Source organism: Poeciliopsis prolifica, unplaced genomic scaffold, assembly GCF_027474105.1.
Source record: "Poeciliopsis prolifica strain line A6 unplaced genomic scaffold, Auburn_PproV2 SCAFFOLD025, whole genome shotgun sequence".
In the NCBI taxonomy this organism is placed as follows: Eukaryota; Metazoa; Chordata; class Actinopteri; order Cyprinodontiformes; family Poeciliidae; genus Poeciliopsis; species Poeciliopsis prolifica.
This window is the reverse complement of record NW_026562400.1, coordinates 6,563,296-6,851,653: the sequence shown is the minus strand read 5'-3', so window position 1 is coordinate 6,851,653 and position 288,358 is coordinate 6,563,296. Positions and strand designations below refer to the sequence as shown.

General features: G+C 36.6%; 3 protein-coding genes across 5 annotated transcripts in view; 2 read left to right on the top strand and 1 right to left on the bottom strand.

Moving 5' to 3' along the window:
- fam110d (family with sequence similarity 110 member D) overlaps positions 1-20,208 on the bottom strand; it is a 20,694-nt gene extending 486 nt beyond the window's left edge. Inside the window, exons 1-2 of the mRNA XM_055047186.1 lie at positions 20,103-20,208; positions 1-4,630 (exon numbers count right to left, since the gene is read on the bottom strand). The exon at positions 1-4,630 is cut by the window's left edge and continues 486 nt beyond it. Coding sequence (XP_054903161.1) covers positions 2,599-3,927 — 1,329 coding nt within the window. The 5' untranslated portion in view covers positions 3,928-4,630; positions 20,103-20,208 and the 3' untranslated portion in view covers positions 1-2,598. The remainder of the gene's footprint in view (positions 4,631-20,102) is intronic.
- Positions 20,209-48,039: 27,831 nt separating this feature from the next.
- Positions 48,040-79,808, top strand: slc9a1a (solute carrier family 9 member A1a). 3 transcript variants are annotated; one of them, XM_055047181.1, is made up of 14 exons: positions 48,040-48,547; positions 48,832-49,127; positions 60,426-60,904; positions 61,601-61,851; positions 64,042-64,259; positions 64,449-64,642; positions 65,975-66,064; positions 67,427-67,497; positions 68,069-68,245; positions 69,466-69,598; positions 69,849-69,950; positions 70,505-70,583; positions 72,600-72,656; positions 73,785-79,808. In XM_055047181.1, exons 2-14 carry the CDS (start codon positions 48,875-48,877, stop codon positions 74,057-74,059), a joined length of 2,379 nt encoding a protein of 792 aa, XP_054903156.1. In that variant the 5' UTR covers positions 48,040-48,547; positions 48,832-48,874; the 3' UTR covers positions 74,060-79,808. The 3 variants fall into 3 exon arrangements, with proteins under 3 accessions (XP_054903156.1, XP_054903158.1, XP_054903157.1); XM_055047182.1 differs by lacking the exon at positions 48,040-48,547 and adding an exon at positions 48,688-48,733; XM_055047183.1 differs by lacking the exon at positions 72,600-72,656 and having other exon boundaries at positions 48,041-48,547.
- Positions 79,809-90,266: 10,458 nt separating this feature from the next.
- LOC129370909 (mannosyl-oligosaccharide 1,2-alpha-mannosidase IA) lies at positions 90,267-280,496 on the top strand. The gene is made up of 12 exons (XM_055047184.1): positions 90,267-91,057; positions 173,660-173,756; positions 201,280-201,395; positions 220,401-220,481; positions 261,447-261,541; positions 266,313-266,436; positions 267,290-267,383; positions 268,597-268,712; positions 271,275-271,494; positions 276,010-276,182; positions 278,110-278,225; positions 279,074-280,496. Exons 1-12 carry the CDS (start codon positions 90,518-90,520, stop codon positions 279,213-279,215), a joined length of 1,914 nt encoding a protein of 637 aa, XP_054903159.1. The 5' UTR covers positions 90,267-90,517; the 3' UTR covers positions 279,216-280,496.
- Positions 280,497-288,358: the final 7,862 nt, after the last annotated feature.

Here is a 288,358-nt window from a genome sequence, read left to right as displayed (position 1 = left end):
ATCCCTACAACAACTTCTGCCTCTTTTCAGAGTTGTACAAATTAGTTTGTAGGATTCCAGTTCAAAGTCTTTACAGGGTGGAATATTAACCCAGGTTTTCTATGTGTATTATGGTTAATGAATCAGAAACTTACATAATAGTCACTATACTGGTGTGAAATGCATTGATCTCAACTTTAATAATTTTCTTGACCTTTGTAAGCAGTTCAAATAAATGAAGTAAAATAAAATATTAATACGGCCAAACATCGTTTAAAGTTGTTCTGGATGCTGATGTTCTTCTGAAACCAGCTCAGTGTTAAACATCCTGGTGAATTTTACACTCTCTAATTTCCTCGATCTGTCCAGTTCAGTGCAATCATACACCCCACAGGAGCGTCTCACGAGTTTATTCCAACGCCTGCGTTTAAGGACGAAAATTGTAAGAGAAAAAAAATAAAGAAAAAGAAACAAACTCAACTGGGACAGATTCAAATGAGGTACACAGTTCACTTCACTCTCACACAATCACTGTTTACAAAGAAAAATATAGCTTAGTGGTTTTTAAATTACTCAGTATGAGGGAGCATTACTGTCAAGAGTAACAACCTGTAAGCATGTTTCAAACATCTATGTGCCTTTTGATGGGTTACATGGGGAATTCAAGTCTGCTCAGAATCCAGTTCTGCCAAAAACAAAATAAAAAATACTGAAAAGAAGCTTGAAATGTAAAGGATAATGTCCACATCACTCACCCACTGATACTATCAAGCTACACTGGGAGAGTAAGGACAGTTCACACTCATACAAATAGTCGCTAGATTCTATAAATACAACATTTAAATCTGACAAGATGAAACTATCAGCTGTTCTACAGTAGAGGAACTAAAGGTAATTATATGCCATGGAATGCCAGTAATGCTGATTTTAGTTCAAAGGAAATACAAAACAGATACATAAATGCTGTTGTTTTGCATTATGAAGCTCTAGTAACTTCAGTTGAACAGATGAGTTTTTCAAAATCGTCTTAAGAAATATGTAAAAGTTCAACAAATTCCAGACATAAGACCTGTTAACTGCATCACCCTTTGAGCTAATCAACTACGTGCTAAATTTTAAGCTCGCAATAAATATACGAAAGCTATTGTTAGTGTTAATGAGTAAGTTGTGAGGTAAATACTAAAGAACCGACTGATGGTTCTTTAGTATTTACCACACAACTTAAGAAAAAACAAAAAATATACATATACAGTACAAGTAATACAAGAAATACATTAGCATTTGGCAGTGTTGTAGTTTTCTAGACTGGTCTTGGTCTGACTGTGTCCAAAAGTCTGCAAAGTAGTGATGAGACATTCACGAACAATCCGAGTCTTCTGAACTTCTCTTTACTAAAAAGACAGGACCGGAGCCTCACTGACAGTTGTTCTTTGCTCTTGTAATGCTCTGCGTGCGCTGTAGTAGCTATCATTATTTTTATTTAATTATATACATTGATATTTATTTAATTAGCAAATCAATAAAACACAAGAGCAAAAAAGCATACAGAGCATGCACATTGCTCATTGATTGTTTTCGTTCAAAGTGGCAGCTGAAATGACTGCTGCCTTGGACTTCATGGCATTGTGCTGCCTGGCTTCATGCAGTGGGAGAGAGGGTGAGAGCAGTCATGGTGAGCACCTTGTGTTTGGTTATTTATTTCTTGTTGCTCTTTGGTCAGTGATCACAGTTGAGCGTTGTTTACCATCAGGGCATTGTCTCAATTGCGATGTTTCATGGTGCAGTCAGCAGTGACTTCTGGCATGAACGATACGGGCAAATGCCCAGGGCATTATCTTTTTAGATAAGCAGAGCAAAGAATTTGTTCTGCTACTAATAGTTTACATATATTCCAGCTCTGAGTATTTAATATCTAGGTGTTTTTTATGGGAATGTAAATCTTTCAGATCAAATTGTTTAGGAATTTTGATCATATTTCACATTTTATTGTGTCATGTAGCACTGGTCTTAATCCTGACACGGTCTTGGACCCTAATAGTCTTGGTCTTGTCTCGGTCTTTGTACATTCTGTCTTGGTCTCGGGTTAGGTGGTCTTGACTGCAACACCGGCATTTGGTGTTGAAGAAGTCATCTGTCAGCTCAACGTTAATCTAATCCTCTGGTGTATGGATCCTGTATTAATGCCTGAAAACTGTTCAAATTGAAAAGCTATTTGTTCCTTTACCTAGTTTATAGATTATTGAGCAAAACTAATTAGTTTAATTGGTACTTTTAAGAATACACCTAAACTCTGGCTTACAGTTTATATGAAAATAAACTTTTAGCATTCCATGGCACATGCAGTTGAAACCAGATGTTTTGATACAAAAGATATTTATCTTCACTGTTTGACATGGAATCATACTAAACTTTTCCAGTTTTATGTCAATTAGGATTGCTGCAAGCAAGGCAGCCAACAAAAACGATCCACTGACACCAGTTCAGTCAGGAGGAATGGGCCAAACTTCCTGCAAGCTATTGAGAGAATGGCAAAATACAAATCAAATGTTAGGGAAATATAAAGACAGTGCACAGTGTATGTAAACTTCTGGTTCCAACTGCAAATCTTCAATCCTCATACTATACAGTTGACTCTTTGGGTCCTTCCTGAACTGCATTCTTGCACCCATACAGCCACTTAATGACACGGGCATTTCTCTCGATGATGGACACGCCAGTGGGAAGCTGCTCTGCCAGTTCTTCCTGAAACAGTCCATCTCCTGAGTGACGGGAAAACTCACTGGGCTCTGAGCCACCACAGCCGTCCCCTCCTACACTCCGCAGAGCCAAGGAAAGCGTGTCAATTGAGCTGGCATAAGAGAGGAAATTCTCCCGGCCCAGACGCTCTATCATGTCCATGTCCAGTCCACAGAAGTCAAAGAAATGCTCCTGCTCTGATAAAGCTACCGAACAGCGCAAACGCAGGTCTGACTTGGAGCGCTGCAGTTCTCCAAACTGCCTTCTCTGTGGCATTGGGGAGGCACGCTTCCATGGATCACTCTCATCATCATGTCTAATGTTTATTTGTTCAGTGGCGCCATTAATAAAACCATTTTTTGTGTTTTCTAATGTGCAGTTCAAACCCGTACTTTGGATAGACTCTGGGGTGCGTTCTTGGTCCATCTTGCTTGACCTTCGACTCATTGGTCCTGCATCTGTAACATCTTTGTCGTTGGTCCAAGACATTCTAGAGTCCCCATCCCGTGAAGGTGCTTTCTCGTCACCTATCACCATCTTCTGAACTCTTTCTCCTCCGCCACTCTTTTCTCTCATTGAACCCTGGAAGAGGCGACGTACAAAACTATATCCCTTCAACTCTATGTTATTGTTCTCTCCCATTGTGGTCCTGTTGGGGCTTTTGCACTCTTTCTTCTGCCTGTATATTAACAGGGAGTCTGGCCTCAGCATGCGCTTGCCTGTACTCCTTCTGAGAACTGGGGCACTGTGTGGCGCTACCAGGCTGTTAATTCCAGGCGTCCTGGGGCTTGGAAGCATAACTTTGCTCACATTGCTCCTGTTGTGTGTTTTGATGTCAATAGAAGTTCGTCTGTTCTCCTTTCTGGCATCATCATTTTCATTTTCGTCTTTTGAGGTGAAGGAGCCAGAGAGAGTAGAGAAGGGGGTGTTGCATGACCGTCGCGGAGAAGAACGAGGGGTCAAGCTCCCGGGTACAGAGATGGCTCTCCGAGGCTGTGGAGGTGGCGTGGCACAGGGAACAAGCACAGGTTCTTGTTTGGTGTTGATCACCTGCTGACTCTTGACATATTTGGCTTTGTCAGCCTCAAGCCTCTCCACAGCGCTGACCGAACGACCGTGACCCCCACCGTCGATCTGCCTCCGCAGGTAATCAGGACCCTTGTTGAGCAGCCTCAGAGGAGAGGGGGACCCAATTGGAGTGAGGGGTTTCATGTTACTTTACTGAGCAGGGAAAGACATCAAAACTGCAGTTTCTAAACTGGCTCCGAGCTTCCGGTCCCCACAGTGAGCTGTTGTTGGCTTTGGAGAAGTTTCTAAAAGTAAAAAATTGCAGCGACTCTCATTCTTGTTTCTCACAGCTCTCAAAACTTTCTGAAAGGGTTATGAAGAAGTGGTAATTCAAGTGACCGCAAAGTCCAAGTTTGTTGCTGTTTTCTATAGATAGCTCACAGTCTCTTTGTTGGGCGGTGGAAGAACTCAGACTAATTGATATCTCTATCTAGTATTTACCCAGGCATCTGACCAGGCAGGCAATGGAGACATGCTTTTTTTGTCAGCCAGCAGAGCTCCCAAATAAGATGCTCCCTGCCCACAGCGTGGCAGAAATAGGCAGGGGTGCACTTTGAAAGGGTTTCTTCTTCCTCCCCCTCTTTTCGCTTCTCTCGTTTCGTCTCTTAACTGCACCCTTCACTGTTGATCTTCTTGGTGGTGGCTGGCCGGTGAAATGAGATATAATGGCCTCAAATATTTGTTGAGTGCAGATCTTCTCAGGGGCAGCAGGTCAAGACTTATTGTTTGGCACCCGTCCCAGATGAGATGACCTGACGGTGGCCGGCACCAAGGCACTTGGTTCGATGATGGGCAGGTGAAGAAGAAGCAGATCGTGTCCTTGTCCTAACCTCGGCTGTGAAGACCCCTGGGAGAGACGGGGAGAGAGAAAGAGTGGTTTTAGTTTGATATGCTGCTCTCTGGGGCAGGCAGCAGAGACCAGATGGCTGAAAAGACAGCAGTCCCTTTAGCTCTGCTCAGACTGTACCCATTTAAAACCAGAAGGAGTTGCATGACTGCAGCAGGCAGAGATATGAAGCTGACATATTTGAGCCTTTAATTACTATCAGGCGTGTATATAAATAAAATATAAAAAGTCCTTGCACGTCAGCCTCAACATAGGATGAATTGTGACTGAAAATAAACCGAATATGGACTCTGTTGTCCAGAAGGGATGATGGCATGACTGCTTCTATCTTTTCTCTGTTTTTGCACAGGAAGCGAGCCACACCTTTTCTTATTCTGAGGAGTCGTTTGTTTTAGCTATTTTTATCTTTCGGACTGAGACAATCTGTTTTGGCACCAATTCAGCTGCTTGCTACAGTTAATAGACTAAAATAAACTTTACAGGCAGAGATGTTGCCAAACAATATATTACATTTTGAAACAAGCCAGTGTAACTGATGTCTTAAAAATCAGATCAGAAAACTATAGTCAGACTGCTGTAATTTAAAGCCACTAAATATTTCTAAATGAAGCTAGACACCTCCAAAGTACCAACTGTTTCAGCCTCAACGCTCTTCATTTTTGGACACTAAAACAAACAGATTATACTGTTTCCCTAAATGTCACCATATTTTGCACTATTATATTTTACATCAATTTCATGCTGCTTTTGCATTTGAGAGGGTAAAAAGCGGGTTGTACATGCTTATAACAGGCTAGACTCTGCAGAAGGAGTATATTTAGCTAGAAAAAACTCAAGCACGGTTATCATGTGTCTGTGTACATGTTGGTCTGGATGTGTATGCAGCGATGGGTATTTGCATGTCTGCTCTAGTTTTTCACCTGAGTTGTGTGTGTGTCTGCGTGTGTGTGTGTCAGTTCCGGGCAAATAGACAACTTAATAAGTGGTAGTGTCTGGAAACCAGAACCCCAAATTCACAGGTGGTTTGTGGTCCAAATAGGGAGAAAGGTGCTCATTGTCTTCTGCATGACAGAGGGAAAGCCATTATTGTTGGGTTTAATTTTCCTTAAGTCACCTTCAAATGTTATCAGCAGCTATTTCAGTTTTTCCTTCTCAACAAATGAAACAAAAACAGCAAGGAAAATGATTCACATTTCATTGTTATAATAATCTACATGACACATCCGACAGGAAAACGTGGAACTCCCCCATCTCAAAGTCAGAATGTTTTAGGTATCAAGATATGTATCAAACTGAGGAAGCACAGAGCTGCCACTCGAAGAAAAATAAAACCACATCATGGCATAAAGTATTGTACCAACAAAGCTCTGCACATCAGGCCTGTAAAGTGTTTTTCTGCTTTTTAATATGTAATTCAGTATTCAGCGCTCCATCAATACCTTTTGCTTAAAATTTTGATTTAATCCTCCGTCAATATTGACGGAGGATTAAATTTTTGTCTGAAGTGGGATAGTTTCTTCTTACATGTTATTCTTCATTAAGTTGTGCAACAAATTGAGGTAGCAATCATAACCAAATATAAATTCCTAAAAATGCCTAACACAAACTGTGTGTGGGTTGTGTTGTTTGTTCCAATGCCATATTACCAGAAGAAGAAGGAGCAAAGAAACCTTTAATGATCAATGAAACGCCCACCAATCAGATCGCTGTCAGATTTTATTGTTTGATTGCTGCATAGCACTGATTTTAGCTAATTTCTCTTAAAGTTGAACATCACTGGCTTTAAAGAAGTGCAGCCTGTGCTCAATAATGCATGAGTCATGCATCTTATGCATAGCACATTTAAATGAATCAAAGCTGCCTGGAGAAACTGCAGCCTTAATTTATTTATTTATTCCTCAAAATAATTGTGTTGCATCAGCATACTTGTACCTAAGACAGAAAACTATTTCAAACTGTTTTACATTTATGACCAATTGAAAACAAAGGACAGGTAATTGCACAACTACCAGACCTTTCATATCAATGCTGATTTTTTTTTTTTTTTTGTTCATACATAAAAAAAACTAAAAAATGTAAATATAACCAGCCTGCTGAAATAGTCACACTTTCATATGAAAAGCTTTCTATATCTAACTGTTTTATGTATAACTACTCTTCAGCTACCACTAAATAATAAGTGCTGCTGAAACTTTAGAAGAAGAGCTTAAGTTTCACCATAATCTACTTCATTCAGCCTCCACGCCCCTTGCAGAGCTTGTCAAATGGCATGCCACTGTAAATTACCTGAGGAATAGGGGCCCTGGCATGCTGGTTAGCTTTTCCAGATGTTGGAACTCGGGAAAGCCAACCATTGTTTAGGCAGAGTTCCGGGAGAAATTTCTCACGACAGGTGTGGAGGTAAAAAAGGAGACAGGGCTTGGCATGAGGCAAGAAAAATGAGTGGAAAAGGGGGAGGAAGTGGGACTGGGGTTACAGTTCAAGTTTTGGGTGTTGGGGGTATTGATGAACAGACTTTCCTTTGCAGTGCAACAACTGATTTTACTCTGATCGTATCAAAACACAAGACTGAGCAGAGTCTGAAATTATTATTGTAAATGACTAAAAATGTAAACACATACAACTTATTAATACTGAAAGTAGCAAACATAAATCATTCAGTGATCATTTGAAAATAACCTTTTGATAACAGAAAACCTTAATCATCCTGCCATGTCCTGTAGCCAGTGGCAATATGGCTGTATTGCTTCATTCAACTCAATTGGGATCATGTCTGCCACCTAAAATGAAGCAGCTTCAATATTTCTGGTTAGATCAGTGCTTTCACAAATTCCAATGAATGTTGTTGCTGTATTTGTTATGCAAATGACAATCACTGAATCTGACATGAAGAGAATTAAGAGAATCCATCACATTTAGATGTCATCGCTTGTTCAAAGTGCTAACTTTCTAATCACACATTTAAGTCTTACTGAAAACTGTTAATTATTGGACACGTTAACAGACAGATGTTTCCCGAAAATACTGATTAAATGATGCAAGAAAAACACTCAGTACACCCACCCACACACGCACACACAAATGGAGAACAATGGGGCCCCATTAGCTCCATTGACCATAATGAGCCAAATTAGTACCCAGCCCATACTCTTGTGATCTGAAAGCTTGTGAAAAGCGTGAGACTGCTTTTGAATTTCTCTTGTGCTTCATGACCTCCTTTGTCTCCCGCTGTAGGTTGTCATTAACCTCTGAACCCTTTCCCTCTACTCTCATCTCTACAGTGAACACCGCCCCCATCTTTTCCTTCTTAACACCGCCCTAGCTTCTTTTCCCTGCACTCTCCTACCGTCTCTACCCTCTCATTTCCCTCACTTCTTGTAAACACATGCCTGACCTTTCTCTGAATCTGTTTCCCTGTCTGGCTCCTTTTACTGTTTCAGTATCTGAAGTAAATCTTAAAAAGCTTTTGTCCCAAAATGTATTGTGTTAAAAGTGTTTTATGTATCAGGGCTACATCTGTTTAAACTTTGGATGTGTTCACCTTTTTTTAGCAACCGACTTCCTAATGAGTCAGGAGGTCATTAGAGTCATACTGTGATCAACAAAACACAAGTACTCTCTTTTTAAAAAAAATAAATAAAGATCAACAAATATGGAAACAGTTTCCATATGAAGGAGAACTACTACTCTTCAGGGAAGAGAATATTTCAGAAACAGACCTGAACAAGAGCATACTTAAGTCTGTTATCACTTTGAAATTAAGGGCAAGTCTTAATAAAAGTCTTGAATAATTCTTTGTTCCTTAATATATTTGCTTCTAACAACTTGCAAGCCTGCCTTTGATCGATGCTCCTGCAGTGTGACAAACCCACTGATTGTCGATTTAGGACTTTCTGGACCAAAAAGGAGCAACAACAAATATGGAACAGTATCTGATACCAAAATAAAATCCTGCACTGCTGTTGCTACGACCAGTGTCTTTCTTTTCTAGTTTGAAGCGGTTTTTATAAGTCTCCTTGTCCTCTTTTAAGACTTTCTTTCCATTTATGTGATTCTATTGCATTAATAAATTGTACAGTCTGTCACAGGGAACAGATCAGTAGCATCTCTGTTATTATCCTTACCAAAGTTATTATTGTGCACACTCCTATTGTAAGCTTGAAAATCACTTGTAAATTCACTTTCCAGTAGATTTTCCAGCTGCAGGTAAGAAAGATATACTTTCCCAACATGTTAGATAAATGTATGAAAATACAATAAAGTATTTCAGGACAAACAAAGAAATTCCTAAATTGATCAAATTTGGCATACATTGGTCAGCTAAAAGCCAAAAGCATCTCTCAGCAACTTGTTCTGTTCTTTGCTGGAGTTTATTCTAGAACTGGACATAAATTGACAGTCCTGCAATAAAGTATTTGGCGATTTCCACTATACAACATGGTTATTATTTGATAAATAAGGTCTCTGAACCTAAAGTCATCTCCAAACTAACAAACCTCTGAATTTCCAGCAACAATCTGTTAAACTTACAGATTGTTTTCCTTTTTCCGCTAGTTAAACTGCATTGTCCATCTCTGTCTTTCTTTCCTCCCTTTAGGTCCTCTCTGTTTTGGCCAAGTCCTCAAGGAAGGCGTATACCTACCTCCAGCACAGCTTAAGAAAAAACAGATGGTTTTTGTCATCCCACATCAAGGAACCCAGACGGCTCCAACAGAGACGTGTAAAGGGAAGGGAGCGTGGCCTTTCAATTTTATCAGCTGCATTGTTTGTGCCACGTAGATTTGACCCAAGAGGAAGCACATGGGCTGTGTTTAGATTCTGTCGTGAGTTATGCTGCCAGGTATAAGCAGGCAGATAATTTCTCCTGAAAAATTAGACAAACACAGGAAAATTCAGGAAGTGTTTGTTTTACGAGAGGAGAACCTGTAAATAAGCAGACGAGGTATTCCCAGAGTAAAGACATTTGACCTTTGAGGAAAAGGTCGATAAAAGTTCCTCTGCCAGGTCTGTAAATTCATAACTTTCCATCTGAATTGACATAAATTTGGGAGAAAATTTGGGAATACACACACACAGCTTCACAATAGGCTGACAAATGTGAAATGAGAAATTGGCCACCAGAGTGCGAGGTGCAGGAAGTGAACATGGAGGATGTTGCAGAGGCCCAAGATGAGATAGTATTTTGAGTTTCTTGTTGAATTCGACTTTCTTTAGGAGTAGGGAATGGAATCTTTTCATGTGAAATAGTGCATAGGTCTTTTAGTATCAACTAACAAAATTTCTTAATCTGAGTAGATTTTTTCCTCCGCATTCCTGTCTTGTAAAAAACTTGGTAAAGTTCATCTCACAAATAAATCTGTTGAAATCTATTGTTTTATGATGTTTATATGTGTCTTTCTGTGTCTTTTTTTGTGGGAAACCAGAATGTTTGGATATGGTGCAATTCAATTGAATCGTCCTTAATTCTCAAGTAATTCCCTGAAACTTCCTAATAAAAATTCACAATGAAAGTTTCAAACTTTTGAGTTTCAAAATCTTTGCCAACATCCTGATTCCTTTTCACTCTGGCAAATATTCTCCACTGACATAATAGAATGAAGACAGTGAACTTAAGAAAATCTGCAAAGGAGTACGTTGAAGAAAGAAGATGGTGTAATCTTGTGCTCCCCTAACAGAGACATGTCCCCCTTTTTCTGCATTATTAATGACCAAGGACAATGGTCGTCCTCCATGTTCAGAGTTAAGTGATCTGGCTTCTCTGCCTCATTAGTCAGGTAGTGAAAAGGACAACATTGTGACAATTAAAGCTAAAGAGATGGAGCCATAGGGTACATAAGCTACTGTCTCCCCTCAGACACAAAGGCTCCGTAAGCCACTGTGTCTTTGGCTCCACACTCATGTGGAACAGCAGGAGGGCCACCTGGGAGGACTTAACAGACCCCCGATCTGAATAGACCTCCTTCTGAAACCGTAAAATCGACAAGATGGGCTCTTAACTCACTGTGGCTGCTCTTTTGTCATTCAGATCAAATTATCATTGTGACAGCTGAGGTTTCAGTGGACCAAACATTTCTATTCTCACATGCTGACAATTTGAACAGTGAAGCAGTGAACCAATCCATATTTTCAACTTAAAACTGCAGAAATAATAATAATAATAATAATAATGTTTTGGTTTATACAAAATCTATTAGTATGATAAATAAAATAAATACTTTGCATCCTGATCTGCAGCTGCAGACCACTATTGGTGTAATTACACTATTGGTGTAATATCTGCTAAAAATTTGACTGCATACTCCAGAGGTCATCAACCTTAAGCGCTACAGCTAACCTTACTGATTCCATAGCACCACACCACTGCTTGTTCTGATAAGCTTTTTGATAAAGTGTCCATGTTTATTCTTGCTTTTATTGCTAGGTCAAGTTTGTCCTTACTTCAAGGCTTAGGAAGGGTGGTGTTACTGTAGATTACTGAACACTCCTGTGCTGGCGGATAAAGTTTTATTAGTCAGTGTTTGTTTTTTTCCACCGAAAGCTTTTTAAAAGAGAAGTCAGTGTTTACTCTTTGCACGCCAATGTTTCCACATTAACGACCAGCTTAATGCCACTTTTATGTAACGGCATGGCATGAGTTGATACAAAGGAAATTGAAAATGACATAATTGACACATGAGGTTCAGAGGCTTTATAAAGCTGAAACGAGGGACCAATTTATCTCTCCTCGAAGATCTGCATGAAAGCAGTTCTGTCTGCCTCAATGTGCCTCCATATCTTTATGATTCTGTGCTGACCTCACTGAAAATGAGTGAACAACTAAACACTTGGGCAATTCAACAAATTCTAAAAGTAGAATACTTAGTTTTGTACAAAGATTTATACCTGCTAACATGGCTTATCTAATGCAGAAGGACAATTTAGACCTTACAAGTGTCTTTAAAAAAGATGACTGCAAAGCATTCTCTTTTACATAATTAAAGACTGCTGCACAAGCTCAGTGCTTACAGTCAAGCAAAACCTCATCTGAAATGTAAATATTGAACCAGAATAGTTATTTTAAATGCATATAGATAATAAACTGTTAAAAAGAATGTTCCATAATTAAACTTGAGCTTGAGGGAAGCTAATGTAAAACATGTCTGAATTTCAGACTTTTTGACAATGAGGTTTCCAGATTTATGCAAATATTTTTGCTGCACTGCTAAATCTGTGAAGCACACATGTTTATTTTTAAATTCCCATCAGTTTTACAGAGGCTATGTTTTAAATATGGAATCTGTTTTTTTTTTTTTCTCCAATACACATCCAGACCTGGAACCTACCAAGACTCAACACTTTTCAAGACTGAATAAAAATTTCATATAAAATCAAATAGATTAATTCAGAAAATATATCAATCTATTATTAATATGCTATTAATGAAAGACAAATCATAAATTGCTACTTTTAGAGCTTTGCCCACATCTGCCATTGTAAGAAATTTGGTGTTCCTTTTGCATGGAGCTCTCTTCCTCTCTCCACATGAGGTTAACTAAATAATTGAGTGTGTGGCACAGGCAAAACTTAAGTGTGTCACACTCCCAGTCTTTGGATATGGAGAACTATGTTTGTGACATTTGTGTGTGGGAAGAGGCTGTGTAGTAAAAGGGGAACAAAGTGCAGCGAGGTGAAGCTAAGTTTGTACACAGCATATCTAAATCTGACTCACATCAAGCAGGCGCAGCAGCTCTAGACAGCATTGTTTTGGAAATTACGACCACGGCCGCTGCACCCCTTCCCGCTCCCCCAGCATGCAGCCTGGCTTATGTGACCACAGTGATCACAGTGTGTGTCTACGTGTGACCGTGAATTTACTGTCCTGAGGTTGTTTATAGAGAGCAATGGAGAGGCATACATCCAGGCACATCCCTCAATCTGCCAGAGTCTTAAATTATGAAGCTCTGTTCTCACACACATTCATTAGGGTCTGCTGGTGTGAGTCCTTGAGAGAGACGCCGCTGTCTGGCATGCAGCCAGATGTTTTATTTCACACATTCAGGACATTTCTCACACTTTTTCACTTGTGTCAGACTCAACAAGAGTCCTAAAAGATGCTAAAGCAGGACGCCTGCTTGCAGAAAGCAGCAGCAGAATGTAGTCAGTGGTGCTAAAGCACACACCTGTTCCTCTCTATCAGAGCAAGTAAAAGCAGAAAACATCTCATTCACGCAAACGCGCCAAAAGGCACGTTCACTACTTTTGCCGCATTATTCTGAATACGCGTCCGTGTTGCAAGTTGTAAAAAGTTTAGCACTGACTTGTGAATGTTTGTGATAGGGCTTGTTTGGAGAAACTCGGGGGACAAAGCTGCTCCAGTTGTGTCTCCAAACTCTGGATAATCTGTGACTACCCTGCTGAAGCCCGTCCAGCCCCTCCCTCTGTGGAACAACACTCCACCACTTTAAATGTGTCAGCATTGATTCAGCATCCACTCAACAGAGCAGTTCTAAAAGGCTTGACTTCAGAGCTCATAAAATGTTCCACTTATCTTTTTATATGAAAAAGTTTCCTAAATATACTTAATTGGAGAAGCAAAGGGCAGTTAGTCAATCAAGATTTATCAGGGAAAAGCCATGTTTTTTTTTAAAGTGCAGTGGATTTTTGTGTGGCACATTTACATTCTTCTAAGCCTGGCTTTTACATTTTTGATGATTCGCCGAGACATAAAATAATCATAACTAAATAATTATGATGCACCGGTTAAGCTTGGTTATTAATTATTAAAAGCTTAACAGAGAAAAGACTAATGCAGCTCATCTGCTGCATCAGCAGCGAACGGGTACTATTTGAATAAATTCATCGGACACGGCTGAAAGTTTAATTAAACAGAACCATGACTATTCACAGTTTACAGCAAAGTTCTGTCTTCTGAACACTGATGAGGAGTCAGATTAAAAAAAAAAACAACAAATAAATAATCAAACAACAAAATATTCATGTACAGGATGAGATATTTACTGCAGCACATTGAGTTCACTGTAGGACATAAACATCAACTTCCAGCGGCTCTAAAAGATAACTAAAAATGTTAGAAAAGAGTAAACATACTCAAATGAATAAAGCAAATATTTGTGGCTGACACCATGTTTCCCAAATTTAGCTTTATACTTTACAGTTTCAGTTGTTGTGAGTTAGTTCAGACTAGTGGTGTGCAAAGCAGGAGGTCTGATCATGAGATTCAAACTCTCGGTCAATCATTCATTCAGAAGAAACTATTTTAAATAGTCTTAAAATTATTGATACTAGCACTTACATTCCTTACAAATAAATAAATATGTCTATTTGATATTTTCAAATCCTTCCGCTCTCTTTTTCTTCCCACAGAAAGTACTCTTGACCAAATGCCTCTGTATCTTCCCATTCCTGTCTTAGACCTCTACAAGTTTACTGCTCCTGGTTCGGATGGAGTTTTAAAAAAAAAGATGAAAGAAAGGTGTTCTTCTCCACTATTGCCACAGGCTTGCACAGGATGAAGGATTGTTCAAAAGTCACAATGACTATTGTGGATGTTTGAGTCATCAATACACTGTTTTTAATGAGTTTATCAGCAAGGTTGCATAGTTCATCCAAGTTAAGGCTTTATATCTATGCTCAGGTAATTTTGAGGGTCAGAACTTGAGAAATTTGAGAAACATTGGTTTAAATATCAACACCGCATAAAGTCTCAACATTGATCATCATTTTGGTTAAAATCAGCCTTCTTTATGCAGGAAATGATGCATAAATATACGGTAATTGCCTTCTATAAACTTTAGAGTAAGAAGATACAAAATAAGACTCTTCAAATTAAAACCAATCTACACTTGTTTCTTTTTATATTTTAAATGATTTTATCTTCCTAAAACAACCCTAACCACTTCAAAAAATCTTCAACGGCAACAAAATTAAAACATCCAGAAACTCCTTCAGAAAGACCCTAAACCAAGCTCTCCTCCTCCTCCTCCTCACTGCCATTTACGCTTAGCCGTTAGCCTCCACTGAACCAGCCAGCTGTCTTCTCTCATTACCGATCAGCCGACCTGCTTTGCCTCAAACTGCACCCAAGTGCAGCCGAAAGAGAACCCTCCATTCGTCCCATTCTCCTCTCTTTGCTTCTGTCAGAATCCGAAAACACGTGGATAAATCAGTGAAGCCGCATCCACCGGCTCATCCTATGTGGAAAAGGATGTCCAGCTCGGTGCCATCTTCCTCACGGATGAATGGACGCAGCATGCTACGGCTGAGATTGATGTGACGTGGCAGAGCAACAGCGGTGGCCGGTCAGGGTGTGAACAATTACAAAGATGTGAGAGCAGCGGCGAGAAGGGCTTCTCTCAAAGCTGTCAGCCACTCACATGGCGGCTGTCAGGAGATGGAGAACTGTCAGATCATGTTTCATGATTTTCTTGACTACAATGAATTATGGATTGAGTCAGAAGCCCATGAGGGAATGGAACTAATGCAATAATAGCAGCTGGACGTGCATCTAAAATATTTACAAGATAATACAATGAACGAGCCAAGTAACCATGGTCATTTTGGAGGAGCTCCAGAGATCCACAGCTCAAGTTGGCTATTAGTCAGGTACTCAAACAACTCTGTCTGGTTTTGATGAGGAAGAGGGAAGAAAGACAGTTTTTTGCACATCACCTTGAGCGTTCAATCCCCATAATGAAACATGGTGTTGTCAGCACCATACTACTGCCATCAGAAGAGAAAACAAAGTCATTTGAGTTGGAAAAAAGCTGGTTGACCAAAAAAAACATGGGCGGTCAGAGAAGAACCTGTTAAAAACTGCAAACGACTGAATGCTGCAGGATACTGCCTCTCATTGACATACGTTAGAATGGCCTAGTCAAAGTCCCATCCAGTTCAGTATCAGCAAGAATTGAAAATTACTGTTCAAGAGGCTCTCCATCAAACCTGACTGAGTTTGAGCTATTTCACAAAGAATAAAGGAGAAGAGAAGGATTTTGACAAGTAGAGGTCAACATTATATTAAATTGCAACCATTATCATAATGTCACTGTGTGCAATCAATCCCCATTTTGTATCCCAATCAATACAAAATAGACTCATTATTTGACAGGATGCTACATTTCAAGTGCAATGCATGCTTGATAAAATGTATGGCCAACTATATGGAATGTATATTCCCTCAAACCACCAACTGATGTCTAGTTTCAGAAATTGAGATGTTAAAGCTCATGGAGGGTAAAGGAATAATCATACTTTTTCACGTCATCACAGCTATTTTCAGGAATATTATTGAGTCTGCATATTTTCCTGAAATTGTGCAATAAAATCAATCAGATTCCCGAAGTTAGTTTCAAACAACTGAACCAAATTTTAGCTTCTGGAAGCAAACTAGCAAGCAGTAATGGTAAATCTTCCAACAAAGACAAGCCACATGAAAGTTTCTATTCAAAAAGTATTTTAATAACTTTTGAGGGGGGAGAAAAAAAAAATTTGCTCTTCAAATTGTTACTTGAGTGAAGAAGATGCTACACCATGATGTTTACAAAATAGAAGAAATGCCAGCTTATGAAATAGATAGCAGGTCTTACTGGAGTGTGCAAACAGCTGTCCTTTGTAACAGTGGCTATTACTTTAACCTATAGTTTCTGACCAAATGCATCAATGCAGACTGTAACTGTGGCGCTCAAGTTTTAATAATTTCTTGCACTTTTTCCAATAGTCTCCCCTCCTTAAAGTTGTTAGAAAGTTCCCACAAAAACTTTTAGCACAATAGGCGACAAGAAGCTGTAAATTCAAATTATATGACTGGTGGGGTGTTTTTCTGTAAGTGTTTGAAGTTTTACACTGCACTGAATGTCAAGTGTCTCAAACCAGCTGCTCATCTGAAACGCACACACACACACAAACACACTTTGTGTACCCAGAGGGAAGATGATGTCATTAGCAGTGTACATTTTCCCCTTTAATTAGAAACTCGAGCTTCCCACCATAACTTGGAGATCTTTACATGCAGCCACTCGACAACCGAGGGGCTAACAAAGCGAATGTTTAATGTTTCCGCTAAAGAGCAGTGTTCAAATGGTTGTGCTGTTCAGGAAGGCACATACAAAATCCTAATAGCTGCTGTGGTGGAGCTGACTGACATATAACTGATAAAAAGCACATGAGTGACCAACTGTAAACTAAAACCAGACAATGTTCTGTGGTTTCTGCTTGCTCTTTGTAGCAGCCATTGATGTGGTTCAAACAAATCAGATTAAATACTTACTCAAACAACACAAACAACAACAAAAAAAGGTCAAACTGAAGAAAAAGGATTAAAATTATGGCATTACTTTGCAAGCAGTAGATTGTGCAGTCTTTGACAAGTTCATTTATTAGCTTTTTTCCCCCTGATTATTAAGATACAAAAGGCTGGGTAAGCAAAACAAGCAGAAGCATGGTGTAAGGGTCATAAAATCAACATGCTTCTGCAAGTTTTTCTTAGTACTGTCTTGCATCCCAAACATCATCATCAGCGCACCCTCTGGTGCTGTAAACCAAGCAAAAAGGCATAAATAGCACTTTATTTAGCCATGATAATGATGTTAGGACTCCCATCAACGACTCAGATGAAAACTGCAGCGAATGGCTCTCTGCATTTGGCCTTTCCCTCAGGGAGATAGAAGATGTGTTGTTGCTCTGCAGGAATCAGACATATTGCTGCTTTGAAACCAGTAAAATGAAACCAGTAAAATTACAGTCTTTCTCATTTAATTTTTCAGTTCCTTGCATTATTTGTTCAACTTTTTCAAATTCTCAACCTCAAACCTTACTGTCTTTAATTGGTATTTTATTAAATACATTCAAACTAGAGAAAAATTGTAAAATTGGAGAAAAAAAGGGATCATGTTCTGAAACGTGTGGCATCCATTTGTAATCAGCCCCCTGGAATCAGACCAATTAAGAATGCACTCGAACAACCCCAGACAGCTCTTCATCAATATGCTCTAAAACTCTGGATGTTAAGAAGAGAGAACATTTTATCAAAAAATAAAAATAAAAATGGCAAAAAGATGTCCTGTTTGCAGTTTTTAATGAGTCAAGTAGAACAAAGCATGAGTGGCAGCATCATGGTGTGGGGTGCATTTTTTCAGTAAGCTGGTCAGAGTTAATGGGAACATGGATTGAGCTAAACACAGGACAATCCTGTTGAAATTTGCAAAAAATTTGAAACTCTAATCATATAGATAGCCGTAATTATGATTGATAAGTGTAGATCAGGGGTGTGCAACCTGCAGCTCTGGACTCAAAAGTGACTCAATTATTTTGGTCCGAATTGATTAAGAAAGTACTTAAATACAGATATAATATCAAATATAGATTTTAGTAGGCCTGTAATGATTCCTCGGTTGCTTTGAGTACCTTGATTATTAAAATTCCTCAAGAAAAATTTATCTGCCTCGACGCTTCATTGGTTTTATGTTTAAATATGTTTCCCATAGTTGATATTTATCAAAAGCTATAAGCTGTCTTTTTTCACAAAATTGGTGACTCAAGTTTTATTTAGGTGGACTGAGGATAGAAAGGGCTCTTTGGATTGTAAAGGTTGCAAACCCCTGGTTTAAATAAAAGATAATTAATTTGTTAAAATATTCTAGTCAAAGGCAGTAGTTCAAGCTACAAATTCAAGCCACACTTTTTAGATTTTGTCTTGTAAAAAAATGTTTTAAAAATTTATAATTTACGTCCACTTTACGTAAATTAAATTTATGATGGTGTAATTACATAAAATACCCATAAAATACAATGAAGCAGGGCAAAAATGTTATGCATGTTTCTGCAAGGCACTGTAATACCTTTAAATTTATGATTAAATTAAATTTATGATGGACTAATTACATAAAATACCCGTACAATACATTGAAGCTTGTGGTTATAACAAGGCAAAAATGGTATGCATGTTTCTGCAAGGCACTGTAATGTCAATCAAATTTATGGAGTTAAAGTTAAGAGCAAAGACATCAAAATAAATCTGCCTTCAGACAAATCACCCTAACAAGAGCCTAAAAATTGATGAACCTGAAAGAAAATAACACAGAATTTACGTTTAAAACTGTCACTTAAGGCTTTAAAGTTGTCAAAAAAAAGTAGGTTAACTCATCTGCTGAGAAAAATCCCTTGATGTGTTCAAAAGCTCTTGAGCAGCTGCTGTGAGAACCGTGTGGAGAGATTATTGCTGCGTCAAGTCTTTATTTTTTACCACAGAAGTGTCTCTCAGCACAACTAAAAGATCATCTCTCTCTCAAGAAAGTGAGAATAAAGCACTCCCAGCAGATGATCTGCATCAAACAGAATTACATAGACGATCAAAACGACACGTGCTCGCGTATTAAAGTCAGGATAAATCTATTTAGAGGCACGCGTGATTTGTTTAGTCTGGCCTCTAAGTTGTTTGTGCTCCTGATCCCACTCAAACCAACTCTTGACACTCATTCAAAATAAAGTCTGCCTATGACGGGTTGTGGTGGGTCACAGTGGACCCTGAGGCCGCATGGTTCTGTCCTTGGAGGAGAAACTGTTCACTTTGAAGTGTGCTATTGCATAACAATCATACCTATTTTCCTTCTGTCGTTTTAAACTTAAGCTTCTAGTCTTCTGTCTGGGAAATAACATGCATTAATTAGTTATTTATTTGCATGAGCAAAGAACTAAAAAGCAGTGAAGGTACAGACACACACAGTTGAGGCTTGGAAAACAGAGCTTTGGTTACATGCAGATGGATATATTTCAGGTCAATCCTACAAAGCTGTGAACCTACTGCCTCATGTCATCTGTATTTGCCCTAATGAGAGCGCAGGGGTCAGCCAGCTACCCCATTCTCTTCATACCAGCCAGCTAAACTGGGCGTCAAGGTCTGTGGATTGGTTTACACTGCACAAGATATATTGATGCACTTGTCAATTTTTCTGAAAAATCTGTTTGGCTCAAGTTGAAGTCCTGCCCTTGTGTTTATGGACAATATGCACAGCCAATCATAACCATCCTGTCCTCTAGAAATGACTTTACAGGGCAAGTACTGTATGACTTTATGGCTTGTTTCTTGCTTTGCAGGCACAAGCCATAAAGATGTCAGATAAGTCATACAAAGACAAACATTTTTTTTAAAAAAAGGAAAACAAATAAAATAAAAAATATATTACAATTTATTAACACTTAAATTACTTCCAACAGTGAGGTCGCTGTGCCATCAACATATGTACATAGACTTCATCTCATTAATTACATATCTGACGAAAATACAATGTAAAAATCACAAACCAGAACGGCAAAAAGTAAAAAAGAGAAAATGAATCACCCCGATTTACCGATCATGGATCAATTCGTCCCACCATGTGATCGCTGTCCCGAACTTCCCAATCAAAATATCTCCCACATGAGCCCGATTCAAACCGACCCGCGTCAAGTTTAACAAGAACAACCAGCCTGGACTCACCTCATTCACCGGGGTCATCCACTGTGTTTGATTCCCAAATCCAGTAAACGTGTAGAGATCCGTGTGTAACGTCAGATGTTGAGCGAGGCGCTCCGCTCCGCTGCTGCATCTGTAACACACTGAGCACCGGAGAGGGAGTCCCGACTCCGACCTCCCCCCTCTGAGGAGGAGGGAGGGAGGGAGGACGGCCAGGTAGGAGTGAGTCGAGTTCCCGTAAAACAACACCAATGATGAGGTTTAGTTTCTGTCTTTAATTTAACCTGATAAAGACAAAAACTGCGGGTGCTTTCATTTCTCAGAGACATGTTGTCACCATGTTATTCCTACATTTATGAAAGCTCCAAACTGCATGTTTTAATCGTGTAAACGAGTCTTTATAAAACAAACAAACAAACAAACAAAAGAAACAAACAAACAAAAGAAAAAAAACTCTAGCAAGGAGGAAGTCATTGTTGGAAAAAAACAAACAAAATATACATAAGTTAACCTCAAGACATTTATGGGGCACAGCGAACATGTTAGAAAACAAAATTGTACTTTTACGTTTATATATCCATGGAAATTAAATTAAAGCTACATCATTCTGATCACAACATGGCTACTGTGAAACAAGGGGCGGAGTCAGGGGTTGGGCCAGAACAAGCAATTCCCCTCCAAAACAGTTGGTGGCAGCAGAGATGTATGCTTACACAGCATATATAAAAAATATATAATATAGACACAAATTTGTCCTATTCAAGAAAATGTTTTCTGCCTTTAGTGAATTATTTGGAAAATATATCCATCGATCGATCACCCTTGAGTGAGCAATGATCCCAGCTTTATGAAATGTTCCTAACTCCACCACTTGGCGAGCCAGTGCTGGATCCTGATGGCAGTATCATGCAAGGGTGATTTATTATTTTTTTTTTTTATTTTTTATTAGCAACCAGGGAAGCTGTTGAGAATTGATAGGGTGATGGATGGAGCTAAGGAAATCCTGGAAGAGAAGCTTCTGCATGATGTTCACCTCGCTGCAGGACAACAAACAGTCAGAGATGCAATGGAATGGTTTAGATCACATCATGTTGATATTTTCGAATAGTTCAGTCAAACATTTGAAAATTGATGTTCACAGAGCCTTCCAAGGTGACTTAGCTTGAGTCATTTTGCTAATCAGTCAGGATCCCACAGCTGGATCCAGACATTTGAAGCAAATTTTGATTTCTGGGAACAAAACAGTAAGCAGGCATTGTAAATCTTCCAGTAAAGATAAGCCACATAAAAGTGTGAACGAAAAAAACACTTTAAAAGTGAATTTTTTTTTTTTTTGCAAAAATTTCTCTACTCATCAAATTGTTACTTCAGTGAAGAAATCACACCCAAATGTTTCCAAAACTGCAGAAATGTCAGCCTGTGAATAGTTTCTACATCTGCACCACAGAAAGATATTCCAGAGAAAGCTTGCTGCAATTGCAGAGAAAGAAGAACTGAAGGAAAATGCATGCCACAGTTTTCTTATTTTTAATTTGAAGCATGTTAAAACCCACATAGATTTCTTGAGAAACGTCTGTTATGACAGCTATTAATCAACAACAATAAAGCAAAGTTTGCAGCAAGACCAATGCTGAAAACTGGACACTTTTCACTTCTACAATGAATATTTACTAAAAGTATTGCATATGCACAATCAATAAAAGGATTATTATCAGTTTTAAAGCATTTCAAGGGATGTCCTCGGTTGTCAAGTTTGAGGTTTGTTTCATGAACTTGGTTTACAGAGAATAAAGTGATGTTTACTGGAGATATTTGACTAAAGCTCAGATGAAGCAGCATAGTCTACATTTTCCAGGAAATCATCAAAAAAAGAGACACGTCAGAAGGCCTCTGCTTGTACTGAGTTAGCTAAATTAGGGGAAAATATTTTCCTACTTGTATGTGAAATGATAGATGCTATAGGGGGGAACATGAATCAGACTTTGGCTGATTTCAGGGGAAATTGAATGAGTGTTGGGAAGTCAGTTGCAGGATTTTCATGTAGGTAAAACTAGTTCTAGAATTAACATAGTCGGCATAGCTTTTTAAACTGCAACTTCCAGCATAGTGCCTGAACATTCACTATAGTTCTCATTTTGATCAGCTGATGATGCTTTAGAGAAAATCTACCTCCATTCGATATTAAAAGAAACTAAAAAAGAAGTAACATTGTCACCCAAATGTATTGCTTTTAGGCAGCTTTGGAATTCATAGAAAATTGTGCAATAACCAAACCAAATTTCTAAATCTGCAACTATAAATTCAAACATTGCTGACCTTCGGGTGCTGTAAAAATCAGAGGTGCACATTCAAGTTTTTTTAGGTATACTGGACACAGTCCAGGATGTCTGTGGAAGTTTATCATAATCCCATCAAATGGCCAACACAATTACTCCGCTTGAATGAGAATTTTTTTTCTCTTATTTTATAAGGTGCAGTTTAATTAACCAATCTCTGATGAGTTGTGCTAATTGTTGCACTTTAAAAATTGAGTGAAAGACCTTAAACTGGCCACTTCACTCATTCCATTCATTGATTTTTAGCTTTCAAAGCATCACCATCAGCACTTTGCAGGCTTGATTGAGATCCATGATTCAAACAAATAATCAAAGGTCCACAGAGCTTGAAAAAACCTCTTCACACCATCTGTCAGCTTTACTATACATTTATTACGCTGTGGTTTTTGTGGCACTTGACCTTTCACATCTGCTTATGACTGTTTTTGTTGGTTACTGTGAATAAATGTGGGCTTATCTTTTGTTGCTTTTTCACTTTCCTACACTTTTTTCTCTCTGCTCACACTCCCACCTCTACCATCTTTGACATAACAAAACTTTGTGGTTCAGCCAGGCCAGAGAAAAGAGAGGGAGGGTGAGATAAAGGAGCAGGAACACCTGTTTCTCATTCAGTTGCTCATCGCTTCTGACAGCCCAGAGAAACTGGTGAGAAAGCACAGTGCAAGAGAGCCACTGAAAATATGTTACAGAGTTTATAAACTGACTCCAAGTGCTCCGGCCTACATGAGTCGTATTGATCATAAATCAAGCGCAACCTGAACTCTTGCTCCCCATTTTCTACAGTAGAAAGCAGTTGAATGCTTCCAGCACAACTATAAGGTTATATGACTAGATGGGGATGATTTAAAATGTAAATCTTGAAAGTCCAATCTCAACGAAGACTTAAAAGAGTGAATGTTTGAACAAAAGAAATCAAGTTTTCACCTGCAGAAAACTGTTATTTCCCACAATAGACGTCTGCAGCGCGACGTCTGAGCAGGTCGTCACGCTGCATTGAGGGCATTCCCAGACTGGAGCCGTGGTCGTTCTCTGCCGCATCTGCTCTTTATTTATTCACCTCTGCCCTCCCAGGCCTGACACAAGGAAGCCACGTTTCCTGCTGTGAGAAGTGGACCGCAGCTACCAGCTTGTTTGACGCCATCTCTACTCTCTGAGACCCAACCTTCATTCATCCACATTTGGAGCAATGACGTAACAGGTGTCTAATTCCTCACTTGATTCCTGGTGCCAGTCAGCTATTTAAGACCCTGTTAACGCAAGGTGATAAGCTTGCAAAGCCTGTGAAACATCACGTACAAGAAGATGACTGAGATGACAGGGTTATATTCAGTATGGTATGTTGCCTTTTAAATTAAGTGGCATATTGCTGGGCTTAATCCTGGTTTTGGTAGGAATAATTGCTGAAAATAAATGACTTTCTTACCATTGATCTGCAGGGATCTGAGCATCTGAAATCCTGAGATTTTCTGTTTGCATGTATGTATATAACAAAAGTATCATCAGATCGAAACTAGAATATTGCTAAAAATGTTTTCGATATTGATCAAAAATGGTCCAGGAAAAGAGTAATCCTAAACAAGACACATGGTCATGGGTCACAAAGGCTTATTCAAACAAGTTCTGATCCAAAAGGCAAGCTGCTGTTGCTCAAGAAATTAATTTTTGTTCTGATAGAAATATCTCAGAATAAAAAGTGGATCACAGGTTGTTGCATACATTTGATGGAGATAAACATAATCTTTTAAATTTGTAGATCAGTCCAGAAGGGCTGCACAAACAAGTCCAGACCTTAGAGGCCCCATCTAACGATATACTGGATTTAAAGGACCTTCTGCAAACATCTTAATGACATAATATATACTTCTTTTGTCCCAACAGAGACATGTTGCTCAGTGAGTAAACACATTACACAAGCCATTTACATAATCTTGTAAGCAAAAAACACAAAAAAATAATCAAGAAAGATATAAAATCTGCATCAGACACACTTCGCCACAGGCAATATAAAACCAGAATGAACATTTTTGCAGCTCATGTATGGCTTCCCTGCATACAACTTTATTGTGTGCAAAGATATCCAAGATATCTGGGAAACAACAACAATAAATTAATAACAAATTCATCAAGAGCCAGGAAGAGTTCAGGTCTAAACAGATCAGGATTGTTTTAGCAGCAGATCTGAGGATGAAATCTACAATTGGAAAGAATCAAAGAACAAAATCTTGCAACCTATGATAACATCTAATACTTTATATTAATTTGAAATAATAAGTATATTGTACATTTAACAATAACTGGAAAACTAAGTAGAGTGTCTGTTATATTATATAAAACCATTTTGATCAAAGGTTTTATACATAACAAAACTTGTTACCATGAACAGTCATAAAGTTAGTAAATGTAAGGATGTCTGAATGTTTTCCTGCTCACAATACTTTCTCTTCATGATAACTAACGCTCCTTAAGAACACGAATAACCAAATACACTTCAAAAGGACTTAAAGTATAGAACAGATTCAAAAGAATGAGAAATTCATTTAAGTCTTCACAATGAGAGCAGCACAAATGCACACACACACACACACGCATACACACACCTCACACAGACTTTTGGATCACTGGCACTTCAAAGGGAGGAAACCCCTCTCGGGCCAACTTCCTGCCCCATCCCACCTTGGACCATTTGCTGGCATAGCCTCGCCTGATGAGCGGGCTTTGTGAGCCATGTGGTGCCTATTTGGAGGCACATAGGTAATCATCTGAAGTGCCCTCAAAAGTAGGAGAAATTCTGGAGCTGCACTTTGTCTTTGGGTAAGTAAGTTCAATAGTGAGGTCCTCTTGGTTCAAATTTGATAAAGAGGTTGTTCACTTTGCCTGGATTTGATTATGTAAGGAGTCTGTTTTCCTGGGTATGAATCATTTCTTCAACCTTATTCGTGTTTTTGACTTTTCCTAAATATAGGTGTCGCAAACATATTTTGTAATCAGGCAGAGATAAACACATTGCTAACATCTTGCAGTGAGCTTATTGTTTATTTATTTGAACTTTTTTTTCTTCGCAATCGTCTCCAGTTTGTAGAAAATTACTCCCAGCCTCTCCGCTGACAAAGTTTATTATCTTTACAACTTGAAACCTGTTGCATTATGTAACCTTATAATTTACTTTTAAATATATTTTCTAAATGTCTGAGAACTGGGAAATTGTCATTACATAACAGCAATTTTTATGATTGAAGTTTTGAGCTGCTCACCCATCTTTGATGGTTTTTTGGGGTGATTGTGTCCTTGAGGTTTCAAATATAGTTTACTTTTCAAAAATAGATACATCTTCTGTACAATCAACCATGTGCTCTGCATTGTTAAAACTCTGATGTCTTATATCACAGGAGTGACTGATTGTTCTTTTAAAAAATCAAAAGGACATTTATGGTGGCATATCATCAGTCTTGTGGACATGATACATTACTGATAGCCTTTGTCATTTTTGACATATTGAATATCTTATATAATAATCTGCAGAAACATAGACTCATACAACACAAACCATGTTTTATTATCTTCAGCTTATTTCCAGATAACTCAGCAAAATGTCTGTGCAAAGTCTATAGACAATATGACACCATCGATTACTGCTGAACGTCACATTCCTCAAAATAATATCTATCCAAACTCCCTCAATCAGTATTTTTCACCACACATCTGAAAAGATCAAAGTTAATTGAAATTTGCATCCAGTTGTTGTTTATAACCCAAAACTTTGTAGCTGCAAAAACAGAGCAAACAACTGCCCTGCTATTCGCTCTGTGTATCAAATCAATTATGCTTGTGAAGAACTGATAGACACTGTCCAGTTTATCACTCTACATTAAATAAAGCCCATTACCTTTTCTTCTATGGAAAAGCTTCCAATTTTGCCTAAGACAGAGGCCTTATTCTTTTTTTAGAGTTATCTCAACTGCACTAATAAATATTTACTTAAGGTCCTTCGTGATCGTCGTTTCCTGTCATCTTTGGATTTCTTCTCACATTTCATGGCTGAAGGCCGAACTGTTGACCTCAACATCCTCACACTGCTGTGTCCTGGGCTGTTTGTTTTGCCCTTTGTGCTGACCTCCAACCCTCTCCCCACCACTCTCCTGTCAGATACAACAGCCTTTGTTTGGGGTTTACATCTGCTGGAGGAACCCAGCACCGTGGCATTGTTTTTGCTTTAATGGTCACAGGCTTTCTCTGAGATGAAGAAAGAAAAGAAGATGTTCATGAAGTCTTGAGCTGTTGAAATTTCTGACTCTGCCCAGTTGTTTGGGTGAACATGAAGTTTTGTTGTGATTAAGCTTCAACATGCCAATGGTCTGATGGATGAAACCTAAATCCTGGCAGAATGTGAAATCCAGGGACGTAGATCTCAGCCATCTGCTGGTATGTCTCTGCAGGGCATTTTTGCTTGAGAGGACAGCCACAAAGTGTTAGACCTGAGCCGAAGAATTACAATGTGAACAGCATTTCACATTATTAAAGACCAAGATTTGTGTAATAGCAGTGTTACATTCTTAAGGTAGTTATAAGTGGCTTGGAAATTCAAAACCTCTGACAGAACATTTAAAAATTCTCCCTGATGTTAAAAGGTCTCACCAGAGAATAAGCTGGAACTTTGAGGAGAATGCTGTCATGAAAACTGAGAGGTCAGTTCAGCCCAAAGATCTCAACATTAATGAGCCAAAGCAACATTTTGAGGCCTATTATTAAAGGGTTATTTCTTGCATGGGAGTCGTTCAGCTGCTTCATTAGTGAGGGGTGTTGGGACCGTGGCTGCTCAACCCCCTCCACCAAAACTGGTTACAGTACAGTAAAAATTTATTGTTGACACAAAGTTTAATTCTTTATAGATTCTAATCCAGCATTCTTGAGGGAAGTGGCTCTTCATCAGGGCCAGACAAAGTTTGTGCACTGAATTGTAAAAGTTTCATTAATGTTATTGTGGGGTCATTGCTATAATCTATGTTCAGCATTTCCACAATCTTTGAAGCAGTGGCAGATATGTTGGGATGTCTCAGAATTAGGATGTTATTGCCACTAACATTTCCAGCATATTAACTTCAGACCAAAAGATTACGCTATACTATATATAGTATAGCGTATAGTATATAGTATAGTAGCGTATAGTATATAGTATAGTATAGTATTGCATGAATTAGAGGGGGTAATATTTACTCAAATATCTTCACAGAAAACTGAAATTGCAAGATACATAGAGACATGAGTATTAATCAATAAATCTGTCACTTGGCAACCACAGAAAATAAAATCTTATCTTGATCAAAAGAAGGTTTTAAAATTTGAGAATACACACTTAACTAAGTCAAAGAAATCAGATAAAATTAAAAAGTTTCCACCTTTGTCTCCAGGTGATATGCCTCCTGTTCTATCTATGAGCTACATCATATTCATGGGTTACCTTAAAAAGATGGCTTGCAGATGGAATTAAATTCCCTACATAACCTCACGAACCACGACATAGTCTTTTTTAAGGTAAATTACAATCTAACAACAGTTTCTATTGTTATTCAACTGTGTGTGAAGTAAACGAGGATGTTGTTCCTCTCACCACAGTCTGATAGTTCACTAGTTTGCTCAGCAGGAAGACGGAGGTCTCATCATCAGATCCCTTTGTCCCCCCGGGGCAAGTTGTCTGACCTTTCTTTGTGCTCATCCCTCAACAGGAAACACAGGTATTTGAGCATGTGAGGGTTCAGCCTGTGAGGACATGTGGGGCTTCACTCTTACCTTATTCAAACAGTGGCGCTGCTTTTTGAACAGTAAGGTGGTCGGATGTGAGCACCTGCAGCCTGCCAACACCTATCTTGTCTCAAAACAATGAGCTAAGTGGATGCACCTTGTAGGGACATGAACTGTGGTGATGTGGCATGGTTCACTGCTGTCTCGTTTGTTACCGATCAGGCTCGCACACAAAGATGTTTCATGTTCTTGATTTAAACTCAAACTGATAATTCAGAGCAGAGCAATGATTTTTTTTTTTTTTTGGAGTACAAGATAGAAAGTAAGCTTTATGATATAATGTGAAACATGTGGTGCTGTTGAAAGAGGTTTAAACTTTAATGAATAAGATTTTGCAACCGTTTGGATCAGCCATGTGTTTACCACACGTAGCTCCATTTTATGAGCGCTGGAGCACAGGAGTTTGTCCACAGGCCAAACGCTTCACACCCAGTTGCCAAACTGGTCTTTGCCTGTTGGATGATGGTTGTAACAGGGAAACAGCATCTGTCCCAAGTCACTGGTGGTAACACAACTAGACAAAATCACCATGAAACCACAAGTAATAAAAACGTGGATTTGAAAACCTTAAAATCTTGAAATAATTAAATAAATCACAACCAGTTTTTCTCTTGTTACACTTACCTGAAGAAGATATTTCAGTCAAGCTTTCAATACTAATTATTTAGTATCATAAATGGATGAAATGCAAGTGTAACTTTTCTTACCTAGAATACTTTTCTTAATGAAATACATTGGATGGATGTGTGGCTGCTTTTTGTTGACTTAAGAAGGGACTGAGCACTGTTGCCACAAAGCTCAACACTTAAAAAGGTTTCTCTGCTGGGATAATTATGATGATTATTATGAAGGAATAATCAAATTCCTCAATTACAATATTGGATACAAGGTTGTGAGCAATCAACAGCCAAAAAATGAGAAAAGTACGCAGTTTGTCACAGTTGCTACAAGTACCTAGAGCCAAAAATTGACTGTTTGATCTTTTAACTGGTTTTTCATGCGTCCTATTTCAATCCAAAACATTTGCCAATGTACAGGGGTCTCTTCAGAAAATAACTCAATGTCCTCCCTTCAAATGATCCACATGGTTATCAATGAAAATTAGCTGCTGCAGTCAGGGGTTTTTTTTTTAATGTGACTTAACCAACTGCTGCAACCCAAAACTATTTAGCGTTTGCTTGAAATTACTTTTTTCTGAGAATCCTAACTAGTGTCCACATTGACATCAGAATAACCTTTTGGCAGCTGCTTTTCAACAGTGTAGTTAAATATTGACAGAAAGTGAGATTTTCATAATCACTGCTTGGCTTCCTGATAAAATATTTGGCCACATAGTTATTTGGAGAAAGAAGATCACACAAGCATGTCAAGGCAAAACAGAACTGCATCAGAATTGTAGCCTGAATGCAGACAGAATTTTAATTCATACAGCTTTTGTTACTTAAGCTGCTTTTAAATCTTTCTGTGCTGTACTGGTCTATTGGGTCTCTAGGCTCATGTTGTCAAACTTTCTGCTGACTGACTCCTCCCCAGTCAATAGATGAGCATTTAAATCTTCGCTTTCTAAAGTCATTAGCAATCACTTTTTTGCTGTACACTAACGCACAAGTTTGGCCTTCCAAACGTAATTTCACATAATTTCAACATTTTGGTTGCGTTCTCGGCTGCCCATTTTTCACTTTTTTCTTTCATTTGTTATCTTTATTTTTATTAAAAGGGAAAAGCTGTAAATTTGAGGACATGTGCTGTTAAATGTAATACTCCTTTAATTGACAGAGTCTGATTTTAAATGACAACCATTTATCAAACACAAAATCCAAATTTTCAGCTTTATGTGATGTTAATCCCTCTGAGAGAATGTCTGCTGCTAATGAGTTTGTGGCCCCGGGCAAATAAATTTGCACTCTTTTGAAAGACGCTCCCCCACCTTAACAAATGTTTCATGTTAACTTGTTCAATTTAAGCATCTGCGTCTTGCGAGGAGAGGTTTTCATTATGTGCCCCATCTGGGAATTTGGAGATTGTGTGTGTGTGGATTCTCACAGGAGTTCATTCTGCTCACAGATTTCTGATGCTGTTTATTTGGTAAATGTGATCCTGATGCTGGCATTCAGTGAGCCCTTCAATGCTTTGTGGTTGTCAGTTACAAAGGTGGTCCAGACTATTAACTCTGCACGGTTTTGAAGTGAGAGGTTTTTCCCAGTACCACCAACCTTAATCAAAATCACATTCTCTGAAATCTAAATGAAAATTTGGAGAATTACTCTAAATTTTACTTTGATTGGTTTGGCTCCGTTTTCAGCTCTTTGATCTGATGAATTTCTTGCAGGAATCTCCAACAGCCCAAATCAACAGCTTGAGAACCGGCTCAAGCTTCCCTAAGGGTGCAGAGAGAGCGGACTTGCTCACACTGAGAGCAACTAAGGAGTGAGACTATAGAATGGGGTAAACAGGGACTGATGGGCAAATTCCAAGTCTGGCTCCAGACACAGATAACCTCAGGGTACTACCATGCCTAATGTCACACAGCCATTAAATCAGGAAGCCTGCGTTAAACTGGACACAACTGCTTTTGACGCCAGGATCTGACACACTCACACCCTTTATGAGCCCATTAAGAGGACCACTATGCCTGGTGCGCAGTTGTTGACGTATAGAGGAAATTTCAACAATGCTTAGAGGGAATGATGAACCTTAAAAAAAACAAAGTTTAAGTTGTGCAACCTTGCATTTTGTGACAGTCTCCTGCAGAATGGAAATCTTCCCCCAACAGTTACAGCAAAATATAGATATTAAATGGAATTTTAAAGTCGGAAATCATGACTTAATTATCAGAGATCAACATTAAAGTTGTACTGCTGCATATTTCTTCAGCCTTTAAAAACTTGCAGTCATGTGAACACATCCACTCAGTTGTTGAGTTCACATTTTGCATGTGCAGCTCATGTTCTCTGTTTTCCAAGTGGGGAAAAATGTGGGATATGCTCATTTGCAAACATGTGCCAATTATTCATAACCTTCTTCTCTCCTGAGTCTCTGCAATGATTTATCAATGTGGGCTCCTAATGATACACTTCTCAAAACATATGGACAACATGTGTCAGTTTTGAGTGTGAAAACTCCATCTTACTCACAATCTAAACAGGACGAGTCACTTGCGTCACATTTTAGCAATGATTAGTCATTTAATACAACTGGTAAATCTACTTAGTTATGGAATTTGTAACTAGAAAATAGTTGAGGCAGATTTCATGCTATTTCTGAGATCCAACTTCAGATGCAAGTAGCGACTGGCACTTATTATCAGTTCACTTCCTGTGTAGTATTTCCCTGAAGCAAATCCATATTTATATGAATTTTACTGTATTCATAGCGCAAAATTCTGTCAACCGCAGCTGCTGGTATTTTACCATAAATTAGAGACTTGTTTTCATAAGGCATTCCATTCAGAAGGTTGTTTGGGACACTTATACTGTTGAAAGCTCAATAATGTGGAGGGAATCTTCCTTCACTATTCCACCCACTTTGTGCTATATGCAACAGAACCACCGGCAGCAAAAGAGACCTTCACTATGTTGCTTGCAATATTTTTTTTATAAGTTTGAAAGCCTCACTTTGACACCTTCAAGCATTCTTTTTGTCTTTGTGGCACAGAGTCTGATCTTTTTTGATTCTGACCATAAAACTTTTCTCCTCTCAACAATTGGGTTGATCTTGAAGGAGCTTCAGCTTAACAATGGCTCAGTTCATGTTGATATGAAATCACTTCTCTGTGAATGCTGACACTGGTGTTTTGTCATCAGGACTTCTTCTGAACATCCTAAACAACTGTCTTTTTTGGATCTCGACTGTTTAAACTTGAATACTGTTTTGTGAGACTGATTCAACATGGAGGACTAAAGAAAACCACAGAGGCCTGTGGTTAAAATTCACAACTACACAGGCCTTTACAAGGAATCCAGCTGTAAATCCTGCTCATTTATCAAAAAAGCCTCTCATCATGTTGGAAGTTAAGAAGAAGACCCTTGGATGGTGACATGAGACCTTTTTGCCCTCAAAACAATGTGAAATGAAGCTTTACCCTGCTTTCTCCCCATTGGCTCAGACCTCCCACCAACATGTTGTCTTCAAAGGTCACGAGACTGATTGGGTCAATGTTTCTGCCAGTCTCTAATTCTCAAGCTTCAACTTAAATGAACTGCATTGCATTGTGACTCAAACTGACAGCTCTTTTCCATCATTAATCTATTTCTGACAACATCGGCCAAAAACGTCCTGTTACTATTACAAATAAATATGAACCATAACAATATAAAAATCTGCAGGATTTCTAAAGCCTGCAGATTTGGCTCCGTTTTCAGCTCTTTGATCTGATGAATTTCTTGCATCTGACAGTGTATCTGACAACGTCTGTGATGTGTATCCCTCTCATTGGATTGATGATTTGAATGTGTGTGCATGTCTGCATATTTACACCATAGACAGGTATTTGAAGTGACAAATCTTTAAGTCAACATTTTTTACAAGAAAATCCATGGTTTATTTCAGCAGTCCAGTGCCAGACCTCATTCTGTCTGACTCTATGCTACATGGCTTCATGGACGCAGAGTGTGCATGCTTGACTGGGCTGCCTGGAGTCCGGTTCTGTCTCTCATTGAAAATGCATGAAGCATCACAAAGAGTGTGGTCACCACTGCGTACTGTTGCACAGCTGAAATGTGGTATTCAGCAAGAATTAAAAGAGATCTGTTTTTTTGTTGTTGTTGTTTTTAAGTGCTACGGTCCAGTGGCAGACTCCAAGACAATAAAACAATAAAAAAGCCAGGCTTCTAATTTCTGTAATGTAATCTGCTATGTATATCCTTAACTTAAATAATAAATTAAATATCCAAGATTTTTTTTCAAACATCTTTGTATTTCTTCTTCAATTCTCCCAAACAAAAGATTCACTTTGTTGTCCTGTAACTGATTTTCTGTTGCATGTAATCTCATTTATCTCCAACAATGTTTTTGTTGGATATTACATCATATAAAACTGAGCCGCCATAGTGAATAGTTTCCAGAACACAAGTAGCGCCATGCTTACAGATTACATTACAAGATTACTCCTCTGATATCACTAATAAGAGATTAGTTGTGGGAGATCTCCACTCTATTTTCTAATCAGTTTGTCCTATTTGTTATTCTTAACCCTTTAGGTGCTGCTTTTATCAGCTGGCGGTTTGAGTGGCGTCTCCTGAGACAAAGCATTAGCAGCAGCGAGACTATAAACAGGAAGGAGGGACTGTCTCTTCTTTTGTCACATCACTCCAAAATGAGACAGCCTCGTTTTCAGTGACTGAATGACAAAACCCAGAAGGCACCAGAAGTTTCCATTAAGAACCTGTTTTTATTTACCAACTTGACAAGTCAATCCTCCACTTCTTGAGACAGCCAAACCTTCACAGCCAAATTGCTCTGCATTTACAGACCCCTGCTAAATTAAAGTAAAATCCTTAGAAATTAATGTATTTCATTGCAGCTGGTGAATTGAAATCCTAGGAAATCAAACCTTTTATTTTAATCAATTGAAAATGTTAATCAATAGTTGTTACAACATGTAATATAGATACTTAATTTTTAGTCATGGCTTACTAATTGTTTTAACTAGAAATCCATGTGTTTATACTCCATGGAGTATAAACACATTCACACATAAGTATTTTTTTTTCTGCCACTTTCATACACACCATTCAACCCGGTCAAATATTTATTGACTTTATTTTAATAAAATTACTGTGTGCAATTGCTTCTCACCCAAAACTTCAGATGTATAAAATAACTAGAACTCTGACAAACAAGACTGGACATGAACCCAGGCACAATGAGGGGGTTAGTAAGGAAGGTAAAACATCTCTAAAGTCACAGTTTTCTGTGTTTGTGTCGCCAGACCACCATTAATTTGACATATAACATAAGAGAAAATAAAGGTTTGTGTTTTGAATGTTTTTGTCTTGATACTGTTCACTAGACTCTGTTTGAATGAGTATTCTCTGAAAGTGAAGTATTTGCAGGTTGGAAACAAACAGGACAAAAGTGAGTGAGATTGTGGTCACTTCAGTCAATTGTGATTTCATTAGTGATTATTCTCTTGACCACGTGGCTTTATTCTTTTCTTCTTTTATTTAATTTTCCTTTTTTAATCTTCAACTTGACATTCATCCTTTTGCAAAGCTGTTTTAAATCGATTTAGATATCTAAAGTGGTTTTCTGAATTGCTCTGATAAAGTTTTTATCTTATCTTTATTGTGTTAAGCATCACTTGACTCACTGCTTCTATGACCACATTTATCACAATGAGTCAAGCATTTGAGTGGAAAAACATTCCAGGCAAGCAAGCACTCCTTTGGTATAGTTTGTTGCTCATTGTAGTATTTTACATCACTATACACTACCCATACTTTGGATGGGAGTTGCTCAAATTGCAGCACTACATAAAGCAACCAAGTGAGGTTGTTTTATTTATGCTTAAGATTAAGTTGAGTATCATAAATCAGAAGGCATGCACCATAATAATTTGTACATAAATTGAGGTTTTAAATAAACCAAAGTGCAATGCAGTGTTGTTATTATAATGATTTAGCCATAAGTTAGAGCGTGTTAATAAATGACACATTCTGGCGCTCAAATCAACATCACCATCCAAGAAAATCCTACCATATACTGCATGAAACTGTCTCAAAGTGCAGACTCACTGAGTTTTGCTCTACACAAATAAAGGGCCACCAATGTTCTTTGTATTTGTCAAACCCAAAATTAACCCATTAAGTTGCTTTAATGCTTCTTTTTTGATTATAATATGGCCCATATTAAGTGCAAATGCCTTTTCATATATAAAAAAATGTAAGAACAACAAAAATGACTTGTTCTACCCACCAAAGAGCAAACACATGCAGATGTACCACATCACAAGATCCTTGTATTTTCTTCAGAATTAGGGTCTGTGGTTTAATGTCCCCTGATGAGCAGCATGACATGTTTGTGATCACTGACATAGAGCATCACCACAATCTCCTCCAAAAACAGTGCAGTTGTTGTTTTCCTGCCATCCTCCTTTGTTGTTGCTGTTGCTTTGACCAAGAGACAGAAGACAATGGCTCATTGTTTGTGTGCCTCCCCTTGTGTTCAGACACAGATGCTGTGGTCTAGACAAGAGAAGGGTTTCTTTTCTATGTTGCAGCAGCAGACACTCAACACATCTGGATAGACCTGGTTTATTTTTCCAAAGGCAGTAAGTAATACATGAGTGTTTTAGTGACGTCGCCTTACATTGGAGGGTTACACAACTTCACCTTGACTGTGCCTGAGGCATGAAAGGTGTGCGTTCTTGCACAGGATGATTCACTAGGGACCACTCCAATAAAAGAAACTTTTTTTTCCCATCCTTTAGGCAACATTTTCCAACGTTTTCTTCACAATCTTGAGTGTATTACATCTTTGTCTGGAATCCATCAGTGGGTAGGGCTGATTTCTGAGCTCTGTTTGTCTATTGTGCCTGCTCACACGCTTGGCTTTTCAGTTGGCATTGTGACTCAAATGAATATTCAACAAAGTGTTTCCTTTTCCAAATGTTTATCATGTGCGTGTGACTAACCCTGCTCTGGTTAATGTTCAAAGGTGCAGCAGGTTGAGCTTTGGTCGAGTGTTTTGTGTTCATGTGTTAGATGATGATTAGCTGGGAAACTGGATGAGCCTAAGGCCTTGTCTCTTTAACAATTAAAATGTCTTTGACCCTGCTGTCTATTCTTCTCTCCCTTACTATTAAAAAATAGGGTGCTGAAAAAAATAATTGCAACTGTAGGGCTCTTCTGTTTTGCTTTCTTGTCACACTTACATGCTTGAGATCTTCAAACTACTTTCATATTCTGTCAAAAATAACCTGAGTGAATTAAAAAAAAAGGCTGTTTTCAACCAACCTGGCCTTATGTGCATCATCCATAGCCTCTCATAGTGATTAATGGTGGTCCACCTTTGCCTGCTACAGATTTTGATGTCATTCTGGTTTCTTTTGGAACTTCCTGGATGGGCTGTTGATGCTTTCTTGAAGTAATTTTGATAGACTGGTTACTCCTGGGAAGTTTAACTAATATTCCATTTTTAGATTATGAATCTCACTGTCATTGGCCTTTATTTGCTAAAACATTTTGCTAAAACATTTTGCCAAAAAAGCAAAGCAGAGAAAAACAAATACATTTAATCAGTTTGCATCTTGAAAAAAAAAAAATCTTTGTTTACTTTATTATGGTTCCAAATAACACCAATGTATACTTTCGTTCCTCCACAAATTCCTGACACCTCAATGATTTTAATATGCAGATCTGAACACTGCTGTTCAGATCTCTCCTCTTTATTTACTAGGTTTGTGGTTTTGGGCTTGCTTCATAGTGCTGCTCTGTGGTGAGCCACTGCTTACATAGACAAAAAACAGAAGTTCAGTTTATCTCTCCATTCTTCACAGCAACAGCACCTACCAAATATGTCATCGCATTTCCACAGACATACATCACCGGACTGTAGCTGACATCATTCAGCAAGAGGAGCCAGAGATGAGCTGGAGCTCCATGGATCCTTTGGGGGTTTTGCACAAGAAAGCTCTACTTCTCTAATGCAATATTCAAATCCAGCCCTGGTCTGATGGTGCAGTGTGCTCTGCTACTGCAAAGCTGTCTTTTCTCATTATGGTCGGCGCTGAGTCATTCTCTCCACACAGAAGCTGCCTCCACAGCCTTTACAAACTCTTGACATTCTCTGCGCTGCTCGAGGGCAGCGGGGGTGAACGCACACGCATGGGCAAATACTCATGGCCTGCAAGACAAACGCCAAAGTAAGCACTCCCATCTTTTTACAACTACAAGCACATGTAAAAATTCCCATCTTGCTTCACAGACACATTTTTCTCCATTTATGAAAGACAAGGATTTAAAACTAATTATAATTTGTTTTGTACAGGGTCTTTTAAAACTATTTCCATACCTTAAATTTTTTTCCACATTTGTCATGTTGCAACCACAACCTTCAGTGAATTTTATTGGGATGTTATGAGCTAGAGCGATACATGTACATTAAAAGACTCTGCATGGGTTTGAAAGTGCTCTAAAAATGAAAATCTGAAATCTGCGACTGAATACCTGTGCACTTTTACTTGAACCCCTTCAGTTTATACTTTATAAAGTAACTTTTCACAGTAGAACCTAGAAACATGCTTTTTAAAATCTTTCTATACAGTAATCTGAAACATGTGGTATGCATTTGTATTTAGATCCCTTGTTATCTAGTATAAGTTTATTTCAGTATTAATACAGTTGCTCTTTGAAGAATTTATTTTGTGAGATAATCAGCATTTAGATTACAAAGAAAAACAGCAGGCAGGTAAGTAATAAATTTAAAACAGCATGAAACAATAGCTAAAGGTTGTAAACCTGATGACGCACAGGTTGATCCAACATCTGAAAATAAAAAGATAAAAAGAACATGGAACAACTTCAAACTGACCAAGATGAGGCTGCGTAAGCAGCCAGGAAAATAATGGATAAATCTGAAAAACAGGCTGGAAGAACATGATAACTCTAAAGGAGCTAAAGAGATGCACAGTTCAGGTGGGAGACTCTTAGTTACTTCATTGGTGTTTGTAGAAGACTAGCAAAATGCTACGTGGATCCTTTCTTCAGCATGAACAGGCAGACTGAACTGAGTTGATGTGAAGAAGGATAAAGTTAAATACCAGGCAGTCTTGAAAAATATCTGTTAAATAAGAAAGACTTGAGACTGGCGGAGGTTCACCAGCTACCAAAATAAAATCCTGAAAATACACCAAAGTACATTCATAAAAAGGCCTTGCACAAAGTCTGAATGTAAATCTATCTGAGAATATAAAGAAACTGTTAAAAATTGATATCCGCACGTGCCAATACATTTGAAATGCACTGAAGACTGTCTTCCTGAAATGGGAAAAAGGATTCTTAAAAATGTGCTGAAAACAAAGAATGTGAAGACTTTTTCCACATTTAATAATGTTATGTTTATAGAGAGCATGCCTGCTGTGACAAAACTTGGAGGTGATGGTTCAAGGACTAAGAGGCAATCATTCATTTGAAACACACTCTCAATCTCCTGTTATAGCAACATTTGGTTAGTGACTCGATTGCAAGACTTTCAACACAATTTGTTGTTATTGGTATGCATAGATGATAAACACAGCCAGGTTGAGTTTTCAACAAATATTTATTAGCATTCTCCACTGAAGCATTACTAAACTTTGAATTTGATTTAATCTAATCTAATCTAATCTATATTTAAATGCGACTACTTCACCATAAACCTCTAAAACTCAGAAAAATTGTTTGTACAATCAAATGGAGCACTACATTTACTGTGGAACATTTGCACACACCCCTATTATTCCAGTATTCTGTTTCACTGCTCTCTGTCTTTTAAATGCAACAAGTTTGAATGCAGCAGCATACGTGGAAAAGTTGCACAGGAAACATAATTCAGAAGCAGAGTATGCCAGACAGAGATATAGAGAAAGCCAGGAAGGATGTAGCTGGCCCGAGGCTGGACCTGCTCACTCTTCCTGCTTCTGTTTGAACACCATATAAACTCAGAGACAGGGTCACACTATTTCACATTTTCTCCTCATGAAAGAAGTCATATTGTAGAAGTGTGTATATAAACGAGTCTAAGCATGCTCCAGTGGCTCCCACAGTTCCCTTCAGATGAAGAAATAATTCCCTGCATAATTAAGAGGACTTTATATTTTTGTCATCGCTGCTCAAACAGAGAAGTGAAGATGGAGTTGTGGTTCTTACTCTGCAGTTGTTTTCTTCTTTTATTGACTCAACAATCACTGTGTCCATCTCATGTGGTTTCACTCGAAGGCTTAGAAACACAGAACCTCAGAAATGACTCAATATCATGAACAAGGAAATATAACATGCGATATAGGACTAAAGCTTACACCAATACGACTGATTAAAGACTGATCAATGGGGACGTGTTTTACAAAACAGTTTATTTACGAATAACCTTGAAACCATATAGAGTGCAAAAGCCAAGAACACATAATTAAAACATAACCTTTAAGCACATATAAACCCACATTTCTGATGAAGTATTCTAATTTTAAGTATCATCTTTTTATTAGCTGTAAGTACAAAAACAAAAACAACAAAAACATAGTTTCCACTATGTAGACAGAATTGCACAGAGAAATTAGCACCAAGTCAAAATGAGTGGTTACTGGATTTAATAATACATGGAAGTGGAAGGTCTTGCAGTGAATTATGTATAAAACTGTGAGTTACACAGTTTCCATCTTCCGGAACATGCTGAAACAACATCTTTTGATTTGACTACATCCAACAGATTGTGATTTGTGTTTGATTTATGTGCATAGTGTGTGAATGAGTAGAAGATGAGTCAGGAAACTTTTAAAAGCAATGTGCCTGTGAGTGATGTAATGGTCGTGCCTTTTGAGAGTGAAGTTAAGACATGCAAACACTTTGGGAGCAGCTGCTACTGCTCAGTCTTTGCATAGAGATTGAGTGATGCAGTTTTAATCTTTTATTATCTGTGTTTATAATTTTGTTTATAGGCAGATCACAACTGGCCTTAGTCTCTAGGCATTGCTCTTATCTCCTCTTTATATGACTGAATTAAGTCATATATTCATTTAATTTAGCAAACGTATTACAATTACTTGAACTCTTTCCCATATTTTGCCATGAATCAACCACAAGCATAAAATTAAAAAAACTTCCAAACAGATGTAGGTCAATGCCAATCTAACCCATGAATATGTCTTAACACAAGTACTCTATATTGTACCAACTGAGATTCAGTAAAAGTTTGAAAATTGTACACTGTTTTCCTTCCTATTCATCAAAAAATGCTTGATGAACACCCTAGGCACTAACTTCCAAGCATTTCTTAATGTTAGCTTTGAAGTTAACTATTGTGGAGGGTTCCAGATGTGACCCGTGAAGAACAACCGCCGAGCGCACTTTTGATAATGAGGTAAAAGTTATGCTGCACCTTGAAGGCAGGAGGTTTCTCAGGAACACAAAAAGCGACAGCTTTGAAATATTGATCTGGCAGCAAGGAGCAACGTCTGGTCCTGATGGACAAAAAAGCAGTTTTATTAAAACAATGTGCTTCGGAGGAAATCAAAGTGATGTTTCACTATGGGAAAATTACACTGCATACACCCCAAAAGTTGATATACTGATTGGTGCATTTTTGTTCAAAAATATGTAAGCATTTATAATTCACATGGTTGATATTGTTTATTTTTGACTGTCAGTTATAATCAAACTCGTTTTGAAGAGATTTGTACATTGTTTTGCTTTGTTCTTTTATCTAACTGGGCATATTTTCTTGTTGGGTCTTTGTTTTAGGCAAGCAGATTAACGAGTCATAATGATTAAAGTTCATATTTTCTTGGAAGATTTGTAAACAGTTTGATTTGCCGAGTCATTTTCTAAAGCTGTGGCGCCCTCTTCAGGCAGAAGCTTACACTCACAGTCTTTCCTGAGGCAAATCCTGTGGTTGACAATAGGAGGGGCTTCTGACTCATGTAAGAATAACTTTTCTTTGTATTTTATTTTTTCACAATATTTCATGTCAAAACTGCAAATTAAATGGGATTTTAAAATGATGCTAAGAGGGAAAATGAAGCAATAATTATGAATCATAAAGAGCAAATGGGTGTCGACTTTGAGCAAATACAAGCAACTTGCAGAAATCACACTAATTTGCTAGGTTTTGTAACGTCCTTGGTAGTTTACAGTATTTCCTGATTTGTCACAACTTCTTTTCCTAATCCAGATATTTCACAAAATATTTTTTGCAATTGGGTCAAGCAGACTCTTTGCAGAACAGACTTTCATTGAGATAAGACTTTCAATAAATTTCAGTACTGAAAATATTGAATAGTACAACAACTAAATGCCCAAATTTAAGCAGAATTAGTTTTATCACTGTTGTCTGTTTATATCCTCATATGAAACCAAGTGATGACTTGAATTATCATGTGTTTTAAGAATTTTCAAGATGCCTCAGAATAACTTTGTACCTCAAAGTCAATACACATTTAATTGATCGCAAACATAGAATTGTATAAATCTGGTGGTTTTGTGACATATTTTGCATTTATTGTGACATTTACGCCACGCAATTCAAATAAAATATAATAAGATGGATGTATACATGTAGGATACCATTAAACTTTGTTGGAACACTTTCTGATTTAATTTACATTTTTCAAGTTAGAGTTAGAGGAAGTGAACACTTATGCAGCCAGATAATTGTGGCTTTTTCACTTTTCATATTTTCCTCCTGATTTAACTGTGAAATTACTACTTTGTTTTTTTACATCACACGAAAAATAACACTTTTTAAAGCCACTGTATATGACAGAACCCATGTGTGCAGCTTCAAGATGTATTATATTATTGCATTACATGTTAATTAATGTTTATTGAAGAAAATGACTAGTATGAAGGCTCCATGTTAGTTGCTTTTACCTGATGAGATCATTCGACTTACTTAGATTAAGTGGATTCTGTGCAGACAGCAAATTAAATCAGAGACATAAGAGGAAGCACATCACTGTCTGACCCAGAGTGTGTCATGACCAAAAGCATAAGTACAAGGTTTCACCATATGTAAGACGATGAAAATGATACTCCAAGAAAGCCTCTGCCGTGCATGAGCTGTATTAAATGAATTAACTATAATCTGATTTGGCATTAGTGAGATCAGTGGTATGTATAATAACAGAGGGAATAACAACAAATGAGCCCACTGAGAAAAAGCAGGGAAACAGAGGAAGAGATGGATATTATCCAGACGCTGCTGCTCTGTGTCGGAGATGACTGCGAGTCCAGAAAACCCTCAAATGACCACCTGTACCCAGGGAGGGCAATTAACGGCGTCAAAATATTTTGCTTCTGTCCCCACTGACAGACGTGGTGTCAGAGATTGTCATGATTTGCAGAGATTATATCACGTCACTGCTTGTTTTTTCCAAGTCTCATCCAAGATCCCCGCTGGCTCATAATCACAGATCCATGAGGTGACAGCGCTGGGCCTGGAGCAAGCCACTAATGAAAAGCCATTTAGCGGTGAGCCAGGACTCCTTAAGTGATCCAGACAGTTTCTCAGGAAGGAAATGAAGAACACTGCTAACTAATAAACCTTTCTCCAAATGTGGTGTCACACTGATTGACCTTATTTAGCTTTTGGTGGGCACTGACTCAAAATGTGAAGCCGAAAAGCCCAATTTAGCATTAAAATATCCAACTATTGATTGTTTTCTTCTCCAAACAAAATAAGCAAAGCATGTAGTAAAAAAAAAAAAAAAAAAAAAAAAAAAAAACACGCTTTAAAATGCTTTGTACTAAATTCCAGAGGAAATCATAAAACTTGCAGCCAAAATTTCGGATTGTTTCAGTTCACGTCGAGATGTTTACTGGGTAAGAGCAACAGTAATGGAATCCAGAGAAATGCAGAAAACACAAGCTCACAGTAGAAAAACTGGATATTTGGACTTTATAAAACAGAGGCTGTGGTTTCTTTAGCTAAATCAAAATTTAAAAAGGCTCTGACAAACAAATTAAAACAAGTTTTGGAGTCTGAGCATGGTTTAGTAAAATTGCTTTGTTTGATCTGGAATGAATCAAGCGTTCTTTTTTCTTGAGGCTATAGTTTTATTTTTGCAGGCTATAATTTATCTTTGATCAGATCTGAATCAGTGGCCCTTGTGGGCTTGGCAGCATTGCATTCAAAAGTCTTTGAGTTTATGTAGCCTTGAAACTCGCTTTGCATTTGGTATAAGTAGCTTCAGAATAAATTCGATAGTTCACTTTGTCTTTAATTCCACCCTTCTAAGCAATTTGCCTCACATAATCATGCCTCTTTTTATTTGAACCAAGGACCTGCAGCTGTTTTTAGATTTAAGCAGTGGGCCACAACTCAGTTGAAGAGGGTAGATGTGAACTGGGGATTTATGTCCTTCAAGATTTGTTGAAGTAGGACATATGAAGGACACATTGAACAAAACATTTTGTAAAGTCATCCCTGCTCTGGCATGCAGGCTGTTACAAAAGACTGATATCAGTAACTACAAGAGATTAATCAAAGAAGAAATGTGTCTGAAAAAGTTATTTTCTATGTCTCCATTTGAAAACAGAAATATGCAGAAGTAATTTTAATTGCTTTATAGGCAAAACAACCAACCCCACAACAGACAGCTGTAAAATAACATAAAATTGAACCTTTTACTCATAAACAGTGTTAAGGATCGTCAGACACAAATGACTAACAGCTCAGCCACTTTGTCGCCTAAGATTAGGCTCTGGTAAGTGAATGTTACACACCAGCTTTGACTGTACATTATTAACCTTACTCCCTTAATAATTCTGATAGGCTAGACATTGCCTCATTTGTCTTCTGTGTAGGTGTGTCTAAAAAACAAATTACTTGACCAAAACATTTTCTTCCTGGGGGCTAGGAATAAGGTGGATAGCAATTTGGTGTCCAGAAAGAAGCTGTGTTAGCATAAATAACACAGCATTGATGACTTTGGTATGAAGCCCTCATGGCATATATGGTTGTATTTTCTGTGTAAATTATATAGGTGAAATGGCTAAACAAAGATATAATATTTACAAGTACATAATGGTCATACATTCTAGTAGCCATATTTCTTAATCAGTTTGAAGTTGTGGTTTAATATCTGGTACCAATGATTTGCTTCTTGCTCAATTTAAATCTGTTAAATCTGAAAAGTCACCAAAGGAAAAGCAACCCTTGTTCAACAAAAGCCTGCTAGTCCTCATTGTGTTTGCAATTAGGGAAATTACTTGTTGCCAAACCTTTAAAGTTATACTTGGAAATTTACTGCAGTGAGTCATTTTGTTGAGCTTACATTATGTTTCTGAGGCCACTCCCTTAAACACAAAAATCATATGTTTTTCCTCACAATTGTGCGATCTGGACATGACTTGTTTACTGCTCGCAGCTTTAGAAACACATCAAAGTTCACAAAAGACAGTCAAGTCAAAATATAGGTTTTATGAGAATTCCAGGTCACATACAGTGATTGCAACAAGAAACCTGTTTAAATGTCCCCACATTCTCATACATAGAATAAAAGGACAGAAATAATAGAGTAGAAATATTATATTTTATTATGAATTTTCCCTAAGTGGGTAAATTCAGGTGCAACAAAGTGGCAGGTAATCAACGTATATAGATTCACACAAAGATGAAAATATAAAAATTATAAAAACACAATTAAGAATAACACACAGTACAGTAAAGGTTAAATTACAACACAAAATATTTTTCAAAAAACATACTGTGATCCAAAGAAATGTGCAACTGAGTAGGATAATTTAAGAAATGCACAATGTTTACACGTATCTGTCCATTAAAAACCAAAGACTGCTTACAATACGTGACAATAAAAAACTGTGCAAACAGCAGAAATATAAACACCTATTAAATTTGATGGGAACAGTTATCGTTATAGAGTCCATTAACTACTGAGCCGAAGGATCTTCGATAACATGACTTTCTGTGCACTGGAGATGCAGTAAGCTGTAAATGAAGGAGCTCTCCAGTTCTCAAACAACTTCATGAATGGAGTGGGTGTCATTCTTCACCAGTGATGTTATCTTAGCCAGAGGTGTTCTGTCACCACCACCTGCAATGGGTTGAGGTGTCTTCTTAGCAAGGAGCTAGCCTTTGTGATGAGCTTATTTAACCACTTCCTGTCAGCTGTAGATAAGCTGTTGTTCCAACATACCAAAGTAGGTGGCTGATGGCACCATAGGGGCAAAAATGTCTTCAGAAGTGACACCTACTATGGTGAGGCACTGACGTCAATCAACCTGAGTGAAGTGGGCCCCTCATCTTCTTGAAATCAGACAAAATTGATGTCAAACGTTTGTGCTGCGTTCGTGCTGGTTTATGCAGTAAATTTTTTTATTTGTGTGCTATCATTTTAAAGATATAAAGAAATGTTTCTAGAGGTCATCAAAGGTCAACCAGCCCCCCCCCCCACCTTCTTCAAATCAAACAAAATGGGTGTCAATTAAATTGACTCTGTTTGTGCAGCAAAATTTTTTGTTTGTGCTGCTTTGGCTTTGAAAATATTTATAAAATGTTAAAGGTCAAAAGTCAACCAGCCCCCCCGCCCCCCGCCACCACTTTTATGAAATCAAACAAAATTGGTGTCAAACGTTTGTGCTATGTTCCAGCACAAACATAGCAGACTTGATTGACACCTATTGTGTCTGAGTTGAAGAAGGTGGGGGCTGGTTGACCTTCAATGACCTCTAGAAACATTTCTTGATATCTTTAAAATGATAGCAGCACAAACGAAAATTGTTGCTCCACAAACATAACACAAACGTTTGATACCAATTTTGCCCGATTGGAAAAAGACCAATCGGGCACCTGAACCAGACCAAGTTTAATTTGTGGCAGCAACTTGTGTGACTTGAATATGCTCCCAAAACAAAAGTGGTAGTTTTCTTTGCCTACTGACAGATAAGAAACAAAAGAATTTGGCTTAAATTCTAAACTTTTAGCACTTCACAAAAATGCTCAATGTGTGATCATTTCATTGTGAGGATAGAAAAGCCAAGGGAAGAAAAGATGTTAGCGAGTTGCTAACATGTAAACAAATGGTGGTTCCGGTTAGCAGCGGAAGTCACACCCATAAATCACGCAAAGCCTCCTAGGGCGAGGAATAAGGTGGATATTCCTAAAAAGCAGGTTCCTGGGGCTAGGAATAAGGTGGATATTCCTAGCCCCAGGAACCTGCTTTTTAGTTTCTCCAAATTGTCCTAGAGAGTATGGAGCAAGTGAAAAAAAAAAAAAAGATAGAAAAAGGGTCAACTGGACTCACTGGATGGAAACAAATCTCTTGTCTTCTCTGTTTTTATTTCTGCATTTGGCCTCAAGCAACAACTACTAATAATGTGAGCCAGTCATAAAGTGGGACATTATCTCAGCCTGTGGGACAAAGGGCAGGGAAAGAATGCCTTTTAGTTTTAGAAAAGGAGATGTGGTCACCAAGAGCAGAAGTTCCAAACATTTTTAGCTTCTGACATAAAATATCAGAGGAAGAGATCCTAGCCATCAGTTGAGTAAGCAGATAATGTACAGAATAACAACAAAAGCAGAATCATCATCCAAGATTTTGCTGATTTTATGTCTTCTATTATTTAATATGCCACACCACATGCTGTAGTGTGGCATATTGGTGATCAGCCTGAGGCTCTAATGAGGTGTTAGAAAAGCTCTGCTTGCTTTTATATTGGCTTTCAGTTTATCAGCATCGTTTGGTTTTCTGTCTCTCATCTTCTCAACAAAACCTTACAGATTCTCTAACGGTTTTAGGTCAAGCCTGTTTGCTGGCCAATCATGCAAAGTCATTATGATGGTACCAGTAACTACTTTCGATATTGTAGACATGAGAAAAATCAGTATCTCCATATCATGTGTCAAAAGAGAAGTGCTAAAAAAAACTTCCTGTTTGACAGTTGTACTGACTCTGGACTTGCTCTAGCAGATGTAATAATGTCAGTAACCATGAAAACATCGCACTTGTCTTCAAGTAACTTGGATTTTCTGCTGCTCACCCCTCTCTCCACAATTTGAAAACTTGGTTTCAAAATGAAATGCAAAACTTAAATCGCAAAAGAGCCCTTTTCGCCCTCAGCAGCAGATATTGTGTCTGTTTCAGGGATAGTTTAAAACAAGGTATGTAGTAGTTGTGTCTATGTTACTGGAATCTTTGAAGAAGCCAATTTCAAAATAGATATATATTTTTAATTACTATTGTTCCATGGAAAGAGTAGTCATCTTTTAATCCAAAAGTTGAGGGTCTGATTCAGACTTTCTCCTGTCACGTGTCAAGGTACCACTGGGCAAGACACTTAATCCCCAGTGGCCTACCAATTTGCATATTGGTAGATAAGCGTTTGTGAGTAAGATTGGGTGAATGTTGCTGCAAAGCACTTCAAGTTGTCAGTTAGAATAGGAAAGCGGCACATAAATTTAGTCCATTTACGGTTTTAAGAGCTGTTTATGTGGGACTTTGACAGCAGTGACATGCAGTCAAAAGACAGTAAAAAATAGTAAATACATTTTTTTAGCATCAGTGTAATATCAGAATAAATTCTAGAAAACACTGTGATCAAATTGGATGTTCATATTGACCACCCAATCCAGGCCCTGAATTTGGCAGTATGAGGGGTTGTGGAAACACTGACTTCAGCTGCAGTTCACATCTTGTGAATTTCCCCAAATTCAAGTTTTTTTGTTGCACACCTTCTTCTGCCACACTTTTTCAGTTCACTAAAATTTCTGTTGATATATTTGTAAATATCAATATCTGAACAGCAAAATCATTTACCTTTCATTACCTTTTCTCATTGCCCTTTTTGTATAGCGTGTCAGCTGGACAATTTTCAAGTCAGAAATCTTCACCCTGATTATGGAGGTTGTACTGGAATATTTCTATATTGAAATGTTTAATGTTAGTCTTATTTCAAACTGAGAGCAAGGAATTAAGACATACTATTTACTTTTTGAATCGAATTATTAAATAAGCTATCTGTCTGATATTCCAGACTTTGTACATTTTTTTTAAAAACCTGTATTAACTATGAACTTTTTTTAAAATTAGGAAGCTCCTCCCTACCTGTAGGTGTCACTACAGTGGAGCACCCCCTCCTCCCTCCCTTTTATTTCAACCGACTCTCTCCTCCTCCCATCCAGTAAAACCTCCGCGAAAGGGTGTGCGTTTTGAAGGTTGTATGAAGCTATAATATGAAGGGAGACACGACGAGTCACTCTAGAAGATCCTGTAATCGAAGCAGCGTTCACCAAATGTGTTTCCCTCAATTCCCTCTCAGCTCAGCTTCCCCGGTGACAACCAAAGTGTCCTTTCTCGAAAAACAGTGAAGATGCCGCTGAGACGGATATTACCTGAAAGTTTGAATACCTGTGATGCGCAGTAAAAATGCGTTGTGAAAGCTGGGCTGGTTCCCTTCAAGGTCAGAATCTGAGCAACGCCGCCGCCTCACGGACGAACAGCTTCAGGAGACGAAGAGGAAGAACGGGCGCAAAGGAGGAGAAGGGTATGCGGTTGTCTCTTTTGCCTGCATTCAGCATCAGCAGTGACATTTCTTACTAAAGACGCTGATGGACACCAAAAAAGAGAGGGTGAACTTGTAAAACACGTCTGTCCGGAAGTGGTCTGCTACAGCATTGGTTATTGAGGTAAAGAAAAAAAAAAAAACAACTCTTCAGCATCTTGCCGTTTCCTGCTTTCTTCCAAGGGCAGCAGCGTTCGGTGACGGTTTACCTGACCGCTGCTGCACGCGACGACGTTCAGTCACAACTAACTAACGTCAACTGACTACATAAATAGTCAGTTGGTTCGGTTTCAGGTAGCCGACTTGAACGGTTCGTGTTGGAAGGGTTGTTGAACTATTTCAACATAAAAGAGTTGAAGCCAGCTCAACTTCCTTGCTCTTGACGCGGTCTTCTCTTTCCTTTTACAGGGTAGTTTCTTGTTTTTTTTTTCTTTCAACAATATTTTCGAGGATGGCAACGCGAGGTCGCAGTGGCTTCGGTCGGAGTTTACCGGAGCAAGGACTGCTCCTGCTGGCGATACTGGTGCTGCTGGATGGCACCGTGATGACCCTCGAAGCAGAAGTCTCCTCCGAAACCGACACCCATGAAGGGAAGAACAACATAACCAAGAAGTTATTCCCCGTCCTCGGCATCAAGTACGAGGAAGTCAGTATCCCCTTTGAAATTTCACTGTGGGTGCTTCTGGCCTCTTTAATGAAATTAGGTAAGTGTCATTTTATTATGTGGTTACTTGGTTTCAAACCTTAGAATTTAAATCAACATTTTTCAGTTAGTACTAGCCAAAAAGAAGGTTATGAAGTTCCCAATTAAAGGCGTCCTAATCATAAGTATTTGGTGACCCAGTCAGTGTAAAGACACAAAGTTACTAAAAAAACAAACAAAAAAAAAACACATAAAAATTTCAATTTGGATATGTATTGATTTAAAATTCTGTAACTATACCAGATTATAGACTTCTATAATTAAGCAACAGTCATCTCAGCTCCAAGCTTCCAACACAGTCAAGTGATATGTTTTAAAATCAATTATGGCTGCAAGATATTTGGAAAACATACTGCAATAACATAGTAAATATAATGGACATATCTTTTATTGATAGCTCACATTTTTCTCGCTTTAAATATACTTTGACATCATCACAATATTATGTTTATTCTCCTTAAGCTTTAAGATATCGGTCACACATCTAGATCAGATATGGACATAAAGATCAATTAAAGTATTTTCAAGAGGACAAGTATATTTTTGGAAAGTAGAGGTGTTTTGCATAATACTGGGAAATATCTTGCTAAAAATGTTATTCAAGCATTCCTCTGTGATTGCAATATTTCATTCCATATATTGTTGTTAGATTTGATGTCATATTTATACTTTGACAAATGCTCATTTATGCAGCATTCTGTTTGTATTCGTATGAAATTGATGCTTATGTAAATGTATCCTTATTTTTTGATCTGCTCAGTAGCTCTATCACAGTTACATCTTTATAAACTAATTGATCAGCTTGGTTTTACATTAAGTGAAAGAACCCAAATTTAATTGCAGTCAAAGAAAGTTTAAATTGAGATGCTGTTTATTATAATTAGTAGTAATTGGGGTTTATTTTCTAATATTCAGAATGTTAGGAAAGCTGACAAAAGTATTTTTCAAATTAAGAAACTGAGTACCACTTCTTTCCACATTACTGAAGTGTATTTACCATAACCAATTAATGTCAATCAATTAATGTATTTTGTGATTAATTGATTGATAGCAATTAATCGATTCATTGCATGAGGCTTAACCATAGCTCCCTGCCATAAACCAAAGAATAAGACCATTTTCATTCCTCACATCTGTGCAATCAGCTTCTTAGCATGTCGTAACTCTGTTTTAAACTACTCTTTATTTTTTACATCTGCCAACTTTTTTAAAACAATTTTGCAAATGTATCTTGATTGATAGCTCGTTTTAATTTTTGTTAAATTATGGATGCGAGGCAGACAATCAACTTCTAAAAAAACAGGTAAAAATCTGGAAATTGTTTGTTTTTGAGACAGTATTATCAATACAATATACTTACATATTTACTAATCTAATGTCCTAAAAATTCCATCAGCCCTTTAACTGTCAAGTTTATCAACAGTTTGAGGTGCCTACTAAGACTGTGACTTGTAAGCTTACATAACACGTTTGACCGGAATAGCTCCATAGTTTGAGGTTGAACCTTTAAGGCAGGTTGCTCCTTAGATCCGTACGCCTTTCGGACCTCTTAAAGCTGCCTCCTACAGTGATGACTAAGCAGCTTAACCAAAAAGTCTACATGTAGAAAAATAACTTTTATATTTTCGAATTTTTCCAGACATGTCCAGTTCATGATGCTATGTGGTAAGACAGAGTCTCACAGTATTTCTGCAATAATTATTTTGAAAAACAAAAGACTTTCAGGAATTCACTCAGTTTTTGTGAGCAGAGGGGTGCGCACCATAGAATTTCTTCAGTAGCTCTAACCTGTTTCCTTTCTCTTTGAACCCTTTTCTGTCTTCAGATATTATTCCCTCTGATTTTCTCTTCCTTCTTGTGGTGTGCTTCTGTCAGAACACTACATTGTTCTCAGCTTTTCTTGTCTTATTTTTATTTATTTTTTTCTGAGAGCTAGCAGCCTGTCACTTGACTGTTACATCAGGAGCCTGATTGAGCAGCAGCTTGTAGACAAGAAGGATGCTGCCTCAGTGTCTGGGCAAGGAGCCAGTGTCTCAGGGGAGGGGAGACACTGGCCACCTGGCTCCAGTCGATTTCTTGCAGGACACAGCTCAAGGACGTAAAAAGAAAAAATGTCAACATACGGAAAGTAAATGAATTAATCAACAATTGATAAAATAATAAACAACAGACAAACAGAAAGTAAATGGTCTTGAGGCAGGAATTTGGAGGATGTTTGGTGGGTGATTTAATGTTGCTGCTATAAGAGTCACTTTTGGCAGTTTTTCTTGTTTTTGATTATAGACTTTCTGTTTACATTTAGTGAAAAGACCGAAGTATAGTATCATTTTCAGATAATACTTTGAATTGATCAAGGGGGACGATAGTGGCTCGAGTGATTGCACAGATGGTTTTCACCTCGGAAGTGTTTTTTGCACCTCACTATCTGCTGGAGGTGTTGACATGAAATGGGGATGTCATTTCCCACATCTACCACAACCAGAAAAGAAGATGAAACGTGTGTGGCATAGCGATACAGTACAAAACAAATACAGCAGCAGCACAATGAAGCATGATTGTAAGAAGAGCTTCAAGGATTTATCCACCAGCGGCCCACTTTATTTTTGTGATAAAAATGTTATAAGTTGACAGAAAATGTGTAAATATGACTAGGTTATTTTATATTATCGGAAGATGTTATTGATAATACTTACATACCAAAAATAGAGTCTTAAAAAGGCAAACCCCAGAAAATGCTATCAAAATTGTACAAAGTAAAATCAGGTGGGCCACCATGCTTATAATGCAGTGGGGAAAACCCTGAGCCTTCATCCTCATCACAACTTGATGAGGATGAAGTATATCAACTTTGTGTCTAAAAGTTTCTGTAGTGTCTTAAAATCCTTGGGTTTGACCATATCAATTTTTAAGGTCTAGCATTTTTTTTTCCAACTTTAGGCCTTAAAAACACATAAAAATAATTTATATCAATAAATTAAATTATATTTTTATGGACTCTATAATGTTAGAGTGACCGAGTTGTACACCTCCCTTGGTTCTGTGATCCTGGTTGCATGTTCTAAAAGCACCCTGTGACTTCCGCCTGATTGCCTTGTGTCATGTGAATGATGCAAAAATGAGTGTGATTATGTGCTTATTACACAACTATTATCTGAGAAGGCCTTTTGAAGTACATTCTCCATGACTATTTCATTTGCATCCCCCTCCCTCTGATGAGGTTGTTGTAACAGGTTAGCCTGGTCCAGTTGGGTTCGCCCTCCTTGTATGATTCAGAGCGGACCAAATATTCTCAGAAGGACTGTGTTGCTTCCGTGTAAAAAATCAATGAAAGCATACAGTTTCATTCAATAGCTGATACATGAGCTTAGTTTGTGCTGTTGCTGGAGTTTGGCTGCAACCCAAAACTTGTTTTTCTCACGTGGGAGAGAACATCGTAAAGAGCATCAGTTAAAAAAAGTTATACTAGAATATGCTTTTCTTTAGTTTATGGGAGATTAGTGAAATTTTTATATTTTCTTAAAATTATTAAAACCCTTTATTATTGATTAATGTTGTGGTGATATTGTAAAATAGCAAGTGATCTTGCTATTTTAACTGCTGCTGAATACCTAATAATAGAGAGATTAACATGAAGTGTTTTTTTAATGACTCGTAGTACTTATCACATATTTATTATGTTTCAGGGAATTTTTTTTTCATTTGTGTGATGTTTTCTCAAAGACTACAAACTATATCAGACATGGACACAGAGAATGAAAGTTCCCACAAAGAAAATGGTTTGTTGACTTGTCCTTGGCCTTAACAGGAGACTTAGATGGACCACTGATCTATTCATAAATTCTCAGAAGGCATTTGGGGTCAGAGGTTTGAAATTATTATAGCCTGACAGGTTGCACTATGTAGTTGTGCAATGTGAACTGAGAATTTGTTATCCAAGCAGAAGAGAGTTCACATTTATCTTCTATCTGTACCTGCAGCTTGTTTAGCAATTGTTAAAAATCACATTTATTGTATTCAGATGAGTAATCTCACTTTTTGTTTGAGATTTTTTTGATTTTGGTGGCCATTATTTCATATTACTTGATGGGCATTGTGGACAGGGGAGACCTGCAGTACAAGGCCCATGGTCAGGAATAGATAACAGATGAACTGCTTCTAGGACTATATTCACTGTATATAGTGCACAGTCACTACCCTTTCAAATACTGATTTTATCTTTGTCAATACTATGTTAGGAATGTTGATGTTGTTAGAAACATGTTGTTCAGACAAGGTTGCTTCCTAAAAACACATACCTGAAACCTAGAAGACAAAACAAGGAAGTGCTAGACTTCACTTATCACCTTTTTATATGTTGCTGGTCAGTAACCTGAACTTTAAAATTGTCCTCATCTATAATACTTTCATGGAAGAAAAAGTCCTAGTATTGCATTAGAAAGCACAGTTTGATAAGTTCAAGGCAATATCACAAAGTATGCTTTGCTTATCTTTACTATGTTATTTAGGTTAAGACTTGGACAGGAAGACTTCCAGGTTATTGACAAAGAAGGTTATTGACTTTCCCCTATTCTTAAGTACCACTGTACTTGTGCAACATTTCTGGGGTAAAAGATTTAAGTCAATCATGAAACTGGCTATTATTATGTTTTTTCAGCCACATAGTGACATTTTACGACACAGTCAAGTAACTGTTACATTCAGTTGTTATAAAAATGTTTTATACATTAAAAATAACTCAGAATAAATTTGACTTTGCATTATAGGATTTTCTGATACTTTGAAATTGGCCTCTAGTTCTTTAAGAAGGTAATTCCCTTTCCGTCATTCCCTCTTTAGCACGACAGTGCTTCTCCATGATGTTGCTTACAACCATTTTTTGTTTCCCTTTCTGTACTGGGTGCTTCTTATCTCTTCCTTTTTGTACCTCTCAGAATCCTAATGTAGCTTGTATTTAACCTAGCAATCAACACTTGCCCTAACATGTTGCAACATGTCCTCTGTTGGTAAAGTCTTGGTGAAACATTTTTTTCTAGCGAGCTCTAAAGCAGTAGCATTACTTTGTAGTGAAGAGTGTTAAGATCTGCTGTCACAATATGTGGAACAAAAGGGGGAACTTCAGCTAGCTATTGTGCTTCAATGATTTGAGCTTGGTTTCACAAGAACTGCATGCCCGTTGTTTTCTGAAGAATGTCTCTTACGAGAAGAAATGCAAGAGGCGTCACAAAAACATTCTCTTCAAGGATCCTGTTGCGCTTTCACACTTTCTGATACCTGTCAATAGTCCATACATTAGTGTCTGAAGCTTGATCTACAGTTTTGTCTTTTGTTTAAAAGATCACACTCATAGATTGAAAATGAATACTTTATATTCATTAGTTATAAAACTAATATATTGTCCTCTTTTAACTTTTCTGAAAAACGTAACATAATAAAGGACCATAAGTAAATTGTAAGATGAATCATCCATAGTTGTTGAGATGGCAGTGTTGCTACCGTTATCACATAACAGAAGCGATCTTGTGAGAAATCATCAGTAGAAGATGGCACTGCTATGTTCATATATCTCACCAGGAGTTTTGTCGAGCTATTCCTGCACCAGGCCTTAATAAATAATTCAAACCAATACCAGTCCTGCATAACTGGTTGTGCACAATAGTCCACATTAAACAATGAAATGATGACTCACAGCTGCTTATCTGTACCACACCACTGTGGTCACGAACAAGACCTCCATCACGCCGAAGTAAACTTGTTTCATGACCTTTATGCGAAATCCAGTCTGTTACACAGAGGTGTTTGAGAGCTGGTCAGCTAATTAAATGTCACTGTTTTTATAACCGTAATTAAATAAATGTCCCATCAGTCACACTCTTCGACAAAAAGTGTTTTTAAATGTGACTTTTTTTTTTTGCTCTCTCTTTTGTGCTTGCTCATTGAAGCTAATTCAGTCGCCAACAGTGCCCAGCTAGTCACCTGGCAACAGGACAATGTTCCTGGCTTTGGAAATAATGATGTGTTGCAAGTACCAGGCTATGTTGACACTCTGTACACTTACAGAAATGAAAGAACTGCCACCTTTAGCTGGTTTTATATTATCTTGTTCCATAAAGACCCTCATGAGGGAATAAAGCACAGGACACAGACGGCACTGTTGTTGTTAAGCAGCCATAACAAATGACCTGAAGTTGGTATTTGTCAGTACAAAACAAAAATAATTAATTTTACATTTTTTCAAGAACATTCAGGGCTTTTATAAAATGACTGGAACTTTTTCGTCATTCAGTCATGGACTACAAACTTCATGTTCTTTTGTTTTATGTGACATTCCAACACAAATTACTGCATAATTGTTTTCCGAAAATATCTGAAAAATATATTGACCATTTGTATGTGTTATTATTTTAAACCCTACTATTTCAGCTCTGGCTGTATGTGTTTTACTTGAAGGTGAACCTTTGACCAAAGCTCAAGCTTTAATTCAGCTTCATCCATCCCATCAACTTTGACCAGGTTCCCAGTCTCCCTCACAGCTGATCACAGTAGAGCAGATGTGAAGGGAGATGTACATTATGTACCGCCAGAGAGTTTTATTTTGGACTTATTTGACAAGACCATTATCATCTGCATGTGGGCTGTGTCTGCTACATGGTTTGCAGACAACTATAAATTGGCCTTCCGATAACATTGTTTCAACAGTTGATTTTTTTCTGCCACTTTTCCATTAACTTGTGGGGTTCACAACTGTAAGTTTGCCTGTGGACAGATGTTTCCTCCTGAGTTTGGATTTTTTTCTACCACTTCATTACCATACGATTGACCTCTGCTTTGATTAATATACAGAATAGCTGTATTTGTCCTGAGATTAAATTACAATTACTCTCTTTGGTATTTTGGTTACTTTTGAAAACAGCTATTTGCAGTGGGCAGTTTTCCAAGTGAGGTATCAGAGGGAAGGGTGCTTAATAAAATAGTGCACTACACTTTTTAGATTTATACTTGTCACACATTTTAAAACCTGTTTGTCTCTTTCATTTTAGTTTAGTATTATGCAATATTTTATGTTGGTTTGTCACATACCCAAAAACCAATTTAAGGCTTGGGGTTGTACCTTGTGAAAAGTTTAGGGGATGAAAAAACGTTTACAAGGAATTGCACATACCTCTTAACCACATTGACATAACTACTATTACTATTATTCCTGCCTGTTCACTATATAATCTTCTCTAAAATGAAAGAAGCATGAGAGTCATAAATTAAGTGCTTCCGGGAGGAATTTTTAAAACTGTGAAATGTCATACATTGCCCAGGGTTGGATGTTTTCACATACTCAACAAGCCTTACAGAATGCCTTGAGAGTCGTTAGATGTAGAAGGCTCAGTAATCATGCTGAAATGTCTTTTTTGACTCTTCCTGATTGAACTGTATGCAAAGCCTTGTCAGTTTTAGACACTCTTGAAATATGTTTAATTTAGAGTTTTCCTCTTTGATCCGGTATTGAATGCGACTCCTTGAGGCATGAGCAGCAATACATTATACCAGCTAGCCGTGACTATTGCTTTCCTCAAGGACTGTGTACTTTAGTATTTTAGGGTGCTTTTTCTCTAGCAGAACTCAATGGGATATTTTAGAAATATGATTCTGATATTTTCTTTCAACAGGAGTCAAGATAATATTCCTGTGCATTTGTGACCTCTATTTCTGCCTCTGCATAGTTACTGATGTTCACAGGTCGGGCTTATCAGTCACAATGTACCTCTTGTTTTATTGTCATATTCCATACCAGTCCATTGTGGGCTATTTATGGATTAGGGTTCAGAGACACTCACTGGCTTTACACAAGGGGTCATAGGACTGTGTCTACTTTAATAATACCACTGTGTTGTTTCCTAGGTCACCGTCTAGATTCTGATGTCTCTTTGTCAACTAACAAAGAGACACATATCTCTTTGAGCTTGACTCCATTGAAATGCATATTCTTGACTTTGAATCTGTGATTTCATTGACTTTCTTGTCCAGGTTTATATGTCACTGTGATATGCTAAGTCAGGTCAGAGTGTTTTGAATTTGTGAAACTGAGGGCCTGAATTGTTCCCTCGGGGCACTATTTAAAATGTGTGTACAGTTGTGTATTTAAAAGAGAGTCTTAGTAACTTTCCATACAGATCATACTGGCTGCAAGTTATTGAGAAATTAAGGTAATTGCTTAATAAGTATTAAAAAGTTCTGGTTCTCTTAGAATTAAAGTGGAACCTAACAATTTAACATATTTGCTCTCTTTTTTATTTAGGCCTTTTAAGTCTTGCTGCCAGGAAGCTGCAATTTTATATTTTGTAGATTTGTTCTAAAGAAGTTTCCTCTGTATCTGCTTGGAAAGAGCACTGAAAAACGTCTCCTTGAGATCTCACTTTCAGATGTTAAGCTTTTTTTCCCTAGCAAGCTGTTTTCATTTTGGTTCTAGCATGTCTTATTGCTGTTTTGGCTTAAAGGGTTAACATACATACCTTTAAATGTACTTAGAAATTGGGAACAAATTGAAATTGTCAGTTGCTTGCATAAAGCAATACACTTACATTCACAAGATTTCTGAGGCATGATTGTCGTCATTGTTTCTGTTTGAGAACTAATTAGAACTTTCTGGGCTTTTTACTGTGTGATCCATGTCCCCAAACTGAACTGATATACATCTCTCACACCGCTGCCTCTGTCACAGATGGGCATGACTTACTAATTACATAAACTCAATAGTTTGACTATGAAGGTGCTAATTTGTCTTTTAGTCCTCAGTGATCAGTTTAATGCTTCTCTCTACATAGAAGCATTCAACTGCTTCTATGTTTAATGCATCAGAATAAAAAAATACAGAACTTAAATCTAACTCACTGAGCATATTTTAAAGACTGAAAGATACTCCAGGATAGCAATGTCACCCATCCTGTTTATAGACTTTCTATAGTTTCTTGAGTTGTATTTTTTAAAACTAAGATTTAAGATTAAGAAAACTGCTTTGCTGTAGACATCTTTAGAGAAATGTATGCTCATTAGACCATCAAATATAATGCCTACTTCTCCAGCAGTGCTGTCATCAAACTGTCCAAGCAGTTAATACTTCCACAGATGTCTTGTATATCTGAGGAATTTCTGTTGGAGATTTCTGACATCCTGTCAAGACACATCCAACCACCTATCCATCCATTCATTTTCTCCACCCACTTAATCCTGTTTAGGTTCACAGGAGTCAGGGACTGTCTGTAGGCTATCTGAAGCAGTTTGAAGGTCTGAGTTCTGCATGTGCAGGTGCACTGCAGAGGTACACAAGAAAAAGAATCATTGACGCACACAGTCATATTATAGCAATCTAACAAAATTGTAGTTGTCGTTTCAGTACTGCTCGGGCGCAATATTGCAACTGATTTTTTTTGTTAACAGGCCTTTACAGAGCTCAGGGAAATCAGCTATTTAATTCCCTGTTTTGGAGCAGCAATGCATCTAAAAGTTTCAGGACCGTAGATGTTGAGAACTAGACTTGGACATCCTGTCCTATAGTAGTAAACTGAATAAGCTGCCTGTTGTTTTGTATTGATTTAATTTCATTTTAAGAGCAGTAATGGAGAAAATGTAATGGGGTTGAATTTTTAAACCATGCACCTTCCCTAAGAAGTTCTATGTAGGCCTATATATCTAATGGCTTTGGCATTATTTATTACAAGGTAGGTACTTTTTATGTCAAAATAATAATTAATAATTTTACATGTGCAAAATTATTTGATCAGATTGAAATGTATTTGGGTCAAATAATCCAAATATATTTTTCAAATGAGCACCCAATATTAATTCATCCGATCATGACGGGCATTTATATAAACTAGAACTGATTGAGAATGGAAGCATTCACATGTGCAGAGTTGTAAAAAATTCCCTTAAACAACACAGAAGTATTTTTTAAAGTATTTTTTAAGGGTCTTTATGTTCAGAGCTGAACATAAAGACAAATGCAGTAGTGTCTTTGTTCTGTGTATTCTGAGTCGCCAGAATGGATGCATCCTAGGTTCTAATAACAGTTGAGATCGAACTCCACTGCCTAATTAAACTGCACACTAAGCAGCTGTTGGGCTTCCTGCTTCATAGGTTGAGAGGGTGGGAAGAAATAAACAAAGTTCTGTGCTGCCTCCAACCCACATGTTTGCCTTTCCCTTCTCAAACATGTTCACTCAGGTCAGTTTGCCACAATCAGAATAACACAAACTGGAAAAGGGTTAGCATGCATGCCATTGGGATTATTATTTTTGGTTATTGGATAATGTAAACTAATGTTTTTGCTATAAACAATATAAGAAACTATAGTGTGAGTTTTGAGCAGACATACCTTGTGAAGATGAGATTCATCAAATCCTATTTTTCATAACTTTTTAATTCCTGATTGTAATTCAGGTTCTATGTTTTTTTTTTTCTAAATGTTAGATACATGTGGTATTTTGTTATATAATCAGTTGAAAGTGTTGTCACTTGGGAGCTTATTCTAATGTCTTGCTTTGCACATACTTTTGTTTCTATTTTGTCTCATTGTCATCTTTCCGTGGAGAAATTTGTTACAGTGACATTTGTTATGTGTCAACCATTCGGCTTGACACATACCTGTGTGGCAGCAGTGTACAGTAAATATAGCCGGCCGACTTCACTTATCACCTTTTTATATGTTGCTGGTCAGGCAGACTAACAGACATTTTTGATGTGTTGGGCTTTATCTGAAACCAACTCTGCCTGCATCACCATTGTTTAAATGTAAAGGATAAACTTTCAATGGGAAAAACGTTTTCTCACTTATTAAATCAGACTTTCTGCTTGTGGTGGCTTGAACTGCCTGGAGACTTCAAACATGCTTGTGCTGTGAAGCAAGCACTCTCTGCTTGAGGCAAAAAAAGAGATTTTAATTAGCAGAACTTGCAGAGGTGTGTTATGTCGTAATTCAAAAAGGCAAAAATATTTTAGGATTTTTAAAAATTATTTCTCTGATTTTTTTCTAATGAGTGCTGCTTAAAGTAACATAAATAAATGAAAGCCTTCAAGGTCATTTTGAAAAGAAAAAAAAAGGGTTTTTGTCAACTATTAATAGACGCTAATTAAGGTTATGTGAAATGGCCAGTTCCTATCCTGGTCTTTGCAAGCATTTTGAATTTTTATTTCAATGTTTATTTGCTGTGGCCTTTATAGCTTTCCTATTTTCTCCTGACTCCACAAATATGTCAGGAATGACCACAAACAGATTTTAAATAATTATTTACTCTTTTCTTTTCTATGTTAGGTTTCCATCTGATTCCTCGTCTATCAAATGTCGTGCCAGAGAGCTGCCTGCTAATAACTGTTGGCCTGCTAGTCGGAGGAATCCTCAAGCTAACTCGAGATGAGGTCCCACCAGTCCTAAGCGACCAAATTTTTTTCCTCTGCCTCCTGCCCCCCATCATCCTGGATGCTGGGTACTTCTTGCCTATCCGACCATTTGTGGAAAACATTGGCACAATCCTGATGTTTGCTGTTGTGGGAACTTTATGGAACGCCTTTTTTGTCGGAGGTCTGATCTATGCTGTTTGTCAGCTCGCACAAGACAATTACAGCAAAATCAATCTCAGCGACATTGGGATTCTGCCTTGTCTGCTGTTTGGCTCCATCATCTCTGCTGTGGATCCTGTTGCTGTGCTCGCTGTCTTTGAAGAGATTCACATAAACGAGCTGTTGCACATCTTGGTGTTTGGCGAATCACTGCTGAACGATGCTGTAACAGTGGTAAGTGGTCATAGTGAGAATAAAGAGATTGCTTAGGTACACGTAACCAGATGAACATACACAACAGAAACATTTTCAGTTAAGGGTGAAAGCAGAAAACCCTGCACAATTAATCTTGACAATGGGGATAATAGTTTATTCACTAACAATGGTTTGGCTAACTTTTGACAACTGAAAACACTGTGGAGCAAAATCAATTCATATCATCAATAACATTATATACTTGAATAATAGCTAATACATTGACTGACTTGTATTCAATGCCATCCAGTTTTATCCCTTCTGGTCATTACGTTTATTCCATCAGCACTATTGTCTCCAGGTAACAAATTTATCTCCATGATTTGGCAGCATAGTCTTGTGTAGAGAAAGACTAGAATATCCTGTCTGTTATAGGATACATTGAAGCTTTTATGAGCTCAATACAAACTATGACAACATGAGACTTATAATGTGGCTGATGTTGCAATATGTTGTAATACACTTTTTGTGAATGTTTGAGTACATATATGCAATTTTTTGTACAATTTTATGCACTACGACAATACAACTAATATAATTTGTTGTTTTATGTGTGTTTGTTGTGGTTTTTCATGCCTTTTCTTTGGATCATTTTTTTCATATTTTTTTTTCTCACCTGTTTTTTTATACTTTTACTCAATTCACTCCCAACACCGTTGTCATTTGCCCTTCTAGGTACTCTACCATCTATTTGAGGAGTTTATGGACTCTGGTTCAATGTCGGCAGTGGACGCTATGCTGGGACTCATCTCATTCCTCATTGTTGCATTGGGTGGCGTCCTGGTTGGAGCCTTCTATGGGATCCTGGCTGCCTTCACGTCTCGTTTCACCTCCCGCACGCGGGTCATCGAGCCTCTTTTTGTGTTCCTCTACAGCTACATGGCCTACCTGTCGGCAGAGGTGTTCCACCTTTCGGGCATTATGTCGTAAGTTGTAGATGAGGGACATGATATAAAGTACGATCTTTTCCTCTGTTTTTTAACCCTCCCGTGTGGTTAGTGCAACTTCGTAACACGCACCTACATTAGTACTGCTTTGAACCTCTCCCATGTTTCCTGTGTATGTGTGCATGTCAGAAAAGTTTTTTTTAAATTCAAATGTAAATTTCTGTATGCCTTTACTTGAACCTTATGCTACCTGCAATAATCTTGTTAATCTTAGTTTTTAGTATTTCAACCTGATCTTTATACATTTCTCTTAAGAGAGTTTTAAAGAAAAACTACTACTTGATCTCTTCAATGAAGAGAGTTTACCCATATATCTTAAATTTAATTTCTATTACTTATTTTTTATGCGTAACTTGTTGAGCTACCTGCAAGCAGAAATCTATATTGTTAGGTTCAAAAGAAATTAAATGGAAATAAGATTTGTGGTGACATTATCAAGGTTTCCCCAGAAAACTAGCAAAGCTGGTTGATCAGGGCACTGAGGTGGTCCACCGGGGTTTTGAATTAAAAGATATTAAGTTTACAGGAAATGGAAAATATTACTGGGTAATTATGTTACTGGAAATCATTGCTTACTTAAACCTACAACTATAGAATTTTAAAAACAACAAATCCCAACAATACAGTTAAAATAAATATTAATTATTTACACTTTTGTTAAATCCAAATTAAGTCATCAGTTAATGGATCTAAAAACAATGTAATGCTGCTCACATTTAGAACCCACCCAAGAAATAAATGTACTAAAAGAATATCATTGCAGTTACATTTGATTTAATGGTTTCAGCATAGATAAATTAAAAGTTTTAAAATTGTTTAACATTTAAATTTAAGATCAAAAGGAGCTGTCAAGTTTACTTTGTAAAAGTTCAATTAACAACCTTCATAGTTAAATTGTTTTGTTACCATACCTACAATCTGATGCTCTCAGTTTAATCTTTGAGTTTTAGCTTTGTTTGTTTACAAATACATCTTAGTATACTTCAATTATCATTGACTGTTTGGCCAATTACACTAGGCCCCCTATCACCTCCCAGATTTCACTAAATATATGGTGAAATGCTATTAAAGGTGTTAATGTTCTTAGCAGCAAGAGGGGCCCTTAAATTGAATATTGCTCCAGGCCTCATTTTACATTGGACAGGCATTGCGTAATGAGCTAGACCTGCTGCACTGCACATCTCTGCTGCTGGATGTAGAGGGATAAATGAGAGATTTGATTTTTTGCTTAACGTAAAGCCCGCCAGGCTTATAATACACTAGGAGAACCTTTGCACTATAGTGCACCACTAATTTGAAAATAGCAAGCCAACAAGACACAAAGATGCACTGTAAAGGGTCTCAGGTTCCAAAGAATAGTATGGCGTTATATTTCAAGGTTTTCTTATTCTTAGCACAGTTGATCTATGGGCAGCCTCTCAACTGCAGTAGTATTTCAGTCATACTTTTCCTTCTTATAAGGCTATTTATTTTACCCATTATTTAAATAGTTTTTTCTGTTTATCTACTTCTGCATAGATCATGAACACCTCCATATTTTCCGAGGTGGCAATTCATCACCTCCTGCGGTACGCAGTGATTTGTTACCTGTTTTAAGATGGTGACAGAAGTTGTTGAGATACTATGTTTCCCTCTTACTCAAAAAGAATAATACATTTCTAGCTTCAAAGACAAGAGTTTCTTTTTGTAATTTTTTTCTGTTCGGAGCAGTCTTATGCTACCTGCAATAATACTGTTTTTCTAGGACGGTTTTAAAAAGAGAAATAGATCTACTTCCTTTTTTCATTTCTCCAAAACTTTGAAAGTCAAACCGATATTCCCAGTAGGAAGGAATGAAAGTAAATCTTGAATAGCTGCAGCAGCTTGTGGCATATTTATGCTGCTGTTGCTTTTGACCTTCAGATTTTGATGTTCAGTCATTGCGTGAATGTGGGCAGAAGCTGAAGTGGTTACCAAATGAGGATGAGTACATCTATTTCAAAGTAATCTGTCTTATGAAATTCAAGCTTTTTAATTGCAGCACTGTCTCGTCTTTTAAAGACAGCAGCCTCCTCTATTAAAGAAAACGTTTGAATGCCTGAGTGAAAAAACATTCAGCAATATATATATGCATCCAGCCATTTTTTTTACTTTTGTTGACACAAGATTTCACTTTTTTTCTTTCTCCAGCTTAATAGCATGTGGAGCAGTGATGCGACCCTATGTAGAAGCTAATATATCCCACAAGTCCCACACCACTATTAAGTACTTCCTCAAAATGTGGAGCAGTGTCAGTGAGACATTGATCTTCATCTTTCTGGGTGTGGCCACAGTGGAAGGAGAACACCAATGGGACTGGATCTTCATCACAGCGACTCTCATCTTGTGTCTGGTTGCACGAGTCATAGGTCAGCTCCAAATCTCTCTTTTTTTGTTGTTGTTGTTGTTTTTTTCTTGAAAAGAAACTTCAACAGTGAGATTTTCCTTACAGATTTTTCCAACAGGAAAGGAGGCTTTTGATGTGCATTGGGTGTATAAAGTTGGGGAAAATGATGATAAATTATTTTAATGCCTCTTCTTTTTCATCTTTTTTTCAGGCGTGGTTGGTCTTACGTTTATAATTAACCATTTCCGGATCGTCAAGCTGACCACCAAAGATCAGTTCATTATAGCCTATGGTGGACTGCGAGGTGCCATTGCTTTTTCCCTGGGCTTCATTCTGCACTCGGATCACAAGAAGATCTTCCTGACTGCCATCATCACTGTTATTTTCTTCACTGTCTTTGTTCAGGTGAATATACTGAAGCGATTTAGTGATCAGAAAATATTTTGATTTGCAAAAGAACTTTTGGCAGAGCGCATTTGCATTTATTCATCTACTTTGAATTTTCCCCCTTCAGCAGTGGCCTCATGTCCTCACTACCTGGAGCTTATAGCTAAATGTATTTACTGACATTTTATACTGTGGCATTTACAAACAAGGATGTGAAAGTTTGAGACGTTATTTGAATTAGCTGAAATGTTTTTTTAATTTAGTTTATTTTTTGGGTTCACCCATTTTATTTTTTCCCCCAGATTAAAACCAGTAACATTTTAAATCTTTGCCCATGCTGATCAGCTTATCTATTAATTGTTTTTTTAATAAACCATTTTGCTTGCTCATAGAGTCCAAATTACTTTTCTGTCTTACTAGTCATTCCTCTGATTTTTGTAATCTTTATAAAATGAGAAAAATGCAAGTTACTTTATATACAAGTTTTGATGTAGACTGTCATTATGAAAAAGTTGCAATGGCCTGTCATCCACTTCATGCCACTGGAGTAAGGCAGACATCTGGCTTAATCTCTTTAAGTAAGAGAAGCAAACAGTCAATCCTATAGTTGCAGACAGGAACAAAGATACACAAACAGACACATCTTTTCCTCTATATTAATAAGAAATAGAATTGGCATGGCTTCTGTTTGTGGTCTGGAAGTCACCCAATATCAGGATACTTCTTATGTGCTCTTCTTACTTATGAATAGTGACTGTTTCTATTAGAACCAGAGATGATGTTATGCTGTTTGTGAGTGAGAAAAGTAAGTCAGTGTTGAACAACTCTTAAGGTATTATTTAACTACAACTGACAGATTTACCTGTCAATAACACTCTTTTAATTGTTAGAAGAAGCAGCATCATATAATGTGGTTGGTTTCACCTCACCTGAGTTGTTTACGTTCTGAGAGTTCTCAGAGTTTCCAGTCTTCCACATCATAGCATGTCTTTTTTCTTTTTTTGCTTTTAAGTAAAAGCTGCTTACTGATTGGAAAAAGATCCATTTTTTATTTTACAACCCAAGTAAAATCAATAGATTATATTCATCATCCAATTTCTCTGTGCATTTCTACTTTATTTATCTGCACCCTGATCAACAAATTGGAAGACATCAAAGTGGCATTAACTGCATTAAAGTAATGTGTTATATATTACATTACTTTAATGCAAAAACAGATAATAAAAATACTGGAAAGATAAAGTTACCACAATTCAAAAGCACTTTATGATAACAGTCTATTTCCATCTTTGCAAAAGATTAGGAAGGATTTCACGTGAATAATGCTTTGTTCTTCTCACCCCCTTTAAGGGTATGACCATTAAACCCCTGGTGGAGCTGTTGGCAGTGAAGAAGAAACAGGAGACAAAGCGCTCTATTAATGAGGAGATCCATACCCGGGTAAGGCCTATGAAGACCCAGTTCTTCTCAGTTGTCTTTTTTTTATTTATTTGAATGTCTAGCATGTTCCGTTTCCACTTTCAAGTACACATTCAGATGCATCCATATATGAAACAAACCGACACTTTCATCAGCTCTTTCTGGAAGCTTGATGTAATTTACTCAATCAAATGTTGAGCCTTGCCTCCACCCACTGGCTGTGTAGCGGTACTCCATGTCTGTTCATTCAAAACCATTTCAGAAATTTTCAACAGTTACTGATTTTCTTGCCTCATTCTGTTCCATTAGTGTCTCTGTGCTTGGCGCTTTGCTTAAGCATTTTGTTTAAGTCTTCAGTACTGAATGTTTTCGAGGTTGCAACATAACTACACAGGTCTGGACACCCACAGCACACACACGCACACACTCTCTAGGGGCTCAGTGATGAGTCACTGCTGCTCGAGGCAAGAGGAACAGACGGTTCTAATGCCTCCTTCAATGTAAAACAGCAGAGATTAGAGGGAAGCAAGAGTTGCACAATGCACAGTGTGGAAAATTATCTAAACAGACTGCCATCGAGACCTCTAACTAGTCTTTATTTATTCTTATTTTTACAGTAAATGATGTGAGCTACTAGTGCATGTGTTCTCGAGCATGATGCATATTTTTCAAACATGCATGTTTATTATGGAAGTATGATGTATTTTGTAGTGGTACGTTGAACATAATATCCAGTCTGATTCTTTAATCGCACTTTGGAGGAAATGCTCAGAAAGTAGAGTAATTGTTCTAAACAAGGCCAGTTTATAAAAGTGCATTGATCTCTTGGTTGTGGAGTGGCAACACTTTTACAGATGATTCTTCATCCCCACAGCATGGACCAATGTGTATATTTATCATTTTCCTCAGCCAAAGCACAAGTGTATACTTAATGACTTGTTACTATAGCAACACCAGCTGTCAAACTGTCATCTTCAGGCTTAGTCAGAGCACAGGGCCAATCTATGGATCGGCTGCAATCTAAACAACAAATCAGTTCTTACATTTCTCTGGTTGTGTAAGCAGGAATTCCACTCCTGTTAATAAAGCTGCTCCAATCAATCACATGGCAGCGGCCGCTGCTGTTCACTTCCTCTCCTAGATTTTATTTTAAACCCCGCTTAGTTAAGGCAACGGTGCTAATCCAAGAACTACAAGAAGCAGCTGAATAAAATGTGAATGGTTACTTACAACACATTCTCTCAAAGAAATGGCAAAAGACAAATGTTTTCACATTATACTTTGACTTTGCTTAGAATCATTTGCAGCACACACAAATCATCCCTATTAAAGATGGGGAGGTAGCCTGATCCGTTTTCTTTCTTTTTTCACATCTGCTTTCAGTTCCTTGACCACCTGCTGACTGGGATTGAGGATGTCTGTGGACACTATGGACATCACCACTGGAAAAACAAGTATGTATTTTAACTTGAGCAAAGACTGGACCTAAATTTTTTATTACTATTTTAGTTACTAGGTAGTTTTAAAAACCTGAGAGTGATGTGACCCTTTTTGCTTTCCACTGACTGCTCCTATTGTCAGGATTTGTATAGATGAGTTATTAGGGCCAACAAGGTGGCCTCTGCTTTGGTTTGTTGCGATGAAGAAAGCGCTGTAAAGAAAAAAGTTCTCTGTTTACTGGTCTGTTTACATTCTAATCCTCCCCTATTGTGATGAGATACAGATCATGACTGGAAAAACATGATCTTGCTAAAATTTATGCTTGACACTGAAAGTAAACCTTTTCCATTGGATTTTAGAAATGACCCAAAAAGTGATACAGAATGTGGAAATGTACAATTTGGAAAAGTTTGTGCAGATACGTCACTAAAGGGGAATGTGAGGTAACATAAGAAACCATGGATCTAAAAGTTTGATAGGATTTTAGTATTTTCATCGTAGAGAAGGATAACTCTTTCACAAGAGTGACCTCAATGTTTTTTTTTCCTTTTTGTTGTTTATTTGTCACTGCCATTCTCCTCTCAGGCTGAACCGCTTTAACAAGAGATATGTGAAGAAGATGCTGATCGCAGGCGATCGCTACAGAGAACCACAGCTAATTGCCTTCTACCACAAACTGGAGATGAAGCAAGCTATTCAGATGGTGGAGAGCGGAGGGGGATCTAAGCTCAACTCTTCCTTCCCTTCCACTGTTTCCATGCAGTGAGTACTGCACACTGTATTTCCTTAAATTAGCACTGAAATATATGATAAATTCTTCAGCAAAGGTTTTAGGGCTGCAACTCACGATTATTTTTTAAATCAGTTATTCTATCGATTATTCTAATCAGGAATGGATTAATCAGATAAAGAAATTGCCACATTCTGCAGATTTTGTATTTTATTTTTTAAGCTTTTTATATTAGACATAAGGAAACAAACATTTTATTGCCTAAAATGCAATAACATAGCATTCCTTCCTTTCATGTACTTTTGATCATTTGAAGCAAATAATGTATCTTCAGCTAAAAACAAATACTTTAAATAATGTGAAATGCTCAGCTTATTCGTCTTGACTTAACCTCAGTACAGTGTAGGCCTAAACTGATGATTAATTTTGGGATAAACTGATTAATAATTGGATAGTAATAAGAGTTTTTTTTTTCTACAAAATTTTGAAGTGATTGGAAATAAAACTGCCACTTGAGGAGTTGTGAATAGAACATATTGACAGACATTATTTATTTATTTATTTTTTATACACAAAATGTATATTTATATTTCTTTACAGTTTTGGCTTAACTACTGCTCTGACGACATAGTATTTTCAGCAAATAGCATTTCTGTGTCTCCATACTGCGTTTAACAATTAATAGATCACTAAATTAGATTACCATTTTTTCAGTAATCACGATAAATCTCATTAATTCCTTCACCCTTACATAAGTTACAAATGTAAACTGTTGAGGTAAGATTTGACCTTTGCTAATAAAAGCATTTTCCTGTCTATGTTGACCAATTTTAAATATGAAAGAAATGCTTTTGTGTTTCAACATTTCTAAAAATTATTTTGTTTGAAACAATTTTAGCTTGTGTGGTTGTACCTTGTTTTGGAGGTAAAAAGATAATGAAGAGGGATTACTTCTGCTGCTCAGATTTATCCCCATTTAAGCACAATTTTTAACTAAAGTCCAACTACATATAGAAAGGATGACTGGGTAAAAACCTATTCTGGGTAATAGAATTGCTTTAAAGGTGTTCTTTCATTAGTAATTCTGCATATTTGTTTTTGCACCCTTAATGTGAGTGAAAATGAGGAAGATTTCTTCTAGTTCTGCATTGATCATCTCTGCTCAGTTAGTTACAAACATGATGAACAAACACAAACATGATGACCAGCTATTTTTGCACCAGACAAGAAAACAATTGTTTTTTCCCGTTAGGAACCTTCAGCCCAAGGTCCAGTCTCCTACTTCTGCTCAGCCTGCAGAAAGAGCACTTCCACAGCTGACCAAAGGTCGAGAGGAAGAGATCAGACAAATCCTCAGGACCAACCTTCAGAAGACACGACAGAGGGTGACTGTCATGATTACTCGTTTACAGAAAAATACGACTATATAACTACTTTCAAATGTACCGTTCACTTGACTTAACCTCAGTACAGTGTAGGCCTAATCTGATGATTAATTTTGGGATAAACTGATTAATAATTGGATAGTAATAAGAGTTTTTTTTTCTACAAAATTTTGAAGTGATTGGAAATTAAACGATATGAGCAGTGTGCCTGTGTTAGTCATGCAGAACTTTTTATGCTTTTATTTCTCAGTTGCAATCCTACAACAGGCATACTCTGGTGGTTGATCCTGATGAGGAGGGATTTGATAACTTAATCTTAAAAAAGAGGAGGATGATGGAAATGGACTATAAGGTATGTAAAACTTGATCTCAAAAATTATCTAATGCTATCTGTCAATGAGCTTAAAGAAAATTAAGCATTACTGAAAATATACAGAGTCAATCTGAGAGCAGCCATGAAGAGTTAAACTAATGCAGCCAAAAGCATGATTTATGATTTAATTAGAATCAATTCTGAGTTTACCAAATTGATTTTTTTCTGACTCAAAGAGGCATTAATTTATTCTCTCAGATGAGCAGTCATACATTTTCTCCCGTTTCATCAGCTTGTAATTGCAAAAGGAAATTGACTCCTTCTTAGGATAAATTAAATGTGCTAGACGTCACTGAGGACTGTCTGCAGGCTCCCATAAAGCAAACATCAAATTCAATTCTATTCAATGAAGATACTGATTGACTCAATGGTGAGGCAGTGAACACTGTGAGCTGGGATTCATTTCAATAAAAACTGATTGAGCCAGAATGTTATTTTCTCATTGCTGTTCAATGTAAGCTTTGTGCAATACTAATGCAGCTGTTTATGACTTAAATATTCTTGCAAAATGGAGTCATTTTCTGTCTTTCCAGTTAAAAAAGATGACCAACTACCTGTCTGTCCCTCGTCCTCAAGGCTCCCCAACTATGAGCAGAGCCAGAATGGCTTCAGGTAAATATATGCATCAACTAAACATATAACTGTAATGGATTTAACCTCTTACTGCCTGATTTTACTTAAAACCCTAGACAAACTTTTCCCCTGTAATAGAAGCCAGACAGATCAGATATATTTTATGTATGTATTTTTCAGTAATTGAAAATAAATGCAAATGCATCTCAATAAATTTAAATATCAGAAGAGTAAATTATTTCAGCAAGTGAAAATAACATAAAGTTTAAGGTCACTGTTAAAGGCTTGCTGATCTGAATGCTGTATCAAAACAATAGAATGGACATAGTGGAGGGAAAAAGTGCAGTACAAATTCATTCATGAGCAAGAATAATAAGACACCCTTCCATTGTATTTTCTGAAGCCAATGACACCATCTACCTGAAAATTTTAGAGCATTTTCTGCTTCCCCCTAGGTAGACAGGCTTGATGAAGAATCTGATTTCATGTCCTAGCAGGACATAGCACCTTCCCACACTAGTACAATAGAAGAATGGAAACAAATGTTCACAAAGTTAAAAATATAATGCAAAGAAATATGGATAAGAGACTATGCAATCAGGACAGACTCACTAATCACTGGCAAGTTACCATCCATGAATGGCCAGCAAAATGGCCTGTCCTACACCTCGTAGAGAATCTATAGAGTGTTTACAAGAGGAAGATAAGAAATGGCAGAACGAACAACATAGATGACCTGAAGGACACTATAAATGTAAAATAGGCTACATTAGCACCTTAGCAGGACCACCACCATGCCACGCTGTATTAATAAAATTAGTCAGGCAAAATAAGTCCTCAACTAAATGTTGAGTCTACAAACTGTTGAAAATTTTAGATAACAATATAACAAACTGTTATATTGTTGTTTAACTTTTAATTTTCTCCAAACCAAAATCATCAAAATTAACTAAAAATAACACTGAAAATAATACACTCTGCATATAAAATACACACTACAAAACAGGGATGCCTAACCCCACTCCTTGAGAGACAGGGTACTCCAACTTTTAGATGTATCCCTGCTGATGTCGCTCTTCAGCATTGCATCAAGTTCTGCAGAGGACTGGTAATGAGCTAATTATGTGATTTGGGTTTGTAGAAACGGGAATGTGTCTGAAAGTTGCAGGACAGTAGTTCTGAATGACTGGTGGGGAGACTCCTGCAATATAGTTGTTGAACTGAAGTACTAACAAAATACATTTAGATGATATTCTGATTCATTGAGATGCATATCAAAACAGTGGTGTGGAATTGTTTCCCTTCCTTTCTTATTTGCTTTTTCCAGTTTTCGAATGCTTTTCATACTTTAGTGTTTCAGATCATCAAACTAATTAGAATATTAGTCAGGGACAACACAGCTAAAACATAAAATGCTGTTTTTTAATGGAGGTGTTGATTATTAAGGAAGGGAAAATCCATACCTACTTTATTGCCTTCTTCCCCTTCCCTTGTTAAAGTATAACTTGCCTATGGGCTGTCACACCTTATTTCACTCTGTCTAGCCACATTCAGGCCTGATAACTGTCCCACCCCTGTTCTTAATCAAAACATCATTTAAATAGGACCTTTCTGACAAAACGATCCTCAAAAATTTGACATCACTGCAAGATACAAAGAAATACATGAAATAAAGTTGAAAGAGTTCACAAAAGACCCCACATCAACATTCAAAGAATCAGGTCACACTTGCCGCAGTGCCAGACCATGTAATGATGCATTCATTCTGTGCAAAAATGTATCTTAAAAGGTCTTAAATTTGAGTTGGTAAAACCTGCAGAAACTCTGAAAACTGTATTTTATGTTTACTTGTGTTCTGGCTAATATTTAAATGCTCTCAAACACAGAAGTGTGACAAACTTAAAAAAGGAAAACCAGGAAGTGGCCTAATATTTTATCACACCACTTTATGTGCTATAAACTGTGGTAATGTCCCTCCTCTCCCCTAAGTCCCCTAATGGAAACATGTTTGCATTTGCGAGCCGGCATTTAAACCAGAGTTTGGTTTCATTTTAGGCAGAAATACTGATTTCATACCTCCTCAGCAGCAAAAAGGAAACAAACAGTCATCAGGTATGTAGAGTAAAGCATACAAACTACAGAGGACAGCAACTCTAATCTGCATGTTTTTATTTCTTCATTATTAATTGAGATATGCAGGTCGGTTCTAGTTAGCAGCATGTTGTGTATAAGGAGCTTCAGCAACATCTCTAGAAGCTTAATCATAGTAGAATAAGACCAGCATGTGTTTATTTCTCATCAAAAACTGCTGTGTGAAGTTGCTGAACTGCAAAAGTGTCTAATTAGATGAGTGACATTATGACCACAACATGTAGTTCATTTTTTTCTCCCTTTCCACATTACCGCTAAAACCAGATGTTAACGTTACATTGTATAAAGACACCCAGGCTTTTCTGTTCTAATGTCACATAACCTGTTTTAGTTAAGCACAGGTTACCAACAATATTTTTATTTGATAAATACCTTAATATTGAGAGAGATTTTGTGTTTTTTATTATTATTTTAATAGCATTCTTCAAATTGAAAGAATACCTTTCTTAGGCATTTAGTAGAAATGCCTTTGAAACTGTAGCTATATTACTTGGATCAGAATTTTGGCCCATATTTCTTGTCAGAAGTGATGTAGACTGCCTAACTTGCACATCTTTTCAGCTCCTGCAATTGGTATTTGTAGCTAAGATCAGGGCTTTTTTTGTGGGTTACTACAGAATATTGCCTCAGTTGCTTCAATATTTCCACATAACGCTCTTTCCTTGTGATGACATTGTTTTGTGAAGTGCACTAGTTCTTCCCCCAGTTTTCTGCTTCCTATTCTTACATTTGAAAGTTACATAATTTATCCAACTGTGGTCATTAGGCAAAATCCTCTTGTGGACTGACTGATTTTTCTTTTGATATATTGCTGATGTGCCTTACTATGTATTCACAGGTGTAAAAAAATATCTGGCATTTATCAAATTTAAATAATTTGGTAATTATAACAGCTCTAAAGTCGGAAAAGTTTAGCCTGATTTAATGTTGGAGTGAGAATAACATTTATACACTGTATGTAAACATCTGGTCTCAACTGTCTAGGTTCATGCATGCTGATTGAATAAAAAATAAAAAAAAACTAGATGTAATCCATTTCAAAACCCTAATATTGCTGATAGCCTAGTAATGTTATTGTTTTGCCTGCAGATTCACAGGCTTATGTAAAGCCAGGTGCAAAAGGCGTGCCCACCATCCAGATTGACCTGGCATCTCCACAGTCTCCAGAGTCTGTCAGGCTGTTGAATGAGGTCAGACAGGACCAAGGCCTGACGATGAGCCTTCCTTCAAGTTCAAGCAGAGCTTACAAAACTGGTGGGAAAGATGACAGCAGAGATCAGAAACTGTTAAGGTGCCTGAGCGACCCAGGGCCCAGTGCGGATGAGGACGAGGATGACGATGAGGATGAGCCCATCCCAACTTAAGATCTTCTCGTAGAGAAGAGCTGCTGCTCTGGTTGGAATTTTCTCAAAATGACAACAAAAAACAGAAATGCATATGCTGGAAGAACTAGTGATGAATAACAAGAGAACAAGCCCGAGGGGAAAAAGAGCCATTACCTTATTATTGTCATTGCTCTTTATTTTGTTGACAGTTGTATAAATTTACTGCTGCAACTAAAATCTGGGAGAAGTCGGATTCCATGACTGACGATCTGAGACGTTCAGGAAAGAACTATGCATTACCAAAGCTTTGGACTGTTTTAGTGTCAGACAATGTTATTTTTATCTTATGGCATTAATGTTAAGTCCTTGAGACATTCAGGGCCTCTTGTCCTGAACATAATCAGTAAAAATAAATGTAAATTTTTCACTTTCCTTGTCAAGCTTTGCACTTTAGATTTTAGTTTACACTATCAGTCTGTCTGCTGGATTCAAACACATAGATGTAGCTGTTTGAGACGTTTGGCCTTTTATCACAGAAACTTATTTTCTTTGCCTTATTTAAAATGACATATCTTTTTTTTATTTTAATTTCACCATTAACTGTTTGAAATCATATTGCAGTGTGGATTCGAAGCAGGGTGTATGTTTACTCTGCAGTACACTGAGTTAAAGAACGATACATCTAACGACTGCAGCCTTTTTCTACAACTACGCCGTTAATTATATGAAACTATCTCTATCGCAGGAGGTTTGTGAGTTTTGATCCTTAGGAACTGAGTTTGTCTGGAAGTTGGAGAATATTTTGAGCTAACACATCATACTTAAAATAATTTTTATCTACAAATATTTACCTCAGTTGTAAGAACCTCTTTCAGGTCTGGATAAAAGTTGTTAAAGCAATTTTTCCCCTCATACTTTAATAGCCAAGTGCCCAGTAGCAACCATTTTCTAATGTCACATATTTCAAACTGTTTTTTTTTGTTTTTTTTTTTAAGTGTGTACAGCCGCCTATTCATGTCTTATAACCTTCTGAATCACTGACTGTCTGCATGCCATTGGAAAAAATGTAAATCTATGCAGAATAGATGTTTAAAATACAGTGATTAATGATAATATCCTCTTTCTATACCTGTTAAAAGTGGTTTAGCTTCTCTATTCATGCAAAAATATTGCTAAAAAATTAAACTTGGGCATTATAGAAAACAGTGAATGATAAAATAAATTCACCTGAACTTTTGTACAGCCTAGCTACTAACTTGTTTATCAGCTATTCCTGTTCGATAAAACTCAAATCGTGTTAACCTAACTACATCATCGTTGTTTACCTGTACAGAAACAGAAATGTCACATTTCCACATAATTTTACAATATTTAATGAGGTTTTCCAACTGTTAGTTTACATTTTTATATAACATCAGTTTGTTGGAGCACATAATTGTGCTCTGTAAACTTAACAAAACCTAAATATCAAACAACTGAATTAATTTTGTTTTTATAGTCCTTCTTCTAATTATAAAACTTATTTGCTGGTTTATGCTGTATTACTAGGATAAAGATGGAAAGAAATAAAAATTATTGATAAAATATTTATATTTTTTGTCAAGTAAACTTGACAAATATATTAAAATCTTATTAATTGTGGTATCCTCACAATGTTTTCACTTCCCGGTTTTTTATAGTTTATGCAGGATATATAATATAGCACTAAAGCTAAAACTAAATTCATTTAAAAATAAATTAAAAAAATATATATATATTTTGTCCTACTTCATGAGACATCAACTGGTCTCATGTAATAGGACTTAGAAAGATTTGATGTTACTGTCCCCACAAGTTTCACCCAATATAAGAGAAGAACTTTACATTATTGACCAAAGTTTGCATTTAAATTAGAGAAAGATTTCCAGTGATCGTTGTGTGGGACTATAATTTACCTGTTTGCTCTTTTTTCTGCTTGAAATAATACATTTGATGTCACCCTGAACGCTTGTCATCGAGTTCAGTGGATGAAGGGTGCTTGGTATTTTGACTTTAACAATGATTTTGAGTCACAGATTTCTGCTTTCAGTCATCTGTGTAGAAATGCCAGAGTAATATGTTTTGTTTTAATGTCCTACAGCATTAGTGTTCTGATTCTTATGTCAAAACAACCACAACCTCCTAGAAATGTGGATCATTAACAGACTTTAAATGTAAAAGAGGAAAATGGCATTGCTCTGTCCTGCATGTTTACAATGCCCCTTCAAAAAAGATGGTGTCAGATTAATTAATCTGACCCAATGTTTTTGTCAGATTAATGAATCTGACAACATGTAGTAGCTGATAGGGATTTTTTTTTCTCCAAGTTTTGTTTCAGATTTGTTTCCTCATAAAACTTTGAGAAAAGTTTTGTGAGGAATGAAGCAGCCATTTTTTGTTCTTCTGACTCAAATACACCTAAGGTTGAAGTCTGTCTTTTAATCTGACCTACACATGGATGTCTGTTGAGAGTTTTAGCGGACCCTAGAGGAGAGTAAAATTTGCTTCACACAGGCTTCGTAAATCAGACAGTTTGTTTTTTGAGGTGTTTGTGATAACCTAATCTTTACTGGTTTGTAAACCAGAAACCTCCTTTTGGTAAGAGAAAATTCGAAGACTCTTGTTTGCTTAATTAACGTGCCCCTCAGCTTTACTTCAGCTTGCTGTGGATACTATAGCACTATAAATTGGTGGGAATTCTGTATGTTGTTGCACTGAGCAAATTTGCAATGATGCTGCACTATAATCTTGATATATTTTGTTATGACATTATCCCTGTGCAGACTTAACAAATTCAGGTAGTTGCAATAAAAATGTGAGGGTGAAAATTATCGGAAAATATATGGAAACAATTGCAACGAACCCTGTATGGCTCAAAACAAATTAACATGCTTTTCTCTTGTTCCTTAGAGGGCTTTTCAGGCAGAACTGAATTTATTGCTGTTTTTAAATGTTACAGCCTCTCAAAATCAGTTTATTCATCATTGAACCTTTCTGATGAGTTTCTTTTTGTTCATGTTTACAGACTTTAATTTACGGCAAGACATATTACACAACCATATACAGAATATATTCCATAAAATCATATTATGATTTTAAGTATATTCAGCTGTTTGAATTAAAGCTGATAATCTATGAATGTGGTTATATTGTTATATGGAAGGGAACTAAGACTTGTATGTTAAGATTCCATTTATAGAACGAAATGTTCATGATTAATTTAAATGATTCCAAAGACTTTTGTTTTAAACAAAAAAGAAAGGTACACTATTTTCATACTTTTGTGTTTCATACCAAATACATATTTTAGGCAAACATTCTCAAATATTTTACAGAGTAATGTTTGGTGCAAAAATCCTTTATTCTGAAGCCATAAAGTCTGTGTTAGAGTATATTTGACTGTGTTCATAAGCAGTATCACTTCTTGCTTTGGTTAAGCTAAATGTAAACCAAATATGTCTGCTTATCTATGATATGATCTCTTCCTGTTGCTGATGTAAACACTGGATGTTCTACTGTGGCGAATTGTTTCAACTTGTTGCATTCGTCATCTCTGCCTGAATGGCAAAGCAACACCAGCATTCACCTGAGCTTCTCTGTTCTTGCTTATGCGTCTGCCTTCACGCTCTTCATGTTTTACATGTTCAAGTGCTTCATTAGGAAACGTTTGTTTTTCACCATATGATGTCAACGTTTTCTGCTTTTATAAATATGTGTGCAATGCATTGATTTCATGTACAAGAAGCTTCACCTTTACTGTGACTTTGTCATTCTATGTTTACTTGAATGGTGAACTTTAGCCTTTGTTTTAAAAAGAGAGTGCTGAAAAAAAAAGATTAACTCAGCTCACTGTTAGAGTTTTTTGCTGAATCACAATTTTCCTGAAGATAAACTGCTTTCTTGGGTAAAGTGAGTACAATCAGACCCACAGTCTAAGCAATAACTGTCTTTAAGGCAAGGTCACTTTCTGCATGTGACCTTTTGTGGAGATTTGTTCACTCATTATTATACTTTTTTATATTCCATGCTGTGGAAAACAAATTTGTTCAGGCTTTTTTGTCAGAAAAGTATTTAAGGTCATCAAGCAAATTCTCTATCACTCAAAGCTGACTTGTTACAAAATTCAGGTTCAATCTGGAGAGACTCAGACGCAGAAAGAAAGCGATTAGAAAAGTTTATTGACATGCATGAATTAAGTCTTTGGTGCGTGGGCCCCAGCTAAGGACATTGAGCTGTGATTGCGATAAGCTCAGATGAGCATTCCTCATGCTGATAGGAATGTCATCCCCCGGGACCCGATACTGATGGTGGAGGTCGGTAAATGAAGTATGCCTGGAGAGCCAGGACAGAAGGGGTGGAGGTGGGTTGAGCGCAGCAGCAAAGTGGAAGACGCCTTGGATGGACGTCCTTATCAACTGGGGCATGGTCGGTGATTGGCTGTGACATGGCTTGGTCCAGCGATGATAGGTCGTTGTTTAGTGGGATGCGCCGATTAGATGATGCAGGTGGGGCTAAAGAGTCTTCCAGTTTGAATTTATGCCTAGGCTTCATTTTTGAAATAGTAGTTAAACAATCTAAACCAACTTAGGAGAAAAAAAACTGGCAATTTTTTGCATCACTGTGTAGGAATTTTAGCCCAATCCATTGCCTCCACATTGAAAAGTTTTCAACCAGGAAGCTTTCAACTGTTTAAGATCATGTCACAACATCTCAATCAGATTTAAGTCTGGACATGGACTAAACCACTTCCAGAAAAAAAAAGAAGAAAAATTGAGCAATTATTAAGCAGACATCTTAGTTTGCTTTGGATCATTGTTCCACCAGCCCTTCAGCTAAAAGTCTGAAGTTCATGGCCAGACAACCAGCAAAGCAGGTTTTTATCACCACCATGTTTGACGATGTTCTTGTGAAATTCTGTTAATTTAATGCCAGATATAGAGTAATGTAACCTGCAGTAACACCATTTTCAAAGAGTAAACTTGGTATTGAAAACCTTTTTCAGTTTTTTTGCTTGAAAGCATTTCATCACCACGAGCCAAATGCATTCAATCAACAACTTTTTGATTCACATTACAGATTATTACTGCAGATATAACAGAGATAATTCACTGTGTAATCCACTCTTGTATGTCATCATCATAACAATTTTTGTATTGTTATTACTTTACCATCCAGGGATTATATTTCTTCCATGTTTACTTGGACTTTCGACATTTTTACAGATCTGATTCCGCACTATTTAACACTATCCAGAGCACTTTACTATCCCTTGATTCAGAAACACTGCTGTTGGGGACAGCAATAACAGACTTTAGTTTACGGTAAATATTGTGCATCAAGCGACACATTAGTGGGAAAGGAATGTACTTTATGATGGGCCTTATTACAGGATGTGATAACTTTAAAGAAGCTGGGATGTAAAATCTTAACAATTATGTTATAACTTGATGTCAGCCTGGGTGAGATTTACATTTTAGTCACATTTTCTTTCTCTTCATGCCTTACATTTTTATTAGCTGCTGTTTAATTGAAATATTGTATTGAATAGATATTTTTTATGGCAAATCTACATGAATAGAAATATGTTGTACATAAAGAAACAATATTATTGGAAATTCAATATTTGATGTGTAAATCAGAGTCCGACTATTTAATGTGTGCACTTTCTTGTGAGCATTTCTCATCTATTCATTCTAATGACCACTAAATCTAACAACGGTCATGTAAAGTATGTCATATATTATACATTAAAGTTTAACTTTATAACAAACCTGTGTCTCTTGATGGAATATTTATGACGACTCAAATGTGTCATGTATTTTATTTATAAAGCAGCAGCTTTCAAAGTATGTAACATTACAGAGAATAATAATTTACTGTCCTTAAATTGATAACTTCAGGTTTTTGTTAAGTGGGGTTATGTGGATTAATTATGCATATTCTGAAATGCTGTGAAACCCTAACTTGAAAATTACAGCCATCTTCAAAAAACTGAGAGCTCTCAAAATGGTTTGACCTGCATCCTTATCTGATTTATGTTAAATCAAGTGTAATTTGTCAAAAGTGGGATTTATGTGGGGTTAACTATTTTTTATTCTTTCACATCATTATTTGGATGTCTTAATTGCATTTTTTTAAATAACAAAGCACTCATAATTACCCCTAAATATAGAAAGAGTTTATTGGTGAATCCACATTTTCAAGGTATCCAAATATCAACCAATCTGCTTAATAATCTTGAAGTTTAAAAAAAAAAAAAATTTATTCACATGGTAACACAAAGTACTTACGCAAACACATTTAAAACTAATTACATCAAAGTAATAAAATTGTAAGAAAAACTTAAAATTGCAAATATAAATCTAAGACATGCTAGACGAGCTGATAACGTATTTTTTGACTTGAATTGCTTGTGAAGAGTAAATCCCAATAATGCAATCCACGTCGGTGTTTGAAATACATTAAAATGCCAGAAGATGGCACTATGCAACCATAAAAACCACCTTCAGCTGCACTGCACAGACTTTTCGCCTTTAATCTCACAGAGGGAATGTTATATATGTGGAACATGTTGTGGCAGGTTGAACTAGTGAGCTGGGAAGGAGATCCAGCCTTTCTTTGGCCTCATTCCATCAGTTTAATGGCGTGTTTGCTATTGCCTACCCTCTCATTCCATGGCTAATATACCTCATATTGTACTGTACAGCTAATTTTGTTGTGTTCTGGCTTTAAAAACCTCCAGCACTTTGGCTGATGTACCTTGCAAGCGGATGTCCTATTGTTCGGCTTCAGAAGATGGGTTTTGAAAATATTTGATTGCACAATAAGGATGGTTTTGATTATGAATGTGGTCTAAAGAAAAGTTACAGCAGGACTGAGAGTAAACAGCAGTTTGGAGTTAGATTTCTATAAAAATAAAAAATAATAATAATAAAAAAAGGAACAAATAAGTGAAACTTGAGGAAGGTGTCAAAGGTGAGCTCACTGTTCAGGTCACGTATAAGGTGATAGATAGCCTCTCCCTCAGCTTAAAAGAGTAATGTGCATAAAAGAACATTATTGGAAAGTCTACAGAAAATCTCATAAATCTGGCTGCGCTTTCATCTAAATTTATTAATTTAATCAAACTCAGACAATTCTATTCAAAGAAAACTTTAAAGCACCAGCATCTAACCGTTCCTTAAAACTCTCATTTTTTTAAACTGCAGAATATTTACTTATATCAGTTGCTTGTCTACCATAACACAGATGAACTGGATATTTATTTGATTCCAAAATTTACAAGAGTAAAATAATTTCTTACAATTTGAAATGATTAGTAGAGAATATGATGTATACGTGCCTAGTATTCTCTACAAAGGTGCGCAGAAGCTTGAAGTCACCCCAGTTTTCTTAACAATTTGTTTCCAAGGTGCTGGAATTTTTCATTTAAAAATTATTTTAATCAATATTTGACCTTTTTTTTAAGAGAAGTTGTAGGGTCTCAGATATCTTAAAGTTTAGTTTGCACTTTAGCTTATGTGTATTTCTCATCAAATCAAATGACATCTAAATTAGCCCCTGGTTTGTTTTGTGTGTCTTTATGCTTTGGTAGAAAACTGACTAAAGCGTTTGGTTTAGAGGTATTTGTATGGAACATTGAAACATTTATATTGTGTTAAGCTTCTCAGCTGTATCAACCAGCCCTAACCTTTGCACATTTCTGCATATTTTTTTATGATCCTGCACCAGGTTTTGCGTTACAGTCCATAATCAATCTCTTCATCCTCTTGCTTTACTTCCGACATCCTACAAGACTACACCTTTAAGTGTCAGGAAACATTTTGCAACAGTCCTTCAAGAAACAACTCGTAGGCATTGTGACACTATTGATCTGGACACACAGGAACAGGCCGATGCATCTCAGCCTGTTGTTTGATGTATTACAATGAGCAGAACACAGAGATGGACTTTTCCATAGGCTTCTTGGCTGTTGAATAAAACATCAGGGTGAGTTGGAAAAAGGATTGAATGTTTGAAGACAAGAGTAGAACAACAGAGGCTTACAGGACACCGTAAAGTTTGAAGGAAACGTTTTAGATAGTCAGCTGTTTCAGGGATAAAGGACCAACTGAGAGGCATTAATGATAACTTTACATGTTCTGACTGTCAGTGACTGTAAATGCAAAAACACACTCAGTAGAGAAGGTGCACAGTGACAGCCCCTGGCTCCCTGATGCATTATGTCTGTGTGAATAACTCTGAACTGATAAACCATGAGTTGCTCTGATAACAATGCACAGTTGAGGGATGCATCCTTATTAACTGCTTGAAAACATTATCACATTGCAGCGCCAGATTTTGCTCACTGTGCTTTCTGCCAAAATGATTTTTGTACATGAACAATCAGGGCGCCGGCATGTTGAGCAATGAGCTGACAAAGATGCGTTCTGAACGAGTGTGTGTGTGTGAGTGCAGTCCGCCATCACAGTAAATGACATTTTAGCAGCAGAAGCAAAAAAATGCCATCAGAGTAAATGTGAGGTGGATGAGAAAGGGGCTTTGTGAGGGACATTTATGTGTGCAAGCCATTTATTTTTTGGTGAGAAAGCGTCCATGCTTTGGTCTCACCCTGGTCTGTTGGTAGCAGTGACACTGAATTCCCTGCCTCATCCATCCTAGTGATAAACTAGGCTGTCACTGGCCAGCGGAGCTCCATGCAAGAGCAATGAGTGGACTCATGTATAACCTGGCATTTTGAGAAACCCCAATTTGATGTGTCTATTAAGCAAAGGCGGAACACAGAAAATTGCATTTATCTGTGTTTCACTGATTAATATCTTTGTGGTCTCTATTTTTTGATATCTGTGCATTTTCTGAGGATACTCCGGCCTTCGCCTGAAACGTAAGAGCACACAAATAGCACCTACCTTAGGAATAACCAAAGTGTAGTTAGCCAAGGGCAATTTGTGGCCCTTGGACTGATTGTTGTTGTCCCTGACTGCAATTCAAGAAAAACACAAATTTAGCTCCTACAACTTATCTTAAGGCTTTCTTAAGTGTAGCAATACCTGAATCCTGCAGTTCATGAGTAGCAATCAGTGTCTGAGCTGGAATATTGCCGACAATGTTTTCCTGTCAGTTCTGCCTATTTCTATTTGTGACAGCCTCAGTGATACGTCCACAGAAATGCCATGAGGTACTCTCTCTAAAGGCAGAGAGGTTCAAGGTTCACAAAATTCACATCATGTGAACTCAGTTTGATTGAAACACAAACAGCCATGCATCTACAAAGCCAGTCAGAATTGAGGAAATCCTCTGAGCTGTGGGAATGCTGTGCAATCCCAGTCACACAACCTGGTCCTTCTGATGTCAGCAGCAAACACAATGAACCTACTGAACACAGGACACCAACACACTGACACCACCTGCAATTTTTCTTCACTTGTGCTCATCTGGACTCTTACAATAAAAACCTGGGCAATTGTCCACATTACCCATGTTAACTGGACATGGCATGTCACTGCTGTGACATAACATACCTCAACAACAACATAAAAGAATAATCACACATAATTTGTGGTTTAACGAGAGAGGCAATGATGATTTGACTTTGACTTTATTGAACTTAGTGAAATAAAAGAATAAACAGCATTATATACAAAGAAAGTAAATTTAAAACAAAAGCAAACAAAAGAGCAGTAATAAAATATATCTACATGTTTAAAGAAGCAGGTAGAAATATGAAACTTGTTTTTGCACCCACCTGTCTTACATCTATAGCCTCATCTAATAAATTAGTATTCATGTATAAACCTAGGCTGAGGCTGGTTGGAATGTAATATATAGAATTATAAATTAGAAGTTGGATTTTATATTTTCTCAAATTATGTCCGTCAGATGTTAAAGATTAATTTTATACACAAAAATAGGATAAATCCTCACTTCACCGTTTACTACAGGTATAAGATCAAGATGTCAATTTTAAAAGATTCATATTGTCAAAAAACAGTTCTTAAATAAAATTTGGAATGAAAACACCACACTACTTGCACCTTTTGTTCAGGTTTTTTTTTTAAATCCCGAATGCCAATATGATTTCCTTGTAAACTGCAGAATGCCTCTTTCTGGAGAAATTATGAACATTTGAAATGAATTCAGGGCCAGTTCTTCTCAGAGTCTGAGCCAGCACAAAGTGCCTTTCTCTGAATACAAACTGTCCTTTTCTCACTGATGAAGCTTGCTAAATGCTTCGTAGATGTGTCTCCTCTCAGGGGAAACTGTCAGATCCGAAACTAAAAAGACTAATTCAACAATTCTGTCTTCTTTATCCTCTTCTGTTCTCTAAATTACAGACACCCAGCAGACTGACTCACTGATGGGCTGCACTGAACAATGGCTCAACAGTGAAAACACGGAGTCAAATGGAATACCAATTGCCTTAAAGTTAGCTCAGACTGAGATATGTACCTTGCTGTGACAAAAAGGGAGAAAGAAAATGCCAGGGGAGTTTTTTGCCTCGTTAAATGTTAGTCAGAGCATTTCACGTGAGCTTTTTTTTTATTTATTTATTTTTTTTATGGAATATGCTAAGATCTCTTATATTAGATTTTAACCAGAAATGGAGAACAAGGTATTGTTTTAAATTAATCAAGCGCAAATCTGTTTGTTTGGATCACATAAAGTTCCTCATGCATCTCAGACAATCCCATAGCCATCAGTGACACTCACAGTGTACATTACATACTGTAATTATTAAGCCTTTGGGTAGTTTCCAGGGGTTAGATGAAAGATCTGAACTTCATTTTCAGTTCAAGAAAAAAAAAAAAAAAGCCTTGATGTGCCCGAAAGCTTGCTGCTTTTAGAGGCATTACAGCAATACTGCTGTGCAGGCTGTTTGCTAATGGACAATTTATCTGCCCATCTATCTTATTTATTAGTGAGAAAACACTATGTTTACAGTCCACTCTCTGTCCTCCCAACACAAATATAATTTAAACACACACAGATTTCTATTTCTGCTGTACTCTTCGGCATGAACATTGTGGGCTACTCAAACCATTCAATATCATGATTCATAGTGCTCAGTCTGAGGTTTTCTAAATTTGAATTTAAACAATAAAACTGGACAGGAGCCCTAACACAAACTACATGGTCTTTTAAACGCACTACGTACGCCTCAGCAGCAGATGCTGGTTTATTGATGGAGATGTTGGTATGCAAACTGCAGAGATAAAATTTAAACTCAGTCGTTGCTTAGTCATACTGATTATTTTAGGTTCTCACTCATGCCTGAACTATTTCAATCTGCAAATAAAGGCAATGTAGCGAGACTTACAGCTACAGAAACAGCAGATGAAATTATTTTATTGTGTACTGAGAAGTTGGAAATCAGTACAATTATTTCAGCTCCACATCTATGAGCTCATATAATTTGTATTTTATTAGAATGCATCATCTGAATGTTAAATTTAATTAAATGCAATTAATGTACACAACGTGAAAAAAGCAGTGAGGCACACCTGTTTAAAATTTATCTGTTTAAACATTCATACATAAGTTAAATAGCATGGGCAGAACAAAACCTGTGTCCTGTCCAGGAAGGATTATGGTTCTCTGACAAATAAGCTGTACAAAATGTGTGCATCATCTCCTAAAAAATCCAAAAACAACTAACGAGAGCCTTGCTATCTACAAACGACAAATAAATCCTCTCTTGCTCATTCTGTTTTACAAAATATCTCAAGCTCAGTTAGACGGGATGGAAAGCATCTTTAGACATGGCAATAATTCTGATGTTTGAAACAACTATTCTTACAAGGGATAATGCTTGATCAAAGGCAGTCCATCACAGTCCTGGCTGTTTGTGTAAAGTTATCGTCCTGTTGGAAGATGAACATCTGCCTTGGTCTAAGTCATTTTTTTCAGGATTCCATCCAGGTTTATCCTGAACTTTCATCATCTCCTCTGCCCTGATTCTTGTCTGAATTTTGGCCTCATCTGGTTAGAACACCTCCGTCAGCATGTTTGTTTAAAACACTATTTAAAACTGCTTTCTTTTTTCACCAAAGGTTTAACAAATAATCGGCCTAATATCTTCCTTTATGTTTATGATGCTATTTGGTTTCTAATGTTCTCTAACAAGCCACTGCAGACTTCATCATGTTTTTATACTTTATTGAAATTACACAAAGGTAGGTTGTCTTTACCAACTAGGTTGGCTTTCTGTAGCCATTTGTTTAGTTTTTTTGCAATTAATGTTTATTTTTGATTGTAAAAATAAATACAAAAAGTATGAAGGACGCTGAATGCAAATGGATGCCACACTTTTCAGATTCTTATTTGTAGAAAAGGGGGCAGGAGTACTAAATGGTGTGCTATTTTAGAAGTGTGGTCTATCGCAGAATCTAATTAAAACACAATGAAAGTTTGTAACAGCAGTGGAATGTAAAAAAGTGTAGCGGTACGTTTTTCTGTTAAAATGTGGACAATATAAAGCTAAAAAAAAAACCCCACAAGAATTAGAATTGGTTTATGAAGCAAACATATTCAACCAATATCAACAAATATAAAAAATAATAGCTATGATTGGGAATCTGATGGAATCTGAAAGATTGAACTGTAAATTTCTCTCAGGAGAACAGGTGCAGCAAATTAGGTGATGTCACATCCGGTCCAGCTGGCTGCAACGTTACAGTTGCTTTTCGCCTTCTTCGTGTTCTAACATTGTTTTTGTTGAGACAGGGGCTTTTAATTATTTGGAAAACGTTTCGATATTCCAGGTAAGTGTTTCATCACATGACCGGGATGTTGTTTTTGTCGCTGCTCAAACTGACGCGCTGATATTAGATTCTAATCAAGAGCCGAAACAGCTGCGCAGAGTTTGAATTTTTCAAAATAAAAGTAACAATGAGCTTAAAAAAATAAAAATAATGGTCTTTAGCTGTCTAACTTATCTAGTGTTGATCGATATTGTGTGACTTGTCATACCAAGTGTGCATCTTTCTTTTCTTCTTTTCTATTTTGGCAACTTTAAGCTGCATACCGCTTCCTACTGTACATACTTGTGTAGCAACATTACGTTACATCAATTAAATTGTATTTTTAAAATGTTGTATATTTTCCTTAATCAGTAAATATCCACTATGTTTTCCAAACACGTGTCAAGTTCTCCTTCTTTTGTATATTATTGGCCAATGGCAAACAAACTTAAGATGCATTTACGCCACCTACCGGCATGGAAGGTGGACATTTTCTTTAAAGTGTCTTGCGTTCCCTTGACGTGACATCGGCTCCTCCCCCATGTGGAAGTTGAGCAAACATAATGTAAATAGTGTTATATTGGCCGGGATAGTGGAACTCATTACCCAACATCTTTTGAGTCATTTGAGGAACATTGAAGAAAAGATGACATGCAAGAAAATTCTCAGTCCTCAACGGCTCTGAGAGGTTATTTGCGGCAAACAACGTTAAAACCCAAGTCTTTAGCATTGGCAGAGAGAATGAGGGGCACAAAGTCTCATCGGATGTGAGTGTGAAATCCGTGTCGGGGCACATTTTGCATGTATGAAACAGGTGAGTAATGACTTACAGAATTGTGAAAATCTACCTTCAAGAAAATGCTTAAAAATAAACAGTATCAAAAAGGTGCTTAAATGTAAGTACCACAGTTACTGCAGTAGGTGTTTCCATGGTGCCATAGAACAACCATGTAATTTACACACATTACATCAAGCATAATTACCTTCACTTATTAAATTGTTTTTTAATTTATCCTTATGACAAAAGAAAAAAAATGTGATGTTTACTACCAGTTACCTTTGTGCAGACAAACATGGGGTAATTGCTGCCAATCATAGTTTTATTCAACTGGACATGAGGTCGGCTGCAGGCCTTGATCCTTTGCACATTTAAATTTTTTTGAAAATGTAATAAATTGTATTTTGCCCTCGACATGCTCTGGGAAATGACTGTTGGGATTGCATGTTTCCTACTGAAAACGTAGGACTTTCATTTCCTACTATTTTTCTTGGAATCTCTAAGAGTGTTAGTTTCCTATATTCTACCTGTAATATTCTGCAAGAAAATATGGTTATGCAAATATCTACCAGCAGAACGTCACTCAGTCATTTTGGGTCTGTTAGGGACTCTGTTCAGATGGCTCAAGAAGCAAAAGATTACACTCGAGTAAGAATTCTATAATGTAAACTGTATGTTCCAATTTTCTTGCACAGCATATATGTGCACAGTTCTTGGTTTTGGTTCCTTTTGCATTAATTGCTGCAACAATGCAGAGGCATGGAGATAATGATCCTGCAATAGTGCTGAGGTATTAGGGAGGCCCTGATCACCTCAATAGTGCCTTTAGCTTCTCTATTTTGTTCACTCAACAATACTTAGCTTACAAATCAGGCAGCATGATACCATGATCATTAAACCAGGTCAGGGTACTTCCAGAAACTTGGGTTCTATCACTTCAGTACTTTGAGACCTTGATTTCTAGATGAAATGAAGAAAAATTATCTGAGAAAAATTGGGCTGCAGTGTCTTATGTAGAATCAGAATGGATAGTGTTTGAATGTTATACCTTACATCCGGGTGGTCCTCAGGCTTTCAGAAACAACTCCGAGTAGTAAAGTGTTGACAGTGACTCTGAAAGAAGGGATTCAGCTCATAACCAGTGGGTTGTCAGTTGAAACCTACTCTGTCTCAGGGGAAGACATTTCACCTGAGACAGAGAAGGTTTAATGGGTTTTACAGCTTTCTGGACTGAACAATTTTTCCCGTTGCTTTATTTGTGAGCAGCAAATTGTTGGGTTTTTGTTAGCTGAAGCCACATTTCTTAAAATGTACATAACAAACAGAACTATCTGCTGAATCTGAATTAATTGGACTTTTGAAATTACCATTAGGTACTGCTATATTTTTGGGAAGATTTTCTGTATGCATTTTAAATTATAGCCATATATGTTTGACCATCTCCATAATTTGAAAATGTTTAAACAGTTGTAAAATACGGTTAGAAGCACAGTAGGCAAGTTACACGGGCATGAAATGGTTTGTGTATGCTGAGAAATGTAAGAATCGAAATGGCAACGCGTGGGTACGAAATGAGGCTATGATTTACCAAAGGGGCGAATTGACCCGGAGATAATTAAAACATCATCGGTTGTTTATTTGTTTTCATCATGCTGCCTTGCTGATGAGGCCGACATCTGCAGCAGATGCAGACATCTCCTCTTCAGATTTTCCAGGATTAATCAGGCTTGTTTTTTTCCTCAGTAGTGTAGATGTCACCCCAGCACGCAGAGCCATTCAGACCTCTCTCATTTTCATCAAACGGATTAACCGTGTTGTGATAAGCCGCTGTGAATTTCCATCAAGAAATCAGACCAGCCCACTGGATTGTCGCGCAGCGGACCATTTCAGCTCCCCCCTCCTCCTTATCTTTCCTCTTCTTCACCCTGCCCGCACTATATGTTACATTTCCAGCCCTCTCCTCTCAAATTTCGACGCAAGCGGACGTCCGCGGCACAGCGACGGTGCGCAGCAAAGAGAGCGGAGCGAAGCACGGCAGGCGGCGGGCACCGCGAAGCGACGACGCGGCAGCAGCGGCGGTGGCAGCTCTCTCTCTCTCTCTCTCTCCCTCTCTGCCGTTTGTTGGAAACTGGCACACTGGATGGTGGATTTGTTTCTCATAGGGATTTGGATCGAGACTCGGGATAACTTCACATGGGACAAAACCCGCCTTCTTTCACGCCTGCCAGCGATTTGTTTCGCCCGGCGTGTTGACGACGGCAGCGGAGCAGAGCGGAGAAACCGGAGGCTGCCGGGCGAGCGCAATTGACAGATACGGAGACATGCTTATACACGCGTTTCCGTCCACCACCTGATTGGGGATAGAGGCGAACAAAGCGGCGTGTAATCTATTTGAAACAACGTGATATCGTGAGCTGGCAGTGCAGAAGCGTGGGTCTGCTTGAAACGGAGATCGGGGAAAGATGCTGTGATGTTCGCCTTGCACCGCAGGGCGATGCGTTGTAACGATCTGAACGGCGTGGAATAACGCACCGAGCCACAACTTTGTTCAAAGGCCTAACAGTCGTTGAATTATCTCATTTAATAGTGGATTTATTTCTGAAGCCGGTTTCTTGAGTTTATAAAGCTTGTAGTGTTTATAAACACAGCCAACCATAGTGCTTTTTATTTATTTATTTATTTTAAATATGACTTGCAGTAGGCTATAAACCCACATTCTGCTCTCTCTTGTCACTAATACAATGCAGAGTTGCTAATTAATATATGTAAAAACTAACTGTAGGTGGAGTCGGGTCTAACATTCGCTTATGCAAATCCAGTCGATAGTAAGATAAAACCACTGGGGGTGTGTTTGGAGTCCAGCATTTAGTCTTTACACCAGCTTGAAGGCGGCAGAGGCGCTGCTACCAAAGCACCGTGTGGTCTACTGTAAACCCAGCGTAAGCCCAAAGCAAACTTTCAATGGTTTTTCGAAAGTTGCCCGGTGTTTCTGCATCGGGCATGGGCCTGCGCCTGTCCCAGAAGTTCGTCTTTTTACTCTTCCTCTCGGGTTTGGTAACACTGTGCTTCGGAGCCCTGTTCTTTTTGCCGGACTCCGTCCGACTAAAACGCATCTTTCTCTCCAAGACAGAAGTTCAGCCGGTCACGGTCGGCTCCGGGTCAGAGAACGATGTCAGGGAGCACCTCAAAAGACCCAAAGAGCCGGAGCATACAAGGGGCATGACCCCGGGCAAAGGAGAGACGAAGAGCCGTAAACCCCCTGTCTCCAACGAAGCCACTGAGGAACGGCTGGCAGGGGGCAAAGCTCAGGAGGACCTGACCCTGTCCATGTCCAAAGCGGATGCCTTGACGGAGAGAGTCTTCGACGCTGACCAGGAAGCCAACTCGGATACTTTTAATTTCAAGAAGTTCCAAGGATGCCTGCTCAAACCTGCGCTGGGTCGAGACAGCGGGAGTACAGCAGACCCCAAGACCAACGACCGCCGGGAGAAAGTTAAAGAGGTGAGGAGGGGTGGATCTAAAAGTTAAATATAGTCCTCATGTATTGTTCTGCCAAGATCTGATGGTAGTTATGGTTTAATGTAAACAGGAAATTAAGTTGTATTTTGTATTGATCAAATTATCTGATACAGGTCTGCCAAAATAGCCTGAAGGGAGTTTTTCTTGTGGTGATGTTGTTTGTTCTGTATTTTAAGCTGGCGTTATACACGCTTTCAAAATATACTAAATTCTCAGTGCATGCACCAGACATATAGCGGTGGTACCGCTGTCTGCCTTCTCCTAATGCATGAAAACACAAACGGAGGAAAATACATTTCCAGGGCAGAATATGATTTATCTGACAGTCTCATTATAGAAACTATGGGACAGTTCTCAGCTGAGCTGCTGTCAAACAGACTAAATAATTCCCTCCGTCATATCACTGTCCTGAAATTACCCAGAGCTGATTTTTCTTGGTTTCAGATACATTTCTGTCAAATTGCTCCCGATGAAGACGGAGAATGGTTAAATATTTTAGTGACTAAAATTTCTCAAATTTAATTGGATTAGGAATTCTGCAAGAGGAGTATAATTCATCTTTTAATTTCATCTCTGATCAGAGCTGTATGGTGGTTGTTGCAGTTTTCAGTGAAATGATGCTCCATAACGTCAGTCCTGCACTGTGCTTTAACACCTCTATGTCCCTCATGCATTTGCTTCGAAATGATGTGACTGTTTGCAGTGACACTCTGGCTTCGAGCTCTTTTAAGTCGGCCTTTGTTGAGCCCTGTGGCACCAATAAGGGCTCTGGAGTGGGAGCGTCTGTAGATCGCACATCTGTACCCACTCAAGGCAACTCATGGCAGTGAGAAGAGGTGGAGGGAGTGGGAGGCATGGATGGGGAGGAGTGCGATGGAGGCTAGTGGCTGGCGAACACTCACAGATGGGTTTCAGCTTTGGCATGTGACACGGATAAGTCCTGTTGTCACTCTCTTTTTCAGCTTGGTGTCACCCTCTCACGCTGCTCACATTCTCTCGTGCCTAGAGGTGATGTGCTACATAGCGATGGAGGCGTCAGAGGACAAAGGGTTATTGGCCCTGGTGCCCTGAGCTTCACTGACTCATAACTTCTCTCGCTGATGCTCTTTCAAGTAGATATCAGATTGGCTGATCTGTGCGGCTAAGTGCTGCACAAGGGAGTAGTTAGAGCCCACCATCCTGTCATCTAAATACTGATGCACAATGTTAGCTGTTTTCAAAACTAGAGCAGGCACACAGAAACCATATGTGGGTTTTTTTGTCTCTCCACCCTCTCCAGTTTGTTGAGTGTGCTGCAGCCAGCTTCTGTTTTCCTGGAGGCTTACATTCATGCTGCCAGCACTTGCTGACACATTGTAAACTTTAACTTTGTCCAGGTCTGCAGTTGTAGTAAAAAAAAAAATGTAACCAGTACAAACAACCTTTTTTTGTTCCTTTTTCTGCAATTCCAAACTTTTACTTTGTCAAAGTTTTGAGCAATGCTCTTAATTTTGTGTATTTTGTTGCAATGTGGAAGGCTTTATTTTTTAAAATCATTTTAAAAAGTGGTTTATAGCAGTATTTCTTCAGACTCTCTAGAGATCTTTTAACGTTTTCATTTGGACTTTTGCTTCCCTTCCAGTCTTCAGCCTTCCCGTTTCCAAGATAATGTTTTTTTTTTTATCTGCCAATAAAGAGACTTCAAAGGTCACAGGATGAACCGGTGTTGGTACACAGGGACAACTGAGCATTGAAAAAAATGCTTAGTTCTTTCACAAGCATTTCGTCACAATGACAGTTAATTTCCAATTACTGACATAGCTTCAAAATTTCTTTATGAACAGTGTGGTATGGAAATGCATTAAGTCTAATTATGACCAGAATTGCCAGAGTTTTAGCTTAATCAGCCCTGACTGATGGTTGTTTGGAAACTGGGTGAATAAATGTGACCTGCATAAGAACTACAAAGCTGCTGGAAAAACGCTCTTCACTGTGTGCTGCTGTTGAATGAACAGCCAAAGCTGGTCATTTTCAACATCAGTGAGTTGAAAAACAAACATATAAGGTTCTGTTCTCAAAAGAAAACTGTTTTGTATGAAAGATAAATGCATTCCTGTGGAGAGAGGACAACAGAAAGGCCAATAGAGTACAGCAAAGCTACAGTTTTATCATTTTGATCATTTAAACTCTGTCTGCCAAGAAAGATATTGTATTTGATAATGTTGAGGACATTTTGATATAAAGTTAATGCAAGCTTCTATATTATGTAAGAAATGCTCACAAAGACTGTTTTTGAAATCCCAACTGCGCTACCTACAACTATAACAATCTCAAGCCTCTTTGAAATGCCTGCATATATATTTTTTTAGTTTCTAAAGAGAGGTTGGCAGGTCAAATCCTTTCCAAAACCAAAGATTGGACATTGGCAACAACAATTCTGACTGGTTCATCTCTAGTCTTATTTTCCAAGACAATGATTGATACCATACATTTGGCTGACACTTACATAGATGATCAATTAAAGGTTGATATATCCCTTGGATTCTGGATTAGATCTTTATGGCAATTTTAAAGATCAGTCTCTTATAGACATCATTTTTAAATACTGTATATGACCTGTATAATTCTCTTTCCACATTATGCTCTCTAGGTCAGATAAAAAGGACTGTGCAGAAAATTAGTTAAAACTGCCAAAACTCAAAGAAAAATGCTGAAAGACCCTCATTATTAGGAGAATTGTTGATTAAAATTACATTAGGAAATCACAAAATGTTTTGACTCCTTGGAAGCAGACTTTCAAAAAGAGAGAGCCATTGGTGCACAGTGGCGAACACTCTGTGAACCCTAAGCTATCATACAGAAGTTATAAACATTTCATTGTTGTACCAGTTTATATTGTCTTCATCTAACCCATCACTGCAAATGCATTTTTTCCTCACTTTAATAGAATGTTAGAGAGAATGTTACCCCCCATTGCAAGCCAACAGAGGAGCTGCTCCGGCCCACTGAAGGCTTCAATTCCAAAACTGTGAATGGGCATCGTTTCTCCGAACTGCCAACAACAAGAAAGCAGACTCCCCACATTCTCCCTTGTATGTACATCCACTGCCAAGATGGGGTGAAATGAGGGACAATGACCGCATGATCACACATCACTAATGTTAAAAGGCAGCCCTCAGGACACCAGCCAATACTCCCAATGTTGCCAAGGCGCTGTGTACCTATTCCAACAACTGCCTGCGAAAGTAATTCTCATCCAAAAGTCCCCAGCAGGATAAAGATGGGAGTCTTTTTCATACAAACCCCTTTTTTGTAATTCTGTGATGATTTTTTTTTCTTTTCAGTTTCTCACTGTGTTGCCTGCACTGCTGCCTGAGTGGCTGTGGTATAAGAAGCTGGGCAGCAGGAATCTCACCACAAACATGCACGCCGAGAGCAACAGGAGGGTGGCATGCATATTTTGTTTCGGGTGTCCTTTAAGCTAAAACTTTGAGTGCTGAAGAAAATGCAAAATGCAGAGGTGAAGGAGTGGAAAAAACTGAAGTAAAGGGGCTGTCTGAGACTATTGAGAGTTCAGTGGCTTGGAGGGCTGGAGCAGATTCAGAGTGAATCCTCCCTATCTCTCCTCTGCTGGTCTTCACAACATTGCATACATCAAAAGGGTAATGTGCATCTAAAAGCCGTATCTGTAAAGCCGGCGATTCACTCCTCTCTTCGTCCACTGACTGCTTGACAGAGATATGCCGACGCAGTCGAATGAGTCCTTTGCTTGAAGAAATTGGAATGTACTCTATACCATGGCTTCAAACAGGCGATGCATATGAAAGGAGAGAAGGTAACACAGAGGAGGAGATGAAGCTGACAGCTGAGATCTGCAGCGAGAGGACAGACCCTCTGCAGTTTCTCCTGGCACAGCCTCCTACAGTGAAGCAATAAGTCTTCAGGGCTCCTTTGTCCTGTTTTTGTGCTCACACTTGCTTAGTCGGTCAAGAGCTTGGGGATAAATGTGGAGTTGTAGGTCTACAGATAGAACGGTTTGCTGCAGCTGCATTTTTGTATACTCTAAAAACAGTAGTCACCTGATGCATATTTGTGTGGGTGTATGTACATAAAACAAAATAAGGAGCTGTATATCAGTTTTTAGTTTTTGTTTTTTTAGAACTGATCCTGTTCCCACTTTTCTTTTTATAGAGAGACAACTTCCAAGTGTATGTGTATTCCAAACGTTTGTGATGATTTGAAGTGATCAAAAATATTTCCTGTGAAATCTTAATTGGGGACATTAAGAGGCTGGAGCTGTACAGCTCCTTGACACAACCACACACAAATTGGAAAGTACTCCCCAGAAATCGGTGATGCTGTCGCTGGACTTTAAATCTACTTATAGAAGTAATGACAACAGAGAGGGGTGACTGACTGACTGACTGAATAAAATGCTCATGTCAAGCCGGTCCCTCCCAGCTGGCTTGGAGTGACATGAAATCCATCCTTCCTTCATTTCCCTGCTGCCTCCTCTCCTTCCCGTCAGGTGTGCCGAACAACTGTCTGTCTGAGCTAGAGAGATGGCTTCCTACTGTGCGAGAAGAAAGAGACGGAAGATGAACAAAGTCTTAAGAAAAGGCTCACACTCTCCTACTTTTGTCCCGCAGAGCTGGAGCGTTTGTGCTTTTGCTCTCCTCTGTGGATGCTGTGTAAATGTCAGCTGCTGGGGTTTGGAATGTAAGTCCATCGTCATCTTTGGTTTGTTTATGCAGGATAGTGAACCGCCTGGACCGCTGGATATTGATATATTGTGCAAGTCAATGATGGCAGCGGTGGGTCTCATCTATTGCTCAGTGCTGCTTGACTTGGCTGCAGACCTTGTCTGTCCAGCAAAATAGAATTGATGACTTGTGTTTGTGCAGCATTCACAGGAATGTTGTAGGTGTTCTGCCTTATGTTCTTCCTCTTTCTTCTCTAAAACAATGTTATCATTTTCCAGGTTAATCTTTTTTTTATTGGAGCTTGTGTTATTGTCTGGGTCTTGTTCAATGCTAGGTTTTTATTTGATCAATTCACCAGCACGTTGTGAGGTGCTTCGAGATCAGGAATATTGTTTTAAGCCTAACCCAGTTTTGAACCTCTCTGCAACTCTACCCCTGATCAGTCTGGTCTGTTTTTCACATTTATGATGCTTTAAAGGGAGTTGACAGCAAATGTATGTAACACTTTTTGAATTTTATTTGTAAACGTTGAAAATAATCTTTTTCTTTCCTACCACTTAGTAACCATACTCTACTTTGTGTTCTTTTTATCACAAAAAATCCCAATAAACATATGTTAAATTTATTGGGTTTGAAAACAGTCGCAAGGCAAGGTCCTCCCATATTGCAATTCTTCTCATAGTCTTGTGCTAAAACACTGACTGTTCTGATTCACTTAGAAAAAGGTTTGAGCAGAGAGATGTCAAGTTCTAAACAGTTGACCCTAAAGGTTAAAACATCTACATCCAGGAAACGTGTGTTCTGCAGAATAGAAGTAAAGGGAAGTCGGAGAAAAAAAGCTTTCAAGGAAAGCAGAGGGGACTATTTTTCCGGGATGATGAACGCTGCTTAAACTATAGAATAACAACCCACTCCCAAAGCAGGAAGAGGGTGATCAGGTGAAATAAAGACTGACATGCTTTTGCAGTCAGGATAGTTTTTTGTACTTTTATTTTTCTTGCTGAACTCTCTTCAGGGAAAGCAGTTGTTGATGCCTCAACAACAACAAGGCCATCCTAGTTTAAGCAATTATACATCAGTGTCCATATACAGCCTTTTAAAAATACTTTGAGAATACTTATTGGCTGCTTTTTTTTTTACAGTTGTTTTTATTGTCTTAGATGATTTATTAGGACAAACCAGATGTTTTTGCTATAAAACCAACAATAGAGCAATGAGTTCCCTCTGGGGTCCTGTGTTGGATTGAACTGTTTTGACTGAAAGTGAAACTTAATTTTGAAATAGCTCTGCTTTGAAGATGACAGTGAAATGTTGCATTGCAGTTTTAAAGCAACACAGAGAAATGCATATTTTATTTGTCACAATTATGACCGAGGTTGAAGTCTGCAGATGTTTTTCCTGAACCTCTCTGCACTTCTGCGTTTACACAGCCCGGTCCTTAAATCAAGCTTTCATAGGCTATTTGTTTACTTTCCAGGCCCTCTGTGCCAGTGTTTACTGTAGCCTTCAGGTGTTGCATCAGTTGCCTGTAAAAGTAAAGGGTAAAGTCCCAAGTTATATTCTATCACATTTTGATCCTGTGCTTAAAGTGAAAAGCGGGGTTCAGGCTTCAGTCTTGGCTCTGTGTTGTTTTTAGAAGATTTTATCACCTTACTCTACCTTTTTTTTACACAATCAACTCTTTTATTGTTACAATGTTGCAATAAGTTCCACAGTAACCCATTTATCTAGAGTTCCTAGCAATGCTGACATAATGGGGACATCATGTGTGGGTACATCTTAATCCTGTCTTTGATGTCCTGTGATAAATGGGAGAAAAGCTCTACTTTAGAGTATCTTTTCCAGGTTCTTTCCTCCCCTTTGGTCGTTGTATTCATATATTACGATTGTAAACTTAAAAGCTAAGAGATCCAACTATTCATGGACTATAAATGCATCAATCAGCAAGATGTTCTTTGATGCACTTTTTTAAGGTTACAAGCTTTGATCTTGTAATTTCTTCATTCTCTATTGGAATCAAAACTACTACATCATTCAAAAAACCTGCAGCCCATTTGCAGCACATATCAGCTGTAAATAATTTCATCTGAAGCAGACGGAGATGTGGTTTCTTGTATTTTGGTATGAATATTTAATGAAAAAAAACAACAATTTATTAAAGAGGACAAATTACATCTCATTCTAGTCCATTTCTGATGGTTCCTAATGGATTAAGAGAGAAGAAATACAGGCCTAATTAAGTAGTAAGCAAACACTAAATAAGATAAGCTACAAATTGTAAAGTCCACACAACTTGTTGAGTTAGAATGGAATCTATTTCTACGAATTATTGCTGATTAAAACCTAAAACTGATCCGGTGTGTGTGTAATTCGTTCATGTCATAAAGAAGAATATTTTGATGGACTAACTCTAAATCTAACGTACAAATGTAATTAAGGAAAAGAATTTCAGAGAAAAAAGCGACAAACTGAAAGCATTGGAAACCACCAGGACAACCAATTAAGAAATCTGGAAGTAGCATCGAAAACAAAAACGTTAGGAAAAATTTTTCTTCAAGATTTTATTCCATGACCTACTGATCATGACCTACTGATCATTTCAAATTGAGAAAAGTATAAATTGTTGTCTGGAAAGGTAAAGAAATGTTACTTTGAATACTAGTAGCCATATTGTCCATACTAAAAATTACAACTACTTCTGCACCATTTAATGATGAGGATAAGAAAACAGGATGCTTGATCTTTATGATCCTTGATGCCTGGTTTGGCTTTATGCGAGACTGTCCAATGTAACAAACACATGTTCTGTTTTGAGAAGTGGCTTGCTATTTGCTATGCAAGTGGGTGCAAAGGGAGCGGGCTGGAGAGCAAGCAGACTTTGAAAACACAGGATCAAAATCCAAAGGTTCCCTTTTCATTGTTTGTTAAAGAAAATTGTTTTTCTAACTGAATTGGCAGGTTAGACCTTAAAAGAAAAAGTGAATCTGTATTAGCAATGAAATACCTGTTTGGTGCATTTCTGTCCAAAACAAAAAAATAAAAAGAAGATTGAATCTTTATAATTGTCCTCAATCTTTCATGTGGGCTTCTATTACATGTCTTGTGTATACTGGATTTAGTGAGTGTATGTTGGCTTGTTATGCGTCTGTGCTTGTTACTGATGTAGAAAACTGAGGGGATAAAGGGTCTAGACATGGCCTTGTTTACTGTAAGCTCTGCTTGACATCTTTTGCTTGGTGCTGAATGAAATACCCAACACCCCCTTTACCAACCTGCCACCGACATCCACCCACCCTTTCACTTCACTCTGGCTTTGCAGCACAGCAAACAGGCGAGAGGAGAAAAGGGAGAGTGGCCTAGATGTAACCAACAGACAAACAGAGCCGCTGGCTGAGTCCCGGCCCCTGGCCTTTATGCCTGTCTAATTGGTCAGAAACAGCACAGCCTGGCTGTGTTCAGAGTAATGCAGAGACATCAGATTTGGTCCGACGTACCTTTCATGTCCCCATCTGAGTACCTCTTATTTTTCGTTTAGTCCTACTGGTAATGTTTTGTGCATAGAAAGCACCGTCTTTGACTGCGTTACTCATTGTTTTCTGTTTTGTCATCCTCCCTGTTTTGTTGGTATTGTGTGGCCGCAGGCATATTTACTACCAACCATCCCTTCCTCTGGATCTCCAAACAGCCAGCGTGAGCTTCCTGGCTGCTGTCGTCGCAGATTGCCCCGTCTGCATTGTTGTTATTGTTTGGTGACATGGTCTTGGCCTACTTTCAAGAGCTAAACAATGCTGTCAAATCTTTTACCTGCAGTTTAGGTAGATACCTGGAAGATGACTAAAATATTTCGGCTCACATTTACTCACATCAGGTTTTAGCTTCACTCTGAGCCATAACTTTGAATGGAACTCTTATCAGATCTTTTTCATGGCCAGTATTGTGCCGGTTTGGAGAAAATGCATCTCCCTAGTGATTTTTCTCCTTCATCAGCATCAATGGGCAAATTGCCATTAATTAGCTGAATGCTTACAAGAACATTTTAGCCCGAGCTGGGTGTATTTGTTCATTATTATCGCAATTAGGTTCCTAATCAAATGGCAGCAATGGTGCTCAGTGCTCATTAGGGAGCCATATAGATTTCTTGGGTTTCCACCGAGGTTGTGTGATGGGCTCACCAGATAATTGCAATTTTCAACCACGGGTTGGCGGCGAGATGGTGGAATAAAAAGGAAGTGATTCCATGGTCAACTAATGAGTGAAAACGAGGACTTTGGTGATCATTAATCAAAGGGAAAGCAAACTAGACAGGTTGTTTGTCATATTTGTTGGAGACCAGTGTGAAATCTGACACACTGCTGAATGTGGATGACACGGGCAATAACTTCTACTCAATAAACACGCATAAGTATTTGGATACTTTAGTTGACCAGAAAAAAGTTAAGCATTTTAAAACTAAATGATTGTCCTCTGAAAACATTGAATGTAATCTTGTTTACATCCTTTTCCTGACCAAGTCATTGCGGAGAAAAGGTTTTCCAGCAAAACAAAAATCTAAAAACTATCAGGGTACCTTTATGTTGACAGCCTACAGTTTTATTTTCACATTCAGTGAAGCACGCAATGATCTTCATTAACAGGAAATGGGTGTAGCTAGTTTCTGAAGTATCTTGTAACGGGTTTTTGGAGAACCCCAGATGTGTGGTTTCAGTTAAACAGAAGTGACAGTTTGTTGGTCTCGACCAACAAGCCTAAATACTGCTGACGTTGAGTTGTACTCTGGCTTTATATAAACAGTTTCCAAACAAAACAACCTGGTTTTTAGATCTATTTACTTTCATTTTTAACTCTTCCAAAGCTGCAGGTAGATTAGAAGTCTTGTTAGCTGAAAATTATGGGTTACATGAAAAAAAATAAAAAAAATAAAATGATGTCAGCACAGCAACTGGTGTTGACCCAGAGTAGGGAAGTTGCCGTTTCCGCCTGTACTTTCATGTTTGCTGTGGAAACAAATATAGAAATTACATTGCATTTCTTTATGTGAAAACGGATATTGACCTCAAAGAAATTCTTAGAAAATATGTTTAGCTTTCACCAATCATAGGTGTTCAACTCTGCATTTACATTAAATGTCTCTCCGGTGTTTTTCAACACACCTATGCACTGCCAAAGAAGTCAATCTGGGACTTACAGACTGTGATTCACATCACCTACTCAGGCCCTTCTCTCTCAACTCGTAGCAAAATAGTGCACAAAATTATGATTTGGCAGATTTTAGCGACTGTTGCTGTAAGAAAAATTTTATATTTTAACTAAAGCCTAAATACAGCATGGAAATAATACACCCACTAAATAAATGTGCATCATATTTTAAATCCCAGTCAATATGCCTTTACATTACAGTCCTAAAGGACTCCCTGGACGCAATATTTGGCACTATGCTGAATGTTATGCACTCCTGCTCTGTATAGAGTAATAAATATAGCCTGCTGAATGGACAATAACTTCTGTTTTATTTTAGTAGTAGTGAAGTCTAATGTTAAAAAAAGAAATGTACAAATATGGTAAAATTAGAATGAATAATTCAATGGCAATTTACAGCAATATTGTGGCAAATCAAAATTTCCTGATATCATACAGCTCCCTTTCAAAATTAAACCATCTCAAATTAAATACTGTCTAAAAATATTTGAGATTTAAAATAAAGATGACAAAAATCTACTAGGTGCACATTTAATTTCTTTTTTACAAACTTCTGAAGAGCTATTTTAACTGCAAAATTGGCCAAAACAATTAAATCAGAATTAAAAATTAAAAAGGAAGCTGTAGCATGCAAAAATGGTTTAAAAAAAAGAAGAAAAAAAAGAAGAAACCAACCAAAAATCATTTCATTCCCACATTTGCAACTTTTGGTTTCAGTTTCATCAGGTCAAGTCATGTTCGTTTGTATTGCACAAGGCAAAGTGCTTTGCATCATAAAAACATCATTCAGTGAAAAGCTGGTAGAAGCTTTCCCCAAAATGTTTGCAGCTCTAATGATGGCAGACAATTCTTCCACAGAGCATTGACTCTGGAGAACTGAACACAAATGTAGATTTTCACATAAGACAAAAAAAGTAATACATATTGTGTCCTTAACTCCACTTCACAATAATGACTTTCTTTGTGTTGTTTTGTGTGGCTGTAAGGTTTCTACTCTAGCTCCTGTTTGTTATACATCTTTGAATCGGTTTCAACATGTCGTCTATGAAGCATTTAGTTCAGGTGTCACTGAGTGAGGGACGGTAAACCTTAAATGTTACCTTTAACAGATTTGTCCACTAAAGTAGCGGGAATGTGGCTTCTACCTGCAAATGAAGGAACTAAAAAGAAAGTCGACACAGTACATTAAAATTTACTCCAGAGTTGTATGCAAATTTACAATGGCAGCTTGCACTATAATGATAAAGGGTTTTCTAATTCCATTTGACAAATGAACCATTATTCTGACACTATATCATTTGTCTAGGCTGTAATATTTTAATGAAACTACTTCTTTTAGCTCCACTGAATATTATGAGAAGAGGATAGTTGCACAGCTCAACCTTTTAAGATGGATTTTTGCCAAAACCTCATCTAAGTACTGGCTTGTAACTTGGCAACGACTCCACTGCGATATCATTTTGCATACTAATTTGACTGCAATTGTTAACAAATAGGTTGAAATGAGAACAAAAATATAAGAACTGACAGACATGGTGCTGCTTTCTTTTGGATGTCTTGATAACACAACTGCAGCAAGAAGACAGGTTGAAGTTCGAAGCTCTAAGCTGTGGAGGATGTTGACAGTTTGGCTGTAATTATGTTGTAAACCCTTCTTTTATCAATGCGCTACTTCCACTGAAACATAAACTCCCAACCAGCGAGACCACAGCTGTCTTATTTCAAACAAATTTTCTTTCTTTCTCAGAAGAATTTTGTGGGTGTTGTGATAGTTTGCCAATAGTTGTCTGTAACTAAATCTGTAGTTTTCCTTTAAGCAACCACAGATGTTACAAGCCGTTCTCTTAGATCTGGAAGTTATTGTAACAGTTGTCAGTGCTCTGCTTTTAGTCTGCACATAAAATGTAAAGCATGTTTGGTTGCCCTCCACTGGAAAAGTCGAGCAGAGTTGCTTTCAAAAGGGAGCGCAGAGGTTATGGAAAAAGTTAAGCTAAGGTAAATGAAAAACAGATCTATCTCTGGGGGGATAGAGCACAAAGCATGCATGTGTGGGTGGAAGGCTGACGACGCTGTTGCCTTTCTATTTTCCAAGTAAAATGAGATGGATGCCTGCAATTAATTCTGCTGTGACCATTAGCTGGAGAGCCGAACCCAGCAGAATCAGCAGTGGGAGGCTGGAGCAGAGTTTTGCAGTGTCTGTCTCTGCATGTGACTTTCAGACTGTTTGGCTGTGATACTTGAAACACAGAACGCTCAGGGACTTTTGAGGCCCAGAAAGACTTTACAAAAGGTGATCATGTAGCCACTTGCTTTAACTGGTTCTGCCGTAATCCATCTCTAGATAGATTTAGCATCTGTCCCGAAGTGAGTTTTTCAAACTCAATTTTTAACCTTTTGACAGAAATTAAATGTAAGTATGTCCAAAATAACTCTTCGAATTACATTTTGCAAAAAGTTTTAAAGCCAGATTTTCCTTATTTATAGTTTTCAAACTTTAAAAATATAAATACAAATTAGTTTAATCAGTTTATTGCAGCTTATTTATCCATAGGTGTAGATATTAACCTTTTCACATAATGATACAATTATAACCAAACAAATGCCTTGGGATTCCCCAGAGTGAGCGGATGCATCCCACTGTCATTTCCTTTTGGATTTGTAACCTCCACATCCTAATTTTGCATAAGACGATGGATGGATGAATGGTCCGTTTTTGTTTCCACCTGCATTTTTTTTTTTTTTATTTTACTGTAAACTAAAACAAACCTGATTCATGGATACAAAAAAGGTTCAGATATATATATAAAAAAAAAATAAAAAATCCAAGGAGCTTGCATTATTTCATTTCTATCATTCCTGTTATACAGAATCTTCAAAAAATAGAAAAAAAAATCCTTTTTAAAGTAAATTTGTACTTGCTGAACACATTATATTTTTCATGACTTGATCTGATCAAATCATCAAATCCTAGGACAAGTATTTGTCCTATTATGTGCCTGAACCTGTACCTGACAGTACTGCTTTCATGCCTGTGCAGGGCAATCAAGATGCATCCTAAGACTGCAAACATAACAATGCTGACTTGGCAGAAAAACTCTAGCTGTAAGACAACAAACTCAAAAGAAAAGGGGGAAAAAAAACAATGTTGGAGACAAACTGCATCAAGCAAACACAGTGAATTAGGCTGTAGGGTTGAAATTGTTTCACTGTTGTATCTCATAAACACCTCTTAAATAATGGGTGTTGGCTGACTCTAATTACCATTTAGTAAAAACCCAAACTAAATAACTGCTGTGATGTAGTGCTTAGCTGACAATAGGATGCCTTTTTACGTTTTCCATTAGGCATCAGGTGTAAAATTATAGAAAACTGTGAAAAATTACAGAAATAACAGATCATAAAACCATTATTTATCCCCTCCTAAATTAGTCATATGTTTTTATGGTGCTTGCTGTGTTGGATTTTCAGAGGAGTGTTTTTTTTTCTTCTTTTCTGCACACTAAAAGCATAAACCTTCCTCAGACTTTTGAAGGGTCTGAGTCCTTGATCTTTTGCATTCTCAGGGCAAGCACTGAAGAAATTAATAACATCACATTTGGCGTTGGATTAAGAAACAAATGTGAAAAATGTTTCATTTAATAAATCCTTTCTTTTGATAAACCTTGACTCCCAACTCAACATTCTTTTCATGCCATTTTTGATAATTTTGATGTTATTTGGAGCTTTATAAACTAACAGGGAGACGACTAGGATTCCTTCCTTGTCACTTCTTGGAAAGTGTGAGTTTTTAGGGGTTGTCTTGGGGGATGTATGCTGAGCGATTCATCTACCCCTCCCTGTGTCCTAAGCTCATTTGTTCAGTGCTTGAATTAATAATTTATGGTAAGTGTGAACTATGGAGTGTCTCTGCTTTCTGGTTGTAGGCCCACCCTCTTCAGTTTCCTCCTCCAGCCTTTTTAATTTTATTGCAATTCTTCTTGTGCTCCATTTCAGATGAATCTCACAATGTCCTCTCTTCGTCTTTGTCACTTCTGTTCATATTCACATGCTTTTTTTTCTTCTGTCATCTGTGCGGGACTTGTTCAGACTGGCCTACTGTATAGGAAATACTGTGCTGTTGTGCTTCTGTTGTCTGCCTGCTAATACACGGCTGCTTCATGTCTGCCTGACTGTAAGCATCGTGCCCAGTGAAACAGATGGACCAGCTGGCAAACACCGCTCCTGTTGGTATATTCTGTTAACATTACTGGTTAGAGGCCATGCTGATTACGTTCCCGCTATGTCATTGATGTAAACTGTGATTATACAGTCTCTGTCAAAAACGCTTAATGTAACAGAATGTTTAAATTATGGCATGGATCAGCATATCTCCTTGATGGCAGAGACCAGCTCCTGAGCCGTTTGATGCTGAAAGCTCAAAAACAGCATGACTAATTACACTAACCTTTTAATTTGTTTGGTTTCAGTGAATTTGTCTCTCGCTTAAGGTGTATGATGCTGCCAAGTCTGAAGTTTGGTATCCTGCCAGCTTGAAGAGGGAGTTCAGTTGTTCAGGCTCCCTGCACATTGAAAAGTCTAGGATTTTATTACTTGAAATGCGGTCTCGTAAAATGCCAAGCCATTCACTAAAGTTGTTTTGCGTGGAGTTTCCATGTTCTCCCTGTCATGTGTAGCCTGTGCTCTCTCCAATTATTCCAGATTCCTCACAATCCAAAAACATGACTGTCAGGTTATTTAGTCTCTCTAAATTGAGTGTGTGCATGCCTTGTTATTGGTCCTGTGTGTAAAGATGTGTGTATCTATATTGACCCGTCTTGGTCTCACCAAATGACTGCTAGATACAGGCACCAGACCCTCTGAGGCTATTCAAGCATAAATGGTTATAATGGATGGATTAATATTTTAAGTAACATAATCTCACATTCAAATAATAATAAAAAAAGTTTTAAACTAAATATTTGTTCTTTTGAAGGAAAACAGCAATGTAACAGCAATACATTAATGTATGCAATATAACCTTCCTTCCAAAACAATAATTTAGCATTGAAATGTTTTCCCCCCTTGGATAAATTCTCAAACTGAAGGCTGAATTTTTCTTAAGGTTTTTTTTTGTGTGTGTGTGAGATTATGTTATTGCGGTAAAAGAAGATTTTATTTTTCTTTTTATTTGTAGCAGCTCATCCCCAGAGGTGAAAATGCTTGTGGCGGGTGCTGTATCTGTGAACGGTACTCCAAACTCGAATAAACAAGGAGGATTTCTGGTGCCGGATAAGAAACCAACATATTCAAGATGATTTTTTAAAATCAAAATCAAGTCATGCATGTCATTGAATTTTAAACAAGGTTTTGTTGATTTTTACAGCTTATTTCAATTGAATCTGTGAAGAATATTGGTGTTGCAACAAAATGTGCAGACCGTTGAAACATGTTTCATCTGCAACCTTGCAAAACTCTTACAGTTGAAGTATGTGCAAATATCTGATGCAAAATAAATGTGGTATACATGTAGAAAAATATTAAGCAATAAAGTGACTGTTATTCCACACAGTTTTACGAGGCTAATTGACAGTGCTAAGACTTACTGCTGGCTCTGATTGGTTGTTTCTGACTGAGCTATATATTTCTACATAACAGTAGAACCACAGGAAGAAGGCAGAGGAACTTTTTTTTTTACAGATTAACTATCTTATCATATCAAACAAATATGTAAAAAAACATATTAGTTTTTTTTTCTTTTTTATATAAAAGTTACAAACTGCAGCTTTTAAAGTAAAATAGACATTTGTTGATGAAACTGCACATATTCAGTGAACAAGATAGTGGAGTAGTTTTTATTTGTAGCAGCTGCTTCTGGCAGCATTTTTTTTCTGTTTATTTATACGCCCCAAACATGAGAGAGGTTGTCAGGCGTTAGCATTCCCAGCTGTAGGTTCATAAATGTAACCTCCAGCTCTCATCCTGTTCCAGCATGTGGGATGCTGCAGCATGTGGAACTGGCTGCTGATTAATAAGCACTTTGACTCCCACACTGTGAAATAGAGACTAAACGTCACTAGATAAAAACCAATGCAAGCTAAAGCCTACACTTAGGATTTGTTGCTAGGCACGTTGCAGACAGTCCGTATTTTCTTAATCAATGTGGGCTTACACCTAACATTATATCCTATTCACTTGAGGCCAGAGTGTAATATTAGCCAGCCTTTATGACCCGGCTTGAGTAGTTGCACTCTTAATTCAACGTGACATGCGGTCCAAGCAATTTCTGGGAATAGGAAAAGGTCAAGTGTTTATGTGGTATTTCCGCATCCTTGAGGTATCGCACACAAATTCAGACATATTCCCAAAGAGCGCCTTAATGCATCAAAACAGATTATCTGTCAGGGTCAGGACTCTGCTGGAAGTCAAACAGCATTGATTTTCTATCTTTTTATTTGTTTTTATTAGCTTTCTTAACTTTAATTATAAACAGTGAACTCTGGGGAAATAATTTTGCAAAACTTAAGAATCCTAAATAATAATTTTTGGAATTACAGCAGGCAGAACAAGTGAAAATTGGAAAATAATTAGTTTGTTGTTTGTATGCTGATATTTTTCTCCAAGCAAACCTTGGCCAAGTGACCATGGTCCTCTGCCCCGTACTTTTATGTAACACCATAAAAATCAAAGGGAAGACAAAGGTGATTAACCAATGGAGTATAAAAACAACTGCATATTTTTGTGGTTATTTTTTTGACTATTAGTCCAATACACATAAGATCCATTTGGTCTCATGCAAAGCAAATAAACTCGCATACCAAATGCACAACAAATATTCACAACCAAACCAACAGAAAACTATTTGCATAATCAAATTACTCTTTATCTAATGAGCGGAGATCATGAAAACACATTGATCTTAAATATATGTTCTTAAGATATGTTAACAAGACTCCTCTTTCTTTAGGATCTCAGTCCAGTGGTTTAACAGATCCTTTTACACTGGCTGCTTTCTTGATGGCTCCCCGCTGCCATTTAGATCAGTGGCAAAAATGTGAACAAATCTGCTGATATATCTATGTTGCCCCAGTAGGTTGCAAAAACATTCATCAAAAGGCACAACTCACTACAAAGAACACACATTTGTTAAAAATTTGTTTTTGTATTTAGCAATTTATCTTAAACAATTGTCTTTTCAGTCTAAAATCAAAAGATGGATTTGTCACAATATGTGCAAAAACTATTAAAATCATCCTTACTTTAATGTTTTGTCATGTGGGTTTCTTGTCCATAAAACAATTGTTAGCTGCTATATCATCATTTCCAAACAAATCTTTGAAGTTAGCTTAATTTTTTAGCAAAGGGTTTTTAAAACATCACAAGTTTAGAAATCATCTTTTAAAATTCAACTTGTTTACTAGAAATACAATTTATTTGTAGCTTGGAAGCATTGCTGCTGCAAATGATAATTGCTAGAATCTTGAAAGAGTCAGGTGTGAAGAGTTTCTGCTCCAACATGTGAACACAAGCTTTTTTAGTTTTCTCAGGACTGGCAAATTCTCATCATTATAATATTTGGTACTCTTATTGCTCAACATTTACCTCCTTTCATAAATTTCACATTGCTCACCCTGCCCAGAAGGGTTATTACAGTGCTGAGTCTGCTGACATTTCATCAAGTCAAGGTTTGAACATGGATGTTAATGGACTAGCGATTACAGGACTCCCTGCAGTCTTTTAACGTGTACCTTCTAAATACCTTTAATGTCTGCACCAGCATGCCTTTTATTGCCCTTTTAAAATATAATTTTTCACATGCCTTGGTGTATCTTTCTGGTATGCAAACTGCAAAACCCAGGCACTCTGGATGAACTCTTCCTTTTTACAGTTGTGCCCATGAGGTCAATTCAGTTTATTATGACCCTTCCTTTCACAGGAAAGAGGCAGGTGTTATTTTTGGTTTTGACATCTTGTTTCTCACTAAATTTCACTTCTTTTTTTTCTCTGCTTTAAAATTGATACTCATAGTTTTATCCTTGTTCATCCCTAGTTGAAAACAGTATTTTGATTTTTGTAAGAGAGTTTATAAAATATTTGGACCCCTCTTTGTCCAATTTTAGAGCTAATTTAAGTGATTTTCAATAGCAACTTGTTCTTAATGGCAGTGAGATTTTATTGTATCAAATCAGATAAATGCTAGAGTGGATCAGCTGGAGGAGTGCCGTTAATAGCTTGTTCACTTAATTAGCTCTGGTCACATGTGAATAGCGATTTGCAGACGCAGGCAATCTTCATAACAAACCTTAAAACATTTGAAGAGCTGCAAGTAAAGGTTTGTGTTGTTTCGTAAATTAAGTTGTGCAATTACAACGTTCAACAGTACACAATCTCATAATTATGTATTTGTGTTAAAAATATTAAGACATTTATTTTACAAACTGAAGTTATTGTGCAAAAAGCACAGCCAGGACTATTAGACAAATGGGATATTGGCATCATTATAATAAAAGTGCTAGAGGCCAAAATAAATAGAAACAATTGGATATCTTTTAGGTTTGTAAAATGTATTAAATAAAACATGTTTAAAATAGTAATGATTTGAGTGAGAAACATTTTACAGCAGAAAACTTTGTATAACTTGAACAAGGAATCCAACAACTTTGATATAGAAATGACCAAATATTTATCTGCCTAATTACTGTGTGCAATGCATAAGTTATGCACCAAGCACACCGTTTATAGTGTTTGCACACACACTCATTAACACATTTTTACAACTGCTGTTTATTAAATGCACAAATTTGTCAAGAGATGATTACAGGCTGCATCATGGGCACACAGTGTAATCAACATTAAGTTTGTTTTTATCGCAGAAGATAATTTTGTGAGCTATTTTTCATTTGATCTGAAATATGTTATTTTAGGTCCTACCTTGAACTTTGGAATTGAGATTTAACTGTCTGCTTTATTGATGCTGCTGCCGAAATAAAAGTTTGTTGAACTGCTTTAGAGATAAGGTGTCAGAAATATTTTGGCCTGTTCTAAGTGTACACTGAACCTTGGTTTGCAAATTTGCAAGCTTTTAGCAAGTTAAACAAACAGAACTGCACACAACTAAATGTTAATTTCTTGTTTACTGCATGGTTTGCACACAGACAAAACATGTTAAAACTTTCCATGTGAAAATAAAACAAAAAACTTAAATACTGTCACACCGTTAGTGTTTGTGAAAGCTGACAATTAAATGAGCTTGGGCTTCCATATGCTGGAGTCTGGGACACTGATTTTTTGAACAATTAAATCCTCCCAGGAGTTTTTAATGGCAGTGGTCTTAAAAGTCACAATAGGGTTTAAATTTATTAATCATAATTTTAGTGTTCAAAAAGTCTTAATATACATTTATTTATGTATAAAACTTGCATGCATGTTCATCATTTTTTTTCTCCAGTCATTCCCTAAAAAAAAGACCTGACAGCATTCATTTGTTTAATCATCTGAAGTTTGCATTGACAAATTTGGCAGTTATTGCACTTTGTCAAAATTACAAAACCAGAGTGCTTTCACACACGCAAACACACGCACAGGTGTTTGAACAGATGTGGATTCAGATGTTTACAGAGACATTATCTTTGGCTGCAATTGCTACTTAATACATTTTGCATGAATTAGTTCCAGTGATTTATCAGTTTTCTTTTTTCTCTCTGTCTACAGGTGTAGAATCTGATTGTTTTTTTCCTCCATCGTTCCTCTCCCATTTTATCTCTTTCTCTCCCTTTTAACTTTTTTCATTTAATCTTTTTTCCTTTTCTGTCTGTGTTCATTGCATTTGAATGAAACCTAAAGCAATTTCTAAGTAAATCTGATGGAGAGAAATAATTGGCCATTTTGAGAGGAAATTACTTCAAGACATTCAACCCTCCTTCCAAACCTGGGGAAGAATTTTGCTGATGAAAGCAGCTTATTGTATGTTTAGGCAATTAAGCCTTTCTTGAGACATATCCACTACCAGCTCCCTTATTCCTGGTAGTGGAATAAAGAAGAAAGTTTTTTATTTGCAGACTGTAAGCTTGTTGTAAAAAGCTGTTGAGTCACAGTCTAGAGCCACAAACATTGATTTTAATGACATTGTATGCACATTTTGAATACTTGTTGGATGCTCTGCCATGTAACACTCCCTCCAATGGTGATAAGATCACCATTCTTTACATGTCAGTTCATTAACAGTTGAATAATTTCTATAATCTTCGCTTGTCTGAATGTGCACCAAATTACATTTAGATTGTACAATTCCTTTTGGATGTTTACTTTAAAGCCTAACTTTTTTATTTTTATTGAGAAGTTCAGAACTAAAACTTAGAGGAAAAGTTGGAATTCTGCAACACTATGCGCTTATTCAGAGTGTAGAGAATAATTTGCTGCCTGAAAGAAAAATTATCGGTCTAGGCTGTTTATTGCAACTATCAATCACTGCAATGTGAAGTCTTCTGCAGACCGATCTATTCTAGCTGCTGGGCTAAAACTTGTGCAGGAGAGGGGCATAAAGCCTGCCAGTAAAACATGCTGAACAGCTGGAAACAATGCTGGAGGTAGTTTCCTGAGGTCTGCTGACAGGAAACAGGAAACAGACTTAGCAGAGATCAACATGATCAGTGTTAGCCTGCCGCCTTTCTGCCATCTAGCTGTCCTGATCTGCACATTCAGCTGCATCAAGGTCATAGGTCACTTCACACTCCCCCACTTAAAACAGAAACATTGCGGGAATCTGGGATGGGAATTTCCTGCAGCTCACTTTTGACACTTAAAAGCTTCATGAGTGCAGCTATGAAAGTGCCGTCTCAGCACTTCATTGTCACCTTACTCTTCTGATCTGCTGGAAGAACTGATTCACTTTAGAAAATAACGTGGAAAAAACAGTTGAGCGTTATAATTGATGTGGATAGATAGGTTCACCAACATGCTGTTTGACCCCCTATTTGACCTCCTTGTGCCTTATCCTCTCTCTGTAAAGTGTTTGAATCTTGTTGGGGGTATTATGAGTCCCTGGGGTCATTTGTGGGCTAATAAAGTCGAGGCACATCTGGCTTTATGTTGGTCCTCATCTCTCACTGAACATGTGAATGAAAACATCAAGTTTTAGATCCATCTATCAAATGTTGAAATGTCGGAAACAACTCAACTCAAAACTCAAAATGGTCAATGAAAAATATCACTGATAAGTAAACCTAAACATAAAAAAATTGCAACACAAGTTTTAGGGAAAAACTTGATTGCGTGTAATTTCAGTTAATAGAAAAACAGCTCTTTTTGCTGACTTCATAAAAATTTGATAAACATTTGACATGCAACAATACATTGTGTAAAATATGAAAAATGCTTCTAAAACAGGTCAGTCAAGGCCACTTCTGCAACGTTTGCATCAAACTTGTTTTTGTGATGCTTTAATACTGAATTTGAAGGAAACGGTGACATGAAAGCATAAAAATGTTTATTTAGACGTTCGACTGGAGGCAGAACTCCTTGTTGGACAACACAATTCACCTGCCGTACCTGCTGGTGGTCAGACGGACTGATGGTGCTGGTGTATGCCAGCCTCAGCTCTGTCAGACTACCCCCGGGCAGCTGTGATAACTCGCTACCATCAGTTCGTTTGTGTGTTTCTTCTCTTTCATCGTCAGCTGATCTGTAGATCAGTTTCTCCATGAAAAAACAGACGGATGGAGGAAGTTCATCAATTGTCACTCATCCGTATCTTTGTCTGTTATCAATCTGTCAATTTGTTTCATCATTTGATTCATTCGTCAACGGATACTTTCCATGTGAAAGTATCCGTATTTTTCTCCAACACGGCTGTTGATTCATCTGTTTGTTCACTATCAGTCCAATATAACTTTTCAGTATGTGATACTAATTTTGAAGTCCTGTAGAATGACTTGTTTGTGTAACATGGAAATGCAATATTCTTTCTGTATTTTTATTTGAATGGAAAGTGAGTTGGCATCCAATCTCACAATTCCCCAAAAATCTTATATGTTTAAGATAAACATACATATTCAGAAGTATTATTCCTGGCTTGTTTTCCCCTGCAGTACTTTTAACAAAAACGCTAGTCGGGTTCCTGTGCAGAAAAGTCCAAGCTGAAAAAATAACGCTGTGGGGATCAATAAGGCAATTTTCTGTCAGGTCAGCTGCTGACACGTGGGTTATTTACTCTGACGATGTTGTGGGATAGTGGTGGGAGGGGATAGGTTGTGGCAATAAGTTGGTAGACATATTGCCTTGCTTGCTTAATCTTCCTCTGAGCTCTTTGATCAAATTAAACCACATCTGGAGAGATTTCAGATGACAGGTTTAAAAATGAAGAATGACTGCCATCAGTTTTGTATGTTTATTGAGAAAAGACTACAGATTTTATGGAGGCCATATGTGTGTTTATTAAATTTGGCTGGATTCTTAACAAAAAGGCATTCTGCTCATAAAGAGGGACAAGCAGATGGCCTGTTCAATTGTGATTATCCAGATTCAGAGCAGCTTCACTGTAAAATGTCTAAAATCAGCATGGGCAGTTGTGCTACAGAAGTGATTTTATGTTGTTAGTTTTTCACTTTTTGTAGTTATGAAGTATCCTCCAATAGACTTTAGTACTGAACCGACTCTGCTTCATAAAAACCTGGGTTCTGTCACAGTAAACAGAGGCATGATCCCGACCAAAATATGTTTTTATCTCAGTTTAGAGAACACTTGAAGCATATTGGTTAAAAACCTGACTGCGGTAAAAGTTTATTCATCATTCTTGCCCAAAAAAAATAATCTAATTTGTTTATAAAGACCGATGTATGCCGTCTTCTACTCTTCATAAAAATTATTTACTTTGGATATTCAATATATATTTTAAACTGTCATTGACAAAACATTTCTGCTGTCCAGGGAATATTAGTAAGTGTAACTAAAATGCAAATAACAGCACTTTGCCTGTTGGAGTCTTTATTTAACCAATGGACAGATGCATCTTGAGTTTGTTTTTAAGCGCATTGCTTAAAAATGGGCTTAAAAACCCTCACCTTTTTTTGTCTGCATTGGTCAATAACTATCAAGTAATGACCAATGAGGATCCAGTAACAGGTGCATGGGCAATCAAGGCAACAGTCGATCCAACAGACATGCTACTAACACACCACTGAATAAATTTCTTACTTTGACAAAAAAAAAAAATAAAATGTAGTAAATCGCATTTTCTTGTATATGGAAGAGATGGACTTAATCAGCTTGTTTTTTTTTCTTCTGTTTTTTAAAGTATAACTGGGTGCCTGCAGCTTTTTAGTGACATCTGTTCCCTATCATAAGAAGACAAGCTGGCGGAGGCAGTGTGATGCTTCGGGCAATATTTTTCTGAGACGCGTTGGGTCCTGCCATCCACATGAATCTTGTTTGACAGATACCAATGTCCTTAGCATTGTTGTTGACCATCCTTCCTTTCTTTGAAATATTGTTTCTTGATGGCTTTGGGCTCTTTCATGGGGATAATGTGCTCTGCCAGGATCCAAAAATGGTTCAAGCATGCTGAGGAGCACAAAACAGAGTCGAGATACTGATTTGGCCTGACTTCCCCCTCATCTCACATCCCTCCTCTCTCATCCAGTCTAGCAAACAAATACTGTTCCCACTTTGCAAATCACATGACTTTAAGTTCTGCTGCTAAAATCTTGGCAGCAGATCCCACGGCACCCCTTCAGTCGATGCTTTAATGGGTTGTTGCTGTATTGGCAGAAAAAGTGGGACCAACACACTGTATGGTAAATGATTAGAATGTTATGTCCAAATGGTGTATATAAATTCAACAATTAACATCTTGGGCCCTCTTTTAGGAAGTTTAGTTGACCGTGACAACAAATTATACTGATGTAGAATAAATTACCATCACTGTCAGCCTTTCTTAAAATCTTTGTCATAAAAAAAGCTAACTTCCTCATCCAAAAATTTTATTTTATCTTGGCTGGTGTGTGTACGGCTGAAAAATAAGCACACTTTGTAAAATATGTTTGCATGATCATTGTGATGACGTTGGTTTTAAATTTAGGATCTGATAGAACTTAAAAAATCTTAATATTTATAAAAAAAATATTACAGAGTTGATTTTGTCAATAATTATCTGTGATACCAGTTTGACATTTAAGAACATTATATAGACTCTAGTTCATAGCTTCAAGATTCAATGTGGCAGTGCTTCAGGCTAATTGCCTCTATGTCATGCTGTATTTAGATTAGAGCATCATTTATTTGTAAGTTTTCTGGTGATTTTGTTCAGTAGTTGATCTTCAGGCCAAGTTTATGATTGTATATTTTATAGAAAGTTCATAAGTCTTTTTAAAGGATTTAATAAATTTGCTTTTATATTATTTCACCTCATGTGAATTTTCATATTCTTAATAAATTTGTGAGAGGCTACTGCAAAGATTGTCCTTAAGGGTGATCCTGTGATAGCAAAACATACTTTGACTGAAACAAAACACTCCTTGCTGAATTGTATTTTCCCCCAAGGATTAGTGGAATAATTAAGCAAATTGGATGGTCTGACTATCTGAGGTTGCAAATCTGCTATTACTCTCTAAGAAGGAAAACATCATAGATTTATCTGATACTATCATTACGGATTATGCAATTTAGTGCAAATGATTAACATGGGAATATGTAAATATTTGACTTTTTTCACAAAACAATACTGGGTCAATTACAGGAGTCTTATCACTTCTGGAAGATTAGAGGTTTATTTCTATCTGAAAAGAAGTCTGGCAAAACTAGAAGATCTGACTTAGCATTAAAAGGTTTGACTTGCAAATTTGACAAATCTGTCTGTTATGTTTCCAGCAGATGATTTGTGCACTATGAAAATGAATTTAAGTTGAGGTGCAAATGAAGAGAATCAATCAGGCTAATGAATGCTATCATTCCTTTTCTTGGCGTCTGTGGACATTTAGTCAATATTAGAAAACAGAAAATGAAAGACCACGCACATCCACAGCAGGAAATGTCGTCAGTACATTACTAAATGATTTACGTAGTCCATTTAAATGAATATTACGTTCAACATGACCTACACATTTGTTTGTGTTGTTTTTCTCCCATCTCATCTAAAAGTGAAATGCAGTTTGACTCTGCTTTTTATAATATGGACAGCTTTAATTTATGTTTTAAAGTTACATAATGCAACACTAATCAAGTTAATTGTTTACCTTCTCCAGTTCTGAGGGTTTGGGTATGTCACTACAGTGACTGAAGAAGGACAGATGGTGTCAAATGACAGGCTTTACTTTGACCCTCTGCCGCATATACATCAGCCATATCACTGAACCATCCAGTTTGACTGCCATGCCCAGGAGAAATGTTCTCAGAGTAGTGGCCCGTCTACTTTCCATCAGGCATGCAGGTGAAGTGGCCTATTTGCTGCTTGAGCCGCACAGACTTACCGGGATGACTTTCAGCGTGAATGAGGATGAGAAAGGAGGGTATGGAGTTTACCAGATGCATGTCTTCTAAGTTATCTCAATTTTCCGTATTTTATTCTTTATGAACTGCCCATTCTTTTAACTACTTGCAGACATTAAATCTTATGTTTATTATTTACAAAGAGATAATTCTGCAATGTGCATTTTCTTATGTTCACAAATAGTTAAACTTGCAGCAGCTAAGTTTTAACTGGTGATTTCTGGTATTCAGTTTTCTTAATTTCTATCCATCACTCCAGTTTAATTTCTGCTACACATAGTAGCAAATCTTGCCATAGTAGCAAGATTTGCTACTATGGTGGTCAACTACTGCAAATTTGCCGCAAACAGCAAATCACGCTGCAAAATGTTGCAAATGCATGGTAAGCTGCAAAATATGTTGCAAACGTGATACAAATGCCAAAACAGACAAACACAAAGCAAATGCAACAGAAAAACACTCCAAACGTAGGATGCTGAAACCCCAGGGAATAGAAACACCACTTTAATACAGCATCTTGCATACAGGAACCACTGTCCATCAGAATTTTGCTGAACAGCCTCCAAAAATAAATTCACAAATTCACCCTTGTTCTGTAGATAGTCGATGTTTTCTGTCATTCTGTTTAATTCATGCTGAAATTTCAAAAATTTTATCATTAATGCAATCACATTGTGACATTTCTGATTGAGAGAAAATTTTTACATGAGCTTAAAAGTGAACTTTTTGCTTTTTCTTTTCTTTATTTTTTATTTTTTTAGAAGGTACTGGTTGTATATTATATTTTAGTTTCTAAATTCCAAAAAGTTTGTAACAATCTTTAACACTGCGTTTGCTTGTAAGTAAATTAAAACAAACCATATTTGTGGTTTGTGTGGATTGCTACAAAGACAGCAATCAGTACCATTTATTTTTTTTCGCAATTTATTTTTAGTGATTGTTGGAATCAGCTTCTGCATATTTTTTATTTTTATTTTTTTACATTGGGCTTTCACTGATCTCTAATGTTGTCAACTATCCTGGTAAAAGTGGCAGAGAAAATCTTTAAGCCTCTAAAAAGCAGAAGTAATCTGTCTTTGAATGATGGATAAATGTTTGGGTTGTTTGACGAGAGATGTAGTAGCAGATTTGAGCAGATGAAGCAACACTTGAGTCAACAGCAGACTCCAGGAGTCAGAGAGGAGGAAAACCAGCCTGTCTCAGCCTTTCACAAAAGGCAGCATTGCTTTCTTTGTGCCACTCCACAGATATCTCTAGCTGGCATGCACATGAATGAGTAAAGGCCGCTGTTGTTTTTGTCCGACACCAAATCCTCTCCTCCTCCTGCCAACGCCCCTGCATCCAACCTCCAGTTGATGAAAAGTGTAGAGACACACAAAGGCGGCCATTGTTTTACTGCCCGCGTCAGTGGGGGGCCAACATGACATGTACCTCAAAAACAAAAGTTGGATAGAGGCCTCTGCTGAGGCTTGACACGTTACTGGGAAAGTGGCAACCCGTTTATGATAGCAAAGGATTCTGGGAAGCTTTGTCAGAAGAAAAGACTATTCAATCACAGCCTTGACCAGTGAACCTGCTTAGAGGAGGAACTGTGGTTCTAATTGCCATAGCTGAAGTCATAGACATATTCAGCACTTTGGTTGCTATTGATATTGTGTTAGGCGAGTACTTGCTGGCGATGAATGGATGCAGGAGGGCTGTGAGGGCCCGAGGCAGATTTCCTCCTATAGAGACCCCATGAGACCCCACAGTGATGTCAGAGATGTTTTTGTTTCTCCTGGTGAGCGCCAGTTAGCCCATCGCTGTTTGCTGCTAGAGAAAGGCTTTTTGTTCTCTGCTACAGAGCATCAGCTGGGCTTTCCTTACTGACGTCTGGCTCGCTACGAATGCCAGCTAGTCAGGAAACAAGATCCTGCAGCAGTAAAGTGATTACACATATCACATGCTGCAGACTGAACAGCATGGTTGGTGTTGAAGCGGACAACATCTCATTCATTAAGCTGCAAAAATGCATAGTCATTGACATTTTCCACTTGTCTTCAGTGTGTTACACAAATGCACAATTTATTATGGGTAGCTATAGCTGTGGTCTTGAGATTATTTGTCATATGCAGAAAATATCAGTCTTGTCAGTAAAATGAAGTTCTTATATTGTTACCTTACACCTAGAATACATGATAAACATACACAACCAGAACATAGACAGAAAGTCTAAAATTATTTCAAATTGCAGTGTGTTTTGTCTAAAAGCAGTTAGCAATTGTCAGGTGGTGTGGAGATTGGTGTTTTTTTTATTTACTCTTCTACAATTGAATTTACACTTCTGCAGTTTCCACTCATTGCAGGTGTGTGAAGGGGCTGTTCTGTCTCTTATAACATGATGTTCCCTTCTAATGACCCTGGTGTGATAAATATTGCGTAGTAGTCCAAACGTTGTTTCATATATGTAGCATGCAACCTTTATCACCTCCTGCATCTTGCTGTTCAAAGGTATTGGTCAGAAGAGCTATATAGAAATGTCTTTAGTTTATTTACAGTGGCGACAGCGTTAGGAGTTCACCCTGCAATCAATGGATTGTAGGTTGTTTTTCTGGAGTCCTGGTTTGCCCCCACTCATCATTTATGTCCTTGGGCATGACACTTTACCCACCTTGCCTGCTGATGTTAGTTAGAAGGGTCGGCTTTGCTTCTGTCAGCCTGCCCCAGGGCAGCTGTCGCTACGATGTAGTAGCTTGCTGTCATCAATGTGTGAATTTGCCTTTTGAGATTACAATTGGAGATATAAGGGGCTTTATAAATGTAATGGATTATTATTATCTCTAACCATAATGTTTATTTGTGGCCTCAAAGTGATCATAGAATGCTTCATCTGATATGTTGTTTAGGTTCGTTTGACATCATCAGAATGGAAATTCATCAGTTTGATAACCCTGCTTTAGACCATGTATGAGCTTCTGTTCAGTTTCTTGGAAGCTTAATCTTCTAACCTGTAACATGTGTGGGCTTGAGATTTTCCGGCTTTTAAAAAGTGAGGGAGGAAAAAAGGGTGCGGACAAATATTCGGCTACAAGTCAGGGCATTTGTAACAAGTTCACAAAGTGTTAAAAGATCTAACTGAGTACTCATGTAAAGCTCTGCAAACTGCAATTATAGCAAAACATTGGCTTTTAAAACTCAGTCTTTAGGCTTTACAACACAAAAAATGAACCCTGTAGGCATCAACAAAAAGGGAAAAGATTAACTTTGCAATGTTTACAGGTACAAACTAAAACCCAGAGTGTATAGCCAAGGTAAGCTGAAATTATATTATTCAGATGCAAGGTTACTGTTTTTCACTTTTTAAGACAGGTTTTTATGATTTAGTTATGTGTTTTGAGCTGCTGGAAGAATAATTTAAACATTCTTTTCACATTTGACTTTGGGCAATCTGAGGATTGACGAGAATTCATTCAAAGGACACTCATAATGTCAGATCTTTTAGGATTATTAAAGATGTGAGCGCAGACGATTGAATGGGATCTGCTGGAGATGTTTGTGCTGCTTGTGCCTCACATGGGGGCGTGTGTCAGCCAGACAAAACATTTTTTAAAACAACACAATCGTATATTGCTCCTTTTTTCTTCTTTTATTCAACGTCTATCACTGTTTATTTAGTGTCCTTCTGTGGACAATCTGAAGGCCATTATCTGAGTGACTCTTCCATTCCCCACCGTTATAATTGGCTCTCTTGTCCCTCAGCTGCTTTGGTGCTTCACTGAAATTGAGGGCCAGTATGGCGCTTCCATCCTGGGGGAAAAAAGTGAATCATCGATGGCCTTTACAACTAACCTCTTCACGTCAGGTCCATCCAGTAACATGAAATAAAGGTCAAACTAAACCTGCTATTTAAGTTTTCCATTAACTATTCTTGGCAGTCGATTTTCTTTTTATTACAAACTAAAATCTGACGCAGTAACTGGACGGGCACAAGCAGATCACATGATGGTTTATCAGTTCTTCCTGGCCTGTTGTGATGGGTTTGAGCTTCTTGCTAATGCTCTTCTCAGATAAGTTTTTTTAAACAAGAGGAAATGTCCAATAAGAACCAAAGTGGCGATATCAGACTTAGCAATAAGTACTCTGACCAAAAGATCTTGATGGTGATTTTTGATGGGTTTTGTTGTAAAAAGACAATTCTCTCTTCAAATTAGGTTGACATTTTGATCAAATGATGCAGTGTGTTTGCCTGGCATAATTTAAAATCTCTTAATTCACGGAAGAAAGCTTAGAAGATTGCTGCAGTTTTTGAAACAATGTGACTGGTGTTTGTTGCTTTATGAAAACTCTGGGTCTCTTTCCTAATAATCCAACTGCTTTGCTCTCACCTCAGTTGACATTTTCATGATTGAAAATGTCTCCTGTTATTTATTGTCTACAAGTCATTAAATTAAAGGTCAAATAATTCCTTAAAAAATAAATAAATAAAAAAAGGCTTATGTTAAAGAACTGTGGTCAGTCATAAATTTTCACTAAGCGTTCTTTGGCATTTATGTGGAAAATAATACTTCTGAACTTTTATAAAATGCTAAGTAAGTTCATAAAATTGTTTCAATTTCATCTTGTAGTAATATTAAAGTGTCAATTAAGGTGGGCATGGTTGCTTTTGAGAACTTATCTTTGGGCAAATGCTTTTGATGAAGTATGGGGTTTTGAAGATCCAGGTTCATGTTCTCACCTAAAATCAGCTCGACTGATGCAGTTACATTATACTTGCAAATCACAGTACTTTGATTTGTTATGCTCCATCACCCACATGCTCACTCTTCCAGTTGTCATCCTGCTTCAGAAGCCAAGAACTTTACTCTTCATTCCCCTTTCTCAGGTTCTGTTCTAACGTTTGTGTCATGCACTGATGCTCTTTTGTCCTGCGGACTGATACCCTGCAGGATTTTGTCGGAAATCTCAGGCAGATGTTATTTCCTTCCTTCAATGAAGCTCTGCTGATAGATGTCTTATTATTATAACTTGCTTCCTTTTGACAGATTTATTGAAAGGGTGATTTTGTGGTGTTGTTCCCTCTACTGTCACTGGATTGCTTTTTTTTATGTATGAAGTAATGACACTACCTGACATATTTTGTCAAAACGTAAGAAAAACTGTTTTAAACGGGCAATAGATTTTGAGATTTGTTGAAGCTGATGGATGATACCTTTCAGGATTAGGCACCTGAGTGTGATACGTCAGCATGCAATTGTATTCCAACTCATAATGCACTGTGGGAGAAAATAATCTATAGTAAAGTTAAAAATAGGTATTTAATTTCTGCAGGATGTTTTTCTAGAGTTCACTAATATGCTGAGGCTCATGCTTTTATTTTGAAATTTTTATTTTTGCCTGTTTTGTGGCACAGAAACTCAAAGGTCAATGTTAGAATTGAACTTGAAACTAAGAGTAGCATACAGGCATGATCTGGCTGCTGTTAGATGTTCTGTGCTCTTTTGTGGTCAAACAGCTAATTTGGCAGGATGTGATAACAGTTGTTTACACGTTTAACTGTCGTCCCCAGATTCTTGTTTAACAGCTGTGTAAGTCAGCTTCCTTTCATGTTCCCAGCACATCTAATGTAACCCAGCACTAGACCTCTAATTAAGAAGTAGATGTTTCCCTGGGTGTATGTGTACGTTGTTCTCGCAAAAGTGAGTTTGTAACGCTGAGAATGTACCTGAATTTATTGGTGCTTTTTGGTGTCAGTGCACACGTTTCCTGGTGGTTGCTTGATATGAAGCGTCTTATTAAAACTGCTAATATGGTTGGAAGAATGAGCAAGGGTCAACAACAGTGGAATTTAAAACTGGTTTGGAGTTTTAAATGTGCAATAGTCCTGTCTATATCATGCAGGCTCTGATGACATGCTGTTAATGTTCTGCTTTTTATATAATAAATACAGTTTGCCATCTATAGTTCTAAAACTGCAATACTTGCGTTTTTGTGAAATGAAATATATTCCATATAGCTGATGTTGTCTATTTTGCAAGAGATTTAAGACATTTCATAGCCAGTACTAACAGGTGAGGTTATGGGTATTTCTGCATTGAATTCTAATTTTTTGGCTTTTTTTCTGTCACCTCATTTAATTCACAGGAAGAGTATATTGAAAATGTTTGCATTTTTTTATGTATACCTGTTATGTATATTACATACTTAATAGTTTCCATAATCAGTTTATGGCAACTAGTAATAAAATTATATCTTTGAATTTGGTCTTTGCTAACACAAATCTGCAAATCTGGTATCTACTATCACACATGTGTTTGTCATGATTTTTTCCTTTTCCCACTCCAATTAGCTGTTGCCTGCAGCTTAGGTGGTGGTGTGTACATGACAGAGCTCTGTCAGCCTTTCATGGCCACATTTCTGCACTGAAAGCAAGACAAACAAGGAACATCCCCTCTCAGTGCCTGGACTGTAATCACTGTGTCACCCGATAAGATTATTGTCACCCTGCCTGTTCAGGTATTGACAAACTTAGTGGTTCAGATTAGCTATCTGTGCCATCTGTATACGTGTGGTTAACTGGAACAAATATGAAAAACTATGGATTTCTGTGCTTTCTATTACTTTTCCTGGGACCAGACTGTATAAAACAGACATTAGCAGGGATGTAGTTGAATACCCTTAAGTATAGTCAAACTGCTTATGTAATTATGTTTACGGTGCTCATCCATCAGCCAGTAGCAATACTGGTGAAAGTGACTTCATCTGTTATGTTGCAAAATCATTGTGAGGGGTCTGTTTTTTTTTTTTTTTCTTCTTCCAGCCTGGATCCCCAGGAGGAGCCTGAGGCGAGAGAGAGATAAGAGCACCACTGCGGAAACAGTTTTGGGCTTGGCTACTTCTGTTGTTGACTTGTCCTCTGTTCACCCTCTGCATTTCTGTTTGAGCAGATTCAGCTGGTTGAACAAAGCTCAACATGATAAGGCAGAAAAAGAACTCTGCCGAGGAAGAGCAGCCATGTTTTGAGGCGTTTGTTTGGGATTCTTTTTTTTTTTTTTTTGGTGAATCCGTGTAAACTGTTTGTAAATATCATTCAAAGGGGCCCTGGTGAAGTTGTAGTGATTTACTGCTTGAGTCGTTTTTAGTGGAAATGCGCTTGACTTTAAATCTCACCTCTCACCTGGCAGCCTTTTGTAATACCTACGGATTTACATGCTTTTTAGAATAGGTGAGGAGTTGTGAGCTGGAGGCCCACTCTGTCACTGTGATTAGTTGTATAGTAGTTGGCGGCAACATTGCATAATCTGGCTGAGATGTATGTGGAAACTTTGCAGACAAATCCTGAACAAGGAGGTTTTTCTCCCACAAATATTTTTTCTTTCCCATTAAAAAAAAATAATAAAATTGTGAGTTGTTTGGGTGGTTTTTACAGCGCCTGTCTGAAGATTGGAGTTTTATCTTTAGAGGGGTGCAAAGCATGGGGTGCGTTCTGTTTTGGCAGTTTCATTTCCTTTGGGTCATACCCTGTACTCTGTGTTGGAAAACCCTGTCTAAGCTTGCTTTGTTATTTCCCAACACTGCTCAGTTCTGTTCTCTCTGGTGATGATGCATGGTGCTTGTCAAAAATTGAGCAATACAGCGTTGGAGACATTGTAAGAAAGAAACAGCCAGAAAGATAGCTGAATGTTCAAGCCCAGGTTGTGTGAATGTTTTTTTATCCCTTCACTCAGGAAGAGAAGTCAAACACTGACATTTTAGTTATCTAAACTCTTTTTTCCCCAGCCACTGTTTTAAAGGATACCGTTTTTTTCTTCATACCACATTAAATGTGCGTGACAGAAGCCAAAGGAAAGGGCATGTGGAAGCTAACAACAGATTTAAGAAAACTTGGAGGCCACTGAGCTATTCAATTCATTTCTGCTTCTAATTAAAATAAAGCATATTGATTTGTTATTGTGGTGCAAACATTTCATACTCAGTGTACTACTGTCCACAATCGTTGCACATGGAGGAACAAAGCGTGCATGCATTTCTTACTAATATTTAATAATATAATATTTTTTTTATTTCCAGTAATAGAAATAGAAATTGCTGCTCATAAAGCAAAATTAACAGACCTGTGAATAGTGTAAACTTTTGGGGGTTTGTCAACGTTGTTGGACATAATTTCTTGATCTAGAAAATTTAATTTCTATAAGAATTTTGCCATATCCAGCCACAGTGCAGCAACATTTGAAAGGCAATGGAGATCCTTGAGACTTTATGGCAGCCATAATCCAATGTAAAAGGGTTATATACATAACATAACTCGTATACATTCTTAAGTACCATGCTGAGGCTGGAAGTAGATGCTTGCAATAAAAAACATGGATAGAAACTTTTGCCTTTTAACTTTTTTTTTTATAAAGTTTTTACAGTGAACTGATTTATATGTTCACGGCTTCCGGAAGTGACCCGCGCCTTTTTAATTGATCATAGTAGAAAGAATGCTGTGAAAATTAGTCATCTAAGGTCTATCAGCAGAGCATAGAAATATGAAGTTGTCCCAAAAAGATGGATGCAACAAATGTTAGTTAAAATGGACAGAGACAAACAGGGTAATTTTACAGAGCAGAGCAACAACAAAGGAGCAATAAAGTCCAGTCCAGAAGATGAAGCACCCACCAAGCGCTCTGTAAACAAACTTAAACTGGAGATTCACCCGAGTGAGCACAGCACCTTTGTTTTAATAATCACTTTATAACAGCCTTATGTCTGCGATAACACAGATGAGTTGGCCATCAATTAATGGCAGCTGCGGGTGACTCATATTACCCATTTGCTAACTTTACCCTGCACCTCAAAGACACAAACCAGAATAGATTGAATAATAACACATGGGTCATTTGGCTTATGTGGGAGGTGGCAAAGGGAGGTGGCAAAGCCTACTATTTGCTTCAGTGGCACTTTAGTGAAGAGCTTGGTGGTTGAAAGATAAACAATTGCTAACTCTTATTTGCAGGTTTCTCACAGGAATAAATGGGCTGTGTCCTCCAGCGAGGTTCAAATTACTGCTATGTAGCTGCAAATTTGTTTCCTTTGGGGAAATCTGAGACCACACAGAGCATCCTCTCCTGAGGTAATCATTATCATTTCTGTCATTGCTTCAGCAATTCATGTGTCCTTGGGGTATCCACTGAGCTGCCAGTCTCCTCTTCCTGACTGATTATTTAGCAGAAAAGCCAGTTTGAGTCAACAAGCCTACTGTGCAGAGGTCATTGAAAGGAGCTGTGTTTTCAATGCAACCAAACATTGTAAGCCACAAATTAATTTACCACAAGTGTTGCTCCAAACTAATTTCCTCTGAGCTGCACGCCAAAATCTTGTTTTGACTGGGATTTTGTCTGGATCAGATACTTGAGGGGAGATAAGGTCAACAGAGAAACCTTCAAAGCTCCGGCATTATTGCAAGTCCTTAATGAATAACCTCCGCTATAATATGTAGTCAGTTGATTGTCTAGCTTTGTGAAAAGCTAACAACAATCTGTTGGAAGAACACTGGAATATCAAACATTCAAATCTAACATTCCCAGCAGGGGAACTGCATGAGACTCAGGAGACCAGTAAATCAAGGGATTGGTAATCTTTTCCTTAAGGCTTACCTCTTGTTCCACACTCATAAATTTCTGGGGGAATACAGATAAAAGATTTTAGTTCATGACATGTGATGAGAAGAGATGTATTATTCGCTCAAAAAAGCTGCATGTGTTTTGGAAAAGTCTAGATTTTGGTATTTTTGAAGAAGGGGGCAATCATTTTATCTCCATATTAATTTTTTTCCAGCTCTTTTTTTTGTGCCAACTTTTTATTTCTCTCCTCTGAGACTGAAGGTGAGGGTTTGTTTGTTTGTTTTCTTTATCTTTAACAAGGAGAAAACAGTCTGTTTTTCTGGAGTCTACCAAAGCATACCTTACAGAGGAATTCAAGGCTGGTAGTAATCTTCAAAGAATAGTTCAACATTTGGAAAGATGCAATGCTTCTCTTTAATGAGTTGGATGGGAAGATCAATACTTTTGTGTTCTGTTAGTTGAATATGAACAATAAGAGGCTCTGCCTGGTTTTGTCTAATTGTTACAGAATGTGCCAGCATATTGTAAGACCACTGATTAACAGTGTTAGGTGCTGTAATCACTCAAACAGGCACCATGCAACTTGGCGAAGAGCAAAAATTCCTGTCATTCAATTTCAAAATTTTTGACATCTAAGCAAACTGCTTGTTTAGACAAAACTGACTGTCTTTTATCTATGTTTCATATGTAGAACAGTGATTCTCAACCTATGGCTTTTAGTTCCGCTTTCATTAATTTCAGGTTCAATTATTTATTATTAATCTGGTCTGTAACCCTGACTTGTGTAATGAGATTGTCCATCATGCAATATCAGCACATGCCAATGTTTCAGGACTATAGTGCTATTTTGCAAATGTGATACAATGTTGCTGTGAGCCAGTTGTAATTCTAGTTAAGACTTTCCTGCTGAAGGTATAAATAATTTTTACATTTTGGTAAAGTGAAATGCATAGTAAAGGAAATTATATAGAGCATGAGATGAGAAATTAACAATTCCAAAGATTGTTTGCCCTCATACTGTTCCATTATTTATCATTTTTCTGTGTGTTTTTACCTCTTAATGGCTAAATATTTCAAAAACAGGATATATCACACCAAAATACCTCCGTTGTGACAATCAACTGTTGCAGATTGGCAATCAGAATCCGCCAATTTCTATTAGACTTTATTTTATAGACACATGAAATAATCTGATTTTTATTTCCTTCCTACCATTCCTGCCATCTTTCGCATGCACATACATCGACCACCAGGTCCTGAAACTTTTTTTTTTTTAGCCTGTTTTACATAACATTGGACAGATCTTTGTCTTGTTGTAGTTGGTAGTGAAAAAAAAAAGAGTCAAAATTTGAACTGGCTTGGCAGAGCTCAAAAAAACCCAGATATCTTCTTTAAAATTTGCCTATGAACACTAAAATATGTTGCTGTGTAGCAGTCCGATTAGAAAGTTATTGTGGATTTGTCATGTTTTTTTTTTTTTGTTCTGCTCTATAGAAACACTGTTTTGAGATATTTGATTTTAAACCAGATTCCAGGTGCTGTTGAAGCACAGCAGGTAGACAACATGTCAAGCATGCTGAGGATTGGTTTGGATGCCAAGCACTAAGTTGCAATATATTTTCCTTCATTACTCACTGATACGTGTTTTGGGTTTTTACTCAAATGCGAATGTCTGAGATTAGATTCATTGCGAAACTGAGCTATGTGAATGAAATTGAATAGACCTGAAATGATACAGATGAATCATAATGTGTTCCCGGACTTGGTCCCGTTACTTGCTGTAAATGTTGGTAATTTTAGGAACCCATTGAAGTGTGAAAATAGACAGACTCTGCCAAAGCCTAATCTCCTGTTATCATAACCTCCAGTGGCCACCAGCGAGCTTGAATTGCAGAAAAATGTCAGGGAGAAGATGATTCCTGATTCCACAAATGAAAGCAAAACGAAATGCATCATAATATCATCTTACCCTTCTGGCTAGAATACAATGAGACATCCAGTCATTTGTGTGTGTTTGTGTCTCTGTGTAGCAGGACAGCTACTCATTTGTTCTCTGTGGTATGGGAGACTGGCACGCTGCGGCTGGTTATGACTTCTCGAGTTGAGTCAGAAATGACGATGTCCTGATGCCGCTCTGACCAACCTCAGTAGGACTCCCGGGCAGAGCTCCATCCGACTGTGTCAGATCTCTGCTGCCCATCAGTGGTGCTCATTCTCAGCCGCATTCTTTAGAAGCATTTTGGAGGTCATGGATGGACTAAAAGCAGTGGAGGTTGGCAAATTGTGTATGGTGGACACATAAACTGTATGTTGAAGATTTACATTCTTTGGCTGTTTTTGCCTTTCTTTCAGAATTATGCACAATGAACTATATTCATAGAGGCTCTGAATTGGGGCTAAAATGATTAATCAGATTAATCGTAATGAATCAGTTATTGAAATCAACTAATTTAGGAATCAATTAATTAACAAGCTCAAATTAGGCTATTGGTTGAAACAATAACATATTCAGAGTAGTAATTAAGTCAAAACTGTACAACATTCTTCATGTAAGTTAAAATAATTCTACCCTGAACATAAAAAATATTGAATTGCTTCAGAACTAGACATTTCACTTTGGATTTTTCCCTGTTTGAAGAGAATTGAGAAGCTGGAATGAATTCAAATTTGTTTCCCTGTAACTAACAATAGCCAGCATGCTAAGCGTCACAGTTGTTTTTTGGTTATTTTTACTGTAGCACAAGGCACAGCTTTGGGTTTTTCCAGAACTTGAAGCTGATTAGCTTTGTAAAACACGTTACATGGTTACATTTTAAAGGCATTTTTTCCCCCTTCTAGAAGTATTTCAGTCACAACAACCATTACAATTTCAGCATTTTAATTACTAGTCTTCCTTTATAAAAACAAGCCCTGTTTGCAGAAAGTAAGTATATTGATGCTCTAGCAACATATTTCATCAGTTTGAATGAAAGCAATCCCCAAGATTTGATAAATCAGCTTCTTACAGCTGCACAGTAGATCAAAAATCAACTAATATTAGTTTTGTCATACTCGAGAGACCTATAGAATTAGTTATACATTTTTTTATGACCAATTATTTCATGACAGTATTTTAATGTTTTTTTTTTTTATTTCATGTTTTCCTTATTTTGTGCAGCCCCACTTTGACTTAATAATACTTGTAATTTTCAATTAAGGTCTAAAGTGCCTCTTGAAATTTAGATGCTGAAGCAATATTACCAAATGTCAGCTTTGCTCTGAAACAACAAAGGAAAAATCTTGCAAATTTCTCTTTAAAAGGTCTTAGTTTATGAACACATGGTGTGCATGTTGATTTGTTGCTATACAGAGCTGCTTTAGCTTTTTTGTCACAATTAAATGTTAAAATTTAATAACCAAATATATGCTGCTGAAGCATAATTGGTAGTTTTCAAATGATGATTTAACTTGAGGAGAAAAAAGTTCTTCAAACCAGCCTGTTCCATGTGAAAATATAATTTCACCCATTTCAAAATAAGAAGTTTGATTAACCACATTTTATGTTAAGTTTCACTGTGGAACCTGTAATAAAATAAATACGGCTGAAAAGATCAGAAATGGCATATATGGTGATTCCAACAACAGTTAAAGCTACTGCCCATGAACAGAGTTTGGTCTATACACAGTCATTTGAAGAGCATAACAATGTCTACAACAGAAAGGGAATCTAAGATCTAAACTGCATGTTGAATATATTAAAGTTGTCTTTCTCTACTTATCACTTGTTTGATCCAAATGGTTTAATTTTGACACAGAAACGTGAACAAGTACTTCTCTATGAATTTCTACTGTTTTCCATGTATTGTGGGTTTAATCTTTTCTTTGGATACCTTGTGGGTTCCAAACCATTATGCAATCACTGAAAAACATGTACAAAGGGAAGGATTTTCATAACGTATCTTACTTTCTCTGTGCCTGACTTGGAAATGCCATTGCTTAAATCTTTCAGCTGTGGGAAGTGTTGCCGCTTTGAAATCGCCCTTCTGGCAGAGTATGAGTTTACTGTAGCTTTTCCACTCTGCCACTCACTCTGTCACATGGCTGCCACTTCCTCCTCAGGGTCTCTTCTCCTGAGAGCTGGCCTGTCAGCCGAGACAATGTGGGTTAAAGGTGTGAGATGTAGCTGGGATATGGAGGAAGGAGAGAAGGCTAAAATTGAGCTCTGCTAAAATGAGAAACACACAAAGAGTTTTCTATTTCTCTCCACAGTGCTCTCCGAGGAGCCATTATCTTTGGGCACATTTAAATGAGCTGTTTTTGTAAATTGAAATATGTTGGTCTTTATTATCACCTGAGCATACCACGGATGTCTTTAACCTTTGGCATCTCTGAGACGCAAGTGATGAACCATGAGACATTACTGCTCAGAAGCGTTATCATTATGGTCCTTCCACCTTGTATTGACTTTCTCTCAGACGAGGAAAGAGCTCTTGTACATAGAATCGTCTTCAGCTGAACCATGTTGACCAAACACACACACTTTCATACAGTTATCCACCCTCTGCTATAAACAATAGTGACTCTGGCAGCCTATTTTGCTGATTGATATGGCTTTGACTTTATGGGCTCCTTCTCCATCTGCAAGGAGCTGACATGGTTGGTTTCCTACATTTGCAGAGAGTTAGCTGAAGTGAATAAATTGACTGGTGTATCGATAACTCTCTTGTTGTCTAATGATGAATTTTTTTTATGGCCACCGGGGGATAGACTGCTGAGGTTTGGGATTAGAGTGTATGCCTTTGGAAAATCTGTCTTGAGATTTTATCTGTGCAGGATGATAACCAGTCCTCCATGTTTTAGACTTGGGGAAATAAACTGGATACATATCATTTAGGTATGGGCTTATTACTGGTATCAAGGTTAGGGCTATGTCGGGATGTTGTTGGAATACAAAGCATTCCATCGTGTTGAGGTGCAGTTCAATCCAGTATTTCATTTATAAAAGAGTTCACAGCAAATGTTCATTCAAGACGGCTTACAGCATAGGTTCAGTTCATACATACGTCCAGATCCAGACAGACAGAATGGTAAGGGCGAACCAATCAGACATTGTTGTAGTGGTTAAACAACAGAGGAAAGCCGTTGTGGTAGATGTAGCAATACCAAGTGATTGCAACATCAGGAAAAAGGAGCACGAGAAACTGGAGAAATACCAGGACCTAAGGGAGGAACTGCATCCTGTGGTCATCGGGGCCCTCGGGGCAGTAACCCCCAAACTGGATCAATGGCTACAACAGATCCCAGAAACAACATCAGACATCTCAGTCCAGAAATGTGCAGTCCTTGGCACAGCCAAGATACTGCGCAGGACCCTCAAGCTCCCAGGCCTCTGGTAGAGGACCCGAGCTCAGAGGATAAGAACCACCCGCGGTGGGTGAGAAGGGAATTTTTTAAAATATATTTATACTTACACATTGTAAGTAAAAGCTGACCCTTCATTTGTTGCTGTTTGGTGAAAAAAGGGTAATACACTTTTCTCTCACTTAAAAATATTTCACGACTACCACATATTTTGTGGTTTGGAAATGTTTTCAGTGGTGAGAAACACAAGTATCTGAAACCTTGTGCAGCCATGACTATTCCAGCTAAAACTACTGTAGGCTAACTACCAAATCATGTAGCCTGACTAATTAGCCAGCTAATACCAGCTTGTTATTGTTTCATTTTCCAAAAATGAACCGAAGCACAAAATATACTATATTCTACACAATAAGCAATTAGATTCCAACAAAAGCTTAAAAAAATGTCTGCAAGCAGTGTGATGGCTCCCATTCAGCAGATTTGCTTCACATAGATGTTATTTTCACAGAAGTGAATTAACTTACCAGAAGTTAATGTGTGAAGGTCTGGGAACAGCTCCTCATAGCCCACAGATGTTAGACTATATTCAGCCTAATTCCATGTATTAATATAAAAGAAACAGTACAATTTTAGATAACATTATCAAAACTGAAATAATAATATTATGCTATTTTTAGTCAAGGTTATCATACCTGGAAATCTCAAAGGTATGAGATTAAAACCCTTCTTATCTCCACAAATGATTACTTGTATAGAAATTAAAACAGATATAAAACAATTCTGCCAGTTCTTTTGCGTTGTTTCAGTAATACTAACTTGTTAAGAGAAATCATCATATTTTGAGGCATCATTTCATGTGCATCATTTAAAAACATAAATGATGCCTTTATGTTTTTAATGTAAAACTGGGGGTATTGCGGAGATCAGCATGTAAACACCAGCTAACTTCTGTACACTGGGATTTATAAATTTATGACCGACAAAAAGAAAATGAAAAAGTGATACAATGATGACAACTTGTTTGGTTGTGTGTTTTGAATGCTCCATTTAAAAATTGTCCCAGTTGTGTACTTCTACACTGCATCTTCAACTTATCTTTGCTTCAGTTGTTGTTTTCCAGCTTTGTTAAAACACCAATGTGCTGGCTAATGATGGATACTGCCAATGCATTTGTCTGACTCCTACTGTGTATTCCTTATAAAGACTATTGATAGAAGCTCGGTAAGAAACTGAGGTCTGGAAAGGAAATGGCCCCAACTTTTAGATTAACCTTTTAACAGCATGATTGGATTAATTACAGCACGCTTTATAAATGAATGCACTTGCTCATGATTTAGCCAGCTTTCATTAGCTTATTGGGAGTGTAAATAGGTTTAAGCTGAAGGTGTCCTTTGCTTGGATTAAATGGATCCCTCTTTTTTAAATCTTTCCTGCAACCTTTCCTTTTTTAAAGTACTTATCTACTTATGATAGAAATCATTAGTCATGATTTCTATCATAAGCTTAACCTTAAGTCTTTTAACACTTCAGAAATTCAAAAAGATTACCTACAACAGTGTCCAGTAACCTCACAATTATTGCTTAAACAGTTTTGTGGAGGCAAATGCAGCTTGCCTCCTGGGAGAGACCACCTCCTAAGAGGAGAAAACATCATGCTGCTCATGACAGCCCAGATGTGCTATGAACTCATCTAATCAAAGACAAACAGGAAAGAAGATGAGACACACATGTCTCACAGACATAAGAAGTGGGGGCTTGGGTTTCTGTGGCTGGTTTTCTTTTCTTTCTTTTCTGTGGCTGGTTTTCTTTTCTTTTTTTCTTTCATAAAATATATTGCATTATAGTTCCAGTTCCATAAATTTGTTGTTTAAGTGTGTCATTAGCTTGTTTATTTTGGCCTCTTTCTAAAACTAAAATATTAACATTCTTTCATGCAAAAGAGCCACAAAGTAATCAAGAATATTCACTGACTTTTAGAGGTGGGTAAAACGTTAAGTTTGAACCACTTCATTACCCCCATAAAAAAAAAAAAATTCTCATTTTGCAGGACCATCAGACTGTCTGAGGGGAAGTGAATATGGCTACTAAATATATAGACCTATTGGTATGTGGTCTGTGCACCTCATATGATTGACTGACTTAAAAAAAAGATCTTGAAAAAGCACAATATGTGCAACCAGCTGACTCAGGTCCTTTTGGCATACCTCATGGTCACATTCAGTCACTAAAATGAGACCAACCAGCAGATGTTGAGTCCTGAATCATCATGCAGTGGAAGTATGCTTTTTATGTGCAAACGCCAATACAGAATGAAAAATATTTTATAAAATGATGTGTAACACTTTCTGCATCCAGGGACAAAGTTCCTTGACATGCAGATGAATTTCTAAGGGGAAGTGAGTCTCATCTCTGTGATGCAGTAATATTTAAGTGTGGATCAGTTTGACTTGACACATTATTTAATTTTCTGTAAAGTCTGGAAAACATTTCATGTGACAATTAATTCCAGGAGTGCACATGAAAAAGTTTTGAATTGGTTCTGTGACTTAAAAGTCATTATTTTACAGTTTAAATAGCAGGGCTTCCAGAGTGGAAGATGTTTTTTTTTTTTAATAGTTTATTCAACCAAAAGGAAAACTGAACAACATAAAGGTGAGAATGAATAAATTGAACCTACTAGGTTTATTTACAATAGAAGAAACAACTATTATAATAGTTGTTTCTCTCCATAATTTTGCTATTCATTGTTACAGGTATAATGTTGACCACCTGTTTCATTATCAGACAGTTCAAAAAGAGTTGAAAGAATCTGAGCTTAAATGATCAAATATTATTCTAGAAACTGATAGAAACGGTATGCTGTTTTAAAAGATAACATTTGTGTTACTTTTCAACAGATGCAGTAAAGACTCAGGAGATCATAAAGAAAGAAAAGGACAGGTTATTGTACAAATAAGATTTATATCATAGGACTACTTTTGCTAAACAGAAAATTAAATGATCTTGATATTCAATAAACTGTGTGGGACCTCCCCAAAAATAAGTGCTGAGGAAAACTTTGTCTGGAAGAAATGCTTTATGATTTACTGGGACTTTTCTTGTCATATATATCCTATATATAACAGCCTTTGTTGTTTTATCGCTTGTGAGTACTGGATATCATGATAAATGTTTTAAAAGCTGAAAACATGTTGAGACTTTTGCTCATACTTCAGTTATAGTGATTTATTTTGTTGTCCTTCCCATATTTTTAATATTTATTGATTTTTATCTATACAACACTTTGTATAGTTGCAGTTTTAGAAATGAAATAGTATTAAATGAAATAGTATTAAAAAGAGAATGAAGAGATAAAGAAACAATATTTTGTGTTTAAGAATAAGAATCATCCGGGGTGTCAGTCTAAGGGAGGGATGTTGAACTCCAGTCCTTAAAGGCCAAGTCCTCCAAATTTTAAATGTGTCCTTTGTCCAACACACCTGGAACAAATAACAGAATGATCTCAGGATGCATTCAACTTCTACGGAGTTATGCTAATAACCCAGTTGTTTTATTCAGATGTCTCGAAGCAGATATTCTAAGGGGAGTTTCAAACTCCAGAGAAAAAATAGAAGATGTGTGTTTGCATACAGAACCAGCAATTAGGTTTTCCTTCTTTCATTTGTGAATCATTTTCTTTAACGACATTTCTGAATATCAATATTGTGGGAAAAATATGAAATGCTCAACAAGCTTTGACATCTTGATAAGTTTTCCCCGACATCACTATAATACGAGGTAGCAGTAGCTGTCATGTCCCAGAGCTATGTTTATGACTTGTCATTTTTCTATGCTGACTAATTTTCCACATCTTATCAGCTTCACTTCTTTTTGTTTTCGCAGAGAAAGGAAAAAATATCTTGATATTGTCACAGTCATAGTTTGGAACTCGGTGTGTATTTCATGCATCGGTGAGAAACCACACTAGCTTTCTGGCCTCTTGTGTCAATCACATCTGCTTGAGCTGGCTGGCTCTCATCTGAATCTTTTATGGCGCATCCAAACATGAAAGATTTACAAAAATGATAAGTGCTGCTGTGGTCACTGCAGTGCATGAGATGGTAAAACACTTCTGACAGGCAAGAAGTATTAAATACAGGACACTTTACCAAACACTAGGTCTCTGCCAGGGAAATTAACTTGTTTATGTCCGTGCATCTACTGATGAGACGAGGTAAGCGGGGAATGATGTGATTCATATGGGGGTGATGCTTTTTTGTTGAATCTGAGAAATAATCCTTAGTTTTCTATAATGTTGAGGCTAAGCTTCTTACTCCTTTGAGTTGGTTTTAAAGGCTGGTGTGTTGGCGGACAAGCTGCGAATTAGTAGGTTAAATGAGATTACTCCAATTCAGAAAGAGCTTGTTTATTGTGTGTAAACTCCTATCCTCCTCCCACACTTGCCACAGGAAGTGAGGCTCAGTTTCATATACATTATAAGGATGAAAAACGGAAAATTAGTTACAGAGAAAATTATTCTGTTACAAGGAATAAAATGTAGGAAATCAAAAAGCTTTTCAGTCATTCCTCCATTTGATGTCCTATTTTAAAATCATTATCAACCTTTGAAGTACCTTCTGATCTTTAGGTCAAAAATATTAAATAAGATCATTTTTGTGCTACCTCCGATAGCATTGCACACTGCAGATGATTGAATTGCATGAAAGCATGTGAGCAGGATTAATCACTGTACACTGATATCACAGTATTTGATACTTTCTTGTTCCTATTTTGTCCCATTGAACCATGTTTATTCACCTTTTGTCTTTTACACTCTCTACCCTCAAAATCTTGCCTGTTTGTTTGTCCATGTTTGCTCCAAAGACTCAGAAAACATTCATCCCACGTTCCCTACAAGGAAAGAAAGTTGCAGATCAACCAGAGCAAAATTAAGTGGAATGGACCTCACTGGCATGAAGTAGGCATTTGAAACATGAAAACTCCATTCAGTGCAAATGCTTCAGCCCCCTGGTTTACTTGTGCACTGATAAAAAATAGCAAAGTTGAATGAACATGTGCACTCATGCATGCTCATCTCTGATCCCTGGAATCCAGCACAAACAAACATCTGGCATGGGTGAGAAAAGGCCAGAGAGATGGCATGACTGAATATGTATACATAGGTTTGGTCTGCTTCTACTGGGCATCATTTCAATTTTTAAAATAAGGTTCAGACACCAGTTATAGTTTCTGAAGCTTTTGTACAAATCTGAAAAGATCATTTTCGCCTTGCACTTTTTAGTGTCTTAGAAATCATATGATTCATTTAGTATATTAAAAAAATTAAAACAAAAAAAACCCAAAACATCAAGTCCGACAACCTAACATTTCCTATTTTAGTTCAGTTAGGATGGAAAAAATTGTTTCTGGCTGCTAAATATTTGCTTCATGTAAATTCAGACATTTGCAAAGTTTCCATTAATATTTGATAGTGACATTCCAACTCTTTGATTATCCATCCTCAAATTTTTCTCAATAATTTAGAGGTCAGGCTGCATTCCTCCAGAAAACTTTGGGTGTTGAACATGCTGGCTACAGGTTTTCTTTGTGGATAAGGTCTTTGTCTAAGGAAGCATTTACTTCCTTAGACATTTTTAATACTATTTTTCATCTAAAAAATAAACTTGTTAGAATTAAAGTCATTAATTTTATTATATATAATAAAAGTATATATAATAAAGTTACTGTATATATATATATATATATATTTTTTTTTGCCCAGATTAGCTGAAAAGTCTAATTATTGTTTACAATAGTGGTTCTGAAAGATTTTCTGGGCCCCCCTATGGATTACAATAAAAATGAATAACAATCTGCAAATTCATGTCGAAATTTCAATAGTAACTGTAAAAGTAGTAAATATACTTCAGAAAGAATGCTTGAGTTGTGCTGTGGGATTGTTTATACCATTGTGGTTACATTGCAGTTTTGTGCAAAAAAAATGACAATAAAGAATACAAATGTCTTAACTGGTGGGGAAACCAGTTAAGACATTTGCCAGTTGTTTTGAGCTGAAGAGCATTGGATTCAGTCGCCTGTATCAGGCTCCCTGAGATTGTCCCTTTAATCCCTCTGAGGCCCATCTGGTATGCGTTTGTGTATGCAAGTGTGCAGGGATGCCACACTGCCCTCATTCACAACTCTTCATATTTAATATCCTTTTGCTACTCCTACTGCAGTATTTTCTTCTTCAATATGCTGTAATCCACATTTTTATTGTCTTAAGTAAAAACACTGTCTTTCTCTTTGGTCTTTGTTTATTTTCACTTTTTGTGTCTTCACATTATGCTCTCATTGCTCCATCTTTCCTTCTAACACTACTTTGACTTCATACATTATGGCAGTGTGATTATTAATTATTTGGAAGTTTTTTTTTAACTTTTGTGTATTGTTCATTAGTGAAGCATTGTTTAGCAGTGTGATGTTTTTGTCCATGGAACATTAAGATTTCTGTTTCTGTTTGCAGGTCTGTTTGTGGCCATTACATAAAGCATGCCTCCAAGGTTAATATTAATGCTTGTCTAAACAAACAGACATCATCCAGTCCCAAGGTCTTGTTGTTGAACCAAAAGAAAGACTGAAAGCTCTGTCTCAATCAAGTGTTTAGGTTTGTAGGCGGAGATCGTGAACTGATGAAATTACAAGGGGAGGTGGTGCAGGATGTGAGGTTGAGGGGGGAGGGCAGACAAGAGGTGAAAGCAATAAGCTAAGCATCAGGGGATAATCCAGACTTAATGGAAGGAATAAAACAGCCTATGGATGGCAATCCGCTTTCCTTCTGCACAGATTTTCTTCACACTGACGTAAGATGCTGCTCTACAGGGATACCGCCATAAAAAAGATGTTTTTCATTCGGTAACTAAACAACTGAGAGTCGAAGTTCTGCTCTAGTTGCTCGGTTTTAACAATGTGTGGATGATATAACTTGTGCATACATTAGATATATAAAGATCATATTGATAATGGTCAATATGATCTTTGCAAAACTCTTATTTCTTTGGCTTTTTTATAAAGTCCCCAACATTTTCTGTGATCTTTAGAATCTCAACCACAAAAAATACACACAACATGCATCTATTACAATCAGTGACCACCTGACTGGAAAGGATGTATATCTGTTAAGCAGATTGTGAATGCACGGCACTTGAAATACAATATTCAGCCAAATATTGCATCCCACCAACTATTTGTAATTTTATTCTGTGAACATTGACACTGCAATGATTTGAATCAATATATTGTGCTGCTCTGTTGTGTTTGTTGCCATTGACTATGTTTTGCTTGTATGTTTGCTTAACCTCAATCACTGTGGAAAAATTTCCCCTGAAGTGACACCACCCCGGTTTTCTAGAATCGGTGCCTGTGAACAAATTTCTATAATCAATGGAGGGAGACGACGGGCTGTCCTGTGTGTTTTCTTGACTTTTTGCTGCAGCCTGTCGAGATTGTTTATCCAACCGGAGGGCTCCTTGATGAATGAACTCCAGATTGATGCATGTTAATAAGCAAAAGCAGGTGGCTGGTATCATCCTCTGCAGTTGAAACACTGACATGCATTCAAACTAAATGGATGTGTGAAGTCGTAGATGGTGTCCTTCCAGCTCTGCCTGATGCGCTGTGTCTGAGTGTGCACATGCTCTGTGTGTGTTTCTTGAGGGCAGAAAACATGAACAACATTTGGGCTTTCCCTTTAAGATGCCAGCATATTTCTCAGATGGCTGTAGGTGGTGTGTTTTGTCTCTTGCTTTTTCTGCAACATTGCACATACAGAAAAAGGAAAACATTGAATGAATATAAAAAAAATACAAGAGCCTTTACATGCACAGCTCTTTGCAGGTGGTCTACACATGCACAGCCCAGGGCCAAATTATTCAGAGCTGCAGTGAGGAAAATCTGAAATCCAGACCTGTAGGTGCACTATTTGTTAAGGTATGATTTCATTGTATTCTCTTCATCCTCCATCCATCCTTTTTCTCTAGACTCTTATCCCTAGGGGTGGGGTGCTGCCCGGTACCTAACTCCAGTGAACATTTTGGGCAATAGGCGGAGTACGTCCTGGTCGCCAGTCTGTCGCAGATTCTCTTCATCTTAAATATTGTAATGTGGTTTCACTTTTGTGCTAAATGAAGCAAAATATTTTTCTTTTGTGAGCTTGCTTGTCTTAGTGGAGGAAAGCTTTGGCTGTAAAACCTAATTAAAGGCTCTCTCAAAAACCTTACCGGCTCCTCTGCAGTGGTGTCTCAATGCATCATATGGATCATGTGGAAGCATATCGACAGAAGAGCTGAAATGGCATGCAATCATGGAGTTCAGCATCTTTTTTCTCCCCAAGAAGCTGCAGACACCTAACAGCTGGTCAGAGAGGAAGGCGCAGAGTAAATTTCCCAGGTGTCTCTCTGTTATCGGAGCGACCTGTTCTGTCAGCAAAGAGGCATGCTGCCTTCCTCCTTTACTGCCAGCATGCAATTGTTACAGTCTGGAATTGTCATCGTTGACAGATTTTAGCTTGCGTTTGAAATTCTGCACCCCATTCAGAATTGCTTGAAATAACTAAATATTAATGTAAATTCTTTTTAAGTTCATCACTGCACATGTGAAAATAGAGAAGAGACACTTGTGACTCCTTAAGCAGCTGTTAAGAAGAAACTCTTCATGTGAATCAGATTTCTGCTAAACCTTTTAAGTGGTCTTCCTTTTATAATTGCTCTTAATAACTTTCCTGTGATGTTTGAGCTGTGAGAGAAGTTCTCCTTCATAATGATTCTCAAGATTTTTCCTAGTAATCATGGGGCAATAACAGTAATTAAATTCCCTTTGCAGTCTTCACCTGAATTTTTAAACATTTATGAAAGAACCTGGCTTAATTTTAGACCCTAAAATTGCACAAATTAGAATGCCATTGAAGAATGATTTTGATTATTTCGACAATAAGAGAAAGTTCATTTTACATGTTTATTTCTGTACATTTAAATAGTTATGGCTGACAGCTAACAAAATCTTTAAAGGCTATGTACCAGATACGGGCAGAAAAAAAGTACTTTAGATTCAGAAATTATTTTCTGCTAAAACGCATGTCCTGAATATATACTCCTTTTACACGAATTACTGCAATAAGACAAGACTAACTCAAATTCTTGTGAGTTAGTCTTGTCTTATTTCAAGTGTACTGGGATATTTCCAGTAGAAACTGGACCATAAATACTGGGTAGTGTTTGTTGTTTTGGCAGTGAATAATCAGTGAACTCCTTCAGCATCTGTGCAATAATACATTGCATAGAGAGGATCAACTTGAGTAACAGCATTCTGAGTTTTCACTATAAGCCAAAACCATCAAGAATTTCAGAAAAAAAACACTTCTGTAATGAATCTATGAGTTTCAAGTTTTAAATTTAAATATTAAAATATTTGATATTTTTCGATACTGAGATGCACCTGTAGATAGAACTACATCAGCAGGGGATGATGTATTATTGTATGCAGCTGTTTCCAACCGTAGTTAATCAGTAGGATCATTATTTTAGCAATATTCATTAGGTCCTATTTGCAATGTTTTGGTCTTAGGTGGGAATGTGTTGAATTTCCTATAAATCAATCCCTTGTTCTCACTGCAGAGATGAAACATAACAAGTCACAGAGGCTGTTTAACTGTGATTGAGCAAAATTCAGATCACGTCATCCCCCTTGACCCACACACCCCCTCTGCTGTGCATTTTTACTATCCTAATTTATAGTAAAGTTTATTGCAGAGGTTCTGCTTTTATTGTATTATACCAAGCCTGGGTATCTGTTTGCAGAGGCTTTTGTGTGATATAACTCGGTGAACATTTGCACATATAACCAGAAGTGTTGATTGGATACGAGGAGGATATTATGGTGTGGTGATGCATTTCTTTTACATGCTGATACAAGGATGATGGCAGGGACATTCATGCTCTGGTTGACTGTAGAGGAATGAATGCAGGGATTGAAGTACTGCTGTCATTTCTTGCTGCATAGTAATGGCACCTCCTGAGGTGTCATTACTGAAACTTGGTTTCTTTAGGGCATTAATCCCAGGCTCACTGATCAGTGAAACCAGTCTGACTTGTCTAAACCTGCAGTTCAGACCAAATTTATCATATTTATATTGAACTCTGCTGTTTTCAGGTTCATTTTGACTCATATTTGGAAAATGATGGTTGGTAATTGCTGTGTTGTAGCTAGGTATTATTGATAAAAAGAGCTCCGTAGAAAACATGTATGTTTTTAATTGGTATGCCTTACCCATGAGATGAAGTTCGACAGCTTTGGTGTTTTTCACACACAGGCAGCCCCTGCACCACATCATCCAGCACATTTAGGAGATCCCAACGAGTCACTAATTAAAGAGTTGGCTGAAGGTTGCACACTGACACTCTCAGTCAAATTGATGAATTAGGGAACAGCAAAAACTACAGACATTTACTTCAGATGAAACAAAGTTGGACCAAAACCAGTCATCTTCAGCAGCCTTTGGCAATATGGACACATCATGGCTCCCTCCGATGATCTGCTGCCATCCTTAGCTTAAGATTCTTCCACAATTTTTTTCCTCTTCTCAAAATCTGAGTGTTAATTATTTTTACCTTTTACATGTTACATTTTATGTTTTTATCAATTGGACTTGTTTGTCCTGCACCTGCAGATAGTTTTGTTGTGAATTAAAGCCCAGTAAATATTTTGAATTGACACCAAGATGAATTGTGGTTTGATGAAGCTCTGGTACTGGAGATCCAATTTAAACTCAAACAAGATTTTTAATTTGCCTTAGCTTTCTTGTGCCTAAGATTGTTATACAAGTTGGACTGCTTTTATTTTTTTTCTGCAAATGCTGTATTACTGATTTGAGCTACACAAAAATATTTCAAAATTACAGTGCTATAAAAGGGTAATGGATAATATAAATAAATTGTTTTAATTAATTATGTAAACACATCCCATTCATGCTCTATATGCCAGTATCTGTTATGATTTTGGCTTAAATAAGCAGCATAAATTATCTTTTGACAGGAGGATTGGCATGAAACTAAGTTGTTTCATTGCATTCTCAGCAGTTATAATCTGAGGCAAGTGAAAAATGCTTTTGGGATGAAAATAATGTTTTACTTTTTAATGAGTATTAAGATGGATTTACTCACTGCCTACATCAGCGAGGCTGAAAATCAATCCTCAAGGACCGTATTCTGCATGTTTTGGGCCTTTCACTGGTCCAACACACCTGAGTCAGTCGATAGTTCATTAGCAGAACCTCTGCAAAACTTTGGCAAGCTGAAGAGGTAGTTGGACCATTTCAGTCATTTCTGTTGGAGCAGAGGCAAACATCCAAAGATGGCAGGACAAAGACCCTTGAGTATTGGAGCTGGACACACAGGATCTGTGTTTTGCAAATATGCACTGCAGACTGAAGTCTTTTTATTTATTAGATTTATTTATTATGTCAACATTGAAATATTAACCAACATTAATTATTGCATGTTGGTTAATATTGATGACGAACATGCAATTGGTTAAAATATGTGAACATTATTTTTACTTGAAGATTTGGTTATGAACAAAGAAATGTCCCTCTTGTTATTACCAAAGATGTTTGTTCACTTCTAGATTTAATGTGATGGGCTTTGGTTCTCAGAATATTCAAAATGTTAGCAGGAAATATTTAAGGATAAATATTGGTTTTTATTAATTATGTATGCCCTAACTAAAAATTCCCAAAGCACACATCCAACTATACTCGATATTTGAAGGGTTATGATGGTGGTTCATTCCTTTCTCCAGTAGGAAATGGGCATCAGTCTGTGAACACTTAAAACAGATCCCTGACACAACATTACTTAATATGACATTGGGCCTTTTCTCATTGTATTATGTCTGGGACATGAATTACTTTTGATTTAGAAAGTGGACATTTGTTTTTTCTTAAAACTTGATCCTGTATTACTTCCGCAGGATTTTCCATCTCTCAGTCCTGTAGTGGTGTAATTATCTCTTCACCTGAAGGGGAATTGGTTTCTCCTTTTGAGCTCCTTAAAGATGCACAAAATAGTCGAGCGCAGGATACCTTCCTCAAGGGCCGGTATCCTGCGACTTGTTCATGTGTTCCTTGTGTAGCACACTTGAATCAAATGGCTGATTTGCCTCCTCAACATATAGTGAAGTTCTGATAATGACCTAATTATTTGACTTAGATATGCTGAAGAAGAAACGCATCTGAAACATGCAGCACATCGGTCATGGAGGTCAGTGGACCTCTGGTGTAGCATCATAAACCACTGAACTGCTCATTTTATATTCTACTGACAAGTTTTCCCGATGTGGTTTAATCTCTTTGGAAGGTGATTTTTATTTTATTTTACATACTGTAAATGACTCATCCCTCTTGGGCACTCTTCCAGCATCATTAAAAAACTGTTGTTTAAGCTCTTATTAAAGTTAGGAAGTTTGTGCTGAAATATATTCTTTCTCCAGGCAGTTTTCTAACACTTCGGGTAAAAACAGTTGCCAGTCAGTTCGTCACTCATGTCAGAATTACTGCTGCTCTTAGTTTCTGTTCAATATTTTCAGGTCAAGTTTGCATTTACATTTATTCTATAGACTAATCACAATATTTCTCTCAAATTCCAAAAATATTATTCTTTCAAGCATTCATTTGCAGAAAATAGTAATTGAAGTTGGATTAAAAGCCAATTTAATTAAAAGTCTTTATGCACAAAGACCACAAATCTTTGCATTATTTGTGGTCTATTTTCTGGCCACGAATAATGCAAAGAAAAGTTGATCTAAAATAGTATTACAAAAATTTATTTATTTATTTTTAGCTGGGGAATCAATATCGGTTGGACTGACTTTACCTTTCAGTCACTGCTACTTATTAAATGGAATTGTCTCAATGTTTTGCAGAACTAATTTGAATATTATTCTAAATAATATGTAATATTAATTTATTTCTGATATGTCCTCAACTGTTTATCTCATTTATCCTATAACATAGCTGTCTGAAAGTATTTTATTGCACTCATGAAAAATGTGTTACTACAGAATCTACATGTTCCCTTGTCTTTTAGACTAATAATAAACTTTTATTTGTTTAGAATGCACACATTTGATCTAAATAAATACTCGTCTTTGAGTTAGCTGAATAATAGACACAATTTGACTTTTAAGTTTGTAATCCCAAAATGTGTTTAACAGATTAGCATCTGTGATCGCATATAATCCTTGCTGTATGAGAGTCACAGTGTGAATAAATCCAAATGAAGTAAAAAAAAAAAAAGGCAGCAGATTCATCTTATTGCTAATATGCAGTACTAGCTGTGTTTTCTATGTTGTCTATATTTTCATTTAACTGTATTCCACCAGGGATCTGTAGTATCACATAAAACATCTGCTGCTGGCCATTCAGCATTTCTTAATGCTCCACAAGGCAGCTGAGAACAGAGAGGTCAACACATCGCTGTCGCTGGAACATTTATTCAAGTGGGTGAACCAGTGACCAGTTTTTTCTGTATTTTATCTAAAGTTTTTTTCTTTCTGCGGTTTGTAAGGTTGTAAAAGTGTTAGGAGCTGTTAACATCAAGCTAAACCTCTGAAAAGTTGTTTATTTGCGTCTAGCATTGGCAGAGAGGAAGCTACAGTCGAGCTGCGTCAGCAGTGAAGTCGTCAGAAAAGAAAAAAGAGAAACTATTTTATCTGTGCTCTCATACATAAAGCATGACAGTGGAATTCAGACAAGCATGAAGCAGCTGCACAGTGGTGCATGGCACAGTCACAGTCTGGACTTACAGCAGAATATTTATGTTTATATCCCTTTGATTCACATATATGTAACTCCACTACATCAAGTGATCTTTACTGCCCAGGTATGGAAGTTCACATATTTGAATCAGGGTGAGTCTGTGCTTACTTTTAGAAGCATTTTCCTACCTGCAGTGCGTCCTTCATCATTTTGATTTCTTCCTTTTTTCCTGAGTACAGCTTATGCTGCTCCCTGTCTCCCTTCTGGATGTGATCAGTATTCAGCAGTTAGAGGAAGAAGTGTCACAGGTTTCCTCAAAGCCCAGCAGGTGAAGAGGCTGACATGAGTGCTACGTTTCCACTGAACTAATATGTGTGGACATTTTGACCATGTCGCACCTTCCCTGCTTATAATTTACATTTAAGTTCATTTATGAGGGCCCAGTTACATTCATGTGTCATTTATGTGTGCGTATTTGACCTTTAGGACATTTATTGTGCATTGCTTCTAGTTACTGATGCCTCTGGAGTGCAAAATGAGACAGTGGGGCATGTCAATGTCTTTCCTCAGCAGCTGCAGAGATATACTGTTGGGATGGTTTGTATTGGTTTTTAAAATATTTTTTTGTAGTTACCCTTCAACAAAGTCGAGTATCCATCCTGGCAGAATGAAGATGCAATACTTAAATGAATAAACAATCAGAATGGCTTTATTCTCCACACCTGCTCAGTCAAAATTAAATCCACTCTCCACTAGGAGGAATCTGTCGAGACATTCCATAAGGTTAAGTCAGGACTGCCTGTGTTTTTGTTTTGTGCATTTTTAACCCCTTTTTTTCTTATTTGACCACGCAAGACATTCCTTGAATAACACAAAACCCTGACAGCTCACCTTTGCATTTTTCAATTTGATGAATCTCAAAATTGGATTACATCCCATAATCAAGTCATGTGATTAAATAAAAAAAAAAAAATGATTACAGTATATTCCAATTTATTGCATACTAAAAATGAATCAAAAATTCAAAGTACACCGGACAAATCTTAAATAAAATGTGTTTTTTATTATTAATTTAAAAGTAACAGCTTAAGCATTCAAAATGTTAAATATGAGACTGAAATAAAAGGAAATAAAATGCTGTTATTAAAGTGAGGAGACCAACTTCAGAAGGAAAAGGGAAATGTTTTTTATTGTATTTACATATAACGCAAAAATTTAGACATATTTACACGCCATGTATATGTATTACTAATGAGTTTGTCTGACTTAAATTGATTCCTTCAGACATGATCATTATTCACATAATTAAATTTTATTAAAACAAACACAACTGAAATTGACACAAATGTTATGAAAAGTCTGTTGAAGAGATTAGCTCGCTGATGGGGATATTTCCAATAAAAATATTGCACATGAAACTAGTTAGGTAATATCTGAACTTTTTTTTGTCATTTTTTATTTATTTAAGCGTATACTTTCCTACAGTTGTGGGTCAATTACAGGTATTAACATATATAAAAGTCTTAAAGACATGGTTTGACAACTGAAGATTTGGGTCATACTGTTCCTAAGATTTACAGTTCCCCGTTCTGTTGCTGCATGCAGATGGTCAGGTGGCTTAAGGAAAGCTAATATGTTATTCTCTAACTTGCAGAAAAGTGTAACAACTGCTTGAAAATATTCCAGGACGTACAAAACAAAATGGTTGCGTTGCAGACACTAAAAGATGATCACCCATCTTTATTGTTACAGTAATTGTGCTCCAACATTTTGCTTACTGAGATGAGCTAACTGGTAAATTCAATTAGATCTTATTAAACATTTATGCTTTAAATTTTTCTGTAAACTAAATTGCTGCAATTATATCCAGTTTGGTATCACTTACACTTTTATTGTATTGTGACACATTTCTTTGAAAACTGATCTTCAAATCCAAATATAACTCTTAAATTAAAAGCTCTTCATGTTCTAGATTATCACAGAAGAAACAGTTTAGCCTCTCACTTTGTACTCTCTTGGTGATGAGTCCACAGATTTTTCCCTGGAGTGGTTTGCTAAAGAAGGGCAGCTCTCCTCAGAAGAAAAAAGCCCTCTTGTCCTTCTTGACTGGGAATTAAGCTCAAGTCACTATGATAATCAGAGGACAAAACCATTCTATTTTTTTATTGGCTGATACTAAACCTATAGCCATCACATTTACATTTACATTACATTACTGCATATTTATTCATGGCTTACTGTCAGAGTGCGGCCTGAGGGGAATGACAAATGAAGCTAATGCATTTTGCCAAGAGTTGGATGCACGAGAAGGATCAATAAGATCTTCAGCTGGATGGAAAATGTTACCACATGGACCAAAGTCAAGTAGCAGTTTAGAGGGCTAACGGAGTTTTGTTTGTCTTTTGCAGAGTCGCATTCACCCTGCTTTTCTACAAAAGACATAAAAGCAGAATGCGTGCTTTTCTGTCTTTAATTGAACCAAAAGGATCCATGTCAGTGTCATGCTAGATGTTCAAAGGGCAGCATCATGCATGAATGGTTTTATTGCTCAGGCAAGCATGTAGCTCCTTTCCCATCTCAAAGAGTATTTAGGGTTTATCTAGACCAGAAGTCAGCAACCTTCACAACTACTAGAATAATTATGAATGGCCATGACAAAACCTGGAACAAGTCTCCTGAGGTTGAGGGGATGCTGTGTTTTGGAGTATTTACAGATACAGTATTACAGATACAGATACTGAAAATCTAGATTCTGAGCTTTCTAATGATGTCAAACACAGAAGGAAAAAAAATGAAGAATATGACTATCATTTGAATGTTGGCACCCTGGAAACCTGATCAGGGAGAAATCTCTGTCAGATCACCTGTTCAGTGTGATTGACTGTTAACCAGTATGATTGAGAAGGTGTGCAGAAAAAAGTGTTAGTTAAAAATGCATATTTTTAAATGTTTTCATTGTATGTTCCGTTTCTCAGCTTCTGTTTTATTGTTGCTTTGTTTATTATGATCTCCATCAGTCATTGTCGTGACAATAGCTACTCTTCATGGGGTAAATACATTTACTATAAAAGCAGGTGCACACACTTAATAAAACATTAGTTACATATTTAATTCATAAATGTTTAGTTGTAACATGTTATATGGTGAAACGATAAAACAAGGCTTGTTTAAAAGCTCTGGCATGTTTTACATTTAGAAAAGATGAAGGAATGGAGTTCCATTTACTCATTCTTCTGAAAATATCCATCTTCTGAGATTTTGTCATGAAGTATTTAGTGGACCCTTTACTTTAGAAGAATTAAACCATGCCTAAATAAATGCTGGAGGGACTGTGTTTCTCCAGAGCTACAGATTGTTGACACACGACTTAGACTGAGAGTTTTTTTTTGTTTTGTTTTTGGCAAATAAAAAAAAAAAAAAAAAAAAAATTCCCTTCTCACCCACCGCGGGTGGTTCTTATCCTCTGAGCTCGGGTCCTCTACCAGAGGCCTGGGAGCTTGAGGGTTCTGCGCAGTATCTTGGCTGTGCCAAGGACTGCACATTTCTGGACTGAGATGTCTGATGTTGTTCCTGGGATCTGTTGTAGCCACTGCTCCAGTTTGGGGGTTACTGCCCCGAGGGCCCCGATGACCACAGGCACCACTGTGGTCTTCACCTTCCAGGCCCTCTCCAGTTCTTCCCTGAGGCCCTGGTATTTCTCTAGTTTCTCGTGCTCCTTTTTCCTGATGTTGCAATCACTTGGTATTGCTACATCTACCACAACGGCTTTCTCTGATGTTTATCCACTACGACAATGTCTGGTTGGTTCGCCATTACCATTTTGTCTGTCTGGATCTGGAAGTCCCACAGGATCTTAGCTCTGGCGTTCTCCACCACCTTTGGGGGTTTTCCCACTTTGATCTTGGGGTTTCCAGTCCATATTCTGCACAGATGTTTCTGTACACTATGCCTGCCACTTGATTATGTCGCTCCATGTACGCTTTCCCTGCCAGTATCTTGCACCCTGCTGTGATGTGCTGGACTGTCTCAGGGGCCTCCTTGCACAACCTACACCTTGGGTCTTGTCTGGTATGGTAGATCTGGGCCTCTATTGCTCTGGTGTTTAGGGCCTGTTCCTGGGCTGCCAGGATGAGGGCCTCTGTGCTGTCCTTGAGTCCAGCTTTTTCCAGCCATTGGTAGGATTTGCTGATATCAGCCACTTGGGTTATTTGCTGGTGGTACATCCCATGTAGGGGTTTGTCCTCCCATGATGGTATCTCTGGCACCTCAACCTCCGTTCCCTGTTGTCTGAGACATTCACTGAGCACATTGTCTGTTGAGGCTTTGTCCCTGATGTATTTATGGATCTTAGTTGTTTCGTCCTGGACAGTGGTTCTCACACTCACTAGTCCTCTGCCTCCGTCCTTGCGGCTCGTGTACAGTCTCAGGGTGCTGGATTTGGGATGGAACCCTCCATGCATTGTTAGTAGCTTTCTGGTCTTAATATCTGTGGCTTTTATCTCCTCCTTTGGCCAGCTAATTATTCCAGCAGGGTATCTGATTACTGGCAAGGCATAGCTGTTTATCGCACGGATTTGTTCTTGCCATTGAGCTGGCTTCTCAGGACTTGCCTTATTCGTTGGAGGTATTTAGCTGTGGCTCCTTTCCTTGTGACCTCATCGAGGTTGCCATTTGCTTGTGGTATACCTAGGTAGTTGTAACTGTCCTCTATGTCTGCTATTGTTCCTTCTGGGAGTGAGACCCCTTCTGTGTGGATGACCTTCCCCCTCTTTGTGACCAGCCGACCACACTTCTCTAGTCCGAATGACATCCCAATGTCAGTGCTGTAGATCCTGGTGGTGTGGATCAGTGAGTCGATGTCTCGCTCACTCTTGGCATACAGCTTGATGTCATCCATGTAGAGTAGGTGACTGATATTGGCCCCATTTTTGAGTCTGTATCCGTAGCCAGTCTTGTTGATAACTTGGCTGAGGGGGTTCAGGCCTATGCAGAACAGTAGCGGGACAGAGCATCTCCTTGGTATATGCCACATTTGATGGACACTTGTGCAAGTGGTTTGCAGTTGGCTTCAAGGGTGGTTTTCCACAGCCTCATCGAGTTTGCAATGAAGGCTCTCAGAGTCCTGTTGATGTTATACATCTCTAAGCATTCAATGATCCAAGTATGCGGCATTGAGTCATAGGCTTTCTTGTAATCAATCCAAGCCATGCACAGGTTGGTGTGTCGGGTTTTGCAGTCTCGGGCAACTGTGCGGTCTACGAGGAGTTGGTGTTTGGCTCCTCTGCTATTTACACCGATACCCTTCTGTGCCGTGCTCATGTGTTTATCCATGTGTTTGCTTATCTTGGCCGCTATGATGCCTGACATGAGCTTCCAGGTTGTGGAGAGGCAGGTTATTGGTCGGTAGTTGGGTGGGACTGGACCCTTTGATGGATCCTTCTGGATTAGGATTGTCCGCCCTTCAGTTAACCATTCAGGTGAGTCCCACTTTGTAGCAGCTGGTTCATTTGGGCTGCCATTCGCTCATGGAGAGCAGTGAGTTTCTTTAGCCAGTAGGCATGGATCATGTCAGGCCCTGGTGCTGTCCAGTTTTCCAGTATTGTTCCGTCTCCAGCCTTGGTGGGTCTGCTCTGTTGTTATTGTTACCCTGCCATTGAGAGTACACCTTAGCTGGTTGAGTGGAGAAGAGGCGGTTAATCCTTCTGGATTCATTCTCCCTTGTGTATCTCTTTAGGCGGCTGGACAAGGCTTGGAGCCTCTGTTTGGCAGTCTCGAGTGCTTCAGGTATGGGCATCTGCCTGTACTTTCTGGGTACTGGTCTTTTCATTGCACCCTTGTGGAGCTCTGACAGTTGGCTCACTTCCCTCCTTGTTACCTTGATTTTAGCCTCTAACCGTCTTTTCCATGGTGGGTATTGGGTCTCATGGTTGCTCTTATAGCCAAGTATCTCAAGGATCACTGATGCTGAGTTGTAGATCAGCTCATTGGTTTCTGTTATGGTGTTGGTAGGGATCGTTCTCAATGCTGCATTCACATTCTCAATGAGACTTTCAGATGGTACTTCACTCAGCCGTTGTAATTGGCGCCGGGGAGGCCTGGTTGTCATTCGGGTCATGATTCTCTCTCTCAGGTCAGCAGCTGTCTCGTTCAGCTCTGTTTCGCTCATTGGGGCCGTGTATCCCCTCACTGGGTGGGGACTTGTAGTTAAGTCCCCACAGTCCTGACATCCGGGTTCCTCCCTTTTGCCGTAGCATTTGTGTTGTATCTCGTCAATCTCAAGTTGTGATAGCAGTTGCCGTTTGCGGATGTTGGAACACTGAGCTACTAGTTGTTTAGCGCTTAGTGTTGACTGGGGATGTCGAAGTAACCATTCCTTCCCCAGTCTTTGCATGTAACCTCTCTCACTAGGGTTACTTGAGTAGTAGCATTCCAACAGATCCACATTTTCATCTCTCGCCCATTTTCGTCTTGTTCCAGTAGCCCATTTGTCATCAAGGTGCTCTGGTTCCCCAACACCTGACGCAGACCTTGTTTGGCCGGGCGACGTCTGAGCCGGCATGTTATGCAACTTAGTATCTCTCATGGTATGAGGTAGGCAGTAGCTTGAAGGGTCTTGCCTAAGGACCCAGACTGGATTCGAACCCTGCCCTCTCGGGTGATATACTGATGCCTTATGTATTGAGCTATCCAGTCATATATATATATATATATATATATATATATATATATATATAATAATATATATATATATATATATCTTTATTTTATCCTTATTCTTCATCCTTGTTTTTATTTAATTTAATTTATTTAATAAGTTACTAAATAAAAATAAATCAATGGGATCAGCCCTTGAAGAGTAGAGTCTATTCAGTCTACTAAGGTAAATATTTAAAATGTTGTGTGACTTCATTTCTTATAACTGCATCACAGCAAGTGGCTAGTCCAATCCGGTTTTGCCCTTTTTGTAAAATTCTTGGTTTGCCTTTGCTGTGCTTCTCTCTGTGCTTTGTGTTTATCTACAGTGACAAACACAAATATACCTTGTCCAGTGAGATCAAGTAGGATGTCCTTGTAATGTTTGTTTTACAGGAATGGTACATCTTGTTGCACATAAAATTTAACAATTACATTTTGTCTGGTGTTTCCTTACAGAGTAAAATGTGCAAACTCAAACTAAAAATTGAGTTTAATGCACTTACATAAATGATTTGTTAGCAAATAGATGGAATAATTTAGTAGAAGCAGAATCATACTCATGTTCACACAAATAAAAAGAATAGATTAAATTGTCCTGCCTGTATTTTTTTATTGACAGTACGCATAATGTCTGACAAGCTTTTATTTAGATAAAAAAATCTAACAATTTGACTCCTTCGCTGAGATGAGAAACCAAATTGTTGTCGCAAAATCCTTGAAGAAGACTTTGTTTTTTATTTAGAACGGGCTTATCTTGTTTTAAACTCTGTTAGGGACATTTAAAGAAAGAATTCTGAAGAAAGAAGGTAAACAAATGTGTAAAGATGTTATGTAATATAAACAAATTTTATGTAATATATTAAATTTCACCTTACAAAGCCTTCTTTGTAAGATAGCACATGTATTATGTCTATCTTATAAAGATAGACATAAGGTATGTCTGCAGGTACCCTCATAATTTAGCTTGTTACTAATGTTTTGGTCGGTACTTGGTGCTGATTTTATTTGGATTTAATTTAAATAGTTTTTTTAATCTAAATCATAGTTTTGGACTATTTTTATGGTTGCTTCGTCTTTTTATAACTGAGACTTTGTATTGTCTTATAGCTAAAGCATCATCAGAGACAAATAATACAGTTATGTGTATTATTCTCTGTTACTTTGATTTTGAACAGTTTTTTTTATATTGAGATATTTGACAAGAAGTTTATAAACCTCTATTTATCTTCTGGAAGACTTCCTGTCTAGATTTTTGGATTTCCCAAGGAATTTGTAAGGCCATTTATACTTTTTGGTTTATTGCCAATTGGTGATTTATTTCCCCCTCCACTCCTCCCCCTGGTAAACTAAAATAGCCAACCCGTCTGTGATATAATTTCATTTTTATGTCTTGAGCTGTCCTCAGTCTTTAGTCATCTTCTGGCCTTTAAAGTCTGCAAATAAACCCAAAAGTGCAGATGCTAGCACATATTCTTACCTCACTTTCTGGGCCAAAAGTTCATGCTAGAGCTATGGTTTTGCATTTTTTTAACAAAATGCATAAAACCAGGTATTTATTTAGTGTTTTTAATAACTCGGTCAGAGACTACATATCTTCTTCTGGGGTGTTTGCCAACAACTCTTAAGGTGAATTTTGGCAAAATATCCTAGCATTTGATTTTGTATTTTGTTTTGCAGTTGTGACAAGTAATTTAAAAAATAAATCTATTTAAGTATTTTTGTTCCCAGTGATTACTTTTAGAAAGCATACTTGTTTGGAAAGCGCTGTTCTGGCTTCTTACATAAACATTTTCTTGCAGTGGCAGCACTTTGTCTACACACCGCTGCCCATTAAATATGTCTTTAGGCTATTAAAGATACCTTTCACTGACTTTTCCCACTTTACAACAAAATAAGGTCTCAAAGGCACAATTTAATTTTGCCTCCTCCACAGATTTTGTTTCCCCAAATTACATCAAGTGTCCATAAATTAGATGGGTAAGATATCACCCAGGTTGTTTGAAAGTGTGCTGTTCGACCATGCAATTCTGTCTAAATTGGTCATTATAAGTGGTTCTTAAATCAGATACTGTTTTATGAATGTTTATCTGTATTATCCATGTTTGTGTAAACTGCTCAATATCTAATCCTGCATATTAGCTGGGCAAATAAAACTGTGTTTGACAGTAGTGTGTAATTTTTTTCTTTGTATTTTTATATTTGTGATATCAGTTTCCATACAGACTATTGTCTTCTTTTTCTTAGTGATTTCCTTTTTCATTATAGTGCTTGGTTTTCAGTTGTCTATTTACTGAAATTGGAAGATGTCTGGGACCAGAGTCGCCTCCTAGTGGCAGGGTGAAGTTGAAGTAGTAATGTTCCACCAGCAGCAATGAAGAGAGCTTTGGACAGTTTTCACTAACAAAAAGGCTTACACTCAGCAACACTGTTATAGAGAATGATGAAATAAATCAATTATTGATACCTGCTGATATGAAGCGCTTATCTTGCTGATTTTTCAGCTATAGTTTTTCAGCTATATTGCTCAGTCCTGTCAATATAAACCACACCACACAAAGCTTTATTCTAACAGATTTTTACAGTGTTTGGCATGAGAAAATCTTTATCATCGCTAAAAAATGTAAGACAAAGCTCCCACATCTGAAACCAGATGTCCACAGTGGAAATCCTGGAAATGGAAATATAGCTATGACATTGATACAAAATATTTACAAACCATTCTGATTGTTGACTTGGACCTAGGATTTTTTCCTGTTGCCATTTGTTTCTATGTTTCAAGCTACAGTTATAAATGGTACATATGAGTTTGTGAGAACTCAAATGTACCATTTTTGAGAAATATATAGAGTTGCAAACTCCATCTAACTTCAGCAAATGCTTTCTTCACCCTCATTTTCATCCCAGAAGATATCTGTAAAAAAGACAGTTTGTATTTAAAACGTATTCACACTTAAAGTAACGAGAACCCCAGAAAGCTTCACTCTTTTTCTGTTGCTTCTGCTTCTCCTATTTCTTCCTTTGTCCCGTTTCTATTATTCTCTATTCTCTGAGCTCTCCTCTAGTTTCCCTTGATATTCATGCCGTCTTTTTAGCTCATTCCCAGGACTACCTCTTCCCATCTGTCTATTTTTTCTCTCCCTTTGTGTCGAAGCAGAGATGATCCATTTGCTTTGAAAAAAAAAAAGCATTTCTAAGATTTTAAGTCACTTGAACATTTTGCTGCTCACTTTTCCTACTTTTGGACACTTCAGTGAAGTAGAAATGGCTTTCTGCCAAGACAAGTCATCCTGGTTGGGCTTTTCCAAGGCCATTCCCTGTATGTATTTTGCAGAGTGATGATCAATGCTAACTCTGTCTGACCTCTCTGCCAACTGTGAGCCTAAGTGATCTCACTTAAGAGAGGGGAAGGAAGGACAGGTAGCTGTAGCCCGAGAATATGAAATAATCTTCAGACTTGAACATTGCAAATGCTACTAGTAGACTAAAGGCCTTTTGGAAATAAAATAGTTGCACCACTGCTTTTTTTTCTGTTATCTATATTGATGATTACCCAAAATGTTACTCAGATGTCCATCCAGAGTGATGGATAACAGTCTAAAACAAGTGGAGTCCAAACTGTTTAGCTTCTGAAGCATCATTTTGGATTCATTTATTTCACTAGAAATTTACAGAGAAGTGAAAGCCAATTAAACAAGAGGATGGCTTCACAGACAGCATCAACCATTACAGTTTTTGATGGCTTCCGGTTTTTTTATATTTTGCTACAGTTCTGTTAGAGATACTATAATTAATTGGTTAAGTTTTTTAGAAAGAGCTCAATATTCCGTACTTGCTGTATTTGCAATAGGGTCCTGAACTCATCTTTGAAAACCTCTAAACTGTGTCTAGTCCTTAAGTCTGTGATGCAGTCAAATCTCTCTACTGCTTTTTTAAAAGAAACAAAACAAAACAAAAATCAACAAAGAACTACTTGCAGATTATTGAGCAGGCATTAGAGGCAGGTGTGACACTTTTCAGATATAATGGTCGAGGAAACACCGGAGACAAATATTAACATTGTTAAACTCTCAGATGTGTGCTACCCTTCACGAAATCTCAGAACATAACAAAGGGGGGATCAAACATTTAATGGGATGAAATATTTACAATGATACATTGAAGGGGCTCAGATTTGGCTCTCAGGTTTCCCTGGACTAGTAAATAACTTCATGGTTGGGTTAAATGCTTGAATTGCTCCAGTTTTATTTTCATTCAACAAGCAGGTATTTTTAACAAATATTTCACAGCATGTGGAGTGTAAAAGGGAACTGGTGTGAGAGCTGCACATTAAAAGGCTGCATCTGCAAAACAGGAGATCAAGGTTTAGTAGTTTTCAGCCATACTAAACATATTACCACTGCGTCCTTCAGGCTAAAACCACATATTGATCTTGTCTGGATCAAGCCTGAATTTCCACCTCTGATCAATGTCCAGTCAGTGAACACCATCCATTTCCAGCAGTGTGTTTGGTGGGTTTGGACTCTGCCCCGATGGCCTGACATGGATAATGAATGCGGCAGGACTTTAATCACGTAACAGTGACATCAGCAAATTCAGTAGAGAAATGACAGTGTTAGTGCATTTGCATATTTTTAAACCCACTTAACTACTAAACCTATTTAACTACTCACGTCTGCCAGTTTTTCATATCTTTGCTGTTGCTGCTCAACTGCAACGGCTTAATGCAGATCACCGTAGGGTTTTGCTGTCTCACACATTCCCAGCGTCACACATGCAACATGACAGAGTGCATATTTATCAGGCTCTTATTTACTGCTTCTGATAAACAGTGCCGCAGTTTACTGTCAGCTACCTGCAGATTTCACCACCTCATACAGCCTCTAGAGTAAATAATGCGAGTGGAGATGCAAACACCTGCATCGAACCACTGCCGTGCAGATTAATAACACCCTCTTCATGTCTCACACATTTTTTCCCCTCCCAATTTCAAATACTGCAAACCTCCAGTCTTTCCTTCTGCTTATTCTGTTTTCTTTCTGTGTCTCGTTCTTGTCTTCAAACAAACACACACAAACACATGCAGACATGTACAATAGAATTATCTGGAAGCTCCAGGGTATGATCGCAAAGAGGGTGGAAAGAAAGAGGGGTGTAATGTAAGCCTTTCCCTGGACTTATCAGCATTTTGCAGACAAACACAGTAGTATAAAATAGTATCTGGATCCCTGCACTTGCCAGGTATCTGAATCAATTGTATCTATTGTCTAAAGAAGCCAATTGGAGCTGAAATCTGTCAATGAGGCTCCTAACTTAACTAATGATTTAAATCCGTGTTCAGCTTTTGTTCTCGTTAATTGGAATAGCGATTACATTTGAGGTACATCCTCAATCCTTGAATGTAAAAGAAAAAAAAAACGCATGCCAAGTGAAACGTCTTGACTTGCATGTTTATAAAGACGTATTTAGCCCAAAATAAAACAAATTTTGCATTCTCTCTTTACTGAGTGACCTCCCTGGGGTTGTGTTTCATATAAACAGAAATGGAAAAGAGTGCAGATTAAAACGGATAGAACTGCTATAGGGATTGCATGGAAACACACTGAGAAAAACAGGAGGAGGGAAAATTGACAAATAAGAACAGATAAGCCCAAGCAAGGTAAGGGAAAACAAGCAGAAGAACTGAAAGCAATAAAAATAGAAAGGATCAAGAGGTGAAACAATAATCTTGCAGAAAACGTCCAGAAAGACCTTTTGGTTTGGTTGATTTGCTCGCTCTTTCTCTGTGGAGTTTTGTAATGGCCATTCCAAGAACAACATGGCACGATACAGACTATAACACATTTTCTTCTACTCCCAAGACGTATCTTAGAGGGTAAAATGGATTGAAACCCGGACAAACAGAGAACTGGCCGGAAAGCACATTATTTCTGGTTCACTGCAGTTCAGAAACTCTCAGATCTGACAGCATTTAAACCTTTGCACAAGCTTAGGATGAGAAGTATTATGTACCAGATCCAGAAAAAGAGCAAGGGGATGACGATGAGATGATAGAAATAGGCTTGTCACTGTTTTCAGACTGATCAGTTTTTTTTTCTTTTTTTCTTTTTGGGATTGAAACCTGATGCTCTCAATCTTGAGATCTTTCAGCCCACTTCATGCTGCAAGTTATTTTTTGATTCTACAGGTCCGGCAGTATTCATCCCTGGCTGAATACTGCTTCTTTGAAACGAAACTCAGCTTTCCGACAAATGTGGCTAATCACATTTATTTAAAATGTAAGACATTTGAAACTTTTATGTGTGACAAAAAAGGCAAACAAGATAAAAGTAATATTCTTGTAACCACATCTATTTTGGATTGCTAAGTTTTAAAATGAAAGGTTACAGTTATTGTGGGTGGATATGATGAGAATGTCATTTATAAATGTTCTTGAGGTCATAATCGTTCTTGTCTTCAAACAAGATTGCACATTAAGGCCTGTAAGTTTTTTTTTTTTTTTCTTCCAGATACTTTAATTTGCAGTGCTTATTTTGTCATGACTTTTTGCCTGTTTGATTTGAAGAGCCTGCTGAAATGAATTTAAAATGCATCTTTACGTGATTTACGTGCGTTGGGCTCAGACATTCAACGAAATGCTCCAGTGCTTGTCTTGCAGTTCAGAGCTGCAAGACAAGCCTCACAGAAAGAAATTCCACATCTTTACCACCGTGGGACACTCTCAGAAACACTGCAGGGGGTTTTGAGCTCATTAATAAACCCAATTTTGTTAGCTTCATGTTCTTTAAATGGGTGAATTTTAAGGCTTAAAAGGATTCTTGTCTTCCACATTAAACATAATTAATTTATAACATTTTGTAAGTAAAAAATCTGAGTGCTAAGATAGTGAAAGCACTGACAAAGTTGCTTTTCATAGGATATTAATTAATTTGAGTAAAAACTGCTGAAAGTTGAGAATAAATTTTCATCACTCTTGGCAAAATATGACGACTTGTTCTAGTTCCTTTCAAGATTTGCTTTCTCTTTGAATCTTAAAACCTTTGATAAGGAAGAAAGTTATTGCAGATGATTGCAAAGAAGTTTCAGACAATCCAAACAGCCAGAAGAAAAGAAAAGTCTTGGTGACAACAATGTTGTAACGATGTCAAAGTTCTTTTGTATTATTTTTAATTGTCTCTGGTTAACTCGAGGGAATGCTTTTCTGTTGACCTTTTTCTCTTCAGTTATATTTCAAATATATTACTGAGCTCTTCAATGTTTTTCCCCCCCATTTTTTCATATTTAAAATAGTTTTTTGAGTGTATGAAGCAGGTATTTGGTGTCCATCTTTGATGTTTTTGTTCTGCTTTACTGCATGTAATTTGGGATACCCTAATGCTTCCTAATTGGTTTTACCTCACTGTTTTTACTGGAAAAAGTGAACTGAGAGGAAGACAAATAAACACTCAAAACAGATTTTCGGAATGTTACAGAATCAACACATCACTTTTTATGTAATATTTTAATTAGGAATCTGACGACTATCATATTGACTTCAATGCTTTGAGAAGAGGTGCAGCTGGCAGCGTATTTTCCAGCTGAAAACAGATCTAAACATGTGGATAATGTCAAAGCAAAGCAGCATGTTGATGAACCACTTTCTCTATCCTGTCAGGTTTGTTGGTTCTTCCATAGTGAAATCCACAGACATCTTTTTTGTAAATCTTACTTTGTAAGTCTTAAAGAGCTACTTCTCTCTTCTTTTTGGTCTCTGCCTGGTGTATTTGTTGCTAAATATTATCTTGAAAGGTTTGTAGTCAAGAAAATGCTTAATATTTTACCTACTTTACCTTGCATATTGTATTTTCATTTCCTGTCAAGGTAATAAGAGTTTAGTTGTGGTTTGCAGAGCAGCACAATATTTGGAGAAATACATAATTGCAAAATTATTTTTAAATAGTATCATTGCAATGTTGATTGAAATTAGCTCACTATTTCTTTCCCATCATCACAGAGTGGCTTCATAAGCCTTAGGGTCTTAATGAAAGAGATTTATATATTGGCATAAAGCAGCATGAAAGGTCAGATGTGGCCAAAAAATCTAATTTGTATGTTCTGTAGCACCTAAGATATACTTAGAAGCCACATCTAAGGGGTCTCTTTATTGATATGGAACACATTTATATTGTGGTGATAGGTGCAATACATTGTGCATATTTCTTGCATTGCTATCTTCAGTATGAAGGTGTGGCTTGGCATTATGAACTTTTAAATCTAATTTTCAATCCATGCAGTAACTCTCCTTAGAAGTGGGTGTCACTGTTGAGAAAATATGCTTACACAGCAGAAAAGGGACTGAAGGTGCTGACATGAAGCACATTGTTGGTACCTAAACAATGAAGTCTTCAATTAATATATATCTAAAATAGAGATTTGCCCATTATTCCCAACTTAATGCTAACAAAAAAACTTAACACCCACTTAAACTATTAAATCATTTTTGTATTTTTTGGACTACTTATTTTAATAAATTAATATAAACAGTAACAATTGTTTAGTTTTAGAAAACTTTGTTCTAAACCCTCTTTTTTATTTTGTGTGCAATCCCCATTTGAGGTCATTGACTAATTAGATATGACCCCAGAAAATAACTTGACCTAATACTGGTAGATATTAAGAGAAGAATATAAAAATTAGAATTATTAATAGGTTGTTAAAGCAGGTAAAAATATGCCCCAGACGGTCATGAATTACTGCTCGGTTGCTACAAACCTTCCTGTGAAACATCAGACTTTTTACTTGTATAAAACAATCAAGATCACAAAAGGAAATAGGAATGTAATAAAAAATATGTAATGCTTTTTTTTTTTTTTTTTCATAAATACCCCAATAGATCTAAATGCCATACTGCCTTTGGTGTGCAACCTTACATTATATGTTTGTGTGTATTTTGACACTGCAGTCTTGTCTTGGGTGTAGTTGTTTCATTATAAAGACAAAATAAAAAGTGACATTGCATCTTCCTACCTTGTAAGTTTCCTTATTGTCAGAAAATCCTTTAAAACCGCCACATGTCTTCTTTCATTTGTCATTTCCACCTGCTCCTCCTTTGTGTCCATTTTGAGCTGTGGGCTTTTGTTTTTAATGACTCTGAAATAAAGCCACGTTCACCAGTCATCACAGTAGGTTGTCTACTTTCCATTTCCAAACAGAAAAACATTAGGAAACCATCTCACCACCTCCCCACTCAGAAATCTCCCCACTCAGAAATCTGGAAGCACTTAAAAAAAACCTGCACTTCTTCGAACCTTCAGCTCATCTTAAGATTAGATCTAGAAATCTTCCGTGGCTGTGTAATGGCTGTTATCTGAGGGGCCAGGAGGTGACAAAAGTGTGTTTCCAAGAGTCCGACTTCACTTGAAGGAAGAAACGAGGCTAATCCCAGAGTTTCAATAATGTGCTTGGAGCATACTGTTACTACAAGGTCACCCTAGGTAATATTTAAGACCAACATCAAAGCAGGAATGTGGTGTGTGAATTTCCTATTTTTTAGTGTAACTTCAAGGTCGCCAGCTTCTGTGTGTGTATCTCCTGCTACTTTTCACGGTTACTGTTTATAAATGGTGAACAAACCTTTTTATTTACATGAATACACAGTGATTTTGAATGTTATCACATTGATCTCACATTTGTTCACATTTTTCTGGAGTTTAGGTAGCTGACATGTAACACTTGTTTTAAAAATCAGAGCAATGCTGCGTTAGAAGCCTGAATGGGCACACGGTGCTCTGGAGTCACATAGAAGCAAGAGATTGGTGTTTCAATACAGGCAGGTGGGATTCAGCAGTTCAGAAAATGCACAAACAGCACACTGGTGTGACATTATTGTACAAGTTGTTCCCCTACTCCTAAAATACTATGTGCATCTCTACTGTGAAACTGTAATCTTACTTATTTTTTAGTATAGTGTACATTTCATTCTTTGAACATTTATACTTCTTCAACCCTTTTCTCCAACTTTCACACATTTAATGATGTGCTATCCGTTAACTTACCAGATGCCACTGTGCTGCTAAAAAAAATCAAAAGGATCATGATCTGCTCAAAGGCTTAAGCTTCCATCGTTTTTAATTTAGAATGATATTTTGGGGATTTATTAGAGGTGGTGGCAGTCAATGGTATGTTGTGTGCGAATGTGGCTGGAAAAGAGAAGAATTTGAAGAACAGGGTTTATTTTCTGAAACACTTTCTTTTCTGAACTGAGATTTAATTAAAATGAGAGAATATGTCAGTCAAACATTCTGGCAGACTGACGGATCTCTCCATTCCTCAATGGCAAATACACTGAAAATACGGCTTTTTAAAAATGAGTCTTAAAGAAAGCAAACACATCGTTTCAAAATTTTGGTTCATCAATTGAATAAATCAGAAAATTTTAGGTTAGGAGACAGCATAAACTTATTTTATTTCACTCTCACAAGGAATGCACTTTTTCTATTATTCCCTATGTAAATGTTATTTTTAACTGGAAGGCATCCAAACTAATCCATCACTAACAACATTTTAAACTCGTGCTATTTTTTTGCTCTTCTGAAGTCATAAATTTAAATGAAAGCAGTGCTGAGGCTGATATACTCATGACACCTTCGAGTTCAAAGGCTCGCCTCTCTGTTTGAAGAATCATTTCAGACAGGAAGGTGTTTCAAAGCTTCCAGCTCAGTCGGGGATAAGAATTTTAAACCTGTTTTGAGGCTTTGCAAATATCATAAGTTTATAATGATTTGTAAATTTTTCTTGAGTTTATTTGTGGTGTTCAAAGTTTTCACACTTGCTAAACATTATTAATTCTCTACTCTGAGACTAAATGTGTTGCATTCTTGTCAGGCATTGCTAAATTATTGTCTGACAGTAAAATATTTTACAGTGAACAAGAGTCTTGGTCTTCGCAGTAAGGGCAGAGATATTTAAAAGCTGAACATGAACACATGACAGTTTTTCTGTGTTCTACAGCAAATTGATGTGATAAATAATTAAATGAACACAAATAAAAACACAAAAATGCATGGAAAATACACTAACACCACTTGATCAAATAATTTTAAAACTCCTAGAAGCTTGGAGTTTATTTTAATATGATGATTAGATTTAAATATGACATAAAAGCTGTACTTAGTAAAAACAGAATATTCATAGCTTCCCCAGATTTATCAGAAGTTAAAAAAAAATGAAGGCAAACAATAAAAATCTGATGATTACCAAGCAACTAAAGTTATACAGTCATAGAGAAAAAAAATTGTGAGTGAAAAGAATAAATGTACAACTTTTATAGCCTCAGGTTAGAAAAAAGTTCTTAACTCTTGCGGTGTGCAGCAGAAAGTATTTCTGTGTAACTTGCTTGACAGCAGCAGGCTGAACGAACAGGCTGTGGTAACTGGATATTCTTTTAGTGTTCCTACTGCTCTGCAGAGATGTTGTTCCTCATGCTTCACTCATTCTGTCCCAGTTTGAATTGCTTTGGCCTCTTTTGTCTTCATTTTACAAGTTTTAAATAGTGGTTTGATGCTTTTTTTAGTCTTCCGAAGAAAAGTCATCAATCTTAACACTTGGGAAACTTTGCCCATCCACAATGCAAGACCCTGATGTAAATTATTTTAAAGCGTATTGAGAGAAAAAGCAGTAGGAGTAATTAATCTAATTTTATACCCAGGGACATTCTTAGTGAAGTTTTCAATTTGTTTATATTAATTTTATATGAATATCTTAATAGTTTATTGCTTAAAACAAGCCTAACCACCTGAGGATCACCATACAGGCCAACTGACCCAAACCTACACATATACTTTTTCACCAGTTATTACCTGTATAGATGTAGAAAAGAAGACTGGAAGAGCATTAGAATGGGGAATGAAAAGGGGTTTAGTGTTTTTGACAGATGGTCTGGACTGAGTTCATAAACTTCTGATCTACTGGGATGTTCACGCAAACATATTTCTCTGATTTACAGAGAACAGTCCTGAAAGAAGAACAATATTCATGAGCCACATTTGTGTTGATGAAATTCTCTGGTTAATGTTAGAGGCCAGCAAATTAAAAGGAAAGACTGCTTTAAGCTAAGCTAAGAGAAGAAACAGTGGCTCAAATAAGTTACGACCAGCAAGGTGTGCAAAATACCATCTACAAAACCGTAACACAGATGGACGAGCAGCAGTAGGGTCAGAGTTTGTTGTAAACAGGACAGATCCACCCTGCTTTTAATCAGCAGGTCAGCATGGTGAGATAATGAAGAAGTAAACATTTTCTTGCCATTTTCTTGAGGTTTTTAGTAAAAATTAAAAGAATTTAAACAGTACAGCCTGAGTATTGACCCTGTAGGTCTGCTGAAATCCTTTGGCATGTAGTGGAATGAGAGATTTACTTCATAATGTGAAGCCAATAAAGCTGCTGCAACTACGTGATGCTGTCATGTTAGTCTGAACAAAACTCTTTCAGGAAAGTTTCCGTCACCTTCTTGGATGTATGATATGAAGATTCAAGGCAGTACTGATGGCAAAACAGACACTACCAAGGAGTAACCAATAAAGATGATACATTGGTGTTTAAATGGCTTTTGGTGTCTGATAATGAGAGGTAGAGGTCTGATCTTAAATATCCAGAGGACAATAGGGGGATATAATTTTCTTTAGCCCCCTGTTATTTCTTTAGCTTGTAAATTGAAATAATTGTAGAAAGAAATACATGTTTAGTGCCACAATATAAAAAGTAGACTTACTTTCTCACTTAAGAAATGAACTCTTATCCTCAGTTAATTTGTCCTTGTCTTGAATTGCCCCATAAATCTGTGAATGGTGCTTCATTTTTCTCTCCCTTGTGTATTTAAGCAGAACCTGATCCAAATGAGTGTTTTCCTTTGAAAATACTGTGCTAAAATCACCAGTGTGAAGCTCTCTTGGCGTAAATGCATCCTCCTGCAGCCCACTCAAATTGGCAATGTCTTCGAGACAAATTACTTCCTTTTTCTATGCATGTCCTTCCTTCATGACTTTTTCTCTCAACTTCTCTTCTCTGTTATCCTCTACCTTATTCTCTCTAATAACACTGTAAAAGCTCTGCAAGAGTTTGTGTTTACTGTCTATAACGTCCCATTTTCTGCACCATCCTTGCAATTTTATTACCAGGTTGTTTGTGCAGAAAGAGCTGCTGTCAGCAACAAGGGTGGGAGCTGGTGATAGTCAGACAGTGTGAGGAAAATTTTAGGGATGCTATATTTCTTGTGCAAGTTCCTGTTACTCCAGTAAGTTCAGAAAACGCTCTGCTCTCCTTCAATTTCCATCACCTTTCCTGGCGAGGTTTATTGATTGGTCCAGCTTACTGATCCACAGAAACTGGGAGAGGAAAGAAAACTGTTTGACCTGGGCCTCCAGAGCCACAGTGCTGGCAAACATTACTTCTATCAAACACTTTTCTCCAGAACTAAAGTAAAACATTGAATGTTTGAGGAAAGAAAAGCTCTGGTAAATCAGTCCACTGTTTTAGCAGCGGCATTTAGCTGAAGCTCCCAATGGTTTTCAAAATAATGAAGTAAATGTTAACAGATTTGTGAATTTTTGCATTAGAATTCATTTCACTTACATTTTCAGGCTGTATCTGGGTGAATGAATTATATCTTTTTGCCAGTTCTATTTCCAGTGTTTGTTTTAACAAATACAAATATACAGTGTTCTCTCACATTTTGTTTTTCATTTGATGCCCAGCTAATTGTATTTCTGATGGTTATTTAAACTCTTTAAGCTGCAAACGTCTGTACTCGTGATGAAAACGTTTTGATTTTGATCAAACATAGCCACCCTAATAAGTCTCTTCTGACCTCCCTTCTATCCTACCAAGATTTCTAGTGAATGCAAAGCTGTGAAAAGCTGAAGCAGTTGTGTTTTGTTTGAGATGTCTGGATGAAAATATGTGTCGTGTAGGGATTTGTTGGACTGAAGAAGTTCCAAATTTGGCTTTCCTCTCTTGTTCCAGACAACTGTGGTTTTAGGAGAATTACATTCTTAAAATGTTTCCATTTTTTGTGCTTTGATGTGTTGCTGGCATTAATTATATTGACACCTACTGGCTCAGCATTGTGTATTTCTTCACTTCAGACATGTCTGCGGCATCAGCTTGACTGTGGTGTTTAAAAAATGAATAATAAAAACCATCAATAACATTGCGTGTGGTTCTGAGAGGGTGTGTGTTTTATTTAAAGTAGAACATTTACATTTCAGATTTGGGATTCAAAAGCTGCCACTCCACCCCAGGATAAGTTAAGATTTTTGCTTTAACTGACATACTTTTGTTCTTTGGTTAGACTGTATTTTTCCTGGGACTTTTACAATTATTATCCAATGTTTGGAGGTGGTCAGGGGAGTTGTTGTTGTTTTTTTTTTTTCTCATTTGTTTGTGATACTAATTCCAAGATGTTAATTAATTCCAGACATTATCGACCTATTCAGACTCTGACCCTGGGTTTTTTGTTTTGTTTCAGTTTGTTTGTAGTTTCCCAGAGTGTTGTGCTGACTCAGGATGGTCTCACTGGCTACTACAGACGTGAAGGAATCTGTCAACATTCATAATTAACATATTTTTAGTAAGCTGGAGATGAGTGTGCAAATATAATTATGGGATGTGAAAGGTGTGTAAAACAGACAAGATGTTGAAAATGAGGAGGAAACGATGCAACAAAAACAGCTGATTTTACATTTTTGATGCCAAAGGCCCTGGTGATTGCAGGTGATTATGCAGCAGCTTGGGCCCTGCAGTGATTTATTATCTGATAACTACAATCTTTATATTCAGAAAAGGTCTTGAATAAAAACAAACTTGGTTGTTTTTAATATTGACTTATGAAGATATTAAAAGTGGCATTACAGGGGCTGGAAGAAGATCTTTATCGGCTATGGAAATGTTTACATGCAGGTATTTGTAACTAACGGTTATAAAACTATCTGTTGGGTACACAATGTTATTTTTTTTATTAAAAACAACTGTAAAGTACAGCATGTCTACTTTAGAGCTACATAAAATACATTTCAATTTACCTGAACTCCCTTCCTTATTTTGTGAGTTTTCCACTTCACTTTAAAGAAAAGACACTTTTATATAAGATAATTCTCAATATCACATCAAGTGATTAATTTAAGCTACTTAGTATTGTCTGTTTTTGCTTGAGTGATCGTATTGAGAAATAGCATCTCTTTTTAAGATGCCATTAACACCATCTAAATAAAGCTTTGAGGAAATAAAAATGAAAAAGGGTAGAAAATGCAAACACTTCCTAAAATAGCATAGCTTGTAAAACTATGGGAACTAAAATCCAACCGTTTATTTCCAGAAAAAGGCTAAATAAAGCAAACGTGATTTATTAAGATGGTTATATAAAGAAACATGATGAGACGGTTACTAAAGACAGACCAAAATAATAATACACACATAAAAACTAACACTTTCCAGCAGTGGTTCTAACATCAAGTCATTGTTCTTGTTACAAATTACGCCATTCAACATAATCCAGCTCCCATGCAGAAAGTTTGATGGTTTCTGGTAAACATTTTTCTCCTGAACTATCCTGGCATTAGGTATTCCTTCTTCTGATAATGCATAAGTCTAGTGGCTCGTTATGGACATCTGATAAATATATCCAAATATTGCCAGTGGTGGGTGCAAAAGTCCATCCCTGAATACCTAATGTCCATCTAAAATTAACGCCATCTTTCAACTCGAATTACATTCTTGAAATTATTTCTTGTTATATCAAGGAACAATGGAACTTTTGCAATTGTACTGTAGTTGTATCATTATGAGTCCTGTTTCACCTTCTTCCTTTGTAAGGATGAAATTATTTTATAATCAGGCATTGTTGTTGGAATATTTGTTTTTTTATCGCAGCCATAAAGCAGTTTAACATATGAGAATGTTTCCTTCCACTCTTTGCGCCATGTTCCTTTACTTAAAATGCTCCCAAAGAGAACTGCAAGGGATTATAGTGGATTTCCCCAATAACATACACATACAGACACGCGCACGCATGCAGACAGTTGAGCAAACCTCCTGAGAGACTCCAAGTTGGTTTCTCACTTGGTTTTTGCTCCATTTATTTCAAACTCACATTCTGCTGCTAAAGTGTGACTCCCAGAGGCTTTCCACGTTTAGATATTGGACCTTTAAGAAATTTTAAATATTGCATGCACCAGTGGGTGGATGGATGCACCAGACTCTTTCGAGTAGCCAAACATTCTGAAGCTTTTCAAATTTTTTTTTTATCCATTGACTATTCTAGTGGGAATCTTACTAGAAATGTGCAGTGCATGTGCTGCACTGGGTTTAATAGAGGGGCTTCTTTTTAAAAAATAGGTATGTCGTGTTGTCAGCTTCATTGCAGTAAGGTTTTTATTTCCCCAACCTGAAACTATACAATTTAAAAATAAAACTAAATGTAATAATAAAATTCCATTCATATGGTTTCCCAGTCTTACTCTCTCTGCTGTACAAAGTATTGCCTCCAGAAAAAGTGAGATTTAAAAGGTGTTTTAATTAGCAATTTATAAATAAAAAAACTGCAAGCTGTAATGTTTCTCTTGGGGCATCCCCACTTGGCTATTTCACTTTGAGCTGTTACACATTGTGTTCTGTTTTTAATTATTTTATGTCTTTAGAAGCATTGTGCTGTTTTCTATAATCCACTTTTGTAGTTGAGGACAAAATGATTAGTCCCCCATAAAAACTGTTTTAATAGAATTTTCCACTTGCTTTCAACATAAACATGCTATGTTAACTTGGCACGTTTGCATAAATTTAACATAAGAGCAGAAATTCATTGATTGTTCAAAACCCTCAAAATTATTATCCCCTTAAGAGCTAAAATTTAAGCAGGAGCTAACAGGACTGTCTTAAACTGTCTTGAACAAGTCCATCCTTGTTTTAGGTATCTGATTTCTTGCATCCAGTTATGTTTGCTGATCCTTTTTGTATAAACTTGTACTGGAAAAATCAGTGATTGGTAAGAATTTGGGTTTTAAATTCACAGTTTGGTATATTTTGATACAGCTCCCATGCAATAAATCAATATATATATATTTTTTTTTATAAAAAATTTTTTTCTTGGATGGCAGTAAATATTTTACAATTTCTGAAATTGGTTTTTATCATGTTCTAAAACATAAAGCAGTAACTATAGGACTACCTTGAGAATTGGTTGGATTCATTTTGAGAAATAATATAAGCAGGCATAACCAGTGCCTGAATAAATCCACTGTGCACAATATGACCTCATAAAAACAGTCAGTTTGATTTGTTAAAAGTTGTTAAAATAAAGCTTCTGCTCATATTTGAGAATGAAACATGCAGTTGACACAGGAATACACACATGCACATTCAGCATGTTTTCAAGTATAAACAAGGCTATATTCATTTGGCACACATGCGTACTAAATGAGAGGGCTGCACATTTTTGGCATAACTGCAGTTTATGTTAACTGCATTTTGGTATCATGTCTATTCCTGCTTTGTTTCCATTTGGATGGAAATGCTTGTGCTCGTCTCTTTCGGACAGCCAGTTATTGATCGGCGCTGCCTCTGTTGTGATGTTGTGTTGCTACGCCAACGATTCTACAGGTGCGTGATCTCTGTCCTCCCACACCTTTGACCCACTGCAGTGCACAGCAGCAGTAGTAAGCTATATGGATCAAATATCAGTTTCTTTGATGGAATGAAGAATTTTCAGTGTTTCCCAGCAGGAAGCCGTCTCATCTCTGCATGGAGTCTGAGTTTCATTGTTGTGACTTTTTAGTCTAAAAGAGAAGCTGTAGAGGCAGTAGGATGGTGGAAATTATTTCAGAAACATTAAGAAATTCCCTCAATAATTATGCAGAACTCTAAACATGTTACTGAGATTGTTGCACAAAAATATAAAGTAACAAAATGCTAGATTTGAAGGCATAAAAGCTGAAACTATCTTGCATTTCTCCTGTAAATTCCTGGTAACATTTTTTTGTTGTTGTTAATAATAGCAGATTTCTGTATCATTTGTCTGCCACTGTGAAACTGATTTCAGGTTGCTGGAACATCCTGTGAGCCTTCAGCGATAACAATAGGAAAAATACTTTCTTTCTTTTCTTCTTTTCATTGTGTCACTTTTTAGTAGGGATATTTATGAGGCAACAAGTAAACAATATGTCTTCAAAGATAATATGAGATTGGAGAAGTATGTCATTTATCATTATCTCACAGATATAAAGTTGTTATCCTTGTTATATCCAGTCACTGCTTTTGTGGTAATATGTCCTCTAAACAAGCAGTCAGTTTCTGTGGAAAAAAAATCAACAATGTTTTCAACATAAAGCAGAATCCAGCTCCTGGGGCTTGAGATGACAGAAAGGAGTCAAACTCTGTTAAACTCAGAAGCACTGAGCCAGGAGTTTGCTCTGTGTCAAAGAACACCAGAATATGCTGTAGCAACAGCTATAATAGTGGATATGAGAAACAAACAAGAAAGAGAAGCAGCTTAAAGAAGTTTAGAAACCAGTGCCCTTATTAGGATGAAAAGCAGAGAAAACTCGGGTAATATCAGTAATTTGTCCTTCACCGTCTTCTTTTAGGAGTGAGATACATCTAAACACACAGTCGCTTTGTCAGATCTAATCCATATGTAAAGAAAAAAATGTTGAGATAACATGAAGGATGATAATTATCTGCATAGATATGCAACACAAGTCTGCCAAAAACATTAACTGAAACATGGAGTCCACATTTTACTAACAAATCATTTCTGCTTTTGTCATAATTCTTGATCTTTGCCTTTTTAAAGTTGCCAAAGGAGTCACTGGCAGCATAACAGACTGTCAGTTTCAGATAAAACAAGAGGAATTTCCTGGGAGGTTTTGTTCTGTGAGACAAAGCGTGCTCTGGCTTCACTTAGAGGTGGATTGGCAATTTTTTATTTTTTTTTGTCATTGCTGTGACAAGATAAAGATCACTTTCAATATTTTTTCTTAAGACTCATGACTGCCTTCTCCCTTTTTGTATTTGTATAATTTATTTCATCTGGTTTTACTTTCCCAGCCAAGCGCATTCACAAAACAAAACAATGTTGAAAATATTATTGTAACCAGCCTGTCTTCTGATTTGTGAATAGATTGCAGGATCTGGTACGTAGCCTGAGTAATATGTTATGTATCCCCCAATCGCCAGATAACAAATTAAATTGGCGCTGTAAGACAAAAATGAATGCATTGTTTGTGATTAATTTGTGATGAAATATCTCCTCCCTGACCAGTTGTTGCCTTTTTGTTGTTACTCTGGGAAATTGCTGGAGTTCTGCTTGCTTTGAAAGGATTTCCTGCTGGAGGGAATCTGATTCATGTTGTCTGTTTTCCACTGTCTTATTTGAGCCCACCTCCAGAGAGCAAGCAGAGTCATGTTGTATTGATAAGAGATGACATTGTGCTGTGGGGGGAAAAAAAACAACTCCAGCTTACGACATTCAGTCTCTCCAACTGATAGCATGTTGTACAAAGATTCCCTGCTTTATTTACATGTGTTGCAGTGCTCTGAGCAATTTCATTTGATTTCTCTGTCATTGTGGTACGTTTTGGAAACAAATGTGCTTTGAAGCAAAACAATTTTTTCAGTTTAGATATAAGCAGTTTAGATGATTCAGTGGTTCGTGCATTTTTGCCACTCATTGATATGAAGGAAGCATAATTTTTTATCCGATTGTTCCCTTTATTGCAGAGACGCTTGTGCCCTTTTGTTAGAAATGAGAAATGTCAGACGAGATAAACAAATAAGCAGAGCAAGGCCCACCTTTTATAGCCTTTTTAAATTTGCTTTAGGATGGTGGAAGGTTGAGTCTTCAAACAGATTTATGTTCAGTAAAACGATGAGAAATCATTTTATAGTCTTGTTTTACTTCACTGTGGCCATTGTTTAAGGACATCCTGTTTTTGACCTTGCTGACACCCCTATGTAGTTTCTTCTGTTTTCTGAAACAATCCAGATCACAAACAATTTATAAGAATCTGTATTTATTGTTTCATATTTGAGACTAGTTTTGACAAATCCATGTATTGCATATATAGCAGTTTGTCGAATCTAATGCATGAGTGATTTCTTTTATAGAAATGGAATAAAGCTTTCATAAACTACATTTAAAAAAATCTCAGCTCATTACAGGGTTATCCTGTTTCAGTTTGATCAGTCTAATGGTGCTATCAGACTGAAAAAAGCACCTGCTGTGCTGCACTCAGAAGACCATTCATTTGTATTGCCTGCTCTGTGCACCAACAGTTTGCCCTCAACCAAATGAAGCCTGTGGCATGGTCAGAGTTGAAATTTGTTGAACTTGGACCGCTGTGCACTTTGACGCTTACTCACAGCCAGTAGACACAGAATATCTATCAAACTGCTCCCCACCGAGTAGAAAGTAGCCAGTCAACATGGAAACTGATCTTTTTCACAAGCCAAACTCTGCCCTCTGAATCATTCATCATCTTTTTTTTTCTTTTGTTCTATCTTTCCCCATCTGTCTCACATGTAGGGTTGTTCTGCTGTTGGCTTTATTTGTAGAAAACAAATGCATAATCATAGCTACAAGCAATTCAGTTTTGTCAATAAACCCAGACACAGGTTTACCCATTAACTCCTGCAGAGAGCTCAATGCGTGTTTGTAAGCTGCAGAAGTATTTTGGAATTCCAACTAGAGGTAATCAAATGTTGTGCATACTGATTAAAAAGTTTACTGAGGGTTATTTTGCTTGGGTCAGGGACAATTCTGTTTGTTCAAATGGAAATCAGAGCAATTTATGCAGTTTACATTAAATGGTAGTATTTCTATGAAAAATGGAAATACTATAGATTGATATGGAAACAAGTGAAACATTAGCAACACATTCAAGTGAAATAGATTTAAAATAATAAAGGTTAAATCTGTATAGAAGAAGGATTTATGTGATCCATTGTCTATCCATTGTATCACCATCCTCCTATGTGTCCAAGTTTAAACTTGTCCTTGTTGTTTTGTGCTTGTTTCTTTGAGTATATTATTTTGATCTGTCTCATGTAACAACACTGTAAAGATTATTTTACAGATTTTTGGGACTTTCACACAAGAGTTAATGTCCATTCTTTAAGTAGATTTAGTACATTGATTCCCTCCCTCAAAGCTTGGATAATAATGATTGTTTTAAAACTAAATAAAAAATTGTTGGAGAGTAGTTCATTGGCAAATCTGTGGAATTACACTCCATTTATTCAGTTTGCTCATAGAAATTAGATAAACTGTGTGAACTTGCTAGAAAAGAAGAAAAAACATCAAAGGAGCTAAAGAAAATATGTAAATGTATTTTACAGAGATTGATCAGGTGATTGATCTACTACTAGACTGTGTTTGGCTCCCAACACATTATTCAGAAAGTTTATAAGTAAGAAAATGTATTTATCAGCTTCAAGACATCTTCAGGGGTTTTTTGCCAATAAAAAATGACTTTTTACTTTCCGTCAGTTGAGAAAGTTTTGGTGCACTGCAAAACAAATCCACATAACGGTTTCCATTTTCAATGATTTTCATCTTGAGAAAAATGTTTTCTTTTCCGTCCAATGGCACCAGTCAATCTTTAATTTAGAGCAGCTGCTGCAGGGAAAATGTCAGTCGCATTGTTTAGCACTGTGGTATATGTGTTGTAATTGTGTGTTTGTTCTTTATCCACTTCTGATCAATACCCATCATTTTCTTTGCCTTGAGCGATCCCAATTTAATTACCACTGTAGTTTCAAGGAGTGATGCTCTGCCTGTGTTTTGTCCACTGACCAATGTGTCCTCACTCTTGTTTCGCAGATGATGAAGTTTGCCTGGGACAACTACAAGCGATATGCCTGGGGCAAAAATGAGCTGCGACCTCTGACGAAAAACGGCCACCTTGGCAACATGTTTGGTGAGTTTCTACAACTCAGTTGGTGGTGCAAAATCCAATAATGGTCATTCTGTGTGTTTTGTACAACCGTTTACTCCTTGGTAAGTTTTGTTCACAAATTAGAACAAAGCCCTGAACCAAAAAGAGAGACAGTGTATTTGCATATATCTTCATGCAAATACACTATATAGCTTATCATTGTTTTTTATCTGCTGCTACATCACTTGATTGAACAGCAAAAATCATAGTTTGGCTCAGTATATTTCGTAAAAAATATTTTTAAAAATGTTGATGAAACATAATTTTTTATATTGGTATAATAATTCAATTGGATCAAATCGTAACGCCGCTCTTCTATAATAGACTCCCATCATCTCTGTGTACAGCAGACGGTATGTTCTGAAGGATATATCTATGATTTATAAAATTGGACTCTTGATATTAAATGTAACAGGTTTCAGATGTTTGCTTCGAATTGTGCTCTTGGCACCATGTCGTTCTCAGCTTTCACCCACCATGGAAAGTTTCACACAATGCCAGGGGAATGAGGCACCAGCCTCTAATTGGACCAAGATCCAGAGGGATCCTCAGGTCCTCTTCAGCAGAGCATATCAGGCTCTTCTCACTGCTGCGCTTGAGGGAAATCCCATGATGTGGGCCTTAATAAAAGGCGGATCAGTTCTTAATAAGACTGGATCCACGGTGTCTTCCATACCTGAGGTCCCACTCCCTCTTATCTGTAGGGATTCAACATTATTGAAGATGATGATGACACAAGCCTTTTTCTTTCTTTTTTTTTCGCAAAAAAGGTGTTTCCTTTGGTGCTGCAGCTCCTGTGAGACTGTGAATCAGAAGTCTGTTTAAAGCAAAGCTTATGAGGCATTACATTTCAAAGCAACATATCCAGAATTACTTTCTGATGTAAAATAACAGAAATTATTTCACTACCAAGTTAGGCAGACATTTTGAAGCACCTGTTTGAAGTAAATTATTTCTGAAACTACCTGGGGTATAATGTACTGAGGGGTCTTGTAAATTTAGTTTTGAACTTTTAATTGTAGTTATGTAGAGCATTTCCAGTTTTACTTTAATTTTATTATTGCAGAGAAATATGTACTTTTTTAAGATGGAAGGGAATAATTATTGCAACAGCCTTGCTCTCTTCCTCCCAAAGCTGTATCACAGAAAAACCAGGGATGGTGCTAAAACCAGTTCTAGCACATTCCTATGCTTTGATCTAAACCACTGGTGTCAAACTCCAGTCCGCAAAGGCTGATGTGCTGCAACCTTTAGATGTGTCTCTGCTGCTGCTGCTCGGCGAATCAAATAATTAGGTCATTAGCAGGACTCTGCAAAACTTCCCTGCATGGCGGGAAGGTCAGGCAATCATTTCATTCAGGCCTGCTGGACCATGGAAATATGTACAAGTTGCAGCATGACAGCTCTCATGGGCTGAGTTTTGACACACTGGAGTTATAACATCAGTCAAACAGAATGGAGAGCATCTGTGAACAGCAGTTTCAATTTTATAACAGATTCTCAAATACATTTAACTTGGTCTTGGACTGGGCCATTCTGACACATGAATATACAGATGAGTTTACACACCACAACCCTGGCAGATACAAGTTTAATATTTTAACTGTATAAACATATTTTATTGTGTTTAATTCTAATGTTTTGGAGTGATGCAGAGATCTGACTTGGGTCTGTGAAATTAGAAAGTTTCCCTTTTCCCTGTTGAAGCAAAGCCTCCTCACAGCATAAGGCTGCCACCACCAAGTTTTTACAGAACAGAGTATGTGTTCAGGGTCATTTTAGGTGTTAGTTTTCTTTCACATCAGCAGTTTTGCATCAATGCAATGTTTAGAGCTAGTCTAATCTGAGTACAGCAACTTGATCCCCATGTTTGTCGTCATCCCTAAATAATTTGTGCCAAACTGGAATTGAGACTCACTTTAGTTTTTTTTTCCATCAATGCTATTCTTGCAACTCCTCCCTAAGGCCAGATTGCAACAGTGCAGTGATTTTATTCTGTGGAACAGAATAACTTATAACACTATGTGGAATTAATCTTCATAATATTTCTGAAGTGGGTGACAAAAAGCATTAAACTTTTGCACCATATTCAAATCCTCTGAGATATGCTGTATTTGAAGAACTTATGTGTTTAGCCCAAACCTTTCTTTCTGGGAAGTCTTCTCTCTTGCACAGACAAAAAAAAAAAAAAAAAAAAAAAAAAACGGAGAACTTAACTGTTTTAGTTTTTTTTTTTTTTTTTTGGACATTGCATCTTTCTTTGTATTCTTGTAGGAAAGAGCCTACAAGAATTTTTTTTTTTTTGTGGTATTTATTAGCTGTTTTACAATAATACACTTTCAAAATGGTCCCTAGTGTTGGATTTATCTGTCCAACACTAGTGGTTGATGCAATTATAATTTAATCCAGATGTCTAATAAGCTTTTAGTTTTATTTTATTTTATTTTTTTCTTGCACATTCAGAATATTTTACAGACTTTTTGCCGATAAAACTTTCAGGGTGAAAGAAGCTGTTGGTTTTCAAAGACTCTTAGGTTTGAATCAGTCTCAGTATGAGACATCAAGGCTTCATCTAATTACCCAGCATGTGATGTAATGCATCATTAGGAAAGAATAACAGCCAAGGACACTGAAGGCTAATAGGCTGTGCTGTTGTCGATACTTAAATTTGAAGGGTGATGGAAATGATGATGGATTCAGTTACACTGATTTGTTTGCATTAAAGCTGCATTGAGACATGGCGAACTCCTGGGTTTCTAAAAGAAGACTGAAGCATGCTCTGAGGAGCTTTTTATAAATATTTCTGAGGACAAAGCACTGGGAACATTCACAGTTTAGCTGGTCCTTAAAGATTATTCACAAACAACTTGCGATTTTTTCCAGATTGATCTTTTAAGGTTGCTTTATTTTAAAGCTCTATGCCAGATTTTAAGTGCTGATAATCATAACTACAACACTACATGGAGGTATTGTGCAGCACAGAGCTATAATGCGCTTTCGATGTAATTGTGTTTACGTGCTTTAATTTACTTTGGGGTGTAAAGTTCTCACCTTTTGAGCAGAACTTCTAATAGAGTGTGAGTTCCTGTAACAGTTCAAGTTAGATAACAAGCGCTTTAAGAGATAAAGGGTAAATGCCATTCAGTCTTTCAGGCCAGTGGATGTTGCCAAGGAGGAGCATACTTGTAAGATGCAGCAAGATGCAGTAAGAAAATTAACTTTTTTGTCTTGTTTTTGATGAGAATCTTAAATTATGATCTGAATTACTGAGATTTTCAACAACTTTTTACATCTCAATACTTCCTTTAACTTCATTGTAAACCTCAGACAGATACTCAAAAAGCTAATTTAAGTTTTCCTTCAAAAGTTACAACTTCCATCCTCACAGGCTTTGTTTACAGCTGGGTCACGTTGCTGCCAGGAGATCAGAGATCAGAAAAAAATTGCCTGTATTGATCAGGATAGATTAGGCTAAGAAGGTCTGCAGCTCTAATTTTTTAATGTCACGACATTGATACTAGATGAAGAAAATGAGTGTCACTGTTAAAATGGATGGTAACCTTGGCATTACTGAGGTATTAATTTATCCACAGGAAAAATTTTCATCAGAATTAATATGAGTAGGGATAACCTGTCTCAGCCATCTTTTTTGTACTGCAAAGATTAGAAAGAAATATTGAGACAGCTTCTCTTTAATTATAGTCTTCTTGTTTTTATATATATTTATTCTATTACTATTTGATGCATGCTTTGAAATTAAGGTTTTAAGAGATAATTGTTACTTTTTCGATTATTTTCTAACTTTCCAGTTTATAGTCCAGAGTTCTAAAGAAATTTCTGCTGTTAGGGTAAAAGGTTTCTCATAATTAACAAAAAAATAAAAATAAAATTAAATTAAAATAAAATCTTTAGCTTCAAGCGGCTAATTGCCATTTTATCAGTGCAGCTCTGCTAAGCAGTTATATAGCACACTTCAGTTCTGATCCTATTGATATGCAAAAAAAGAAATGTTAAAAAACATGGCTTAAAATGGACTCTCCATCATTGGAAGAATGAAATGTCTCATTCTCAATCGACTCCAAATATGCAGGGAGGAAAACAACTACTTTCATCTGAATTTGGTTAATCCCACAAAAGTATATATCTTCCTGGCGTGTTAGCAGCTGGCATCATTTACCCTTCCCTTGCTTTGTTGCAGTGTATTATCTGAGGACCTAGGGGAACAGTGAAAGGGCATCTGTCTAGTGAGTAAATGTCACATTGGGAAAGGCGGTGCAGGAACCCAGGTATGAAATTGAAAGCTGTGTTCTTTAATTTAATCCCGAGAGCAGACATAGATGCAGTGAGATTGAATCTAATCTACAGACAGTATAATCGTCAGAAGCTTGTCATTGTGCTGGAAGTCACCAGAACATTCCTGCAGCATGACACTCATAAAAAGCACAACTGCCCGACCACAGAGACATTTTGCTCCTTAATACCCGCCTGTCACAGTTTCTCCTGCTATAATCTGTCTTTCAGTCTGTCTTCCTCTTTGTCCTGCATTCCTTTCTATTTTTAACATAATCTCTCCCTTCTTGTCTTTGTCACGACTCTCATGGCTGAAAGCAACTTTCTCTTAATTCTTCTTCCTTAAACCTTTTTAACTTGTGCAGTTTTTTTGTTTGTTATTTTGCTTATTAAAAATAGTTCTTAATAAGTCATAAGGTGATTATTAAGTAGCTTGTAAGACTTTTGTAATTATGACTTGCAGAGAGATTGTGTGGGAGTAAAAGATTCATTAGGTTAAGAAAATGCACTCTTCAGTTAGTATGAGTGACTTTTTTATTTCTAATCATAATAATGTTATGGTTTATGGTTAAAAATGTGTAGATCTTATATATAAAGAGACCTTAAATAAAAGGAGTGGTTTTGGTGGTTATTAGTCTTAACATTTACTGTTGAAACAGGATATTTACCAAAACTGTACAAAAATAAACTTTTACTGTCTCATAATGAATCAGACTGTTTTCATCTATTTTATGTTTGTTAGAATTACAAAAATAAATTTGAAAGTGAAGAAAATTTTTTTCCTTGACTTTTGTGAAAGTTTACCAAATTGATCACTAATCAATTTGCTAAATTCAAGATGTCTTTGAAGGCTTCTGATAGAATATGAAATGAAGACACACCTGTGACACACTCATTGTGTGGTGCTATGGGAAAATGAAGAATTCAGCCCAGATGTCAGGAAGAGAATCACAAACCTGCACTTGTCATGTTCATTTGTTCAGCCATCATGCCATTACAGATTACAAATGAATGCATCTCGGTGCAAAAATAAGGTAGTTATTAACAGAAGGAAAGCAAAGGATCTTGTTCTGATGCTCATCGAAACTGGTAAATGTGTCATTATGCAGTTACATGGATCTTGTACTGACAGGAACTGAAAAGCCACTCTCAGAGGAAGATGTGAAAAAACAACGTTGACAGCCTGACAATAATTTGCAAACATAAAAACCTTCATTTTAGACAAAGGTTGATTGACCTGATGAAACTAAGTGTAATGGTTTAGCTATTTTTGACATCATATTTGTAGCAATAAGGGGATCATTTCAAATTATAAAATAATATTCCAACTGTGAAACATGGGAGAGACACTATCATGCTGTGGGACTGCTACGAAACTTGTGAATTTAAAAAAAATAATAAAAAAAACCTCTCCTTACTTTTTAATTTATCTGATTGAAATTTATCATACTGACCTAAAAATGGAAACATTCTGATTTATTGTTGGCTAATGATTTTAAAAAAGTTGTCTTTTAATACAGTGCATCTAAATATGTGCTTTAAACTGTAGGTCTGCAGTGTCTGCTGCTCCCTTTTTATCCCATTAGATTAGTTTAGATTATTATGTCAGTTTAATATCATATCTCCTGGAGTGTTATGACAGAACAGGGATCAGGGTCTCGGTTAGTCTGACTCGTGACGTTTGCTTTGTTTCCCGCTTCAGAAATAATTTGGGTCAAATATAGCAGTCCCTCAGTATCACCAAGGAACTGCTGCAAACAGGGAATAGAAACATGAACATTTTTATATTATTTGGCAGAATAAAAGGGTTTGAAGCTTAGTTTAATTTATTAAGGACTTGCTTCAATTCAAATCGCTGAACTGTTCTCTGTGTATATATATGTGCAGGGCTTTGTTTACCTCTTATTAATTCTGCATAATAATTTATAAATAAGGGTTCAAACAGCTTTGGCCTTGAATGAGTTTGTCATTTTGTGATTTACTTGTGCTAATATGTTTGAACGATCCGCCTTCAGTTTTGGCTCAGTTTCTTCACTGTGACCGATGGACATCATTGATTAAGGTCAGAAGGATGACATATAGGCTTCTGTTGACATTAAGTCTTTCACTGAATGCAAAAATTATATCATCATTCTGTTGCCTCTCTAGAAATCTGAATATAATTTTATTTTTGGCCCCTTTTTCATTGAAAACTGAATTCAGTTTTATGTTTTAGTTTAAAATGGGAACTTTGTAGATTGAATTCACACAGAATGATTTTGAGCATTTTTTTAAGATCGCATATAACACTATCAGAAAGCCTGGTGTTAAAGAAGCTGACTACTCTTAATTTTTTGTATAATCAGATAAAAGGAAAGTTGAGTGCAAGAAAAAATATGAGAAAAATGTGCACTTTCAACAGTAATAACCACAAACCTGTAAACATTGAGACATAAAGCCTGTTGAAATGTTTTGGGGACCTTTCAAAGGTGAGGACTGGAGCTAGCGCTAACCTTTGCAACTAGGGAATGGGCTACAATTCCCTAGTTCTCATTGTTGAACCAGAAACATCAGATGCAATTTACCTGAACCAACACAAAAAATAAATCAAGTACTAAAACTCTGAAGAAAGGATGAGAGAGACACAGTTCACATTTCTTGAGGCCCAAGAGGAAGTTTTTATAATCTGTTCAGCCATTTTTGTGCTGGTGGTATTAACTCTTTGTTTATTATCAAGTCCAAATTAGACACAATGTTAGACTTGTGAATTTTAGAGGCCTTCATGTTTTCCTCTGTTGACAAGTTTATAAGTAAAGCAGTTTTCAGTAAAGCAGGTCTTTACTGAAAGCATCACAGCGTTTAGTTGATCTATAGACCAATGGGAGCCTCTGGAGTCGTGAGGAAGATGTGAGGGCAGGTCCAACAATGCAGACAAAATTGATCAATCTGAAGTCATCCTGGGTTTTCTCATGAACTCAGCAGTACCACCGACTGTTCGCCTGCATGTCATAACACAGTGATGTGATGAAGGAACTCAGACCCAGTATTACTATTGAGTACCTTTCATAATCCTTTTTTACAACTCCTTTAATGGATATGTTAATACTCCAGGTTTGTGAGGTTTTTATTCATGGTAAGCCATAATCTTCTGAAATAATAATAAAAAAAAACGAGGAACTCTACTTCACCTCTTGTTGAATGGAGTTTTACTTTCTGAATTAATTAACTTTTTAATAATATTCCAATGAACTTAGAAATCACTTGACAATAGAACTGACAGCTGTTCTGTGGGATTTTAAAAAGTAAATGTCTCCATATTTTCAATTAGTTTTAATGAAGTTACATCTTAAATTTGTACAGTCTTTAATTGCTGCTTTTATTCAATTTCCTTTTTTATCATTTTTACTTAATGTGAAATCCCTTATTTATTCCTCTCATGTGTTGTAGCTCCAGCTGAGGAATTCAAATAATATATTATGACAATGTAAATCATTCAAATTGTCCTGTTGCTGAAAAGATGCTGTGCTAAAGAAATTGCCTTGCTTTGTGACGAAACAAGATTCATGTGAACCTGGAAAAAAACAACAACAAAAAAGTTCTACTTCTAAATCTTTTTTTTTTTTCTTTCAGGAAATAGAATAAAATGATTATTTGGTGCAGTCTGTTATGATTTTTCTTTAAAATGCCTTTCATTTTTAGAACAGACAGACGTTAGGGTTCTGCTTTCCAACATCAATCTTAATATAAAGCTCTTATATACAGTTATAAACAGAAAACCTTTGCAATCAAAGAAATATAACTGTCATATGAACTACTTTTGTTTCCCACATGTTTTCGAAAATGATTTTCCAAGCTGCAAATTTAATGACAGCAACTTTGAGTTTTAAATTATGGCATTTATAGGAGATTAGGACTGAAATGTTTAAGCTTATCATTACTATTTTCAGTTTCGACTTATACTTTACACTATTTTAGCATAAATTCCTCCTGTACATATTGGTTTCGTAGATGTTATGTCTTTTCAATTGATTTTAATAAACTTTCTTCTTGCTGAGTTTTTGTAATGTTTGAAAAAAAAAGTATATGTAATTTTATGCTTTACAAAACCAGATTTTCTATATAATTTTACGGTTTTTGTATGCTGACATACTAAATATGAAATCAGATGTCATGATTAGTTCTTTAGTACTTCAATAATCTTTTTCACAAACATTACTCTTGAGTAAAGTAACTAATAGTTGTCTCAGATGACAACTATTAGTAACAATATGATGAAGCAGTGCTACATGTACTTGAGTACAATTTTTGGGTACTCAACCTCCATCTGATCGGGATCAAAACTCAGCCTGGAGCATCAGCCATAATGCCGTATTTTCTTTACTCTGCAGGCTATTGAGCAGATTTAAATCTCATGAGTTCACAGGACTGTATTAAAAAAGTGTCTGAAAGTAATGCAGAGTCATTTTGGGACATCTGTCCACAGCGTGAAATCCAAAGCCCTGAGAGGAAGGAAATTTAAATATTTGGCCCCCAGAGATTTTCTGACCCACTTTTGCTGAAGAGGACATCCACTCCAGCGCCAATGACTCTATATATTTTCCACTTATCTTAAAGCCTGGCATCACAGAACCGTTAGCAGTGAATTAAATTAGGATGTTAAACAGGGAAAGGGGCTTCATCTTGAAGAGCTAATGCATAGTAAGAGAAAAGACGACGCTGATTTTGACCCTTAGACATCAATCCATGCACACTAATGGAGACATGCAAAGTAGAGAAAAAAAGCATCATTTGGTGTTCGCCTTTTTGGTCTGAATCCTTGATTTACTCATTCCAGTTTTTCTAAATTTAAGGACTTAAATAAATAAGAACTAAAGGTTGTAGTTTTGTAGTTTTGGAGTTGTAGTTTTGAATCCAACTGAGAATGAAGAAATGACTCCCTGTTATGTTTAAAATCATGTTCTCAACCCTTCCCCAGATATTTTTTTTATGAAATAGGAAAAAAGTGCATTCATATACATGCTACATACTAAAATTATATTTTAGTATTTGACATGAAAACCTCTCATCAGCGGTGACTAGAGAAAATGATCCAATCCTAATCTCTGTCTGATTGATCAATGCCATGTGGCTCACTGGTAGAGCAGAAGCACAATGTACAGAAGGTGTAGTCTTCAACTCATTTGTTTCCTCTTCAGTACCCAGTCCCAGGTCATTTTCTGCATTTCTTCTCCTTCTTTTGCTGCCCTTGTTCCTGTCAAGCTTCTATTCAATAAAAACTACTAGTGCCTTGAAAAACATTTTAAAAATCACAAAGTAGTTGTCCAAACCTTAAATGCATGTGTTCATGTCTGAAATTGTCAGTTTCCGCATGTCGGTAGTAAAAATGCACTCCGATAATTTTTAAACCAAAACTGTGCCAGTCATGTAGTAGTTAAGATGCAGGGTCATGCATTTTTAAAATGAAAAGTATTAATGTCGGTTTAGCCCGAGAGTCTTAAGATTTTTTTTTCCAGACAACTGGGAACAAATTAACCCAGACTGCTTATTTCTGTTATTAATCTTTTATGACTATGTGTCTGATAAACACAGCTGTCTTCTCTGATCTGGAAACAAAGCTGATGGTGAAGAGACGACTCTTGGACAGCCTCCAGAAGATTTTTTTTCTTTCTCCTCTGCCTTTTGTTACCAGCCTGGGAATTGGCTCGAGAACAATCCCTCAAGTAAACATACATTGTCAGTCTGATGTCCTTGAAACCTTAGAGATGTTTTACATTTTACTTTGGTTTCAGTAAAGAGATGGGACAGACATAACTGAGCTCGTCTGCTAACCTCCTTTGAGATTTAGGCTTATGGTCACAGAAGTGCTCTGACCTCCTCACACATTTCACAAGTTTAGTTTGTAAGCCCATGTAGGGTAAAAGACGTTTAAAGGTTTTGAGATATTTTTAAGGTGTTGGTTGAGAAGATGAATAGTTATTACATTGCGCAATATGTTTATCTAATTCCATCAGGAAGATTAGTGATCAGGTGGTGTTGGCTCTAAAGATATAGCAGATTTATTTCAGTTATACAAAATGAAAGTTGCTGAATGTGTCAGAAGTTTTATCTGCTGTCAATCTGTCCAATACATTTTTTGATTGTAATAGCTTCATACTATGCCAAAACAGCACTCGCCACAATTAAACTATAATCTCACCCTAAAAATGTAGAAAACATTTAAGTTTGTTTTATTAAAACAAAGGTGTTTTTCTACACAAAATCAGTTTCTCAATTATTGCTATGCCTTTTGTCAATGCTTATTACCAATATTCTTTTGCCTATCAGATGCCATCCACTCTTGTGTTATTTCAAGAGAAGCAAACAGACAAATGGATGTTTGATCATTCGCTCTTGGACAATTTCTCTCAATCATTCAGAGGCCTTGCTACTCTCTTATGCTCTCTTTTGTTCAGCTCACCTCACAGGTTTTCTGAGAAATTGTCACAAGAAAAGGTTGAGATTTTGTGTGATGATCCATTTCTGTACTGCCACAGGTTGAGGATCATTATCCTGGTCAAACTCCCAGCGATGATACAGTTCATTGTTTTTAAGCAGGGGATAAAATGTACTCGTCTAAGTATCTAAGATACTTTGATGCTTTCCGCACAATTAATCTTTGTTTCACGCACAGCCCAGCTTGGGGTTTTGTTCCTGAAAAGTTTTATTATGTTCCCATCTGACTATAGCGCACATTTTTTTTTTCTTCTATTATTTGTGGAATGACTCCTAAATAATCAGTTTGTTCTTGAACCTGAGATGGCAAAGTTCTCTGACACTGAACATTAAAGATTTACTTGGGTTTGCATAGTTTTTTTTTTTTTGCAGATATATTAGTATAAATTAACTTTCCAGATTTCAGAGATAAAGGAACAAAGCACTCATCTAAGATGTCTAAATAGTTAGACAATAACTCCTTTTATTTGTTTTCGATAGCATTCTTATTAGAGTTTTTATATAATACTGACACTGTCTACTTTTGCTCTGGAGTAAGAAGCCAACCAATCACACAGACTAAGTGGAGGATTAGAGAGATGTCCTCCTCACCCCCTATGAAGAGCGTCATTACTCCTGCGGCTGCTTATGTGGGTCACTAACTGAAGAGCTCACCACGTTAAATGCGGGTCCAACAGCTGCTTGGGACACTACTTGTGATTGTTCTGAAAAAAAGAGGGAACATCACATTACGTGTAACAGCCGCCCCTCCCTCCCCCGGGAGATTTTTCATCAACAATAGACGTCCCATGGCTGTTAAGGGGATTGGCCACATGCTGTTATGCACAATTGCTACACAGCTTTTTTGTCCCTCTGCTACAAATGGCACAGTGAAGACCTTTTTCATGCATGGAGAAATGGTTTTCTATTATGGTAGCTGGGCGTTATAATTCTTTAATCTTTCTTTTTTAAACTTTGTTCCATCATCCTGCTTCACCTCCTATTTTTGACCTCCTGCACCTTCCCATGAGGTCCAATTAAAGAGCATAAGGTCATTGAGTTTGGTTGAGAGTAGTTCTGGATTGCAGATTGAGTCATTTCCACTGACACGGGCTGAACCCTTCACCTTTTCTTTCATGGCATGGCCAGGGACCATTTAAAACCAGTACCGTTTATTATGAAATCCCAAAAGCTCTTTAAATGATGTAAAGAGCTGCCATGGTAGAGAACAGAGGGGCTGGAAAGAGGTGGTTTGAAAACTCGATTTAGCTTGAATCGATGGCCCAAATGATGAAGCTGTACCTATTTATTATTCAGTCTTCTCTGGCTGCAGGTGCTGCAAAAGGTTATATAAATATTTTATAGAGCAGCTGGAGATCTTCTGGGTCTATGGAACCCCTCAGAAAAAAAGGATTTTCACAAATTTCCAATGTCTTACATCATCACTAATCAACAGAATGAGATACAATGAGAGAGTAAGGACGTCTAAGGTGGCATAGTCTCAGAACACAGCATTGCATAAGAAGGTCGAGCAACTCAGACATGCGTATATTTGCAGCACATATATATATAAAAACTGCTTTAATGGTTGTGTGAGTCTTAACCTTTTGGCCCCCTTCATATGCAAACTCCTCCCGTTTTTGTTATCAAAGGAACACTTTGATGAAAAGCACTCAGCTGGCCACTGCTACCATGGACGATTACCTACTTTCCCCCACCCACACATTAGGCGAAGCAGACAGGTTTTCCCTCCCTTGCAATTACCTCCCACTGAGTCTCCTGCCCGGTCATGAAGGGGGCATTGTGAAGGTGAGCTGGTTTGGGGGAAGGGGAGGTTCATTAGTGTTCTTTCAAATGTCTTCTCAAATGGTGCCTGTCACCACCTGTCACATTACATTCACTTGCTGTGAAGATTGTTAAAATTCACCCACTTTCCTTTTCTACCCCAACCAGTGGCCTCCATCAAGATGCAATTATATGTCTTTAAAACAACTAGCATCAAATGCATACCAAGAAGTGTGACACTTCCCCCAGTTCATCACAGAAATCCTTTGTTCTGATTTTTTTCTTTAGTTTTATTTTTTATACCAAAACTGTGTCAGTCTATTCTCATATTCAGTCTAAGGTTGTGACGCAGGTTAATTCTTATAATATTCATTATTTTGTCAACAGAACACATTTTATTATTTTTGCTGTGTCCAGTCTACAAATATTGTTTGTTGATTAACCCCTCATTCTATTGGTGCTAAATAAAATACAGTCACTGTTTGTGAGACATTTATTGCGCAACCAGAGGTACTTATGATAATATACAGTATGTAACGTTTCAGGCTCTAAGCGTGTCAATAATTTCTGTTTTGGATTATAACAGTGTAGAACAATCACACCTGCCATGCTATAAAATGTAAGAGCTGTATAAAATGCTTTAAGTCTCAATTCACTGCAGTGTACATTCTATAATAATACTCCCAATATAGTTTTATTAACCTGTAAAGAAGTGTATTATTGATTCTTAAACATTTCACAGAGATTCTTGGTAAATAACATTTTTTCTTTTGACATGGGGAAGGCTGTAGATTTGACAAGTGTCAATAATAGTAACAGAATCCAACAGCGGCACCTCAATTTTTCCCACATAAAGCATTCTTTTATTGCGTTTTGCCTTTGCTATTATTGTTTTTGAGGTTTAAGTTCAGCATTGGTCTCCATTCTAGCAGGAATCCTTTATGACATTTTCAAACCCCCAAAGTCAGACAATGACATTTAAAAATAAGCTTTGGAGGCAGTGGTTTTTACTTGGAGAAATTCCAGTTTCTCACAAAGGGGAGAGTAATAATACTTGACACACAGGAGCAATCATACATTTTTAAAACTGGAATAAGGTGTGGATTTAGTCCCTGTATTTTACTTTTAATGGAACTGTAGACTGAATAACTAGATATTTAATTTTTCACCATATATTTGTTGTTTTTTTTTTTTGACAGATGGCTGTTGTTGTATTTTTCCTGAGAAAATAAGTTTCAAATGTGGCTAATTTTCTTTCTTTCTCTGAATTACCTTTGACAGAGTCTGGAATTGCGTTTTTTTTTTCTTTGTGAAAAATTAATTAATTAATAAAAAAAAAGAGTTTGACATATAGAGTCAAAGAAACAGTTTTTCCCGTTGAGCAACAGCACTTTTTTGCTTGTTCTGCTTAATACTTATCGGACACATTAGGTTGTAATGAAATGTTTGTCACAAGAACACTTTATTCCCCAGCTGACTCAAACTCCTCTTCTTTTTTAGAGAAGTGACATACAATTACTCCTCTAATTGAAGAACAATGGAAAGCATGATTTCTAAATATTTTATATTTTATAAGTTTATATTTAAAGGTTTCATTTAAATGTGATGATACAGGTACTCCTGTAAATAATTTGAAAACAAAGCTTTTACAGTAAACATCATTGGAAGAGAAATGTCCATGAGCTCAATTAAACGATAGATATAATGGTAACTATAGTCTGAACCATTTGTATGAATCTAAAATTTTTACAGTATGCACTCTGTACTGTGGGAAATAACCTTCTGAGATGGTTAATTGTTCTGCATATAAAATGTTTTGGCTATGTTTGCCTCAGTGTCTGTGCTAATTCATGAATTAACAGTTAAATATCACAGGACACCAAGAATGGAATCAGCACTTCCACCCAACAGCTTGTTGCAATGTCATAAATTTATGACAATAGAAATATCATAAAGGGTTAAGCCTAGGTTAACTCCTTTGCTGAAGAATGAAAAGCTAGAAGATCTAGGAAAAGAAGAAAAGCAGCTTAGATACCAAACAAAAGAATAAAGAATGACCTCAAACTCAATTTTTCTTTTTTTTCCCCATTTATTCATTGCTTACTATGCCATTCATTGGTGTGGTTTGCTCTGCTGACCTGTTAAAGCAAGTTACAAAAATAGTACTTATTATTATTACCGTTTATTTCAGTTCTTCTGTTTTTGGACATAAAAAAATAACTGACCATAAATCAAGCTTTTTTTGCACAGATTATAGTAAAGATGATGAAAACATGTATGACGAAGCAAGAGGATTATCAGAGATTGTCCTCTATGCAACTGTAAGAATCTGCTCACAAACTGATGAATTCAAGGATGAGGCCAAATTTTCAGCATCATGACGATGCTTCCAAACTATAATGATTATTTATTCTTAATGTTTGCTTATTTTTACAGTTTGTTTATATCATCACTGATGACGTAAATCAAGAGTCTCTCATGGAGGCGACTACAAATTCAGACATGCTGTTTGGCTTGAAGTAATCAGGTTTTGACTATTTTAATCACAATCCCTCTCTGCCAAGCCTTTAAGCTTATGTCGGCATTAGCTTTTTTTCTTCATTCACTTATTTTGGATGCTAAAAATACACCTTGCTTTTAATAACTTTGGCTCATCGCATCATGTCTCGACCTAAATTTTTCATAAAGTCACAGAATAAATCCTCTCAGTGTACCTGCTCACCAGTGCACTTTGTTTCCATTTATCATTGTGGATTGTCGGTCATGAATCCTGAGAGATGATTGTGTTTATGTCTATGCTTGCAGTAACTTATGCGATAATCCTGTTTGTGTTATATAAATGCAGGACTGCTTATATTTACTGACATTTGACTTACGGTTTCCTCTCAGCACTGTTGTTATCTCAGTCCCTCACAAAAGCAGAGTGGGGCTACTATTCCCAACTATTCGTTGACAGCCCTAGAGAAATCAGGACATTTCAACCTCTGCAGTCCATATTGTTGAAGATAACAAAAACCTAGTTTTACTCCCTATTTTTTTTACCTTTGTAGGCCTGTACTTTTTTTAAACATCAGCAATATAACGGCATGTAGTGGCAGCTATTTAAATAATAATGGTACATTGTAAGTTTACGGTTTTGTGCCCTAGTGCACAAAAATATTCCAATAAATATTACTGTAGAGATTTTCTTAAATAAAAACACACTCTTTACCTTCAGCTTTACCATTCATAGAAAATGTTCATCCATTGTCCAAAATACGTATCTTTGTGCAGATGTGGGGGTGCAGGTGCTTTTATCCAGTGGTCGCTGGGCAAGAGGCAGATTATGGCTTGGACAGATTGACAGTTTATTGTAGAGCAATGCAGGGATGCACAGGGCAAACCACTCACATTTTATGTCAATTGAGAGACCAATTAACCTAACAGTCATATTTTTGTACTGTTAGAGGAATATAGAGCACCCAGATAAAAAACACACATGAACAAGGACTACATGAAAACTCCACACAGAATGACACCAGGCTGAAATTCAAAGCTAGGACCTTCTTGCTGCAATGCAACAGTGGTATCAACAACCAAGCAAATAACTCATTTTGTAACGAGTCAAATATTTTTTTGTTTTGAATTTACCTTTTAAAGACTAAATGTATTTGTTAAGAAGATTATTCAGATGTTGAAAAATGTTCAAAGAGTAAATAATTTTTCATCTTATATGCGCAAAACATTAACACCTGGGAATGTAATAACACCTGGCTGTAATATTGCCTGGGTGTTATTTTTCTTTTTCTGAGTTGTCAGATTTTAATCTGAAACATAGAACTAGTCCTACTTCCCCATACATTTCCCATTTAAGGACTTTTAAAACACATGCAGACAATTGTTTTAACCCAACATAATATTAATTAATATATTAATATTAATTAAGATAAATTTACAATTAATTATGTTTATGAATTGTAGCAGTGAATTGGGCCTTTATTAATCTTGAGTTATACAAAGCCAGGAGAAACACAAGACATTATGTTTGAGTAAAAGTCCTGAAAATATCAGGCAGACAGTCAAATTAGAACCTAAATATCAAATGGTGAAAGTCTAATTTATAGTCAAAATCATTCCCAAAAACACATTAACCATCAAGGAATGCACTATATAAAGGTTAAAATTAAAATCTGCAAGTCAATGAAGTAGTACAATTTCCAGCATGACTCAAAAGAGATAATGGTGAATACACTATTCACTAGTGTATTCACTAGTGTATTCAGTAAAATACACTAGTGAATACATGTCAAAGCTTTACAAAACCAGAGATATGAAATACACCACAAATCTGTGATCAATTCATCTCAAAGTCCTGTGAAAACTTTTCTTTTGTTAAAGACACCAGAAAACCCAGAGTTCCTGAAAGGTCCTCCAAAGCTTTTGTCAGACTTCACAATTTCTGAGTAGCATTGCACTGGTGGTGTTGGAGCTTATATGTAGTTGAAAGATTCCAACAGCCTGTGGCAAAGTGGAAACAGCAGCAGATAGAAAGGGTTAGAAGATAACCTTATTACAGTTCAGCTGGTTAAGAATTTCAAGATGTATCTGTGAAAATTTGTTAGGATGCTTTGTAATTTAACTTTAAAAAATACTGATCTTTCCACCTCAACTAAAATCTTTTTCTATGTTATTATTAATTCTCCATGCCAATGCGTTTTGCTTTGATGCTCAAAGCATACCAATGCGTTTGAGCATCCACTATGGATGCACTCTGCGAACTCACATGTCAATGTTGTTCCAGGTTCTTGCTCTGCCTTTAAATGGCTGCAGCACTGCACAAATGAAGTGCAGCCTCTACTCTTTTACGATGGCTGATTTAATTTCTCCATCTGACAGGTGCTCTTTGTCAACAAGTTATTTCACCTCTGCTAAATCAGTTGGGCTGCATCTATTTCCGTTTGAAGCTACTTAGCTGGAAAGATGCATTCAGATCAACTAGAGTATACTGTTCTAGATGGGAAGTATTTGCATGTTGTGAAAGTGCAAAAAAATCAAATTACTAGAAGAGAGTTTTTATATTTTATATCTTTTTGAATAATCACAAGGCCTTAGATCTCAATTTAATTACATATATTTTTTTATTTCCTCCCTGTGTATACTTTTAGTCGGGTTGACATTGAAGCTAGCTGAATGTGATGTGTTCAGCATCTTTATCAGCTGCCTAATCTGAGTCTCTAGATGTCATCTGTAATCAGGTTTTGTAGGTTGACAGAGCATCAGATGTATGATTCCTCCTCTCTCACTGTGCTGCTGTGTATGTTGATCAGTCCAAGACAGGCTTTTTTTTTCTGGAAAAGTCGGAGGAGAGGGGTTTGATACTGCACTGAATGCAATATGTAATCTCATCTGAGCGGCTGTCATATCAGACAGGGCTGTTGCGCTGACACGCCACGCTCTCCCAGAGTTGCAAATTAAATCGCTGCAATTAGATTGACGTGTGAGCACGTGCGTGTGTGTGCATGAGCATGCAGTTTGAAGTCTAGAGCCTCGCTAATCATGTCTGGACAGTGAGCATTTTGTGTTTGTTTGTGATTTGATTAATCCATGTGAGAATGTGCTGATTGGCTACTTAGAATTTAACACCTTCAGAGTTTTGAAATAATCCTTCTGAAAGCCATTTGTACCAGATTTTAGCCCAATTCCAAACACTAAAATCAACATTAAGCATGTGTGCTATTCTGCTTAATGTTCAAAAGGAAGGCAAGATTTGGGGAAACTGCAGATTTACATAAACTGCAAACATAGTAGCCAATTAAACTGTGTTGTTACTCTCCGTTGTAGTGCTATATATCCCTCAGAAATAAAAATAAACAAAATAACTTCTACCTAAAAATAATGTGACTGTCTAATGGTCCAATGTTGTCAATTGTCCTTATTAAGCTCCAATGTTTTGCTCCAAGATATAAATCCTACTTTTTTAAAAAGGTTTTTAACCTTAGCCCAAAGCTTTTCTGATCTGAAACTCCTCAATGGCTAAAATAGATGTTTTCACCATGTCAGGGATGATTTCTAACTATCTTTGGGGAAAATTTATAACCTCTTTAAATGTAAGGATTTACATAATTTCCATGTATCTACTTGTAGTCTGCATAGGTGCCTATTCAATGACTCCAACAAATAACAATTACTACCAGGAAGTTGTTGCAATATTCAAGTTTCCTTGGAGGGTCATAATCTATCATATTTCACAAGAGTCTACTTACAAAAGAATGAATCACAAACAAGGAGGAATAGGGTTTAATCCATAAAAAGATGTATTGCAGTTTTCTGGCTGATCACTGATCCTTAACAATCCTTACTTGCCGATTTTGATTTTGGCCAATACCAATGTTTTTTGGTTGAAAAGTTGATACATATAGCAGCAAAGTTGCTGGATTGGCAAATGTGGGGTGACTGTTGTTGACTACACACGTGCAGATTTTACCTGGTGTGTTAGTCAGCCGTTTTTTTAATAACAAAGCAAAATGAGATGATGGCTGAATTTCATGCTTTTGTGGAGGTAGCTAAAAACAGTGGATAAGATTGGTTTCACATATAAGTTTAAGTTGATCACTAATTTCCCTAAATTAAGAAAAATTTTCAATGCACCCTTAATATAAAACCATTTGAAAACAGGACTTGTGCTAGATTCAGCATTTTTATGTTTTATTTGTTTAAAAATTAAGTTCTTATTGCTAAATTCAATCTGAGAAATATTGCTCTGTTGTCTCTTGCTCGGCATGCCTCATAATTGATCAACTTTACTTTGGCTCTGGCTCTAATCTCCCTTTATGTATCAATTTTTTTGTCCTTTCCACTGTCTTGCCAAGAAACTGCTCTGGCAGGGACAGAGCGCCAGCTGATACATGTTCCTCTGCAGGGCACTTTGATGGGGTGATTATCATAATGGTGAAAATGGAGACACGTTGAAGGGACGTTAGGAAGCCTGTGTACCCTGAAAGGGAGTGAGATTGTGAATGTCTGCCTGAAATTTTGTCCATGAGGTTCCTTCCTGGTAATAATTCATGCAGAGAGTCTTAACAGCGTTTGTAGTTGCTGTAATATACTAAACAGATGCTAAGAAGATTATTTGTATGCAGGTTTCTTGTAACCATGGTAGCATAGCCCTTATAAATGTATTACCAGAATATGGAAGCACTCTGCCTCTGAATACTCTGCACTGATTATGCTGCTCATCACTGAAGGTGATGTTTGTTCAATGATTAGGGCATCACTCAGTATTTTTACTGGCAAAGGCATCAAGAAAAAAATATGAAAGGTGATAAAATATAAATATTTAATGATTTACAGCATAGCTGTAACTCTTCCAGCAGATAAAATCTTATATAGTCAAAAGTATCAGAAATTGAAACTGGAGTACTAATAAGATTCTGGGTTTCTGAGTTCACAGCATGTTACATGTCAGCAGTCATGCAGCTTGTCTGCTGTGTTTTTACCATTTCAGTGAGAGCTGTTAGTTTTTAAACCGCCTACATATCTTCATCTTCTGCTGCACCCTCATGGACAGTGGTGCTACATCAGTGTCTCAAACAATACACACAGCTCCTCATATGGCTTGAAGCAATAACATTGCTTTAGAAATTAAACAATGTTATTCAGTAAACAGAGCTCTTCAAACAGCTGTCTCAGTGGTTATCACTGACTCTTTGAGGCACCTTTTAAATATGCATCTGTTGTCTGAATAAAGAAAAATCAACACAAGACCCAAAAACTGTGTTTGCTTTAATTCAGAGCTTTTCAGATTTAATGCACTCCAGAAGTGCACACTTTAATTCCTTTTGAGGATAAAATTTGTTGAGAAAAGGGAGAATAAAGTGTGATTTATGGGTCATTTGTCCAGTCTGAAGAGATCAAATAGTATGGTGTACCGAAGGCATCAAATTGTATATTTATGGAGAAGATTTTGTTGCAAAAAGTGTGCGTGGCGTATAAAGCACTGTTCCAGCAAGTAACTAAAATTCTTTAGAGTGTTAATCAGTTTCATTTCTTTATTAGATTCAAGTGTATGCTCAATTTGCCGTGTTTCCAATAGTGTCATTACTCAGCGAGAGTTGTGTTGTAAGTTAAATAATGAATTTCACATTTCCATATGTTTTAGTTACTTTTGCAGTGGTTCCTGCTTAATTTTAGTGAACTGTTGTTTTTAGAACATTTGAGTTTTTCAAAATTGTTGGCAGCAAATTGCTGCAGTTTGTGAAGTGGAACATTTTAAAGTGATATAACAAGTTTGATGTTCATCTGTTACATATTATGTGTAATAGGGATCTTGATTCAGCCAGAACTGTGATGATGGGTGATGTTTTTACTTTAAAACTGTTGGCAAGCAATTGTGACTATTTTCTTTGAATAGATTTTTTTATTTTCTTTAGCTCCAGAAACATTCTTACGTGTCTCTCTGGAGGTGGGAATGTGTATTTTGATGTTTAACTTGATATTGTTTAACTGGGAAGTTATTGCTTGGATCAGGCAATGATATCACGCCTAAGTTGACCACCTTTTAATTGCAAGGCATACAATCTGTGGAATTGCTAATTTTAATGGTTTTAACTATTATTACAGATAGATTCAAATAACCACAAATTTCCCCCTATTTAATGCATTTAAATAATTAGATTCCAATCTTTAATCAAAATCTAAATCATTATTATAGAAACATCACTATTGAAGATGTTACTATAAATCAACTTTCATGAAAAACAATATCATCCTTCATCATCCCAGGTATAGCAAGTGCCTGAAAACAAAGAATATCTGTGTACTGTGGATAAAAAAAGAGCGCTATATATCTAGAAAACTAGTCTAATGACATAGTACAAATAGGAATAGATGGAATGACAAAATGTGGAAATGAACTCCGAGAGAATGATCTCACTGTGAAATTGACCTGAACTCTGGGGAAATGTCCAAGATAGGTGGTAATATTTTTGCTAAAGAGAGACTGAGAGGAAAATTTCTGCAAAACCAACATAGAGACCACATATCCTTTCTCTCAGTCACATTTTACAAAGCTCTGTAAATTTTAATAGTTCTTTTCAAATAACACCTGGCCAAGTTTAATAGCCGGTGGCAAAACAGAAACTCACTGCATAAAATTCAGAGAATGTGTAGATCTGGGTCTATTTGTAGTTGGACATAGTGGCTGGGGGGAGGGAAGTGGAGGTATCTTTCTTTAGGCTGCTGCCTCCACAACCCGATTCCAGATTAAGCAAAAGATGATGGATGGGATGAGATGATTAACCATATCCCTCTGGTGCGTTAGCAGATTTATTCTTACTCTAAAAACACTTTGTTTGACTCTGCGGTTGGATAAAAAATAAGCTAAAAGACAAGGTCCTTTTTGTAAAAATGTCCACCTGAATTTCTGCTTCCTCCTTCATTTTTTATATATCGTATTCCTCCCAAGGAGGCTGAAAGACAGCTTTGGTATTCCAGTCTCCTGTGAAAGCTTGAGTTGACTGATGGTCGTGGCATTTCTCAATCACTGTTTCTCATGGCTCTGTTCTGTACAGTAACCCAACTTAATCCTTCTCCCTCAAAATCCACTTTCTTCTCACCCACAGTTGCTCTGTTTTTGCTCTCCATCAAAGGTCCGCTAAGCTACAGTCTCCTCCTCTGTGCACCTTTTGAGCTTTTGCTTCTAATAGCAAACAACTAGATTTTATTAACATCACACAGACGTGAGTGCCTGCTAACCCTCTGTAGTGCCAGGTAGTGCTAACAAGCCACTGATTGGCCTTTTGATTAATAATAGGATGCTGCCAAACTCTGATAACAGGACAACATAATTAGGTGACTCCCTACATCTGTACCAATTAGATTCACTTTTATGATGTTTGTGGCGTGCCTTTCATATTGATCCCGTCTTTAAAGTTTAAGTATCAATTAATGTTATGAGTTGGCTGCTAAAATGCAAAACTATAGCCCTGACTTTTCTGTTTTCCCCTGGGTGAATTTAAACAATCCATCTTTGAAATCTGAATCCTCTTATCTGCTTAGTGCTTTGCACTTTTAATTCCAGTTCCAGATGAATTTTAAATAGGCACAGGATTTCCTTTTAAGAATATTGCCACATATTTTGTATGCATTATCATACTGAATGTGCCAGCTAAATTAAATTACAGGGTAATGTTGCCTCTGAATCAAACCTCTAAGGGATTAAATACCATACTATGTATTCACTCAATAAGAAAAGCCAGTAAGACCATGAAACAAAGTCTAGCTTTAGAGTTTATCATGTGGGCCTGACCTGTCTATTATAACTTCACTGACTCCACTGATTATCATAATTAATAAACATCGAATAACCCATGACTTTCTAATGGCTTTTTATTTTATGTTTAACACATAAAGTCTGGGAACTATGGCCCCATTAACTATTCAGTTATTTTCTTATTTTCTTCACATTTCAGTGTCTCGTTTATGCCTGATTTTACATAATCCACAAAATATTTTTGCTGTAGAAAAAGTTACCTTTTCAGGTAGAGGGTTACCTAATATCCCATTCTGTTTCAATGATTTCCATGAAATGCTTTTTTTTTTAAATCCATCTACCAGAAACTGCCAGGATAAATATATATATATATATATATATATATATATATATATTATATATATATATATATATATATATATATATATATATATATATATATATATGTTTCTGGTTGACATCAGTCTGAGGAAAGTTTTCCAGATCAGATGTCAAATGTTTGAGGCTTCTTACATTGAGAGCCTTTTCTGAGTCACCCGACTGCATCTCAGAGGTACAAATATTTGTACTTTTACTCTGTACGGACTTTCCTTTTTTTGTACTAAAATGCTGTACAATGAGATGTTGGATCATTTTAAACATTTTAAGTTAGAATAAGCATATTTATTACACCTCACAGAAAATATTAAGTAAAACCTTATTTGTTTAGGACCTTTCCAGACGTATATCACAAAGTACCGAACCCACACACGCACACAAAAATAGTAGACATCAAACATCCAAATAGTTCAACACAAGACATTTTATGAAGATTAGTGTTTAGTTGATATTTAGAAATAATTTGACCAAGTTGTGAGGCTACTGTTGACAAGGTTCTTTCACCGTTTCTTTTTAATCTGCAATACATATTTTGAAATATTTTATTTTCTTGTACTCCAGCAAATAGGAGAAATGTAAAGTTTGCTATGTGTAAATTGATATGCCCAGGGATTCACATTGTGGCTATTTATTTATTTATTTATTTATTTTAAGCAAACCAACTGAAAAATATATTGTAGATAAAAATGACTCAAAAACCCACCTTGGCTAAATAATGTCAACTTTTTATAGAATTGCTTTGTGATGCCTCTACAAAAATTGACCTGCATTCTGCTAATGACTTAAAAAATCTAAAGGAGTTGGGACAATGATATTATAATTTAACTTTTTTGTTGATTTAGCTTCAGAAGGCTGTACTAAGGAGAGTTCATGGTTTTATGGCTGCAGCATTTAAATTCTGCTGTGTGTCTGTGTTTTGGTCTGACTTAATAAATACATAGTAAGGCACTTCAATTGCTTATGTCTTCACAAGGATCTGTGACTGTGCTTCCATTTTTAGCTCAGGCCCACAGAAAGAAATAAAGTCTAAGAACAAGGAAACTGACGGAGTCCACGATGATGGATTGATCTGCTCCCCGTATCCTTGGAGTCAATCAATCTTCTAAGCTCTGTTGCTGTTTTCAAAAGGAATTTTCCACACTCCTCTAGTTTGCCTCAAGCTACGGAGCTGTACTCCTGGGTTAGGATAACCAGAGGTCTTTAGATATCTGATCGCACCTCATTCTTCAGCTTTTACTTTTCAGCTGCCTCTGTTTTTAGAAGTCATAAGACCGTTTGATAAGTAAAGTCAAGTCAGATGCATCTGAAAATGTTTTTTTTATTCATTTTTCTGCAAAAGTAGTGCAGGCAGAATAGCATTACTCATACATGATGCTAACATCCAGCTCACTATGCCAAGCTATGCTCAGTAACCTCAACAGATGGTCTTCTGTCAACTAGCGCTGCTCTCTTATGAGATGCTCTTTCATCAGGGAAACATGGATGCTCAGAAAGTGGAAGGTTTTGTGATTGCAGTCGGCTGAAACTTTGTGAGGATAGCATAGTTTGTTTTAGTTTCGGACTGTAATTATGTTACAACATTATGCCTGTGAAACCCAAACCAGTGCACCATCCATGTACCATGACATTCTCTTATTTTAGTGACTTGTGATAGAAGAAAAGTTTATCACAGCATATTGTGGGTTCATGTGATACTGTAAAGCTGAGCCCTTCCCATAACTATGGCAGCGTTATGGCTACAAATGAGCTGTGCAGTCATAAAAATGACTATGGTACAATAAATTGAAGTAGTGATATTGATTAAGATCTCTGGAGGTCTGATTGTTATACCTGTTTTCCCTTTAGTTTTGTTCTTGAAGTGCTATTTTTAGTAGTTATACCCTTCACAAAACTAAAGTAAGAGCTATGGTGGATTTTGACATTGCTTTCTCAAGATTTGTAGGTTTTTTGGCTGCAATATCAGATATCTGGTCTTTACAAATGAGAAATACTAGTCTGAATTATCAACTAGTCATTATGTTGGCCTCCTTCTATTATATCTTTTAGTTATGCTTGTTTGAAGACTAGATGTACATCAGGTCCTGATGTACATTAGGTTCTGCAACTAACACTGTTCCTAAATTTACAAATAATACTGATGAACAATCAATTTGAATTGTTTCTTGCTACATAAACTGTGGATGTAAAGTGTTATAGAAGAAAATACACAAAAAATACTACAACAATTTTTAGCATTTGAGCAAAAATATATTTTTTGTTTGATAAAATCTTATTCCACACTTGTACTCATTGTAAATCCAGCTTCAGCAATCAATCCAGAATGAGTAGTGAGATTTGTGTGATTTATTTTTTTTTTTTTCCAGATTTGGGTTCTGAGGCCCAAAGGTATGGTTACCGGTTGCATATTTGGTGAGCTTCCTGATAAGAACCACAGTCTTTGATGTCCCAGGTTGCAGAATGGTTGCATCAGTTCAATCCAGTCATCTTAAGTTGGCTTGCCTGTTCTCAGGGATGAGCATATTTTTTTTTCCATCACCTCACTCAGTTAACCAGGGCAATTTCCATTCTTTTGTGTTTGGAAATGTATACAGTTTGAGGCTCCAAGTGTATCAATTTGTTTCACCAATTCTTTATTATTAAAACTACAATGTTTATTATTTGTTCATCAACCCTTGCACAGTTATTCAGTAAGGGCAGTGAGTAACTGTACCAGACAATTTTTGTGAACTTAAGCTGCATTTGTATAACATTTTGTCTTATCAGAAGAAAATTGGTGCAAGCATGGGAACAGGATTAGATTAACTCCTTCTTGTGTTTTTCATTTAGATTCTAAAAAGAAATAACCAGTGAGATTCATAAAAATAAGTGCACATACATGGTGGCACATAGAGATAGAAAAGGAAATTCTTCAGCTCATTCTAATCCAGATCCAGTCCATCACTTCTTTCTCCTGCTCTGCTGGTTGATTCCTAAATAACTTGACTTTCATGTGACTGTGAGTGATGTGTTGCTATGAATGCTTAATAATCTTCGAGAGAGGATGATTCTCATCTGGGCTTCTCCAAGCAATTTTCTTATCTTTTAGCATCACTGCTGTAATTAGAGAACTCAACACTTCAGGGACTTTTCCGTTTTTCAGCTTTCCTTAAAAGTTTTGCTGATAGTCAAAATATTAACAGTTAAGAGTTGAGCTTCAGTATTTGTTCACCTTAATTTAATGTTTCCCTCTTATCAGTAAAAACAAACGTCATTCCGTGTTGTAAAAACTATACATTCTTCAAAATTTACTGAAAAATTAGTTTGAGGGAATTTCTTAGAAGCCTCAGAGATTATTCCAGTTCAAGACCTTGCTATATATAAAAATATAAAAATAAATAAATAAAATACAATACAGTATTCACAATAAAAACACAAGTTTCAAATTAAACTTTCAACTTAGTTTATTTACATAGTGCCAATTCACTACATGTCATCTCAAGTCACTTTACAAAAAATTGTCTTTTCAATCCAATTGATCCTACTTATGCAGTTAAGTTTATTTTATTATTCAATGTGGTTTAAAAAGTTTCTATTTAAGGAAATAAATTCTTGCATTAAGTCAAGTCATGGACTTGCTACATTTACTCTTCCTGGCTAAGCATGTTGCAACAGTCGATAATCGCTTGCTTGCATTGGACTGTTACAGTTGCTTTTGATTGACTAATATGTTTGATAAATATTCTTGATGATTTTGATGATCATTTAACTAACTGTGTAAATTACTTATCAAATAGTTTGTTACTGTATCATGTTAGCAAAAGAAAAACAAAACAAAAATAAACAAGAAAAACAACAACAAATATATAAGGAATGAGCCAGAACCAAAAACTCATAAGGTGTCAAAGGCCAGAGAGAGCAGATCAGTTTTCAGAGAGGATTTGCAAAAAGATAGAGAAGCTGGGTGTCTAATTTTCAAGGACAGATGGTCAGTTTCACAATACACAATGAAATAAATGTCCATAAATGTGATCTCTTCCAAAATGAACATAACATGCAATGCAATATGAGAAACAGATTACTTCAGTTTTTCTTTTAATCTGTGGTAGGTAGTTGTCACTTTGCTAGTGACAACTGTTGTGAGCAAAGAAAAAAAATATAGAATACTAATTATTTTGATGGTTTTGTAGAACATCTAGAAAATGTGTGATAAATTGGCATATGATTTTAAAGATCATTACTATTAGGCACAATTTATGTGAAAAAACAATTCAATTGCAAACCTTTGTACTGGTTTATACATTACGGTTTATGCTTTTAGTGTGTGATTTTCTTCTATTTTAATTTTCTGTCTAAAATCGTTGTTGTGTTTTACAGGTGGGCTCAGAGGAGCTTCTATTGTGGACTCGCTGGACACGTTGTATATTATGGGACTGATGGACGAATACAATGATGCCAAGGAGTGGGTGCAGACTAGTTTGGATCTAAACTCGGTGAGTCATTTTGCTTTCTGTTCAAAAGTGTATTTTCTTAGTTCGTTGTAATTCTATTAAAGTCTATAAACACATTTCTGTGTGACTGTAAATAATGGGATTGCTTTATTAAAAGTGTAGAATAAAGTGTTCAATGCTCTGAGTACTTTATTAAAAGTATTAAATAAAGTGCTTTTTGTGGATCCCTTGAAATGTGCAGCATTTATTAACATTTCTGAGAGAAGAACAATGCTTATTTTTCCCAGTCTTACAAAATGTAGTTTGTTCCTCATCTATTTCAGATTGTTTGGCTTTTGGAGAACATGGTAACTTTTTTCTTTCCTGCAATATTTATCATTACAAAAAAAACCCTCAAAAAACACAAACTTGCCCTTAGGGATTACATTTATGATTTATTGAGGGAGCATGAAATACATAATTTCTAAGATTAACAGAATTTATAAAAATCAGGGTGCAAGTCTATGTTATTTTAACTGAGAAATTTTTCCTGAACTTTTTTGTTTTCTTTTAAGACATGGAATGTTAAACACAATTTAAAGTTGAAAAAAGGGAGGGTTGTGGCTCTTCATCCATATGCAGGGCAGTAACATATCAACAAGGTAATGATGATTAGAGTCTCATTAATTTATTTTCTAATAGGGGCAGCTTGTCTGTGCCGTTCATTAATGTTTCTGAAGAGACAGGAGCAGAAAATGCAAAAAAAAAAAAAGAATCATCTGTTGACACATTTAGTCAACCTTTAAATTTCCAATATGAGATTTTGGGCTTTTTTAGTTTTGTATAACTGACATGTCTACAGAAATCTGTCAGCACTCTTTTATGGTTTACCCACCTGGAAAAAAACCCCAAGAACTATAAAAAAAAATAAAAATAAATAAAAGCCACACAGTTGGACAAAAAGCTGTGGCTTTTGCTCTTATTGTCCATGTTGTTCCCAGTGTGTTTGAATGGACTGTCCACCAGAAATACAAAGCACCACAAAAATATATTTCCAGTCCTTCTATTGTGTGTCATCGCTTTCCTACAAATAGATGCATTTTAAAATGTTAAAGTACTGATTTTTCATTGGGAGGAAATGGTCAATAATCTGTTAAACTATATTACTCTTAAAATTATTCAATGGCAATAATTTTCTGCAGCCAAAAAAACAAACAAACAAAAAAACACTTTTAATCAGAAGCATCCAGATTTTGTAGGCAAAACAATATTGCAAACTTATCTTTGGCCATCCAGAAAAATATTGTAGCACCTATTTAGTTTTGTGAGGAATTTGATGAGATCTAGACATAATTAAACATCACCTGTTTCACTGTATGGATTAAAGTGTCCAAGTGGAAAAGTGTTCAAGTGGAGGACATACAACCATCACCAGGCACAGATCCAGGGTGACAAGCACCTAAGTCACCCTGGAAACAGGCCTCAAGATGCTAAAAGAAGTCTCCAAAAACCCAATGGAATTTTATACTCGAGCAAAAGTTGTGCAAGAAGGAACGCTTAGCTACTTAAGAAAAACACGAAGACTAGAATGAGTTCTTTTTTAGATAATGCATTAAAAATACTTCTGTTTATCAGAAACTGCTCCTGGAAAATATGAGATGCTCTGCAAAATAAAATAAAGCTGAAGCAGACCTGGACTGTGCAACATGACAGTGACTCAGAACATGCCAGTATATTTAAAAGAATGACTGAGAATGAAGAAAGTCTGAATTGAGTCAAAGCCCAGATCTTGACACATTTTCTTCCACTCTGTATGCTTAACACTTTTTGCTAACATTTATCATTTTATTTTTAAAGTTTAACAATGAATTACTCTTCATTGTTGGCAATGAAGAGTAGTTCCTTCTTTTTTCAATGTGTGACAGACTTGCTGCCCCTTACTACATAAACTTAATGAACTTTTTATGGGTGGGCCTGATAGTGGCTCTATTGAGTTTTTATTGAGTTGTGTTTCTGTTCTCTAACTGCATTTGACAGTTTTCCAAAGTTCAGGACATTTCTGCAGGGATCGGAGACAGCGTCCTGTGTGGCCACAGGCCACGCCGTGTTATCGACTGATAGGATTCTGAGATTCACTGAAAGGCCTTTACGAGGCAGAAAATGTAATAAATACCACAAAGACTGTGGAAGAGGGGTTTAAAGGACACCATAGATAGAAAAACTGTGGGAGAGACAACGATAGAAGAGGCCATGACACTTTCATTGAGAGAGTTTCTGGAGACCGAGTCAGGAGCAGCCAAGGGTTGCCAGTACAGATATTATGTTGGCTTGAGTGGAGGCCAGAGAAAGTGCCAGCAAGGCTGGTTTTTGAGTGATTCTCCACAGCCAGTCAAGTGCATCGGGTCATTTGTATGTTTATTTTTAAGTTTGGTAGATCAGAGAGGTCATTTCTGGGCTGTGGTTAAAGAACGCAATAAAACATGGCAGTAAAATGTGATTATGACAAACATGGAGACACAAGTATTGCTGAGTGCAGTATTCTAAATGTAGGCCAATTACTCAATCTATTCACAGCATCTTACAACAATACACTCCAAACTTTATGCTGTGCTGGCTGAGAACATATTCCTTACGTTTAGCTTTCATTTTTATCTTGATGTGTTTTCTATTGGCTTGAGAGCGTAAACATTATCAAAGTGTATTAAGGTTTTAAATGTGGTTTCACATACACCATTTCAACAGTTGATAGAGAAACTACAGTTATTTGAGGCACAGTGTCGTTCATCATCCCGCTCCCCACTTGTTACTGTCCACTGTTGCTCAGTCGGCTAAAACAGGGACAATACAGGTTTCCTTGACTTTAACTTCAGTTGAGCAATTTAGTATATTTATAAAGCACCAGTTCACAATAAATGTCAACTCAAACTACTTTGCAAGGTAAACAGTTCCAAATTATATGTATAAATATACAATCATTATAATACATACATTTTAATTAATCTCTGGTTATGTTAAAATCTGTAAAATTAAATTCAACATGCTTATGGGAAGACTTTTCTAAAAAAAATAAAATAAAAGGCAATTTTTTTCTTGTAGTTGTGAAGCACTTAATTTTTGAAAACTCGTGTCACTCCTACGAATTGGAAGCAACATGTCTCTTCAGCAACTGACTGCAGGCTGAGTGCCGGATTAATTAACTTCTGCTGACTGAAATCAGCTCATCTGGCTAAGAGCTAATTTCTAGAAATCAAAATGGCAAAAATGCACAATTCAAAATAAGCACTTGACTAAATTGAAACAAAACGTAGTGGGCTTGCATTCTATATTTGTACTTAAGTCTAAGTAAAAAGTAAATATTTCTCCTCTTGCTTCTCTCTTTACAAGAGTAAGAATGTTTGTTGCTTTTGTGCTTTTTCAAAAGAGTCAATAGAACATTTAATTATCCCAAATTGGTGTTTACCATGAGAAAGTGAAACTCATAATTTATTCAGTCAAGTTAATAAGATGTCCTGATAGCAGTCAACATACTGACCCTTTTACAGAATTTTTCGGGAGAATTTAATGTAAATGTAAGAGTTGAGTGTCCAAATCTTTATTCCAATAATGGGAACTTCTAATTTATGATCTAAGTTAAACCATTCTGACAGTATGTTGTTTGTGTGTTATTCTTGAGAGCTCTGCAGTCTTGATTACTGCCAGTTTTTGGGTCATGAAAAGGATAGGTTTTACACCAGAACGTTTATTTTTTTATTTTTCTTCTAGTGAAGAACACAGAAAGGCAGTTATGGTTTATGATTCGTCTTTGAGTAAACTTATGATTGTTTAGTGGTGGCTAGAAGTTAGTGAGTGGGATCTGCAACACTTGCAGCCCGTGCTGAAGCAGCCACTTACAGCCGCAGTGTCACCAATCATAAAGACAGAGAGACAGATTTACAGTTCACAGTGAACTATGGCGCGAGTGTCATCTGCCATCCATCAGATTCACCCCCTCATTCCTTCACCACTAAAAGAACGACTTCCACTTTCTCTGCTCTGGGGAAGTTGGATACAACTCACCGATGACAGTATGAATTAAGTCTCCAAATATGTATGTACTCTAAGGCACACTACTATAAATGATCCGGGTTAAGGGCTGCTCAGGGCCCTGAAAGATGTGATTGCATGTCGGATTATTTTAAAATCCTATGACGGCATCTTTAAACAGTGGATAAATATGAGCTGCTGCTGTTTTTTCTCTCAGTGGATGAGACAGTTTTACTATGTCTCCCACAAAACCCTCAGCAAACCTGTCACGCATGGCTGCCTTTGTCCAAAGATTTTCTGGATCTTTGATTAGCTGTCACAACATGCTGTTTTATTATACAAATGGTAAAGTGCTACTGGCTCAATAAGTTTTCCAAGACCACTCAAAATGACTGTGATATAATCAGTTTGTCTAAACATAGCTAAAGACAATTCAGAAAAAATAGTGTTTTAGAAACAGAATTGTCATGCTGTTTGTGTTCTTATTTATTTACTTATTTTTTAATGAGGCACTACTGATGTGTTTTTGTTGCTTACTTAGTTTACTTGGGTGTTAAAAATATGAAGTGTTTTAATCTCATATTTCTATGGGAAGTTTCTTTTCCCACATTTCTTATACTTGGGGGATAATAAATTTTTCCAGCAATCGTGAAATGTGTTTATATGGTTATTTTACCAATTAACTTCTGTTTTATTACTGAAACTATTTCAGGAATTAGAAATAAAAGTATTAATGCTCAGAGTACTTAAGTCTATAGCATTGCAGGCATACGCAGTAGCATAGTAGCATAATGAGGGATGAAGTGGCAGAGCAACATTCATATGGAGGGATTTTTGTGTAGACTTTTCTTCGTAATTACATTACAATGTCACAGGATGCAGTGAGCCAGACTGTAGAGCTTGATTCATCTGTTCAAGCTTGTCTGTCATCCAGAGCTCAACACAAACTGACAGTCGGTCTATAACTTGTTAGCGGTAAAACAAGGACATAACAGACAAGGACAGTGTTACAGTAGTAAAGAAATACGAGTATTTGGAGCAGGTTTCAGTCTGTCTTTTGCCTTCTACTGGGATTTAGACATCAGCCTCTGCTCATTATCTCACTTAATCCAAGTGTTAAATATAAAAAAACTGATAATCTCCCACTTGTGAAACAGTGTTTAGCAAGACAAAACAACAGATTTTAAATTATTTGCATAATGAATAAAAGGAAATTCATCTGGAAGAATTCTGACCGTAGGATTGTCAGCTTGATCCTGTTGCTGAATTTGAAGGAGCAGCTGTGTTTCCAAACCAGATCGTTCTGGTGGCTGACCCTATTATCAGAACAAAAGAAGCTACTGCATGTTTCTGCCACATTTTATAACAAGTTGTTTTTGCAGAAGTACTCCATGATTGTGTGGGAACATCATTACAGAGCAAACTTTTATTTGATTAATGGTAAGTGCTTTAAGAGCAATTTTTCATCTTAGTTTGAAAGTTTTAATCTGGGTCAGGAGCTGCTCTCTCGAACCTTGTTGGACTTGATCTTATAAAAAAAAAAAAAAACTTAACGAAGACTCTAAAACTGTACTTTACATCTCCATTCAGATTTTATTGCTTGTTTGCATTAAAACTCAGCTCTTCTAATCTCATTGTGAACTTTATTTGATCAGGATCTCACTTGAGTAGAGTCAAATTATTGCACCCGAACCTTTGTAGGGTTCCATCTATCACTTACTAAAGACATTTTGCTACTTGTTTATAAATTTTTTTTACCGAATGAACTAGTTATCAAAGAAAATAATTGACTCAAACTTGCAGAAATTGGAGGAAATCACACATTTAGTGAGTTGTTTGAGGTCATGAATGTTTGAGAAGTTCACAGAGGTCTTAATCCAATGGAAAGCAACATGTAAGCGGATCAGAGGAGGAAATTGTAAAAAGCAAGACAAGGGTGGAAATATTTTTAGCCAGAACATTTTTTTTTTATCCCCACTTCATATTAAAAACTGTATTCATTCATTGTCTGAGTGTAATAATTGTCTAATGCTATGACATTTTAATAAATTTGGGTTAGTGGACTATTAAAAACAAATGTCTGTAGTGTATTGAGACCATATTCATATTTTTGTAATGATTTAACATTTTCTTCTAACATTCATTGGTAGTTATTTAAACTTCTTCATATTAAAATTGTTGAATATATTTAGAGCCTCTCATGATCTTGGGTATTTTATTATGTTTTGGATTTTTGTCAAGTTTGCTCTATTTTGCCAATTAAGGAAGATAAGGAGATGTGTTCAGTGACCCTTTGTTTTTAGTTTTCTTTTGATAATCTATTCAAGTCATTTTTTTAATTACAGTTCCCCTTCTGACTCTTGCTTTTTTTAAATCATTCAGTTTTACTTTGTTTTTCCTGATTTATTACCTCCGTACTGTTGGATTGTAGTGTTCCCTACAGTTATTCTTCCCATCTGTTCAGATCTTAATGCTTCAATTTCATCAGCTTTGGATTTGGCTTAGTGTTGGAAATACTTTAGGAGTGATTATGGTTTTCTTTCTTTGCATTTTTTGTTGTTGAACATGTAATTTTAGTAACTCTTGCTTTAAATCCGCTTGTCTCCTGTCTGCTCCCTTCATCTGGAACCTCCCTTTACCACAACCACATAACAAAGGCTGTCATTTACAGGAAGCGGCTGAATGCTGGGACAATATTGTAGTAGCCAGAATATTTTTAAATCATCTTAACCTTTCATAACGAAGTCTGCAAAAAAAGCCACCATTTTAACAGGCTCATGAGCATCAGGGCACTTGTGTCCAAGCTTTGCAGCTTAAAGCGACAGGGCATTTGTGGGATCTTATTTTCTTTTTGTCAGTAAATATATTCAATAAATAAATTTTAGCTAGAAAAGTGACTTTTTTGTCTAATTTTTATTCCTAAATCTTAGTGGTATAATGGGAACTCAGGAGATTTTTGCCGGATTGAAATTCAGTTTTTGATATCTGTCTTTTTTCCAATACACTAGTCAGATGCATGTAAATGACTTAATTTGGCTTAATGAGCATTGAAGAAACCTTCAAATAATTTATACACTCTTGTTAGAAAATTAAATTGTGATAAGGAGACAGATGACGTAAAGTTTTGTAAGCTATTTAGCTTCTGTCGCTAAATAGCAGTGCTAAAGTTTGCGTCCTAATGGTCTTTTCATTCAGTTTATAAAATCTATTCGTTAGGGCTCCATAATATGTTGAAAGTGCATTTTGTGCACATTGTTATAAGTGCACAAAATGCCTGAGACTCTAAAAGTACGAAAAACAATGGAAGAATCATAAGAAAAAGATGAGACAGAAAGGAGTGAGGAAAATTGCTGGACTTATCAGAAGAATTATTGTTATTCTTATATTCAACAACAGTTTTGGAATAACTGAATTTACTAATATGCAGCCCTGCTATTACACTTTTTTCTTTCTAAGGTAATGGTTGAACTTTTCTTTCTTTTTGCTAGTGAAAACTAAAAGTATAAATTTCAGAGTTTAATTTTGAAGTTTGTAGAGGTGATGCTGAATTTAGAATTTGATTTACATTATAATTACAAAAACAAAGAAGAGGGTTGTCACTGATCCTTTTGTTATAAAAATCACATTAAACTGAGTCCTGCAGAAGAACTGCAGTAATTAGACTGAAATTATTATATGAATATGATTTATTCAAAAAACATAGAATGGAAAAGAAACAAAAATATTTTGTTACTCACCTATTTTTTTCTCATTTCCTTTTTTATTTGTGATTTCTGTTCATAAATAAAAAGCACTTCAGCTGATCCGAATTGATAATTGCTATGCTTTACATGTTATTCACAGTGATTGAATATTGTCTGAATTCATTCAGGCTTTTATTTCCAAATGTAAGATCAGCTAGCATGAAATCTCATGGGTGTTTTTGAGTATTCTTGAGGATGGATGGAGATCTACTGTTTGTTTTTTTCTGGTGAAATGTGTTAATCCTAAAACAAAACATTTATATTTATTATCAAGAAAGTCTAAAGAGGAACTCTAATCTTAAAAAATGACAGAATTGAATCTAAATAGAAAAAAACCTTTTTTTCCCCTCTTTGGGATTTAGTGATGAATAGTATAACGTATAATAATGTTATCAACAATGAATGTACCTAATAACACTTAAAACTTGCATACAAATTAACCCCGGTATGAAAATGGTTTCCTTTCTTGGAGGGAAATGTTGAGATATCCTTGGTGAAAAGGTTGCAGTGAGACCTGCAGCATAACATATGGTTAGTTCAGCCTGAAATATCTCATTAGTTTACTCTCATATGATGGTAATTTCAACTGCACCAAACTGGTAAGTTTTATGGTTTTCAGTGATAAAGCAAAAGATGTTATTTTCTATATATATGCATACAAAATATGTTATTGCCAGAGAAATCTGCTAAAGTTTGATAGTGAAAGCAATAACAAGAGTTGAGTCTATTTCGACAAATTGTGGTGGTGTTTGTATATTAACAGAAGTGAAGAACTTTGCTTGAGGCATCTGCTTTAATGTAAAACTGTTTTATTACATTCAGATAAAGGGCAGCAGCAAAAACACCAAAGAAAAGCCAAGGTTTGTTTCTAACAGTATTCATAGACTCTAGTTATCTTTGATCTTTTTGGAAGAATGATCCCAGTAGGGTTTTGTGTTGTTGCTGTCTTGTTTTAAAAATGGAATGCTGTATTTTTATTTATCCATAAAAAAAAAGCTAAATGAGCAGTTATTCTGTAAATGCGCTTCCACATAAGGATGTGATTTAGTGCCGTAAGAAATGGTAGCAATGAGACCTGTAGCCAGGTAGTTGTTTACCTCCACGGATCTGTTTTTTTGACCCCTCCTGACCTCTTGTCTGCTTTAAACGAGACTGCACTTGCTCCGAGTCATGAAGGTGTCTGAAGAAAAACTGTGTCATTTGCAGCGTCAAGTGATTGTTTCTGCAAAGACGCCGTATCCCTGAGCTAAGGTCGAGCTGAGCTGACATTCTGTCTCGGAATGTGGCGGCAGAGGACATTTTGCATGATGCATTGTTGTGGATGCTCACAGCATGTTTATAATTCATGCACTCCTCTGCAAGCTTATATACCAAATGTTTATCCTTTATTCTCACTTGTACACATAATTTCAAAACTACAAATATCTTCAAATATTAAAAAAATTGTGTTTGGCATATCACAGTTTTTAAATGTGAACATTGCTGCATAAGTAATGGATTGAAGGTGACATCAAAACAGCAGCAAGTTACACATGTAAAGATGGTGAAAAATAAAAAAACTGGAGCTGGAGCTGTTTGCATGTACACTCAGCTGCTGATGCAACTCTGATGATATAAACTAAAATGGCTCCTGCGGAATAATAATTTTGCTTATTCATGGAAAGAAACTGGAATTTTCAAAGAATATGCTGCATCAACTTCAATAAACCTCATAAAAATAAATGTTTTTATTTTGATAAAGGGATGGATTAGCACATATAAATAGCTCTCTTTGTTAGATAAGAGTTACTAAAAGATTAAACATTAGAAAGAAGATTGTTTGTTTTTACTGTGTGTAAATATATTTGGTTATCCGTGGCCATGTGTTTTATATAATCAGTATAATTCCAGAAAGTCAGAAGGCAGTTTTTGTCCTCCTCTCATCTTTGTAGTTTGGAACCCAGCAGAACTCCAGCATCCTTCACTTTTGCGGAAAAGTGAAGGATGCTGCTCAGTCAGCAAGGCCGGATACAATGGGAGGTGTGTACAATATGTGATGAGAGATGGAAGCAGGGAGTCGCAGACAGAGTCATGAAGAAGGACGGACTGCAGCAGGGTGAATAATAACTCCGGAGTGAGAGTGTAGCAAAGTCCCATGAGGTGTGCGCATTATCATAGATGATGTGGTGGGGAGGCTGCTGGATTCCCCAGGAGGAAGCAGAAACATGTACACACTGAGCTGCTTGCTGTGATTCCGCGTTTGTGTCTGTTTGCGTCTGCAAATGTATAAAAAGAGAACATCGACTGAAAGAGAAGGATATGGAGTCCTGGGCTGGGTCGTATATCAGCTATAATTTATCACCCTGGTGGTTTTTGATTAATTATTCATCATGCTGTTACTACACAAAGTAAAGCATTTAGTGGAGGTTTATGGTGTAGAGTTTTCTCTCCATGCGCTTAGTTGATAATGTTTAGGGAGATCCTATATGCTTGTTAATTACTGGGCTCTTAAGGATAAAAGCCTTCAAAGAAAAATAAACTGAATCATACATTTGAATATTTTCACCATAAGCTAGTGGACCAAAATAGTGTCTCTATGCTCAGACCATTAAACCACACTATTGATTTGAGACAAAATTAGGCTTTCACTGTGGCTAGGCAGAGTTTTTAAAAATGCATCATGAGAATTTAACTGGACTGCAGCACATAAATTGATGTATTTCAGCTGATACCCATTACTGTCCACCTGTCAATTAAAATGTTCTGTGTAAAATGTTGAAAGTAGCTTGCTTTAATTTCAATTCCCACTAAAAAGCACTTTAGAAAAGATTCTCATCTCACTGATGTGGTACTTGTTGATAAAAAAAGAAAATAATTTCCACAAAAGCTCTGGCTTTCTAGAGAGAAAAAAAACATTCCATGTCTTTTCTGCAAAGTTTGGTCTAAATTGTCATGGTTTTCAAAAGTATTCACTCTCAAATAATGCAGATTAATCACATGCAGGAGAACTATGGCTGTCTTAAGCCTATCAAGTAAAAATAGTATTTCTAATTTGAAGTTCTCCAAAAGGTTAACTAGTTAACACTCATGTCCCTTTCATGGGTTGAATTTAGCTCTGGGAAATGGTCGCAACAGACTTTAAATAAGAACACTCTATCCAAAGTTGTACAAGTATTACATACCAAAGATGCTGATTAATTTCCACTTAATTATTAATTTCCTCTCTAGAAAAAAAAAATGTGTCCATTTGGTAGGTGGCCTCCCCAAACAAACTATTCTTATTGTTTTTGTTACTTTTTAAAGTTTGCATTCTTCTCCTATTCAGGTTCTCTTCCCATGACCACAGCATTTTTGTGACGGGTTGAAATGACATTGTTACCTTTGAGTTCTGTAATTTACATTTGTTTATTATAGATACTGTTTCGTTATTTCATCAGGCTATGAACTGAACAGTTTAACGACGTAATACTCATAAATCGTTTGTGGTGTGAAAGCTAGGTTTCTCTGCTTGGTCAAATTAATTTTGAGATCATTTCTATGTTGCATGACTTTGTGTTTTTGTGTTTATGATGTAAAGTACTTTGAAATGCCTTGCTGCTGAAATGTGCTATACAAATAAAATTTGATTTGATTTGATTTGATAAGTTACACTCAGTTCATCTATCCTCTATAGTAGCAAACATAATGTCTGAGATGGCTACCATTTTTATAGCAGGATTTGCAGCAGATAAAGAGCTGCACATAAAGTACAAATGAAATTATACATTTCAACTTTTCAACAAATGATCAGTGCTAGAATTTGAAGCAGAACTTTAATGATGATCTTCAGCGTTGCACTTTTAGGATATCAACATATAGAATGTTAATATTTTTAGACAACCCAAGTGATTTTGTGAGAGAGATTAAAAAAGAACATTTTCCTGTTTTTGTTCCATCATTTCAATTTCCACATCATTCTTTGTGAGCTTTTGCATAAAATGCATTTAATGTTGGCATTGTGGACAATTAAGGTTTCTTCAATGATTCTACTGAGTTTGTGCTTAAATTATATCACCTAATCCAAAATTTGAAGAATTTATATTGCAAGGGTGATTGCAATTTTATGTACTGAGAATGGGGACTCCTGTCCCCAAATGATTTACTCACATTTTAGACATGACTGCTTTACTCTTTCATTTTACAAAGTTTTCTTCTTCACAATATTCTATAAACAAGAGATTTTTAGTAATGGTTCTCTCACTAACAAATTTAATTCTCCACTATTACCAAGATTCTCATGGCTGCTTCCGTGATTAGGTTTCAGCTTGTTTCTTTTGTATCTTGATGGTAGGAGGGGACTTTTTTCACCAACCTTTACCCTATTTATTATCCAATAAGAGAAAAACATAGGCTGGACAGAGGAAAGTCAGACTTGGGATACTCAGTTAGTATAGGCAGCAGTGTGCAGTCGGCTTTGTTGCATGGGCAGAGATTAGAGTAACGGGATCAGATTGGTTCTTTTCATGATTTCTGTATGTTAATTAGCAGTGTTAAGTTAAATCACAGCAACTAAGTATGAATCAGCAGCTCTGGTTGGAGAGGCAATCATCCGCTTAATTTTCAGCCTTGGCTCATTGGGTCATTCTTTCTGTCACATTGGTCTAATTGGGATTTGAACTGTGGGAGCTTGTGGAAACCTGGATGCCGGCAACGCTGAGAGTCATCTGCCCAGTGACAACTATGCCTCTTTATTAGCAGTAAATCATTGCATTAACGTCTGAGCAGGAAACCCCACCAGGCTCAGAGTCTAGTCAGCTCCTTGGCACACAGCAGCGCAGCAGCCAGCCATGCCATCAGGCTCGCAGGCAGATCTGAGCTGAGCAACAGCAGATATCTTTGCCACAACTGTGGAATGCTCATCAGCTCAGAGCCGAGCGGCAAAGACTGTCCGCTTCATTGTGGGGTCCAAGTGAAGCAGAACACCAACAAGCTTCGACAGCAGTGTACCCAATGAGTCATTACCCTCATTAATCAATTTTCTTTTCTGCTGTGGCTCCTCCTGCACAGCAATTACATTATGTTGAGCCATTAAAATGCAAATTTGTCTTTCATTAGTTGGATCATTTAAATACTTGAAGCATTGTTAAAAGTAGTATCCAGTTGCTTTTGTTCTATATTTCTAAGAGAGGAGATGAGGGACACAAAGTAAACAGTTAAATCCCAGACTATCATTCACTGTAGTAACAGGGGAGGCTTTGTTTATTGTTTTTATTTTAGCTTGACTAAATAAGTGGTTATACTGTTCAGTATGTGATTTTCACAGTTGGATAATAATTCATAAATGTTTTAAAGTTTTTCCAACATATTTTTATTATCATGATGCATATTTAGGCAAAAAAAAAAAAAAAAACAATCAAACTTATTTGTAGTTTGATGCCCTTATTTGTAGATTATGTGGAATTTGTTTTTTCCTATTCTGTTCCTGTTTTGAGTAACACTTGGAGTTTAACAAGCTGGTAGTAGCTAGCTACTCTGAAGTCAATTGCTTTATTTTAGCAGTAATTATTTATTCCATTTGCTTATTCACCATGAGTGGGACTAAACAAAAAAGGTATTTTTCTTCACTTCATCAAATTTCATAGTTTTACTCTCAGGAGAACTGCAGTGCTTCTTTTATGTCCTAATAAAGTAGAGCGAGAATTTATTTTATTGTTGCAGTTCTATTCAGAAGTTGGTATTTGTTACTACACAGATGCACTACACTGAGAGAAATATATTTCAAACTTTGCTTTCTGCAAATGGAAAATAAAACAAAATAACATTTTAAGAAAAGTATAACACAAGATGAATAAAACAGAAGAACTGGCAAGAATTTCCATGTATTATACAACTTTTGCACTCATTGATTGGCTCTGTCTCCTTTTCCACGAATTACTGAGTTTATGTAGTAAGAAATGGAGAGGTTCAACCTGTGGTGCTGCTGAGATGTTTCAGTTGTTGTTTGCTCCAGATATGTCTCATCTCCATCAGTATGGCAACAATCTATACATGTTTCATGGAGTTTAGGTCAGGCAAGGTCACTAGCCAATCTAGCAGATTGATACCATTGTTATTTGTTATTTGCCCCATTCCTGTTAGAAAATAAAATCAGTATCTCCACAACGTTTTTCAGCAGAGAAAAGTATGAAATTCTACAGTTTGTCATAGATGTGCTTACTTTGGCTTGACACTTGGACTAACACCAACAGATGACATTCGTCTGCAAAACAAGTTATGGAAACCTCACAATGGGTCTCAAGCAACTTGGATTCTGCACCTTTCAATTCTTCAATGCATTCACATTTTCTATTTCTTTAGCAGCGGGAAAACAGGTCTGACTTTGCCTTCTGTTTTAGTCAATCAATAATTAAAAATGTTGACAGTACATTTTTCACTGCCACATCTGGATGTCACTGGACTGTTCAGGAAAGTAGCTTAGGCTTCAATTTCTTGTACATATATTGGATTTTATTTTCTACACAGCAGATACAAATATAGCTTTCCATTTAATCATACATAAAACATCCTTTCAGAGGATTTCAACATTGTTTTCAATCCTCTCTCTGGGTAGCTTGGCTCATGACATGACAAGAATCGATTTATTTCAGCACAGATTTTATTGTTTATTGTGTTGTCAGAGCTTTGAGGTTTTTAATCTCAACAGTTACCCACTTGCAGTAAAATATTTTTTTCTGACTGTTCCTGGAAAAACATATTAGAGTCGAATGAAAGCACAAATGGCAGCTATCATGCCTGCTCTTTACCTTTAAATGTACACAAGATAAATCCTTGCATGAATGGAAGCCTTTCACAATGCCTTCTAGGTGATATATTGAGGTTGCTCTGGGAAGTGAAAGCCTGACTGACAAAACCTTTGTCAGCTCACTCATTTCCTTTCACTGTACGTTCTGCATATCTTGCTGAGAGCCACAATCACTGATGATAAATAGACACTCTATCCCTAATCACTGCCATTGGGCCGCCGTTACAGTATCGGCCACTCATTTTTGGGTTGGCAAGACAGCTCAGCAGCCCTGCCAGAGGCGGCAGTGCTTTGTCGGAGAAAGTGTCACCAGCCTGTGGACTTTATAGCTCCTTACTTTTACAAAAGCCCTGCTGCTTTACCTGAATAACAGAGGTGCATAAAACATGGCAAGGGTAGGAAAGAAATATAGGTTAAAACCTTATTATTAACCATCATAATTCAAAATGTAAAAAGTGATTCTGAGGTTTAAAATATTTTAATACTGGCATGTAATTAAGGTGCTTAATTACTAAAGGTTTTGAAAGGCATTTTTACAATGAACTAATGCATAAAAACGTGTTTATTTACATATTTTCACACTTGTAGAAACAAATCCATTGAGTTTGGAGATTTTGTTGCAGTTGCTTGATACAGTATATCCATAATAACACAGAAACATGCTACACTTCTTACTAATAAAGTTCGAGTATTAGAAGGTTTATAAATATAAACACAAGCAACTGTAAACTTAATACAATTAATGGAGATTTTATTTGAGCCCAAAATGTTGCTGAATAAACATTACATGTCTAATGGTGCACAGGAGTTTCATCTGCCAGGTAATAACCCAGATTTTTCCACACCTTTTTAAATGATAGTTTTGCAACAATTTTGTAGTTTTTTTTAAGGTTTTCTAAAAAAAAATTGTTTGACTTTATCAATGCGCAGAGACAGACTCTGTGAGTCTGTTTGTGAGACGGCAATAACATACATTGACATTTAAAAGATACCATATAAAAGAGTTGTATTATGTGCTTAAGCATGTTATTTTAAGTGAAAATGTATATAGAGACTATTAAGAGAAGATGAACAGAAATGAGTGAATTCCCATCTTGATCATATGTTTCGAACTGAAGCAAATTGCCCTTTTGGCACCCAATTACAGTTTCCTTCTCATCCACTCTTGAAATGGCAATTTCCTTTTCAATGGGTCTCCAAGTCATTAAGTGCCATTCTGCTTCATCCTCTCAGCGATCAAAAGAGATGGTGATTATTGAGACATTCAGAGACACATGCAGTGTTACCTGTTATTTCATATTTAGCTTAGAACAAGAAATCTGCCATACGGATGTCATTTTAAAGTAGCAAGGCAGTGCGCGTCATAGATTTCAGAATACATGTGGTTACTGGAAGTTGTAGAAAGGTTTTGAATAAGTGAAGTTGTCTAGAGATTTGCACTGATCTTAAAAAGAGTTCCTAATTGTAGAAAGTAGAAAATAACAGGATTAGTTATTGACGCAATAATTGTTTACTTTACTACAGCCAGAACACTTTGTATAATCTGTGACATTCAGTTTAACAGTGATTCTTGAGAAGTTGGAGAAAATGGGTTGAAATTTCCCCCCCCCAAAGGGTGAAAATTAATCCTCAAGCTTATGTATACAAATATGACAAATAATGTTTTGGAAATGTAAATAAGCTAAGGTGCAGGCTCCCAGTTGCAACATTTTCTTTTTAAATTAAATTTGTAATGGATCTGACCCAGAACTTTGTCATCACCATCTGACAAAAATAAATTTGAAAAAAATTGTTAATGACCTTATGAGTGATCTTTTTACTCAGTTTTACAGACAAAGCCTTCTCAAGAAACAAAAGAAATATTATTTTAAACAAAAAACAACATAAAGTCCTTCTGATGGAGTTGATGCAGCACTGAAGGAGGTAACAAACTAGTGAGTAAAAAGAAATACTTGATAAATGTGAAGTAATACTTGATAAATGTGAAGTAATGTATTTATGTAAAATACATTAAAATTAATTAACTGCACACTTAAGTGATATTTGTCAACACTATCACTGAAAGAGTCACTCTGTCAGTTAAAAACTCTGACAAGAGTTGACAAAATGCCAAACTACCTCAATTTATATGATGTTATTCTGAAGGATTTTGTAGCTCATCAGGCTCATAAAATCTTTACAGTACACAAAAATTAAGCATTAATTTCACAAAATTTTATCAAAGTTTTGTCAACTGTAAGTTGCTCATCATGGTTGTGATCAGCAACATAATTGAAGGAATAAGAAACTATAACATATACTAACCAGAGCTGCTTAGCCCTCTTAGCAAAGGAAGAGAAAGGAAGAGGTCATGGGGTCCTCAGAAGTTCTGATGCCCCCCAATAATGCCTGATTTCTTTTGCATTATTTTTATGTCTGACAGTGTTGAAACACTGTTAAAACATTTTTGAAGCAATTTTATGTAGTACAACAGAGGGAAAAAAATTAATCTGTTTTAACTAGTGATCTTGCTCTTCTTTAATCAATACCACCCTGCAGCTGCAGGAGACTCAGACAAAAGAGGAGACAAAACACTGGGGAACATAATTACATGGATTCGCCTCTCTAGGCTGACTTTTTAAAGTTGGCTTGCCTCTAGATGTCTTTGGAGAGCGAGATCTCTTTATAACAAGCACACAAAGAGAAAGCGAGGGCATGAGAGCCTGGTGGTTTGAGAGACTTTCTCACAAGCACAGGTTCACCTCGCTGGTCTTATCCCCACAGTGACTAATGATTAAGGATTGGGTCGAATTGTGTGCTTGTAGGAATACAGCAGAATTTCCTAATTAACATTTGCTGTCATGGGGTTTCTTCAGGAACTATCCTTTTGTATGTAATACCAACATATTGAACATTGTATTCCTTTAGGCGTTTCTGTCCAGAAAAAAATTAAAGTGTAAATACTGCAACCCAGGTGTTCTCTAAAATCAGTGCTAATCAGAGCCAGATTTGACAAATAACCAATTCTGTTGTTCTGACAATCGAAAGCAAATTGAACAGAAATGAACTTGATTCAAGGCTCTTGGGTTATTTCTGACCAGTTGCATTGTTTTAAAAAAAGAAAAAAAAAAAAAGCAAAAACCTTTTCCCAAGCTTGTGAAGTATGAACATATGTTTCTCATCATCTCCAGACAAAAGTAGATACTGTGACCCACCAGTTGGGGACTAGTGGGTCACATTTTATTGTTATTGCAGCTGAACAATAAAATGTGACCCACCATACTGACAACTGAAACTTTTACTAAAGTTATTTCTTGTCTTACAAGAAACAACTTTGACTTTCATTGCTAAATTTTATGTCCATGATTAAAACTGCATCACATATCAATCTATTAGTTTATATAATGAGCTGTTATTTCTTGTGGTAACTCATATCTCTCTGTTTACTGATGCAGACCCTCTTTGCTGTAGGATTCTAGGTTCTTAGAGTAGCTGATACCAGGAAATTTAAATTGTCTCCTTTGATATGAAAGCACTGTTTACGTCCAAAATAAAAGTGGCATATTTAGATTTTTGTACAGTCAAAATTCTGTACATGACTATGGTATCGTAGTCTGAGTACAGACACCGAGTTGGCAATAGTCTAAAAACCTGGATGAATGATTCTCTTAATGAAAGTGTGAGAATCTCAAGAGAGGGTAATTTCATATCATCAACAATGTTTAACAACTCTGTTAAATTTTCCTACAAGCTGACTTCGAAGAAGTTTTTGTAGTTTTAATGCATGACCCAATGTAGATGGGTCATGCATTAAATGGATAATAAAACCAGGCACAGTGCTGCAATTTTGTTTTATTCAAGTATTTTATGCCCAAATGTTGCACCAGTTATGCAGTCTTTCCTCCTTTTGGCATATCCACCTGATGTTTTTGTGTTTCACATTTTTAAAATTTGACATTACATTACAATGTTATACCCATCATGTTGAAAACTTACTGAATTAACAAAATAGTAATTTACAGATTTATTTTCCTGACAAAAAATATTAGTAAGAAGGTTTGTTTAAAAAAAACACATACATATATAAATATATTTTGAAACACTATTGATACTTGGTTTCTTTCTTTAGATTTCTGAAACATGTTTTTTGATTGCAAACGGTCTTGAAGGTAGCTGGTTCTGTCCATGAGACTTTTTTTTAATCATCAAATTTAAACTATAAAAGAGAATTGTGAAATTTGTCCTCAGTGTCAGACTTCTTTTATAAGCATTTTAGCTGCCAAATGCATCTTTGAAATGAAGTGAAATGCAAATCAGAACAACTGGAAAAGAGAAAACTTCCACACATCATCAAACATTTCAGAGACTTCACTGACTGAAATATTTAGCTTCATATCTGGACTGATGTCCACCAGAAAAGTTCCCAAACCAGCAACAGCTTGAGTTTAGATGGGAAGACTAAGTAATGTGTTCATTTTTCCTTTCATTCCACAACTTTATTCCTGATTTTAGGTTATACTGTGATTTTTGATCATTTGTTCTCCCTCTCTCTCGGTTCAACAGAATGGCGAGGCATCACTCTTTGAGGTGAACATTCGTTACGTCGGTGGGTTGCTCTCGGCATACTACCTGACAGGAGAGGAGGTAAGATTAATAGATGTCTGTTGTCCTTTTTTTCTGCTGCTTCTTTTATCTCTAACTAGACCTGGAGTTTGAATGATGAACATCCTGTGTGAATGCAACAGTAGAGTGTGTTTGTGAGAAGTAATGTCCCCTCCAAACTACCATCAAGAAATTTCTCATGAAGTTTCTTTTTGGTAAGTTTTGTCCAATTAGACAAAAAAAAATCAAAGATTTTATCATAATCTAAGATTATGTTTAAATTATAAATTACTTTTCCTTATATTAATTAAATTTTATTTTGTGCGCTTGGCTGAACCATCCATATTTTTATTAGCTTGCCAAGGTTGGGTTGTGTGGTTATAAAAAAGAAAATTTAGAACTATCTTTAATTAGATGATGCTCTTAATCATTCATTTAAATGCTCAAGTTATAAACTATCAACCTGTTTAAAGTGAATTAAATAAACAAAGATACTTTTATTTGTGATTAACTGTTTAAATCTTTATTTGCAGAGATTTGCTCATCATTTAATTGCTTGTAAATTTTCAAATGACTGAGTCTGTGATTAATGTTCAAGCTGGTGTCATTGTGCTTCCAGTGATTTAAATAATGTTTCTTTAATTTGGCCTAAATGTTCAGTTTTGATTAGCTACTCGGTAACATATTGATTGTAAAACTCAAAAAGACCTGATGCAACATTATACATTCAAAAATAAATATTCCAGAGCCTTGAAGAGATAAAATAGTTATAATTGTCAATTGAGGCAACTTAAAAAATAATTGATTTTGTCTTTGCTCCATTCACTCTGGGTGAAGATGTTATTTCTACACTGATAAAATAACTTATGGAAAATTTGGAGAATCTTTGACAGTGTGAATCCCACCTTGCTATTGCTGCCACCAGATTTTTCAGTTTTTTTCTTTATTGACTTTAGGTCTTTCCATCAACGTACTTCTGCACTTCTCCTGCATACACTGTATGTCATTTGCACCTTGTTACAAAAATCTCTCTGTATACATCTACAGTCACACCTTTCCTTATCCTCCATCCCAGCAAGACACCTCAGGCTTTATCATAGTGAAGCAAGAATCTGTAGGATCACACTAATCAGTTCAGTATAGTCAGTTTTCTCATAAAATTTGCAACCTCTAAGTAACAGCATGTCAGGCATAGACTACCATCACTGCCACCACAACTTCAACTCATAACAGCTTTATACTGACTTTACAACGTTACTGTGGAAGTTGCAATGACTCTTGGGGTCCAAGAGGCCACCTATGGCTTGGCCAGTTCCTTTTTGACATGAGACCGTCTTATGATGTGAATTTAGACAAAGGCATTTATTAGGAATAATCCACACCCACAGCTCAGTTTATTAGGGGCGTCTTGTAAGTACTTTTCCTACAGAACTGTCTTAATTCAGCAAGTTGTCTCAAACAGATTTTTCTTCATGTTGACAGCAGTGTCAGGCAATTTCTGCAGATTTCCTGGCTACACATCCATTATGTAAAACATCCAATTCACCACATCCTAAAGGTGATCTACTGGATTGAGATTTGATGATGATTTAATATAATTTAAGTGTTGTCACATGATGCGTTACCCCACTGGAGAGATAAATTAGTGTATGGTACACTGTGGTTATGAAAGACTGGCCATGGTGTGCAACAATAGTCAGGGAGGCTATGGCAGTTAAACAATGCTTATTAATACAAAAGCCCAACGTTTGCTTCTAACCTGTGTGAATTGAACACAGTTATTTGACTTGAATAGGGTCTATTGTGGTCTTCTACTAATGCAGCACATCTGTTTCCATGTTTAACCTGGTGCATATTCTAAAATATTCTTATCAACTTAACACTATTTTCGCTAAACCTGTTTTGTGGGGAAACCCCACTAGATAAGTGATCGCTTATCTGGACTGGGTCATCTTGTCCACGTCTATATGCCTAAATGCATTTGGCTGCTTCCATGTGATTGGACGGTTTGCTACATGTGTAAATACACAGTAATTAAAAAAAATAAGATGTTTTATCTTCCAAGCAATACCAAAATCATCTTTCTAAATGTATTCTGAAAAAAATACAAAATTTGTCTTTTTAAATGTAATCTGAAAAATGGAAATTACTTTAAAAAAAACTAGAAATAACCTAACATCTTTGTAATTGTGAGTAATAAAATTAGACATCTGTAAAGCTGGATTTGTACATTTAAGCTATATTTGATAAAAAGAAAATACACCAGTATTAACTCTTATGATAGTTTAACACCACTGAACTTTTCTATTTACATTCTGCATTGTATAAAGTGGTATTGAAGTAAATATCTTTTTTGTAAGACCATTATTAACTCCTTTTTACAAAAATATTGTGTCAAATCAACACTGAAGTTTCAAAAAAATGTATCTTTCTAGAAACTTTGGAGTAGTTTAAGGTTTTGGTAAAAACTTTGTACATTGATTTTAAGAGATGTCCTTGAGTCTGCCACATTCATTTGAGAGAAGCTGATGGAAGCAGCAACCTGTTGTTCTGAATCCGACAAACATTGCGTGTGCTAAAGCTGGCTCTGTTTGAGAAGAAGCGTGATGACTCTGTAAGCTTTGCTTAGATAAATAATTGTTTAAAATTGCCCAGGATGACTACACAGCATGAATGGCCGAGTTTATTATCAGAGTATTGTGGAGTCACCGGAGGTCAACATGTCGCCATGAGTATCTGCAGCCTTTTGGAGCGTGCACATTTTATCCTCTGCAGCTGTACTTTTTGAACACTGCAGTCAGAGGAAAGAGGCTGAGATATGTGCCAAAGCAACATTAGTGGAATGAAGATGCAGTGACATATGAACATTCGGTCGCTTTAATGGACATTGATTTGCAGGCCAGCTGAGTTGAGGAGAGAGTGGGGTAAAATTGTTCACTGTTGCTGAATGAGTGAAATCTGAATACATTACCAGAGCAGAATATATTGTCGGATCCATTATTTCACATTTGCCTGCCTTCAAAGTCATGCAGAATATATTCCTCTGTTTTATTCACAGCTCCGTGGAAATTTCTCTAAATGGAGTCATTGATGGCAATTTCACCTTGAATAAAAACCTACTTGTAGCCTTCATTTTTTTGCCTTCTTTGCTTGCCTTCATGTTTGTTCACTAACGAGTACTTTTTTCTTCTATTTTACATCCTTTATTTGCACAATGCCATCCTTTCCAGTCTTAATTTACTAACAAATATGTCAATACTCTTTGTCCTGTATAGATATCAATCACATTTTTATGTCCTTACTGCAAGTCAGATTTATACCAGATCGCCCACCCTCCACTTGATTTTCCCCCATTAGAAACTTCCCCCTGCAGTCTGGTGTTCAATTTCGATGATAAAACCAACAGATTGAAGGTATGTTGCTGCTGTTGAGACTTAAATCTGCTGAGACATCATACAGGAGACTATTATGAGATTGTGGATCACGTTTGACCAGAGGATATTGGGCAGCTGGTGCTGCTGTAAATGATTGCTGGGGAGAGGAAGATGATTATGATTCCTTGTGGGACACAGTTTGCTGAAGAAGTGCTTCAAGCAGAACGGCAAAAACACCTGACCATTAATAACTTTCTGTTATTTTGACCATGTGGGATGTACTTTTAATGTGTGTGTTTTCTTGGAGCCCCACAGGGCATTAATAGTCGGTCTTATGGAAACGGTCCTTACACCATCTTGTTTAAGGGGGTCCAGCTGCTGCTGCCACTTTGTCATCTGTCATCACAACTGCCTGCTTAGGTCCAAAAATTTGCACAAAACAGACAATTATTGTAGGTGGTACAGTGTTTTGTTTTTAATTGTCCATAATATACACATGTGGTGCAAAGTCTCAACCAAGTATGAGTAATTGGCCAATCAAGACAATAAGGCTTCTTCAAATTGTATTTTTCAAAGTACTTTATGCTGCATCTTAAAAAAATAATGCATAAGTGCTGTTCTGAAGACCAATGTGCTGCTCCTCACTCATTTCCTAATAGTTCATAATGTTTTTGATATTTATTTCTTTGACTACGACGATGCAGACAAACATCAGAATTGTTGTTGTACCTCATTATGATAATTTCAGAATAGACATTAGCTAATACAGAGTTACAGTATGACATTCCAGAATTGGCTTTAAGTAAAATAATGAAATAAAAAAATAATGAGAGAGTCACAACTTACTTGCCTATGACATGCATATTGTGTGGCCTTTCCAGTTCATCTTATTATTACTTTTCTTTGTCAGGAAGATATATTTTGTTCTAACCAGCTTCTACTGGGCGGATTTATTCTTGCAACACACAACCCGAGTCTTGTATAGCCTTATTATTGATTTATAATCTTATATTTGACTTGGTATACACAACTACAGTCTTCATCAACTCATTTTTTGCACCTGCTGTTTTTCTGCTGTGCAAAAGGATAAGCATGTTTACCTTGAAAATAACATATCCACAGCATTCACTGTAAGATAGAAACACTTCTCAAGAAGTTTTATTATGTTCAAAGTGAATATGTATTTTATATAGTGAATGTTATTTGTGGATATCTGAGCAAAGTAACCAGAAAATATGATATATACATTGACAGGAAGCAGCAGCACACTATCACCTTGGAATTTAAACCCAGATTCAATAAGCAAGATAATGTGCTCAAATTAAGTTACTGATTTGTAATCTGTGCACTTAAAAATATACTGTTATTGTTCAAACTTGGCTGCAAACCGTGCTTGGGGCCCCAGCCAACTAAATCCCAGACAGTAGATCTGTAACAGTTGTCAGGATCTTTGTCAGGAACTCCCTTTACTGATAATTTAAAAATCCAGTTGATGTGTGCCAAAAATTAAGGGGAACAACTGACAGTGCCTGAGTGGTTTATTTCTATTGGCTTATGCAGAGCCAAAACCGATCACAGTTTAAGCGTTTTAGAGCAGAAACTTTAATTAATGGCAGATAAATTCAGAGGTAGTCATTTGATCATTTTATCATCTTCGATAAATTATTCTGATCTATATTGGAAGCAAAAAAATATATATATAAAAAAATCAATGTTGCATTTAATTTAAGGGATTTTGGATTTCTGTTCATTTGTAATACGGCATGTATTTCTCAGTTGAGCTTTTTTCTTCCCCAATAACTCACAAACTAATGCTTAAAGACATATTTTTTTGTCATTTTCATAACTGCTGTTTAGATCAGTTGTGAACATATGCACATAATTAAATTAAATGTCATCAGTTTTCTTGGAAATAGCTCAAGGTTCATTGATGTACTGCTTCATCTGTGATAAGCTTTACTTAGGAAGGACAGGTCATTTGAAATTCTAAAATTATTACATTTGCAAATGGTTGGGTATTGTACAATATTGCTCTTTTGTTCACATTTACTTTCATTCAAACTGTACTTAGTCTCCCATACTAAAAGCATTTTCTAGAATATTTCAAAGGCCAGCCTCTGCCCTCAGGTTTTATTGAAAATGTATTCTGTTTGCTATTCGTACATGTTCTCAGTCAAAGCAGGTGAATCACTTAAAGTGCTTTATCCAATGAACTGTTGGATGTTAACTAACATTTTTAATTTAAAAGTACAAAAAACCCAAATAGATGTAACACTTGCATAATATTGCTGCAATTAACTGATATTTGTAAGATATCACAGGATAAAAACTTGTTAAAGGGTTGTTAATTTTGGATCAACCCTTTGGTTTGAACAACTAAATACAGTTTTAGCTTGAAAAGGTACAGATTTTTTTCCTCTACAACACTCTTTTGTTCTGTACACAGAATCTACTTAGGTTTCTGTGGCTTTGCATTCATCTACATACATTCTACCTGTTAAGATTCTAGTCTTGAGGCTTTTGTTATCTGGATCTGTAAAATTAAACTCAATTTCTCCACAAATCTGTGTGATTTCTGCAGTCTTATTAGCAGCTGTTCATGCCTCACGTGTTTCATTTGTCATTGTCCGTTTTTATGCATGTATAAGCGTGGCGATGAGAACTTGTTGCCTCATTTTTTTTTAGCAAGAACAGTGAACAGTGAGACTTGCAGAAGGAAAAAGAATAAATTCAATCAGCCTTGTGTGAAAATTGCCTGTGGGCTGAGCTGAGGCAGCAGGGAGAGAGGCAGGTAGCAGCCGGGCTGAGAGCTCAAATGATCATCAGCAAGCAAAAGAGGAAACGAAGAAAGCAAGCAAGGGTGATTACTGAAGGTGAGAAAGATGGGAAGGCTGTGTGTTCATCCGCTGCTCAGCAAGTGCAAGAGTGTCTCAGAACGTGAAACATGGAGGCAGAGTGAGGAAAAAGTTAGAAAGTCTAAAAGTTTGAACAGGCTGGGAGATTGCATGGGTAGAATTCACAAGCGGAGCAAGAAGTGAAATTCTCTGCTCCAGATCAATAATGAGATACAGTAAATAGAACATGTAGTGAAAGATTGCACAAGTTGGGAGTTTGTTTTATGCTTAAACACTATTGTCTATTGTTTTTGTCTAAGGAGTAATTATCATAGTGACAGCCATTATTCCATTATTCTTTGTTTATAAGATGACATAAAACCCGTTCATGGACTTGAGCATGTTTCTTTTTTTTCACAGATTGTTGTGTTACATAGATAGATGATAAGTAAAATTTATATTTCACTGTAAATTTTCACTGCAATCAGAAAAACACCGGTTATGAAAAAAAATATGATTATTAAAAAAGCCTCCGCTTCCAAATTAAGACATTATTTAATTTGTAGATACATAAATAGTTTGTTTAAACTTCATTCATTTTATGTCAATAAGGATATTACAGGCAGCTGTCACTGTCTTTTCAGTATCATTTTGTTTAATTCAAGAGGTCTTCATTCTGTGCCGCTGATCTTTTTGTTAAAATTCGACATGACTATATTCCTTTCATTTTTTTGATAGGCAGAAGGGGTTGGTCCATCAGTTTTTGGATGCTTTTGTTCACATGTAGGCAGAGATTCCAGCTGTTGTCTCACTTTACAGAGATGTAAATAGCACCAGAGGGGTGACAGACAGCTACCAGTTCTCATATGCATGATGGCCATATTTTTACATGTATATAAAGTTGAATTGCATGCTATAAATTTTTATAGAAAAGCAAGTGGACGTGGCTTTGTTGCTTTGAAGTATTGTGTGCGTAAACACCAATCTGAACATGAAGCATAATTTCTGGCATATAAAACTGACGTGGATTTTCTTTTTTTTTTATTCTAAAGTTTGAATAATTCCATGAATTGAAATTAGAAAGATTTGGAGGAATGTGGTTTTAGAAAACTATTCTCAATCCAGACATAATTGGTGGTTTGCCATATGGACCTTTTCAGTCCATGTGGAATAGACAGAAGAATAAGAAACAGATGGGAATAAAAGTCAGAGAGCAATTGAGGAAGAGAAAAGATGAGAGAATAGTGTTATTCTGTGTTTGGGTTTTGGGAAGGTAAATGATAAAGAACCAGACAATAAATTGTAGCAGCCACATAATGAATTTGCTCTTTATAATCCTGTCTAAACAACAAATAAAAAGGTCGAAACTGTCACTCTAAAAATAAATACCTCCTGATATAAAGTCGGGTGTTTTCTTAAAGTGAAATATTTGTTGTTTTCCCCTTGTGTTAGCTGCCTATAGTTATTCTGGGACAAACAGATCGACTTGTCAAAGACTTTCACCTATGGCTTCTGAAATGTGAGAAGCAAAATCTTATTCCTACTCACTGCAACTCTTTTAAAAGATGTCTTTATTTAACCTGCAGTGTTTTCCACAGCAACACCTTAAAAATACTATAATCTTAGGTGCTTTTTTTAGTTTCTGAAGGAAGCAGTTTGCATGAGTACATGTTGTTTTCCCCTTTTGTCTCTAAAGTTCATCTTCTTTTGGGTCATAACACAACACAGCACTCGCACACACTCAGAATATCCAAATATCATGCTGAGAAAAAGACAATGAGTTTTGGATCCATGTCAGATGTGAAGTTTGACAGTTTTGCATCATAAAGCTCCATCATTAAGTGTCAGGAGGAACTCTTCTGTCATGTTCACCTGCATTGTGTCTGCTGCCTGCATTAACAAGGAAACAAAGCTGTCTCTAAGACTGAATGATGTGACCTTCGCACACCATGCAGAGGATCACGCTGGCTAAACATATTCATAGCAAACCCGACATCAACCCTTATGCCTTAAAGCTCAATAAAAAACTTTGTCGACTGAAAGAATATGATAATGATCCCAGTATGACTGCTCATTTTTTCTCTCCTTGCATATCATTCCAAGAATGCCTGCAAGAAATTTTTACCTCTCTTTATACTTCCTGCACTAACGTATCTGAATTGGAATTTCTTAAAGTTAGATAGATTCAAAACTTATTACAAATATAATATAGAGATATTTTTACAGTGACGAAATGCAAATATTTCTTTTGTTTGCTTTGTTGTAACACTTAAATGTTTCAAATCAAACAATTGTTTTATATCAGGGTGACTAATATGAAGTAGAGGTATTAGTTGAAGTTCTGTTGACTAATATCCCTTGAATAAATAAAATCTCCTATGTATATATATATATTTTACTACAGGTTACAGTTCTGTTGTATTTTACACATTTTCATTTTTCAGTTGCTTGTTGGTGAAATTGACAGGAGTTGCATTTTTCCCAGAGTCCAACATTTTTTGTTCCATATCAGAACATATAGAAAGTTATAGCAGTCTACCCAAGATTTGCAAAATGAAAGTCAGAAGAAATGTTTTCTAATACTGTGTGAAACAGAATTAAAGTCTTGAAGACAATGTGTTTAAGATTTCCAGACCACTCACTCTGCAGATTGGGCCAACAAATTAATCCTCACTCTGTATTTCCAGTCTGTATTAGATACCACAATACTTGTAGAATACCAGAGACTTTCTAGAACCACCATTTAAATGTGTTGGTTCAACTTCTTTGAAATTGGATGGAGTCCAAAGGGAGACCCATACCAAATATTATAACAATATAGAAAGCTATTCCTGCTAAAGGAAAGAAGTTACATTTTGAGAGGGCATTCATGCACCACATGCCATCCTGCAATCAAGGAGTATGTCACAAGGTGACCAATTGCACATGACCACCTGGCATCCTACAAAACCCGCAGTGCATCCTCTATGTCTAGCCACCTTCTGCTTTGGCATTAGGATCATTTGCCTGATGACACTAATACTACATGCATGATGCCATCACTTACACACATTCAGTAGCTGTTTTAGATGTGCCAGCTGCTCATAAATAGGACCATTTTCATCCCTGTTCTGCAGGTGTACTAAATTATGTGAAAATTAGAGCATTACATCAGGGTACCTAACTATAAGCTCAACAATTTTTTTTTTTTTTTTTTTGAAGTATGAGTGTGTGGAACTGATTTTGTACACAAAAACTGAGCTAAATACTCACATTTTTAAGTCTAAAATATATATTAGTCTCTCTTAAAAAACAACAACAACAAAAAAAAAACAAGACAACATGCCTTAGCATAAATGTTTTTTAGATTTACTGACACCTTTCCAAATGTGCAGAATGGGCACATCTGGAAATATTTATTGCTGGCACCTGCAGGATCACAATAGTAAATAACATTGTTTAGTGGGAGGAGTGGTCCTTTGAAAAGTGATGCTGGATATAATGTAACCTTTCAGTAAAAAATGCAGCAGTTTACAACATTTACGTTGCTTGACAAGCATTCTCATTGCACCTTACCAAAAGTAATTATAAAACAATGTTTTTTCTGAGAATGATGGGTGTCCATAGTTCCCATATGGCTGCCTGTTTCAAATTTGACTTATAAGCTAGGCAGAAGTTAAGCTGCCTTTTTTCAGCCAGCTGACCAGCAATGCACAGCACTAGGTGGAGAACCAGCAGAGCTATAGTTCAGTTCAATCTATATATAATTCATACGATGTTGTCTCAACTTTAGAAAAAAAGTTGATTCAATCTGATCATGACAGATTCCAAATTAAGTACAGATCTACATTACTTTATGACTTCTTGTCTTGTCATGTTATGGAGACATAAGCACTTTTTTTCTGCATGTACCGTAATGAAAATGGACTTATATTCTAGAGATGTTATGAAAGAATTTCAGCTGCTATAAAACAGTCTCTTTTTAAAACCTTGGTTTATTCATTACCAGTAGCTGACCTACTCCTCTTCAGTTCATGTATTCCTGAAAAAACACCTTTGTCAGATACATATAGTTGGATGCAGTCATTAAAACATTTACTTCAAAGTAATTTGATAATTGATATCCAGTGTTAGCTGTGCCCTCTTAGAAACATCTATGGTACTGTGTGAAAGGCGCTCTACTTCTAAAAGAAATGAAAACAGGCATGCTCAGACATCACTGACGCCTGACCACACAGGTCCTCCAGGTAATGTTTCATCCTCATTTGACCTCCTTTCTAAATGAGCTGTCGTTGCATAATATTACCTGAAAGTCAGCTCAACTCAGTAGTGACCGTGTGCACTGAACTCTGTGCCTCTGATTCAACATATTGTGATATGATTTTCTTGCTGACGTATGTTGGCATTTTTCTATTCTTGGATTAGGGAAGTATCTTTTCCCCAAATGTTTTCTGTGGATTTGCAGCTCTGCCGAGTATGAAACAAAAGCTGGGTATCTAGTTTACTTTCTGCCACTCTGTGGAATGTCTTGGCCTTCTCTTTGAGCACAATGGTCAAAATCACCGAAGCATACATTTTTCTCCGTTGGTCTGAAATCAAGTTCAGCAATCATGCTGCTTTAGCCCGATTGTGGAAAACAAGTCCTGTGTTTGAGCTTTGGCAGTCAATCTGGAGTCCTTTGTCTCTGTCACATACTTTCATTTCTCTCACATCACCTATGGCAGCAACCACCAACATCTCATCCTCCCTGCCATGACTGTGCATCACTGGGCAAACTGTTTGGTTGTTGTAGAAACACTTTTTTTTTCTCCACAATACATCTACAGTATGCACGGACTAGGTTAAATAAATCTGAGTCTCAGTGGTCCAGGAAGCACTTGTATTTACCAGAATATGCATTTAGAAGATCACTTTTCAGCTGTCCTTTGGGGAGAGACATGGATATACTCTAAACATTTGAAGGGGAGAGTGCCTTTACTCACACTGCATCCGCCAACACACTCTGTCTTTCTCTTACATAAGCTGAGCCGAGAGGGATAGAAAAATATAAAAATGAATTGTGGCTGAAACGTGGAATAAACAATTAGCCTTTGCAGGTGGGGGAGACTCTGGGCTGAAATATTGCAGAGGTGATGCTGAGTGTGCCTACATAATGATTATACAATGGTGTTTCTTGTGATTTATGAGCAGGTATAACGTTAGAATTTATCTGTAGCAGTTTGTGGAATCATCTGATGAATAATGTAAAAAAAGCACATGAAACTTGGTATAAAATTTGGTCATTTTCACACTTTGTCTTTACGTAACTTACTGAAAACGATTTGAAAGACCCCATACGTCACAGGCATTGATGCAAACAAGACGTGTGAAGGTCTTCTGTGGTATATGAAAACAAGCCAGCAGATTCAGTGATTTGTGATGTGGGTCATTCATAGCTTTAACACTCCAGCACAGATTCCCAGAAAATGATATGTGGAGGAATTTATTGTTCTGTTCATCATATTTTTCTTTAGTCATTTTGGAGTGTGACAGGAATAGTTGGAGCCTGCAGAAGAGATAATAGCTTTAATGGAATAAGTAGAATAAGAGATTATTGGGTATTGTAGTTTCTTGCCTGTCTTCTTAACATGGCTGTTTGCATGGGCGATCCAAGCAAAGTGACATGCGCAGAAAGAAAACGTTAAAGTCAGAGGTGTTACATTTAATAGAAATACTTTCACAATTATCTGAATAAGTACAAAAACATGCCTTGATCTAAATTATCAACGATTTGAAATAGATGAGAAGAAAGCTATTTATTGTCAAATACGCGACTCCTCCACAACATCAACTTTTATAGGTGGTGAAAGGTAAAAACCTTTTACTAAGCAAAACATGAAGGTAAATTGTTTATATGTAAGAGCTTTTAATAACCACCGTCTCAGCACATAACTTTGTTTAGACCTCTTGTTTCTCTAAATACATTTGAAATATTATCACACAGAAAAAACATTCACATATTGTGAAGTATTTACCTCCAATGCATTTTTTTTTATGTTCTCAAATCAGCTGCTGTTTGGAAGCTGATTTGATAAACTTGTGAAGCTCATTGAAGGAAAAGTGTCTTGTTCAGAATACATATTTAGCAAAAATACACAGATTGGTTTTAGAAATTGTCCTAGACTTGTCAGGCAAATATGCTTAAGTAAATGTTTGACATTTAAAGTATGTGTATTTTTCTGCCTGTGTTACTTCTGCATTTTATCTGTTTGTCTCCTTTTTTCGTGAGAGCTGAAAAGTGGTCTTGGAAGAAATTTCATTTCCTCAGATCAAAGTGGATCATCATAATCGCAGAGTAACCTGCTTCGCTCTGTAGCCTCTGCCGCAGGCTTAGCAGTGAAAGGAAAGCTCCCGTTCCCAAACCCCCCATTCTGCTCTGTGTACAAACACCTAATCCCATTTGTGTGGAGTTAAAATAACTGTACTCAGCTACACTCTGCTCCCTGCTTTCAGTTTTACCGTGGAATTAAGAGGCATCAGGTAAAACTACATCACAAAACCAGCAACTCACCCATTGTGCATTATAGCTCATTGGAACGTTTACATGCGCAGCTTATTTAGCATTTGTTTGTGTATTGCTAATAATAACTTACTGAGTGAAGACAGCTTGAGTTTTTAGGCCTGAAGCCAAGCCGATCTTATAAGGGTTCATTTCACTGGCTGCTTGAATTATTACATGATCAAGAAAACAATTGCCGTTTTCTACTGCAGGAAAAATTCATGCCCTTTTTCTCTTTCTCCATTGTCGACCTTGATGTGCTTCCACTTTTTCTCTGTGTAAATGTGAGTTTTCTTCCCATATAAAAGCCGTTAAATTAGTGTTTGTAGCTATACATAGCATTCTTACTGCAGTAATTAGACTTACCCTGGAAAAGCTTTGGGACAGATCCAAATGAGCACATACCTAAATAGCACTCCTATTGAAAGAGTGATAAAATGTCTGTTTTGCTTTGGTGAGTTATTTATTTATTTATTTTTAAGTCAGGCTGAGAGGATGTAACACAGGTCAAACAAGTCAAACCCACGCAGTCTGCCAGGTTGCTTTTAGTTATGTCAGCTTTGTGGCATCATGGCCTTTTCATTGAGACTTTTCATTGCTCTTAGCCTTAGGGTCTCATTTTCTAAGCTTCAGTGCACATTTCGGTTCAAAAACAGCCCATTTGTCTGGTAAAGAGCTAAAAATGCAAGTAGTCTTATACTTTTGATTTGAAAACTAATTTTAAAGCTGAGATTGTTGTCTTGCCCTAGGCATGCTTTCTTTGTGGCCGTTTTTCTTTCCTGTTGGAAAATAATTTGATTCATTTAAAGAATGTACTACTATTTCCCGATCATATTATTTAGGATTGTTTAAGAAGTTAATGAGCCAACTTTAACCATAAAATATTGATCCTTATAGCTTTGGATGCAATCAGTGCCTTTCAGGAAATGAAGATTGTATGTGTGATGGGAATAGGGGCTGGTTTGTTGCTGCATTTGGTACTGCATACAAATCACAGTGTCAAACTTTTGACAACATATAATATTTCAATGTCAGTCAAACAACTTCACAAGAAATATGAAGATTGAAGCATGTGATTTCACGGAAACCCCATACTTCTAGCTTATTCAGGTTTTTATAAAATCTTTTTCATGAGTTTTCTTGATGCACAGAAGTTAGTAGAAAATATGGCTGAAGTTTGTGTATCATGAACTCACAGTCAAAATTAATTTGAGATGTCTTCCTTATCGCTTTCCTGCGAGTTAAACTGAAAATATACATGTTTGAGTTAAAGGGATTATTTTTTCAAACCCTACAGCTCCTGGTATGGATTCTGCTGCCAAGGAGACATTTTGGATTCTGTCCGTGTTGGCCATAAATGCTTTTTATTCAGAACAAGACCCTGTGGAATTGGTTTGGGTGGCAGCCTTCTCTGAACATGAGCTAGAGAGATAAACATGCTCTCCTATGTGTGTGTGCCGATTGTCTGTATACAAAACACTAGCTCTTCAACAAATAAGCACATTGAATATGACTTCCCACATTTCAGACAGACATTGTGGGTTGTTCAGTTTCAGAAAACGGAAAAAAAAAAAAAAAAGAATCCAGAGTAGAGCAGCAGATTGTTGACAGCTAAGTTGATTCAAAGTGGATTTTAGGTCAAGAAGAGAAGTTGAACTGCAATACTGTCACAGAAGGAGAATGACAACAGCATAAAAAAATAATCTAATTCGGTCCTGAGCACTAAGTCTGTCTCGCTGAATTCCATTTGGCTGATTAATATCTCCTCGGCATTCCCAGTGGTGTAGCATAGCGGAAGAGCTGCTGTGGCTTTTTCAATTCCACATGTAATTGAGTGGTTTTATGAAGTTGCATCGGTCATTAATTAAGCACATAAAAAGCAGCACATTATTAGGGGAGACAGGTTAGAAAGTCTACATGCAGCAGTCAATTAGATGATAACGAATGAATAAAATTCCCCCATTTGTGTCCTGGGGAAATTCAATTATTTTTCACCCTCACTGCTTCATCAGCAGAGCTGCTGTGTGTGTCTAACAGCTCAGGTGGATCAGAGGATTAGTGTCGTTCACCACAGATGACTGAAGGTTCCTGTGTGTAGTAGCAGACCTGCCAAACATGTTGACACATCAGCACGACACAAGAAGAACCCAGCTGTCGATTAGTTTCTTGGTATTTTTTGTAACACAGTTGGGCTACCACATGAACAGAAGTTTGGCGCAAACTATTAGGGAGGATGAATGAGCTTCAGGGTCAGGTCTGCTGAGCAGCGTTCTTCTTCGCCAAGAAAGCCTCAGTCTGACTGAAATGTGCCATTATGGCCAAAGAGCCTGTCCTTTTGCTCAGTTTGTGGTTAATGGGGCCCAGGCCTGCAGCTGTCCAGGCATCCTTCAGCAGTCGATAGAAGAGAAGAATCAAGACACCACTTATTGAGAGCTGCGAACATTATAACATTGTAAAAATGAAACAATGTAATATATGTTAAAATTGAAATCCTAAATACAATCACCAAAGACTGCTGGGGTACAGTCAATACCATATGTTTGACTTTTACAAAAAAAAAAAAAAAACTGCTTCCATCTCATTTTCTGGGCTTTTATATTTAGTCACAATATGTAATTTTGATGACGTCCATGAACCTTCAACTGAATGTGAACTCATGCGAGACACTTTATGTACAATAATAGATTATAGACATTTTTTGGTCTCTCATCACTGAATGTGGTAGAAAAATATAAAAACAGATGAATCCTGGTATTCTTACAAAGAAGACAGAAAAAGAGGATTCAAAAAACATTTTGCCCACTTGAGCCAAAACCAGCAGTGATCACCAATTTTGTGTGAATTTCCTGCCATGTTTGTCTTATTTTTCTTCTACACTTGCAACATGCCCAGTATTCATGAGTAGCTTTCTTTAAGAGCATCACATAGTTCTAAAATGAGTATTCTTAAGCATTCAAAAAACTAGGAGAGAAAGCTAACACTTGCCTCTTTCAGAGTGAGCATCTGATAGACAGAATTGCTTTGTTATATTTGTTTTAGCTCTTTTGTGTTTCACTTAAATTATTTGTAAGTAAAATTACAACATTTATTATACAGTGTCCCTACAACTTCACAAAGATTAGATGATGCGGATAGTGGGTGAATGGATATATGAAGTGTAATGCTAAGTCTCAGGGAGCTCTATGAGGACAGTGTGATGATTTAAGAAGAGTGGCAAAAATGTGGGTTGATCACAGTAAGTTTTACCCAGGTTTTGGCCATGACTAAGTTTTTCAACTCCTCATTGTTTCGCAAATTTCACAGCTGTCCTCTGCTCTTGCCTCATCTTTATTTCTTTCATGTTGTTTGTCCTGTAACTTCATGTCCTTGCCATCTGAATACATGGCTTCTCTCTTATCCATCCCTATTTTTCCTCCTGGAGAGATGCATACAAAAGGGAGATTGCCCTAGGAAACAGGAGTCGACGCACAAACTCCACCCGAGGTAGTAACGCTTCGTTGTCTGTGTGAGGAAAGAACACAAACCCCAAATGGCCTGTAGGCTTGAGGAGAAGCCTTTGTTCACCGCACACCTTTGGCAAAAAATCCCCCACAAATCGCAGGGTTTGTGCATCTCTTTTCTTCAGCATGTTCACATTCTTTTCTAAATTCAGAGGAAAACAAACCAAGGATGACTAACTCAGAGCTGCTATCAGATTTTGACTTTTCTTAAGGGACTCTTCCACCCATTCTCCACTAATGTGGAGCTCATGATTTTTATTTATTTATTTTTTAAATCAGTTATGTGTTAAAGCGGTGCAGTCCATTGGGATGAAGACACAAGATTAAAGAAACAACTGATTGATTGCTCTCAGGCTGTTCACAGTATGAATTGTGATTCCTACTGGGAATTTATCCACTTGATTTGATTCTCTGCACAAAATGCTTTTAGCATTCAAAATCTCGTGGCATAGTTTGTGTTTCGGAGAGACAGGGATGCAGAATATGCCCGAGCTGACTGACGGCTCACCACAGCTGCTGACATGTAGCATGTCTCATGCGGCTCATGATCAGTCCGTGTTACTGTATGCTGCTGTATCATCTCTCTCGGAGGTCTGTTTGAAGTCAGAAAACTCAGTTAGCCAATGTAACGTCAAATCACACTTTAAAGGTAGGTGGAGAAAAAGGGATCACCAAGGAAAACCATCCAACCAAAAAGAAGAAAAATCAACCTTTTTCTAAGGCTCTGCTTTGCAATATTCAGGGTGAAGGTTTTTTTTTTAATCCTCATATCAGTCACATTTAAACCTTGAACTAGTCTTCCTGCCCAGTCATGCAGGAAATACAATATCTGTGGTCTCTGTAGTGTATGGTTCCAAGGAAGGCGTAAAATGTTGAGTACGAATGTTTCTTTAAACCTTTTTTTTTTCCTTAGGAACATATATTGCACAATCTGCAGGTTACTGTGTTCCACATGCTGCACAGGCACATCTAAAAATAACTAAACAAAAACATGTTCCAATACACATATGAAGCTGCAATGCCAGAGATGTTAAAATTTAAAACCCTGATTTGTGCAGCAGGTCTCTTATCTGGTGTAGCTACAACAGAAAGTAGCTACACCAATAAGCAAGGATTTTTTAATCATCCTACCATAGTTGAACATTGGACTGGAAAATGTGTTTCAAAGTTCCTGTGAACTTCATTCACTCTGTCAAGTGCTTTTTTTCTGACTAAAGGAAAGTAGAGTAATTGAGGACAAATTGGAATTGTCTGCAGAATGTATAAGGATTGAATGAACGCTGTCTAAAATGCATTTGTGACACATTATAATAAGTCAGCTAAAAACAATACAACCCCTTCTACCTTCTTGTAATGATCTACTTATGCCAAATCACCCTGTGGTGCTAAAATCCTATTTTTGACAGTCGTGCCAAGTTTGTTATTTTTGGAAGAGTCAAATAATCAATAAATAATCCAAGGGGTTAGATAAACATGACATTACATACATAAACATGACATTATAATATTATTTGTTTAATGGCAACATAATATGTCTGGATACAGACCTGTAGTACTCAGGTTAGTGCAACTCCATTTTAAGGCTATTGAGGCCGCAGAGTGTGCAGTTTCTTCAAGAGATGATACTATAATGAGGTTCACATTATGTTCAAGGGCAGACATCAAAAAGCAAGTGTTATTGTCAATATTCACTGACCATTCTAGCAGAGTCTTACTATCACTAGAATTTATAAATTATACTTACAACAAAGGAACAGGTGCTATTGCTACATGCTGTTCACTACTTCTCCATTCCCTGGATTTGTTTATGCTCTCCCACATCAAAAGAACAGGTGTTATTAATTCATAAAATCGCACTTCTCCTAAGATCATGTTGAGCCAACTTTTGATCAAGACCTCTAAAAAGAAGTAAAAGTAATCAGGGAGTTGAGTATAAAAATCATAATTGACATTTCTAAAAATTTCAGAACAAAACAGCAACTTGGTGACCTTTACAAACTCAAAAGCATGTTGTCTCTCTCTCTGTTTAATACAGCTCACCAGTATGTACAGTATTTAGATAAATGCTGAGTTAACAAAAAATATGCTGTATTAGCCATCTCTAGTGGCCTGCTCCTGCTGAACAGATTCTCCTTGTAGGTTAGAAACAGGATTACAGTCCTGTGTGACAGGTGAGGGTGAAAAGCAGTTATATACATTTGTTAATATGCATATCGGTTTATAACTGCACTTCTGGGCCTGTTCCCATGGGGGAGAAGAGTGCAGATCTGGTATTAAGTGTGCAGAAGAGTCAGAAGTAGTGTGCTCTCAAAAAGTAGGACAAGTGCTATCTTCACAGAAGGGTATTTTATCATCGGGTGACAGTAGACAGGTGGTGGTTGTAACACCTACAGGATACAACTGAATTAAAGCTCTGGGAATAAGAGGCTCAGATTAAGGGAAATGCATGTGAATACTGACATATCTACTCACACAGACAATCCTTGGCGTCATTTCGTAAAAGTCAGTGTGGACACAAAGCTACTCTTCCTGTTTTTGTGCTTTTGAAGTTTCTCTATGAAAGCCCACATGGTCTCTGATTCTTCTTGTTTTTCTTAATCTTTGCTAAATTTAGGCTGAATCAAGTGGGAAGTAGCGTTAAACTTTATTTATCTTTTAATACAGACCTGTTTTCAGCTAAAAAGGTTTGCATTTGCTTCACAAGTGACTTGTGATGTTTCAGCTTAAAGCCAAAGCCACTTAAATTAAGGTTTATACAGACAAAGCGTGATCTTTAACATGATCATTGAAACCATGATGCAACATGCATCAATCATTACTCCCACGAAGTAAACAAAAGACTAAAGATTTTTATTGTAATACAAAGTAAAAAGTATTGAAGAGTTTAAAGATATTTTGAAAATATGTTTGCATTACTAAAACATATTTATTAATACAGTTTATTTGTTAATTCTCAACTCTTAGAGAATTTCTCTGGCATTCAGTTTGGTCTGATGAAGACAACCATCTGCTGAGATCTTCATGACTCTGCCTGTCTGTCTCAGCTTGTTAGACTGCAGAATCTCTTTGGACCAAGAATGGAGTTGCAGAACCTAAAGAGCTGCAGACAGATTGTTAAAACATAAAAGGAAATCTCTTGTGTGTCTCTTGTAAATGCTGTTCTTGCGATTTAATAATGACTAATCATGGTTTTTACAATGGATGTATTTTGATAGGAAAAAGGGAAGAGACATGCAATAAATGGCCCAGGCAAGGAATCAGTCCAGTCACAGCTGTGTTACCTCTGAATACTGTGGACCTGCTCTACCACTAAGCCATGTGGCACCCCAAACATGGCTTACTATTAAACTAGGTTATGTACTGACAATTTAACCAATAAAAAACTTTGCTCAATCTGGAAGATTTCTATTGTCCAACTGTATTTCACTATAAAAGCAGTGATTTCTGTATTTCGTCTGCTCTGAAGCCATAATTAGATATCTTTGAGCAGCTGTAGCCTTTGTGACAGTTGATTTTTGTATAGTTACTGCAGGAAAAAAGGAACTTTGCCACCAATTATCATAACTGATAATTATGGCAGTTCTTTTGACTCCCAGAACTGGGCCAAGAACTGTACATTTCCACACAATAATATTGAAGTGGAACGACGCTCACCAGCAATCCTTTTTCCCTCTCACTACTGTCAGCAAATGGTACATTTGTATCCATTGCAACCCCAATGGCAGCATAAAATATGAATAAATCTAAAAATTGAGAGAAGCGGTATATTTGTCCTGATATCTTTACAATACATAAACAAATGTGGCAGACATTATGAGAGTGTATTTCGCCAACGGACTGATAATGTAAGATCTGATGACAGATGATTTCTAATGACTTTCCAGGTTTGAGTCAATACAGGTGTTGGAATCAGGAGATTAGTCTGGACTCAGCAAATCATGTAGTAGATAAGGAGAGTATTCATATCAGATGCTGCAGTTAAGGAGTTTTCGCTCCCAGAATGGATTTCTTTCAGCTATTCTGCTGCCGTCAGGTTTAAGTGTTGTTGGATGACAGATAGTTCTTAATGGTTAGAGATGCAACTATATATATTACTCAATATAGTTCCTCATGAAAAGTATTTACACCTCTTAAACTTTTTTCACATTGTGACACTTTGAGACCTCACATTTGAGGATCTTTTATTGCGACATGTCGAGCTCTAAAAGTTGCCACATCTACCACATCAATTTAAAGAAAATGAAAGCATGTCAGTTTTATGTGGATGTGCTCTACTTATTCAAACTTTGTGATTGATACTTTGCAGAACCACCTTTCACTGCATTTATAGATTTGTGTCCTGCTAGCTTAGCACATCTAGAGACATTTGTTCATTCTTCCTCCAAACTATAGTGGAAGCTCTGTCAGATTAGATGAACAGCATCTTTGAACATCAGTTTTTAATTGATTTAGGTCTGGACTTTGGGCCATTCTGAAACATAAAATTGCTTTAATCTTACCATTCTGTTTTAGCTCAGTTTGGATCTTCAGGATATTTGTCACAAGTTCTTTGCAGCCTGTGACAGGTTTTCTTCCAGCAATAGCTCTGAGTTAAACTCTGAAAGGCATCGCCATAGCAGGATCCTGATGGCGTAGCGATCATCCTAGGAACAGATTCTCCCAGTTGTGCTATGCTATTTACATTTTTGGATGATTTTGCATTTAACTGTGCTCTGTGGGATGCTCAAAGTTGCTTTGAGCTTCGCAACTTTATTGCTGATGTGTTTGGTTTGTTCTTTGGTTTTGATGATGCTGTTTGTTCTCCAACAAGTCTCAGAGGCCTACATGGTACAGCTGTATTTACAGTGAGAATAAATTATGCAAATATGTAGGTGACTTCTTAAGGAAACAGGTTGCACTTGACATAATTCAGTCACATTTATTTATCCTCAAATTGGTACTAAATGCTGAGAAAAAAAAGTCTTTCAAACAAAAATAAATCCTTGTGTTCCCTGCTATGATGTATGCACGTGTTGATGCTTGAGTCTTATGATAAATGCATTGGTATTTCAATAGATGAAAAACAAAAATATTAAACATATTATTAAAATTAGGGCTATGTTATGGACATTCATTTATGTAAATAATTCAAATAAAGGTGAAATAGCAAAAAAATTACTGGATTGTATAAATGTAAAAATAACAATTTCCAAATTGAAATGTATGTTTCTTCAGTGATGCTTTGCTATTGTGTTATCACATTAAAAAATGAAAGCATTTGATATACATACATTATGGTTGTTTTAATGTGTTAATTTGTCTACTATCCATTAAAATAAAATGTGCAAACTCAATACATCTAACTTCTGTTGCACAACTCTGTTGATCATTTTGAATTTGTTGCAGAAACTAGTGGTTCTCAATATTGTCATCGCTGGGTGGGAGGAAAAAAAACTACTGATTTTCAATTGCTTTTCAGTCAAGCTCAAAGTATAGCTGCTCTAGACAGTTTTGCTGACAAGACAGAGCTTCTTAACTTTGTCTCCAATATTAACACCGTTCTTAATTTCACAGGCTCAGGCAGGTTCTAATACCCCGTCCTGAAAAAGATAATCAGGCTTTTTATAAGCTAACTGCAGAAGCAGCAGAGTGTGGAAGACATGTCATGCTCCTTCAGCCTTGATCACAGGTATATTAACCGGAGCCACTTTCTGAAGATGTTCCGATTGTTATTGTTAAAGGGTCAGCCTGGTGTCAATGGCAGTCCGGAGGCACTTACAGTTACTGACCCTCTTCACAGCTTCTCTCTTTTTGGCCACATGTAAAACAAGGTCTCTATAGATTTCTTTGTGATCCATAGAGAAGCCTTTGAGTGGATGGAGGTCACACCAGTTGTCAAAATTATGCTCTTGGGGTATTATTTACAACCATAAATCATATCATCCAAATCCTAAAAAATTTTGATTGATTGGAATAAGACTGGGGAAAAAAGTGTTCCACATGGGTCACCAGTAGATGAAAACATGATGGTGTGTAGTAGAAAGCTGGAACTCTTAGTTTGGATCAGAACAGAGTTAAAGGGAGAAGAGAAATTCAATGTGATTAAAAAAAAAAAAGCTTACTAAAGTTGTCATGAAACATACAACATGCTGACAAAATGTGACAAGTCTAAAATGTAATTTTATTAAAGAAGATGCAAAATAAAGTTTAGGAGGAAAAGAAGTGTTGCAGATTTGTAATTAATAGCTTGAAAGTAAAATCCTCTTGGCTAATTTGCATTTGGAAGTAGTTGAGTTCTTGCCCTGTAAGATGTAGTCTTTTTGCAACATTTAAATTCATGCAAACAGTAAAGAGGATTACAAAAAAACACAGATTTTGAAGAACTAATGAGCTGTTAATAGTTCATGTCACATTTTAAAATCAAATGTTTAAAGACAGGCTAATCTAAGGTTTAGTTTTATTTCAATTTAGATTTACTAGATCAAAGCAATAAAATAGATATGTGCAATCTCTGTACACATTTTTTAGTGAAAAAATAGTAACTTTGCTATGTAAAATATAATCTAGCATGCTATTTCTCTTGTTCAATTAATTAGTTTTTGGAAGAAATTACAATACAATTTTTATGTATGCTTTTTGCTCTGCATAAATCACAAATGTCTGTCCTGTTCTTCAGATCTAAGCTAATGCCAATGTGTGTAACACTAAGCTGAGGTGGAATTAAATCGGTTCTTCTCAGCTTCGAGTAACTTTGTCAGATGAGCAGATGCATACAGAGTGGATCGTCCTAAGTCGTATTAAGGAGAAAATGCGTGGGCACCCTTTTGGACCTCATGATTTCATCAACCTCTAATTGCATCCCAGGAGACAATGGGACACGTCCGTACTGTTCCGTTTGACTTCACCTGCTCATCCACATAGCCGCCTCAAAGTGATTCCACTACATGTCAATTCTTCATGGCCAATTCCTGCACTGTTTTTGCTTCCCCTGAGCTCATTTGCCTCAAATTCCTCTTCCTTCATCCAAACAATTTTTTGCAAGCTGAGACTGGTCCAATTCAGACCAGCATGACATTTCATTACAGCCAAAAAATGAACACATGGTAACCTCAGCAGAGTTCCCTGTCCCCACATAAAGCCATGACTTCTTTTCCCTCTTTGAGATTAGGTCTTTTATTTATTTATTTTTTGCAGCCAGCTGTCTTAAGAGCTGTGGCTTCACAATCAACATTTCCATAATGATATCAATCAGAGCCAATCACAGTGCTCCCCTTTGAAGTTGCATACTAATTTAGGTCTTAATGAACCTCCTCTTTGTGTGATTTCGTTGCCAGCTCCATGATTGCATTGATCGACTTAACACGCTTTGTAACTCAGTGGGAGATGTTTCTTGATTAGCCTGTCAGACATTCATGGGGAGAGAATGTCCTTCTCTCCTAAGTTGAGACACTGGCTCAAACTGGCAGAGGCGAGCAGTGACTAGGCATAAGGCCAGCGTAGTGAGGTTGGGAAGGGCTTTCTTTTTGTGCCAAACTGTGTTTTGGCACCATGCAAATCGCTCAGAGAGAATGGACATGCAGTCTGGCAGTTGCTAAAGGTTTTCACTGAGTGAAGGTTCTCTCTCATGTTTCTCCAGATTTCAAACTTTTGATCCCATCCATCACTCATTTTGTAGCTTTCTCTGAAAATTGGAAGTTCCACATAAATACATAGCGCTTTTGCAGAATTATCACTTCAGTTGTGTGAGAACGATGTTTTATATTTATAAAATTCATATTGCAACCATAAGGTCTACAACACACAAGATGTATTAGGCTGTAATGTTAAGTGACAGTGTCAAAGTTTGGTCATTATTTTTGATTGAATGCTGTTAGAAACTGCTAATTCACTTAAATGTATTCCAGTGGTGTGATTTTTTTTTTTCTTTTGTGTTTTGCTAAAATAATTCCATCAGTCTTTGCTCCCATTCTTCTGTCCTGTTATGTCAGGACAATTTCTTTAGTGTGAGGAAAGTCTTTAGAAGAGTTAACCCTCCCTAGTGCGATGCTCAAGAGGAGCACGGAAATTGTCATGGTCATACAGCAAGGAAGTAGAGGGGATTTTCCTGTCAGACAGTCAGATTCTGAAACCACACACAAAAAACTTTCTAAAAGCGAAAACAGGCTCTCTCTCTTAACCATCCACAGAGTGAAAATCCTGTTGGATAAAATTGATGATCAACAAGCTAAGAAGCAGAAATATTATTTTAACTAGTGAAAATATGATAAGCAAAATATGCAATGTATAATCTTTATATTTTGAAATAAAACGTTTTAGCAAAAAATAAAGCTTTTTTTTTCTTATTTTTATTTTATTGAGAAAAACAGTTTTTAGAGTTTGAAGACAAAGGAACAACAAAATTAAACTTGACCAAAAATTTTTCCCTTGACCACTAATTGTATGGGTGAAGATTTCTAAAAATATATATTTATTTCCATTAGTAAATGCACCATGGATTTATATTTCAGTTGAGCTGATAACAGGCTTTTAACTTTAGTTATTTCTGAGTGAAGAAGGAGTCTTCCATGTTAGTATTTTGTCAATATAAAAGCTAAGTAAAAGTAAATTAATTGGAAATTCAGACAGGAAAAGGGTGAAAGAGAATAAAACCTTTACAAGATTACAGGAAGGCTGAACCGAGTTCTTCAAGTGGCTTTTGATCTCTAGGAGTAAATGTAAAAATGTAGCATCAGGGTTTACATTCTTGAATATATTTTCTTGCAGACCACTTGTTTTTATGCTAGACAAAAAGCACTAGTATAACATACTTAAAAAATCTCAATTCTGAGATTATTTCATCTTTGCTTTAGGTTGAATGTTTGACAGAACACAGTTTTCATACATCATAATATCAGTATGATGTCATCTCTCCTTAGAATATCAATAATTAATGTCTGGAAGGCTACAATAAACATTTTAAATTATGTTAATGTATATTATTAAAGTTAAAGAGAATTCAAAATTACTTAAAATCTGTGTTTGAAAGGAACAATCTTACAAACCTGGAGACAGTACATTGGTTGTGAATGGCACATCTCTAACTAGATTGCTATTTATTTTCTTCTCCTGAAATTTTATTCTGTAAATGCACATTTTAAACAGTGTTGTAAAAAAAACTGTGCATAATGTGGCTGTTTTTCTTAGTTATAAAATGTTGTTCTTGAAACCAAGGACTATTTAAAAATATTCAAGACCTCTCATGAAATACGTTAAAATACAGCAATAAAAAACCCCAACAATCTACTGAAATAATCTGAAGTGTGTAAATGAAGATAAAAGGCCTTTCCCTTACATAATTTATATATGAAGGAAAAAAAATTAAGTTTGTTCAGTGTCCATTTTCAATTAAAATCAAACCTGAATGTAAACATTTAACAGTTTGGTTGCAGAAACTATTCCTGCTAATTGGGTTATTTTAGGTGACTTAACCAATTGTTGCTGGTCTGAGAATTTGCTCTGTGAGGCATAAACAGACGATGGAGAGAGATGTGACAAACAAAGCCAAAACATGATGGTTTGCAGCTGCCAAGCAGGTAGCTGCCCTCATAATGTGACACATCTGGCACCTGAAAGAGGGTCCTGCTGGTTTTCTCTCACACGTACCACCACAGTGACAGCCGTACTTGTGTCACATGCCGCTGCTTTTTGAAATGAACTGGAGCTCAGCCAATGCCTGATGTAAAGGAATGAAAAATGTTAGGATTCTTGTGTGGACATTATTGTGGCAGCAGCGGCTGCGTGACTCCCTGTGAGACACCTTGGCTTTGCTTCTGTCACCACTACGGACACAGCATGCCTCTGAAATTAACACAAGCTGACTGGTGGTCTGCTCTCCAACGCTGAACAGGGACACTGTGGCTTACTCAAGATGGCAGGAAGCGTGACTCGCCCCTGATTCCTCACCGAGCTGGAGTAGTACGAAATTCCTCTCCTGCACGAAGCTCTGAGCTGACTTTGGATCGGGAAGAGTTCACATCCACGTCAGGGTGACTTTCACAGAAAAGCTCATCAGAGTGGGTTGTATTTTGACCTGCTGCACACATCATCAGTCCTCTGGTCAGGATTTTTTCTGTTGTTACAGAGAAACAAACAATTCCCAACGTTAAGCTGATTGTTTTGCATGCACCAGTAGCTTGCGCTTAAATGTTTGAGCCTCATCCCACAGCCAAATCACTGATTCATACAGGCGCTCAGATGTGGCAAATCCAGCCGGAGCACACAGTCGAACACCCTGAAGAAGAATCTTTTTGCAGCTCGGGGTTGCTGGCTCATCATCTGAAGACCTCCTGATGTGATCAGCAGCTGTATCTTAGATGAGTGGCGAGCTGATAGCCGCTGGGCGGTGCCCTTCCTCAACACTGTCCATCAAGGTTAGCCGCCCCATCATGATTTGTCTTTGTGTCCACAAAAATGCATTCACTGAGCTGTAGTCACTGTGATGGTTCTCGCACGCGGTGGGCGGTGTGCAAATAGCAGCATGTGTGTGAGAGGTGTTGCTGTCAGAAACCTCACATTTTTCATGTCACAATATCTTTGACTTCTAGATTTGAATTTTTTTAGACAGCAACACTGCAGATTATTTTTCTCTTCCTCAGTTATTTTGTTGTTTTTTTCTGAAATACAACATGAAGTCCTCGATTTATCAAAAGTAAATACAAAATATTAAAAGTTTATAGAAATTAACTAATAAATCAATTAGGTATTAAAATCAAATGGTTTTACTTTTGATTCCCAGGTTGAATTGATAGGAAAACTTTGTAGTGTAGAAATTGGAGACTAAATTATTATAGCTTTAATGTCACAAGAGGCAGTTGTACATTGTTAAATATTAGAACTCTGAACATGTTAATTGCTCTGTTTTTGAAGAGTCTAGTTTTATTTGTCATGGAATATGACAGATGAGAAAATAATTGAAAATGCAAATATACAGGTACCTCTATTTTAGATACCAGGAAGATCTTTCTCTATTTTTAGGTTTTAATAAATGTAGAAAGAAACCAGTTTTTTTTCTGAATTGCATTGAAAGGAGTCATACATTTTGTAGTCATCAGTATCTGAAGTTAAAATGTGGTTATCTCTAAACTCTTATATATGAACAAAGATCAATATTTGACATTTATAGAGACAAGCAACAAATGAATTATACCAGGCAGTTTTCTCCCCTTTTATTGCTGTTGCTCTTTATCTTGGCTGTTACTGAATAGTAACATTTAATTAGCATCAAAAGACCAACAGCCCATGCAATATCTAGGAGCTGTGGAATTTATGACAAGACTGAAATCCCTGAGATGACCCCAGGTGCCCTTCATGTGGAGGAAGGGGTGGTTGTTCTTCGAAATATCATACACCATTAGTCACCATCTTGTAGGAATATTCAACTCAGTGTCGCCAGCCCAAAGATATTCCAGTTGCTTTGATAGGTCACAACTCTGAGCACTCGTCTTGTGATGAAGTGTCAGCAGGATTCATTGTTGTTTATGTTGTCGCTCTTGCCTGTAGCTGGATTTCACCAACTGCTGTGGCTCTTATTCTGTCCAGTGTTTTTGAGTTTGTGTGATTCTGTAGAAATGAATCCTGTCTAGATGAGCTGGATCTGTGCAGGAAAAATGTTTTGGAAGGGGAGTTGCAATCAGCTCAATCTCACGATGGAAAATCCGAAAATCAGGATGCCCTCAAGCGAGCCTGTCCTGTGGTGTTATTTCTGTTAGCGCACACGTCACTTCAGTGTCTTTGTTTTTAGGACTGCTTGTCACTTTGGCTTTTCTGCTGCAGTCAGTGTGAATTATTCAGGCAGTGCAAGATATCAGAGTTTTGCAAACTGAAGTGTATAATATTCAGCAGCTTTGCCTTCCATTTTATCATGAATTAACATTTTTCCTGATACATGACCTTCATTTCAACTCAGAAAACAGCCCGACTGTATTTATCTGTTTTTCTCACTCGTTGCCTGAATCCCCCACCTGGGTCTTTAAACTGAAGCCGTTAGCGTTTCAGTTTAAACGGGAAAACATTGTTTCCCCTTTAAATTGATGAAGTGTGTCCAACCCAAAGTAGCAGTCTCTCTTTTCCGATGAGCTCTGTCTTTAAACTCAAGTCAGGAGTTGGGTCGATGTGCGGCTGCCAGCACACAGACAGAAGACTGACAAACAGGATGGATGCTGCCCCCCCCCCCCCCCCCCCCCACAGAGAGAAAATGAGTGGAATCACAGCGCTTTCCACCCAGATGAAACCAAAGACAGATGGAGCTACTGAACAGTGCAGCACAGCCCCTGCCAAAACCATGGCAACAGTGAGGCTACAGGAAGCCTGCCAGGCCAATTGCAGTGAGGAACGCAGCGCTATCTAAGTAGGTCCCCGAGGCAGACTCTTTAAGGATGGTGGCCTAATGGAGAGAGGTTGGTGCCTGAAGAATCTGCAGATCCATCACAACAATAGTGAAACACCGAGAGCAATTCACCACCATGTTTTTAATCCCAAACAATGCATCTATGTATCTATATATTTTTATCTGTATGTTGAATCTCAGGCAAAAATGGCACCGCATCATCAAAGCCTGTTAAACAAGAAGAAACCAAAACCTGAAGGCAGATAAAGAGATGATACTTTTACAGAATACATGCTGTTTAGAAGGACTGCATTTAAGATGCACAGATTATTACACTCTGGTCCCGATCTTAAGCTCCGACCTTATAATTCCTAATTTAGCCAATAAGAAGTTGCTGATAGTATGCAAAATGCATTTGTTAAAATTTTTGAAGCAATTGAAAAATATTATTTAAAGCATTCTAAGTGATATTGCACAATTTCTTGAAAACAAAATTAGGTTTTATAGATTTATTTTTTTACTTTAGTTATATCCTGAATGCAGTGTGCTAACCACAAATCCAAAACTGTATGTGACCTCATGAACCTGAAATTATTATTCCTCTGATTTTTATTTTATTTATTTGTTTATTTTTTAACCAGAGGACAATTATTTATTTGAGGCATTCATGGATCAATTCTGAAGTTGTCGTGCAATCTGACAACACTATGACTAACTTCAGGGAGTCCATTTTCTATTGAAAAAATGTCTTTTGAAGGGATCGACTGCAGTAATAGAAGGTAGCTTTTCAATACAATTTGCTTGTAATTATTATTTTTTTTTTTTTAATGAAGTGTGAATAAGAGATGCTGCTGAAATTTGCTGTTCCAAAAATTGGTGTGAGTGTACAGAAAATGGAGCAACAGTCACATCTGCCATGTATTTTGTCTTTCATTTCATATATCGACTTAATGTTTCTGCCGTCTGTCACATTGTGAATCTGTCACATGCAGTGCCAAGTGCAAGATGACTGTCCAGGTGGGGTCACTTTGAAAAAATACATGTTGGAGCATATTTATACTTTGTAGATGTGACATTAGTTGATATTAGATACTCAAATGCATTTTACTTTTCTTTGTACAAGTTGCAACATCTTATATGTGAAAGATCATCAGTGTGGTAAAATTACAATGCTTAACAGGACAAGTTTTCCCTGTTAGAAACTTTACTTTCGACCGTATCTTCCTCGGGTGAAGAGGTATGTGATTTACTGTGTAAGGCCAAGCACAATGTCATTATGCTATCCAAAGAAGAATGAGAACAATCTATCTTTTTAAATTAAATGTGTGCAGCCGAAAAACCATCTGTCGTTCTATTAAATTCAAGGTCCACTTGAATTTAATAGAACCTCCTCAGGGTTTACTGTGTAGCTCAAAACAACCCCTGTGCGAACCTGTTCTTTCAAGCTGGGTGCTTTGTATTCTGACCCGTCTCCTCTGGTGACAGTGGAAAAAGCACATCTGAACAAGGTTTCTGATTGTTGCTATAAGTGAAATTTTAAAGACATTTATGATTTAAATGCAAGGCTTACTCTCATACATTTAAATTACTGAATCGTTAAAATTTTACTTGATGAAAACCTAATGTTTTCGACTGAAGTGAAGTGTGTTTTTGAATGTGGCATGTGGAGTCAGTGCTCCTGTCTTTCTTTTAGATCACTGTGACTAGTGTCTGGATTTAATTCAGTCACACATAATGTTTTAGGAATTAACTGTTTAAGATCCAGCCATGTCATCTGAATTACATTTCATTTAATAATTACTCATTAATTTGTCTTATTTAAAGCCAGATTATTTTATGTTTTTGACATTATTACACTTTGAAGGATTGATTACTCCAATCCTTCAATTTTTTAATTGTTGTTTTACATAATAAGAAGCACTTGTTATGTTGTGAACCGTTTACCTTTTACATATTCCAAGTGTGATCGACCTTATTGTCACAAACAGATACATCCTCCCCTTACAATTTTCTGCTGGAAAGCAGAATTTATGGTTTCATCAACTACTGCAAATTGTACAGATCCTGAAGCAGCGGTCTACCACTACCCTGTATGACCGTTAGTATAATGTTCTTTCTGATGTGTTTTAAGTCAGATGGAAAAGGATGCACAACATTTGAACTACAAATACCAAATAATTTCACTTTTGTCTTACCAGTCTGAATGAGTTTTGTTTCCAACAGGTCCAATCTTGAATCAAGAAGTTTTCTGGCAAATGTTACACAGACCTTTGTGTTTTCTTTGGTCAGCAGTGGTTTTGAACTATTGAAGCTGAGGCAACTAAGATCTGCTGTGCTTTAGATGTTGATATTGGTTTCTTTGTGACTCTCTGAATTAACCATCATTGCCCTGTTGGTGGTGATTCTGGTAAGCCCACCACTCTGAGGAAGGCTCACCTCTCTTACACTTGTAGGTAATGGCTGTCACGATAGTTACCTTAACACACAAAGCCTTGAAAATGCTGATTTGTAACTCATTCCAGACTTCTAAATGTCAGTAAGTTTGTTTTGAGATCTGTTACTCTATAATATGTTGACAGGTTCTGTTTTTAATGTGTGTGATTCTCAAGGTCATGCAGTAATCAAACCTCAGTGTGGTGATTCAAATTGCTCTAAAATATTGTGATTACTATTTTCTATGTTTTATGGAGGCCAGTACAATTTTCGGATTGGACCATGTTGGTTTGGATTGTTTTTTTTTTGTTTTTTTTAACCTTAAATCTCTGAAATGAAAAGCTGTTTTTTTTTATTTATTTACGTCAGTTATTTTTCCTTTACATTAAAATGTGCTGGTTGCTCTGAGACATGTATAAGAAACAGTCCCCCCATGAAAATCTGTAAGTAAGCGAGTACATATTTCTTTCTATTGGCTTTCAAACTTGCAAATAGTTTAATGTTCAAATGAGCTATCAATTTCACTTTCTTCTTTTTTGGATCTCGAAAAGCTGAGTTTCATAAGTGTCTTATTCAGTTTTATTGGAGGATGAATTATATTTGAGTTGAGTTGAATTGAATTGAAAACATGTACTGTTCACAGCTTGCATATTATGTGAAGCTGAATTGCCTTTTCCTTTGAACTCTGTGGTGCCTATGTTGATAATTTAAGCTTTTATTCTTTCACTGTAAGGAGTTTTGCTTCCACAAAGCTTTTGTCATTAGAGTTAAATTTTCCCTTGAGTGAGGCGTGAAGTTATATCCAGCATCTGTATGACTGTCCCTGCCTTCTTATTTGTGGTCTGCTGTGACAAGATAATAACTTTCTGCTGTCTCCAATGAAAGATTCATGCCACAAACATTAACCTTGGGATGCGTGTTACGTAGCATCTTAATTTACAGCACACCCTCTGGCATATATCCATCTCTCTCAGTCCTCAGCATGCATACTCGCAATGGCTCCCCCCATCCATACCATCACAGTGTCCATATTCTTCACATCGCAGAGGCTTTGATGCTTTGAAGCCTGGTTCTGCTGTCAGGAGCTCCTCTCCTCCCCTTCCTCTCTCGCTCGACAGACAACAAGCTGATATCACCAACTGAAGCGGAGATCTACGCCAGGCCACACAGATAACCCAAATCTAATCTTTCTCATCTTGCCTCGCCTCGTTTCATCCTCGGGATTCAGACGCAAACCTCGCCCGCTCTCCTTCCTCCTCCTTCATCTCTCCCACTGAGACTGAATTTTATCCCTCACACTTTATCCTCACCCTCTCTTTGCACTTCGTTCCTCCAATCTCATTACAACTCTTGTCTGCTGGGGCTTTTCTCACTGATTAACTCCATCTCTTTTCATAATAAGCAACAGTTATTTTCAAGATGTTTGTGGTCCTTCATTAGAAACTGTCCTGGAGGGAATAATTTCAAAGAAAAGGCAGGATTTTTTTTTTTTTTTTTTATGATTATATTACTCAATATTTTTTACTGATTCCAATTAAATAAATTTGTAGTACCTTAACCAGTGTGATGATTGAACTAGCAGGCCCATCCATCCACAGGTAGCATCAAGAGATGCGCTGCTAGCTGGGAAGCAGGTCTTTGGTTCTTGAATTATCTGGAAGGCCAATGTAGTTCAACAAAAAGTTACTTTCCTCTTAAACTTTGTTTGCAGCTTTCACACCATTAACAGATTTGAGTTATCCCACTTATGCCTGTACATTTGTAATTGCAAACATTTATTTTCTTCTTACAGATTCTCTACTGACATTTTCATTAAAATATGGACAAGGTGTTGATTTGTTTGTGACATTTTGGAAATGTCACAAACAATAATGATACTATAAATATAGTAGTAGGTTGTGTATTATCTGAGGTGAGACAACCCTAGCTTGAACCCACCTCTAGGTTTTTTGGAAACAATCACCCTTTATATTACCATATTTCATATTTCAATTAGCTTTCCTCTGGTACTATTTATACCGAGTTTCTCTTTTAAATTGCATTTGTTTGTCTGGGGCTGAATCATTTCCCAATGGTGGTTTTTGCAATGATATGCCTCCAGTATCTTTAGGCACAGGGATACTGGAAATACTAATTGATACCTCAGATTTCTAGCAGTTACTCTGGGTGTGTTGTCATTTAATGCCTACAGACAAAGGCAGCTGTTTGCTCCTGTGAGCGTCTGAGTGGGGCAGTAGGTGCCTGTTGTCCTCCTACACCAGGCCTGGGAGACTTTGTCAGGGCCCTAATGAGAAGTGGATGTGACATGCTCTCCGAGCAGCGCTCCTCTCTGCTTCCCCTCAGCACCCACCTATTCCTTCTGATTTCCGCAGTAATGACAGCAGAAAGGTTGTGGCACTGGGAAAATTGTAGGTTGTATTATTGATGGGCCACAGAGTACGTCTGGTCAGTTGCTACACGGAGGACTGATCATGTATGACATCCTTAGACACGTAAACAGAGTGTTGCTATGAGACTGGGAAATCTAATTTATTTGATGTGACACAGCAGCAGCAGCTGATCAGGTCCAGTGTGTCATTCTTATAATCATCTCTGTGAGTGTAAAGACAGAGACTCTGTGATTCTTTTCAGAGACAGGTCGTTCAATGATTTAACTTGTTCAATTTCCTTTTTTTTTTGACAAATACAAAGAAAAATGCCATCCCACTGAGTTGTCTATTCACTCATGCAGATGTGCTATTGCACGCAGCAGTCAGAGGCACACAAACAGAGACATACAGTGCCACTCGGTGGCTGCCATGTGGCGAATAAAGATTGTATTGTAGCTAGAACAATCCTATAGTGGCTGTACTAATATTCCCTAAACGTTTTTTATGTTTTTTCATGTAACAACTAGAGTTGCATAATTTTAGGAAAACCTGTAAATTTAACACTATTCCTCAAAAGTGTGACACCATTATGATTAACCCATAATTTTCAAGATTCTTTGTGTGTCATCATTCTAACACATTCTTTGTGTGTCAGATTTTTTGTCGCTTCTTGGGTAGAAAAAACATAATTTTGTTGCAGGCTTTAGCAGTATTTGGTACCAGAAACTGTCCAAATACAATATCAATATTCTGAGTTTAATTATAAGGTTCTGAAAATTTAACATCCCATCAACGATTGGATCTAAGCAACCTTTTTGCGATCGGTGTTATGCAAACCTTGATATTTCAGAAGTGATTATGAGTCACTATTTTGTGCAGCTCTAGTTACAAACTTCAAGTATTTTATTTTGATTTTTTTAGTTATAGACCCACACAAAGTAGAGCATAACAGTCGAGGGGGAAGCAAACTGCATATTTTTCACATTTTTACAAAGGAAATAAAAGTGAAATGTGGCCAGTTCTAGACTTATTAATTTATTTACAGAGCACAGTATAGGCGGAGGTGAAAGGCTGTGACAGTGTATGCAAAACAAAAATAACAGCAGCTGCTGTAATGCAGAGACGGAGCAGTTGGAATGCTGAAAACATTTGCGTGAGCCCAGTTTAGTGGGTCACAAGGAGGGGTAGGCAGTACGTGGGTGGCTCGTGTTTGAACGAAGAGCATTTAAGCTGATGTACATTACTTAACAATATAGCTATAATGTGAACTAATTTAGAGCTGCTCCCTTTCAGCAGGAGCTTAATTGAGCAGCCGCCACTTGTTTGTTTGCCAATTTGGGCTTTGGTGGGCTCTTCGGTTTTACAGCTGGGTTTGCTTCCTGAGAAGCTCTAATGTCTAATTTATTGGATCTGTTTTAGCATCACTTTCAGGCAATGCTATGCTGCATAATTTATGCAAGGAACTTTTCTTTTCTGGCATCAGGGATGAACAGCAGATTCAAAACTGCGTGTTGCAAGTTAGCAGAAAGCATCTAGCATCTATTTGTTTAGATACAGAAACTTAAAGTGAGATGTTAAATTAAGCGACCTCATTTTCTTAAATAATTACAAGCTTTTTTATTAATACTATATGTATCACAAGCATTCATAAGGAAAATAATACTTTTATTGTATAGATTTTCAGAGTTTAGTGGAGTGATGGTGCTGTGACCTGTGGAAGCCTTCAACTTCTCAGTCAGCTCAAACCAGCAGCTTGTGAAATGAAGAAAGAAATCAATGTGCAAGAAAGGGTCTCCACCTGCCAGACTTGTCAGATCCTGCTGAAAGGGGAGATATATTGGACAAGTCAACTGAAGCGGAGACGTGTAATATTCCTTTCAATCAGCGACATCCGCAGCGTGTGTCTGAGACACCTGTAAAGTATTTGTTTCATTTTCAGTGTTCCTGTGTCTGCCCATGAGGCTCATGAAGAGTCAGGAAAACACCCAAGTAATGATTGGGTGAGAAGAGAGAAACCAAACAAACCTACTTGCATACAATCAACTTTTTGATTCAGTCACCTTGTAAATTACTGTCTCATTATTACCTCAGCATAACTTAAATATCCCTTTGCTTCTGGGAGTTCTTTATTCAAGTTTTAGCATGTTTTTGTGTGTGAACACAAACTTAATCTAAAATAAAACGCATCATACATGCAGATTGCGTCTTCTGTTACAACTTGTTGTACATGAGTATTTAGTCTTAAACACCCTTCTGGAAGTGAATTATAAGCATTTTCCAACCATGTCATAATCAAAGTCACTTAAAACATCTCTCCTCCCTATTCTGACGATTAATTTTAATTTAAGGAAGCTATCTTCAAGCCTAGACACCAAAATGCATAGAGCTGCTGAAAAGAAGCTAAGTAATTCACTAACTTAAATTAGTTGTTGTTTGCAGACCTCTGGAACCTTATATGACCTCAGAGCACTTTGGCACAGGAGGCACTGTTAGCTTTAAAACACCTGCTTTTATTAAGATATTATGCATGATCTCTGCATGAGTTTTGCTGTCAGAACTAAAGGACAGAATCAAGGAGACCTCATGCAGTCCTCTGAAACTGTGATGAAATATGTCTTTAAACTGTAGGCAGGATTTCCATTGTTGCTTACCAGCCATTTTTTTCATCTTTAACAGATCAGGTTTTCAGTTAGATTCATCTGTTGCAGCTTTAATGTGGGTAAAGTTGAGGTGATGCCAGCTATTAAAGAGATAAAGCTTTGTTCTCTCATTAAAAGCTCCCATTTTTTAGAAAGAAACTGTATTACTGTGAATAACAGAACCAAGTTGCCTAAATAGCTCTTCTACATTTTCCAAAACCCATCAGCGGCCAATCACGCAGTTTTTCAATTTTATTGCCACATTTCAGTTTCTTTGTGCTTGTCACTTTTCTACTAAGACTTGAAAATGTGTCCTAAATATAAAATAGAGGAAAAATAGCTGAATTGGCTTGCTGGTATAAGATAACCATCAGGCTAAAAAAGTGGAATCAGTAGTTTTATGACTAAGATGCTGACTCTGGATAATAAATGGTTGCATAGTTTTTCATTTTATATCAGAAATTGTATATTTCTAACAGCTATTAAAAGATTCACTCGATTGCTTTAAAATTTTCATAAACACCCGCATGTGTGAAGAGATGTAATTATTTTTCCTAAATAGAAAATATTTCTAGTTTAATATAGTGATATATTTGTTCCCAGCAACATTTGCCCTAACAAATCAAGCAGTTCTATAATCTTTTTATTCAATATATAGTTTTTTAAAAGTTAGTTTTGGCTGCACTTTTCTTTCAAAAATAGATTTTTATTTGTGACTCCCAGCTGAGTTTTCAAGAGTTTAGCATACCCAGAATATTATTATTTTCCATTTCTGTTCATCGTAGAGCAGTTTTATTATCAATGGTTTGAGTCACTTGACAATAACACTTTTTTTCCTATGGTAAATGATATGCTGGTTGGCATTTTTTAACTGTTCCTATACTGATATTGTTTTGCTGGAGGAGCCATTGCATTATTCAGTTGCGTCTGGATTACATCAAAAACTGGTAATAAATCTCATCTCACTTTAAGAAATATTCAATTCTGTGACAAATAATGTATCTTTTGTCTTTTGGTGTTAAAGTAGAAAATTTCTCCTTAATGTTAAAACTCTATTTTACAATAAAGAAATGGACTTTTATAAGACAAACTGACAATTATCCTAACATTGACAACAATTGTACTGTAATGACGACTGGTCAAATCCAATTATTGTCAGTGTGTTTTCAACAAAAAGCCATGCTTTCACTTAATTTGAACTTTTAATGCCAATTAGGTATTTATTTATGTAACTGGGACACGATTAGAAACATCTGGCTATTTTTACGTACTACTGAGACCAATAGTGAATAAGAAATTGATGTTCTAGTTTGTGATATAATCAAATCTATAAGTGTATTGCAAATATTGGATAACAGAGCCAGCTTTCTAGAACAAAACATTTTTGGTCCATTTAATATAAATGTAGATTTTCAGTAAAAGCAGGTTTTATCTGAGGCTTTTCCATTCACATTTGACACCTCGAAGCTTTTATATTTAAGGTAGTCTAAGGACTTCTATCTCCATCAAATCAAACAATCCTGTGTTTTATCTGTGTAAAATACAAACAGGTTGGGGTTTATAAGATGGCCCAGGCCCATTTTCTGAAGCCTGAAGAGGTTTTACTGGTGAATAGAAGTGTCAGAAAAAGTAAAGCTTCACTTCTGTGGACTCTGATGATGTTTGTTGTGGGAGAGATGACATGCATACCCGATGAGTGCTTTTGGCAGTTAGGATCTGATAGAAGAGCCATTTGTGTCGAGCCCCCATCCACAAACCTACTGTGAATTTAAACTAAAAGAAAAGAAAGCGACCCATCGGCTGTCTGATTCGATCAATGTTGCTCTTTAGAGAGGTTCTCCATTCTTCCATCAGACAGGGGGAGAATGCTAAAAATAAAAATATCCATCCCAGGAATGTATAAATAGTTTAGCTTTCCTGAATGGACAAGTAGGAGGTGCAAACATATAAAATGCATTTGGAGTGCTATCTCAATAATGAAGCCCATGCGTTGTAGGAGGATCACTGTGACTAAGGAGGCCACCAGCTTGTCTGAGAGACTGATTTATGGACACAGCGTTTCATTTAGCATGTGTGCTGCATACAGTAAATCACAGAACAGATAGCAGCTGAAGAGGCTTTGTTGTAATCTATCAACTAATTTACAAACCAGCTAACAAGAATAAATGAGTGTAAGGTAATTGGCAGCCTTTCCTTTATGCCTGTCTGTTACTTAATGTAGCAGAGGCAGTTTATTTAAATATAAATGATTGCCAGAACAAAACTACATTACAGCAATGAAGTTTATGATAAACATACAACCTACTAATCTGTGTGCTGGTGAAGCAGCATCCGCAGGCGGCGGTGGTGAAAAGGACAAATAAAGAGGAATGAGGCTGGGCGGTGGGTCATTAATGTTCACTTTGATAGAACAGAGGACCAGCAAACAAAACCTGAGTTGTACATATCAAGACAGTAAATGCTCTCTGCTTCTCTGTATAGGCTGTAGAGGGGCATCGAAGTAAATCAAGGCTCAAACTTTTAAACCTATTTTTTGAAAAGTGGTCACAAGTAAGAATTATTTGTGACCAAATAATTACATCAAGAAATGCAAACATTTTTGGTGTTTGGCTCAAAATAATTTCTCTGTAATATTATTTTTTATTTTTTTTTGCTTGATAGGATTTTTCTGTTTGGCAAAAACTAAAGCACATTTTTAGGAGTGCCAAAGTTTTATAATATTATGTTTGAGCTCTATGAAATATTTGAGTCTACTGAAAGAGCTTGTTTAACATGGTCCCCTGTGTTTAGAGCTGTATAAACACCTGTGACACAGTCTGCATGACTATTATTTGAAGCATTTTATGAAAAGTAAAAAAAATAAAAAATACCCCATGCAGCTTGAAAAAACAAGTCTGCTCATTACTTTCCATGCATGAATCGGAATACATTTATTCTAATGTTATTCAAGAGTGTTTATTTATGTGTCTGAAAGCAGCAGTATATGATTATCTGAGTTTCAAAATCCTAAGGAAAGGTTTTAAAGAACACAGTAAATTGAAAGCCTTATGTTTGCTACAAGATAGAAAAAAACAAATCTGTATAAGTGCTCCCTAAGTGTTTTTGCCCACCATTTCCATTCATGTTAAACTGGTGCTAGGGTGTGTTAAGTTGCAGTTTTTTGTTTTTTTTAAACACCCTTAAATACAGATTCTGGCAACACAAACCGGTCTCTATTTTAAATGTTTTTATGAATCTTTATGATGTTTATCAGCCTGTTGCCTTAATCCATTTTCATGGTGGGGAAATTAGGCACAAACTGAAGCAGAGAGGATCCTGTATTACCATCTTGCTCCTGTCCCAGTAGTAAAAGATGAGAATTTTAGGATCAGAACTTTGACCCACGATTATGAGATGTCTCGATCTTATTGAAAATTAAAGCAAAATTTTAAGGAATTTTTCAGAGGCAGACTTTGTATCTTCTGATTCTTAAAGTGAGAAGAACAATAAACGTTTCTTCATTTAAACATATCATTTTTAGCAGAGTGTGTTTCTGTGATGCACATATCTTTGGTATAAACCCTCAACATGGCTGTGATGTTCCACTCTCAGTCACCCTACATAATGAAATCAATGTACTTTAAAAATGTTTCATATAATTCAAAAAATATTTTCACTAAGATTAGCCTTGTGTTTTGATATAAGCACCAAGAACTAAAGCAGTAATCAATTATTGACTGGGTGTTAAAGCTGCTTGCAAAACAAAAAATATCTATTACTTCTAACGTTATTTAAATTTAAGGGAAAATATCGACTAATGTACCACAGTTAAATCTCGGAGTTGAGCATGTTTTACAGATATGCAAGAGCTGCACCTCTGAGTATTTTGATATATATATATATATATATATATATATATATATATATATATATTTTTTTTTTTTTTTTTTTTTTTTAATTGTGGCAGAATTACTTTTATTTGTTGTATCTGGCTTTAACCAGAACCTCCTTTGAATACTCTGAAGAGCCACTTCTCACCGCTGCAATCCATTAGGAGACAGCTGCAGATCCATGATTACAAAGTGTATCACCGTAATTTGATTGGCTGATTGTATTTATTTTGAAAAACTAAATAGGGCTTAAATTGTGGCACACAGAATCAATTGCTAACTCTAATGTAGCATTATGTGCTCTCCTCACAACCCTGAACACTTCTGATACAAAGAATAATATTACAGCGGAATCCATTAGCTCCTATAGTGTCGCAGTATTAGATAGTCACTCAAGCTAACAGAGAACCTATCAAAATCACTGCAGAATACAAACTGCACACAGCAAAGACTGCTTGTACCATAATAACGATCCTTATACTGAAGGTCAGTGGTTTCCTGCCATCTGGCTACAATTTATTTTTTCAATTTTCTCCTCCTCTTCTTCAGTTTTTCTGCTGAGTCACAGCTTGACATTTTTGTTACATTCTTCATGTCTTCACCTTGTTTTCCCCTCTCACACAGCGTGCATTGCTCTCCTCACTCACTTCCTTTTTGGGTTTTTTTTTCTTCTGTTTCTCACATGAATTTTTCTCTTTTCACCTCAGCTGTCTTTGAAACTCTTCAGACGTCTCATTCTTTGTCAGGATTTCAATGTATTGCTCTTCTTATTCGTCATTCCCACTAGCAAAATGAGATTTGGTAACTGACAACCCAGTGTATAAATGATCTCTCAAACATTGCTTCAACCTTAGTCTTAGTATCAGTAGAGATTTGCAAGACAACTACAGATGACGTTCATTCTGTTACTCCTCACTGTATTCTGTTGCATCAGGCTTGAAATAATTAGCTTTATAGGTAAAACTAGAGGGAGATCTTCTCAAAGCTTTGGATTCTCACTCTGTCATCATGAGTCTTCATTCTTTGAGAACCATATTGATACTTTTTTTTATGAGAACATAAAACATATGCATCTTGAAAATGTACAGGTCAGCTCACCAAGATGCTTTTCTTTGTGTTTTCTTTTTAGCTTTTCAGAAATAAAGCACTGGAGCTGGGAGAAAAGCTGCTACCTGCCTTTAATACGCCAACAGGGATCCCCAGAGGAGTCATCAACCTGGGAAGGTGAGTCTCGGTATTCGTCTTCACCTCCTACTGTCCTTCATCTTCTACAAGCTACCAAGAAAACTAGCATCAGTTCAGGCCTGAGTCTATTTATATAAAATGTAGTTAATAGATGAAGACAATTTTCGATACAAGTGCAAAACCACATTTTAAGTTTGACAGGTGCATCTCTACCGAGACTATTACTGAACCTGGAGAACCACACGTTAAAGTTTTTATTTCTGGTTATTTTGATGATCGTGTCTTTTAGCTCGATGAGGGTAGAAAAGCCAAAAATTGTACTCAAGTGTAGAACTACTTCAACAATTGCATACATAAATAAATTAAGAAAAAAGTCATCCTAAAAATCTTGATTAAAAAGGTAACTGGTAAAAATGTTCCCTAAGTACCAAGTACTACTGAATTAATAAGATAATGTGTTGCAACCATACAGACAAAATAATAAATCATGTCATGTGCATATTCTGATACTTGAAGCAATAGAATAAAAATATAGTAAAAATAAATCACATCATTCCAAAGTAATAAAAAAGTATAGCAGCTGATGTGTATATTAGAACAGAGAAAATAACTTGTAGTGACAATGCCTAATGTTTAATGTGTATTCACCAAACCTCTGGATGGCAGAACATTTCCAACAGATAGAAGATTACGTTGGAAAATGTTGTTTGTGTATAAAACCAGATGTCCCACCAAAGACAGATTTGTGATTGACTAGCTAGAATTGTACTCAAGCAAGAATATGGTTACTTGATAATATCTTTCATGGAGACAAAAAACATTGTGTCGTAAAACTTCACCTGGAAGTATTTTTTTTCTCAAGTTAATGCTAATAAGTAAATGCAATTTGTTAATACACAGCTTCACTTACAGTTAATGATTAACTAAAATTCAGCTTCCCAGAAAATGTTTATTTTACATAGGACCAGTAAATTACGTTCACTCACTTTATATAAAGTGAGTGTATGAATCACTGCATCAATGTGGCATGGCATGGCGATAATCCCCCACTGGTTCCAGTAAGGTAAAGGTTTTAATAGGGGGCTTTATCTCGTCTACATTATTGAGTCTGGTGTCTCTTGACAATACTTAATAGATTCTTTATGGGCACTAAGACACCAGCACATGACTGGTTTATTCAAATTATCACCAACTGTAGAAGCTTCACATTTGCCCTCAAGTAACTTTGGTTCTGTTTCTCTCTCACCAGATTCTGGGATCTTAATTTCTAAATTAAAAGTAAAATTAACTGTTGGCCTTTAAACCACTAAGCAAAATTATTATCTCCTTAGCCCAAAATGGATGTTTTTGACATTGTCTCTGGTTTAGGAGTAGCTTAACACATGGAGTACAACAACCACTGACCAGATTCTGAAAATGTCTGAGTGCAATAGCTCTGGAAAGCACAGACTTCTTTTGCAGTCCAAGCCTCAGGAAAATTTATAAAACTCTTGATTGTACAATTTTGTCTTCTAGACTTTTTTTCTTCCACATTACTTTCCCTTATAATGCTTTTATTCCTCACTATGAACAGACAGATTCTCTAGGAAGTAATTTATTGAATTTGTGGCAGTCATGCAATAAAAGTAACTTGTTTTGATCTTGTGTAATATTTTTTACTTTCTAAGAATATTCATTTTAATTTCATTATATGGTACCATTGTCATCAGGATTAATGGAAGTAAACATTTTTTATGTATCAATGTGTGTAATAAGTTTTTATTACACTTTATTATTTATTCATTGAGAGGCACTTGAAGATGGTTTGCTTCATTAAGTGTCAGAAAGGCCAAAAAGAAAAAAACATATCAATTCTAATCTGCATAATGGTGACAGTATTTCATATTCACATCAATCTTTAAAAAAAAGCACAAAGTCTTCACTGCAGACTGAGTTTAATAACAGATGACAGCTGGTTGACAAAAATTATGTTTATAAATTCTTGGGTTGATTCTTTGAATTATATTAGCATGTTTTTAGGGCTGCTGTTGATTTTCAATCGGTTCCATGTCATTGCTTTTCTAATCCCAACCTTTATTAACACAGTGTTATTAATGCCATGGTCACGCAGCACAACTTCAAGTTGTTTACTTTGCATCTTTTGCTGTCTGAGTTTAGGATCTTTTGTACCACAGTGAAGATGCTGCTATTTTCACAGTGAAACTGAAATCAGATAAAGAAGAAACCTATAAGAAAAATGATAAAGCAGTAAGGGCTGATACTAACACTTCTTTGCTATGAAATCAAATTGAGTTTTTTTTTTAGCTTGTTCTCTTGCAGTGTGATTATTCAGCTGTAATTTTACCATGCATGAGCGTAAGGCAAAATTTGTAACAATGTTTCCTCTGAGATTTCAACTAAAATATTCCAAAATGGTTGTTTGAATGCTCTCTTTTTGACTCCTTTGTAAATCCCACAGTTGTTAGTCGTTCTCCTCTCATCTCCTAATCTTATCTTCTTATAAGACATTTTCTGGCACCTCTGTCATCCACCTGCTACCAATTACACGAACAGCCAAACTGGGCAGCTGCTGGCAGATTTAATTACCTTATTCTCCAGTTAATTTCAGAGACATCACCAACATGTGCTGATGGCACAGATGGACAGGAAGAGCCATGCTGGTTATTCACACAAAAATAAACCAAAGCACATGCATATAAGTTTCTAAAGATGCATCCACATTGTTTTGTAGAACCGTATACAAAGAAACCTGTTTTATTCCTCAGCTAAGGGATTCACTTTGTTGCGGCAGCAAAGAGACAAGACCCAACAAGAATAAAAAAAATTCAGAGGGAAGAATACGGGCACACAGCAAAAAGGAGCTTTGGAACAAATATAAAAATAGGATTTATGAATTCAAACATAGGACCAGCTCCTGCTGTGTGGCCTGTTGTTTCAGATCATTATTACTTTTTTCTATTTTACATGTCGAGGTAAAATAAAAATGTTTCATACCAGTACAAGCCAAATTTATGTATGTGGAATTGAAACTAAGCCATGAGAAAAGTTAATAATGCTGGATTTATGTTGGTAATCAGAACCAAGATATTAGAATGCTGTGACATCAGACTGCATGTGGTAAACTAGAGGCATTGACAAACTGCTGGTTAGTAACCAGACTATCCATTATTATTAATATGAGCAGAGGTGACACCTTTCTCTCCATGTCATGCCTTCAGAAATTAAAATGAAACATGTTCAAAAACAGACAAATTGTACTGTGTGCCAGACCATCAGAAATAAAAAGAAGAGTTTACGCCTGCAATTGTTTTATGTGCAATAATTTTGGACATTGAGCGCAAGTTGGAAACTAGTTCCCCACCCTCTAAAAAATAAAAAAAAGGCCTGTTTTGATCCATAAGAGGGATCGATCATGTTGTCTTTTGCATACAAAACAATTGTTTCTATCACAACAACATACTTTTTTCTCTTTCTTGCTATAGTGTTAAGAAAAAAAATGTTATTTTTTTAAATCACAATGGGCAGATCAAATCCCTGAGAAAACTGAAAATCCGTTTCAGCCAGGAATGCTTTATTGGTGCACCTAGATTTACTTTTGATTTAGACTTGCTAAATCCAAATTGGTTAATATTTTATTTATATTATTAGCCTTCGTCATTCATTAAAAATGTCTCAGAAAATGTTTTAGTTGGTTACTTAAAATGAATGAGTTGTTTTCTCAGCTCGTTCTACATAACGTTACATGGATCTTCTCCACAATATACTACAATTTTATTCTGAATAGCCATTAAAAATGACTCCCACTCCTTAGAGAGTGTAAAAAGATCGATGTATTTGTGCCTGTGATGCTCGTTGTTCTCCAAACACAACACCTGCTGTTCTGCACCTCTGTGTAGATTCTCTGATTGATTCTTCATAAACAAGGAATCACAGATGACTTGAGCCAGCTCGACTAATGATACAGCATACAAAGCTTTAATGGGTGCATTCATCAAAGCACAGAGTCACACGACTGCCTTCGCCCTGGTTTTTTCTTCCATATATCCTTGCTCCCCCCAACAATCCAGCTCATTTCATTACATGTTATCTGATATTCTTAACAAGATGTTCCTGTGGTCCACTCTGTCTTCGCTATTCATTTCTGGCTGAATTATTTACATAAATTCAGATTTCCAAAGTGATGCTACAGATAACACTTTTCACTTACTGCATTTCTTTTCATCATTTATAGGTTATTTTTTAAAGCTTTTAAATCAGTCATGAGTTTCAAATTCACTTTACGAAACTTTAAATTAATCACTACCAGCATATGTTAAGTTTCAGGGATTTAAAATTAGTTTATTTTTAGGCAATAGTAATTCAGAATGTTTTGCATGTCTAAAAAATAAATCAGGTGTAAAACTGGTTTTAACCATCAGATACTAGAACAAATTCACTGCACTGTGTTCTGCTTCCAACCTGCAGTTCATCATAATATAAAACCAGGTGTTTGGCCTTCATAATAATTAGTTCCTGGTACTGAATGGGGCATCACTAATCATCCACTGAATAAAGCACTATTTTTTTTCATTATTTATTTTAAAATGATAATTTTATGTAGCCCCAGTTTACAACAAACATGAAGTGAATGCATTTTACAAGACAAATACATCCAATAAATATACAGAGATGTAATTACATTAATTCAGTGCAATCCTATACATTTAGAGGATGTTGATCTTGATGTTGTACTTGAGTCTGTATGGAGCCTTAGTATTCAGAAGTCTCGATACTTTAGAATCAACTTGTCTGAATCTTTTCTCTGTTGCAGTGGCACGAGTTGGAGCTGGGGCTGGGCTTCGGCTGGCAGCAGCATCTTGGCCGAGTTTGGGACCCTTCACCTTGAATTTGTGCATCTGACAGAGCTGTCAAACAACCCAGTCTTCAAAGAGAAGGTATGCATGACTCAATAGAACAAACATTTTATTATGTTTCAAGTTATTTCCTTAACTATGAGCTGATACAGTATTACAATCTTTATAAACTCCATTTGGTGTTTTTCATTTACAAGTACATTTTTGTAAATTAGAATAAAATCAAAAGGTGAATTTATTTCAGTACAATTTAAAAGGTGCTAGCCTGGCAAAGACCAGTTCATTGTCCTACACTTTGCTTCATAAGGAGGTGGCTATGGAGATTTAATCGCTTGATAAAAGAATGGACTTTGTCGAAGTTTTAAACAATTGAATTTGCACCAAAGAGAGATGTACATACAAAATTACTTATTAGAAGTTGTCAGTTTCCTCCAGACTCTTGGGCCATGAAAACTATGTGAATTAAAAATTAAAAATAAAAAAATTCCATTTGAGAGAAGGACTTTAAACAATAGTCAAGTGTCTTTTCTTCTTAATCCACATAGCATGCTTCTGACATTGACTCTGGTTTAGGAGCGACTTAACATAAGGAAAAAACAGCTGCAGCGTACACCTTGTGAATCTAACCCCGACTCTTGGGCTTTGCTTCACTGACCTCCCAAAGCTTCTGGCACAATGAACAGCAAACTTCTTTAAGCAGTGGGCTTTTGCAGCTTTGCTTACCTTTGCAGTGGATCTCAGGATGTTTTTTTTTTTGTCATTTGGTGGAAGAAATTGAAATAAATGTTAGAAATATACCATTATATGTTTAGCTTTCATCATTTCTTCCCCTCAAATTTATTAGCAAAAGTTTTTAGCGTTGAAATGATGTTTTAGTAAAAGTTTGCTTTCTGAAAGTGCCACACTGCCTAAATCTGAGGACTTATGATTGCAGGTGATGAACATCAGGAAGCTCTTGAACAAAATTGAAAAACCTCACGGCCTGTATCCGAACTTCCTCAGTCCAGTCAGCGGCAACTGGGTTCAGCGTAAGTGTCGTAGCCAATGTATATGTGATATTTAATGTGGCAAACGTTAATAAACATGTTCTTATATAATTTTCTGTAATAATGTTTCTAATTTTGAAATTAACCTTCTAAATATCTTTAATTGGTCTTAAAGGCAAACTAATTTCTGAGATTTTATGGCAAGCTCTTATGAAGGTTTTGCAACCGCTGTTGTGTATCTCATAGTGTTGGTCAGAATTACAAGAAAGTGTGATCCCTGATCACACTTTTTACCGTTTCTTACTCCTTTGTCTGAATTTCACATATCTGACAGTAAGTCGCCTTTTATGTCAAAAGTGTTTTTCGGTGCTCGTTTGTCATTCACCCATCGGTCTGCTTCTTTTCATTTTAAATATAAATCTCATAAAGTGGAGTGGCAGTGACGAGATGACTGTAGCTCTGGGTTATTGGAATAATAATAAATTCAATTACTTTGTAAAAATAGATCTTTCCAATTTACCTGAGAGGAAGTGGGGGTGGGGAAGATCAGGGTGATAAGATGGCGCTGGGAAGGAAAAGGTGCTAATCTCTATGATTACGGCAGCTAATTGTTGCGGAGGAGCATGCAGGGAAGCTGAGAGGTACATAAATACCAGGAGAAGGAAAAATAAGCTCTGGCTCCCCTCGTTTGTCTGTGTCAAGGACAGACACAGCAGCACAGAGATAACCTTGTGAAGGAGTCTGCAGAGGTATTTGTGTTTGAATGAAGCATGAAAGAATAGATAAAGACTCATATGGTACCATATCCTTTAATATTTTATTGAATGTTGACATAGAACAGCAAGAAGAACAAGAACAGATAATTGATTTTGGTTTCTGTTTCCTTTTGGAAAATTGATACATTGAATATTTTACGGTTTTTGTTTGGAGAAAACTAATTTTAAACATAGGTGTTATGAATGAATCATGACGGGTAAATATAACCACTGAAATTTACACAAACTGTGTAAGTTTCAGTACTTAATCATAAAAGTAATGTTCAGTACTTCTATGATTAAACCAAATCCATTTAGCTAAATTAGACAGTTAAAGAAATTAGATGGTGAAAAGAATAGAAAACCATAAAGTGAAAATTATTATTTACTTGTGTAGAGAAATATGGTCCAGTGTTTGTTTGTTTTTTAAAGATTGGAACATTTTTATACAAGACTTGTTTGTAATGCTACAATTTATTTTCCTCATTTATTTTCTTTAGACCATGTTTCCATTGGTGGCCTTGGAGACAGTTTTTATGAGTATTTGATTAAATCCTACCTGATGTCAGACAAGACCGACGAGGAAGCAAAGAAGATGTACTACGGTGCACTAGAGGTTTGAAAAATGTTATCTTGTAATTGACACACAGAGATCTATGTAGTAAATAAGCTCATGGAGTACTCTCTTTTTGCAAAGACTTTCTAATAGCAACTACATAGCTGCTATTAGAAACCAGCACTTTAATTTGATATTAAAGTGCCGGTGAAACTCCTAATCACTTTTTATTGGTGGTATTAGAGTAAAACTAATTATTTTAAGGAGCTGTTAAGTGTTCAACTCATTGAGTTTATGTATTTCTAATGTTTGTGCTAAATAAAGGTAAGATTTTGCCCCCCCAAGTCAACATGTAACACACTGTTACAAAAGGTACAGGAAGTACTCCTACCTCAGAACATTATCTCTCAAACACCTTATACACCAAGGGCTTCATAACAGTGATAAAACAAAGCATATTTGTGCTGAAGAGGAGGCAAACTGAATTTTGTGGTTGATTTCCAGCCTCTAGTTTTTCTAGATGTTTAACCAGCTGTTACCAATTTCACCTGATTCCAATTTCCCCTAAAGAGCTATAAAAAGAGATAAAAAGATCAATTTAAATATCTTTTTCTAGTGTTTTCAGCATGAACAGTTATTAATCTCAGGAAATGATGCATATTACAACATATGTGAGAGAGTGCAATATATCAACAAATATATAAAGGTTTTACAGAGACAAAATTATAAGCTGTTTGCAATAAGCGCTGCTAAAACAGTAGACTTCTTGTGTATGCTCAAGTAAAATACATCCCTATTTTCTGGGAGAGTTTTGAAACTTCCAGAACAATCCCAACTTTTCAAATCAGAATTGTTTTGATATTAGATCAAAATGATGCAGCAGCAAATTTTCATCTTTCCTTATTGCTTTCTGAACTATCCACTCTCTCACAGCCTAAATAAGCCACAAAATATCTTGACATATTGTAAACCGATTTTCTATTTTAAATACTTTATACACTATAATAGATAATAACTGAGTTTTCTTTCACAGGAAAAACTTCATCAGAAAGTGTTGTTCAAAAAGTGACATCATTAGTGGTGTCTCGACATGGTTACTTCATTGATCAGAAAAAAATGTAGTTAAAAAAAGAAAAAAAAAACATTTATTGGCCACGGTCAACTTATTTGCAAATCACATTAATCCAGTTAACACCAGATTTTACTGTGCAGCTTTAATCAGTGCCCAAAAAAGAGGACAATAAACATGTTCTGGGTGACAGAGCTTAAAACTTCCTGAAAAGAATAATACAGACTTTGCCTATTCAATATGATAATTTCAAGCTTCTATTAAGACTTCCTCATTTATCATGAAGGGGTCAAGCTAAAGGCTGACCCACTAATTATAAAATCTCTTTCTTAATTGTGACTTGGTTTTTATTGGCCATAGACCATGATGTTAAATATCAGCTGCAGGTTTATTCAGAAATCTGAAGGTGAGGGCAAAGCAGAGCTAATTAAAACAGTGTGGAATGAGAAAACATTTTCCAATTATGCTCTGCAACTTCTAATTAGTCTAGAAATTATTAGTCTAAACCCTGAGGAAAATATACTTTCTTAAAATGGGATATCTATAATTTTTGGTTCAATATATTAATGTATTTTCTATTTCCAAAACTACATCTTTGTTATAGCTTTCTTATCATGTACAACATGCAACAGTTTTGCAATTATGAAACTGGGCTTGCTTTCTATCAGTTAATTATGTGAAGACAGAACATTCTGGAGATGATATTGAAATGTTCTGCTTAAATAAAGGACTAAAAATTTGAGTTTTCTTTTTTCAGGAGCTTCTTTATCTTAAGTTGTTGCCAAAAATGATAAACCCATTTAAAACCTCAACTTCAGCTGCTGGTTAGTCAGCATTTTAAAGAGACTTGCATAAAAATCCTCATATTGTCTGCTTTAATAAACTTAAAAACTGAAAAGCAACAGCTGGGAAAAAACAGAATGTTTTAAACGAAGCAAGAATTTATCTTTTATAGATGGATAAAATATGATCCTTAATGTTCTTCATTTCTGGTAGAACTCTGAAACCTATCACTATATACATTGGTGAACAAGTGAGGATTAATTTAGTAATTCCTTCCTGTTGTCATGGATTCAAAGATCGAATCTATTTAAAACAAAAGCCTGCAGCATGTGTGTTCTCTCCCTTTAGTTTGGCTTATTGACACCTTAACATCAATAAGGATTTAGACACAGTTTCTTTATGTTTATTTGATGCACAGCTGTAAAACCAGTAAATTACTTGTAGTTTTACAAGGTTGTTTTACACACACCTTTGCTATTTTGTTTAAACATCTTTATCAATTTTTGGGCGATTACCAAACCAATTATTAGTATTTCACTGTTGTTTATATTTTATAACTGCAAGTAACATTTTATTTTTAATCTTAGAGTCAATAGAAAGTATTCAGCTCGGTGAATATCAGCTTCCTTCCGTGAGCCGATTAAAAAAACAGCAGATGTGAGATCTGAAGGTTGCTGATCAGGATTGAGTAGAATCTGCAGCAAGGTTTCTCATTTCATAGCCAACACTCTGAAAGATAAAATATTATTCCATTCTGTTTGGTACTGCAGGCGATTGAAGCTAACCTGGTTCAGAAGTCCCCTGGTGGCCTCACCTACATGGCAGAGTGGAGGGGGGGCATCCTCGACCACAAGATGGGTCACCTGGCCTGCTTCTCTGGGGGCATGATTGGCATTGGCGCTGATGATGGAGCACCAGAAAAGAGGCAGCACTACCTTGATCTCGCTGCTGAGATCACACACACTTGCCATGAGAGCTACACTCGTTCAAGTAAGTAGATGTGTCAGCACTGAAAAAAGATCTGCACATACAGGTGCAGTTCAGTAAATTGGAATTTTAATGTGTTTTTTTTAATAATTCAAAATCTGACATTTATGTTAAATCATAAAGCATTTCAAGCCTTTATTTCTGTGTTTCTAATTATTATGGCTTACAGCAAATTAAAAAAAAATATTTTTTTTAATACATGATATACTCATTCTATCACTAGTGCTGGTGGTACTATCATGCTAGTGGTAGCACACTACTGATGCATGATAGTGCATTTGTCTTTAGCACTGTCATGCTAAAGACAAATGAGTATCTGTCTATAGTTATATTACAAGGATTAATTTCCTATTCTCTGATATTCTTTTTCCTTGAGATGCATCTGTGTGAAAAAGGTGGGAAGAAACAATACTTTAAAGTATCATTATACTTTAGCTCCTTCATTTTAAAGGTTTTACCTTTTACCAGACTTTGCTCCATTATTTACCACCAACTTATCAGGTCAGAAGAGCTAATTAGCTACTTTTTTTTTTCTCATCTTATTTGGAATTTTTAATTTTTTTTTAATTATATTCTCCCAAAACACAATTTACACTGGTACAGCATGGAAGAGAATATTCTTAATAAAAGTTTTATCTGGTCTAACTCCTCAAAACGTATGAAGGAGCCCATAATTTGTAGATTTTATTAATACTTTTTTTTTTTTACAAAATCTGTCTTGTTAGGAGAGGTTAATGTGAAAATTTGTAAGAAAACGAGTTTAGAAAAGCAATGCTGGAAATTAAAAGAGCTTCAGGCTTTTTAATTTTTATCCTCAATGAAATGAAGAAGCTCTCTGTGTGGCTGCACCTCTGGAGATAGAAAAAAGGACACGTCTAAAAAGGAGCAAATTATTTTTTTTAAATGTCTCGCCACAGAAGTACAGCTTTGGTGTTTGTGAACTAAAAATCCAGGTTGTGTATCTAAATTAGAAAAAGGCAATTAATTGAGACATTAATTATTATTTAAAATGCTTCAATTTGTTCAGGATGAAAATGAAAACAGGAAAAATTATGTATATCATTAATACCATCTGTTTTTTAGACTATTGTTTTATCTCTTCCCCGGCATCTGTTCTACTATTGGCAAAAATTTAAGTGCTTGCCCCCCAGTTTTAGGTTAAATTGATTCATCTTCTATTTTTGCTGCAGCAATGAGGTAATTTAACTCATCATATAACAGTTTCTATGACGCACTTTGAATACTTTTGATGTTCAGATCCAAAAGGCTTCTCCAGCTTTCTCTTTCATGATCATCCACCAGGTTCTCTTACTGGGCTCTGATAGTGCTTAGCATCTTTTGGATTAGCAGACAGCATCAGAGAGAGAAGAGAGATTTTAATTTGTGCAGAGTGGCTGACATGTATTTGTGTTCAAATTCTGATACCATGAAGGTTTACTGCTGCTCCTCTAAATCTCTGTCAGCTTCACAACTACTGTCAAAGAGAGGGAAAGGTTATCAATTTCAGAGAGAAGGTTTCAATAAACACAGCTCTTTGTTGGTAAGAGGACCAAGAGGGAAAATGAACATTAAACCAACTTCTCATTCTTAGTTGGAAATATTGATAATAGTTTATATTAAAGCATTTAAATTTTTTCGCAAAATGTCAGCACTGACTGACTCAGTCTTGACCTTTTCAGAGAAAATGTTGGCGTCAAGTAGCTGTTATTATGATCAACTAAATGACTTAAACACAGCCACTTCATCTTACTAAGCCAGAACTGCCTGAAGTTCAAACTTGTTTTTAAAAATATAGATTTTAAACTTGTAGCCAGCTGAACCATTGTCTTGAGATTTTTTAAGCATGTGTAATAAAAATGTGTGAGCTTCTTTGACATGTGCTTGATTTTGATAAGATTTTGACAACATTGCTTTGCATAAATTAAGGCTAATAGCAAATTGTGAGAAACTGATTATAACTAAAAAAGAGAATAATCTAACCTACGCAATACAATGAAGCTTCTGTTTAATACATTTTTAAGGTGGAAAAAAAATCTCAATATGATCACTTAAGACATGAGGTGAAGGATAAGAGTGATATACATTTCTGTCTATACATATCAAACTTGTCTAGCAGTTTTACACATTCATAACAAGGTGATTTATTTCCAGCACTTGTTAAATTAGGTGATTATGGCTTACGATAATGAAAATATGAGGTATTGTCGAGAGGAAGACACTCGATCCAGACATGCCAATCGGTCGAAAACCATTGAAAGCAATCTAGGGTTCCTTAACACCTCAGCAGAGCCTCTGTGTTCAGTCTTAAGGATGCAGTTATTCATGCAAAAGAAGTCCCAGGCAAATATTTAGTATACATTACTTTTTATTGGTTTCATCTAAAGATGTTTACATTATTCTTGATAAATACTTTGATATACGTCTGTGTAAATTAAATCTATGAAATGTGTATTTCCCTTATCAGTGTTGTTACAATTTAAGATGCATCCATCGCATGTACACAGTCTTGTCCTTGTCATTTCCTTCACCCTCTGTTCCTTCCCTCAAATGCACAATCATCAAAAAAAAGGTCACCAGAGCCACAGAAGCCTTGAAAACAAAACAGAATGCATACTTTAAAAACCACCGTGAAACTTTTCATAAAAAAACATTTATGGTTTTGCAATAATGTAGTTGGAGGTGAGCTGTTGCAGCAAGTAGAGGAGGTTATCACCACGTTATTAAAAGGAAACATGAAATACAGCAGACCAGATCAGTATCTGCAGCAGTAACCAACCACTGAAAAACCCTAGCAAATTTACCTTTAGAAAAATGAACTTTATTACTGTAAATACAAAAGACTTTAATTGTGATTACATTTACATTCTCAAATATCTAATGTGTTTAGCAAAGAAATTTTCCAGACCGATGTTTGGTTAGACCAGCCTGTTATGGTTAAAGAGGGAACTCAGCCAAATGTACCAGTTTACCTACGGATATACTTACTATCTATAGTGATAAACCATAGATAGTAAAAAGGACTGAGGTCCTAAATAAGTAATGCTAAAATTAGCACCTTCTGAAATGTGGCTGGATTAATAATTAGGGATAAGGTAAGAAGCACAGGATGTCTTAGATTAGAGTTGCCACTCTTCCGCATCAGAAAAGACAGTTGATGGGATTTTGCCATCTGGTGCAACTCACCTTCAAGACGTGTGCCTAGAAATGCAGGCCGGAGGACATGAAGTAATATCTGGCACAGTACCTCAATGCTGTTGATTTTTAGGAAAGAAATCTGTTGTACCTAAAGTAATAAAAAAAAAATCACCATAGCTTGGGGTGAACTTGCAAACCATGCACAGAAAAATCGCAGGTGAAATTGCTGCTGTGAGTTTTACATTTGTCAGTATCCAAATACATACAGTCCAGGTAGCAAAGCCAATTGAGGACATTCATACCTGAATATAAACAGGAACCTCTGTGTTATGAACAAAATGATTATGGGTATTTTTTTCCATCTCTGCAAAATATAGCACAAATTGGAGCTGTGTTCTTTCAAGTATTTGTTTAGAAGAAGGCCTTTGTTGAGCTTCTACAGATAATAACAGACATTAACTTCTAGAAAAAAATCATGTTTAGAATTAAATTGTCCCGAGCTCACTGGCAGGCTGTGGTAGATTTTTGATTAGCAAAGTTTTGTTTTCTACCAGCTTATATTGTCATCGTGGGAGTCATTAGTAGACCCAACAAAGATTCTCAGGCCTGTATAGAGTTAATCAATTAGAATCAAAATCAATAACACAGGAGAAATCAGAGTCAGTAAAAAGTCTTTTACAAGGCAAAGAACACACAAAAAATATAAATGTATTGGATAATTTGAAGTACTTTCTCCCTTTTTCTGCCTTGTCTATCTCTTTTATTGCTTTAAAATATGCCTTTTGTGTTTAACTTTTATTCTTTAGTATGTTTTTAAATTAATTTAAACTTGTAATTTATTATTTTTGCAGCATTCAACAAGTTATCTGTTTTCCTTCAGTACCTGTTGATAATTTGAACTAAACATAGTTTATTCTGAGAAAAACACTAAGCCACTAATTGCCTTAATGTTTGCTTTTGATGCATGCACACCATAATGAGCCAGATGACTAGAAAACTGAATACTGCATGTGACTCAGACTTTTTGTTTCTCACAGATTATCAGTCTGAATGCAGCAATTTGCATACATTTTGTGAACTTTGTACCTGCCTTATTTAAACGGAGAACAATTTTGTAATAAACAGCCTCTATGTGTGGGTCGAAGATCTCTGAAAAGCATGAGGATTTTTTTTTTAAACTGCACAGCTGGTGCACACAGAAATCTTTTAAATTAAATAAATTTCAACTCCAAAGCCTTTGTGCATATAGGAAAAAAAAAAGCAAAACATGTGCTTCGTCTTGATTTTTGACAAAAATAACACAAATCCCTAAGGATCACATGAAAAAAAAAACTTTGTGCAAAGAAATATCTTTTGTCTGATCTCTGTTTCTGTCTCTTTCAGCGACTAGACTGGGACCTGAGGCCTTCAGATTCGACAGTGGAGCTGAAGCTACAGCTAATAGACTGAGTGACAGATATTACATCCTACGACCAGAAGTCATCGAGAGCTATATGTACATGTGGAGACTGACCCATGACCCCAAATACAGAGACTGGGGATGGGAGGCAGTCGAGGTAATACCAGTAAATTAGGATAAATACCTTTTAATAACCAGGATTTGTATGTATTATATTACCATCACATTCTCTTGGACTACTTTGGTATTTATTTTGAATAAGTGCAATTATGACTTGTACTAATGCAAAAAACTTCATTGTAAAAATAGCTCAAAGCTTCACAGATGAGCTCTATTCATACTAAGATGATATTACAATCAGATGGAATTCATGTACTTATTAATTGACCTCTGAAGGCTGTCAGTTTCAGTTGATTGTAATCAATCATTAAAGTAACTCAAGATAAATGTCCACCACACTGTTTGGACTACTTTTCTTCACATCACAATTATGAACTATTTATAGAGGGAGAAAATGCATTTTCATTAAAACATAGTGTAGTTTTTTTTTTTTTTTTTACTTTTTCTAAAATGTTTGCATAAACTAGTTTGGAATTACAACCAAGTTTATTCCTCTTGCTCAAAATTTAATTGAAAAACACACCTCTAGCCAGTGCTACACACTAGTAATTTTTTCATTTTATTTTTAATTGAGGAGGATGGAACAGAGTGCAATTTTGCTATCTGTACTGCTGTCTTATTGGTGACCTGCATTATCATTTTCATGGTTCTCCTCGCTTATTATGTCAAGCCCTTTCAACACCCTAATTTATCATCCAGCAGCTTTCTTCATATTGTGTGGCACTATACATTAGGTAGTAGAACAGACAGTTCTGCCACCAAGAGATGAAAGCTCTGCTGGGAATCACCATTATTAATGTGGCAATAGGCAGGACATTAACTGCTGTAAACCGTAGCACGCTGGCATGAGAGTTAGCATTAATTTAGCACTCACAAGAAGAGGAAAGATCAGGCTGACGAGTTTGACAGGGCTATAATTATCAGGCACAAAGGTTGAAAGCTGTGTGCAACACTTCTGCTCAGGAACATCGAGCATTAACACGTCAGGGTCTTTGTTAATTAGCACGTATAAGGAAGCTCTCTTTAGCAGGGATAATAATGAGCTAATCCGCTTGGCTAGCCCAGCCGCTCTCCTTTCACCCTTGTCAGATTTGGCATTACTTGGACCTTTGTTGTATTGCTGGCTTGGTGCTTGTCATGTTTTATTCTTGATTTTTTTTTCTTTTTTTAATAAGTGTGAATACCATTATTGACCTATGGATTTAAATTTTGTTTCAAGTAACATCAGCGTAGTAACAAAGCATGTTTTACTATACGTACAGTTGCAAATGTCGAGGTAATTTTGTCATTTACTGTGATAAACATAATATAGCACACAAGAGTGAAATAAACAAGGATGCATGATTTTATTCATGTTTGTACAAATAGAAAAACTGAAAAATGTGTCATAGATTTGTACCTCGCCCCTTTTAAATCCTAAATGATATATAGTGCTACCCATTGCCTTCTGAAGTCATAAACCTGTGTGTTATTTCATGTTGGTATAAATGCAGCAGAAATTAAACATTTTGGGCTGTGTGAAGGAAAACTTATCACTGCTGTAAAACATAGAGGAAGTCTGAGAAAGACCTAAGACTGGGCTGGAAGTTCACCTTTCAGTAGAGCAACATAACTGAAGCATACAGACAAAGCTCTGACTGAAAAGTTGAGCTCGAGACTTGAAAACTGATTTTCACAGACATCTGGTAAAGAACAACAGGAAAAAGTGTGTTTCTAGATGTGAACATGTGGTAATACAATAGATTGAGTCAAGGAAGCTGAATCCAGACACCCAGCAAAACTTTCAGATTTTTATCTTAAAGATTTCTTTTTGTTTGAAGTTTATGATAAACTTGTGTTGGTTTTCCACATAAAATTGTAACAACATCATTAGAGGTTTCTGGTTGAGGTGTAAAAATCTTTATGAGGTACTAAAGACAGAGTTTGGTTTTGTCATTCACCTGTTTCTTTCTGCCTTTTGTTAGGCCCTGGAGCAGCACTGCAGAGTGGAGTCTGGTTTCTCTGGGATTCGTGATGTTTACACCCTGACAGCCAGCCACGACAACATGCAGCAGAGCTTCTTCCTGTCAGAGACACTTAAGTAAGTCTCTCTTGCTTTTTAACTTCCCATTGCTGGGAGGAAGGTTATTGTAAGATCTGCTTGCACCACCTTTCATCTGCATGAAAGTAATACAGGGTCAGATCCTGAACACTGGGGATTCATCTCTACTTCTTATCTGTTCTGCCTACGAAGCGTGATCGTGATTTGAATGAAACAGTCACAATGTCTGCTTCAGAAGTTAATCTAACTTTTAATCAGATACTTTTTACCCATCAAGGAAGGTTTAGTTTCAGCTATTCTTACACTGCAGATATTATGCTACACAAACCAGTCAGTCTACACCAGCATGTAGATAACAAAAGCTTAGCCTTCTAAAGAGAGGGGCAGTGACTCATTTAGGTTAGTAGTCACCAGAGCACCACTGCCTTATTCAGTGCTACACTGCTTCCAACATGCTCCTTTGAAAGTTAAGTGACTGATCTAGATTAAGAAGAAATCACAAATGATGAATAATTAATGTTTTCCAAGTAAGTCAAAGCTTTGCAGCTCGTCAGGTGGGAGGGAGGTTTTTAAACGTGGTCAACATTGAGAAAATGTTCAACTGTAAAGATGAGAGAGCTGCTGCAAATAGTAAATTTGAGGCTTTGCATAATTTGTTTGCTAATTCACGCCCAGATATGGTAAATTTCTTTACAACACAGGTTATTCTGTTGTTTGAGCATTTTTTAAAACACATTTCATTGTACAAGGGTAGCAAGTTACTGTTCTCTGACATTAGTATAGTTTGATTTTAAAATATTAAAGTATCAACAATCAAAAAAGAAGGAAGACCAGCTCTGTTTGGGGGAATTAAGTTTAAAATGCAACCATTTTTCTTGTTTGTTCAGGTATCTTTACCTGCTTTTCTCTGACGATGACCTCCTCTCCCTGGAAGACTGGGTCTTTAACACCGAAGCCCATCCGCTGCCCATCATCCGTAAAAGCTGTCTGCAGGATGAAGTAACAGAGGAAAAGACAGTCTCTGAATAACAGCACTCAACAACTGAGACAGTTATGGACAAATCTGCACAGTTCATGTGCACACAGAGTCACATTGCAAACACCAATTCAGTGCAGATTCAGGGTCTTTTAAGGAGTGAGTGGTTGACTCTCAGTTCCTTTCCAGAAAAGGATGTTGTCGTTTTATGCTGTGATTGTATATCCTTTTGCCGGGGTTCCTTCCTACTGGCACTTATTTTTTTGCGGACAATCAAAACAAACATGACTTTCATGAAGAAATACCTTTTTCTTTCCTTCTTTCCTCTGTGAGGAAACCGCTATAACTTACAGACCCAAATGTATGGGAGAAGGTTTGAACTATGGGCCATACTGTCAGAGAGATACAGAACCACTTGAGTTTTGCTCATCATTTTAGTTTACCTTTAGTGATGATGTTTTCCCTTTAGGCTTATTTCTGGTTTTCCTTTGTGAACACGTTGCCCAAAGGTTGTTTTTTTTTCATTTCTATTCCCCTCTTTTAAAGTCAAGTGTGTTAGTGAAATTTAAAGAAAGGATGGGAGTTAAATAATGTACAGATAAACACAAAATGTGACTCTCAAATCCACCTTGAAACTAATGTTGATGTCATGTTTCTTACTGAAACAAGGTTGAATTAATTTTTTAAAGGACAGAGATGTCAGGAAAGAGGCTTTCTCTTATGCATCCAGGGACCACATTTAAAAAAATATGTTTCCTGTCTATGCTCTGGTAATTTTATTTTCAACAGAACATTTGCTCAGCCTTTCACAATGAAATGGAGCACTCTCCATTTGTTCACTGTAAAAACAAAGCATCATGGGAAAAAAAAGACATCTGTTAGCCAACGTCAGATGTCTGTTCTGTTGGGAGTTTTTTTGCCTTCATGTACATCTATAGTGATGTTGCAGGCTTTTCGGCTGCAGAGACGAGCTTTTGCTTTCTATCACTGTTCTGTTAACAGTTGATCTTCTGCACAGTTGTGGAGTGAATGTGCTGTATATACAGATGAAGTGAGTGGCACCTGTATGAGCTTGTCTTGACTTAAGTTTGTGTCTCTTTTTTTCTTAATCTTTTTCTAAAACTTCAGTGGTTATTTTTGTTCTGGGTTCTCTTTGATTTGCTTCCCTCAGGTGTTTCAGTAAAAAGAAAAATCTACCAATGTCTAATTTTAAGTCAAGTTATTGCTGATATTAATTATTGTTATTACTTATTCTTACTGTTTAATTTTACTTTGTTCAATATTTTCAAATACTGATTAAAAAGAAACTGTGCAACTTTGTACATTTAAAACAATCATAATTGTTGTGTCCTTAATATTGGCTGGCTTGTTTAATTAATTTTTATTTTATTTTTATCAGTGTTTAATAGCAGGAAATAATCTGAATCAATCAGAAAAAAGTGCTACTGAGCCACCATTTATAGCTGCTTCCAGCAAACTAATCGTAGATTTAATTAAAAATGTGCTTTTTTTGTTGTTTTGAAATGTTCCAGCAATCATGACCAGAAAATGTCTAACGGTGTTTAGCTGCTGCACCGCACGCAGTGTGACAAGTCAACAAAGCGAGACTTAATATCATCCGCTCCAAATGATTCAGCTGCAGCTGCTGTCACCTGAATCCTAATTTTATCGTAATACCTTCAGGTGATTTCACATCCACTCTAAATGCTAGAAACATACATTATTGCCATTTAATAGTAATTTGATGATGTTACCTTTCAAATGTCATGGATCCTGTATAAACTGTTTAGCATTACAAGCTCAAATTGTCTATTAAGGAAATATTAGCCACATTACATCCTGCAGACAGAATATGATTACAATATTCTCCATCAGATAAGCTATGCTAATGGAATGATGGGGGCACAATGTGCATCATTACACAACTCAACTGATCTTTAACAACACAAATGAGTCCATTTAAAATCACCCACCACCATGAATTCTTTCCTCTAATTAGGTCGACATTGTTCCTACATTATTCATTAAACCAAAGCAAAATTTGTAAAAAAAAAAAAATCACATCTCAGTTTGAAAGACACAAAAGTTTAACCCTAATCTGATCCTAATCGCTACTATCACTTTTCCGTTTTCTAGATATCAGGTCTAGTGAGCCTTCTATAAAAGTCAACTCACCACTGAGCCTCCTATTTAGAAAGACTGATTCCTCAATATCCAGAATAATGCATCCCATTCCCTGTTGTGCTCAATATCAGTCTTATTCTGATCAATTGATCTGTCATACGCAAGTGCCTTAAAGCCATGCTAAAATCTCTTCCACAACTGTTGCGTGTGACTTCTTTTACTGGGAAAACACTCAGAAATAAAAATTAGCAGTATAAGAATAAAAAAAAATGAAGTCAGAGGAGGCATGTCTGCAGTTCATTCAAGCTGTTGGAGAGAGCAACACTTTTGACAGACACCAGGAAGGCTTAAGGTGTTTCGTCCTCAGTCAGAGTAAGGTTGCCTATTCTCTTGGGAATATATAAATATCTACAGTTAAAATAAATGTAGAACAAGATGCTAAACACTTAAACATGTCGACTTTGAAATTGTTTTTAAAAACACAATTGGTAAAATCTTTCTATTCAGTGATTTATCACATATAGTGTGACTTTGCCTCTTAATAAATTAAAATCTCCACTTGAGGCAAAAGGTACTACTGGTGTTTTCTTGTCATTGTATAGTTCTTTGTAGTTATTGTCAATTTTTGCCTGATTTATCTTGGACATTTTGCACCAAGCATGTTATTTGGAGTAGTTTGTACTCATTTTATATTTTTGTCCACAAACTTGATCAAACAATGTTATTTTGCTTTGATCAGTGGTCAAAATCTTAAATTTTATTAATCAATTGGTTTAAATGCAGATCTCAACTGAAATAAATGCAAATGGATTAAATAAATATACAATAAATTAAGCTACAGGAATAGGTTTGGACATCTCTGGTTTGCTATAGAATTTATTTTAAAAGATGTGTTAAACCACAGAATCCATAAAGTCTGAAACAAGCTAATCTAGAAATTATGTTCTCTTGCTTTAATAACAATGGCTAATTCTAACCCGCCATTGAGTTCATTTCTAAAACAAAACATTAATACTAGTAAAAATATCTATTTTATTTTCTGCAATTAAAATTGGATGAAAAATGTGGTTGATTTTCATTACTTGAGAGTAATAATTATATCAAAGGATTGATATATTATGGAACCCATTCCAATATTAGCCTATGGAATAAATGCAATAGTTGTGTTTGTGTCTACAAAATTGTAGTTTGACCTAATAGAACAAAGAATCAGTCCATCACATTTTTGTTCTACCTTCAGACTTTACCACAGGTAACAGCTGCCAGCCTCAACAAAAAAGCTGCTCCCCTTAAGGAGATGATTCATCTGACAAGAGGAAAGAAAAACACCTGAATATAAAAGCATTAAAGTAAAATAACATACAAAACTGACACATGTTTAATCCACAAACCTGAGCTGATATTCCAAAATCATATCTTTTGAGTTGTAACATTTTTTTTTTTCATTTCAACTTTTTCCTGGTTACTGGGTTTTTATGAAAACTGTGGCAAAAGCTCAAAGTACAATACAAATTTGTACTGCATCTATGATTTGCATTTAACCTGACATTTGATCTGATAAGATCTCTTAATCTTCTCTTCAAAGTTCACATGCTTGGCGCAGTCCCGGTGCTCTCTTTAGCTGTTCAAGAACCTCAGCCATCACCATCTGCTTTCAATCATAACAAGAACTTCAACGTCTTTGCTTAGCTGCATCTCTGAATCAAAGCTTTTATCACTTCAGAGACAAAATAGTAGAAGATAAAGGCAAAAGGAAGTTTTGCTTTGTGATGTGACAGGTTTAGTCTTTGTATCCCTGGCTTCTCAGCTTCCTACCTCCACCTTTGACTGATCTCAAACACCTCCCTTCAAAATCCTTCAGATGTATTCTGGGAAAAAATTTTAATATCACACAGTTTTCAAAGCAAACAGCTCTTAAGAAATACTGCTATATGATACAAAGTTAGTAAATGATATCACAATTAGAACATCTCATTCTTGCAGCTTAATTTCCAAGTGCTGAACTTGTCAGGGTAAGGAATAAAACCCTGAAATTGACAACTGGAGATCACAGACATTTTTATGATTTCATGACAATTCTGAGAGTTGTTTGAAATACAAAAGGAATAAGTTAAGGTGTGTTGGATATAAAAAAAATCCTGCAATTAACCAGTGTGGAATCGCAAATTGGGTTATTTATACATGGCTTTGAACTTTCAAAACAAATCTGAAATCTTGATGTGTTCAGCCCTCTAATCAAATTACAGCTACAAGTCTTTAGGAATTTTGGACACAGAGACATTTCTGATGGCTTAAGCTAAGTCAGACTGAATGTGCAGCATTTGCAAGCATTAATGTCCACGTCTTTTGCACATATTCTCAATTGGATTAAGGTTGGACTTTGTCTGGGCATGCATATATTTTGATTATTCAAATGTAGCTCTGGTTGCATGTTGAGGTTTGTAGTCCTGCTGGAAGGGAACCTGGAAGGAAAAGAACCTGAAGTGTAACAAATCCGCCTCTGGTTTCTTTCAGAAATTCAGACTTTTCTTATGAAAAAGAGTGAACTGCTTGCTGTAATGAATTAAAAAAAAAGTTATAACCATTAATGTGTGATGAACAAAGAGACTTGATTTACTCCAGGCTACATAAAAACTTGTAGCAGTATGTCCCATGCAATCATATAATTTACCTCAAATTTGATTAATGATTCTGCTTAATCAAGCCATGCTGTCATTTAATATTCATATTCAATTATAGACTAACTAGATTACTAATAGTATTGCCCAGTCTTTGTTTCATTATCATAAATCTTGCTAAACTTTTAATGCTGAATGACAGATTATGTTTATTCAGCTTTTTTATTAAACAAATACTGTACATCCTCTCCATGCTGAACAGGTGCCTCACCTCTCAGACAGACAATTGTGCAGTTCCAGTTTGGCCTTGTCAGAACATCCGGCTCCTCTCCCCACTGCCAACACATGAAGGTCTTCCAGGTTGCTCTCATCTGCTACCCCAAACACCTTGTTAGTGCCCAGAAGGGAACACAACTGCATAATGAGCTGCTAATACAGCTAAAAATAAAGCATTCAGCTCAGAGGTCAGAGGCAGAGGGGCTGAAAAAAACATCGACAAGCACACAGCCCACACACATCCATAAAAATGTTGTACTGTAACTTTGGTTTGGATGAACTTTATGCTCAAGGCTTTCACATAAAGGTCACACCAGAGGTGACTGATTTACATTTCTCTAGTGCTGCTATTAAAAAAAAAACCAACACATTGAAAGGTTTTAATGAGAAAGAAAGAAAAAAAATCTGAGCATTAAAAAAAAAAACTGATTCAAGGACTGGGCAGACAATGTGTGAAAGGACAACAAAATTGTCAAAATCCAGAAACCCTGAAACACAGCAATTTATATCTATTTATTCAAAACTTCCAAATGATGTACGTACGGGATCGCAAAAATAGTCATAATTAAGATATTTCCTAATATTCAAATAATTCTGTTCATACTGTTTCTATGACAAAGTTGTTTTGAGATACAGCAATAAGTTCCTGGCAAACTTAGATTTGAAACATTCCTAAAAATTATTACACAAAGGTGTATCTATTATATTTTTGTTTTTATTTGCATTATGTATTTTTTAAAAATTCTATATCCAATAGTTTATATCTTTCTCAAACTTTGCTATTCTCTAACTTATTCATAAAATGACAATTTCCACATTTCCACTGGTATTTGAATGGTTTATTTTTTATGATGACCTTCAAGTCTGAGGATGGAAGGCTTTGCTGACATCCCACCAGAACTGAGTCACTTAATGGAAAACTTAATAGAATTTCAACTCAGTTTTTGTTCACAGACATAGTGAAATTATGGCAAGATCCATAGATAATGAAACTTGATTTAAAGCATCATGCTCTTTTTAAAAAGTAACTATTAGTGCAGAGTTTCCCTGAGCTTACATGTGTCAGCTGTGTATTATGGTCTAAATTATTGATCTCCTGTAAAAATCTGCAATATGTTAATAATAAATCACTAGCTGTTAGGAAACTTTATTGATGCCAAAAATACACATACGCATGGCTCTGCACAGTTATCTTTAAGGTATTATTGTTCAAAACCAAAGGCAACAGCAATGAAGGTTCAATATGTTTGATCTAATTCTAATTATTCAAAGGTAGAATTAGATTTCAAGGTCCAAAAACAAATTGGAAGCATTTTAAAAGCCCTCTGTGTTCAGCAAGCACTGGCAGCAGGCTCATTGTTCCTGACTGTTAAATCAGAAATGTGTGGTTTAAGTGAACCATGTTATCCATTTAAAAAAAAAAATAACAGGACATATTTTCAGAGAATTGGTGTAAAAGCAAAACTTTAATATGCCCATGCTGATATTACCATCTTTAAATTGAGGCCCAGCCTTCCTGTCAATTAACTATTTTAATAGTCATTACTAGGTCGAAGATGTAAAAGCACTGGGTTTTGTTTACTATGAGGTTTTTAAATTATCCAGCGTGTTTCTGGTGAATCACACAGCTCTGGTTATTTATATATATATATATATATATATATATATATATATATATATATATATATATATATATATATATATATATATATATATGTATGTATGTATGTATGTATGTATGTATGTATATGTATGTATGTATGTATGTATGTATGTATTTATTTATTTATTTATTTATTTGTTTATTATTTTTTCTGTGGCATTTTTGTTCCTTTGAGGCCAACAAATGAAATGCCATTCTTCTCAATTTTATGAGGTTCACAGAAGCTGTCTAAAAACAGCAGCAATCACAACATCTTTCACTATACAAAGGACTATGTGCAATAGTTTTCGTGCACTGGGACATAAAAGGACTTTAAAAACACGTTATGTTTGAGTTGCTGGAACTTTGTTTAAGACAAGCTTGGAAAAAGAAATGATTTTTTGTGCAGGAAGAACCTGAGTAAGCAGGAAACTAATCTGTAAATGTGGATTACATTTATTTAGAGCAAATTATAAAACAACAATATGGCCAGGTGTGTGCCAGTTATTCCTGGTGAAATTACCATCTTCTTGCAAGTAAATAATTTTTGTGAAACTTCAAGGTCAATCTGCTTTTGGCAAACACAACAATATGTTTTGATTTTGATTGACTTAAATCATGCAATATGATTCCCAGGAGACACACTTTATATTTAATCTCTCTTGAACACAGTCAACAAATGTTAAATGTCTTTCAAAAACTTGCATTTACTTCAACACTGAAGTTTACCGCTCAGATGTTTGGAACATAATAATCTGCAAATTTGGGTTGTTAGAAATTTGTTAACCTTTGGAAATGAAGACAAGTTGATGTCCATAATGGGAATTATAAACAAACCCAAGAAACCTTTGCAACACAATAAAATACGAGTCTACTCAAATAACAAAATCACCACATAACGTAGTTGGAGTATGAGTTTCCAGGCAACAACAAGAATAATTTAACTCCAAATACTCAGAAGCTGCCACAAATATAAAACTCAAAATATTTTTACACAATCACTGCTATCCTGTATCAAATATGAAAAATAAAAATAAAATAAGGCTTGATCATTTCTGAGACTGCTTTAAGTATTTCATAAAAGGGTACTGAAGATGTGATTGGACTAGGCTGCTTGCACATAGATTGTGGTTATTTTTTTAAAATCTATTTTATTCTTTGTGTTTTCTGACAGTAGAGCAGGGCTGCACCAAGAAATAGCACTTAGCTGTGCTTTGCACAACAGTTCAAATGTATTTAGTTTGAGAGCAGTGCTTTGTGACAACCTGGTACATGTCCACAAAGACCAAGATGAAGGAGAACCTCGAGTTGTTTCGGTATCTGGACCTTTTAACAAAAGATAGATTGTGACCTAAACTAAAAGGCTGTTATTTGCAAGGACATTTCTCACATTTGGGTATAGAAGACGATTTAAAGAGCAACAGACATTACTTGTGTGCTTTTAGATTCGAAACACCAAAAAAATAAATAAATAAATAACCTGAACCCCTCATTAACATAATTATGCCCTTTTGTGCCCTGTGTAATGAGCTGGGATGATGAATGAAAGTTGAAGTTTACCCGCTAGCATCGCCCCTCTGACCTGGTTTGAAAAGTCAACACAGAATCAAATTAATGAGTCTGTGTGAAGTACATCTTATGAGGAATGTCCTAATCAATTTTTTTTCCTCCTTTATACCAAACCAAGTTATTTTCTTATCTTTAAACAGGGAGATACATTTCTAAGGGACATGCTGTATGCCATAGGTACAATAAGTTTATAAAACAAAACATTGAAATATTTATGACTGACAGAATTCTGAAAAGCTTCATATGACCAACAATTCCTCCTCTCAATACTTAGTTTCTGTAATAAACACTAACTTGGTGATTTCTTTAGCCCTATTTATCATCCTTTGAATCGTATCTCTTCTTTTCAGAGTTTAAAGTGATTCTCTTTACCTTACTCATCTTCAGAGTTAGCTAGGTGAAGTCATTCACCAAGTACTTTGATCACCATCTTGGGAAATGGATGAACTATTTGCAAGAAACTGAACTGCTTCTATAAACTTTATTTAAAACTGTTTCAAACTACTGCCATGGAGTTCTATTCAATAAGTTAGAAAATGCATTCCTTTGAGGCTCATTTGTCAGATTAAAGGGTTTTTAAAAAATAACATTCAAGAAGTATTAAACGTATATTATTTTCATTAGGCAAGCACCGACCCGGCCTACTGCTGGTGGTCAGAGGGGCTGGGGCTCAGGTGCACGGCAGCCTCGCATCTGTCAAACTGCCTCAGGGCAGCTGTGGCTACAATGTCGCTTACCACCTTCAGCATGTGAATGGGTGAATGACTGAATGTAGTGTAAAGCACTTTGGAGCTAAAACGTTAGAGAAGTACAGGCCATTTACGATTCTCATTTATCCAATGGATCGTTATGTGCCATCAGTTGAGCACAGTTAAATGACAAATTGATAAATATTCCTCTGTCAGCTTCCACTGACAGAGAAATATCTGCATTGATTAAATATCTGCAATATAGAAGTAAAACAGAT

What these genes read in the sequence shown, in the direction of transcription:
- slc9a1a (XM_055047181.1), top strand. Translation starts at nt 48,875, where the DNA reads ATGGCAACGCGAGGTCGCAGTGGCTTCGGTCGGAGTTTACCGGAGCAA. An exon ending in GGCCTCTTTAATGAAATTAG is followed by an intron (nt 49,128 to 60,425) that starts GTAAGTGTCATT and finishes TTTCTATGTTAG; the next exon opens with GTTTCCATCTGATTCCTCGT. An exon ending in TCTTCACTGTCTTTGTTCAG is followed by an intron (nt 64,643 to 65,974) that starts GTGAATATACTG and finishes ACCCCCTTTAAG; the next exon opens with GGTATGACCATTAAACCCCT.
- LOC129370909 (XM_055047184.1), top strand. Translation starts at nt 90,518, where the DNA reads ATGGTTTTTCGAAAGTTGCCCGGTGTTTCTGCATCGGGCATGGGCCTG. An exon ending in CCACCTTGGCAACATGTTTG is followed by an intron (nt 173,757 to 201,279) that starts GTGAGTTTCTAC and finishes TGTGTTTTACAG; the next exon opens with GTGGGCTCAGAGGAGCTTCT. An exon ending in TGTACTACGGTGCACTAGAG is followed by an intron (nt 268,713 to 271,274) that starts GTTTGAAAAATG and finishes TTGGTACTGCAG; the next exon opens with GCGATTGAAGCTAACCTGGT.